Raw genomic sequence first — 288,358 nt, 5'->3', positions numbered from 1 at the left:
GTTTGTAGATGGCTATCATCTCCCTTTGTGCGATTCTGTAAATATGTTTCTCATAGTAGTTAATGAATAAAGCACTGTTGGCCAATAGGAAAGTAAAATAGGTGGGACTAGGAGACAAGGATTGGAGGAAGTAGTAAGGAGGGGTCAAGATGGAGGGTCTGGAGAAAGCAGAATGCTGGCCGGCTCCCCGGTAAGAGAAGATCACTTGAAAATACATAGATCAACAGAAATGGGTTAACACTTAAGACAGAGCTAGAGGATAAGAAACTAGTACCAAGCCAATAGCACTGTATCAAATAGAGTCTCTGTGTGTTAATTGGGACTGGTGCAGTGGTGGGACAAGACCAGCAGAGGGCGGAAAAGCCCTATTCCTTACATATGGTGCCCCTGTGGCAAATAAGAACTTCCACTTAAAATTTAACAAAAGCTTAAAAAAGGGTTTTAGAAACAAAAGAACAAAGACAAACAAGGTTTCTTGGTAGCAGCATTTTTCTCGGTTGGACTCTGATTTGCAAGAGACAAGCAGATATGTGCATGGCTCCTTTAAGGGAGGATTCCTGACTCAGCATAAGCAGCAAAAAACCACATGGCTTTTAAGAAGCACTGCTAACAATTTATTGGTGTGTATGAGAGCTTGCAATAGCAGTGACCACATTTCAAAGCTGGCAACATGCAGACTAAGGCAGTGAGCAGAGTTCTCAGTGCTGGCAGTAAAATAGCCGCCGCCATCTTTGATAAACCGTGGCAGAAACAACTATAACTTTCATTTTAGCAATGTTGTTGTTTAACAGATAGACTCATGGCCACAAAAAGATAAAGATTTACAGTAAAGACAGATTCACATTAAGAAAAAGCGCTAAAGGTTTACAGTGTGTTCTAAAATATATGGAGGCTTGGGAGAGAAAAGGAATAAAATGGTTTTAAAAATGCAGTGAGGAGTTCGGCACACACCTTTAATCCCATTATTTGGGAGACAGAGGCAAGCAGATCTCTATGATTTCCAAGTAAACCTGGTATGCAGAGTAAATTCCAGAGAAACCCTGTCTCAAAAAACAGAAAAGAAACAAAATAATAAAAAAGCCACAGATGGAGAGAATTTGGACACTGTACGGTATTATATTGTCTTTGTATTGTTTGACTGCTGCGGAAACAACAACTGTTAAAAGGAAATGCTGCTGGATTAATCCAATTTATATATTTTAAAAATGCTTTGACTCCAAAATTTAAGTTCAAGGACAAGTTACTGGGGAAAAGGATTATTATTTTTGTTTTCACAGAAAATGAAAAGCTGTGGATTCCTTCCAGACTAATGTGGTTTGATCAAGCCAGACCCCCTGAAACAGAGTCACAGGTGATCCAACATTCAAAACAGCTGGGATATTGCAGCCTTGCAGACTACAGCCAGGATATCTGCCTCTTCTTAGGATCCCCATAACAGCACCCCCTGTCAGCAGGAAGTAGTTTGGAAAGAACGACAACCAAATGCCCAAATATTGTTTATAAATGTTTGTTTTCATTTAAATGGGGTTGATTATAAATGGTTAATGAACACAACCAAGCTCTTTTTAAAGGTAAAAAGGGATTATGGTATAGATACGAATACTTTGTTTTGGAATGCATTTTCATTTATTGATAGAATTTAAGGTCAATTTTGTGATATGTATATTTCTCCTTTTATTTAGGTATTGTGTTTATATAGCTCAGTTAGAAATGAAATGTATAATTTAGTGCAGATTATAGATAGTTACCTATAATTGTCAAAATTTACAGTTAGGTGAGTTAGTATTTCTAGATATGTAGAGATGTATTTGAGATGAATAGGCATTCTTCAAACCTTTCAAAGACTACAGAATATGGCATTTAAAATGGTTTAGGGTTTTTCTTGACAGTGAGACATAAATGCTCCTGGCCACACCACCTATGTCAGAAAGGAAGATGGACATAGAAGAAACATGTATGGAGTTTACTTCCAATATGGCAAGACTAGCCATTTGGACAAGATAGTGCCCTTGTCTGGACTGTTTGACTTTGTGCTGTATAAACTGGACATGCAGGACCCACAGAAAAGTGACTGCTGATTCAAGATGGACATTGGTACAGAGTTCCTGCTTCATGGAAGATTCTAACAGACAGTCTGCAGGACACAGAGAAAAATGAATGACAAACTGCCAAATAAAGAAGACAGCTAAAAGTTTATTAGTTTGCTGAAGAGTCTGCCAGACACGCTATGGCTTATGGGCTGAAGATGGAAGATTACAGAAGAACTTCAGGTTACTGACAAGGCAAGATGTCTCTGTCATTTCTAGAGTTTATTATATACTATCCTTCTGTGGTCTTTTAAGGAGTTGAATACAGATAGTTATGGTTATAGTTTTTCTTAGTTAGGATTAAAGATTAGTTACATAGACTTTAGACACACAAATATAGGATAGATGATAGTTTCTTAAATCATGCTAAATGTTAATGGACTAAATAGTGTTATCTGTGATTCTTATTTGATAACTGTTATGTGATATATTTTGCTATGTTAAGGTTAAAACCCTTCTCTTTATTTAGACAGAAAAGAGGAGATGATGGGAAATGCCATTATGTATATATGTTTCTCATACTGCTAATGAATAAAGCACTGTTGGCCAATAGGAAAGGAAGATAGGAGGGATGAGGAGATGAGGAGGAAAGAGGAAGTAGTAAGGAAGAGTCAAGATGGAGAATCTAGAGAGAACAGAACCGCCATTCCTCAGCTCTCGGTAAGACCACGTGGAAATACATAGAAATGGGTTAATACTTAAGACAGAGCTGGCTGATGAGAAGCAAGTAACTGCCCAACAGCATAATATCAAATACAGAGTCTCTGTGCTTTATTTGGGGCTGGTGCAGTGGCAGGACAAGACTGGCGGCAGGAGGTAAAATCTTACTCCTTACATGGAACCCAGTAACCCAAGGTTGGTGGAGAATGGCTAGGGTGTTCCCATGACAAACACCACAGAATAGGGGGCTGGACAACCAAGGAATTTTCTTAGCGCTGGAATTCTGACATCAAAGTGTCTCATATTAATTTCTGCTGAAGGTTGTCCCAGAAGTTTGTAGATGGCTATCATCTCCCTTTGTGCTGTATCATAATTCTCCCCTAGGTGGACCCCAGTCTGATCAGGGCCCACTCAAAGAGCTTGTTCATCTTAATTCCCTGTTCAAGGATTCTTATCTCCAAATGTTCCCAGATTCTTTGACTCTTCATATCAGGTCTTTAACATCTGAAAGTTTGGAAAATGCACTAGAGTTAGGGTTAGGTTAGGATTAGGGTAGAGTTCAGCCCAACAGAGTTAAGAGTTGATGTGAGGTAGGGTGGGGTTGGAGAAAGTTCACACAGACCCCATGATCAACTGTAAAAAATGTTCCCCATGGGCAGGAATCCAGCAGGAAGGCTTATAAGACACAGTATTGGCTTGACAAGGAAGCAGGTGCATCCGATGAACCTGTTTGCAGACAGGATTAACTAAGATCTGATTTAGCGTGATGGCTGACAGAAGGGCCTCTGGGATTGTGCTTGACATGGCCATGCTGTTCATCAAAAGAGAAGATGGTGTCAGATGCTCCTAGAAAAAAGCTATCAGAAATTAAGTTTCAAGTATCTTTAACTATTTTCAAATGACTGAAGTCTCCAGGATGAGGGAATGAAGGCAACTATGCCTCTGCTGCCCTTCTGTCACCAATGCCACCCTTATGCCACTGACAACACTCAGGAACCATCACCTCCCCTGCATCTTCTCTAGTTCTTTCTGGCTTCAGGAGCATCTCTTTGGCTCTTGTTTGTTTTATACTCTTAGAGTTCCTCAGTCTTTTCCTGTCTTTATGCGCATTAGTGTTGTAACTATGTGGCGGGGAAGGTGTGGCAGGTCTGCCGTGATTCGTGTACTTAATCTTTTCAAAGAGCTCCATGAATCTCAAACATTCTATTTGTACAAATCCACTGACTTATCTTTACCATTGGCTGAATGTTTCAATTTCTCTGGCTTGTTTTCCAGCCCAGGACCACCCTATTGCTGAGATTTTCCATGTAGCTTTGAATTATTGAGTTTTTTATTTCCATTATTTCAATTTTGTTTTGCTTCCATATTTCTCTTTGTTGAACTGCATTTTCTTGGCTGTCTTGTTTCCTTTTTTTCTTTCAGTCACTTATGTTTTTTTTTTTTAGAATTCGTTCAGGAGTTTACTTATGTCTATTTTTTTGATACATTTATAGTTATTCACTTCTATTCTTTGAATGTTATCTAACATAGTCTTTATTGAGTGCTATTACTGTTTGATTGGCAGTTCTTTAAGAAGACACGGTGATTTTGCTTAGGGAGTTATATATCTGGGATTTCTAAGACACCACCATTTTTTCATGGGAAGAGCTAAGTACTAGTACTAGAATAGCCATGTTAGCTTTGTTTGTTAGGCAGGTGTTAGGGCACCAGCTTTCTCCTCTGTACCGTTGTGAAAGAACCCTGTCTGTGGCAACAATCTCTGTTTCATTAGTTATTTTTCTCATTCCTGTGATTAATCACCTAAAAAGGGACAATCTAAGGTGGAAAGGTATATCCTGGCTTACAGTGTGAGGAGACCCATTCCATCAGGATGAGGAAGACAAGGCACCGGGAGCAGCAGTTTGGCTGGTCAGGTCTCATCTACAGTTAGGAGGGAGAGGGAACAGGGATTGGGCCCCGGCTGTGAAACCTCAAGGCCCACCCCCAGCCACCCACTTCCTCCAGCAAGGCTACACCTACTAATGGTTCCAGAAACTTCCCTAACAGTTTCACCAGTGTGAGCAAGTGTTCAAACACATGGGCCTGTGGGATATATTTCACATTCTAACTACTGTTATCAAGAGGTAGGCCCACTGTGATAACACTAATAAACTGAAGACCAACCGTCCTGTAGGAGCCAATAACCTTGGCTGTGACAGAGACCAGATGGCACTGCACTATTATATAAGTTACTGTTGATATGAGTGAAAGAAGGGAAGAGTGAGATTGACTGATTAATACTGTGTGGATGGAAAGTAGTCCTGGTGATTAGCACAAGGGGGGGGGCGGTGAGGCAGTTTGGGCTAAGGTTATACTGAAAGGGGAAAGGTAGAGATAACAGGCAGGTAAGGTAGAACCAGCCTCATTTCCCAGGAGGCTGAGCCAGAGGTTACAAGCCAGGCTTTGGTGAATTCGTTGAGAGAGAAAAACGAAAGGAAAATAATATGAACAAGAACAGGGTTAGATTGGGCTGGGCTGATAAGTGACTGTGGGTATGGAGTGAAAGAATAGATATGAAATGAGCAGAGCTGCATGGGGACATAGTATGTGAATGTTGTCCCCTACCTTATGTAGTTCCCTCTGGGACTATTGTTTTAGCTGGCTGTGTTTGGACATCAGCACGTCTTCTGGCAGCTGTCATCATTCCCTGGACACTGCCGGCCTTGCCTGGGTGTCATTCACACTCTTCCAATCCCATAAAATGTTTTGGATTGTTTTTGGTTCGTTTCTTCTAGCCATAAATACCCACCAAGAAATCAAACAGCAGACCAAATCCCAGTCCCTCTCTTCCTATGTGCACCCCCTTGGCCAGGTGCTTGACTGTTTGTGGATACTTGGTTTATGAAGATGATACTATTGCCAGTGCCTTCTGTGGTATTGGAAAATACTCTCTAAAGTATTTTGTAATGTTAACTGTATGCCACCATGCCTGTGTTCGTTTCTTTTTTCGTGCTACTGTGGATGCTGGGCACTGAAGCCAGGTCTTCCTGCCGCAAGTCTGTTGCTTTTGAGTTGATGGCCTATGGGGTTTCCATGGAGAGCCTCCTAACAACCCAGTTTCATGCTTCAGCTGAGGTTTCTCTCCATAAACTGACAGTGGGGCCCCATTTCTAAGGACATCACCCACAACCCATTGATTTAGAGATTGAGCAGGTGCCTGCCTTTATCCCGAATTCTTGTCTCTTTAGTGCAGGGAAGACACTCTGCAGGTTACTAAGAGGGAAACTTGACACCAACCCCCAGCCACAAGACCATCAACCTGGCCCACTTAGAAGATGTGATGGGACAAAGGGGGTGGTCAACCAATGTCTCATTTAACTTGAGGTCCACTCCACCAGAGGGACCTCTGGATGGCCAGGTACTGGAGATAGACTACCGGAGGGCCCAGAGACCTAGGTTAGAACCAATCATGACTGGTAATATAAGAAAAATAAAAAGTAAATTACTAAAATAATTCCTAATGATATTCTGCTATATCCACACATTGATGTCTTGCCCACTTTCCATCTGAGAGGCTTCCTCCAGCAGTAATGGGAGGAATACAGAGACCCACAGACAGACTTGGAAATAGTCTAAATTGGCAATCCTATTAGGGTCCCTCTCCTTGGAGCTCCCGAACTCCCAGAGGAAAGCCGGAAATACTGTAGCAGGCAGAGGAGAGGACACCAGGAGAGCATGACCCACAGAATCAACTAAGTAGGGCTAACATGGGCTCACAGGGACTTGAAACTGCTGTGTTAAGTACCTACGACCCAGTCTCCCTCCCTCTGCTATGAAAAGTGCAGCTCCAATGTGCTCTATGGCATACACACCAGTGGAGAGGCAAGGTGTGGTGTCATCTTCTGAAAATATGGATGAGAAACAGGCTCTTCAGAAAAGGAGGAATCATGTAGACCCACTTGTGTTGATGTGATCGCATGGCTAGTGAATATTGTCAGGGTCAGAGCCTCAGTACTGTGTTCTCAGTATGCGTGTATCAGCTTCTCCCTGTCTTTGGATGAGTCACAAAGCCATGTAGTGCAAATGCAGAGAAGACCATCTGCCTTGTATTCTAAGAACCTGAACCACGAAAATACACATGAGGGATAATGTGGCACAGTGTCCAATCTCTTGTGGAACACAGTACTGCACTTTTCTATTTTGTTTTGTTTTTCAAGACAAGGTTTCTCTGTGTAGTTATGGAGCCTGTTGTAGAACTAGCTCTATAGACTTGGCTAGACTTGAACACCCAGAGATCCATCTGCCTCTGCCTCCCAAGTGTTTGGGATTAAACGTGTGTGCCACCAAAGCCCAGTGTAGAGAGCCACCAGTGCCATTCCCGAAGATGGTGCCGGTTTCCTGTCCATAAGCCAGCAAGGCCTGGATGCGCGATCCACGTCATGGGGTGACCATTACTAGCGTTGCAGGCTGCAACTGTCAGTAACGGACACAACTCCTCTGAGCATATATAAGCAGAGCCCTTTTTTCCTCCTCGGGGTCTTCCCTCAACTTGCTGTAATGAGCCGCTCAATAAACATAGCTGCAGAAGAATCCTGTTGTTGAGTGTCGTTCTTGCAGGCAAGGCGATAGCGCTCTACAGCTCAGCTCTATTTTTGTTTGTTTTGTTTTGTTTGACTCAGTTTGATTCATCCCAGGCTGTCCCTAAACTCTTGGTCTTCCTTGCTCTACCTCTCAGGAGCTGAAACTGCATCATGTGCCATCATGTCTAGCTATAGATTTTTTCTGGATCACAGGTCACCAAGGACTGCTGTTACTGCATGGAATAGTTAATCATTCTGCCCACACAAGCTCTGTAAGCCACTTCCTCAAACAGGGCCATCTGAATTTTGTGTTCCCAGAACAGCAAAAGAGGACATGCAGTTCTAACAGCCTACAGTGTTAGCCAGCTTGACAGCTTGCCCTCTGTACACCTTCCCTTTCCATCTTCCTCAAGCACACTATTATCCATTCCCAGGAATTACCTGCCCTGCTCCTGTCTCAGGTTACAGCTCTAAGGGATCTGAACAATAAGATGTGGTGATAGTCTGATACTGGCATGATGGCCCCATGCACTGCAAATTGGTCATAAGTTTCCTTAATTATGTGTCCTCCACATACAGGCATTTTCATAGTCTAGGCTGTTACTAATCAATATCTTCTTGTAAAAGAAAACTTACTCTTTGCTTTTTATTAGGCAACAGACACATTTTCTGTTTACATATCCAGTCTTTATTAAATCAAGTGACCGGTATCATACACTTCTGAAACATGGAGATTTGAGCAATTCACTTCCTAATTACACTGACAGAGGGTAAGGTAGAGGAAAGGGATTGAAACTCATTATTTGATTCAAGAAGAGAAAACCCAGACAAAAGCGACTCATGGGTAAAAGTAAAGAATGCTGTACAATCTTGTAAATATAATAAAACACAGTTTACAATGTGTGTCATAAATTCTGTCTAAGGACTGCAGTGGATTGGATACCGCATAATGGCTGCACTTCACGTTGAAACTTGTTTTCATCTAACAAAAGGGTATACATGATAGATATGTAAACTCAATATACCTGGAACACAAACTTTACCCCCTAGGAAGAAAGAACTTGTTCGGCATACCCTAAGGAAAAAATGGGGATGAAATATATGAGAAACTGTTAAAATCAGTATGTTTCGTTCCTTAACTGACTACTCAGCTCCTGCTTTTACTGGAGACAAGACTGACACAGCCTGGTAATTAGTGAACACAAGAATCTAATAAACAACACTGAATAGGGTTTCTGTACTGGTTCTACAGCTGAAAGAAAACAAAAACCTCTTATTGAGAATAGACTTTTTATACACAGTTAGTGAAGCCTCCATCTTCTAATGAAAACAACTATTAATGCAAACTCTACTGGATGCTTTATGATAATAGATGGGACTTGTAGCAGAAAAAAGTCTTTTAATTAAAGCAAACTTTATTTGTATTATAAATTCTATTCTGACATACTGGACCAAGACTGTCTGAGACCATGTGTCTAAAATACTACAAAATGACTTCTGCTTTATGATCCGTAAGGAATTTCAAAAAGGTGTCGTTTTTAAACATTTGCCTTACTGAACATTTTACCACACACTCAAGTAACATTTAATAAGTTGTTCTACTAGATAGCTCTTAATGTTGATTTTCAAATAAATTGAGACATGAGAAAGACATGAAAATATGCACACTAAACAAACTGTTGTAAGTCAAACTGAGTGTGAGTTTAAGGAGCCATGCAAGTCTCCTTTGTTGTAGTTACACTATTCAGAGACTTTCTGGAGTCATTTTATAGAGTTAAACAACTCAAAGAGCAAGACATACATACAGCTAGTCCCACAGATATTAGCTATGAGAAAGTGAGAGAAAAGAGTACAGTACCAACATCTTAACTATTCATACAAACTCCAGCACAATGGGGACAAGGCCACGCTATGGTTTATCAGTATGGTTTAAAGTTGTAGAGGGCCCCTGAAATGAACAAACATAGCTGCAAAGCAGGGAAAGTAATCTCTCCTTCCCTCCCACACACTGGCTAAAAATGGCAGTGTACTCAGGAGTCCTTCACAGTTCCAAGCTTTACAAAGCTACTTCACTGTCACCAGAAAAGAATTAGGCAGGGCAGCAACTGGGCGTACTTCTCAACATACCTTCCAGTTTTTGTTTTTGTTTTTGTTTTTTTTTTCTTGGTTCAATATTTCAAAGTCTAGATCTGTCAAGAGAGGAAAAGTCTTTTTTTTTTTTTTTTTTTTTTTTTAAATCTTCTTTCATCCATGGGAAAAGTTTATGGAAAATGGAATCAAGTGCAGAAGATTAATAATTAGTTATAAAGACCAGCATCGTATGATTATCAGGTATGAATAATGTACTTGTTATGGCAAATCCACTCAGCACCACACAGTGGATTACCCCACGTGGGTCCTGGCATCCCCACTTCTGCTTCCAACGTGTAGGTCCACTGTAGACTGGAAGGAGGCGAAGGACCTCTAGGGCCAGGCTGACTGCGGAGTCTCACTGTCATCTGCACACGCTGACCTGATGGGGACACTGCATCACCAGTCCCAGCACTCCAACTGTTCATGCACTGCACCAGCAGCTCATCTGTTCCCTGCGACCTCACTGTCATCACCTGCCGGCCATTATTAAAAGAGAAACAAGAACAGGTCACCAGCCAGGTGATGCACACTCTCCTATATAGAAGTTGCCTTAGAAGATTTGAGAACAAATAACATTCAGTTAGAAAAGACAGGAGAGAAGCAGCAATCCATAGCAATCCTTGCAGTCACTGGGGTCCCAGAGTGACAATCAAAGTGTGGGGTATGCATAGCCATACCTTCGCATCACAGTTGGTCTATAGTCACAGAGGGAGGAAAGCTTTTCTAAGTAAAGGTTAAGAATGTGATTACTATGATATTTCATAGAATTAAGGGATTCTCTTTCACAGATTAAAAAATTGTGACAACAAAAATGAAAACACCATTGTGGCTGTTTGTAAATACTTTTAAAAATTACTTTTCTTTTACGGAAAATATATTTTCTCTGTATAATACTTCATATTACTATTTCCTTTCCCCAAATCTCCTCAAATCTAAATCCATGCCCTTTGTCTTTCCTTAGAAAATGGCCATCTGAGTCCCTGCCTGCGGGATCTTTGACCCCCATCACCAGGCCTCTGCTATAGGTGAGTCTGGGACCAGTTCAGGTTGAATCCCCCCCAACACCCTTCCCTGGGAACTCCCTGGATTGGCCCCGAATCTCACTCCCCCCATGTCTTGTCACCAACAAGAGCGCTCCTGGTGCTCTGATACACACACACACACACACACACACACACAAACACACACCTAAGAAGAACCTGCCCTCCCCCCCCACCCTGTGCCATACCCTGCCCACTGTCCCACTGCTCTAGTTGAACACTGGAACAGAGAGGGCAGATCAATAATCCTGCCACTGTCGGGGAACTAACTGGAGCTGCTCTGAGCACACTAGACCTGCCTATACACACGGGACCCCCCTGAATCCCCACATGCCAGATCCTCCCCCCCCCCAACTGCCAGTCCTCTGCCTGAGCTCCTGGTCCCTCCCAGAGATCTTCCTATCCCCACAGGACCATCCTGAGTTCCTGCCTGCTGGATCTTTGACCCCCCTTTGACGGGCCTCTGCTGGAGCCTGACCTTTGAATCCCATCTCTGGCCCATGCCTGAGGAGAGACCTCCTAGAGAGCTTCGACAATCCAGAGCTACAGATATCGAACTTTTAAACCACCTAAGCCCACCAGGGGAGTACCATAGAGAAAGAGAGAAATCCCACCTGCACCTACTGAAATAAGCAATGGGAAGATGGTAATACAAGAAAACACCAAGCATAACACCACCAGAATCTAGGGAATCTACACCAAATAGACATAAACACCCCAAAGCAGATGGAGCAGAAGAGAACAACTTAAAAAAAATCTTCATAAAAATGATAGAGGCCCTCAAAGACAATGTGAGAAATCCCTTAAAGACATGGAAGAAAAAACAAACAAAAATTTGGAAGAAATGAACAAATCTCTTAAAGTACAGAGAGCCAAGAAAAAACAACTAAACAGGTGAAGGAAACAGTTCAAGACTTGAAAACTGAAATAGAAACAATAAGGAAAACACAAACTGAAGGAATGCTGGAAACAGAAAAACTGGGCAAACTATCAGGAACTACAGATACAAGCATAACCAACAGAATACAAGAGATGGAAGAGTGAATCTCGGGCGCTGAAGATAATCTAGAAGAAACAGATTCATCAACCAAAGAATCTCTTAAATCCAACAAATCCTTAACACAAAACATCCAGGAAATATGGGACACCGTGAAAAGGCCAAACCTAAAAATAATAGGCATAGAGGAAGGCGAAGAAGCCCAGATCAAAGGTACAGAAAATATATTCAACAAAATCATTGAATAAAACTTTCCAATCTGAAGAAGGACAAGCCTATGAAAGTACAAGAAGCATACCGAACACCAAATAGACTGGATCAAAGAAAAAAGATCCAACACGTAATAATCAAAATAGTTAACATACAGAATAAAGAAAGAATATTAAGAGCAGTGAAAGAAAAGGCCAGGTAACATATAAAGGCAGACCTATCAAAATTACACCTGACTTCTCCATGGAAACTCTCAAGGCCAGAAGGTCCTGGATAGATGCTCTACAAGTACTAAGAATCCACAGATGCAAGCCCAGGCTACTATACCCAGGAAAACTCTCAATCACTATAGACAAAGAAAACAAGATATTTAATGACAAAGCCATATTTTCACAATACATATCTACAAATCCAGCCCTACAGAAAGTTCTGGAGGTAAAACTCCAACCCAAGGAAGTTAACTATGCTCACAAAGACATAGGCGATAAATAATTCCACTTCACCAGAACCCAAGGGTAAAGCAGGGCAAATATATTCACAATACCACTGCCAACAACAAATCTAAAACAATGAAGCTTTAACAATCAATGGCCCTTACTTTCCCTCAACATTAATGGTCTTAACTCGCCTATAAAAATACACAGGCCAACAGAATGGACACAAAGACAAAATCCATCCCTCTGCTGCATACAAGAAACACATCTAAGCTTCAAAGACACTACCACAGGGTAAAGAGTTGGAAAAAGATCTTCCAGTCAAATGGCCCCAAGAAGCAAGCAGGTATGGCTATCCTAATATCTAACAAGTTAGACTTCAAACCAAAATCAATCAAAAGAGATGAAAATGATCATTCATATTCATCTCATTAGAAATCCATCAGCACAAAGTTTCAATTCTGAACATCTGTGCCCCAAATACAAAGGCACCCACCTTCATAAAAGAAACACTACTAAAACTCAGCTCACATAAAACCTCACACATTTATAGTGGGAGACTTCAACACCCCACTCTCACAGCTAGACAGGAACAAAACTTAACAAAGAAATAAAAGAACTAACAGAAGTTATGTCTCAATTGGGTTTAACAGACATCTATAGAACATTCCATCCAAATACAAAAGAATATACCTTCTTTTCTGTTCCACATGGAACCTTCTCTAAAATCAACCACATACTAGATGACATAAAAAAAAACCTCAACAGATACAAAAAATTTGGAATAGTCCCCTGTATTTTATCAGACCACCATGCTTTAAAGTTGGAATTCAACAACAACACAAATCCCAGAAACCCTACAAACTCATGGAAACTGAACAATGCGTAATTGCACCATACCTGGGTCAAAGAAGAAATGAAGAAAGAAATTAAGGACTTCCTAAAATTCAACGAGAATGAGGACACAACATAACTGAACTTATGGAATACCTTGAAAGCAGTGTTACCTTGGATGTTCATTGCACTAAGTACCCATATGAAGAACATGGAGGTTAGTCACATTAGAGAATTAACATCACACTAGAGAATTAACAGCACAACTGAAAGCATTAGAACAAAAAGAAGCAAACTCACCCAGGAATTAATCAATTTGAGGGCTGAAATCAATAAAGTAAAAACCAGGAAAACAATACCAAAAAAAAAATCAATGCAACAAAGAGTTGGTTTTTTGAGAAATTAAAAAAGATAGACAAACCTTTATCCAAACTAAACAAAAAGCATAGAGAGAACATGCAAATTAACAAAATCAGAAATGAAAAGGGGAACATAACAAAGGACCCAGAGGAAATCCAGACAATTTTCAGGTCATACTTTGAAAACCTGTATTCCACAAAAATTGAAAATCCAAAGGAAATGGACAAATTTCTGGATAATTATCACTTACCAAAATTAAATCAAAACTTAATTATACCTATAACCCTAATGAAGTAGAGGCAGTCATCAAAAGCCTCCAACCAAAAAAAGCTCAGGGCCAGATGACTTCAGTGCAGAATTCTGCCAAAAATTCAAGGAAGAGCTAATACCAATACTCCTCAAATTATTCTACACAATAGAAACAGAAGGTTCATTACCAAACTCTTTGTACGAGGCCACAATCACCTTGGTAACCAAGCCACACAAAAACAAACTAAGGAGGAAAACTACAGACCAATATGCCTCATGAACATTGATGCAAAAATACTCAATAAAATACTGGCAAACTGAATCCAAGAATACATCAGAGAAATCATTCACCACGGTCAAGTAGGCTTCATCCCTGGATTGCAGAGATGGTTTAACATATGAACTTCTATCAATGTGATGCACCATATAAACAAATTGAAACTGAAAAAGAAAAACCACATGGTCATCTCCCTAGATGCTGAAAAAAGCCTTTGACAAAATTCAACACCCTTTCATGATAAAGGTCTTGGAGAGATCAGGGATGACAGGAACATAACTAAACATAATAAAAGTGATATACTGTAAACCAACAGACACCATCAAACTAAATGGAGAGAAGCATAAGGCAATTCCTCTTAAATCAGGAAGAAGACAATGCTGCCCTCTCTCTCCATATCTTTTCAATATTGTACTTGAAGATCTAGCTAAAGCAATAAGACAGCAAAAGGAGATCAAGGGGCTCCAAATTGGAAAGGAAAAAGTCAAACTGTCACTATTTGCAGATGATATGATAGTTAACATAAGCAACAACCCCCTGTAGGGAACTCCTACAGCTGATAAACACTTTTAGCAAACTAGCAGGATACAAGATAAACTAAAAAAAAAAAAATCAGTATCCCTACTTTATTCAGAAGACAAAGGGGCTGAGAAAGAAATCAGAGAAACATCACCCTTTGCAATAGCCACAAACAACATAAATTATTTTGGGTAATGCTTACCAAACAAGTGAAACACCTATATAGGAAGAACTTTGTGTCTTTAAAGAAAGAAATTAAAGAAGATACCAGAAAATGGAAAGATCTCCCATTCTCTTGGATAGGTAGGATAAACAGTAAAAATGGCAATCTTGCAAAAAGCAGTCTACAGATTCAGTGCAATCCCCATTAAAATCCCAGAACAATTCTTCACTGACCTTGAAAGGATAATAATCAACTTTATATGGAAAAGCAAAAGATCTAGGATAGCCAAAACAACCCTGTACAATAAAGGACCTTCAGGAGGCATCACAATCCCTGACTTTAAGCTCTACTACAGAGCTATAGTTCTGAAACCAGCCTGGTATTGGCACAAAAATAGACAAGTGGACCAATGGAATCAAATTGAAAATCCTGATATTAACCCAAACACCTAACGGACACCTGATTTTTTGACAAAACAGCTAAATGTATACAATGGGAGGAAGAAAGCATCTTCAACAAATGGTGCTGGCACAACTGGATGATGGTGTGTAGAAGACTGCAGATAGACCCATGTCTATCACCATGCACAAAACTCAAGTTCAAATGGATCAAAGACCTCAACATAAACCCAGCCACACTGAACCTCTTAGAAGAGATAGTAGGACATACCTTTGAACAAATTGGTACAGGAGCCTGCTTCCTGAACATAACTCCAGTAGCACAGACACTGAGATCAACAATTAATAGATGGGGACTCCTCAAACTGAGAAGCTTCTGTAAGGCAAAGGACACAGTTGACAAGACCAAACGGCAGCTCACAGACTGGGAAAAGATTTTCACCAATCCTACATTTGACAGAGGGCTAATCTCCAAAATATACAAAGAACTCAAGATACAAAACACCAAATAACCCTATTAAAAATGGGGTACAGAACTGAATAGAGAACTTCAATAGAAGAAATCAAAAAGACTGAAAGACACTTAAAGTGCTCAACATCCTTAGCTATAAGGGAAATGCAAATCAAAACAACTTTGAGATACCATCTTACCCCTGCCAGAATGGCTAAAATTAGAAACACCAATGACAACTCATGCTGAAGAGGATGTGGAGAAAGGGGAACACTCCTCCACTGCTGGTGGGAGTGCAAACTTGTACAGCCATTTTCGAGATCAGTATGGCAGTTCCTCAGGAAAATGGGAATCAGTCTACCACAGCACACGACAATCCCCCACTTAGGCATATACCTATCCACATCCATGCAACAAAGACATGTGCTCAACTATGTTCATAGCAGCATTATTTGTAATAGCAAGAACCCGGAAGCAACCTAGATGCCCTTCAACTGAAGAATGTGGCACATTTACACAATGGAATACTACTCAGCGGAAAAAGGAATGGAATCTTGAAATTCGCATGCAAGTGGATGGAACTTGTAGAAACCATCCTGAATGAGGTAACCCAGTCACAAAAAGAGGAACATGGAATGTACTCCCTCATATATGGATTTTAGACATAGAGCAAAGAATCACCAACCTATAGTTCACACTGACAAACTAGGATACAAGGAGAATTCTAAGAGATTTATATAAGGTCCCTCACAGAAGCAGAAAGGGACAAGATCTCTAGAGCATGTGGGGAGTGGGGCAGGGCAGTGAGTGGAGAGGAAACTAGGAGAAAGAGAAGGGGAGGAGAGGAAAGCACGTGGGACTAGGAAGATTGAGTCAGGGGAGGAATAGATTAGAGGAGAGAGAGACAGAGAGAGAGAGAATAAAAGAACAGCCATTATAGGTTTGAAGGAAAACTGAACCTAGGGAAATGTCCAGAGACCTACAAGACTGACCCCAAATAACAATTTGAGCCACAGTGGAAAGGCTACCATGAATGCCCTTTCCTAATAACGAGATCAATACCTTACTTATCCATCATCATGGAGCCCTCATCTTTTAGCTGATGGATACAGAAGCAAACACTCACAACTAAATACTGAGCCGAACTAGAATCCAGATGCAGAGAGGGAGGACAAGATCAAGCTGTAGAAACACATATAGACAGCTGACCTGAACAAAGAGTAGCTAATGGGTCCCCAGACTGATAGCTGGGAATCCAGCATGGGACTGACTTAGACCCCCTGAACATGGGTCTCAGCTAGAAGGCCTGAGCAGTCTAAGGGACCTCAGACAGTGGAACCAGGATGTATCCCTGGTGCACAAAAAGACTGAGGTCACATCCCCCATGGAGGGATACTCCCTTAACCTAGATATAGGAGAGAAGGCCTAGTCAGTACTCCAAATGACTTGACAGATTTAGATGACCCCTCCTGGAGGGCATCTCCCGACATATGAAGTGGGGAGTGGGTGGGAGGGGAGGGTGGTTGGGGAGCATAGGAGGGTGAGAGAGGGAAAGAGGAAGGGAGCAAGGGAGGGAGAGGGGACTGGGATAGATATGTAAAATAAAAATAAATATAAATAAACAGCCTAGGGAAGAAACAGGATAAAGTATATCAATCAATACTTTCTGGAATAATAGAATGTTTTTTAGATTACATGTAAATTTCACCCGGTAGAAGTTACATGCAATCTAATATTTAAATGGTTCATGTGTTGATTAGGTCTAAGAATCAAAAGTATATTCTGGATAAAACAATAAACAAATCTTTACAAGATCTCCTTAAGTTTGAAGTTGAATATTTCTTAAAAATGAAACGATTTCTGAAGGATGGCCAAATTATTTTGTATTCAAAGATTTGATATTCTCACATGCATTCAGGTATTGCCATAGCTAGCTCTAAATTAAATCACTTTCATTCCCAAATTCTATCTAATACAGTGTTAATCAAGGCGTCTGTCCCCCTCCCCACCAAGGTCCTATTAACCCAAAGCCATCAATCCCTGTCTTCACTGTTAACTCTGTAAATGGCACAGAGCATCTCACACCACTGTTGTTTTTTGTATTTGTGGAAACACTGGAAAAAGACTAAAATTCTTGTACCACTGTATCTTGAAATAATATAACTTCCCTTTTCTCATTAAATTATCTGAAATTGAAACTATGGAAATAAGAGGCAACAGGTACAAACATATAAACTAGTGGGGCTTTGTTGTGACAGGAAGAACCAGGGCCAAGTACTAAACCGAACTTTCAAAGCTCACACCTGCAGTACAGCAGGGTGTCCCAGGGGTAAAGTATTGGCTGCCAGTGTTGACAACTTGAGCTCTGATCAGAATCCACATGGTGCAAGGAGAACTGTCACCTGCAAATTAGTTTCTGCCTTCCACGTTAGTGTACATGCTTTTGTGTGCACACCCCCACACATAAAATGATAAAAATAAAAGTTCTCACCTGCACTGAACGTTAAGATGCCGTTCATTTCAACAGTGCTGGCTTTCTCTATTTCATTACATCTCACTGCTGAGAGTTGCTTTCTGTGTGTGTGACAAATTCCCATATATTCATGGCTGACCTTGAATCTGCTATGTAGAGGAAGGTGGTAATCTCAAACTTCTAAGTCTCCTGTCTGCACTTGTTAGTACTGATAGCACAGGCATGCTCCATCATGCCTGCCTCATAAGGACCACTTTCCTAAGCATCAGCATTTCACATTTTTAAAACTTATTTGATGGGCTAATGTTTGAGAGAAACATATCTTTTTTTTTTTTTTTTTTTTTTTTTTTTTGTTTGTTTTTTCCAGACAGGGTTTCTCTGTGGCTTTGGAACCTGTCCTGGAACTAGCTCTTGTAGACCAGGCTGGCCTCAAACTCAGGGAGAGCCACCTGCCTCTGCCTCCCAAGTGCTGGGATTAAAAGCCTGTGTCACCACCATCAAGCTGAAACATGTCTTTTTTCTTATTATAAACAATCATTTACAACACAAGGCCAAATGACAAATGCAAATAATCATTATTGAAAGGCAGTAATGATTAGATTTCTCTATATGATTTGATAAATACTTACATGGATTCTTGGAAGACACATAAGTCATCTGATTGAGCTATGCCAACTGGGAGTGTGCCAAGGGAACAGTGAAGACATAAAGGCTAAGGAGGACTTTGGCATGGCATGGTGGTGAGAATTGGCTCCTGGTCTTGTTAGAACATGAACTTAAAGAGCTGAAAAAGAGAGGGACAATATTAGAAGAGGAATGGACACTACAGTGTGGTCTAAACACAACTTGAGTATAATTCTGTCACAACAGACAGATGTGACTTTAAAAGCTTCACGTCACGGGATATACAACCGTCACAGAGAGCCGAGTGTTGTATGGTTTCAGATGAGGCATTCACAGAAGGCACAAGGAGAGGATGAGAAGCTGTGGCTGTCATGTATGATGTCACTAGGATCATGGGAAAGGGGGAAGATACAATGGTAATGGCTGAACACCACGATGAAAGTACTTAATGTCACTGAGTGGTTTAAAACACGGACTGTAAGTTTTACTTTGCATATTTACCATAATAGAAGAGCTATAGGCTTGTTTTTCTTCAACCCACCAGCTCTATCCTCCTGCTCAAACAGTATTTTTGAATGCCTACCTTGTGTGAGGAAGTGTTGCCACAATTCTGATTCTCTGTGAAGTTTCTTCCCTCTGGCTCCTTTCCAGAGAGAAGGGTGCCTCCCCTTACACTTCTGGGTAGAGCATCTATTCCTGTTCCTAAGTTCACATTTTCTTTATCTGCGTCCCTTCTCTTTCCTCACTTGCCTCCTCCAATGAGGTAAAAACTCAGATGGTTCCTGGTGTTAGTCTAGGCCTCCAGGCCCAGAGAACATACTAATGGCCTCTTACTACATGTGTGTTACACAATAAAAGAAGCTGACTCTTCATAGTGACAGCAATGATCAGAGCATACCTGATGTAAAATATGGAGCAGGTTTGCATTGGCTACATTTTCAGTACTTGAAAAAAATATTGAAGTGTGGACCATATGTTACCTTAATCCAGAAAGAGAAAGAACATAGCAATAGAAATTCCATTGTATAAGTGAACTCCTAGTCTCCTAGTACACCAGATGCTCATAGATGGCTAAGAACTTCAATCATCCTGAAAAGAAAATATGCCTCCACCCTCAATGTTATCATATTGTTACTACTATTAGTACAATATTGCAATATAAAATTAATAGGACTTATTTTTCTCCACAAATATATGAACTCTATGGTTGACCATGATACTTATCCAATGGCATTTATGAATGCTTGTGTCACTCAAAAAGGAAGAACTAAACAGCCAGGAAAAGAAATCTGCTGCATGTGTGCAAAGGAGTGTGGATGCATTTATGCGTGTTACCCAAATTCACAAGCAAGGGTGGTGATTCTAAAACAAACTAAAGTTCAAATGGAAAAGCTTGCTGTTTGTGTCACCTCCATTTAGATCAATTTCTACCTATTCCCTTTCTTTTTAAAGTTTAACTTTATTTGTGTGTATGAGTGTTTTGTCTGCACATGTCTGTGTTCAACAGATGGAGTGGCCAGAGGTTAGCAGAGGGTCACATGCCCTACAACTGGAGTTACAGATGGTTGTAAGGTGCCATGTGGTACTGGGAATTGAACCTGAGGCCCCAGGAAGAGCAGCAAGTGCTCTTAACCACTGAGCCATCGCTCCAGCCACTTTTACTTCTAAGTATCATCTTTATTTCTGATTTTGTTTTTTTAAAAAATCTTGTTTATCTTCATTTTATGACCATCACAAATTTGCCCTTCCAGAATCCATTTAAGCTAACAGTGTCCATCAAGACAGGAACTGTGGTAAATGAGAATACCCCTTTTCTGTCAAAACTTCCATTCTTCACTAGTTAACTTGGGGAATGTGTTTTCAGCTATTACCTTGTGACATCCTCAGCATGAACCCAAAAGAGAAGAAAGTGGCCTATGCATCCTGAGACACCTTCTTACGGCACATTGTGGCTCTGAATGTCAACCACATCCAGAAACTGAGAAACTGTGAAGCCATGGAAGAACTGCCTTTATTATGCTCATCCTTAAAATCTTGGAAGTCAGAGACATACTCAAGACATTCTATTGACTTTTAGTTGTCACTTACCTGCCTATCATTCTGATTTTCAAAAGAATCATTAGAAAAAGCTTGAGAGTAATTAAAATGCACTTTGGATTCATCTTAATAGTTCCAACTGGCCATTAAAGTAGAGCCTTATAAATGTGAAAAATTATGACAAAGTGAACATAATTATGAGACTATATCGAGTGTTAATGTATGTGCAGTTAACCAATGAGAGTGATGCTCGAGTGAGGCAACATGATACCCAGTGTGAACTGTCAATCTGCCTTGCTTTGCTTGACATTTTGTTCTCTTGTAGAAGCATTGGTTTTCTAAGGTATGCAGTTTATTGTGTTTACTCTCCACCATCCATCTTAAAGCAAGCTGTGTAGCCAAGGGTTTGTGTTTCCCACTGGTAGGTCCCAAGACTAAGAACCAATACTTTATGTCTGAGAAATACAGAATGAAATGCATTAGTAAACAAGAGTTCCCAAAGAATCTAGTACAGTTTGTTTCTTCGCTATCTCCCAGAGAAGGCAGCATTATCCAAGTTTATGAAAGAACTTTGTGTCTTGGGAGACTCTTAAGCATAAGCAAGCAACTGGGAACCCATCAAGCCCCTCTATTCTCAGTGTCGTGAAAGTGTGGCTGCCAACTGTGAATGGAAAAAAGAGGGATAGGAGACAAAGACCAAGTGGAGAATCAGAATGTACTGATTACCCCAGTAATGGCTAAAGGTGCTTGTTGGGGGGGGGAGTGCTTTTCTACAATTGGGATGAACCCAGATGGAATTAAGATTCTTTTGAACACCTGTATGTTCATGTGTGAGGGTGCATGCAGAAGCCAGAGGTCCTCATGGATGTCAGTCATTCCTCAGGAGTTATCCATCTTACTCAGACAGGGTCTCAGTAGAACCTGAGGCTGGCTAAGCAGGCTGGCCAGAGTTCCTGCTGTGTATGGCCCCCTCCACCCACACCCTCCCCAGTGCTAGGATTACAAGTGTGTGCTACCATTCTTGGCTGTTTATGTGGGTCTAGGAGCTTAGACCTAGATCAATATGTTTCCTCATACAGGCTGAACTACCTATCAAACCACTCTTCTATTTAAAAACATTCTTTCTTTTGTTTTGTTTGTTTGATTGGGACAGTGTCTCATGTAGAATGGGCTGACCTTCACTGTGCTGAGTAGCTGAGGTCTAAGGGTTACACTGTAATTCTTGTCTCCTGCCTTCACTTCCTAATAATAGTATGATAGGCGGAGGCCACCATGACCCGTTGAAGTGTTCCTGGGGATCAGGCCAGGTTTTGTGCGGGCTATGTGCATGCCTTGTGCATTCTAGGCAAGCATTTAGTCAACTGAGCTACATCTCCAAAGTGCTCTATAAAATCACACTATTCTTCTATCCTTTTGCCAAACACTCTGATCCCATCAGTCCTGCCGCTTCAACTCTCACTGTGCTGTCAGTCTGGATCCTGAACATCCAGACATCCAGCAGGAGAGCTGTTTTTCCCTAGCCCATATTCAGAACAGACATGTCTAGACAACTAGCTAGAAACGGGAAGGCTGTAAGGTGATGTTGGTGTTGTACAGTGAAAAGTCACCAAAGGTTGGTTGGGTTATATTTGATCCAGGCAGATGTTTTTCCGAAGCCAGCAATGTGGATAGCTGTTTCCTCCCTGGTTCTTGACAAATGCAGTAAGAGTCTGTTCCACTACAGCTATTCTCCAGTGTTGACTCTAGATCTCTTCTTCCACTCTCTACACAGCCTCACCTGTGTAGACCCAACTCATTTAAAAGGACAAACAAACAAAAACACAAAACACAAAACTAGGCAATAGAAACAGGTAAAACCATCAGGAACACTTGTGTCAATTATAGACACTTGTTTACTGGTAAAATAAGGTTTTTAATACTAATTTTTCACTCTGGATATATGTATGTATGTATGTATGTATGTATGTATATAAATACATACATATATATATTTGACTTGGTGCTTCTTACTGAATCCTCAATTACTAGCCTCCAATAATGAAGTTGTTATAGTTTAGAAATATCAATTTAGTTCCTAAAAGTATGAGGAACCCACACCAGGGCTATCTGTCCCCAGAGCCTGTGTCATCAAATCCCAGTTCCCATGGCTATCTTTACTGTTGTATGACTCAGGGACTAGATGACACAATGCCCCCAGGGAAAATTAGAGAGAATGGGAAAAAGTACCCTGTTTTCCACCACTGTGTTTCCGTATGAGCTATAGTGGCACTTACCTTAGAGGCATTCTCTGAGGGAAATGAGATCATCCATCTTAGAACAGGGTCTGGCACAAGTAGGAGCTGTACAAATTTCTCTTACCAATGATGTGAGATGGAGGTGCACACTGGAAAAGCCACACAGACTGAGGTCATGCTTCTGCTCTCTAGGAACTAGGAAAAGGTGTTTCAGAAGACTCAACACCATCGTTAACAGGGAAATAATAGCTTTTGAGATCACATAGTACCTTTTCTCTAAAACTGACTTTTACTAAATTTCTGTCTAAACAACTCTAAAAGAGTATATACTGGGCAGTTGACATAATCTGGTCAACAATATATATATATATATATATATATATATATATATATATATATATCATAATGTAAATCAAATACAGTTTCCATAAAATGATGTAGAAAACCTCACAGGCATCAGGACATGTGGTTAAAAAGAAGACTTTGAACACTGGATTGCTCAGGGCAGACAGTGAGAAGATACCAGGAGACCAACTTTGGATTGTCTTCAGTAATTCTAAGAACAAGTACCTTCATCTAATACACAAGGTATTTAAAGCATGAGTATTCAAATGAACAAGCCCCCTGTAGATATGCCCATGTACAAATATAAATTTAGTATCATTAACATAAACAAGAGCAGCATATGATTTACACCAGACCCCCCCCCCCAAATAAAGAGTCCTCACCAGCTCACACTTGAAGAATAGAAACATGTTATAGAGAGAAGGTGGCAGGTGAGAGCTACCCAGTGCAGTCCTAGGGAATGGACAGTCGGGACACTGTCCCTGAAGAGAGTGGCATGTCATATGAAGCTGCCAGAGTATAATTGAGGCTTCTGCTGAGGTCCCAGAACTTGGTCATGCCAGGAATGTGGAGCACATGTTAAGAAAAGCTGTGCATCGTATGTACTCACTCATATATGGATTTTAGATATAGAGAAAAAGATCACCAGCCTATAATTCACACCAACAGAGAAATTAAGATACAAGGAGGAATCTAAGAGAGTCATACAAGGCCCCACACAGAAGGGGAAAGGAACAAGATCTCCTGAGCATATTGGGAGTGGGGGTAGGGGTGTAGCAGTGAGTGAAGAGGGAGCTAGGAGAAAGAGAAGAGGAGGAGAGGAGAACATGTGGGACCAGGAAGATTGAGTCGGGGGAGGGGGGGATAGAGTGGAAAAAAAGAGATACTGTAATAGAGGGAGCCATTATAGGATTGAAGAGAAAACTGACTCTAGAGAAATGTCCAGATACCAACTAGGATGGCTCCAAATAACAATCTGAGCAACAGTGGAAATGCTACCTTATAACCCTTCACTGATGATGAGACTGATACTAGAGCCCTCATCTAGTAGCTTATGGAAACAGAAGAAGACACCCACAGCTAAACACTGAGCTGAACTCCTGGAATCCAGTTGCAGAGAGGAAGGAGTGATGAGCAAAGGGGTCAAGACTGAAAGACCAGCTCCCTCTCAGGAAAGGCGACACCCCCAAATCACTCACAAGAAGTGATTTTGATGTAAAAGCATGAGGTCTTTTATATTCCAAGTGTACTGGGGTCCACAGTCATGAGCCACGCAGGGATAGAGGACTGAGGACCCTGAGTACAGAATTGAGACAGCTTTTATAGGGTTACAACAAAGCCCCCACATCTTAAACCAATCATCTCATAGCATCCAGAGCCAGGAAGTGTGAAAGATGTCATTTCAGGGAAGGCAGTAAAATGCAAATTACAAGGAAAAAGGAGGCCACACTGGTCTGTTTCTTCCTTCATCTTGATAAAGAAGTCTTTTGCCATTTTCTCCTTTTTTGGTTGGGGTATTTAAGAATGTTGAAGAATTCCCTGGATTGCCCTTCCTACTCTATCCTCTGTCTCTGTCTTTTTTGTAGCATCTTTCCCTGTCATTTCTCAATCCACACTCCCCCTCTCAAGTATGAACCTGGCAAGTGAAAGACCCCAAGAGTTCGGAGCCTGTCAGGGGGAGGCCCTTGCTCCAAGAGATGAGTCCAGACCACCGGATGCAAGTGCAAGAGGCTGTTTAATGTTTACACACAGGTACCTGTGGACGCTTCAGTCTTTCGGGAAATTGAGAGAGTGTGCGTGGTTAAAGCATATGCAGTTTATATAGGGTTGGTGTGGCAAGAAGCAGGCTTACAGAAGCAGAAGCATGGTTACAGGGATTTCATTGTTTCATCTAAATGTAGCAGTTGCAGTTAACCAAGGACAGTTGGTTATTCGGGTTGGGCACAAAGAATACAAAGAATTCAGTTATGACTATCTCAACATACTAGACACTGTCCTGCTGACCTTGCTTTGGTCCAAGCTGCAGACCATAGATATCTGGTTGGTGTTGGATGAGAGCAGCACCGGGTTCCCATACTTTTCCCATAACTTGACCTTGGCAAATTGGCAAGAGCAGTTCAAACAGGCAATATGCATAGTGGGGGTCTTTCACAAGTTGGTTGAATTCAACCTGAGCCCCACAAAGTCAAGTAACTTCAAGCTGCCTTTTCTGGATTTGCCCTGTACTTGGGTGGTTTTATGGCTTATGGCAGGAGGGAAGACAGCAGGATTTAGGTTGGCTTCGGTGCTGCTGTCCCTGCAGCCCTGGCTGCTTTGGGTGCTGTCACCACAGCTCTTCACACAGCTGTTGCCCACCCTGTCTTCTTTAAGGTTGCACCTGGAGAAGGCTTGTCTGAGTGGCTAGTCTCTCACAGGTAGAAGCTCACCACCCTAAATGTCAACTAAAAGAAAGAAAACCAGCTCTGTTGAAGAACGTATTGAAAGGATTAAAATGGAAAAAATTAATAAAAGTCTAAAACTTGGACTCCAAAGCCTGAATAGAAAAACTCTTAAGCCTCTCCGAGTTCTCAAAAAGGCAGCCCGACTGATAAGTCTAAACAAAGAACTGGGTACAGAGGCCTGGAACAGATAACACCACCCAGCTGTATCAACATTTCTTGGTTCTAAATAAGATCAGATAGTTGTAAAAGTCCCTGCCTAGGAGAAAATTAACAGGCTTATTTCCTCTACAGCTTCCTGATTAATTGCTCCAGCCTGAACATACAGTTATTGTTTTATCCTATATAACCATAAAAACTTTGTAATCTCAAGACATCCAGTCTTTTGAAGTTTCCCCGTTAAAAACTCCCTCAGCCAAAAACTGGCACTCTGTTCCCAAACGAACAGGGTCCAAATTGCAACTTGTAATAAAGAAACATTTGTGCTTGCATTCAGTGAGTCTCGGGGCAGTATTTTTTTGAGGTTCTGGGATCTGGCCATAACAGTATTTTAAACTGTTTCACAAGCTCAGTTCAGTAAAATCTTACTTTAAAGTAGACATTAACAACTTGTGAAATGAGACATTTAAATTTCATTGATACTGTTTTTCCTAGAATTTCTTAAGCTGCTTAGCTGTCCACAATCAGTGTCATTTTAAAATTTAAGTCTTCCTAGAATTTCAACATCCCCATTACAGCAATAATGAGGTCATTGCCAGTAGTTCATCCTTTTGGCTGTCTGCAGATGCCAATGAAGTCTGAAGCTGGAAATAGTCAGAAATTCCTCCTGATCACTGTGCAAATCTCACTTATTATGTTATACCCCATAATCAGACACACTTGCACACACAGGTCATGTGGTAATTGTGGTCATGCATTCTACTTCTGAACTTACATAATATCATAATATGCTTTTGAAGTAAGACAAATTGCCCCCTCATCTGTCCCCTCCTTTCTTCATGAATTATGAATAATATCACTTATACTCTACTTAATACAACTCCTTTGTTTCTTGGGAATTTGGTATCTATGGGAATCTATGTACTCAGTTATGAGTGCTTCTTATTGGATGCATAGGTAATCACAGTGATATGTACTGTTCATCAGAAAGGAATCTGCCTGTGACCTCCCAGTTTAATACAAACTGTGAGTGTGCTGTGCTGCGACATAATGTTGTTTCTGTGGACCATCAACTCACTACTGCTGTTCTTTCGACAGGAAGGAAGAATGTCTTGAGATGTCTTCCAATAATGACCTGTTACAATCCCAATGATAGAAAGAAATCCTAATGACCTTCCTGGAATGGACACCAGTGACCCGAAGACATTGACTAGACAGGCTGTGTTAAGTTTTCATAACATCAACTATCAAGAAACAGTGCAGAGTGGTTTTCCATTTTTTTTTTTTAAAAAGAAATGTGTGTGATAGAAAGACTATCAAATATCAAGTATGTGCCTGAACTAAATAGACCACTGTCTTGAACACTTTTTCAACAAATACAGACTTTATGATAGAGAAGCTGTGTGTGTGTGTGTGTGTGTGTGTGTGTGTGTGTGTGTGTGTGTGTGTGTAGAATTGTGTGTTTACATGTGCAGATGTATGAATGCATTGACACACATTGGCACAAGGCCAGAAGAAGACAACCTTGAAGATTGGTCTTCACCTTCTACCCTATAGCAGACAGAGCTTCATTGTTCACTGAGGTGTATGCCAGGCTAGCAGCATGCAAGAGTCCTGGGATTCTCCTGTCTCTGTCTCCCATATCTCCCTAGAGCATGGAGTTACAGATGCCCATGACTGCACACAACTTCATGTGAATTCTATATATTTAATGTAGGTCCTCACCCCCAGACAGTACGTGCTTCAGCCATTGAACATTCCCCAGCCTCATCTTCTCTTACATAAAGATAGATTCAAGATCACAGTGAAATTAATGAGATGAAGATTAAAAGAACAATATCATGGATTAATGGCACAAAAAATTCATTCTTTTAAAATACAAGGAAGCTTGGCAATCCCTTAGACATTTTGAAGACGCCTGATAAATTATTTTAATTCAATAAAATTAGTAATGAAAGCATAATATCAAAGATGCCCTGTTAAAACCAAAGGATGAGGATGGTATATTGAAAATGTAATACCTAGACATTTGAATGTATAAAAGAATTGTATATGGGTCTATACCCATAAGCACTCCCTAAATTGACATCACAGTTCATAACAGGCTGCCGGGGTCAGTTACAAGTGATAAGACAGAAGCAATGAGGACGTCCCAACAGCACAAAGTCCGGGTCTCATGCATTTGCTCAAAATTCATCAAGAGCTACAAAGAGCTAAAACCAACATTCCAGACATTGTTCCATGACACAGACAAGCCATGCTTCCTACCAAATCTAAGGACAGAGCACACACACCAACATTTCCCCCATAGTGGGTATAGACTCTTCCTCCAAACCCCAACCATCGCCTCTGTTCTTGGGTACTGGTCATTTGGGCTCCTCCATCTACAACCTCCATCATTTTCTTACCAAGAGGGAATGGGTTTTGAAAAAGATTGACACATTGTCCAGATATGAAATAACAAATCAGAGCATAGCTAAGTTTTCCACAAGAATATAATAATATGTCTTTTCAATCTGGATATTCACTGCTCTGAATCAAACAATCATTTTTCTGACAGAACTTGTATTTGTGTTATACCTATTGATCTATGATTAATGTCCTCTACTTGAGGGTAACTCCCAATTCTAAACTAAGTATATTTTAATCTCTTTATCAGGGAAGGAAATTATTATTTTGTGTGTGTTTATTTAGATTTTCTATTTCGATTACTTGTTTGTGGTATGGGTTTCTTTGTCTTTTTGTTTGTTTGTTTTTTGGTTTTATTTTTGTTGTTGTTTAGTTTGCTTTCTTTTTGTTTTGTTTTCATTTGGAGTTTTGTTGTTTAGAGTGTTAAACTTGGTAATGCTCTCCTGTCTCTGGAGAGATTCTTTCTAGTCTTTGGATTTCTACTTAAGATGCATTGATTTTGGTTTGGTTATATTTTAAAAAAATTATTTTTAAAACAATCTTTTTTTTTACATAACAATCTTAAAAGCCAGAATTTATCCCTAGTGCATGAAATGGCTTTTTAGATTATATCTTAATAGGAATGACACTGCCACTCATATTCCATGACTTGTTGGTTTCTTGTGATAATGTTTACCACGTAGAAAGCAGGGTTATAGGAAGATACTGATCGTCAAATATTAGCGAGAATCTGTTACATAATTGACACATACAGCCTGTTAGGAACTAGCAGCCAGCTCACCCCCACCCCCAATGATGGGCAGGATGCTCATGGCCATGTCATTGCTGTGTCAGCCTTACCTGGCAGCTCTAGCTTTACCTAGCAGCCAGAGGACTCAGTTACGCATGTGCAAGCCCCCCCTTTTAAATAGCAGGGAGGGGCAGTTATATGAATCATGTCTTGCATCCATAATTCTGGGCTGTATTAGAATGCATACTGTAAAGAGAGGTAGGGGTGTGTGTGTGTGTGTGTGTGTGTGTGTGTGTGTGATTGTGATTTCAGGTAAACTTTTGACATTAATAATTTTTATTCAGAGTGATTGAATGGTGATAACTGTTACTGAAAGAAGAAAGTAAACTACACAACATATTTAACCCTTTGTAGGTTATTAGATGTCTTAACTGCAAGGGAAGATCTGCATGGATTATCGGGAGATATTTTGATAAATGGAAAACCTCAACCTGCTAATTTCAAATGCACTTCTGGTTATGTCCCACAAGTAAGTATTGGTGGGTTTGTAATTGTAAATTTTCTCTGCTTCTGTGTGGTTATATGCTCAGCTTGTAGATTTGTGTGTTTCTAGATCATTATATGACACATTTATAGGCCCAACTTATTCTACACCAGCTTTTCCTAATGACTCATTAGCCTGAGACTGGCATTATTAAATAGAAAGATGGGAAGGATTGAGTATCACATCTATAGTACAGTATTAGTAATTGCAACTGTGATTTAATTCTACAAAGGACTACTCTTGTCAACCTTTTCCTTCCTCCATCTTTCTCCACTGCTTTCAAGATGTTATTTGCAAATAATTTCAGGTAGCAGTCACCAAAATCCCTGAGCTCTACTTGGAAGGCAAATGGGAAAGGGAGTCAAAGTGATTGCATCAGGCACTCTACTTGTAATCAGTAACATTGAAAGACTATTAAGTAGAACATTGCATTGGGTGCCTTTTGCATGTGACTAAGTTACATATATTGGAGTGATGGTGGTACTGATAACTATTTGCAATTAAAATTACACTTAATCTTAAGAATGACATGGTAATGATCATGGTGACTGTGAGAGAGAATGTTGAGTTCTCAGCAGCTCTTCAACTTCCAATGTCTATAACAAGAGATGAAAAATTGAAAGCGAATTAATGAAATCCTTGACCTTCTGCATCTACATGAGGAGTCAAATGTCAAGGTAATGTGAAGAAAAATCTCAAAAGACTGAGAGCCAAAAAAACAAAACAAAACAAAAACAAAAACCAATCCCTGTGTGTGTAATATGATCCTCCATCATCATTTTCCTATAATGTGTGTGGTCAAGGTGACTGGATACAGGATATAGTGTGGAAATTAAGCTGGCAAGACTTCATAGCAACGGTAAAGCCTGGGAATGGAGTGTGATCCATCAGGAAAATATATTCCTCACATGGCCATTCTGTGTCTTCCTAACATGTCTTTTCCATGTGTTCTTCCCATGACCATTTTTATGTGTTTCTCACATGGCCATTTCCGTGTGTTTCTCACATGTGATTTCCATGTGGTTCTCACATGAGCCTCTGTTCCCTTCAGACCCAAACTCTTGACTCTTTAGAGAATTTGACAAGTGCTCCTTCTGTTTCTTGTCTCCTCCCCTACAGGACTTGCTCCTTTGTTGTTTCAATTGTATTTCTGGACTGCCATAGGATGTGAGATGGAGGACTCTATTTCACTCTGCATTCGTTTCCCTTCAGGGTTATACTTGGCCTCTTTAACATTTACTTTTACTTGTATGATGCCTGTTATTTTCTGTAGCCTGTCTCTCTGTGTTTTTATCCTCTTCTGTCTATGGTGGGTGGTTTTAACTGTCAAGTCAACACAGTCTAGAGTCACATGGAATCACCTAGAGTCTCTATGAGGCATTGTATTTAGGTTGCCTTGTGGGCCTCTTTATATGCAATTGTCTTCTTGATTAAAGTTATAGATGTAGAAAGTGATGCAGAAAGACCCAGCCCATCATAGGCGGCACCGTTGCTGGGTTTGTGTCCTGGGTGGCATGAGGCTGGAAAAGGTGAGTTGAGCACTGACAGGTGTGCATGCATTCATCCTCCTTGTGCTCTTGACTGGATGAAAACAGCTCCATCAGCTTCCTGCCTCTACTTCCCTGCAATAATAGACAATACTTTTGTATTGGGCCAGAATGCATTTTTTTCTTCCTTGTGCAGTTATTCATATAGTATTTCTGAGTTATTAATACTTTCCTGAGAATTCAGAAAAGCAGGCCATATAAGCCAGGCACACACTTTAAATCCCAGGAATAGGAGGTAAATAGATCTCGGTTAGTTCAAGGCCACAATGAGGTACAAGAAATATATCCAGTCCTAAAGAGAAATGGCTTAAATCACAATGATCTCAGCACTTGGGATCACATGTCTTTAAACCTAGGATTCGTGAGAGGTGTTTAAGACAGGCACAGGGTATCAGAGCTGACATTCATTCTCCAGCCACATTGAAGATAGAATGACATTGAAGTCTCAGGATTTTCCAGCCACGCTGAGGAGACACTGTAGTCTGAGGTTTGGTGGAGCCAGGATTGTCTGTTTCAGTCTGAGATAGAGTAAGAGCTAGTAGCCAACTGCTTTGCTTTTCTTCAGCTTGAAGCTTGAGCCCCAATATCAGTCTCTGGGCCATTTATGTATCGTGCTACATCCTTGTTTCTCTTTTATCTTAGCAACTGGCCAGAAAACTAGGAAATGCTTTTGCCCCATTCCCTGCTTCCTTATCTGCTGTCAATACAGATTCGCAGACCCCGTCTAAGGGGATATAGTTACATCTTGGGCAAGTGTAACAATGCATGGAGCAAGTGATACCTCCTGTTGAGACTTTTACAGGATCAGGAAAGGTAATATTTAAGTGGTGAATTTCACAGCTGACCATTTTAATACATAAGTAGTTTCTTAGTGGCATAGTTAAAAAGAATATTGTATAGTATTTCATCCCTGAATACTTATTTTTTTATTCATGAATAACAAGGGCATATGTTTATCTTAATATTTCCACTCTTAACTATCCAACAAATTGTTGATATCCTCAGCCCTGTAAGGGCTATAAGTATTCACATTCCCCAGATGTTCTTATTATTATGTTGTTTGTAAAACCTGATAGGTACTGTAATTGTTATATGATTAGAGATTATAGTATCAAAATTGCTTTCTGCCTGTCGCATGACACCAGTCCATTGAAAAGTTTATATATAGATATCTGCTGAGCAGACAAGTGGGGTACAGATGAAAATGGTCTCCCCAGACCACTCCTGTGCTGTCTCCTACTAAGAGGCAGCGGGGAATAGGAAGATACTGGCTCTTGACTCCTGTGATACTTCTCCATAGTAGTTTATGAGATGTTTGTCTTCTTGGGAAGAACAATAGAAAAGGTGACAATTACCACACTCTCTTTTTTTCATGAGTGATGGAATTTTGTGTGCTTTGGCTCTGTTTATTAATGTTGTTTTATATTTACAATAAGATATTTTCTTTTCTATGTTTTTAACAATAATTAGTCATTGCCCTAAGTTGCTTACTTGGTTTTTTAGGGACAACATGTTGAAGATATTTATTAACTTCTTGAAGGTCATAAAATATAATAGTTTGCAAGAATTTTCATTAATTAATTTTTTCATTTATTTTACATCCAAATCATAGCTTCTCCTCCCCATTCCTTGCAGTCCCTCTCCCCTTCCCCTTCGCCTTCCCTCTCCACTATCCACCCCTCCTCTAAAATGGCCAGCCTTCTCATGGTTGTCAACAAAGGATGAAATATCAAGCTGAGGTAGGACTAAGCTTCTCTTGTAGTAAGGCTGGGCAAGGCACGCTAGCATTTGGAGCAGGTTCTCAAAAGCCACCCAAAGCACTAGGGACAGGCCCAGCTCTCACTGCCAGGATTCCCACAAGTAGACCAAGCCACACAACCATCACACATATGCAGACAACCTTGGCTGATCCCATGCATGCTCCCTAGCTATTGGTCCATAATCTGTGAGCTCCCATGAACAGGCCAATTGCTACTGTGGGTTCCCTTGTGATGACCCTGAGACCTCTGTCTATATAATCCTTCCTCCCTCCCTCTCCCAGTGCCTGGTCTCTGCTCTGCATCTCTGCATTTGCTTCCATCAGCTATTAAATGGAAGCTCTCCAGTGACAGGGAATTGCCACCAATCTGATTAAAGGAGAAGGCAAGTTCAAGCTATCTATGTAATATTGCTGGAGTCATCGTTTCAAATACATGGGAGTTTCCTTGCATCAAGTTTCTACCTGAACCTGTAGAGTGTGTGTGTGTGTGTGTGTGTGTGTGTGTGTGTGTGTGTCCATGTGAAGGCCACAGCCTAGTCATGGAAGTCACAGGACAACTTTGCTTGCAGTCCATTCTCTCCTCCCACCTTTTGTTTTTATTATTTTTAATATCTTTTTTCAATATATCATAACCATGATGGCTTTATTTTGAAAGATTGATTCAACATACACAAGTCAATAAATGTTAGCACACCACACTAATAAAGTTGAAGACATATTACATAACCATTTTGATAGATACAGGGAAGGAATTTGACAAAGTTCAACAGGTCTTAATGATTAAAAATCCTGGAGAAATAGGAATATAAATCACATATCTCAACATAATAAAGTTTATATATGACAGCTGTGTAGTCAAACTATCCTAAACAGAAGAAAAAACCTTAACCATTTCTGCTAAAATCTTTTTTTTTAATTTTTTTTATTTTACATATCAATCCCAGTTCCCTCTTCCTCCCCCACTTCCTCACTTTCTCCCTTCCTTGCTTCCTCCCTCCCTCTCTCCCTCTCTCCCCCCTCACATGCACCCCGACCACGCTCTCCTCCCATCCACCCCCCATTCCACATGTAGGGTGATGCCATCCAGAAGGGGTCATCTAAATCTGTCAAGTCATTTAAGGTAGGGACTAGAACATTTCTCCTGTCTCTAACTTAAGAGGGTATCCATCCATAGGGGATGTGCCCACAAGATCCTTTTGTGCACCAGGAATACATCCACTGTCTGAGGTCCCTTAGACTGCTTAGGCCTTCTAGCTCAGACCCATGTTCAGGGGATCTAAGTCAGTCCAATGCTGGATTCCCAGCTATCAGTCTGGGGGCCCGTTAGCTCCTCCTTGTTTAGGTCAGCTCTCTCTATGTATTTCTGCAGCCTGGTCTTGTCCTTCTTCTCTGCATCTGGATTCTAGTTCTGCTCAGTGTTTAGTTGTGAGTGTTTGCTTCTGTTTCCAACAGGTACTAGATGAGGGCTCCCTGATGGTGAATAAGTTAGTCGTTGATCTCATTATCAGGGAAGAGCATTTATGGTAGCCTTTCCAATGTTGTTCAAATTATTAGTTGGAGTCAGTCTTGTAGGTCTCTAGACATTTCTTTAGGTTCAGTTTTATCTACAATCCTATAATGGCTCCCTCTTTTATGCTCTCTCTCTTTCTCACTCTCATCTTCTATTCCTACCATGACTCAATCTTCCTAGTCCCACGTGCTTTCCTTTCCTCCCCTTCTCATTCTCCTAGTACCCACTCCACTCACTTCCCTCCCCACACACTCCCCATGTGCTCTGGGGTACTTGTCCCTTCCCCCTTCTGTGAGGGACCTTATATCCTAGTTCCTCTGGCAGTGTGAATTATAGGCTGGTGATCCTTTGATCTAGGTCTAAAATCCATATATGAGCAAGTACATACCATATTCCTCTTTTTGTGACTGGGTTACCTCATTCAGGATGGTTTCTTCAAGTTCCATCCACATGCCTGCAAATTTCAAGTCAATTTTTTTTTTCCCTGCAGGGTAGTATTCCATTGTGTACAAAAGCCACATTTTCTTTATTCATTCTTCAGTTGAGGGGCATCTAGGTTGCTTCCAGGTGCTTGCTATTACAAATAATGCTGCTATGAACATAGTTGAGCACATGTCTTTGTTGCATGGATGTGGATCATTTGGGTAAATGCCTAAGAGGGGGATTGTTGGGTCCTGCGGTAGACTGATTCCCATTTTCCTGAGGAACTGCCATACTGATCTCCAAAATGGCTGTACAAGTTTGCACTTCCACCAGCAGTGGAGGAGTGTTCCCCTTTCTCCACATCCTCTCCAGCATGAGTTGTCATTGGTGTTTCTAATTTTAGCCATTCTGGCAGGAATAAGATGGTATCTCAAAGTTGTTTTGATTTGCATTTCCCTCATAGCTAAGGATGTTGAGCACTTTCTTAAGTGTCTTTCAGCCTTTTTTATTTCCTCTATTGAAAATTCTCTATTCAGTTCTGTACCCCATTTTTTAATAGGGCTATTTGGTGTTTTGTTGACTAGTATCTTGAGTTCTTTGTATATTTTGGAGATTAGCCCTCTGTCAGATGTAGGATTGGTGAAAATCTTTTCCCAGTCTGTGGGCTGTCGTTTGGTCTCGTCAACTGTGTCCTTTGCCTTACAGAAGCTTCTCAGTTTGAGGAGGTACCATTTATTAATGGTCGACCTCAGTGTCTATGCTACTGGAGTTATGTTCAGGAAGCAGGCTCCTGTACCAATTTGTTCAAGGGTATCTCCCATTTTCTCTTCTAAGAGGTTCAGTGTGGCTGGATTTATGTTGAGGTCTTTGATCCATTTGGACTTGAGTTTTGTGCATGGTGATAGACATGGGTCTATCTGCAGTCTTCTACACACCATCATCCAGTTGTGCCAGCACCATTTGTTGAAGATGGTTTCCTCACTCCATTGTATACTTTTAGTTGTTTTGTCAAAAATCAGGTGTTCATAGGTGTGTGGGTTAATATCAGGATTTTCAATTTGATTCCATTGGTCTACTTGTCTATTTTTGTGCCGATACCAGGTTGTTTTCAGAACTATAGCTCTGTAGTGGAGCTTAAAGTCAGGGATGGTGATGCCTCCTGAAGTTCCTTTATTGTACAGGGTTGTTTTGGCTATCCTGGATCTTTTGTTTTTCCATATAAAGTTGATTATTATCCTTTAAGGTCAGTGAAGAATTGTGCTGGGATTTTAATGGAGATTGTGTGCAATCTGTAGATTGCTTTGGCAAGATTGCCATTTTTACTATGTTTATCCTACCTATCCAAGAGAATGGGAGATCTTGTATCCTGCTAGTTTGCTAAAGGTGTTTATCAGCTGTAGAAGTTCCCTGGTAGAGTATTTGGGTCGCTTATATAAATTATCATATCATCTGCAAATGAAGAAAGTTTGACTTTTTCCTTTCCAATTTGTATACCCTTGATCTCCTTTTGTTGTCTTATAGCATTAGCTAGAATTTCAAGTACAATATGAAAGACATATGGAGAGAGAGTGCAGCCTTGTCTTGTTCCTGATTTAAGAGGAATCGCCTTAAACTTCTCTCTATTCAGTTTGAGGTTTGCTATTGGGTTAGTGTATATTGCTGTTATTATGTTTAGTTATGTTCCTGTTATCCCTGATCTCTCCAAGACCTTTATCATGAAAGGATGTTGAATTTTGTCAAAGGCTTTTTCAGCATCTAGGGAAAACATCATATGGGGTTTTATTTTTTTCAGTTTGTTTATATGGTGGATTACGTTGAAAGATTTTCATATGTTAAACCATCCATCCCTGCAACCCAGTGATGAGGCCTACTTGGTCATGGTGAATGATTTCTCTGATATGTTCTTGGATTTGTGTTTGCCAGTATTTTATTGAGTATTTTTGCTTCAATGTTCATCAGGGATATTGGTCTGTAGTTTTCTTTCTTAGTTGTGTCTTTGTGAGGTTTGGGTACCAAAGTTATTGTGGCCTCATAAAAATAGTTTGGCAATGAACCTTTTGCTTCTATCGTGTGGAACAATTTGAGGAGTATTGGTATTAGCTCTTCCTTGAATTTCTGGTAGAATTCTGCACTGAAGCCATCTAGCCCTGGGCTTATTTTTTTTTTTTTTTTTTTTTGGAAGACTTTCGCTGATTGCTTCTATTTTGTTATGTTTACAGGTCTACTTAAGTTGTTTGTCTGTTCTTGATTTAATTTTGGTAAGTGGTAGTCAGGAATTCATCCATTTCCTTTGAATTTTTAAATTTTGTGGATTGCCTGGATTTCCTCTGTGTCCTTTGTTAAGTCTCCCTCTTTATTTCTGGTTTTGTTAATTTGCATGTGCTCTCTCTGCTTTTTCATTAGTTTGGATAAAGGTTTGTCTATCTTGTTGATTTTCTTGGAAAACCAACTCTCTGTTACATTCATTTTTTGTGGTTTTCCTGGTTTCTACTTTATTGATTTCAGCCCTCAAATTGATCATTTCCTGGCATTTACTCCTCCAGGGTGAGTTTCCTTCTTTTTTTTTTTTTCCCCCCCCCTAAGGCTTTCAGTTGTGCTGTTAATTCTCTAATGTGACTATCCTCTGTTTTCTTCATATGGGCACTTGGTACAATGAACTTCCCTCGTAACACTGCTTTCAAGGGTTACAGGTACGTTGTGCTCTCATTCTCATTGAATTTTAGGAAGGCCTTAATTTCTTTCTTTATTTCTTTTCTGACCCAGGTTGCACATTGTTCACTTTCCTTGAGTTCATAGGATTTCTGCGATTTGTGTTGTTAAATTCCAACTTTAAAGCATGGTGGTCTGATAAGATACAGGGGACTATTCCAATTTTCTTTGTATCTGTTGAGGGTTGTTAAGTTGCCTAGTATGTGGTCAATTTTAGAGAAGTTTCCATGTGGAGCAGACAAGAAGGTATATTCTTTTGTGTTTGATGGAATGTTCTATAGTTGTCTGTTAAACCCAATTGAGACATAACTTTCGTTAGTTCTTTTGTTTCTTTGTTAAGTTTCTGACAGGTGGTACTGTCTAGTGGGGAAGGTGGAGTGTTGAACTGTCCCACTATAAGTGTTTAAGGTTTTATGTTAGCTTTGAGTTTTAGTAGCATTTCTTTTATGAATGTGGGTGCCTTTGTATTTGGGGCACAGATGTTCAGAATCGTAACTTTGTGCTGATGGATTTCTTCTGTGATAAATAAAAAATTACTGTCTCCATCTCTTTTGATTATTTTTGGTTTTAAGTCGAACTTGTTAGATATTAGGATAGCCACACCTGCTTGCTTCTTGGATCAATTTGATTGGAAGATCTTTTCCCAACCCTTTACCCTGAGGTGATGTCTATCTTTGAAGCTTAGATGTGTTTCTTGTATGCAGCAGAGGGATGGATTTTGTCTTTGTGTCCATTCTGTTGGCCTGTGTATTTTTATAGGCGAGTTAAGACCATTAATGTTGAGGGAAAGTAAGAAACATTGACTGTTAATGCTTCTTTGTTTTAGATTTGTTGTTGGCAGTGGTATTGTGAATATATTTGTCCTGTTTTACCCTTGGGTCTGGTGAAGTGAGATTATCTGTTGCCTATGTCTTTGTGAGCATAGTTAACTTCCTTGTGTTAGAGTTTTACTTCCAGAAGTTTCTGTAGGGCTGCATTTGTAGATAGGTATTGTAAAAATCTGGCTTTGTCATTAAATATCTTGTTTTCTCCATCTATAGTAATTGAGAGTTTTGGTGGGTATAGTAGCCTCGGCTGGCATCTGTGGATTCTTAGTACTTGTAGAACATCTATTCAGGACCTTCTGGCCTGGAGGGTTTCCATGGAGAAGTCAGGTGTAATTTTGATAGGTCTGCCTTTATATGTTACCTGGCCTTTTTCTTTCACTGCTCTTAATATTCTTTCTTTATTCTGTACGTTAGTTGTTTTGATTATTATGTGTTCAGGGGTCTTTTTTCTTTGATCTAGTCTATTTGGTGTTTGGTATGCTTCTTGTACTTTCATGGGCATGTCCTTCTTCAGATTGGGAAAGTTTTCTTCAATAATTTTATTGTACATGTTTTCTGTACCTTTGAGCTGGGCTTCTTCGCCTTCCTCTATGCCTATTATTTTTAGGTTTGGCCTTTTCAAGGTGTCCCACATTTGCTGGATGTTTTGTTTTAAGGATTTATTGGATTTATGATTTTCTTTGGGCGATGAATATATTTCCTCTAGTTTATCTTCTGTGCCTGAGATTCTCTCTTCTATCTCTTGAATTCTGTTGGTTATGCTTGTATCTGTATTTCCTGATAGTTTGCCCAGTTTTTCTATTTCCAGCATTCCTTCAGTTTGTGTTTTCTTTATTGTCTCTTTTTCAGTTTTCAAGTCTTGAACTGTTTCCTTCACTTGTTTAATTGTGTTTTCTTGGCTTTCCGTGTTTTCTTAAACAGATTTGTTCATTTCTTCTAATTTTTGTGGTTTTTTTTTTCTTTTATTTCTTTAAGGGATTTTCTCACATTGTCTTTGAGGGCCTTTATCATTTCTATGATGACATTTTTTAAGTCATTCTTTTCTGCTTCATCTGCTTTGTGTTCTAGTTGGTGTAGAGTCCCAAGATTATGCTTGTCTTTTTATTGTTAGATGTCTGTAGCTCTGCTTGGCCCAAGCTCACTAGGAGGTCTTTCCTCAAGTAGAGGCCCAGGTATGGGGGTCAAAGTTTAGGCTCCATCAGAGGCCCCACAATTGGGATCAAACATCCAGCATGCAGGGATTCAGGAGGTCCTATGGGGATAGGCAGATCTCTGGCTGGATCCAGAGTTCTGGCAGAGGACCAGCAGTGGCTGTCAGAGATCAGTCAGGCAGGGATTCAGGGTGGTCCCTCATGGATAGGTGAGTTTAGTGTGCTCAGAGCAGCTCCAGGACGTTCCCTGAAGGTGGCAGGATTGTTGGATCTGCCCTCTGTTCCAGTGCTCAACCAGAGCAGTGGGACAGTGGGCATGGTATGGTACAGGGTTGGGGGGGGAGGGCAGCTCTTCCTGGGGGGTGTGTATCAGGGCACCAAGAACACTCTCCCTGGGGACAGGACACAGAGAGTAGTGAGAGTGAGATTTGGGGCCAATCCAAGGAGTTCCCAGGGAAGGGTGTGGGGGTGATATAACCCGAAATGGTCCCAGACTCACCTCCAGCAGTGGGGGTCAAAGATCCAGCAGGCAGATGCTCAGGATGGTCCCTAGGGGATAGGAGGATCCAGACCCAGAACTCTGGCAGAGACTGAAAGATCCATCCATATTTTTAAAACAAAATTTTACTTTCATGAAAAGAAAATCTTTGGTTTCTGTAGGTATGATAATGTAAGTGTGAACCTGAATGTGTGATTCTGTCTATAGGTGCGTTCCCATAGGTGTGATGCTATAGGCATGATCCTATAGCTGTGATTCTGACAGTGCTAAAGATTCCAAACTAAATGCTATAGAAGGAGATTCTGAGCCACAGACCTCAGTATGGTCTAGACCTTACTTTCAGGAAGGCTCTTGCCATATCTGCTCTCTGTGCTGAACCTTTGCAAGCTCTCTCCTACCATCCACCTCATGCTCCAGCTTATGACAGAAGGGCTTTTCCTGCAACTAAGCTGCTCTTCCTACCATCTCTTTCAGTATTTTAATTCCACACCTGTTATTTCTTTTTCCCATCATCTTTTTTTTTTTAAATCTACTTCTCTCTTCTTCCCTGTCTCCCCTTCTCCCTACTTTCTCCCTTTCCCAAACACTGTCAGGCACACACAGTCCTTGATGTGTAGCAGTGAGCTCTCATAGTTTCTTGGGTAGACATTTTAATTTGCATGTGTACAGCTGGTTCCTTCTCAGTTGGTGGTACTGTTTTACCTTCAGTCGGGGTTGCAAGTCTATTTTGCTTACAAGCAATCCTTGTCTGTTTCTGCTCTACCTGTGTTGATATTACTACCTGGCCTGATTATCTTTGAGGCAATCTGTCTTTGGACACATTGACACCTCATAGTATATTCTTATGAGATGCTTTTCTTGAAGTTTCATGTTTTTTGTTGTTGTTGTTTTTTGTTTGGTTGGTTGGTTTTTTTTTCTGTGTAGCCTAGGCTGATATGAGTTTCTTGCCTCTGCCTGCTAAACTCTGGCATTCAAAATGTGCACTGCATTTCAGTTTCTCAATCTCTTACCCTTTTTCCCTCCCCCACTCCTTCCCTCTTTGCATCTTTCCTTCCTTCCCTTCTTACCTGTTCCTTCCCTCCCAAACCATTCTTCTGTGTTTGTATTCTTGAAACAGGCCCCTTGGTGGGCCTGAACTCCTGATCCTTCCAAGTACTGGGATATTACAAATATGCAAGTATATCCAGCTTTTATAGAAATATTTTCATAGCAGTTTTAGATACAGTTTTTGATAGTGGTTCTCCTAACAGAAGATATGACATCCCCAAATGGTAGATCAGTGTAGTGGGATATTCACTTTGTCTCCTTCTGTGGCACTGACCACGCCCATTGGGGGGGTAGGGAGTCATGGGTGGAAGTGACCTGGGGAACTAAGTCAGAGAAGGCTCAGGAGAGTGCTCTCTTGCAAGCAGCACTGAGATAGGAAGACTTCCCTAGGAACTTGGAAACAGGAACCTGCTGGTGTTCACCTGTCTATGTTGTGAGTTATTTCTCCCTGAATAAACATCTGTTCGGCCTAATTGTTTATCCTGATCCTCACCTGGGCTGCCTGTTCATGATATGGACTCCTTGCACTGACTCCCAGATATTCCCAGTCAGTGTCAGAGGACTGGCAGGGATTTATGCAGAAACACTTGAGTGGACTTTGGACTACTGACATCCTACAAGCTTTAGTTTGGTTTCTCTATCACATGCATAATACAAGTGAGTCAAGTTGTTGTTTAAGGAAAACGCAAGCTGAAATGGTAACACAGAGTAAAACTTCAGGATAAAATATTTTGTTGAGAATGTCAAGGTTCCTCTGTGCAGTGACTTATGGTTTCTCCCTCTTTAAACTTAGGATGTCTTTGAGGGGAAGGACCATCATCTTCTCCATTAACCATCCCCCATACTCCATCTTCAGATGTTTTGATAGCCTCACCTTAGTGGCCTCAGGAAAACTCATGTTTCACAGCCCTGCACAGGAGGCTTTGGAATACTTCACATCTGCAGGTATGGCTGGCTTTTGCTGTGAGAGCTCCTTCATTCATGGGATCTGGGAGGAGAACAGGGGATGTCAGGAATGAGGCTTGACTCTCGTGCAGACATGCTGTGTGAGGGTTTCTCCATTGTAAAGACCTTTGGTTGATGTGGTGAGAGGATTCTGTTAGTTGTGAGGCACGGGCTTGCTGTTCAAGTCTCTCTTCTTTCTCCTGTTCTGATTCACTCCTGTGTCACAGTATTTTTACTGAGCCACTTGTTCTGCTTCCCGGTCAGGTGACCCTCCTAATTAACATGCTGGCCTCAGGAGCAGTTTTCACTCATTGGAACAGCTTTGGAAAGGCCCAATTCCTTCATGTTCTTACTCATGAAGTAGATGGTGGGTTTCAGTTTTTCCCACATTCGATCTGACTGAGGAGCTGTAGAGACATTTTTTTTTTTTTTAATTAGTAACATATTTCAGGTTTAGGCAATGCTGGAAGCTTTAGAGGCTCTAGACTGAATTTTGTGATTCATGTTTTTCCTCTGCCTGTTTTTTTCTGAGTTTGATTCAATGATGACATATTTTTCAGTGGTTCAGTTTCATCTTAGTGAAATATGAACATATTTATGGATGATTCTCTTGACTCTAAATATAGATTTAAATAGTTGCTGTCTATCACTCTTTGTTTTTGATTAATCATTGTCATTTAAAATTGTGTAAACATTGGTGATTATTTTTGGAGTCCTATAAAAATGTAAGTCACAATCAAATGATTCTTTCATAGTAAGAGTTGACATATGTATTCAAACTCTATAACATAAACATACATACATGTCATAAATGTGTATATACATGTATATGAATATATACATATATATACACTAACACACATACACACACACACACACACACACACACACACATATATATATATATATATATATATATGACTAGGAATCAGATATTTTTGAAAGAGTATGAGAGTATATATTATAGTAAAAGATAAATTAGTTGAGGGACAGACAAGAAGAGGAGGAAGTTGTTAGATTCTGTCTCCCTTCCCCTTTCCCACTCTCTGAAAGAGGATCCTCAGATTTGTGTTCATGGCCTACCTTCTTTGTAGGTTACAGCTATGATTCCCATAACAACCTGCACATCATTACTGGAGGTCTCTCTGCTATATTAGACATAGAGGAACATGGGCATGAAAGTATGTAATTCTTCTAGAGTAAGATTTTTGCATAACTAATTTCATTAAAACTCAACTGTGATTCATTAGAATAGAACTTTTTATGTTAGTTCATTGTCCTCTAATTAACTAACAGTCATTGCTGTCTGTGCTTTGTGTTTTTTATTTAACTTATAAAAGTACTCATTATTTGTCCCATTATTCCTTATATTGTTTTAGATAATTATCTTATTGTAGCCAGACTGGCCTTGAATGTGTGACCTTTCTCACTCATATCCCAAATATGGGTATTACAGGGTAAATTGGCTACTTTTATAGCAATTTGTCACAAGGTAAAGTCCTGAGAGGAGGGAACTTCTGTTAAGGTGGTGCTTCCATGAGACTGGGCTGTAGGCAAGCTGGTAGGACATTTTCTTAATTAGTGACTAATCAACAAAAACCCAGCTCATTGTGTATAGGGCTGTCCTTGTTTGTGGTCCTGTCTTCTATAAAAACAAAACAAACAAAAAACAGGAAGAGCAGGCCACAGGGAGCAAGTCATAAAAGCAGTACCCTCCATGGCTCTGCATCAGCTCCTGCCTTCAGGTTCCTGTCCCGTGTGAGTTCCTGTGCTGACTGCCTTCAGTGATGCTCCACCATGTGGAAGTGGAAGTGAGATATCCTGCACCACTCCAACTTGCTTTTGTTCATGGTGGTCCATGGCAGCAATGGAAGCCCTAGCTAAGACACAGGGCTGTGTAAACATGCCTGGCTTTGTCTATAACATTTTAAAAACAAGATACTTGGCAGTTTATGCATTTGCATGTGTATTTGCTTATATTTTCATATGCATTTGTATATGCAAAGCAGAGAGTGGGGCCAAAGTTTTAGGTTAAGAATTATAGATCCATCTTGGAAGGAGGACTTTGTTAAGAATCAGGGATGGGAAAAGGCCATTCAGTTAGCTGTGTCCATGGGGTAATGACAGTAATCAGGTCAGTTAGGGATACTTTTCCAATCTGTAAGGGAATCACACAGGAGTAATTTCATTATGCTCAAATGCAGTGGGCTGAAGATTTATCTGGGCTGGTGGAATGCTTGGCTAGCACACACAAAGCCTTGAGTTTGGTTTCTAGCACCGCATAACCAGGTGTGAAGGTGCATGCCTGTAATTGCAGTGCTTGAGATAGAAAACACGAGGACCTGGGGAAATATAAGGTCACTCTTGCTTCATAACAACTTTGAGGCCAGTCTAGGGTACACAAGAATGTCTCAGAGAAAAACTGATACATAATTTATGTTATTCATGAAAAATGTCTCAGAAAAATCAGAAAAAAATATTGTTTAAATGTTTCTTGTCTTTATCCACTTTTATCCCAAAGCTGACAAATATAAACAGCTTTCTGAAAGACAGCAACAAGTTATAGAAACCTTAGCCAATATGTATGCCCAGTCCTCCTCATACAGAGAAATGAGAACAGAACTGGATGCACTCTTGGGGGTGAAAGACCTGCGGAGGGCATGGACCCTCATGCCCCGACTCAGGAAAGGCATGTAAGACCCTCAGTATGAGGAGTCTTCCAGGTTCGGTGGATACCCCAAGAACTCAATATCCAGTCCAGTTGCTGCAAAATGCAAGAGGCTTTAATGAACAGGAAACATTTGCGCAAACGGGCTCCTCCAGCAAGCATGCTAGGGAGAAGCCCCCTCCCCTGGGCCCAGGTGTTTTTAAAGGCAAACCCACAAGCTTAGGGAGGGGGTGGAACCCTCTGTCCATTGAGTACATGACCCTTGGAGGCCATATGGTCTATTATTAGGGTCAACAGACCTTAGGGCCTCAGGGTGTGCTAATTAATTTTGTCTGAGCAAACCAGAGTTGCAGCTCTCTTTGTTTCCTAAGGACCCTATTCACCACCTGCTGACTCACAGGAAAGGAGGGGCAGTGTGAATTCTTCTTATCTCAGGGTCTTGTGAGAGGAAGTTAGCAAATTCCAAGGAACAGATATTGGTTTCCAGGTTAGTCCATCATTAACATTACTTTTTAGGTCTTTCAGGCGCCCCCCCCCCCAAATCACTCACAAGAGCATGAGGTCTTTTATATTCCAGTGCACTGGGGTCCTCAGCCATACTGCACGTGGGGTAAAGGACTGGGAACCCTGAGTACAAGGTCAGACAGCTTTTATAGAGTTACAACAAAGCCCGTGCATTACAAACCAATCATCTCATAGCATCAAGTGCGGACCAATCAATTTGAACTATCCAAGCACGTGCTTTTGCCCAGGAAGTCTGCTTTCGCTAGGGCTCCTGGGTAGTGTGACAAGCCCTTTCTAGGGCTTCTGGGTAGTGTGGCAGGGCTCATTACCTGTTCTCATTCACTCACAGGTGCTGTCAGTAACCTGCCTGTCATAAACAGTCAAGAATGACCTTTTTCCTACTCACTGCTAGGGGGCAGAGTCTAGGGAAAATTAGGCTAAATTTTTCAATCCTTACAGGGGAACAGAAGGCCAGGAGAAACTCAGCCTCAGATGAGATCACATATGTCACCCCTTTCTTTCTGGATGATCTGTCATACATTCAAATATTTTCTGGGTTTTCATGGATCACTGCGATTGAGGTAATCTGATGAGTTATTACTTGTATTGTGTTAAACTCAGGTGGGAGCAATTTGATTCTGAGTGATTCTACTTCAGGGTCGCACTCATCTTCTGCTCCCTTCCATGTACTGTCCTCTCCTCTCTAGTGGCGTATAGAAATATTCAATAAAGCAAGCACAACACAAATCTCTTTTGACTTTCAGAAAATGTTTTTAGTTATTGATTTTTAATTAGAGGAACTATAGTGAGTAACCCCAGTAGGAAATTTAATTCAGGGAGTGCAAATGATAATTATCACACCTGGGAGCTCCTCACATCTGTCTACTTTAATTCACCTGTGCATCCTACAAGTTCAAGTCCAGGCTGAGTAAAGAGGAAAAGGCTTCTTTCCTGATGCCCCTTTTCCTGCGGATGGATGGAAGGTAACTGAGTACGTAGATGAAATTGTAGCATGTCAGTAGAGAAGGGTGGAGATGACTGGAGAGGGGAAGGAGGGTTGATCTGTAGTTGAAATTGTGAGGTGAGGATGCAGGGCTATTGGTCAGCTGTGAGGGAGCCTGTGCCTCTGTTGCCTGAGAGATGAGTCTGCCACAGGATGCTCTTCCCTTATTGGAGTCTAATGTGTGCAAGCAGTAGCAATCAAAGAGTGCAGTTCACACACAAAAAGAAACTGGACTGAAATTCGCTCTCCCCTGTCAGCTAAGTGGACACCGGGAGGAGGTGATGGTCTCCCTTTCTTTAAATGGGCTCTGTAACAAGGATCATCATGTCTGTTATTGTAACTGAACATCACACAGAAATGCACTTCTACCAGCTCATGAGCCATGACTTACTCATTTAGTTTTATTCATTATGTAGATGATTCTACTGTGTTAGTGATTGATCCTGCGGCCTTAGCCACTAGAGGGCAATCAGTTACCCTATACTGGACCTCCATCCCTGTACCAGTCCAACCAAAGCCTGTAGTCAGTTCTGCTATTAGTGAGTTGTTATTTTATTCTCAGGCATTTGGTTTTTATCGAATACTGAGATGTCATGTGTTGCTGTAATGGAACACTGTTCTAAATATGATTACTGCCAATTTTCAATTTAAATATTGTGGCCTTCCCTGAGTGTATGTAAATATTCTTTCCATTTGAGTTACATTGTATATTGCTCCAAATACTTTGGTCTTTAATCTTGTACATCCATGTCATAAAAGGAAATTTTTATGTCTGATTTCTTTGACAACCAAAGATTTGATATGATTTGGAAATAGGTGAGTTTCACTCATCAAAATGGGTTACTCATTTTGTTCATCAGCGAGGGAGAAACTAAGTGTGTGTGTGTGTGTGTGTGTGTGTGTGTGTGTGTGTGTGTGTTTGCAATGCTAGAAATTGTGGAATAATGTTTATTTATTTATTTATTGTATGTTGGTATTTTGCCTGCATGTGTAAGTTCCCATCAAGACCATGCCCGTGGAGGCCAGAAGAAGCCATCAGATCCTCTGGATGTGGAGTTACAGATTTTTAGGGGTTATTGCGGTGCTAGGAACTAAATCCCAGGTCCTCTGCAAGAACAAGTGTTCTTAACTGCTGAGCCATATCTCCAAGCCCAGGTATTTTGGTTTCTAAGTTATGAAGTTAAATGGTAGGGTTCATTCTCTTGGATAATAATATTCTTAACATTATCAGAGGAATACTAGAATCTTTCCAATAAATTACTGCATCATGTAGCCTTACACCTTTGTTAAGTGAAACACCCTTTACAGCCATTTTAACCCCAAACCAAAGCAGTGTGACTGTCTGCACAGATGGAGGTAGATGAGGGGATGGAGGAGTTGACAGCTTAGAGGAGACTTGAGCACAGGCTGAGTTTGATGGAGCAGCAGTAACAGAGACGATGGGCAATGGGCGCATGGAGCAGCCCAGAGGACACTGTGTGAATACTTGGTGACAGCAATACAGCAACAGTGTCCCTTCCCACACAGACACACATTTCCCAGAGGCAACACAGTGGACCCCTTCTTAGCACAAAATCCCATTGCTTTGTTTTAAGCCAGTTTTAATTGTGTTGTTAGGTTTGCATTGAGGGGTCAGCATCTCCTGTCTATTGTGCAGGACTCTGCCTCTGAGCTGCCCCCCAGGCCTGGGGTGTACTTGTTTCTAACTGTAAGAGTAAAGAGAACATGGATTCTTTTCAGCCACTCTAAGTAGAAGCCCGCCCACATTCACTGGCAGCAGAGTTGAGATCCTAGGTTAGGTGAACATGTTTTGTCTTTTAGGTTGGTGTGTCCCCTAACCTCCCAGGTGTTCTGTTACCCCTGTGTCATCTGAGTTTCACTGCTTGGCCTGAGCCCTTCACTGGCCTTCCTGGTGGAACAGTGGGAGGAGTCTGAGCTTTTCCAGGGTCTGTCCTGTCAGAGCCTCAGATTGCAGAGACCTTAATTTCAGTTTACCATCCGAGCAGTCTATTGAAATGTGTGTTTTATGTTTTCCCAGGGACTCTGGCCAAAATACAGTGTTTATCTCCATGGAGAGATCTGATTAGGAGACCATGTATCTTAAAATAATGGGCAAAGTGTAAAATAATTTCTACTCCTAATGGAATTCTCTTTTTTTCACTGTAGTCACCTGCTGGTTAATAAAGACATTCTTTTGGCAGTCATCTCTGGTGAATACCTCACAACAATAAGGGCACATCTTATAAACTTATATTCTACTAAGTGGGGAATCCCCAAAAGATATTAATGATTGTCTACACATTTATGTCCTAACAAAGATAAATCAGATGAGATCAAGAATAGAAGTGGTATAGAAGTGGTAACACACTAAGCCAAAAAGTCCAGGCTCAGATAGATTCAGGGTAGAATTCTACAAGACCTTCAAAGTAGAACTAATAGTAAGTTTTCTCAAGTGATTTCCTGAAGTAGAAAACGAATGAATACTTCCTCAGTCATTTTATGAAGCTAGTGTTATCTCCTGATACCCATAGCAGAAAAAAAAAGTAGCAATATTAAAACTGTTGGGAAACAGACATTCTCCATAAAATACCTGCAAACTGATTTTAAGAACACATAAAAACAGTTGTTCAACATGATTGACCTGGTTTCATTCCAGAGACACATAGAGGGTCAACGTACAGAAATCCATAAATGTAATATAGTACATAAAAGATCTCAATGACAAAAATCACATGATCATTGCAATAGGTGTAGGAAATAACCTTGACAAAATCCAACACCCTTCCATGAAAACAACCCTGAAGAGAATAGGATTGGAGGAAACACATCTAATCATGATGCAGACTTAATGAACTGCATCCAACATCAGGACACATGGAGAAAAACTCAAGGAATTTCTACTAAGATCAGGACTAAGCCCAGGTAGTCTACACTCTCCAAGTCCTGTTCAGTTCAGTGCCTGAGGTATTAGCTAAAGTGGTAAGACAAGAGAAAGCAGAGACACATAGGAAGGGAGAAGCCCAAGTGTCCTTATATGCAGATAACAGGAACCCACACATAACAGATGCTAAAGATACCACCAGAAAATTTTTAGAGCTCATAAACACTTCATAAAGTGCTAGGGGACAAAACAGCACACACAAATCAGGAGCTTTCCTGTAACCAATGGCAAACTGACTGAGAACAAAGTCAAGGATACAGTATTAACCACAGCAACTTCAAGAGCAACAAAACACCTTGGAATAAACCTAACCAAGAAAATGAATGATGCCTGAAATTAAACAGCAGGCCACTGGCAAAGGAATTGAGGAGGACTCCAGAAGGAAGACATTCCAAACATCCAGTTGGGAAAAGATGAAGGCTCTAGGATCCACAGCTCATTTTTTATTGTATCATTTGCTTCCTTGATGTGTTCAGTTTTTTCTGTATTCCGGCTATTATTCCCCTGTCAAGTATATAGCTGGAGAAGATTTTCTCCCACCACAGGTATCCAAAGCACTCTGTCTCCTATCACAGAGTTACTTACCCATCTGCATTCACTGCATCTCTAGTCATACAGAGGAAGTGGAAATACCCTCATCTGTCATGTAAGATGGTGCTGGTCATGAATGCAATGGAAATATAGTACTATAATAAATCAATGTGAAGAAGGAACAGACCACTATATAATTTAGACAATTAAACTTATATAAATTCTTTAGTTTTGGCCATTGACTGAAAGCAGGCTCATGCCTCAATATTCCTAGTGCAGAAGGTCACAGGTATAGCCTTTTCCAGGGAAAAGCTAAAATTTCATTGATGTTGGATGGAGTAGAGTGACCTTGTATCATTTATTTTGACAGGACATAGTTATTTCAGATACAACATTAAAAGTAATTTTGACTTAGACCTTCTTTGGATATTTTAATATATCACTAATTATTTTGGTTAATACATACGGACCAGGGTGGTCATACCAATCCCAAAAATGTTTCTGAGGCAGACATCATTGTTATGGGGTAGTGGGCTGAGAAGTGCCTGAGGTGACCAAAATGGAGTCAGGACAACATGGCTTTGCCTTAGTCACTTCAATGTATTAGGTAGAATTGTATTCAGTTGCAAAGAAAATGAAATTTATAGGAGAATGAGTGGGACTGGATAATATTATGCCAAATGAGGTAATCAAGGCCTTGGAAGACAAATGGTCTCTCTCAAATGTTTATTCTATCTTGAAATGTCTAGCTTTAGATGCCTATAGAGGCCAGGAAGTGTGAAAGGTGCCATCTCAGGGAAGGCAGTAAAATGCACATTACAAGGAAAAAGAGAGGCCACACTGGCATATAAAGGGTTACTTGGGGTAAGGGAGGAAAAAGGAGGTGAGGGGGTGAAGGGAACTTCATCTGTATGAAAAAGCCATATGGAAATCTATATAATTTTAAAGCCAATGAAACAAAAATAATCTACAAAACAAGTTTGAAGGGTGGTTCTCTGTGTGAGTGGACAATCCTGCTCCCAGAGTCATGGGTTTTTAAAACACAGATCAAGGCAGAGAGATGCGGCATATATCCTTATGAGTTATCGGTCCAGGGGGCTCCAGGTGCCATGGAAGTGTTTGGCAGGTGTGGCAGATCCACTTGGGTTCAGAACAAGACCAGGATAGGGTAGGGATGAAGAGAACCAACTAGAAGATTGATTCTGTGGATATCAAATCCTCATACTTGGGGAAGTAAGTCAGTGCATACCTGAGGCAGGCCTGACCCTGGGATAGGTCACAAGCTCTTCTCATATGAGGAACAAAAACTCAGTGGAAGTAGACAACAATTAACAGCAGTTAGAAGACAGTGTCCTTGGAAAGGACAATCAAGGTGGAGCTTGAGGGAAGCCCTGTGGTTCTCTCTCTTCCCTTGTGTCTCCCTGCTGCTCTCTCCCCCAGCTTTGTTGGTTTCCATTCCTTCTCTCCTGTTTTCTTTCTGGTCTTTTGTTTTGTTTCAAGGTAGAGGCCAGAAGCAGTTTCACTGTTTAGCTGAGGCTCCAGGAACCTCTACGTAGTGCAGGGTGTCTTTCAACTTGCAAACCTTGGGCCTCAGGCAATGAGTCATAAGATTTTAGGTGTGTGCTCCTATTCCTAGCCCTGAGAGTATAGGTGTGGCTTCTTATTCCCTAACCCTGAGAGTATAGGTGTGTACTTCTGAAGTACTCTAAACGTTTCATATAAAAATCGGAGTTTCACAAATACAAGTGTGCCACTCTGTAAGCGTACAGCAAGCTGTGTAGTCAGATATTCTGTAATTGTGTATGTGTGTGCACGTGTGACTGTATATGGGTGTATTTCTGTGGGGGTGAACACTGGTGTAATATTCACTCTCACATTGACCCTGAGGAATGAACCAGGCTTTCTGATTATCTACAATAGCTGGTCAGCAAGCCCCAGGGTTCGCCCTGACCCCCTCCTACTACCAGGCTCTTTACCTGGTGCTGGGGATCTGAACTCAGGTCCTCATGCTTACTCTGGGCAACTGCCCAGCCTGTACTTTCTCTCTGTCCGCTGTACTCTGATAAAAGTTAACTTCATCAAAATCTTTTACAATTGTTATTCTTTGAGAATTTTGAGGATTTCATCCATAGGATGAATTTAATAATGCTCAGCCTCACAAACCCGCCACTGCTATAGCAGAATTCCCCCGAAGTCCCCCTCACAACTCCCTCCCCCATCACCTCTTCCCATCCCCCCCCCATTCCTCTTTCATTCTCCCCCCTCTTTCCCCATTTCTCTCCTGGCCTCTTCAGTCACCCACAGAGTCCAGTCAGTGTTGCCCTGTGCACACGGGAGCAGAACAATCCCATGGATAGACAACACACCCAGGACCACACTACTGAAGAAAGCTGACTTTCCATGTATGGATGGAAAAATACAGCCTAACTCTCCAATGATCCCAGGAAGCTAGAAGTTTAAAAATACTAAATACATTAAATTCCAGACCCTGCCCTCAGCCAGTAAATAGGCGAAAGATCGCATTCCTTGCAGCTTACCTGAGTTCACAAATGGCTTGTGAAACCCTATCTCAGTGACCTAACCTAACTGCCATTTGTCACCCCACCTAGGAGCCCGCAAGAAATGCAGAACTCCAGGGTTATAGAAAACAGATTGATCTATAAAGCACGGGCTTGGATGGTTTAAATTGATTGGTCCACACCGCTGGGCTCTTGATGCTATAAGATGATTGGTTTATGATGCCCAGGTTTTGTTGTAACCCTATAAAAGCTGTCTCAATTCTGTACTCAGGGTCTTCAGTCCTCTACCCCCGTGTGGCCTGTGACTGTGGACCCCAGTGCATTTGGAATATAAAAGACCTCATGCTTTTACATCAAGACTGCTTCTATGAGTCATTTGGGGTGTTCCCTTTCCTGAGTGGGAGCAGGAAGGTCCAGGCTCTGTGGGTCTTTCATCTACAGCTTCACAGCTTGGAGGGACAGGGTCTGTGTGACCCTCCCCAACCCATGTTAGAAAGTGAAAGAGACAATTAGAGTAGGAAACTGACTTACTTTTCAACATTTAACTGTCTGGTCTATGAAGAGTCCTACACTGCACACCCTGTCCCATGGGACCTCAGGTTAACAGTCTACGCTTGTCCCCTGCTGCAGTCTTCTTAGTCTTTGGCACAGAGTTCTGTATTTATCTCAGGCACCCAAACCCCAAATCCTCCTGAGTCAGCCTCTAGATTATAGGGATCACAATTGTGAGTAGCGAATTGTTTCACAATTGGTCTCTTCTGATATAAAAAGAAACTATAAATCAATTTATATTAACAACTTGGGTGGTTAACAAGCCATATCCTGACTACAGTGTTGGTCCCTTTCTGTGTTAAGCATATAATCATCTCCTGTTTCTTTTTTTCCATCTGTTAAACATGCCCCCCCACCCCCATGTGCTTGAAACTGTTACTTTCATTTTGTCTCTTCCTGAATACTTGGTGCTGGCTTCTCCTCTTCCAGCACTGATAAGGGCCTGACATAGGGCTCAGTTCAGACTGCCCAGCTCTCTGTAAGCTTGCCCTGACCTCGGCCTGAGCTGATTAGCCCCAACCCCAAAGCCCCTCAAAGCCCAGAGGCTGTGAAGCTCTGATTCCAGGTCCCCTCCCCTACCCCTTGGAATCCTAGCCTGCTACTTCCTCTCCTCCCTGGAAGCTGCCCAGTCATTGCCCCTGAAGGAGGACAGCAAAGGTGGCCTGGAAGCAGAGGGTCCTGGAAGCTTTGGGACAGAGCCTCAGGCCAGAGCTGCAACTCTCCTCTCATCCTGTGCACAAGCTGACTGGGCCCCTGCATCTGACTCTGGTGAGTGTGGGCAGGCAGGGCTGGGAAATCCTGTGTAGCTTCATTTGCAAGCGTGAAATGCAAGTTACTCGTCATGCCAAATGTCTGCAGGGGAAGGGTATGGCGTTTGGGGTGGGTTGAAGATGTATAATCACTGATCTCCAAATGTGTGAAGACAAGTAAAGTTGATGTTGGGCAGCTAAAAGTTTTATCAAGCAGTGCAAAAGAAATTTGTTACCAGTGGGACTTTAAGGGAAAAGAGCGAGCAATTCATTCCTTTTCTTTATCTCATGTTTTAAAATGGGTCCAAAAGTCTCTCGTTTGCAAACTTTTTACAACTCTTACTCAGATAGTGGGAAACAGTTTGAACATACAGGGAAATTAACAGCCAGAAGGACTACACTGTAAACATTTCTGTGGATTGTGTGTCTATAATTCTAGCTTCTTTTCTTTTCCTGTTCAATACTAGAAAGGCAATGGGTAATCTAGTTTTATAACAGGGAAAATTTAATAGTATCACATATGTATGAAACACCATGTGTCCAGGCCTGGGCAATTGTGAGAAAGAACATCAGAATGCACAAGATACATTTAGGGGTCCTCATACATTTTCGGTGATTTATTCATTTTTATTTGATGTGTATGAGTGTTTTGCGTGCATGTGTGTGAGTGCACCACATGCATACCTGGTGGACAGAGGGAGCACTGGATCCCCTGGAACTGGAGCTGCAGACAGTAGGTGCTGGGAATGGAAGCCAAGTCCTCTGCAGGAGTGGTATGTGCTTCTAACTGCTGAGCCATCACTCCAGGCCCTTCAGTTGCATTCTTGAGACCATAGCTAGAAGGGGCTGATCAGTCACAAGCTCAGGAACAAGAAGGGGAAACATAGTGGCTTTTCAGAGAAGCTTCTCCTGGCCTTTGCTTGTGAGGGGCCATCTCTTGTGTGTGTTACTGTGGGATAGTGAGGAGACTCACAGGAAGGCTATGCCTAGAACCATCCCATAAGCCAGCATCAGTGCCTCTGCCAAGGTAACCTGAGTTGTCATTTCCCTCCCTGACTGTTACACACACCCTTGATGAACAGGTCTTACTTAAAGAATACCAAGATTTAAAGGAAACCTAGATTTTGTATGGGTTGTGTGAATTTCCTGCTCTTTGAGTATTTGGTAAACACTTACCTTATAGCCACATAGCATATATTTTTGGAAGTACCATGTGACATCTCAGTGCATTTGAACACTGTATGATCAGGTTGGGGCAGCTTTCCTGACACTCCAGACATTCTGTTGACTATTACTGATTTAAGTTTGGTTTTATTTGAAAACCACAAGAACTAGAAAGTCTCAGAATGAGCAGCTTGAGGAAACTAATTAGGATAAAGATGGATTATGAATATTAAAGAAATGAAAAGCTTGCCACACACACTCATAATAGCACACATTATGCTCATGCATACACGCACAAGAGATGTGGTAATGGTAGTCATATGTTGTACTTCTGAAATTATATAATATCATAATATGCTTTTAAAGTAAGAGAAATCTGAGCCCCCATCTATTCCCTTCATCCTTTGTTAATTATGAATACCAACATAGAGTATAAACTCTACTCATTTGGGCTCATTTGTTTTTTTTTTTTTTAGAAATTTGATATCTAAGGGGAGTGTATGTACTCCATTATGTCTGCTTCTCATTGGGTCCTTAGGCAGTCATAGTGATATGTAGTGTCCATCTGAAAGGAATCTGCCTGTGGCTGCACAGTTTAATACGATCTGAAAGTGTACTGTGCTGTACCATAATGTTGTTTGTGTGTCCATCAGCTCACTATTGCTGTTCCTTCTACAGGAAAGAAAAACCTCTTGAGATGTCTTTCAATAATGACCCTGTTGAAATCCCAATGATACAAAGATGGCCCAGTTACCATCCTGGAATGGACACCAGTGACCCAAAGACATTGACTGGAGAGGCTGTGTTAAGTTTTCATAACATCAGCTATCAAGAAACAGTGCAGAGTGGCTTTCCATTTCGTAAAAAAACGTGTGTGATAGAAAAACTATCAAAAATCAGGTAAGTGCATGAACTAAAGACACCAGTATATTGAAAAACTTTTTCCAACAAGCATAGATTTTGTCCATTATAAATAATCTATGTGTGCACATTTGTGTTTATGTGTGTATGTATGTATATAATTGAATATGTGTGTATGTTCACATGTGCAGATGTGTGAATGCAATGACACACCATGGCACAAGGCCGTAAGAGGACAACATTGACATTGGTGTGTACCTTCTACCTTATAGCAGACAGAGTGTCTCATTGTCCACACTGAGGTGTATGCCAGGCTAGCAGCCTGCAAGAGTCCTGGGATTCTCCTGTATCTGTCTCCCATCTCTTCATAGAGCATGGAGTTACAGATGACTGCACACAACTTCATGTGAATTCTGGATGTTTAATTTAGGTCCTCACCCTGGGACAGCAAGTGCTTCAGCCATTTAACATTCCCCCATCTTCATCTACTCTTACATACAGATAAATTCATGATCACATAATGAGATGGAGACTAAAAGGACATGATGGATTATTGGCACAGAAAGTTTGTTCTTTGAAAATACAAACAGGCTTGACAAAACCTTAGAAATATTCCCAAAACAAAAGGGACAGAAAAACAATTCTAAGAAATGCTTGTAACTCAGTAAAATTAAGGACGAAGAAGTAATGTAAAAGGCATAATTTTTAAATCAAGTGATATGAGGTAATATTGCAAATTTAAATGATACAAAGTTGAAAATCTAAGAGAATTGTGTACACATCTGTATACACATCCCATTCCAAAGGAGACCTGAGAGTTCATAACAGGCTGCCGGGGTCAGTTACAAGTGATGAGACAGAAGCAATGAGGACGTCCCAACAGCACAAAGTCCGGGTGCTCATGCATTTGCTCAAAAGTCATCAAGAGCTACAAAGAGCTAAAACCAACATTCCAGACATTGTTCCATGACACAGACAAACCATGCTTCCTACTAAATCTAAGGACAGAGCACACACACCAACATTTCCCCCACAGTGGGAATAGACTCTTCCTCCTGACCCCAGCCATCGCCTCTGTTCTTGGGCACTGGTCATTCCTATTCCTCCATCTACAATCTCCATCATTTTCATTTCAACAGGGGAATGAGCAGCAAAAATGACTGACACATTGTCAGGATATAAAACAAATGGTAATGTAGCTAAGTTTTCTATAATATAATGCCTTTTTTCAATCTGGATACTAACTACTCTGAATCAGTTTTCTGACATAACTTGTATTTGTGCTGTACTTATCAATGAAGAAAGTCCTCTCCGTGAAGGATGAGTCCCAACTCTAAACTGAGCATATTCTAACATCTTTATCAGGGAAGGAAATTATCATTCTTTTGTGTGTGTGTGTGTGTGTTTACCTTTTCTGTTTTGATTCAGGTAGTTTTGTTTTTTGTGTTAAACCTGTTAATGCTCTCCTGTACTCTGGAACGCTTCCTTCTGGTGATTGTATTTCTACATAAGATTTTGATTTTATTCTATTTAATAGTAAGGACACATCTACTGATATCTCATGACTTGTTGGTTTCATGTGATGAGGTTTACTAAGCAGCAAGCAGGGCTATATGAAGATACTGATATCAAACATTAGCAAAAGCTGTTACATACTTGACACATACGGGCCGTGTGTGTGTGTGTGTGTGTGTGTGTGTGTGTGTGTGTGTAAGGAAGCTTTCATGACACCCTGCTACTTGTTTCAAGGACACTGAACTTAGATGCACTAAGCTTCAAAGAAGACAAGTCCTTTAAATAATGAATAACAAGGGTTTGTGATATCTGAGGCATTTTCTGATAAGTCCCAACTGGCAATTGATATCTTTTATAAATAATAGATCTGTATTAATATTTCATTTTATATGAGTCTTTGATTATTTTCTGTGTACAATTTCATCCCATTTCAACAGCATATCCAGTGTAGACACTATAAGGTAAGATAATATAGCATCTTTCAAGACGAATATTCACCCAGTTTGATTTTGTATCTACAGTAGGATCATGAAACCAGGCCTCAATGCCATCATGGGACCTCAGGACGGAAGCAGATCTATGTGAGTATAGTGGAAAGCATGTGCACGCCTTTGCATCCAGTTTCCGTGCTGTAAAAACTACTTCTGTAGGAGTTATCTAACTATTGTGTGAGTGTAACTGTGTGAGTCTGTCCTGTGTGCCGGGGATAATGTGCAGGAGGATGCATTCTCTTTTTCTACCATAAACAGAAGCCTTCCTAGGTCACTTTCCTCATGGGAAATGATAGAGTGATTGGCATTTGCTGTGGGGTCATGTAATTATCAAATGTGGGTGAGATAGTATTAAAATTAGAAAATGTAGGAAAAGTTTCTGGGGACAAGAAAGCATCACCAGGCCCAACTCTCAAAATACAGAAGGACATTACCTGTTTGGGTCCCCAAGGTCAGATAGCAGGGAGGGACTGGGTGTCCATGTGGACCATGTCTTACATTCATAATTCTGAGCAGTATAAGAGCACACACTAAAAAAAGTGCGTGTGTGTGTGTGTGTGTGTGTGTGTGTGTGTGTGTGTGCACGCGCACATGGGTGTGATTTCAGTTAAACTTTTGACTTGTTTGCCACTTAATTTTATGTCTTACTTTATGCAGAACTTTTATTCTGGATATTTAAAAGATTATAGCTGTTACTAAAGGGAGAAAGTAAACTACACAACATATATAATCTCTGTAGGTTATTAGATGTCTTGGCTGCAAGGAAAGACCCACATGGATTATCGGGAGATATTTTGCTAAATGGAAAACCTCGACCTACTAATTTCAAATGCACTTCTGGTTATGTCCCACAAGTAAGTGTTGGTAGGATTGTAATTTTAGATTTCCTTTGCTTCTGTATGGTTAGATGCTCAGCATGTAGATTTGTGTTTTTCCAGTTCATTATATGACACATTTATTTATAGTCCCAACTTTTTCTACACCAGCTTCACCTAATGACTCATTAGCTCAAGTATGACATTATTAAATAGAAAGATGGGGGAGGGATTGCGTATTATATCAGTGGTACAATATTAGTAATTGCAGCTGTGATTTAATAATGCAAAGGACTATGTCCAATCTACCCTTCCTCTGTCTTTCTCTACTGCTTAGAAGATCTTTTCTGCAAATGATTGCAGGTAGCAGTCACCAAAATCCCTGAGCTCTACTTGGAAGGCAAATGGGAAAGGGGTGAAATGATTGCATCAGGCAGTGTAGATGTAGTTAGTAACACTGAAAGACTATTTTCCATTAGGGCCTTACATAGAGGATTGTTTATATGAGGATTAGGTTACATTTGTTAGAATGATTGTCGTGGTTATAACTATATTAATTAAAATTCCATTTTACATGAAGAATGACATGGTGATGGGCACAGTGACTGTGAGAGAGAATGTCGAGTTCTCAGCAGCTCTTCGACTTCCAATGTCTATAACAAGAGATGAGAAAAAAAAGCGAATTAATGAGGTCCTTGAACTTATGCATCTGGATGAGGAGTCAAATGACAAGGTAATGTGAAAAAAGTCTTGAAAGACTCAGAGCCAAAAAAAAAAAAAAATTCCCTGTGTGTGTGTTATGACCCACTGTCATCAATATGCTATAATGTGTGTGATCTAAGTGGTTGCTCTCTATATTATAGAGTGCTTGACTGATTACGGATGAAGTGGAAATTAAGCTGGGAATCCATCTTAGCAATGGTTAATCCCATTGTATTAATTTCAATTGTATTTCTGGACTGACATAGGATGTGAGATGGAGGACTCTATTTCACTCTGCATTCGTTTCCCTTCAGGATTATACTTGGCCTCTTTAACATTTACTTTTATTTGTATGATGTTGATATTTGATGTAGCTTTTCTCTCTCTTTTTTTATCTTCTTCTGTCAGTGGTGACTAGGGTTAACTGTCAGATCAACACAGTCTAGAGTCACATGGAATCACCTAGAGTCTCTATGAGACATTGTATTTAGGTTGCCTTGTGGGCCTCTTTGTATGCGATTGTCTTGATTAAAGTTATAGATGTAGAACGTGATGCAGAAAGACCCAGCCCATCCTAGGCGGCACCGTTGCTGGGTTTGTGTCCTGGGTGGCATGAGGCTGGAGAAGGTGAGTTGAGCACTGACAGGTGGGCATGCATTCATCCTCCCTGTGCTCTGGACTGGATGAAACCAGCTCCATCAACTTCCTGCCTTGGCTTCCCTGCAGTGGGCAACTGTACTTTTAAATTGTGCAGAATAAAATCTTTTCCTCCTTGTGCGGTGATATATTACTTATGATTTATTAACGCTTGCCTGATTATTCAGAAAGCAAATCATTTGCAAGTCATAGAAGCCAGGCACATATTTTAAATCTCAGGATTTAGGATTATAAATTAGACAGATCTCTGTTAGTTCAAGGCTGAACTGAGGTACAAGAAATATATCCAGTCCAAAAGAGAAACACAATGATGCCCCCTGCCCTTGGGGTCACATGTATTTAATCCCAGGAATTATGAGAAGTATTTAAGATAGGAACAGGGTCTAAGAACTGACATTAGTACTCCAGCCACAATAAGAATAGGAAGGCATTGAAGTCTCAGGATTCTCAAACCTGGGTGAGCAGAAGCTGTAGTCTGGGGTTTGGTGGAGTCAGGATTCCTTTCAGTCTGAGGTAGAGTAAGAACTTGTGGCTGACTGCTTTGCTTTTCTTAGCTTCAGGTTGAAGCTTGAGCCCCAATATCAGTCTCTGGGTTATTTATGTGTCATGCTACATCCTTGTTTCTCTTTTATCTTAGCAACTGGCCTGAAAACCAGGAAATGTTGTTGCCCCGTTCCCTGCTTCCTTATCTTCTGTCAATACAAATTCCCAGACCCTGTCTAAGGGTTTATAGGTACATCATGGGCAAGTGTAACAATGCATGGACCAAGTGTTGCCTCCTGTTGAGACTTTTACAGGAAATGTCATAGATAAGTAGTGAACGTCACAGCTGACCATTTTAATACCTAAGTAGTTTCTTAATGACATATTTAAAAAGAATATTTTATAGTATTTCATCCCTGAATACTTATTTTTTTAATCCATGAAAAACAAAGACATTTGTTTATCTTCATAATTTCACTCAACTACCCAAAAATGTCTTGATATCCTCAGCCCTGTAAAGGCTATAACCATTCACATTCCCCAAATGTTCTTTTGTTTATAGAACGTGATAGGCACTGTATTTGTTGTATGCTAAGAGATTATAGCATCAAGATTGCGTCCCTCTTCTTGTGTCCCCCTAACAGTCCTGCCTGTCACACGACACCAACCCATTGAGAATTACATATAGATGTCTGCTGAGCAGTCAAGTGGGGTATGAGTGAAAATGATCTGCCCAGACTAGGAGTCTCGTGGTTTAACTCCTATGCTGTCCCCTTCTTAGAGGCAGTGGGGAATACATGGGAGATTCCTTGCATCAGGTTTCTACCTTCCCTGTAGATAGTGTGTGTGTGTGTGTGTGTGTGTGTGTGTGTGTGTGTGTGTGTGTGTGTGTCCCCTCACCTGAAGACCTGGGTCCACACATAGAAGTCATCAACACCTTTGTTAAGGGTCCGTTCTCTCCTCCCACCGTTTTTAAGGCAGGGTCTGTCCTGTTCTGTTCCCTACACATGCCTGATGCCCCTGATCCCTCCCATCTCACTGTAATTACATCTTGATGGAATTACAGATTTCTACCACAGCATGTAGCTATTATCTGTGAGTTCCAGGGTCTGAACCCATGCTTCAGGCTTGTGTGGGAAGTGTTTTCCTGCTAAAACTTCTCTTTAGCCTTTCATAAGCTTTTCATTTAAGAAACGTAGAAGGAATATGTGTTTACTGTACAAGTTTGACTGTTACATGGTCAGCACAATAGTACATTTGCTCATACCAGCCACCTGGCTTCCGTATGTTCACAATAGCAACTCAGTAAAGCTGTTTCTCACTGCACATTTAAAAACAACATTAGGAAGTATGTTATGGGTAGGTTTTTCACTGCCGATCTGGTCCCACCACCGAGACAGCCCCAAATAACACACAGTGACGCTATATTAGATATAAATCTGTCTGCCAGTTACTAATTTCTTATTAGCTAGCTGTCTTAAATATTAACCCATTTCTATTAATCTAAGTATTTCCAGGTATTTCTCTAGTATCTAAGTAATCTAAGTATTACCCGAGAAAGGGGCTGGTGTTCTGCTCTCTGTCTTCCATCTTAAACCTCCTCCCTACTTCTTCCGGAATCCTCCTTGTCTCCTAGTCCCACCTATCTTGCTTTCCTATTGTCCAACAGTGCTTTATTCATTAACAAATATGAGAGACATATTTACAGAATGACATCTCCCATCAGTAATATCTTATTCTTGAGGCTTAATTACATTTCATTCATAAAAATAAGGAGATCTGCTCATCTATAAACCCTATTCTTAATTATCCAAGTGAAAAAAATCACTTATATCCTCAGTATACCCTGACCACACTCACCCACATTCCCCTAACATCCTTTGCTCTATGTTGTCAGTAGGGCTTGACCAATGTTAGCTTATCATATTTGGACAGAATTGTTCACTATTCTGTGTCCCCTAAACCTCACACAATGATATTGGCTGGCACACTGTGCCAATTTGACCTATACCAGCATTGGATTTGCCTACAAGGATGACTCATGAATTCTATGGTACTGTACAGTGTAAATAATGTCAAAATGCAACATTGAAGTTAAAATGTTTCTAATAAGGCTTTGGCAGCATTGGTGGCCCTGTAAGGACACCCCTTATGGGAGGGGGGCAAGAAGGAACAGAGTCAACAACACAGACTCTGAGAATCAGTGAAGTGACAGAAGCAGACTCATTTATTGGGGAAATTGGGCCTGCCTATGAACCTACTCCTGGTCCCATTGGCCCTAATAGGCCTCTAGAGATGTGTTGTCGTTTCTCCAATGCCTCCATCAGACATGGACTCTACATCAGCAGTCTCTCAGAGCAGTGGCAGATTCCAGGTTGGCTCCAAGGGGAAGTTATTATATATAACACATGTGCTTGGGGGCCTGGGTGCATGGGTGGCCATGGCCAAGTCATGGCGACTGGCTGATTTTCTCCTACTTAAGTCAATGTAGAATGCTTGATAAAAATCAGTGTGTGTGTGTGTCTGTGTCTCTGTGTGTGTGTGCCTTTGTATGTGTGTGTGCCTGTGTGTCTATGTGCCTGTGTGTCTGTGTGCTGTGTACGTTGTATAGTATGTGTATTTGTGTATTATGGAAAGTGCCTGTGGTGTGTATGTGTGTTGGAAGGGTGTCAAATGATCACTAATTCACTAGAGATACTTCTTCTTCCCCTGTCCCATCTTCCTTATTCCTTAGACAGAGATTCAACTGTGCCAGTCTGAGAGTTTGATAACTCATTGCCCTCAAATATGTGACTTGATAAAGAACAAACAGTAACTGTTGTTAGCATGGGCTTCATGTTAACTCTGACCTGAGCCTCTTTCCACTCACTTGGAAAAGAGGAATGCCCTCCTTCTTCTCCCAGGGGCCCACACTCTACTCCTCAGGAAAATGATATAACAAAACCTTTCATTGCTGTAAACTGCTAGGTCACCAAAGATGACCACTGTGGTTGCCCTTGTTGACAGTGATGGGCATTGGTGTTTCAGCCTAGATCTAAGGAGCTCAAGAAGAGGACCAGTATAGCAATGGAGCTGGTCACCGAGCATCCCATTTTGTTCCTGGATGACCCCACCACTGACTTAGACATGACAACTACTACTGATGTCATCTCCGTCCTGAGAAGGTAATCATCAAAGGATCATTAGTTTTATTCACTCAGTACCTGGTCACTTGTGTGCATTTTGGTGCAGGAGATTCTGAAGTAAGCAGCAGGGTTCCTTCCTTGTTTGTTAGAGGGCAACTTCAATTAACAAGGAACACACATCAAGAAGAGTGAGACAAAAGCCCAGGGAGAGATGGCTGTGGTGAAGGTGGAGCACTGCATTAATTAGTGTGTCCCCATAACCCTCAAGCATGTGACAAGTGAGCTCAGGGTGAGTGGGTGAAAGCTGAACAGAGTGTGGGATGTAGTGAAAACTCACTTGTTCTCAGGATAACCATGTTTGATGTGTTTGAAACATTAGAGACACAGGGTGGACTGGAACACAGCGGTCTGAGGGGATGGAAAGTTCCTAGCACACTGCCTAAGACACCACAGACTGGGTAACTGAATAGAACTTAAATTACTTATAGTCTGGTTCCAGGAAGCCAGACATTAATGTATCCACAGGCTGTGTCTGCTGAAGCCTGGGTCACTTACTGAGTTGTAAATGTGTCTCCTCCCTCTTCATGTGCCTATGCCCTGTTCTCTTTAAAATGGACACACTAGTAATCTCATTCTAACTTAATTGCTTTGTTAAAGACTCTGTTTCCATTACAGCCACATTCTAAGTTCTTAGATGTGAGGTCTTCCACAAATGAATCTTTGGAACGACACAATTCACATTTACAATTGGAGTGAGAAATGTTGTGTGGGTTGGGTGTGGATTTCCTAGGCCACCTGGACCACCTTAAGGAGTAAGGTTTTTCTATGGTAGGGGTGTGCGATGCCTTCTGAGTTTAGATCAGAGCAATGCATCATGGAGAAAATTGTTTAGTTGCACCATGGAACAAACAAAATGTCAGCAGGAGTTGGAAGTGTAGGGTTCTTTTGCTAGAAAATGGTGGGTTTTGGGTAGCTTTGAATATGGAATAAATAAGATTATTTCTGGGATTAGTCTTGTGTGTGATGGCTGAGGGAATGATCGCTAGGGTCTGAGTCCTGAATCTGGGGGAGAATGAAGTAAAAGAAATGGCATTTCCTTTTTCTACAAAGAAGTCTGTGGCTGAAATATTTATAGAAAAAGTGTAAGGGTTAAGTTTTAGAATTTAATAGTTTCAAACTGACAGAAGGAATATATGAGATCTAACCTGTTCCTGGTGGTCAAACGAACTGGACTCCCTGTCTTTCCTAAAGGAACATATAAGACCTAACCTGTTCCTGGTGGTCAAACGAACTGGACTCTGTCTTTCCTTCCCTCCCCCTGTTCTTTGTTTCTGACATCATGGTCCATCACCCTAAACACTCCTGCCTGCACCTCCATGGTCCAGATCTCTCCTTCATTGTGCCTTCCCAGTGAGGAAGGCCTTGTCACCTTCTAGTGTGTAGACTCCTCAGGTGTCACTGCTTTCCCTGTCTGTCCCCTTTCCTGTCTGCTTGAGGATGCTCCAAGATCAAGTTCATGTTCATTTCCAGTATAGAATGCTTCTCTACGCTTCTCTATACCTCTGTTTCTCAAGCCATGGCTAGTCTTAGTGCATTGCAAGGAGTCATCCTACATGTGGTTTTTCCCAGTGTTCTGGGAGCAGACTCATCCTTGGCCCCTGATATGTTGTGTTCTCCTTGATCTGAAACACTCCTGGAGGAAGTTCATCAATATGGTAGAATCAATTTAATTTTTTCATTTTACTATTTATTTGTTTGTTTATTTTTTTGGTGTGTGTGTGTGTGTGTGTGTGTGTGTGTGTGTGTGTGTGTGTGTACATGTGTAGCATGCATGTACAGGACAGGGGACAAGTCAAAACGTTGGCTTTTTCCTTCCCACAATGCATTCTGGGGACTGAACTCGGGTCTTTAGACTTGGCATCTAGTTCCTTTACCCCACTGATCCATCTCTTTTTTTCTGGCTTTACTCTTGGTCATCTAATCATGCTGTGGTTGCTGGGTTATATGATATGAAATTATAGCTATTCCATTTGTGATTTATTAATATCCTGATAGGGAAAATAAGCAGCTGTTATGCCATTATTCTGCCCTTATCTCCTCTCTAACAATCAGTTTTCCTGCTGGATTCAAGGAGCGCTACCACATCCAGACTTGTACCCTCTCTTTTTCTTTCCCTCCTTCCCTTCCTCATTACCTTTCTTTTTTTTTCTTCTGTTTGTCTTAATGAGACAGGGTCTCATGTGACCTAAGTGGGTCTTGAACATCTGATCCTTCCAAGTACTGGGTATAACAGATATGCCACCATGACCAGCTTTAAAAAAGAAAAGCATAATTATCGATTCTTAGAGAATTTCACATCATGCACCTCAATCCCACTTAATTCCCAGTCTGTCTCCAACGCCATATCCATAGTTCACCCTTACAGCATCCCCAAAGGAAAATTTAAAAGAAATAAAAATAAAATATTAATTAAAATAAAACAAAACTGCATAAAAGCAAGACAGCAACAAGAATGAACAGAGCAAAAGGAAAAAAAATCACTTAACTCCACTGTCTCTCCTGTCCTCCATCACCTCTTCATTTGTATAAGTGGCATTGGGAGCTACAGCAGGGCATGGAGTAGACCCTCCTGTCCAAACAGCTTTATTTGCAAATATTCATTGTGTGAATGGTCTGGCTTTGGGTACACCATCAATGCTGGACCCTCACTGCAACTCTGGGATATCCTGCTGCTCCCCTGAGTCACAGAGATCCTGGGCCTTTGTCTCTGCAGGATCAGTCCTCCATGTGTTCCAGAAGGTCACAGATGGGGTAGATGATGGGTTGGGACAACTCAAAGCCCTGGAGTTGTGCCTGGGTGTTAGTTGAGCTGGTCAGTCCAGGACAGATATGCCACCATACCCATATTTTCAAAGCAGTTTTAAACATTGCTTTGGGTTATTGGTTCTCCTAACTTTCTGAAATGGTAGTTCAGCATGTTTTTTCCAGTTATGGAATTAAACAAATGACCAAATCCCAGGTCTGTTTCTTAGTAAGTCTTTTGCTTGACGTTTTAACTTTTATACAGAAAGGGAAAATTATATTAGAATTGCCTTATGCTGATATTGTAAAGATTATAATGACGTAATTGCTAAAGAGTTTAGCAGGGATAGCAAGGTTAGGAATGTGAATACATTGTCAGAACAGTGGAAACTACCGTCTGATTTAGTACTAATCTTTTAAATAAAATCTTTAGCTTGGTTTCCTATCAGGTACAAAATAGAAGTGTAATGAGGTGGTTTTAAGGAAAATTCAAGCTGAAATGGGAAGAAAGAGTATAATAACTTCAGGAATGAAACATTTTGTTGAGAATTTCAAAGTCCTCTGTGCAGTGACTTATGGTTTCTCCCTCTTTAAACTTAGGATGTCTATGAGGGGAAGGACCATCATCTTCTCCATTAACCATCCCCCATACTCCATCTTCAGATGTTTTGATAGCCTCACCTTAGTGGCCTCAGGAAAACTCATGTTTCACGGCCCTGCACAGGAGGCTTTGGAATACTTCACATCTGCAGGTATGGCTGGCTTTTGCTGTGAGAGCTCCTTCATTCATGGGATCTGGGAGGAGAACAGGGGATGTCAGGAACGAGGCTTGACCCTCGTGCAGACATGCTGTGTGAGGGTTTCTCCATTGTAAAGACCTTTGGTTGATGTGGTGCCAGGATTCTGTTAGTTGTGAGGCACGGGCTTGTTGTTCAGGTCTCTCTTCTTTCTCCTGTTCTGATTCACACCTGTGTCACAGTATTTTTACTGAGCCACTTGTTCTGCTTCCCAGTCAGGTGACCCTCCTAATTAACATGCTGGCCTCAGGAGCAGTTATCCCTGATTGGAATAGCTTTAGAAAGGCCCTGTGTCCTCATGTTCTTACTCATGTAGTAGGTGGTGGTTTTCAGTTTTCCCCATGTGTGAGCTGACTGTGGAGCTGTGGAGACATTACTTTATTTAGTAGAAACTTTGTATTTCCGGTTTAGGCAATGCCGGAGGCTTTAGAGGCTAAAGTCTGGCTTTTGTGACTCAAGTTTTTCCTCTGCCTGGTTTGTTCAGAGTCAGATTGGGTGATGAAATATGTTTTAATGGTTCGTGCCATCAATTTTATTTTAGAAAAATATGGATATGGTTATGGATTAATCTTTTGACTCTAAATATAGGGTTAAATATTTGCTGTCTATAACTCATTGTTTTTAATTAATATTTTCAATTAAAAATATGTGAACATTTGTGAGTCTATAGAATCCAATAAAAATTGAGTCTGGGTTCACATAATTGGTTCACTGGAAGAATTCATATCTATGTGTGTCCTATGTCTATGACCATATCTATGTCTATTTCTATATCTATGTATAGTCTTTATCTATATCTCTGTGTAGGCTCTGTCTATGTCCATGACTAAGCTATGCCTAGTCCATGCCTAGTCTAGGTTGATTCTAGTCTATGTTTAGTCTGGTCTAGTCCATGTCTAGTCTATATCTATGACCATATCAATATCTAGTCTATTTCTATATCTAGTCTAATTCATGTCTGAGTCTAGTCTATGTTTATATTATCTTTGTCTATGTATTATATATGTGCATATACATATACATACATATATATATATATATATAGTGTGTGTGTGTATCACCAACATATTCACATACATGTATACAATAGGCTGAAAAAATGAATGTTGAAATAGTATGAGTGTATATATAACAGGAAAGGGTAAATTAGTCTGGGGAGGGACAAAATGAGGAAGAAGTTCTTAGATTCTGTCTCCCTCCTCTTTCCCACTCTCTGAAAAAGGGTCCTCAGGTTTGTGTTCATGGCTTACCTTCTTTGTAGGTTACAACTACGATTCCCACAACAACCCTGCAGATTTCTTTCTGGATGTTATTAATGGAGATTACTCAAGTATATTAGACACAGAGGAAGATGAAGGTATGTGAGACTTCTAGAGTCACCAATTTTTTTGCCTAATTGATTTCATTAAAACACAACATGTGGTTCATTAGAATAGACCTTTTTATGTTAATTAACTGTCCTAAATTAGCTAATAGTCATTACTGTCAGTGCTAGTTGTTTCTTAACTAATTTACAAAATGACATTTATATGGTATTATCACAAGGTACATTTCTGTTTAAATGTAAATATACCTATTGTTTGTCATGTTATTCTTGTTATTGTTTTAGATGGGGTTTGTTCCATGCAGCCAGACTGGCTTTGAATGTGTTCTCTTTCTAGTTCACCTCTGAGGTGTAAGGGTTACAGGCTGATTTCCCTATAGGTATAGTGTTTATAACATTTTAAAAACAAGATATTTGGAAGCTTATACATTTGTATATACATTTGCATGTACATTCATTTGAAGCAGAAAGCAGGGACCAGCCTTTTATGTTAAGAAATATAGATCCATCAAGGAGGGAGGACATTGATAAGAATTGGGGTACAGATGGGAAAAGGCCATTCAGTTAGCTGTATCCATGGGGTAATGACAGTAATCATGTCAGTTAGGGACACTTTTCCAATCTGTAAGGGAATCACACAGGAGTAATTCCATTATGCTCAAATGCAGTGGGCTGAAGAAGTGTCTGGGCTGGTGGAATGCTTGCCTAGCACACACAAAGCCTTGAGTTTGGTTCCTAGCACCACATAACCAGGTGTGAAGGTGCATGCCTGTAATTGCAGTGCTTGAGACAGAAACAGGAGGACCTGGGGAAGTGTAAGGTCACCCTCGGCTTCATAGCAACTTTGAGGCCAGTCTAGGGTATATGAGAATGTCTCAGAGAAAAACTGATACATAATTTATGAGCTATTCATGAAAATGTGTCAAAAAGTCAGTTAAGTTATTGTCTGTTTTTGTCTTTATCCACTTTTATCCCAAAGCCGACAAATATAAAGAATTTTCTGAGAGACAGCACCAAGTCACAGAAACCTTAGCCAATAAGTATGCCCAGTCCTCCTTACACAGAGAAATGAGAACAGAACTGGATCCACTCTTGGGGAAACAGAATGCTGGGAAGAGCTCAGCCTCAGATGAGATCACATGTGTCCCCCCTTTCTGGCATCAGCTCTGGTGGATTATCTGTCGTTCATTCAAAACTTTCCAGGGTTTTTCATGGATCACTGCGATTGAGGTAATCTGATGAGTTATTAATTGTATTGTGTTAAACTCAGGTGGGAGCAATTTGATTCTGAGTGAGTCTACTTCAGGGTAGCACTCATCTTCTGCTCCCTTCCATGTACTGTCCTCTCCCCTCCACTTGGCACATAGAAATATTCAAAGCTGTACAGTGGTAGCCCTTGTCTTTTGTCCCAGCACTTGGGAGTCAGAGTCAGGTAAATCTTTGTGAGTCTGAGGCCATCCTGGTCTACAAAGCTACACAGAGAAACCCTGTCTTGATAATCTAACTATAGTGAGTAACCCCAGTAGGAAATTTAATTCAGGGAGTGCAAACGTTAATTATCACACCTGGGAGCTCCTCACATCTGTCTACTTTAATTCACTTGTGCATCCTGCAAGTTCAAGTCCAGGCTGAGTAAAGAGGAAAAGGCTTCTTTCCTGATGCCCCTTTTCCTGCGGGTGGATGGATGGTAACTGAGTAAGTAGATGAAATTGTAGCATTCAGATGGGAGAATGGATTTGGAGAAAGTTAAAGTAGAGAAGGGTGGAGATGACTGGAGAGGGGAAGGAGGGTTGATCTGTAAAATGGTAATGTGAGGAAACAGGCCACTGGACAGCTCTGAGAGGGCCTGTGTGTTTACTTTTGTGACACTTGAAGTAGAGAGCTGCCCATGCTTGCTGGTACCAGAGTTGAGATCCCAGTTTAGGTGAACACTTTGTGTCACTTAGGTTGGTGTGTCCCCTAACCTCCTGTGTTCTCTTCCCCTGTGTCATCCAAGTTTCAGTACTTGGCCTGAGCCCTTCACTGGCCTTCCTGGTGGAACACCGGGAGGAGTCTGAGCTTTTCCAGGGTCTGTCCTGTCAGAGCCTCAGATTGCAGAGACCTTAATTTCAGTTTACCATCCGAGCAGTCTATTGACATGTGTGTTTTATGTTTGCCCAGGGACTCTGGCCAAAATATAGTGTTAATCTTCCTGGAGAGATTTCATTAAGAAATCATGTTTCTTAAAATAATGGACAATGCATAAAACAATTTCTACTCCTAATGGAAATATTTTCTTTGTATTTTTTTGAACGGCAACTGTTGCAGTCATACTGGCTGTGGTTGTGGGTACCACTTTTCTTGCCCTAAAAAATGACTGCAATGAAGTCCAGAGGAGGTAAGCCAATAAAAAAATGCTGTTACTTTGGTCAAACTTATATAAATCCATTCAGAATTAGAATTTGTGACAAGAACTATGATAGAATGTGTTGGTACATTGAAGGCTGAGTGAGGGAACTTACTTGTTTACATGTTTCTGTGTAGATAGTATGAATCTATACACACCACACATTTCATGTTTTACCAGTTTTAGTGTATGGTGCAGCTTCATGTTATGCGACTATCACTTAAATGTAGGGCATTTCTTCATCATCCGGAATGGAACTCCATACATCTGAAAGAAGAATCCCCATAACACCCACTCCTGATTCTAGGCATCAAACATTCTACTTTCTATCATTGGATATGACTAATGTAGGAGCTCTGAATTGTAGTCACACAAGTATCTGGGTTTTGGTTTTGTTCTTGTTTGATTTGTCTGGCTTGTTTCCATGGGTATAATGTCCTCAGGGTCCATCAAATGGTGGCATGTGTGGGGATTTCTTGGGCTCTGTATTGTGTGTATTTGTTGTGTTGCTTCTCATTCACTGTGACTGGACATGTGGTTTGCTCTCATGTTTGGCTGCTGTGAACCATGCTGTTGTGTGTGCAAGCACATCTGTTTGAGCCCTGGACTTTACTCTTTAAGGTAGAAAGCTAGAGTTGACAAATGACAGGTCACCGTGTTAACTGTTTGAGGAATTGCTGTCCTGTCTCCAACTCCACTGTGATATTTGTATCCTCACCAGCAGAACACAGAGATCCAGTGTGTCCACATCCTCACCCAACTTACGTTCTTCCTTGTTTGCAATAAGATGTCTAAAAACAATAAATCACAATACACTGGATATTTAAGTAGTTTTTTGAACCTATTTTTCAATTTTAAATAAGAATGTTTTCTTTTAACTCCAAAATCATGTATTTCTGTAGTGTGTATGTGTGGGCATGTGTGTCCTACAGCATGCAGGAGGAGGTCAGAGGACAATTTTCAGGAGCTGTTCCCTCTACCACATGAGTTTCAGGGGTTGTACTCAAGGTCATTAAGCTTGGTGGCCATCATCTTACTTGCTGAACCATCTCACTGGCCCTTAATTATTTTCCTGCTATTGAGTTATAGTTATTTTTCTGGTATGTGAATCCCCCAAGAGATGCATCTGTGTGTTTTTATTCTGTTTATAATTCCTTGGTGCAGAAAGGTTTTAATTTGCTTATTTATTTATATATTTTTTGTTTCTCAGGTGCCAATTGTCTTGAATATATTTGGATTGTTTGAATGTGAGTGTGGGTTAATAGAATGGGACTAGGTTTTTCCTGACTTGTCATAGAGATGTCACTTTTATGGTCTTTGTCTAATTTGAGCTGTATTGTAAATTTAAATATATGCTTTCATCTTTTAATAACTATAGCATGTTCCATAGTTTCTCATGAGGACTACAATTTTCAGAGTTTTCATTGTAATTCATGTGTAGCTCACCACTGTTTGCTGAACTTGGCTCCCTGCTTGACACCCACAGCCTCTGAGTATCTCCCAATGGACAGAGGCTTGATCATGGAAGTACTGTTGACATGGTATCTGTGTAGGTATGTGTGTTGCTTGTGCACACACATACCCACATGTATGCCTGTGTGTAGTGTTGTGCATTATATGTGCAGGCTTGTGATGGGTTCGCTCATGTTTTTGTGGGTGTGTACACATGTGCATGTTAGTGAGCATACCTGTGTCTGCATGTGGAGGTCAGAGACTGATGGCAGGTTTTCCTTGACTACCCTCCACTTTCTTTTTCAAGGCAGGTCCCTCACTGAATATGGAGCTCATTGACTTGGCTAGGCTGGCTGGCCAATGAGCTGCAAACACTCACCTCTGTACCCTCCATCACTGGAATTACAGATGTTAGGTACTGTGTTTGGATACCTTTACGTATGTTCCAGGCATCTGAACTCAGGTCCTCAGGGCTGCATGGCAGACACTTTGCTGAATGGGCCAGCTCCACAGACCCACAGATCCGGTGTGGAAAACACTGAGTAATTTTGAAGGAAAGTGTAAATATAAAAACCAGCTCTTCGATGTGTTTCTTTTGGTGTCAAGCATATTTAGTCTTCAATAAGATGACTATTATAGCTATTTTAGGCTGTAACATATTGGTGTTATACCTTAAATGTATAGATATGGGTTGTTAATCTACAATTGTAATATCTAAAACATCAAAACAGAGAGTAAATGTGGTGTATGTCTAAGTTTAGCCAGAGCCACAAGATTCTGTTTCTAAGTCCTTGGTTTTCTTGATGAAAACATATGAAAGTAAACACAGATGGAATTGAGGACAAGGTATTGGAGACAGGGAAAGAAGAATTCCCTGAGCACCAGGGAATGGGTGTGTGTGGGAATGGAAGAGTGGAGAGACAGAAAGTTGTGCATTTAGTAAAGTTAAACAGATGATCTTGAAACAAGAGTCTCATTAGGAGAGGAGGAGACACCCAGATCCTCTGCTCTATGGTTGGTCATGGGGTGCCAGATTATCTGCTCTGTGTTGGAACCTTTCAGTCAGGGCCACAGTTGGGACCCAATAGGCCCAGAATTTGTCATGTAGCCCAGGCTGGGCACAGTCTGCAGTAGTCCTCTTGTCTGTCTCCTAAATTCCAAGAGTTGTAGAGACATTGCTTCCCACTCTTCTCAGAATAATCTTACCCTTTCTCAGGCTGTCTTTTCCTCTCCCATCCTTTTTGTTTGGTAAGCTACAAAATGTTAAGTTTTTTTTTTTTTTAACGTAGGAAACTACTGTCCAATATCTGATCTATCTGATATCTAACCAACACTGTGTACCTATGTAAAGAGAGTCACTGACCCTGGCTGTCAGTTGAAAAGGTATTATGTTGCAGACTCTTAGGCCCCAGTCATGGCCTCTATCTTAGAGGAAACTGACATGTGCCCAGGAAATAGATAACTGTACTGGGCATTTTGTTCCCTCTTTTCTTACATGACAATCCCTATCACTTGAACACAAATTATTAATTTATAAGTAAGCATGACTGAGTTCATTTTGAGCTCTTTGGAAACCATGTAGGACATTAGTAGGTCTACTTTAGGAATACTCAAGGCTTTAAAGATGTTTCTACAGTCCGTGTCTGTAGTAAGCTGTTTGTGGGGATTCCCCCCACTGTTTCATGTTTTCATCCTTACCCCTCGGTAAAATCAAGTGATAGATTGAATATGATAACTCCTTGGAGTTTTACTCATCTTTACCTTTCTCTCTTTATGTATTAGGGAAAATGCTTACCAACTTTGTTAGTTAAATTGAAGTGAAGGGTTGGGCTGCCAGGACTAAATACCACAGGTCAGTGGATCTAAAAGGAAATGTGTCTCCACACTGCAGTGTGAGTCTCTCCCAGGGCTTCCTTTCTGACCACCTCCTCTCAGCCTTCTCCTGGCAGTCACTACATTTCTGTTTCTTCCCATGATGAGGACACAGATGACATCATGGGCTCCACTCTCATGAATTCTTCTAAAACCAATTAACTTCTAAACTACATACCCTAGGATCATTAGAGTAAGGGTTGTTATCAAACTGTTAGATATTAAAGGACACACTTGAATTAATAGATACCACTGTGGAGACACAGAGGAAATAATCATGGGACTCATACTATCTGACCTTTTAACCAGACAGTTCCACATTTTTATTATTTCTTTTCTAAATATTTAATTTTTATGTGCATGAGTGTTTGTCTGCATGGATGTGTATGTACCATGTGTGCCCTGAGACCTGTGGAAACCAGAAGAGGGCACTGGAACAGGAGTGATAGATGGATGTGACCCAACATGTGGGTGATGACAACCAACCCTGGGTCCTTTGCAAGAGCAACAAGCTCTCTTTACTACTGTGCCATCTCTCCAGCTCTGGTGTGTGTGTCTGTGTGTGTGTGTGTGTGTGTGTGTGTGTGTGTGTTAACATATCTGTGTGATGTTATTTATATACAGGACAAGCTCAATTGGTATAAAAGTATTCCTATATTGAATTTGTTGCTTGCTTTCTTCTCTGTTCTCTCCCTACAGAGCTGTCCTGCTATACTTGCTCACAGGCTATGTATGTATCACAAGTGTGTCTGCCAGGGAGCTCTTCATGAGCAATAGGGATCGCTTTCTGTGAGTAGTTCCTGCCCCAGGAGCAGGGCATGAAGGGCTGTTGATGAAGTTGATTATGTTCATAGTTAAGCCCAGGATGTTATTTCATGAAAAACCAGTATTCCTGCCCACCCTGCTTTTTTCTTATTTGTTTAGTTAAAAAATAAACACTTTATGAAATTTTGTGTTTATCATGTGACATGATTTTTGAAGTAAGTAAAGAGATCACTAATGTTAATGAAAACTGGATGGGAAATCAGGAGCAGAGGAGTCTGCTGCTCAGAGAAAGTTTCAAATTTGGGGTGTGGTCAGCAAATCTCAGTGCTTGAGACAACACAGCAGGAGGGGACAGAAAATCACAGGAAATTTGTGACCCCCTCAGAGAAGATGTGAGGAGTCATAGAGCTTAAGTGTAGTGGGTTCAGCAGCACATCGGAGCTGGAGAGGTACAGCTGTATATTAGTGAGAGTGGGCACAGCCTGGCGATGGAGGGGTGGAAAGAGCCAGGCGGCAGCTGAGTAGAAAGAGCTGTTTATCTCCTGTGTTTCTCAATCATGGGAGAAACTTTTCCCAGTGGCCTGTGCTTAAAATTAACTGCTCACAAAGATAGCTAAGGTCTGCCCCAAGTACATGCCAAGGAGAGGAGACATCAGAGAGGAGCTTAGGGCCTCACTCAGTTGGTAGAGTGGTTGCTTTGTGTGCACAAAGCCCTGTGTTAGGTTCACAGTACCACAGAAATCTGAGCATGGCCGCTATTTCTGTAATCCCAGCACTTGGGAGTTGGGAAGAGACAGAAAGTTTGTTATTCTTGGTTATGGAATTTAAGCTCAGCCGGCACTGGTGATCCAATATAATAATAATAATAATAATAATAATAATAATAATAATAATAATAATAATCAGAATTATAGTGAACTAACTTGAAGGGAAAGAGTTTGGTATTAGGAAGGGCCAGGAAGGGAAAGGATTAGGTTTGGTATCTGGTAAAGATTCATGGTTGTAAAAGAGACTACTGAAGGAATACATCTGTCCTAAAGTGAGAGTAGCCAAAGACAAGGATGCAGTGTCCTGAAGCTGCACTGTGGCCTCAGAGTGACAGTGTCGCCTTCTTCATAAGAACTGGAAGGAGAGAAGTCTCCATGACCACTGTATGAGTGAGGTATGAATAAGTTGCTCCTCAGGGAGCCAGCTTCAGAGGGGCAGAGACTCTGAGGAGAGTGGGCTCATCGGACTGTTTCCATGGAGGGGCTCTTGTGTGGCCAGAGGGGAAAAATGAGGGGAGAGTTCTCTGATGGAGAAATCATAGTGAGGATATCATAAGGATGCTGGCCTAGAGATGCTGGTCCCTAAGATGGGGACCTCAATGGGAGTCAGCCTGGAGCACAGGGGACACTGTCCTGTTAGAATCCTTGTGGCAATAGCAGTCATTGTAGCCAGCATCTCACCTGTGCCTTCTGGAATAATCTAAGGATGTATATAACATGATTTTTGTCTCTGTAGACATGAGCATACCAGTGGATACTACAATGTGTCATCATATTTCTTTGGGAAATTGCTGGCTGAGCTGGTACCCAGGAGGTTATTGCCAAATATTATATTTATTATTATAATATTCAGCATAGCAGGTAAGTGACAAAGCAAGAGAATGCATCTTTACTCTTGGGGGAGCATGTTTTGGTTTGTACAACTGTGGCAAGCCTTAAGTAGAAAGACATAAGTAGAAAAACATGTCTCCTAACACAGATGTTCAGTTCGAGGAAAATATCAACTTGTTCACAAAATACTACAAATGCTGTTTGTGAAGCTGTGTTTTAATTAGGAGATTCTGTGTATTATGATGACTGAATAAGTAACTTATGTATTTGAGACAGTGACAATGAAGCAAAATCAAGTATTACACACATATCTATATTTATTGTAAAAGATTTTCTTTTATTGTGCATTTGCCTCTGTGTGTGTGTGTGTGTGTGTGTGTGTGTGTGTGTGTGCAAGCGCACAATCTAAGCAGATGCCATGCTTGGGGTGGCCAGAAGAGGACATCAGATCACAATGACGTGTAGTTATAGAAGAACGTGAGGCACTGTGTGGGTGCTGGGAACAGAATCCAGGGTCTTTGCAATTATAGCACACACTCTTAAACAGTGAGACATATCTCTAGCCCAGCTGCATATTTTTCTTTGTGTAAGTGCCTATATTTGTAAGTAAAGTATTGAAATGTGGGTAATATCTCATACATATGTACATGTGGGTAAAATATTTACATGTGTGCATTATCTTCCTCTACCATCTTACAAAGACAGAGGACACACAAAAAATTGTAAAATGTAAATGTCATTTAAAATATGAGCACATATTAGTCTGTGAATATGGTTAAGCATCATCCTAAGCAGTTTAGCATTTCCATAATTTTCACACATGCACAACTCACACATACACATGCATATATACAAACATAAACACACTCATACACACATACACACAGATACATGCCCACACACATACACATTTATACAAACACTCACACACATACACACAGATACAGTTACATATACACTCACACACAGATGAAACACACACAATCACACATGCACACACACATATTCACACACACTCACACACAGCCAAGCAACACACACACTAAACATGCACATACACTCTCACACTGACATGCACATACACATGCACACATACACTCACACAGACATGCATACATACATGCATACACATACCCACAGACATAAAACATGGACACATGCACACACAGACATATGCACATGCATGGACAAGATAAAGCTTAGAATTTGTTTTATAACAGATTTATCATTTGGGAACAGTGATTCAGGCCATGAAATGGTTATAGGAAATATGTTTGTCCTACAATGGAAGAGAGACTCACTTCAGAAAGTCTTCCTCAATTACATATGCACACCATGGCCCATACACACTATGGTACATGCACACCACAATACAGGAACACCTATACCCACAAATGTACTGTACATACCTTGATAATGACAACAATAACTTTGAAAACGATTAGGCATGGAACTCAGCTCCTCCAGAGTCTAACTTGTGTCGCTGTGACTATTAGAAAACACAGCACTGTGGATGACTCATAGCATGAGATCCAAAAAGATTACAAATCAGCTTGTGAACCCATTGCATTCCTCCATAGCAGTTACATGGTGATTTCCTAGGGAAATCTAAAGTTGGAGGCACCATCCTGTCCTCTAGAAATTAAAACCACTGCAAGGTTGTTTAATCCTTGCCTTACTTAGGTTTCTAGTGCTGTGCTAAACACCATGAGAGGAACCAGTTTGGAGAAGAAAGGTTTATTTCATCTTAAAGTTCAATGTCCATCAAGAAGGGAAGTCAGGAAGGGAACTCAGAGCAGGAACCCAGAGGCAGGAAGTGAAGCAGAGGTCATCAAGGGTGATGCTTATTGACACTAATAGAACACAGAACCAACTGCCCAGGGATAGCATCATCCACAGTTGTCTAAGACTTTCCATATGAATCAATCATCAAGAAAATGTTCCACAAGCTTACCTAAGAGCTAATCAAATGGAGAAACTTTCTTAATGAGGTTGGCTCTACCAATAAGATCCTAGCTTGTGTTATACTGACAAAAACTAACTAGTACAGTCATGATCCCAATTTTCTTTTACTAATGCAATTATATAAACACAGGGGAATGAGGACAAGAATGTTTTCTTTGGTAATTCTCCAGTGAGAGAAAGCAGCAGAATTTGGGCCAGTTGTGTTGCCTTAGCTCTCCATGTCAGTATCTCATAAATTGCTCATAATTGTGTGTAAATGGGATAGGCATTATGTGGAAAAGTATTCTATGGCAAGTATAAAAAAAAGCCATGTGGTAAAGCTGGAGAGAAGGCTCACTGATTAAGACCATATGCTGCCCCCAACAGTCCCCAAATTTGGATCCCATCACCCAATATCTGATGCAATCTTATGGCACCCGAAGGCAACTGCACACATTTTGGATACATTACCACAGACACCTGTTAATACACACATGAATACAAACTTGAATAAATCCACAAAAGGAGAAACTATATAACAACTTTGTGTGCTCACCTGGAAGGATACAATTAAATAGGATCCAGAGTAATAGGCTGCCTAGAAAACTCATACTAGTCTGTTTAGTGATTTAAGTATGTTTTGAAAACTAGACTGACCACACCTTTTTCTTTCTAAGGAATAAAAACAGATGTGAATGGTTTCTTCACTACAATATTTACTGCCTTGATGTTGGCTTATTCTGCCAGTTCCCTGCCACTGTCTTTAGGGGCAGGACAGAATGCAGCAGCTGTACCAACACAAATCATAACCGTCTATTTTATGGTCATGCTGGTAAGTGAAATTGTGTTTCTTTAAGAGGAAATTTCTCCTAGTGTTCCTTCTTGAAAATGTACATGCTTAATGCATCAGTACTTGGGACATGAGGCCCCATGCTAAAACTTATTATGGTCTTTAGAAGAGAAGGAGCATCCTTCCCTCCAGGCTTTGTGGCTACTGCTCCAATGTCAGGGCTATGATGTGGTTAGCATGACCTTTCTAGCGAGCTCTTAACAGGCATTTCTTGGGATCTTATTATAAAGCCATAACAAGCTGGAATGTCAAGAAGGTGGCTGATTGGCTGATTCCTTCCTTTCACAGTTGTGAGAGACTTGCCTGCTGCTTTCACCATAGCAGAGGTGCTGTGGTTTATTCAGTAGTCTCTAATGGGGACGTAAGGGTCCTGAGCAGTGTAAGTGTTCATCACACAGAGTCTCACGGCTCACCTTTGTTCTGAAAAGGGTTCCTGGGAGAATCCAGACTCCTAAGTACTAACCAGTCTCCTGAATCAGCAGACTTTTGCTCATCTGTGTGCAATTGGATACCCAGTCTTAGTGTTTCAAGCCCATAAACTACACAGAGGTGGTGGTGGTGGTGGAGAGGTTCTGGGACCATTGGGAGGCAGGAACTTAATGGGGCAAGTCTGTCCCTGGGTGGGGGAGGGGCTTAGGGAGTTTACAGTCTTGTCCCCTTCCTCTTCCCTATATGCTAGGCACTGTGAGGATGTGAGCAGTCAGCTTCCTCTCCCACTTCCTTGCCTGCAGCCTGATGCCATGCCTCCCTGCCAAGATGGCTGCCATCACACTGGAAACCTAAGGCAAAGGAACGCTTTCTTGTACAGGTTGCCTTGACACAGTGTTGTACCACAGCAATAGGAAAGCAACTGCTGCATTTCTGATCTCTCTCACTACTGTCCCCTCCCTGTCTCACTCTTTGTTTTCCTTTTTGTACACCCCTGGGTCTCCTGAGCACTGTCCATGGGGATGCTCTCACAGGACACATCTTTAAAGGAAATGGGCTCTTCCACTCCCAGAAACCATCAACTTCCCATTGGTCCTCAGCTAGGGGAAGGACTTCATGTCCACCTCTCCCTTCCATGAAGGGATTTTGCCTGACTTGATCTTGTACAGGTGTTGTCCATGTTGTCACAACTGCTCTGCACTCATATGTGTCACTGTCCAATTGTGACAACACAACACTGTTGTAGTTGTCCCAGCCTCTTGCTCTTCAGATTCTCTAGCCTCTCTTTCAGGATTCTTGATCCTTGGGAGGAGCTGTGTGATATACAAATCTTCTGTAGTCTCTTTTCTCAGTATGGTGACCTGTGGTGGGTCAGAGTTAATCACTGTCTTCTGCAAAAGGAAGCCTTACTGATGAAGGTGTGAGATGGACTCATCTATGGGTGTCACAGCAACTCATTAGATGTCAGCTTAATACCATATCCATTTAGAAGAGCAACAGTGGATTCTCCTCTGGGACCTGTGACCCCACCAACCACAGCTTCAGATATGATTTCCATCTTGTAGATCAGGCCCTAAATTCAATCGGAAAAGGAATGGTCAGTCACTGCCATTGAAGTAGTATCTCCAGTGTCCCCCATGTACTTCCTTCCCTCATGAAAAAGAAAAGCAGAAATAGCCAGTTGTGGTGGTCACTGACCTTGAGCATGCTTGTAACTTCTCCCCAAGTCTCCTGTGCCCCTCCCCCATATGTCAGCATTTCTAGCTCACTGGCCAGAGTGACAGATCCCAACCAAAATGCAAGTCACCACATACAGGAGACAAAGAAGGACTGATGGACAGTTCTGTCCCATCATATTCAGGATTGGACTCAGAGTCCTCTGCCAAGCCCGCTGGCCTGGACTGTAGACAAGCTTCTGTAAAGGAAACATCAGTATTATGCTTCTTACAACTGAAAACTTTTAATATTTTTGTGTGCTCCTGTTGGGTATGGTGATGGTGTTTTCACCTCCCTCATTGCTGGTGCACAGGACTCTCAGGGCATGTGACAGTAGACAAACATGGCACTTGTGGACCATGGATCTGTAGGAGATTGACTCTGTTGCCATCCCAGAGCATGGACTCCAAAGCACAGCAAAAACAGCAAGGCCCAGAAACCATCTGAAGGCGCTCTGTCCATTGTTGGTTCTGGTCATTCTACCCCAGAGTGTAGAAGGAAGTCCAGTCACTTTCCAGAGCCCAGAACTCCTGTGCATTGTGATAGAAGATTTTAGAAAGAAATGCAGTTCTGCAGTGACCACAGTGTATTGGATGGGGGTTAAAGATGATTGAATGTGTACATAATAATAAGATGGACAAAGCCTGCATGGCCCCTCCTTTTCCCTTCTCATGTGTGATTGTATATTTAAGGGGGAGAATATGGGTTCACAGCAGAGTAAAATTTACCCCAGAGAATGTATGGCTGGACATCTCAAAAGGAGCAAATACACTGCCTCCTGGAGTCTCCTGATGACATTCTGTGAAATAGATTGGCCTTTGTCTGGGGAGGGCTGGCCCAAACCACAGCTCTCTAACCCTGTCACTCCTTTTGCTTGCCAGCCTTGGACTCTGCTGCCCTGTCTGCTTTGCTTCACGGAGTTCTTTGCCTCCTACATTTCACATGCACCCCCAGCAAATACAATTGTTACTTTAAAAATTAGAGCTAAGGCACTGTTGAAATGAATGTGTGAACTTTCATTTCTGAGTGCACTGTGCCTCTCTCCTGCAGGGCCTTCTCTTGCCCTGTCCACCATATCTTCTCCAGCAAATTGGCAGGCAGGTCATGGCTGCCTTCCTAGCAGCAAGCAGACCTCCAGCAGCTTGAGGCTGAGTGGCTTGTCCATTGTAACCAAGTTTTGCTTTCACCTTGAAAGCACTTTGGTTTTTATCAGAACTTTGGCAATGAAGAATATAAAGTCTTATACTTTTTTCTGATGTAAACTTAAATCTTAAAGAAAATATCTACAATTACATAGTCTATTAAAAAAATCAACCTTTAAACCATGGCTCAACCCTTGTATATTTTTATGGTAAGTAAACAAAGTCAGGCCTTGGCTTCCTAGCTAGACTGTCGACTCCACTGATTGCCAGAGCTTCAAACGAAGTCCCTGATTATAATTCATTCTCAGAACTTCATCCACTTACAGGCAGAAGCCTACAGATCCCTTTATAGGCTGTGTTAATTGTCTGTAGCAAGTTATAGACAAACAATAAAGAGGCTGCTATCACCATTCCTTTCATGATCATAGGACAATGCAAACTTTTGATTAGGAAAATAAATGATCAATTCATAAATCTGCCTTCCATTGATACAGCTCCCCTTGCTCTGGGTGATATAATAAAATCATGCCAATATGTGGACACCAAGAAAACAAAATGCTCAAATTTTAGCAAAATCTTTATGGCCTCTAACATGTTTCAAATGTGGAAAAAACTTCCAGTGTTTTCTTGGAACTGACAGGCTTCTTACTGTGATAAGGAAACTCATCAACAGATTTCAGCAGCAATAGCAGCAACTTTAAACTAGCATGTTACTGTTACTGACTTAAAAGATTTCTCTTTACTATTTTTCTGTACCCTGATGATAAAGACTTGATTTCCTTTTGATGTCTAGTTTCAATATTTAAACAACCATGTCTCACAGAAGTTTTAAAAAAATAAGATTAAAAAGTTATAAGAATGTAAAAGTAAGGCTGAGCATGGTGGTGCACACCTTTATTCCTAGCACTTCAGAAGCTGAGGCCTAGGGATCATAATGAGTTCAAGACCAGCCTGGTCTACAGAGTGAATTCCAAGATAGCTAGTGCTACACAAAAAAAAACCCTGTCTTGGAAAACAATAACAACCACAAAAGCACAAAAAGACAAAGAATGGAGGATAAAGATAGATTTTTAAATAAAGAATGGTTTATGTGTGGAGTTAAAGATGGCTGGATTTTTTCAGAATGGAAAGAAAAAGTAGAAATTTTATACAAGTTGCAAGGGTGAAAGCAAGTTCTTTATGAAATATTAAAGATAGAATGTAAAAGATGCATGTCATTACAATTTACAAACCAAAGGTCAGTACACTAATGTCAAACCTCTACAGAAATCAACAAGAGTTCTCATGGGGTATTGACCAGCTCATGGTCATAGTTATGGATCTAAAGCTTTACATAACTAATTTAAATTATCACATGTTCAAAACAAAAGTACATATAACCTAGAGAGTCAATGGTATTTTCTTAACAATGTTAGACTTAACTCCTTGCAAAACAAAGTCAAGATTTATTTAAAATTGTTTGGTTCATTTGTCTGAGCTTTATATAAATGTTGCACAGAGTTAGGGTTACAAGGCTGGTCAAGCTCTCCAGTATTTTCAATAGAGCTTGAAAGCCTACAGCAAACAGGACATGAGCAAAGAGGCCAGACATGATTTTGGCCATTGTCTTCCTAGGGCAGACAGGATGGAAGACAGTGAAATCCCTCTGGTAAATTCTCCATCTTATCACAGAGGCAATGAGTATTGAGATAGTAAACTCTAACCAGCCTACAACTTAAAACAAAACAAAAAACAAACAAAACACCCATGGGGACCTCAGGCTATATGTGATACAAAATAGAAGGTATAATTGTGTGAGAGTTGTGCTGGTTAGTTTATTGTCAACTTGACATAAGCCCTGGTCAAATCGAAGTTGAAACCTCTTCAGGGGGTGGTGACACATGCCCATGGCCAGCCTGGTCTGTGGTATGAGCTCCAGGACAGCCAGAGATGCAGAGAGAAATTCTGTCTCAAAAAAAGGCGGGGGCTTACTTCTGTTGAGAAAATGATGCCTTCAGATTCACTTGTATGCAAGCCTGGGGCAGGAATAATGGATTCTTGATTAATGATTGATGTGGGAGGTCCCAGCCCACTGTGGGCAGAGCAACACAAGGAAGGCCATCCAGGAGGAGGAAGCCATTAGGAGCAGGCCAGTAAGCAACTTTCCTCCGTGGTCTCTGCTTTAGCTGTTGCCTCCAGGTTCCTCCCTTGAGTTTCCATCTTGGATTCTCTTAATGATATAGACTGTGGTCAGGATGGGAAAGTCAAATAAGCCTTCTTGTCCCCATACTTTTCGATATGGTGTCTTTATCACATCAATAAAAACAAAACTTAACTAAGGGCTTATCAGGTGTGTGCTAAAGAGATGTGTGTGTTAAGGATATGTAACTTTCCAAAAGAGAAAAAGGGGTCATAAATAATTACAAACCCACATGGGAGATCTGAACTGAAGCCCTTTGAACTTTAATATACACTGGTAGGGATGCACCACCTCCTCAGATGGACAGACGCCCCCACCCTTCCCCATGCTGGTGTTGGTTGGATGAAGATTGTCTTAGAGTGACATAATTAAATAGATCTGTTTAAGATTAAAGTCGCTCTCAGAAGGGCTGGGGGCTCCTCTCCACATGAATGGTTCCTATCTTAGGAACCTATCTTAGGGAGTCCAGTGTCTCCTATCTTAGGGGGTCCACAGGCCTTCCCATCAGGGAAACTAAAGTCAGTTTTTCATCCGTTGTGTTTTGGATCTTTCCTCCACTTTGCTTCTTTTTAAGTTCTAAAGTTTTCACCCAGATGACTCTGCCAAAAATTCCAGCTCATGGTTTCCTGTTTGGAGACCACATGCTTCTAAAAAGCTGAAAAACAAAACAGAAAACAAATTGAAACAGAGCTGGGAGGCCCCTTTCCTGTAATGTTAACTGAGATCACAGTTCAGATGGTTAAAGAGGTGGGGACACATTATACTCAAGAGAGGCTGCTGACATCACTGCCCAGGGAACTGGACAATCTCAAGGAAAACTTTTATATTTAATATTTTTTAAAATACTGTTTTGTTTATTTATTTATTTACTTTTTCAAGATAGAGTTTCTCATTGTAGCTTTGGAGACTGTCCTGAAACTTACTCTGTAGACCAGGCTGGCCTCAGACATACAGATCTGCCTGCTTCTGCCTCCCAAGTACTGTGATTACTGCATGTACCATCACTGCCTGGTTTACTACTTTTTCAATGTTAATAAGAACTTGTTAATGGAACTAAAACAGCTTTTCTACTAACTGTTCAGTTTGATGAGTGTCTAGTCTTACCCTTACTTAAAAAACAAAAGCAAAAAAGGAAACAATAATCAGAAATATTTCTTGGATGGACAAGTACAAGTGTCCCAAGTTGGTCCCTTTTAGATCATTCAGGCAGCCACTAAATCACCCCAGAGGAGTAGACACCAGGAAATAAACAATTTGGCTGAAATCAATAAAGTAGAAAGTAAAAAACAATACAAAGAATCAATGTAACAAAGAGTTGGCTTTTGAGAAAATCAACAAGATAGACAAACCTTTATCCAAACTAATCAAAAACAGAAGGAGAACACACAAATTAACACAATCAGAAACGAAAAGGGAGACATAACAAAGGACCCAGAGGAAATCCAGACAATATTCAGGTCATACTTTAAAAACCTGTACTCCACAAAATGTGAAAATTCAAAGGAAATGGACAAATTTCTGGATAACTATCACTTACCAAAATTAAATCAAGAACAGATAAACAACTTAAATAGACCTATAACACCTATTGAAATAGAAGCAGTCATCAAAAGCCTTACAACCAAAAAAAGCACTGGCCCAGATGGTTCAGAGCAGAATTCTACCAGAAATTCAAAGAGCTAATATCAATACTCCTCATTGTATTCCACACAATAGAAACAGAAGGTTCATTACCAAACTCTTTGTATAAGGCCACAATCACCTTGGTACCCAAGCCACACAAAGACACAACTAAGAAAGAACACTACAGACCAATATCCCTCATGAACATTGATGCAAAACTACTCAATAAAATACTGGCAAACTGATTCCAAGAATACATCAGAGAAATCATGACCAAGTAGGCTTCATCCCTGGGTTGCAGGGATGGTTTAACATACGAAAATCTATCAACGTGATCCACCATATAAACAAACTGAAAAAGAAAAAACACATGACCATCTCCCTATTTGCTGAAAAAGCCTTTGACAAAATTCAACACCCTCTCATGATATAAAGGTCTTGGAGAGATCAGGGATAACAGGAGCATACCTAAACATAATAAAAGCAATATACAGTAAACCAACAGCCAACATCAAACTGAATGGAGAGAAGCTTAAGGTGATTCCTCTAAAGTCAGAAACAAGACAAGGCTGCCCTCTCTCTCCATATCTCTTTAATATTGTACTGGACATTCTAGCTAAAGCTATAAGACAACAAAAGGAGATCAAGGGAATACAAATTGGAAAGGAAGAAGTCAAACTTTCACTAGTTGCAGATGATATGATAGTTTATATAAGCGACCCAAAAAACTCTACTAAGGAACTCCTACAGCTGATAAACACCTTCAGCAAACTAGCAGGAAACAAGATAAACTCAAAAGAATCAGTAGCCCTACTATATACAGACAACAAAGAGCCGGTGAAACAAATAAGAGAAACATCACCCTTTACAATAGCGACAAACAACATAAAGTATCTTGGGGTAAAACTTACTAAACAAGTGAAAGACCTATATAGTAAGAATTTTGTGTCTTTAAGGAAAGAAATTAAGATGATACCAGAAAATGGAAAGATCTCCCATATTCTTGGATAGGTAGGATAAACATAGTAATAATGGCAATCTTGCCAAAAGCAATCTACAGATTCAATGCAATCCCCATTAAAATCCCAGCACAATTCTTCACTGACCTTGAATGGATAATAATCAACTTTATATGGAAAAACAAAAGACCCAGGATAGCCAAAACAATGTTGTACAATAAAGGAAATTCAGGAGGCATCCCCATCCCCAACTTGAAGCTCTACTACAGAGCTATAGTCCTGAAAACAGCCTGGTATTGGCACAAAAATAGACAAGTAGACCAATGTAATCAAATTGAAAATCCTGATATTAACCCACACACCGACACACACCTGATTTTTGACAAAACAGGTAAAAGTATACAATGGGAGGAGGAAAGCATCTTCAACAAATGGTGCTGGCACAACTGGATGATGGTGTGTAGAAGACTGCAGATAGACCCATGATGTCTATCACCATGCACAAAACTCAAGTCCAAATGGATCAAAGACCTCAACATTAACCCAGCCACACTGAACCTCTTAGAAGAGAAAGTGGGAGGTACCCTTGAACAAATTGGTATAAGAGACCGCTTCCTGAACATAACTCCAGTAGCACAGACACTGAGATGGGCAATTAATAAATGGGACATCCTCAAACTGAGAAGCTTCTGTAAGGCAAAGGGCACAGTTGACAAAACAAAACGGCAGCACAGACTGGGAAAAGATCTTCACCAACCCTACTTCTGACAGAGGGCTAATCTCCAAAATATACAAAGAACTCAAGAAACAAGTCACCAAAACACCAAATAACCCTATTAAAAAGTTGGGTACAGAACTAAAGAGAGAATTCTCAACAGAGGAATCCAAAATGGCTGAAAGACACTTAAGAAAGCGCTCAACAACCTTAGCTGTTAGGGAAATGCAAATCAAAACAACTCTGAGTTACTATCTTACTCCTGACAGAATAGCTAAAATTAGAAACACCAATGACAACTTATGCTGGAGAGGATGTGGAGAGAGGGGAACACTCTTCCACTGCTGGTAGGAATGCAAACTCGTACCGCCATTTTTGAGATCAGTACGGTGATTCCTCAGGAAAATGGGAATCAGTCTACCACAGGACTCTTAGGCATACACCCAAATGATCCTCATCCATGCAACCAAGACATCTGTTCAACTATGTTCATAACAGCATTATTTGTAATAGCAAGAACCTGGAAGCAACCTAGATGCCCCGCAACTGAAGAATAGATAAAGAAGATGTGGCTCATTTATACCAGGGAATACTACTCAGTGTGTGTGTGGGGGGGGGGGGCAATGGAATCTTGAAAGTTGCATGCAAATGGATGAAACTTGAAGAAGCCATCCTGAGTGAGTTAACCCAGTCACAAAAAGAGGAACATGGTATGTACTCACTCATATGGATTTTAGACACAGAGCAAAGGATCACCAGCTTAAAATTCACACTGCCAGAGAAACTAGGATACAAGGAGGAACCTAAGAGATTCATACAAGGTCTCTCACAGAATTAGAAAGGAACAAGAGATCCTGAGCATATTGGGAGTGGGGGGCAATGAGTGGAGAGAGAGCTAGGAGGAAGAGAAGGGGAGGAGAGCAAAGCATGTGGGACTAGGAAGATTGAGTCGGGGAAATAGACGAGAGAGAAAGAGACAGACAATGAGAGAGAAAGAAAAAGTGAGAGAGAGAAAGAGACAGAGAGAGACCATAAAAGAGGGAGCCATTATAGGTTTGAAGAGAAAACTGACTATAGAGAAATGTCTAGAGACCTACAAGGATGACTCCACCTAACAATTTGATCAACAGTGAAAAGGCCACCTTAAATGCCCTTCCCTGATAATGAGATTAATAACTACTTTATATGCCATCACAGAGCCCTTATCTAGTACCTGTTGGAAACAGAAGCAGATACCCACAGCTAAACACTGAGCCGAACTCCTGGAATCCAGTTGCAGAGAGGGAGGTGTGATAAGAAAATGGGGTCAAGACTAAGCTACAGAAACTCACAGAGATAGCTGACCTGAACAAGGGGAGCTAATTGACCTCCAGACTGATAGCTGGTAAAACAGCATTGTACTGACTCAGACCCCCTGAACCTGGGTCTCAGTTAGAAGAACTGGGCAGTCTAAGGGACCTCTGACAGTGGAACAGGATGTTTCTCTGGTGCATAAGTAGACTTTGAGAGCATATTCCCCAGGGAGGGATGCTCCCTTAACCTAGAGGCAGAGGGGAGGGCCTAGTCCCTACTCCAAATGATTTGACAAATTTTGATTATCTCTCCAGGGAGATGTCACCCTCCCTGTGGAGTGGGGGTGGGTGGAATGGGAAGATCTCGGGGGTATTGGAGCAAGGGAGGGAGAAAGAACTGGGATCGATATGTAAAATTATATACATATATATATATATACATATATATATAAATTCTCAAAAGGAACCTAACAATACCTCATCCCCTAAAGGAAATAAACAATGTTGGTAGAGTTCACTTTGTTTTGACTTTTGATAAGTGTGCTTATAAAACTGATGTAGAGACTGAATGCTCAGGTAAACTGTGTTACCTGTACAGCATGTGCACAAGGAGTGACTGCTACACCTGTGGGCAGGACGTCCCCTGGTTCAAGTTTCCTTTTCCTTTGAGTGGGACCCTGTCCTAGCAGAGCACATGGCATGTTGTCCTCTGTATGAGAGAAGGACACATGGGCAGTAAAGTGTGCCAGAGTCTGTTGCTCTTGTTCCCGGGTGTGCAGACAGGCCCACTGAAAGCTGCTTATCAATAGAGATGAATTATTCCTCACACATCAGGGGGATGGGTTCTGTCACCAATGGTGGTGACACCCCCAATGGTTGGTGGTACCTCTACTGTTGTGTTGTTCTGAATTGTTCTGCTAATCAGGGTCTTTTGTATTTCCATGCAAAACTTAGTATTGTGTTTTCAATTTATGTGAATTGTATTATAATTTTGATGGGGATTGCCTTGAATCTGTTGATGGCTTTTGGTAGGATGGGTATTTATCCTACAATCTTTAAGCATGGGAAGTCTGTCTATCATCCAGTATTTTCATTTTTTTTTTTTTTTGGTATCTTTAAGATTTCATTGTACAAGTATTTTGTTTAGTCAGATTTATTCCAAGATTTCCCCTCCACAATTTCTTGAGGTTTTTGTGAACGAGATTGTTTCCCTCATTTCTTTTATACTACATTTGTAATTTGTACTTGAAAAAGCTCCCAATTTCCCTTTGTTTGCCATGGCTTTGCAAAGAGTGAAGAATTCTGTTTCTGTTCAGAGTTAACTGAAGAATGTTTTAAAGAGCTAGCTGGCCCTGAGCAGAAATGCTCAGAAGGATGAAGGGTAGAAGGGTCTTGTCTAGAATTCCTAGTCACTGGACTGGTTCTAATTCGAGGTTTTGCTCTTCACAGTTTTTCTGTGAATATATTCAGGAAGCCTTCTACCTGGACTTTCAGTCATTCCATACATTAACATTCCTCATTATGGATTCACAGTAAGTTGTCATGTCAATCACTGTACTTGGCTTCTCCAACTGTAGTTGGAGATCATTTTTTTCAGAAAGGATTCCCAACCCAGTCCTTTCCCCAAATGTAATCTCTAACCAGCTGCTGCCCAGGAGTCTCCTTCCAGGAGCTAAACATGAGGACTGTCCTGTTGGTTTTAGCCAAAGGCCAGTGAGTCATCTTGGGTTTTCACCAGTCACTTGTTATTTGAGAGAAGTAAGGGTGAGAAAATCCCAGGGTAAAGAGAAAAGCTAGATGGTATTATGAAAAGCATACAGTTCTGATTCTGCCCAATAAGGAAATAATGGAGAATCGGGAACTTTGATATCAGGAAACTAAAGGAAACAGAAACCAAGTGATCCCCACAGCCAATTAGCTTTTGCCGAACTTTCTTTGCAGTAAAGTGTGTCTTAACAGACTTTCTTATTCCCACAATCACAACTGCTTCTGATGAAAACAAGAAGTGGTATTGTTTCAATTACAGTGTTTACATGGTTATGGGCTGGGCAGAGAAGGAGGGTGCCTAAGGTAATCTAGTTAGAGTCCACCTCTTAGCAGTGGGGAAGCTCCTTCTTTTCAATCCTAAACCTCCTGAGTGGGGGAGGGGCACAGCTTTGCTGGGCAGACTGAACTTGGTGGGGGTTGTTTGTTTCAAAGTATTTTTTAAATGACAATTGAGATTGAAATTGATGTTATAGCTGTGTTTATTGTTTGGAAACCTAAAATATTAAACTATTTGTCTTTCCCTGTTTTTGTTTGTGTTACAGGCTTTGCAGCACAATGAATTCTTGGGGCAAAACTTCTGCCCAGAACACAACAGAGCAGAAATCAGTAGATGTCAGAACTATGTAGTGTAAGCTGTATTTCAGTGGGGACAAAGCATGCTCCTAGACTTAAAGGGGAAACCTATCCATTCAGGATTTACTCTCTGTCCCTGCCCATTCCTCACAGTGAGTCACTGTAACCAATGCACATGTGACTATTTCCATCCTTCTGTTCCCTGTGCAGAAGGGTTCTTTTGGGTCTTTAAAAATGGTTTTGGTGTTTTGATTGTGGGCTTGAGATCCTTGCTTCAGAACATTTGAGTCTGACATAGGCTGCTCTGATAGTTTATATGGTCATACAGTTTGCACATGTGTAGATTATGGTTCCTGTGAGCAGAGCCCAAGAATATCAGGGCAGCAAGGCTCAGCTGTGCCTGCCAGATTCCAGGGTCTCCTCTCTGCCTCACACTCTGAAAGATTTCAAGACAGCAAAGGTCAGTGTGTGTGTGTGTGTGTGTGTGTGTGTGTGTGTGTGTGTGTGTGTGCGTGCGTGCGTGTGTGTGTGTGTGTGTGCGTGTGTGTGCGTGTGTAAAATGTTCTATCTACCACAGGATATGTCCTGCGATTAAAAAAGAAAAATAAAACCCATATATTTCACTATTTTGAGATGGAAACATTTTTGTTTACTGCCATTAAAATAGAAACAGTTTTTAATAAAATGTAATTGTATTGTTTTAAAGTTACAACACCTCCTGTGTATTTAGATATTTGAACTCGGCTGCCTTTGGAGTTCTGACAGTATATGCCTTCAGCTGTTGCCACTAAGAGCGCCACCTGTGCCTATAAAATATGTTCAATTTAAAAGGCCCTGCCATGCTCCCATCTCTCTGCCTTCTTTCTCTCCCTTTCTCTGTCCCCACATCTCTGTTTCTCTCTGTCTGCCTGTTTCCTCTTGTCCTCTGCTCCTGTCCCTGCAGGCTGGTCTCCCCCTCCCCTCTCTGTCCCCCTTTTTAATATCCTCTTCCCCTAATTAAAAAAAAGAACCTCTGCTTGAACTCTGTCACAATCATCTTTCTTTGTTGAGCCAATTTTCAAAAATTACAACACCTTCTGTTTCTATGATAGTTCTCATTGATTATATTTTGATATATTTTGAACATGACAATATATTAAATTTCTCATGGATGTTCAAAATAATAATAATAATAGTTATCCAAATTATGTTTGAATTATTAATAGGAAAGCAAGTATGTGTGGATCTTATTTCCTCTCTCCTGGTGTGGTGTGGCGCTTTTCTAATAGAAAGTCCTTACTAGTTTCTTATCAGAAGGATGGGGATTGTGTTGTTGGTTGTTTTTGCTCTTTTGGGGGTGGTAGCACCCAGCCCCCAGAGAAATCAAATATGGAAGCTCATTCTTAATTGTAAATAGCAGGCCATAGCTTGGGTTGTTTCTTGCCAGTTTTTCTTAACTTTAAATTATCCCATCTACCTTTTGCCTTTGGGCATTTTCCTTTCCTTACTTCTGTGTATCGTTCTTTAACTCTTTCTCTGTGGCTGCTGGGTGGCTGGCCCCTGATGTCCTCTCCTTGTTCTCTTGTCCTGCTCTCCCTCTCCCTTCCTCTTTATCCCTCTGTTCATATTTATATTCTCTGCCTGCCAGCCCCACCCTTTCCTTTCTCCTTCCTAGTTATTGACCTAGCAGGGCTTTATTTGACCAATCGGGTGTTTTAGGCAGGCAAAGAAACACGGATTCACAGAGTTAAACAAATGCCACATAAGGAATGCAACACATCTTTGCATCATTAGACAAATGTTCTAAATCGAAAACCAATGTAACACATCTTAAAACGATATTCCATAGCATGATGAGTAAAATGAAGCCAGGGCAGGCCATCTATAGACCTCATACTTAAAAAAGGATTGTCCTCACAGGAGGAAGATATCTGCCCTTTCAGCAGATTTGGTAACTGCTAAATCCTAAGAGATACAAGGGATGGAGATACACAGGGATGGAGACACACAAGGATGAAAATACACAGGAGATAATTGTGTAATCAGAATTTTTATCAGCAGCTGCTGTTCTATCCTGTGTCAGGGCTTCTGCATCCTGCTGTGCTCCAACTGCTCCCCAGGCTCTGCCAGTAGCCATGGGCCATAAGGGATGTTCCATAGCTCAGCTTACATGGTTGTCCCAGCTCTCTTAGAACAAGAGCTGATGTCCCGCGCTACCGTCTCGCCAGCAAGAACGACGCGGCACACAGATAGGATCCTTCTGCGATAATAGCTTTAATGCTTCTTGAGAGGCAGAGCATAAGCTTACACCAACTGCAGAGCGAAGACCCCGGGAGCAAAAACCCACACCCTTATATAGAAACTCAGCCTCGCTTAGGATGTGTCACTCCCTGACTGGTTGCTCGCTCATCAGGCCAAATGACGCCACGGGAGAGGCGCGGGAGAAATCCCCTTGCACACGCGCACAGGCTTATTTATGCCAACCGCCAGCCGGATGCTAGCGCCATCTTGTAATGGAGAATGTAGGGACGGCTCCCTACATCTCCCCCTTTTTTCTTATTTAATGATAAGGCTTTATATTTTCACAAGCAAATAGGTCACCCATATGTTGAGGGATAGAGGCAGAGGTCGTACCTTCCCAAATAAACATTAAGACCGTGTACAAGAGTCGCCATCAGGCTGTTAGCTTGACCCGAGGCGCTCTCGACCTGTCCTCTGCTGTTTTTCTGGGAAAGGGGAACTAGGGCAGGTAACCCTTATGCAGGACAACGTGCCTCCCAGAGAGGCCTGCCTATTGAGCAACTCTCTGTGCGATGCCTTGCTCAACATCCCTCATGGGCTGCTCAAGCCAGACACTCTACCCTGTGCAATGAGCCTAGGCTCCGGGTGTGCAAGAGCTATCCGGCCGGCGGCCTATTGCTTAAGCATAGACAGCCAAACATCAGCTGATGTTCCGCTATCAAGTGCGGCAAGTGCCTGGGCGATAACCACCTATCTCTTTTTGCCTGATTCCTGAGTTTTGCAAACCAGCCAAAGAAGCAACAACAGATCACAGTAGATGGCTGCAAAGAATAATCCCACCCCCACCCATTCCTTAAAATAGGAAACAGCCGAGGCAATCCAAGATGATAGGCCCTCTGTCAGGGACAGATCGAGGCGGGTGGAATTAATCTGGATAATAGCGGTCCTCAATTCTCGGAGGGTCTGTTCAAATTCTGCGGTCCAATTCTGTAACATGAACTGAGAAAGACTCTTAGACAAATTAGCTGCTTTGGTAAAATTTTCATATTGAATGGAGGTGACACATAAACCAGGGAGCTTCTGCTCACAGCCCAATTGGGCCAATTGCCATAATATGTCCAACTGCTCCTGTACTAAATCTATACGTTGGTTCACCAACATCAAGCCCCCCTGAATTTGAGTATTGGCTGAAGTCTGTTTATCCAGAGCCTCCGAAACTGTCCTTAGGCAAAAAGGCTAGACCCAGCTCCCTATTGGTGGCAAAGAATCGGGGAAAGACCTGAGCATTATACATCACCGGCATTGGAAGTGAGAACGTTGACATGATTCCCCAACGAGGCTCCCCTTGGACAGCTGGGATGCTGAGTATCATCAGTGACATCAGGGGGAGCAGTCGGCTCCCCTTTTTCTTGTCCTCGGGTCTCCACATCTTTCTGCTCCAGGACCATCCGAGTGAGTCTTTCTGGGACCCAGAAAGGATTTTCTTCATTCTGTGGGAAAACACAAACAGCTCCCCTGGATCTTATTAGAATAGGATCCGGGCCTTTCCATTCATTGGTTAACACATCTTTCCATTTTACCAGTTCCTTAGGTCGACATGGGTCTGAGCAATGTCGCTCTGCCGCAGACCGACCATGTTCATCCATGTTTAAAAAATTCATGGTGAAAAGTGCCATTGCTATAGCCACCCGTGGCACGGGGGCAAACCCATCATTATTCCCCCTTTTTGCTTAAGGAGATATGATTTGAGTGTGCGATGTGCACGCTCAATAATGCCTTGTCCTTGAGGATTATATAGCAAGCCCGTGACATGTGTGACTTGCATTTGTGCACAAAACTGTCTGAATTTTTGAGAAGTATAGGCAGGCCCATTGTCAGTTTTTCAACATTTAGGCTTACCCCAGGCACTCCATGCCTCAAGACAGTGTTGAATCATGTGGGAGGTTTTCTCCCCAGTGAGTGGTGTGGCATGGAGAACGCCAGAGCAGGTGTCTATTGATACATGCACATATTGTAACTTTCCAAAGGATGAGACATGGGTCACATCCATCTGCCAAACCTGTAAGGGCTGAATGCCTCGAGGATTAATTCCAAAATGGGGTGCAGGCAGAAACTGACAACAATGTTGACAATTGACAACAATCTCATGAGCCTCCTTCCTAGTGATGGAAAAACGGCGTCGCAGGGTTTCAGAAGTCACATGAAAATTCTTATGAAATTCCTTGACAGCCTCTAGTGGCGGGGCTAGAACCATGGCAACCAATCTAGTTGCTTTGTCAGCCAAATCATTACCTAAGGCCATGGGTCCTGGTAGCCCGGAATGTGCCCTTATGTGAGTAATAAAGAAGGGCTGCCCTCTCGCAAGCAGACAATTTTGGATGTCCAGAAAAATGATTGCAACCTTGCTGGTCATTTTTATAATGCCAGCCGTCTCTAACAATTTTACAGCATTAACTACATAAGATGAATCTGACACGATGTTCAATGGACCCTGAAACCTTTGTAGTACTTCCAAAACTACCATGCATTCCACCACTTGAGGCGATGTTTCCTGAAATTGTTTGGAGTATATTTTGCCCTCTACCACAAAAGCTCCCAATCCTGTCTTAGACCCATCAGTATACACCACCAGTCCATTTTTAATAGGATGACTTGAGGTAATTTTTGGAAAAATCATAGGCTGGTTAAGGGCAAATTGTAAAAGTGGATGTTTAGGATAATGATTGTCTATCTTTCCAACAAAGGTTGTGACCAAAATAGCCCAATCATTTGAAGTAGCGGCAAGGGTGGCAACCTGTACAGCATTATAGGGTACAATCAGCAAATTAGGTTCAATGCCGAAGTGCATGAGGGAGGCCTTTAATCCTCTCATGGCCAGTTGGGCCACCGCATCCAGGTACCAATCAATAACTTTCATGGGAGAAGCATTAGGGTGTATCCATAATAAAGGACCTTGTTGCCATAATACTGCGGTCGGAAGCCCTTTTGTCCTGAACACGCATAGAGTAATCGGTTTATTTTCCTCTATGCGTGACAATTGAGCCATCTGTATGGCTGCTTCCACCATTAGTAAAGCCTGTCTTGCGGCGGGAGTCAATTCTCTTGGGGGTGCAATGTGGCTATCTCCCTCCAACACATCAAACAAAGGCTTAAGCTCGGCGCAGGGAATTTTTAGAAAAGGTCTGAGCCAATTTATGTCCCCCAATAACTTTTGAAAATCATTAAGAGTATGTAGATAATCCTTTCTGATTTCTAATCTCTGCCACACAATCTTATCTGGAAAGATCTTGGAGCCTAAAAAATGTCCAGTATCCGAGATTTGTACTTTATCTGTGGCTATATATAGGCCTCTCTTCTCCAATGCTTGCAACAATACAGGATATGCCAGTTTTAAAAGATCAAAATCTTTATGACATAGCAAGATGTCATCCATATAATGCAACAGCATCAGAGAAGGGAATTGTCTTTTAACTGGGGCCAAGGCTTCATACACATACAGCTGACAGATGGTTGGACTGTTTGCCATGCCTTGTGGTAAGACCTTCCACTGAAACCTCTTGTCCGGTTCAGCATGATTTATAGATGGTAAAGTAAAGGCAAATCTGGGTCTGTCATGCTCATGTAAAGGTATGGAAAAAAAACAATCCTTAATATCCACAATCAATAGCGGCCAAAATTTGGGAAGTGTGGTAAGCACCGGTAGACCACGTTGTATGGGGCCAAAAAGCTGCATTTGCTCATTATTAGCGCATAAATCATGAAGCAAGCGCCATTTTCCAGATTTCTTTTTTATTACAAAAATTGGAGTATTCCATGGTGAGATGGAGGCCTCAATATGGCCTAATTTTAATTGCTCCTCTATAAGCTGATTCACCGCCTGTAATTTTTCAGAGGTAAGCGGCCACTGAGGAACCCATACCGGATCCTCCGTTTTCCAAGGTATGGGTCTTGCTGCCTCAGTGGCGCCTAGGAAAAACCCAGACCCTGTCTATTTCTATTGGGGTTAGGAGCAACGGGCTCAAGGTGCCCCTGTTCATAGCGGTCCAAACCGTTGCCCTGCCGATATCCCATCATGCCCATGATCCCCTGAGTCTGTGGTGAATATTCATTTGTCAGCATCAGTCCCATGTCTTGCATGACATCTCGTCCCCAAAGATTCACAGGCATCGGTAATACATAAGGAGTAAATTTCCCTTTTTGACCCTCCTGGGTTCTCCAGCTAAGGGGGGGCGGCACTGATAGTGGGGCAGGACTTATAGCCAAGACCCTGTGTGACGATTCCACCATTGGCCATGTCTTCGGCCACCAGTAGGAGGAGACAATGCTCTTATCAGCCCCGTGTCCAAAACGCCTTCAAATTTCTTTTCATTTATCCAAAGTGTAGTTTTTGGCCTACTATTTAAAGACATGACCAAATAGGCAGAGTCCGTTCCTGAGGACCCCATTTGTTTTGGGACACCATCAATGGGCCCATGTTGGTTATCATGAGGTAGGAGCAGCAATTGTACAATCCTGTCTCCCTGACTGATGGAGAAAACCCCGGTAGGGCTTGAGCATAGTGCCTGTATCTCGGGGGTGTGGGCATCATCCACAATTCCTGGATGTACTATGAGCCCCCATGCTATAAGGGAGCCTCACCCAAGGATCAATCCCATAGTGCCTGAAGGCAGAATAATTGATTCTAAAGGCACGGGCTGAATACCCATTTGGGGCATTAGTAAGATTGAGGAGGCGGCACGCAGGTCCATTCTGATGGGTCTGCTTGGCCGCTCTCCTGGTTCCCTTCCAGAGATTTGACAAATCGGTTCCCATATCTTCGAGGGCCCTGGGACCAAGGGCCCGTCTGCCCGTTTTTTGACACCTCAAGGGTCGGAGCCTCTGTCGGAGGGAGGAGTCTCCCTTTAATGTCTCTAACAGATCTGCATTGCTCCGCCCGATGGTAGGCTTTGCCACATCGGGTGCAGAGGCTCGCCCTAGGGGCGTTGGACATTTTACAGTCCTTTTTTATGTGCCCTGGTTTTCCACATCCAAAACATGTCTTACCGGGAGGTTTTTTGTTCTGCCTTTGCGCCTGGATAATTGCCGCCGCTAAACCTGTTTTGCTCAGAGGCCCCCCTATCTCCCTACATACCCTGAGCCAATCCTGTAGCCCCTTATTTTTTCGAGGTGCTATAGCGGTGCGACATTCTTGGGTAGCTTGTTCAAAAATCAATTGTTCTAGCAGGGGCATAACTTGTTCAGTATCCCCGAAAATGTGTTCTGCTGCTTCTGTCATCCTGGCTACAAAGTCTGAGAAAGGTTCCTGGGGGCCCTGCTTGATCTTAGTAAGCTGACCACTACCCTCCCCTTTACGGGAGAGTGACTTCCAGGCCTTAATGGCTGTAGCTGAAATTTGTGCATAAGCTCCCCAATGATAATTCATTTGATTATTAACATGAGGGCCCTGCCCAGTGAGTAATTCAAAAGTCCAGGCTTGCTGCTCCGGAGTTATTGCAGCAGCATTAGCTCTTGCCTGTGTTTGGGCCGCCTCATGCCAGAGGGCCCTCCATTCCATATATTGGCCCATGCTGACCAGAGCTGCTTTTGCAATCGTCTCCCAATCTGCTGGAGTCAAATGATACAGGGCCAATCTTTCTAGTTGAACTATGGTAAAATTTGCTGTAACTCCATATTTTCTGACTGACTCCGCCAATTCCTTTATTTGATTATAATCCACTGGGGCGGCCACTCTCCCTCCGTCCGCATTCTCGAAAACTGGAAATGCGAGGTGTAATGAAGCCAGCTTTCTTCTGACCCCTGACGGGATTAAGGAGAAGCCTTCTCTATGGGATCCTCGGGTCCCTCGGTTATCAAGCTCATATGGAGGCGAAGGAGCAGAAGGCAATAAAGCAGAAGGCTTCTCGTCCCCTTTCTTAATAGTAATAGGAAAGCCAAAATCATTATCGGGGTGGTACCTTTCCCCTTCATATCTGGCGGCCGCTTCCTCCAAGTCAGCCTCCTCTTCCGTGTCCAAGACATCAGACTCTTCGGACTCAGAGGGGCCTTCAATACCCGGGGCCTCCAGATATAACTTAGGATAGAGGCCGCTTGAGCTCTCCCTTTTCTTTAGGTCTTTCTTTTTAGACCTCCTAAGAGATTTCTTTGGTTTCTCCTCCTGACTATTTTTTCTAGAGGGTCCTTTTTCACTTTTAGTTTCCTTTTTGCGCGCACCCATCCTCTCGCTTTGTTCAGCTTCTGATAGACTATCCTGAAACTCGGTTAAAATCCCTTGTCCCTCTGTAATAGCAGACTTACAATCCTCATCCTCTAAACAATTTTCTATCATTGTCCAGATGGCCATAGAGCTAGGCCCAAGTTCTCCATTGGCCCAAGCACGCTCAAGATTCCTTCCTAACTTCCTCCATGAGGCCAATGAGAGAGAGCCCGAGACCGCGAACCAGGGAGCTACACTGTCTACATCCTTGACAAATCGCTGTAGGAGTCAGTGAGATAGCTTCAGATCCCGCTGTGTAAGGATTGATTGCAGTGCTGTAACAGTGGAATGCGTAGAGGCCATGGCTGCTCGACGGACGCCCGCGGCTTATCTATGTCGGTCTTACAAGCATTGGCACCACACGAAACCGAAAGTGGATCTGGACTGCCTCGCTTTTTATTTACAAAAAGACTTAAGAGGCGCAGTGTACCACGGCTTATCTACGTCCGACTTAAGTACAGAAATCTCCTTAGCAGCAGCCTCGATGGTAACAAAAGAGGATCAACAGAAAGAGAATGAAAGCGATACCAACCAATACTAAAGCCTCTACGGACCCCTCCCACAGCTCCGGCAGATTCAACCCAAAATCAAAGATGTTATGAGGATCAGTCATACCTTACTGAACTTACCTCCTCGCAGTTCTGAATCCTCCCAACTCGAAAGTTGGGGGTCTTCGATGGTGCTGACGATGGATTGGTCGAGTTCCCGGGTTTCGGCACCAGTTGTCCCGTGCTACCGTCTCGCCAGCAAGAACGACGCGGCACACAGATAGGATCCTTCTGCGATAATAGCTTTAATGCTTCTTGAGAGGCAGAGCATAAGCTTACACCAACTGTAGAGCGAAGACCCCGGGAGCAAAAACCCACACCCTTATATAGAAACTCAGCCTCGCTTAGGATGTGTCACTCCCTGACTGGTTGCTCGCTCATCAGGCCAAATGACGCCACGGGAGAGACGCGGGAGAAATCCCCTTGCACACGCGCACAGGCTTATTTATGCCAACCGCCAGCCGGATGCTAGCGCCATCTTGTAATGGAGAATGTAGGGACGGCTCCCTACAAGCTCACAGGAACTAACTGACTCCTGACAGAAACCTTTAGTCTTCTCTGGTCCTCCGTCTAGATTTTGATGCTGTGTTCTTTTGCATGACTGTCTACTGAGTCATCTGAACTGCACAGAGCTTTGTTCTCTTAGAGTGTCTGTGTATGTCACTGGGAAGCTGAGGTTTTTCACATCAGAAGAAACAAGTGCTTCATCCATGCCTTTGTCCTTTGAAGAGAGAGCAGCATTGTAGATTGAGAAATGCATGTCATGTAAGGACAGTGAAGACTGCAAAGTTGGATCTTAGTGCAACTTTATAAATAGATGTGACAGCTGCACCTCTCTGGATGTTTTTTGAAATTAACAAAGGGAGCTTATATAAGTAGTGTAGATCGACATAATATATAACAAAATTGTTTAAGTTCATCATTACAAATATATAAGGAAGAAATTTTTAATGATGTGTTGAAACTATGTGTTTTTAGAAGGAAGGAACAGTGAGTGTACTGAATAAACTTTGACATTATTTTTGTGTGTGTTGAATTACAGATGTACTACAGAAGAATACTTGGCAAACCAAGGTATTGATATCTCAACATGGGGCTTCTGGAAGAATCACGTGGCCTTAGCCTGTATAATGATCCTCCTCTTATCAATTACCTATGTGCAGTTGTTACCTCTTAAGAAAAAGAGATGTTTTTAAACCATTGTTCCACTTTCTTTGAATTAATCTGACATTTTAAAAAATAATAAAACTTTTCTGGTGTCTGTTTCAGTGGAGCAGCAGGTAGCACTTGAATTTCAGGAGTTTGGTCCACAAGAATGGGCGGCACTGATGGGCCAATCCCGGACAGGCAAGGCCTCAAGGGCCTGCTTCACAATGTCTCTTGTCCTGCTGTGCCTTTACATATTTGATTTTTGCCCTCTTTCTCTGGTAGTTGGCATGGTGTGAATGGGGGGTAGAGAGATCCCCACTACCTTTAATGTAATGTGATATTCTCATGGAAATATCCAGGCATCTTTACCTGTGGGTAATTACAAAGATGATTTCCTACTAAGCAATACTGTTTAACTGAAGTAATGATTTTGTACAATAATAGTGATAGTTTAAATAGAATTTTGAAGATTAAGGGTATTACCAAGTGTAGTAAGGGATTATGATAGAGGTTAGTTTAGTGGGACAATTAATACAGGTAAGGTAGGATATGGTGTTGCCCCACCCCTGATAAAGCAGGGGCTGCAGAGGATAGAAAATAGGACCAAGGAAATGTCACACAGCTAGGACTGATGAGCTTCTCTTGAGGAACCCTTTAGACTGTGTCTTAGGTTAATGATTAAGGAAAACAATGAGTCCTGGTAATAAGCTCAAGTTCTTTTTGATATTGGGAAATGTGTTCACAGATTTCAGTGTGCATCATAGATAAAACAAAACTTTAATAATACTTCATGTGACTAGAAAACAAAGAACTGGATCGTTGGTTAAGATAATTGGACAGAACCCTAAACATAAAAAGTTCAACTAGTCACCTGTTTTTTTTGTTTGTTTGTTTGTTTGTTTTTTGTTTTTTTGGCAATTATAAAAGCTACTGTAAACAGTTACAGCTAAAAGGATCTATGAGAACTCTAAAAGATAAATGTTCAAATGTATGTGGGTTCTTTGGAATAATTTGCTTTTTACCTGTAATATGTAAAATATTAACTATGTAAGGGAAGTTGGAAACATTTTTTTACTTGTATTCATTGTAATCATTCACTTAGAAATACAGTGTAACTAAATTGTAATTTTTATATTTCTTGAAAGATTCTGCTGTAAAGGAAAAATAAGGAAGTTAGAAGGAAGACATCAGGATGTAGAGAAAAAGGAATTCCTCAGGAAGCACTGTAGAGGAAGTCATCAGGAACAAGACAGAAGGGAAATATCAGGGTAGAACAGAACAGAGAAAGAATAGAGCCAAACAGGAAATGGGAACAATAAAAAAAAAATGAAGAACTAAGCTTTGGTCCTCAGAAAAGTCCTCCTGTGTCTTTTTGTCTGTCCAGATGTTTACTTGCTCTGCATCTCCAGTTTGGTTTCTCTGACCTGGTGAAAGCTTTGCTATGCTATCCATCAGTACCCTAGGTGAGATCATGACATGCTGGAGAGGTTCTGTGTGTGTGTGTGTGTGTGTGTGTGTGTGTGTGTGTGTGTGTGTGTGTTGTGTGTGTAAGACAGATGGGAGAGAGAGGAAGAGACAGTGTGTGTGTGTGAGTGTGTATATGTGGTGTGTGTGTGAGAGTATGTGTGTGTGGTATGTGTGTATGAGAGAGTGTGTGTGTGTGGTGTGAGGGTATATATGTAGGTGTTTATGTATGGTGTGTGAGACAGTGTATGTCTGTGGTATGTATTTATTTATGTGTATGTATGTTATGTGTGTACCTGGGGGTTGTATGTGAAAGTATGTGTGTGATGTGTGTGTGATGTTTGTGTTTGAGAGACTGTGTGTGTAGTATGTGTGGTGTATGTGTATGTGTGTATATGTGTGTGAGAGTGTATGTGGGTTTGAGTGTGTGTATGTGTGTATAATGTATGTGTGATTGTGAGTGTGAATGTGTGTTAAGTATGTAATGAAGACTTTTCCCTGTGTGGTTTCTACTATAGTATAAATCAGAAATGCTATTTTTTTAAAGTTCACAATATAGTAACAAAATAAATTACAAGTAGTCTGAGATCCAAGGTAATCTTATTAAGTATTGCACATTAGTTCAACTCATCGATAATAATTATGAGAGGCAATCAATCAAATTTATTTTTCCTGGAAAAGGAGAACAAGTCCTAGAATATCTTTCTTTATGCTTTTACATTGTCATCTTTACAGTGAGAACATAATGTATCATCTAGCAAATGAATCTATCATTAGCCATTATCTGGTCCATAAGAAATGTACCAATTCTGTTTTAAAAACATGAATCTAAAATATGCTATATAAACCTATGCTACTTCTAAGGTTAAACAAATCCATGGACTTAGTGTGGTGGTGCATGCTTACAGTGTCTTCAGTTGGGATTTGGAAGTATCAGGAGTTCAAGGTCACCCACAGGTAGCATGTTTGAGGCTACGCTGGGGTAAAAAGTGAAACAAAAACAGACAAACACAACACCCCACATAATGAGTAACCATAAAAACATCTTTGGTATCTTATTAGAGTTTCTGTTGCTGTAATGGAACACCATGACCTAAAAGCAAGTTGGAGAGGAAAAGGTTTGCGGTAGAATACTATTTTAAGGTGTGTGACTATTGTTTATGCAGCATTTGTTTAATTCTGTGAAGCTGTGTTACTTTGCTGCCTAGAATACCTGGTGGTCCTAATAAAGAGCTGAACAGCCAGCAGTGAGGCAGGAGCAAAGATAGGCGGGGCTGGCAGGCAGAGAGTATAACTAGAAGGAGAAACGAGGAGGGGGAGAGAAGCAAGAGAACAGAGAGGAGGATGTCAGGGACCTGCCACCCAGCCACCCAGCCACCCAGCCACCCAGCCACCCAGCCACCCAGCCACCCAGCCAGCAATGGAGTTAGAAGGAAAGTAAGATATACAGAATTAAGAAAGGTAAAAACCCAGAGGGAAAGGGTAGATGGGTTAATATAAGATAAGAAAAGCTGGCTATAACAAGCCAAACTAATATCTAAAAATGAACCTTCATGTGTGAGTTATTTGGGAGCTGGGTGGTGGACCCCTCAAAAGGGCAAAAAAGCCAAAAGAATAAAACAACACAAGGGTGTATTTGGCTTAGACCTCTACATCACTGCTCATGACCTAAGGAATTCAGGACAGGAACTCAAATGGAGCAGGGACCTGGAGGCAGGAGCTGATGCAGAAGACATGGAGGGTGATGCTTATTGGCCTGCTACTCAAGGCTCCATCAGCCTTCTTTCCTGTAGATCATCATCCCAGTGTTATCTGTAGAGAGCTGTGAAGTGCCACGCCTTAAAGATGGTGCTAGCTTCAGCCTTCAACCTTCCAGATGGTGAGCGCTCTCTGTTGTAAACAAGTCCTTATTTGGCTAAGCCTGTTCAGCTTGCTTGCTTCCATATAAGAGCAGCCTATTTGCAGGGTCCACGTGGCTCATTAGGGTTGGTCAGGGCAAAGGGATGTAAGCCTATGCGGGCGTTTCCCCGGGGTTAGAAGAAGCTTGTTCAAGGATCTTGATTAAACTGCTAGAAGATCTCCCCTGAGTTGTGTCTTCCTTGCTGGTCGAGGTTGGTCACGACAGTTATCACCACCCACAAAGGCTGGACCCTCCTCATTGATCATGTAAGTAAGAAAATGCCTTACAGCTGGATCTCATGAAGGCATTTCCACAACTGAGGATCCTTCCTCTCTGATGAGTCCAGCTTGTGTCAACATGTCATAAAAACAGCCAGTACCTTCGGATACCTCTCTTTGATAATGTAGTAGCTCAGGAGTCTTGACTGGTGACTTTGGCTATATCTGCAAGAAAAAGACAGGGTTCTTGTATTATGAAAGAGCTCTTGTGACATTTAATGGGGACTGTGGATCTGAAAAGTCACTGAAGCTCAGGGTTAACAAGAGGTTCTTCTGAGGAGCATTGCAGAGACACAGATGTTGGGACCCTGCTTTATACATCAGCATCTGTAGAAACTACCTCTTTGAATAATTGCCCATTCCTAGATCTGGTATTTCCCAAGTTCCTTTGCAGCCTTAGAGATTATAGACTATGCTGCTGTATCTGTACCTTCATGGATTGTTATTTCCCTTATGTTTCTTTAATGCATATTCATAAGCATTTCATTCAGTCTTTTTCCATAACAGGAAAGTACACATCAATAATATGGTGTTTTTAAACTTCTAGCTAAATTCTATAGTCATCTCAGCTCTCTGGACTTTGGTTGCACTACATTTGGTATTCTGGAAACTTGTTCCTTTGGCTTCTACTACCATTCCTCTTTGTGTGTTTCCCTTATCCTACTCACTTTCTTAGTATTCTTTGTGAAGCAGGTAGGAAGTGCATTTATTCCCTGAGACTGGATCTTTGACTTTCTCTTCAGATGCCTTAGTCATAGCAAAGCTTCACAGAGAAGCTTTCATGGCCAGCCTCCGGAAACTGTGCAAACTTCTGCTGGACATCCTCACATGCACAGCAAGGGGCTGGTTTCATGTTCCAATGGCCATGGAAGATGTAAACAATGGTTTCTCAGAGTCCTGGGGACTGTGCCCAGGGAAACCTGTCCCGGCAGACCAGGCCATTCAGAGTCTGCTAACATCACAGTGCTACTCCTGCCTTCACCCATGGGAAGAGGAGATCCATCAAAGTATTGGACTTGCTTGCACCCACGGATGCCAGCCCAAACTACTATACCCAGCAAAGATTTCAATCACTACAGATGGAGAAAACAAGATATTCCATGACAAAAACAGATATATACAATATGTATCCACAAATTCAGCCCTACAGAAAGTACTGGAAGGAAAACTCAAACCTAAGGAAGTTAACTACACAGAAACATAGGCAATTGATAATCCCACTTTACCAAAGTCAAAAGAAAAAGTATGGTAAAATCACACACAATACCACCACCACCACCAAATACAAAACAAACAAGACTTAACAATCAATGATCATTAATATCACTCAATATTAATGATCTTAACTCACCTATAGAAAGACACAGGCTAACAAAATGAAATTGAAGACAGAATCCATCCTTTTGCTGCATATAAGAAACACACCTCAACTTCAGAGACAGATATTACCTCAGAATAAAGCGTTGGGAAAAGATTTTCCAATCAAATGGACCTAATAAACAAACTGGTATAGCAATCCTAATATCCAACAAATTAGACTTTAAACTAAAATCAATCAAAAGAGATGCAGAATGTCATTTCATATTCATCACAGAAAAAGTTCAAGATGAAGTCTCAATTCTGAACACCTATGCCCCGAATACAAAGGCACCCACATTCATAAAAGAAACATTACTAAAATTCAATTCACACATAAAACCTCACTCACAGTGGGAAACTTCAACACCCTAATCTCACCACTAGACAGGACCATCAGTCAGAAACTTAAGAAAGAAATAAAAGAACTAATAGAAGTTATGATCCAATTGGGTTTAACAGGCACCTATAGAACATTCCATCCAAATACAAAAGAATATGCCTTCTTCTTAGTGCCACATGGAACCTTCTCTAAAAAAAACCACATACTTGGCAATATAGCAAACCTTAACAGATACGAAAAAAGTGGAATAACCCCCTGTATCTTATTGGATCAACATGATTTAAAGTTAGAATTCAACAATACATATTGCAGAGACCTTACAGACTCATGGAAACTGAATAATGCTCAATTGCACCATTCCTGGGTCAAGGAAGAAATAAAGAAAGAAATTAAAGACTTCCTGGAATCAATGAAAATGAAGATACAACATACCCAAACTTATGGGACACTTTGAAAGCAGTGCTAAGAGGAAAGTTATTAGCACTAAGTGCCCACATGAAGAAACTGAAAAATAGTCACACTAGAGAATTAACAGCACAACTGAAAGCTCTAGGTCAAGAAGAAGCAAACTCACCCTGGAGGAGTAGACACCTGGAAATAATCAAATTGAGGGCTGAAATCAATAAAGTAGAAACTAGGAAAACAATACAAAGAATCAATGTAACAAAGAGTTGGTTCTTGGAGAAAATCAGCAAATAGACAAAACTTAATCCAAACTAACCAAAAGGCAGGGAAAGAATATGCAAATTAACAAAATCAGAAATGAAAAGGACATAACAATGGACACTGAGGAAATTCAGAGAATCACCAGGTCATACTTTGAAAATTTGTACTCCATAAAATTTGAAAATTTGAAGGAAATATACAATTTTCTGGATAGATATCACTTACCAAAATTAAGAACAGATAGGCAATCTAAACAGATATATAACCCCTAATGAAATAAAAGCAGTCATCAAAAGCCTCCCAACCAAAAACAGCCCAGAGCCAGATGGTTTCAGGTTTCAGTGCATAATTCTACCAGAAATTCAAAGAAGAGCTAATACCAATACTTCTCAAAGTGTTACACACAATAGAAGCAGAAGGGTCATTGCCAAAATCTTTTTACAAGGCTACAATTACCTTGGTACCCAAGCCACCAAAGACACAACTAAGAAAGAGAACTACAGACCAGTATCCCTCATGAACACTGTTGCAAAAATGCTCAATAAAATACTGGCAAATCAAATCCAAGCACACATCAGAGAAATCATCCACCATGACCAAGTAGGCTTCATCCATGGGTTGCAGGGATGGTTCATCATATGAAAATCCATCAATGTAATCCACCATATAAATAAACTGAAAAAGAAAAATCATCTCACTAGATGCTGAAAACACCTTTCACAAAATCCAACACCCCTTCATGATAAAGGTCTTGGCAAGATCAGCAGTAACAAACATACCTAAACATAATAGAAGCAATTCCTCTAAAATCAGGAATAAGACAAGGCTATCCACTCTCTCCATATCTCTTTAATATTGTACTTGAAGTTCTAGCTAGATCAATAAGACAACACAAGGAAATCAAGGGCATACAAATTAGAAAATGAAGAAGTCAAACAATTACTATTTATAGATGATATGCTAGTTTACATAAGTGGCCCCAGGGAACTTCTACACTTGGTAAACACCTTCAGCCAAAGTGGTAGGATACAAGATAAACTCAAAAAAAAAAAAAACCCAAGTAGCCCTACTATATACAGATGATAAAGTGGCTGAGAAAGAAATCAGAGAAACATCACCTTTTACAGTAGCCACAAACAACATAAAATATCTTGGGGTAATGCTTACCAAACAAGTGAAAGACCTGTATAGCAATAACTTTGAGTCTTTAAAGAAAGAAATTAAAAAGATACCAAAAAAAAAAAAAAGGATAGATTTCCCATGCTCTTGGGTAGGTAGGATCAACATAGTAAACGTGGTAATCTTGCCAAAAGCAATCTACAGGTTCAATGCAATGCCCATCAAAATCCAGCACAATTCTTCACAGACCTTGAAAGAACAATATTTAACTTTATATGGAAAAACAAAAGACTCAGGATAGTCAAAACCACTCTGTACAATAATGGAACTCCTGGAGGCTTCACCATCCCTGACTTCAAGCTCTTTTATAGAGCTATAGTCCTGAAAACAGCTTGGTAGTCGTTCAAAAATAGACAGGTAGATGAATGGAATCCAATTGCTTATTTATAGTATAAAAGAAACCAAACAGGACACAAAAGTTCCTTTTTTGTCTTTGTAATTTTTATTTCAAAAATTTACAATTCCATATATATAGATAATGCATTTCAGCTATTCCCACTCCCTCCCTCCTTTTTATCTCCCTTCCAACTCCTCCAAATGCCCCTCTTTATGATTCCCTTTCTCACATTCATATCTGGGTATTACTGAGATTAACTAGAGCTATCTGTGGGACCCTGGGCTTTAGACTATCCACTGGTGCCTAGCTGCTCTCCTGCAGGTGTTAAGTGTGAAACCAGAGATTATCTGTCTTTCATAATCTACCAGCAGCAATTGTTCAGCAGAAGGGACTATGGTTCCATTGAGTCCCTCTCAAACCCTTGCTGTGCTGATGAGAGACCCTGTCTTGTGTAGGTAGCTGTAGGTGTTATAGACAGACCATGGTTGCAATGGCTCTATGTGTGCAATGGCTGTGTATATCATGCTCACAATATAGCATTTCCAGCCTTTCTTCTTGTCTTTTGGCTTCTGTACCCCTGCACCCCTCTACCACACAGCTCTAAGCTTGAGAGAGGGTAGCATTTGTGTCTTGCTTAGGGTAAAGCACTCAACTTTCACTTAATTTGGGTTTATTGAGCAACCACTAGTCTGTATCATGAGTCACTCCCATTACAGTGGGAATCTCTCCTGGGTGATGCTGGCTATAGCATGTGTGTGATTGAAAGTATTTATAATAGTTTGGAATTGCATCTCTTTACACAACTGTAGAAAATTTCCACCATAGAACCTAATACCCTAGTTGCTATTTTTTTTGAGGGGGGGCTGGATTTACAAGAAAATCAAAAACAAAAACAAAGGATGTTTTGTTGCTGTTTTACAAATAATTCAAAGGAAATGGTAGTGCAATTTTAAAATTTCTCCTTTTCTTAAGAACTAATAGCTGTACACAATTTGTTGATAAAAGAAAAATCATTATACAAGCTAAGGCCACATGGTTCTCCCAGAAGCCCCATGGTGAGAAGTCGATGCCTCTGATTGTCAAGAATTCTTCACCAGTACATCTGTAATTCAACACATATAAAAATAATATCAAAGTTTATTCAGTACATTCACTGTTCCTTCTTTCTAAAAACACATAGTTCCAACACATCGTTAACGTTTTCTTCTTTGTATTTAAGAACCGTGATGATGAACTTACTAGTTTGTTATATATTATGCCAATCTAAACTACTTGAATCAGCTCCCTATATTAATTTCAAAAACTGTCCAAGGAGGCGTAGCTGTCACATCTATTTAGAAGTATAGAGGGAGTAGGTTTAGTAAAATTGGGCAAGTTTACAGTCATACTAAGATCCAACTTTGTAGTCTTCATTATCTTTTCAAGTCATTTCTCAATCTACAATGCTGCTCTCTCTTCAAAGAGAAAAGGCAAGGATGAAGCACTTGTTTCTCCATCCTGTGAGTCAGCATCCCTGTGTGTCTCCGCCCCTTGTATCTCTTAAGATTTAGCAGTTCCCAAATCTGCTGTAGGGTCAGATTTTTTTCTCCTGTGAGGATAATCCTTTTGTGAGTATGAGGTCAGTGGATGACCTGCCCTGCTTTCATTTTACCCATCCCCATCCTCTTGACCAGAAACCGGTAAAGAATTTTATCACAAGATTGGCAGACTACACAAGCAGAGAGGAGATGTGGGAGACAAGATCTCCTCAAAACATTTGTTTTCTTATTAGTAATTCAGACATAATTTGGGTTGCTATTATTCATCATTATTTTGGATGTGCATGAGAGATTTAACATATAAGCATGTTCCTCTCTCATTTAGATATCAAAATCAAATCCAAAAGAACAATAATAGGAAGTGAAGTTATTTTCACGGCATTAAATTTCCTTCTCGATATACTGAAATACATGTTTGTTTCATTATAGTACATATCCCCCTCTACACACACACACACACACACACACACACACACACAGACACACACCCCAACCTTTGCTTTCTTGAGGTCTTGCAGAGTGTGGGGCAGAGGGAAGACCCTGGAATCTGGCAGGCACAGCTCAGCCCTTGCTGCCCTGACATTCTTGGGCTCTGCTCACAGGAACCATAATCTACACATGTACAAACTGTATGCCCATATACTATCAGAGCAGCCTATGTCAGACTCAAATGTTCTGAAGCAAGGAACTCAAACTCACATTCAAAACTACTTTTTTAAAGGCCCAAATGACCCTTCTGCACATTGTCTACACAAGGAGCAGTAGGATGGAAATAGTCACATGTGCATTGGTTACAGTGACTCAGTGTGGGGAATGGGCAGGGACAGAGAGTTAATCCTGAATGGCTTACATTACATAGCCCTGACATCTACTGATTTCTGCTGTTTTGTGTACTGGACAGAAGTTTTGCCCCAAGAATTCATTGTGTAGCAAAGCCTGTAACACAAACAGAAACAGAACAAGACAAATAGTTTAATATGTTATAAGTTTCCAAAAAAATAAATACAGCTATAACTTCAAATTCAATCTCAACTGTCATTTACAAAAATACTTTGAAACAAACAACCCTCACCAAGTTCAGTCTGCCCAGCAAAGCTGTACACCTCCCCAGCTCGAGGTTTAGGATTGAAAAGAAGGAGCTTCCCCACTGCTAAGAGGTAGACTCTAACTAGATTACCTCAGGCACCCTCCTTCTCTGCCCAGCCCATAACCTTGTAAACACTGTAATTGAAACAATACCATTGATTCACAGTAACAATATTTCTTGTTTTCATCAGAAGCAGTTGTGATTGTGGGAATAAGAAAGTCTGTTAAGACACACTTACTGCAGAGAAAGCATGGCAAAGGCAGCATGGTTGTATCACATGGTTTCTGTTTCTTTCACTTTCCTGATGTAAACTATATATCACAGTCCCTGATTCTCCATTCTTTCCTTATTAGGCATAATCACAACTTTGTGCTTTTCATAATACCATCTATCTTTCCTCTTTACCCTGAGATTGTCTCACCCTTTACTTCCCTCAAATAACACATGACCAGGGAAAACCCAAGATGACTCACTGGCCTTTGGCTAAAACCAACAGGAAAGTTCTCATGTTTAGCTCCTGGAAGGAGAATGCTGGGCAGCAGCTGGTTAGAGATTACAGCTGGGGAAAGGACTTGGTTGGGATTCCTTTTTGTTGCTACAGTTGGAGAAGCCAAATACAGTGACAGACACGACAACTTACTGTGAATCCATAATGAGGAATGCCAAAATATTGAATCCATGACAGGTTCTGCATGAGATTTATTGAATATAGTGACAGACCTGAGATAAACTATAAAGAACAGAATTAAAATCAGTCCAGTGACTAAGCATTCTAGACAAGATCCTCCTCCTCAAGACTTCTTCATCCTTCTGAGCATTTCTGCTCAGACCAGCTCTTTAAAATATTTTTTTAAAACATTCTAAACAGAAACAGAATTCTTCACTCTTTGCAAACCAAGGGTCTTATGGATTTTAAAAGAAGGACTGGACACCCACTCTTCAGGAACCAAACCCTCAGATGCTTGTTTGTCTTTTAAAGTGCATGTAACCTATGCATAACTATGCACTAGTCTTTAAGAGCCTGGCCCATGGTGGCCCATGCCTGATAAGCTGGTTTTATCATGAAAAGTAAACCAGTAAGCAACAGTCTTCCAAGGCCTCTGTATCAGCTCCTGCCTCCAGGTTCCTGCCAGTTTGAGTTCTTATACTGACTTCTTTCCATGATGAACAGTGATCTGGAGGTTTAAGCCAAATAAGAATTTTTCTCCTCAACTTGCTTTTTGGTCTTAGTGTTTCATCACAACACTAGAAACCTTAAGTAGGACAAATTCTGAATAACATACACCCACTTATACTTTTGAGAATCAATAAGTGTTGTTATTTATGAGTTTTGATTCTCTCTTCATGACAGTAGGAGTAATTTCGGATTCAAGTAAAATATCACCTTCAGCCAAATAAAGTCTAGAACTGATAAGTCACACAATGTGGTGAAGACCAGCACAGAGTGTACCAAATCCCCCAAGGGTGGTAAGGATATGTGGCTTTCCCATCTTGACCACAGTCTATCATTAAGAAGCCAAGATGGAAACTTATGTCTAACCAAATTAGCAAAAACACAATTAACTCTCCTGAGTATATGTATTTTTATTTTGTATCTGTGGTAAATGAAATTGGCTATGTAAAGCTTTAGAAGACAGTATTTATAACTGTGACCATGAGTTGGTCAATAACCCAAGAAAACTCAATTGATTTAAGTAGATGTCTGACATCAGTATATTGAACTTTGATTTAACAAATTGTAATGTGATATATTTCATCTCTAAATTTTATCTTTTACATCTCTTAAATAACTAACTTGGACCATTCCAAATTTCATAAACTTTCTAGTTTTCTTCCCATTCTGGAATCAGTCAGCCATCTTAATCTTCATATACAAATCTTTCCTTATTAAAAAATTTATCTTTGCCTCCCCCACCATCCTTTATTTTTCCTTGTTCTTCCTTCCTTCCTTCCTTCCTTTCTTTCTTTCTTTCTTTTTTTTTTTTCTTTTCTTTTTTTTTTTTTTTTTGAGAGAGAGGGGGTTTCTCTATGTAGTCCTGGCTGTCCTGGAATTCACTACATGTAGAGTAAGTTAGCCTTGAACTCAGAGATGTGCCTGCCTCCTCCTCCTGAGTGCTGGGAATAAAGTGGGAATAAAGGCGTGCACCAACATACCCAGCCTTACTTTTACATTCTTACAACTTTTTTTTTTAATCTTACTTTTTAAAACTTCTGTGGGACATGGCTATTTAAATACTAATAGTAGGCACTGAAAGAAAATCAACTCTTTATCATCAGGGTACAGAAGAATAGTAAAGAGAAACCTTTTAAATCAATAACAGTAACATGCTAGTTTAGAGTTTCTGCTGTTGCTGCTGAAATCTGTTGGTGAGCTTAATCATCTCAGTAAGAAGCCTGTCAGCTCTAGGAAAAGAGCAGAATTATTTTTTTCACATTTGAAACATGTTAGAGGCCATAAGGACTTTGCTAAAATTCTATCATTTTGTTTTATTCATGTCCACATATTGGCATGCTTTTATCATATCAACAAGAGTAAGGGGAACTGTATCAATGGAATGAATATTTATTAACTGATCATTATTTTAATAATCAAGACTATGATAATGAAAGGAATGGTGATAGCAGCCTCTTTACTGTTTGTCTATAACTTGCTGTAGACAATTAACACAGCCAATAAAGGGATCTGTCTGACAGTGGATGAAGTTCTGAGGGTGAATTTCATTTGAAGCTCTGGCAGTCAGTGAAGTCCACAGCTTAGCTGGGAAGCCAAGGCCTGACTTGTTGAGCCACCATTTTAAAGATTAATTTTTTGGAGACTAAGTCATTAAAGATATTGTCTTTAAAATTTTAAGTTTATATCAAGAAAAAAGTATCAGACATATCCTGCATAGACTAAGTTCTTGGAAAATAAAAGTGCTTTCAGGGTGAAAGCAAAACTTGGTTACAATGGGCAAGCCACTCAGCCTCAAGCTGCTGGAGGTCTGCTTGCATTTGGAAGCCATGACCTGCCTGCAAATTTGCTGGAGAAGATATGGTGGACAGAGCAAGAGAAGGCCCTGCAGGAGAGAGGCACAGTGCACTCAGAAATGAAAGTTCACACATTCATTTCAACGGTGCCTTAGCTCTAATTTTTAAAGTAACAATTGTATTTGCTGGGGGTGCATGTGAAATGTAGGAGGCAAAGAACTCCGTGAAGCAAAGCAGACAGGGCAGCAGAGTCCAAGGCTGGCAAGCAAAAGGAGTAACAGGGTTAGAGAGCTGTGGTTTGGGCCAGCCCTCACCAGACAAAGGCCAATCTATTTCACAGAATGTCATCAGGAGACTCCAGGAGGCAGTGTATTTGTTCCTTTTGAGATGTCCAGCCATACATTCTCTGTGGTAAATTTTACTCTGCTGTGAACCCATATTCTCCCCCTTAAATATATAATCACACATGAGAAGGGAAAAGGAGGGGCCATGCAGGCTTTGTCCATCTTATTATTATGTACACATTCAATCATCTTTAACCCCCATCCAATACACTGTGGTCACTGCAGAACTGCATTTCTTTCTAAAATCTTCTATCACAATGCACAGGACTTCTGGGCTCTGGAAAGTGACTGGACTTCCTTCTACACTCTGGGGTAGAATGACCAGAACCAACAATGGACAGAGCGCCTTCAGATGGTTTCTGGGCCTTGCTGTTTCTGCTGTGCTTTGGAGTCCATGCTCTGGGATGGCAACAGAGTCAATCTCCTACAGATCCATGGTCCACAAGTGCCATGTTTGTCTACTGTCACATGCCCTGAGAGTCCTGTGCACCAGCAATGAGGGAGGTGAAAACATCATCACCATACCCAACAGGAGCACACAAAAATATTAAAAGTTTTCAGTTGTAAGAAGCATAATACTGATGTTTCCTTTACAGAAGCTTGTCTACAGTCCAGGCCAGCGGGCTTGGCAGAGGACTCTGAGTCCAATCCTGAATATGATGGGACAGAACTGTCCATCAGTCCTTCTTTGTCTCCTGTATGTGGTGACTTGCATTTTGGTTGGGATCTGTCACTCTGGCCAGTGAGCTAGAAATGCTGACATATGGGGGAGGGGCACAGGAGACTTGGGGAGAAGTTACAAGCATGCTCAAGGTCAGTGACCACCACAACTGGCTATTTCTGCTTTTCTTTTTCATGAGGGAAGGAAGTACATGGGGGACACTGGAGATACTACTTCAATGGCAGTGACTGACCATTCCTTTTCCGATTGAATTTAGGGCCTGATCTACAAGATGGAAATCATATCTGAAGCTGTGGTTGGTGGGGTCACAGGTCCCAGAGGAGAATCCACTGTTGCTCTTCTAAATGGATATGGTATTAAGGTGACATCTAATGAGTTGCTGTGACACCCATAGATGAGTCCATCTCACACCTTCATCAGTAAGGCTTCCTTTTGCAGAAGACAGAGATTAACTCTGACCCACCACAGGTCACCATACTGAGAAAAGAGACTACAGAAGATTTGTATATCACACAGCTCCTCCCAAGGATCAAGAATCCTGAAAGAGAGGCTAGAGAATCTGAAGAGCAAGAGGCTGGGACAACTACAACAGTGTTGTGTTGTCACAATTGGACAGTGACACATGAATGCAGAGAAGTTGTGACAACATGGACAACACCTGTACAAGATCAAGTCAGACAAAATCCCTTCATGGAAGGGAGAGGTGGACATGAAGTCCTTCCCCTAGCTGAGGACCAATGGGAGGTTGATGGTTTCTGGGAGTGGAAGAGCCCATTTCCTTTAAAGATGTGTCCTGTGAGAGCATCCCCATGGACAGTGCTCAGGAGACCCAGGGGTGTACAAAAAGGAAAACATAGAATGAGACAGGGAGGGGACAGTAGTGAGAGAGATCAGAAATGCAGCAGTTGCTTTCCTGTTGCTGTGATACAACACTGTGTCAAGGCAACCTGTACAAGAAAGCGTTCCTTTGCCTTAGGTTTCCAGTGTGATGGGAGCCATCTTGGCAGGGAGGCATGGCATCAGGCTGCAGGCAAGGAAGTAGGAGAGGAAGCTGACTGCTCACATCCTCACAGTGCCTAGCATATAGGGAAGAGGAAGGGGACAAGACTGTAAACTCCCTAAGCCCCTCCCCCACCCAGGGACAGACTTGCCCCATCAAGTCCCTGCCTCCCAATGGTCCCAGAACCTCTCCACCACCACCACCACCTCTGTGTAGTTTATGGGCTTGAAACACTAAGACTGGGTATCCAATTGCACACAGATGAGCAAAAGTCTGCTGATTCAGGAGACTGGTTAGTACTTAGGAGTCTGGATTCTCCCAGGAACCCTTTTCAGAACAAAGGTGAGCCGTGAGACTCTGTGTGATGAACACTTACACTGCTCATGACCTTTGCTTCCCCATTAGAGACTACTGAATAAACCACAGCACCTCTGCTATGGTGAAAGCAGCAGGCAAGTCTCTCACAACTGTGAAAGGAAGGAATCAGCCAATCAGCCACCTTCTTGACATTCCAGCTTGTTATGGCTTTATACTAAGATCCCAAGAAATGCCTGTTAAGAGCTCGCTAGAAAGGGCATGCTAACCACATCATAGCCCTGACATTGGAGCAGTAGCCACAAAGCCTGGAGGGAAGGATGCTCCTTCTCTTCTAAAGACCATAATAAGTTTTAGCATGGGGCCTCATGTCCCAAGTACTGATGCATTAAGCATGTACATTTTCAAGAAGGAACACTAGGAGAAATTTCCTCTTAAAGAAACACAATTTCACTTACCAGCATGACCATAAAATAGACGGTTATGAGTTGTGTTGGTACAGCTGCTGCATTCTGTCCTGCCCCTAAAGACAGCGCCAAGGAACTGGCAGAATAAGCCAACATCAAGGCAGTAAATATTGCAGTGAAGAAACCATTCACATCTGTTTTTATTCCTTAGAAAGAAAAAGGTGTGGTCAGTCTAGTTTTCAAAACATACTTAAATCACTAAACAGACTAGTATGAGTTTTCTAGGCAGCCTATTACTCTGGATCCTATTTAATTGTATCCTTCCACGTGAGCACACAAAGTTGTTATATAGTTTCTCCTTTTGTGGATTTATTCAAGTTTTTATTCACGTGTGTATTAACAGGTGTCTGTGGTAATGTATCCAAAATGTGTGCAGTTGCCTTCGGGTGCCATAAGATTGCATCAGATATTGGGTGATGGGATCCAAATTTGGGGACTGTTGGGGGCAGCATATGGTCTTAATCAGTGAGCCTTCTCTCCAGCTTTACCACATGGCTTTTTTTTATACTTGCCATAGAATACTTTTCCACATAATGCCTATTCCATTTACACACAATTATGAGCAATTTATGAGATACTGACATGGAGAGCTAAGGCAACACAACTGGCCCAAATTCTGCTGCTTTCTCTCACTGGAGAATTACCAAAGAAAACATTCTTGTCCTCATTCCCCTGTGTTTATATAATTGCATTAGTAAAAGAAAATTGGGATCATGACTGTACTGGTTAGTTTTTGTCAGTATAACACAAGCTAGGATCTTATTGGTAGAGCCAACCTCATTAAGAAAGTTTCTCCATTTGATTAGCTCTTAGGTAAGCTTGTGGAACATTTTCTTGATGATTGATTCATATGGAAAGTCTTAGACACCTGTGGATGATGCTATCCCTGGGCAGTTGGTTCTGTGTTCTATTAGTGTCAATAAGCATCACCCTTGATGACCTCTGCTTCACTTCCTGCCTCTGGGTTCCTGCTCTGAGTTCCCTTCCTGACTTTCCTTCTTGATGGACATTGAACTTTAAGATGAAATAAACCTTTCTTCTCCAAACTGGTTCCTCTCATGGTGTTTAGCACAGCACTAGAAACCTAAGTAAGGCAAGGATTAAACAACCTTGCAGTGGTTTTAATTTCTAGAGGACAGGATGGTGCCTCCAACTTTAGATTTTCTATGAAATCACCATGTAACTGCTATGGAGGAATGCAATGGGTTCACAAGCTGATTTGTAATCTTTTTGGATCTCATGCTATGAGTCATCCACAGTGCTGTGTTTTCTAATAGTCACAGCGACACAAGTTAGAGTCTGGGGGAGCTGAGTTTCATGCCTAATCATTTTCAAAGTTATTGTTGTCATTATCAAGGTATGTACAGTACATGTGTGGGTATAGGTGTTCCTGTATTGTGGTGTGCATGTACCATAGTGTGTATGGGCCATGGTGTGCATATGTAATTGGGGAAGACTTTCTGAAGTGAGTCTCTCTTCCATTGTAGGACAAACATATTTCCTATAACCATTTCATGGCCTGAATCACTGTTCCCAAATGATAAATCTGTTATAAAACAAATTCTAAGCTTTATCTTGTCCATGCATGTGCATATGTCTGTGTGTGCATGTGTCCATGTTTTATGTCTGTGGGTATGTGTATGCATGTATGTATGCATGTCTGTGTGAGTGTATGTGTGCATGTGTATGTGCATGTCAGTGTGAGAGTGTATGTGCATGTTTAGTGTGTGTGTTGCTTGGCTGTGTGTGAGTGTGTGTGAATATGTGTGTGTGCATGTGTGATTGTGTGTGTTTCATCTGTGTGTGAGTGTATATGTAACTGTATCTGTGTGTATGTGTGTGAGTGTTTGTATAAATGTGTATGTGTGTGGGCATGTATCTGTGTGTATGTGTGTATGAGTGTGTTTATGTTTGTGTATATGCATGTGTATGTGTGAGTTGTGCATGTGTGAAAATTATGGAAATGCTAAACTGCTTAGGATGATGCTTAACCATATTCACAGACTAATATGTGCTCATATTTTAAATGACATTTACATTTTACAATTTTTTTTGTGTCCTCTCTCTTTGTAAGATGGTAGAGGAAGATAATGCACACATGTAAATATTTTACCCAGATGTACATATGTATGAGATATTACCCACATTTCAATACTTTACTTACAAATATAGGCACTTACACAAAGAAAAATATGCAGCTGGGCTAGAGATATGTCTCACTGTTTAAGAGTGTGTGCTATAATTGCAAAGACCCTGGATTCTGTTCCCAACACCCACACAGTGCCTCACGTTCTTCTATAACTACACATCATTGTGATCTGATGTCCTCTTCTGGCCACCCCAAGCATGGCATCTGCTTAGATTGTGCGCTCGCACACACACACACACACACACACACACACACACACACACACACAGAGGCAAATGCACAATAAAAGAAAATCTTTTACAATAAATATAGATATGTGTGTAATACTTGACTTTGCTTCATTGTCACTGTCTCAAATACATAAGTTACTTATTCAGTCATCATAATACACAGAATCTCCTAATTAAAACACAGCTTCACAAATAGCATTTGTAGTATTTTGTGAACAAGTTGAGATTTTCCTCGAACTGAACATCTGTGTTAGGAGACATGTTTTTCTACTTATGTCTTTCTACTTAAGGCTTGCCACAGTTGTACAAACCAAAACATGCTCCCCCAAGAGTAAAGATGCATTCTCTTGCTTTGTCACTTACCTGCTATGCTGAATATTATAATAATAAATATAATATTTGGCAATAACCTCCTGGGTACCAGCTCAGCCAGCAATTTCCCAAAGAAATATGATGACACATTGTAGTATCCACTGGTATGCTCATGTCTACAGAGACAAAAATCATGTTATATACATCCTTAGATTATTCCAGAAGGCACAGGTGAGATGCTGGCTACACTGACTGCTATTGCCACAAGGATTCTAACAGGACAGTGTCCCCTGTGCTCCAGGCTGACTCCCATTGAGGTCCCCATCTTAGGGACCAGCATCTCTAGGCCAGCATCCTTATGATATCCTCACTATGATTCTCTCCATCAGAGAACTCTTCCCTCTTTTGTCCCCTCTGGCCACACAAGAGCCCCTCCATGGAAACAGTCCGATGAGCCCACTCTCCTCAGAGTCTCTGCCCCTCTGAAGCTGGCTCCCTGAGGAGCAACTTATTCATACCTCACTCATACAGTGGTCATGGAGACTTCTCTCCTTCCAGTTCTTATGAAGAAGGTGACACTGTCTCTCTGAGGTCACAGTGCAGCTTCAGGACACTGCATCCTTGTCTTTGGCTACTCTCACTTTAGGACAGATGTATTCCTTCAGTAGTCTCTTTTACAACCATGAATCTTTACCAGATACCAAACCTAATCCTTTCTCTTTCTGGCCTTTCCTAATCCCAAACTCTTTCCCCTCCCAGTGAGCTCATTGTAACTGTGTTTTTTGAGACTAGACCACTAGTGTAGGCTGGCCTCAAACTCCATATGTATCCAAGAATGACCATCTTCCTACATAACTCTACTTCTGGCATTACAGGACTACCTGCCATGCTCAGGTTTATGTGGTACTGTGAGTCTAACACAGGGCTTTGTGTACACAAAGCAACCACTCTACCAACTGAGTGAGGCCCTAAGCTCCTCTCTGATGTCTCCTCTCCTTGGCATGTAATTGGGGCAAGTCTTAGCCATCTTTCTGAGCATTGAATCCTAAGTACAAGTCACCAAGAAAATGATCTCCCTTGATTGAGAAACACAGGAGATAAACAGCTCTTTCTACACAGCTGCCGCCTGGCTCTTTCCACCCCTCCATCCCCAGACTGTGCACACTCACTAATATACAGCTGTACCTCTCCAGCTCCAATGTGCTGCTGAACCCACTATGCTTAAACCCCATGAAACTCCTGACATCTTCTCTGAGGGGGGGTCACAAATTTCCTGTGATTTCCAGTCCCCTCCTGCTGTGTTGTCTGTAACACTGAGATTTGGTGAACATACCCCAAATTTGAAACTTTCTCTGAGCAGCAGACCCCTCTACTCCTGATTTCCCATCCAGGTTCCATTAACATTAGTAATCTTTACATACTTGAAGGATCATGATATCACATGATAAACACAAAATTTCACAATTTTGTTCATTTTCAACTAAATAAGTAAGAAAGGGGGGAAATGATTGGTAATTCATGTGATCACATGCTAGGCCCACCTATGAACATAATCAGCTTGCTCATTAGCCACTGATGCTTGCTCCTGGGGTAGGGGCTACTCACAGAAAGCGATCCCTGTCAATCATGAAGAGTTCCCCAATAGACAAGCTTGTGATACACTGGAACCCTGTGAGCAAGAGGAGCAGGAGGGCTCTTCCAGGAGAGAATGGAGGAGAAATCAACAGCAAAGTCAACTTTAGGATGGTTTCTTGACAACAGAGCTGGTTCTATAGATTAAATAAAATCACATAGGTTTTTTTTCCTTACAGAAAGAGGAGGAGGACAACAACTGGAGAAACAGCTCAGCAGTGAAGAGAGCTTGCTGCTCTTGCAAAGGACCCAGGGTTGGTTGTCATCACCCACTTTGCATGATATTCCTCAAATCCTCAATTCTATCCATATTGTTACAAATTCCCATTTTAAAGATAAGTAGCATTCCAAGTCACATTTTCTGTACTAGTTATGGGATGGTAGACACTTAAATTCCTTAACTTGATTACTGTGCATATTGTTGCAAAGAACATCACAGTTTACATGCATTTGGGGTAAATGTTTTTCAATTGGCATGTAAGGATGCATGGCTCTAATTATTTCTTTTAATCCTTTCTCCTTAATGTTTGGCTGCTACCTCAACTCTATAATGCTACTGAGCCAATGGAGCTCATACACCAGAAATTTCAAACCCAGTTCCTAGTTACACAATTGGACAAAGTACAAAGGCAAAGCTGGGTCCAAACATGAAAAGCATCTCTGGCATCCTGAACATTACTGATGAAGAAGCCATTGATACTGACTCTGAAAATAATTTACAGCTTTATTCCACAGATGGATGTTGAGGAAGTGTTTCCAACTTTCCTACTTAGGTTTCTTTTGCTGTGATGAACACCCTGACCAAAAGTAATCTGAGGAGAAGGGAACTTATAGAACTTACATATTTCAGGTCACAGTCTAATCCTGTGGAAAGGCAGGCAGGACCTTGGAGGCAGGGAGGGAAGCTGGGGCCACAGAGCAGTGCTCCTCACTGGTTTACCCCTCATGACTTGCTCAGCCAGCTTCTTATACAACTCAGAACAACCTGCCCAGGGGTAGCACTGCTTCCAGTGGGATGGCCCCTCCCACATCAACCCTTAATCAAGGAAACACCCCACAGACTTGCCTATAAGCCAACCAGATAGATGAATCCTCTTAAACAAGTTCCTTCTTCCCACATGACTCTGGCTGGTGCCAAGTTGACAGAAAACTAACCAGCACACTAACCAAAAGATCACCCACTTATCAGGACAATTGAAATAAACCGCACACAAAGGCCATTGTCACACAGTCCAACTGCTTATAAAATACCGGTAGCAGAGGAGGTGAAAAATGCAAATAAGAGCATTTCATGACTTCTTAAAAGAATATGAAGAAAAGGCTGATAAAGTTCTTCTTAATGTCTGTATTTGCAAGACCACATCAGGTTTTTCACAGTTCATTTCTGAATGCTTCCTGTGACAATGTCTACACTGTCTGTCCTGTGATCTTGCTGTGCTGGGTTAAGACATTCTGTTTACACAGGGCACAAATCAAGTGTGAGTGGTTTTGTGAAGTGCTCGTGACAGGCCTGTTGAGAGATTTGATCACACTGTGAACCCTGAGACTGTGTAATTTAAATAAAATAAACCATAGGTCACAAGGTGGAGGGAGCAATCAGTTGACTGGAAGTAACCATAGAGTGAGGGGAAGTCGGGAGGTCAGAGAGAGAGGTATAGGAAGTAGAATGGAGGGACATCCAGTTGGAGGAGTTTTTTTTTTTTTTCCCCAAGCTGGAGTAGAAGAGAGCTCTTCTTCTGAGACAACCGAGAAGGAAGGTCAATTGGCTGCTTTCTCTGCCTCTCTGAGCTAGCAGGTTTTCATGCCAGCATCTGGCTCCCAAGTCTTTATTGGTAAAATAAAAGTATAGAGACTTAGTTAAAACAACACTTGCCTCCTTATATTGAGGCAACTAAGGCGATGGTGGACAGGCTGCTGCCTCAACAACAAGATGGTGGTAGTGGCTAAGAGGACACAGTCAGCAGCTAAGGCATCAAAAGGGTCAGGTTTTTATCTGTGCCACAGATAAAAACAATAGGTGCCCTGGCCACTGGTAGATTCCAGAGAGGAGGCAAGAAGTAAGAGAGGAAAGGATTGAGTCAGCCCACAGTGGTGGTGAGAATCTCACAGCCCGACTAACTAGCAGTCAGAATGTGTCTTTATTCATACAGAATTCAGTATGAATAGATTCATGCTGTTCCAAAACATAGAACATATTGTTTTTGTTTTCAGATTTGTGTTTGACTTCCTCTCTTGTACACTTAGGTCATGAGTTTAGCCATCATTGATACACAGAGTTATCTTTTATAATCATTTTTACTTATCAACCCCACAACCCAAATTTTAAGGATCTAGAGGCATATTATAGCCCATTCTCAGGCTGCCAGATTTTGTGCCTTCAAGGATGCTAGACAGAAAGAAAATCCCCAAGCCAGCCCAAGATATTTGTAATAAATACATGCAGTACATTATTAACTATTAATGGTTGGAGTGTGCAAGAAAAATCTTCAGGCAAAAACTGCTGCAGTTATTTTATTATTATTATTATTATTATTATTATTATTATTATTATTAATTTTTGTTGTTGTTGTTGTTTTGAGATAGGGTTTCTCTGTGTCCTGGCTGTCCTGGAACTCACTCTGTAGGCCAGGCTGGCCTTGAACTCAGAGACCTTCCTGCCTCTGCCTCCTGAGTGCTGGGATTAAAATCATGAGCCACCATAAACTGGCAGCTGCTGCAGTTTTTATTTTTGGCATAATACAATGTTTATATTTTTATCTTTATATAATTTATTTATATGTCTAGTCCTGGCATTCTTTTATTCCTTGGTCATGTGATACCACAGTGACTCTACACAAGCCTTTCTAAGAAAGGGAGGTCCTGACACCTCATTCTTTTATCATCTTTCCACCCCATTCTTTGCCCATCAAAAGTCCCTGTGTGGGGAAGGAGTAGCTCCAGCCAATCTCACTTTGTTCCTGTCTGTGCCACCTAATTGCCTGGGTGTATAGAACGAAGAGTGCGGCCAACTCCTCTAGCCCACTGAATCTTGTTAACCTTTTAGGTTTACTTTGTACTGTTTATCTTGTGCCTGAGTAAGTAGATGTCTAACGAATATCTTAGAGCCTAATAAAAAAAAAGGGAACACCTCCTTCTTAATATACATCACAACCTCCAAGGCAAGAGGAAGACCTTCAGGTGGATAAGGATAACTCCCTAAAAGTGAAAGGGATCATATGCTCAGGACTTTCCTGGGGGAACTTAAGAAGAAGTTCTCCTGGGAAAGCAAAAATGATACATGAGAAAAATTTTCATCAATCTAATATCCCCAAGTAGTACAAATATTAAAAGCCATCCAAACACGCAACACATAGAGATAAAAAACAGAAAAGACACAGCAGCCATCATACAGCTCAGCTTTGCTGGAACTTTGCCAAGCACCTGTGCTGGCTTTATGACTTTTGCCGTTCTCATAATATATGGCTATGCCAGGAAAAATTTCAGATCTTGGTCTTCAGGGAAGATGAACAGATGACAGACTAGAAATCGCTATAACAATCATCTCACTGCAGACTAACTTCTGATCCCCACAGAAGCAAACTCACAGAAGGACTGGTTTTCATGTTTATTCTTTTCTCCAAAATTAATTAATGTGCTTTGTACACATTAAAACAGATCTGTGGGTCTATGGAGCTGGCCCATTCAGCAATGTGTCTGCCATGCAGCCATGAGGACCTGAGTTCAGATGCCAGGAACATATGTAAAAGTACCCAGGACAGTACTTCACATCTGTAATTCCAGTGGTAAAAGATACAGAGATGGACGTTTGTAGCTCATTGGCAAGCCAGACTAGCCAAGTCAGTGAGCTCCATATTCTGTGAGAGACCTGCCTTGAAAAAGAAAGTGGAGGGCTAAGGAACACCTGCCATCAGTCTCTGACCTCCACATGCAGACACAGGTATGCTCACCAACATGCACATGTGTACACAGCTACAGGAATACACCCCGTATAAACCTGTACATAAAACAAACTACTGTTAGTTTGCCTCAAGGAACTTCCATGGTCAAGCTTCTTTGCCCATTGGAAGGAACCCTTAGTCTGTGGGTGTCAAGCAGGGAGCTCAGTTGAGCAAACAGTGCTGAGCCACACATGAACTACAGTGAAAATTCTGAAAATTGTGATTCTCTTGAGAAAGTATGTTTGGAACATGCTATAGTCATTAAAAAGATTTATCTTTAAAGTTACATTACAGCTCAAACTAGACAATGACCACAGATTGACATCGATGTGACAAATCAGGAAAAACTGAGTCCCATCCTATTACCCCTCACTCACATTCAAACAATCCAAAAAATTCAAGAAAACAGACACCTGAGAAACAAAAAAAGAATAAATAGGTAAACTAAAATCTTTCAACTTTATAAATGGAATAAAAAGGTGATACACAGAAGGAAACATCTATCTGTGTATCATGTATCTTGTAGGTGAATCAAATATCAGAAACAAAAATAACTATAACTCAGTAGCAGGGAAAATTAAGGGCCATAGAATAGTAAGAGCTGGTTCAGCAGGTGGGATGACGGCCACCAAGCTTGATGACCTTGAATACAAATCCCTGAAACCCATATGGTGGAGGGAGCAGCTCTTGTGAATTGTCCTCTGACCTCCTCCTGCACTCTGAAGGACTCACATGCCCACACGTGCACACTAAAGAAATACATGATTTTGGAGTGAAAATAAAACATTTCTATTTAAAATGGTTTAAAAATAGGTTTAAAAAACTTCATAAAATATCCAGTGTATTGTGATTTATTGTTTTTAGACATCTTATTGCAAACAAGGAAGAACGTAAGTTGGGTGAGGATGTGGACACACTGGATCTCTGTGTTCTGCTGGTGAGGATACAAATATCACAGTAGAGTTGGAGACAGGACAGCAATTCCTCAAACAGTTAACACGGTGACCTGTCATTTGTCAACTCTAGCTTTCTACCTTAAAGAGTAAAGTCCAGGACTCAAACAGATGTGCTTGCACACACAACAGCATGGTTCACAGCAGCCAAACATGAGAGCAAACCACATGTCCAGTCACAGTGAATGAGAAGCAACACAACAAATACACACAATACAGAGCCCAAGAAATCCCCACACATGCCACCCTTTGATGGGCCCTGAGGACATTATACCCATGGAAACAAGCCAGACAAATCAAACAAGAACAAAACCAAAACCGTAGATACTTGTGTGACTCCAATTCAGGGCTCCTATATTAGTCATATCCAATGACAGGAAGTAGAATGGTTGATGCTTGGAATATGGAGTGGGTGGTATGGGGATTCTTCTTTAAGATCTATGGGGTTCCATTCTGGATGATGATGAAGAAATGCCCTACATTTAGAGTGTGGTGATAGTTGCATAACAGGAAGCTACTCCATACACCACACTGGTAAAATGTGTGGTGTCTATAGATTCATACTATCTACACACACAAACATGTGAAAAAGTGAGTTCTTTCGCTCAAACTTCAATGTATCAACACACTCGACACAGGATAAAGTGTTCACATTGTTCTTGTCACAAATTCTAATTGTTAATGGATTTATATAAGCTTGAACAAAGTAAGAGCTTTCTCTTATTTGCTTACCTCCTCTGGGCTTCATTACAATCATTTTGTAGGAAATGGAAACTGGTCCCCACAAAAATGGCCAGTATGACTGTGATACTTGCCTTTCAAAACAATATAGAGGAATAAAGAGAAAAATCTTATTAGGAGTAGAAATTATTTTATACATTGTCTATTATTTTAAGATACATGGTTTTCTAATCAGATCTCCCCAGGGAGAGGAACACTGTATTTTGGCCAGAGTCCCTGGGAAAACATAAAACACACATGTCAATAGACTGACTGCTCGGATGGTAAACTGAAATTAAGGTCTCTGCAATCTGAGGCTCTGACAGGACAGACCCTGGAAAAGCTCAGACTCCTCCCGGTGTTCCACCAGGAAGGCCAGTGAAGGGCTCAGGCCAAGTACTGAAACTTGGATGACACAGGGGAAGAGAACACCGGAGGTTAGGGGACACACCAACCTAAGTGACACAAAGTGTTCACCTAAACTGGGATCTCAACTCTGGTACCAGCAAGCATGGGCAGCTCTCTACTTCAAGTGTCACAAAAGTAAACACACAGGCCCTCTCAGAGCTGTCCAGTGGCCTGTTTCCTCACATTACCATTTTACAGATCAACCCTCCTTCCCCTCTCCAGTCATCTCCACCCTTCTCTACTTTAACTTTCTCCAAATCCATTCTCCCATCTGAATGCTACAATTTCATCTACTTACTCAGTTACCATCCATCCACCCGCAGGAAAAGGGGCATCAGGAAAGAAGCCTTTTCCTCTTTACTCAGCCTGGACTTGAACTTGTAGGATGCACAGGTGAATTAAAGTAGACAGATGTGAGGAGCTCCCAGGTGTGATAATTATCGTTTGCACTCCCTGAATTAAATTTCCTACTGGGGTTACTCACTATAGTTTCTCTACTTAAACATCAAAAACTGAAAACATTTTCTGAAAGTCAAAAGAGATTTGTGTTGTGCTTGCTTTATTGAATATTTCTATACGCCACTAGAGAGGAGAGGACAGTACATGGAAGGGAGCAGAAGATGAGTGCGACCCTGAAGTAGACTCACTCAGAATCAAATTGCTCCCACCTGAGTTTAACACAATACAATTAATAACTCATCAGATTACCTCAATCGCAGTGATCCATGAAACACTCTGAACGTGTTTGAATGAACGACAGATAATCCACCAGAGCTGATGCCAGAAAGGGGTGACACATGTGATCTCATCTGAGGCTGAGCTCTTCCCAGCATTCTGTTCCCCCAAGAGTGGATCCAGTTCTGTTCTCATTTCTCTGTATAAGGAGGACTGGGCATACTTATTGGCTAAGGTTTCTGTGACTTGGTGCCTTCTCTCAGAAAGCTGTTTATAGTTGTCAGCTTTAGGATAAAAGCAGATAAAGACAAGAAACCGACAATAATTTAACTGATTTTTCTGCAACACGTTTCATGAAAAATAACATAAATTATGTATTAGTTTTTATTTTCACAGTCTCTTGTAACCTAGAGTGACCTCAAGTTTGGTATCATGCCAAGAGTGACCTTACACTTCCCCAGGTCCTCCTGTTTCTGTCTCAAGTGCTGTGATTACAGGCATGCACCTTCACACCCAGTTATGTGATGCTAGGAACCAAACTCAATGCTTTGTGCATGCTTGGCATGTATTCTACCAGCCCAGCTACATCTTCAACCCACCACATTTTGAGAATAAAAATTTTACTTCTATGTAATTCTATTAAGTTTTGGGGAAAGCATCCTTAACTACTGCCATTATCATATGCACACACCAAACCAAATGGCCTCTTCCCAACTGGACACAAATTCTTGACAAAGTCTTCCTTCTCTTATAGATTTGTACTTAACCATAAAAGTCTTGGTCTCTGCTTTCTGCCACATGTGAATGTATATTCAAATGTCACACAAATGCATATACAAATATATAAACTCTCAAGTACCTTGGTTTTAAAAGTTACAAACAAAGCCAGGCATGGTGACATAGCCCTGTAATACCTACACTTGGCAGGTAAGGTAGATAGAGCACACTTTCAAGTCTAGCCTTGCTATATGACAAACCATATCTAAAGCAGTAACAAAAATATGTCAATACCAAGCTGTTTTTCTTACTACAACTCTATAGTAGAGTTTGAAGTCATGGATAATGACATGTCCAGAAGTATCTTTAATGTACAGTATTATTTTATCTATTCTGCTTTTTTGTTGTTGTTTTGTTTTTCCATATGAAGTTGAATACTGTTCTTTCAAGATCTGTGAGGAATTGTATTGGGATTTTGATGGGGATCTCATTGAATCTGTAGATTGCTTTTGGTGAGATTGCCATTTTCATTATGCTGATACTACCTATCCAGGAATATGGGAGATCTTTCCATTTTCTGATATCTTCTTCAATTTCTTTCTTTAGGGACTTAAATTTCTTGTCATACATGTCTTTCACTTCATTCCTGGAGTTATTCCCAAGATACTTAATATCTGTGGCTATTGTAAAGGGTGATGTTTCTCTGATTTGTTTCTCAGCCCATTTATCATATGTATATAGGGGGTACTGATTTTTTGAGTTAATCTTATATTATCTTACATTATTGAAGGTGTTCATCAGCTGTAGGTGTCTCCAGGTAGACTCTTTTATACTATCATATCATCTGCAAATAGTGATAGTTTCCTTTGATATCCTTTTGTTGGATTATTGCTCTGAATAGAATTTCGAGTACTATTTTGAATACATGTGGAGAGAGTGGACAGCCTTGTCTTGTTTAAGTGGAATCACTTTGAGTTTCTTTCCATTTAATTGAATGTTCACTGTTGGCCTTCAGAGGCTTCACCATCCCTGACTTCAAACTCTACTATAGAGCTATAGTAATATAAACAGTTTGGTACTGACATAAAAACAGACAGGTGGAACAATAGAATCAAATCCAATACTCTGTTATTAATGCAGACACCTATGAACACCTGATTTTTGACAAAGAAACCAAGTTGTATAAGGGAGAAGGAAAACATCTTTAAAAGTGCTGGCATAACTGAATGCCATGTAGAAGATTGCAAATATAACCATATCTATCACCATGCACAAAACCCAAGTCCAAGTGGATGAAGGATCTCAACATAAATCCAGCTACATTAAATCTAAAAGAAGAGAAAGTGGGAAGTACTGTTGAACACATTGGCATAGGAGACTACTTCACAGACACTAAGAGCAACAATCAACAAATGGAACCTACTGAAACTGAAATGCTTTTGTAAGACAAAGGACACTGCCAATAAGAGAAAACAACAACCTACAAAATGGGAAAAGGTCTTCAGCAATCCCACATCTGACAGAGAGCTGATTTCCAATATACATACATACATACGTACATACATACATATATATATACATATATATATATGTTCAAGGAACTAGACATCAAAATACAAAATAACCTAATTGAAAAATGGGGTACAGAGTTAAACAGGGAGTTCTCACCAGAAGAATTTCAAATGTCCAAAAGACATTTAAGAGAACAATGGTTGGATGCAAATTGAAATTTTAAAAAAAAAATAACTTATTTAAAAGAGAATAATATGACAAACAATATGTACACTTGCTTTTAAACAGAAATTTTCCAAGTAACAATTTCATATCAATGTTCTTTCATAAATTAAATAAAAAATACCTATTAGCTAATTTAGGACAGTTAATTAACATAAAAAGGTACAATCTAGTAAGACTCATACTTGCATTTTAATGAATTCAGTTAGAAAAAATTCTGTGACTCTAGAACTCTCACATACATTCATGGTCATCTTCCTCTCTGTCCAATATAGCAGAGGAACCTCCATTAATGATGTCCAGGAAGAAGTCTGCAGGGTTGTTGTGGGAATCATAGTTGTAACCTACAAAGAAGGTTGGCCATGAAAACATCCCTGAAAACCCTCCTTCAGAGCATGGGAAAGGGGGGGGGAGACCGAATCTAAGAACTTCTTCCTCCTCTTGCCTCTCCATCACTAATTTATCCTTCTTGTTATATATACACTCATACTATTTCAGCACCCTCTGTTTTCCAGCCTACTGTATGCATGCATGTGTGTTTATTTTGGTATATATATATATATATATATATATATATATATATATATATATATACACACACACACATATATGCATGCATGCATACATATAATACATATACAGAGTAGATATAGCCATAGACATAGATATAAACTAGACATAAGCATAGATTGGATATATGGATATAGACTACACATAAACATAGACTAGATACAGACAATGACAACTAGACATATATAGAGAGTAGACATAGGAATAGATTAGACAGACCTAGACTAGACTGGACATAGACTAGACTAGATTCGACATACGCATAGGCTAGTCATGAACATAGACATAACCTATGCATAGAAATAAAGACTAGACCTAGGCATAAAAATATACATAGATATAGGTATGGTCATAGACATAGGACACACATAGATATGAATTCTTCCAGTGAACCAATCATTTGAACCTGGCTTAAAATTTTATTGGACTTTATAGACTCACAAATGTTCACATATTTTTAATTTAAAATATTAATCAAAAACAAAGAGTGATGGACAGCAAATATTTAACCCTATATTTAGAATCAAGAGATGCATCTATAACTATATTCATATTTTGCTAAAATAAAACTGATGGCATGAACCATTAAAAATTATTTCATCATACAATCTGATTCTGAAAAACCAGGCAGAGGAAAAACATGAGTCACAAAAGCCAGACTTTAGCCTCTAAAGCCTCCAGCATTGCCTAAACCGGAAATGCAAAGTTTCTCCTAAATAAAGTAATGTCTCCACAGCTCCACAGTCAGCTCACACATGGGGAAAACTGAAAACCACCACCTACTACATGAGTAAGAACATGAGGACACAGGGCCTTTCTAAAGCTATTCCAATCAGGGATAACTGCTCCTGAGGCCAGCATGTTAATTAGGAGGGTCACCTGACTGGGAAGCAGAACAAGTGGCTCAGTAAAAATACTGTGACACAGGTGTGAATCAGGACAGGAGAAAGAAGAGAGACCTGAACAACAAGCCCGTGCCTCACAACTAACAGAATCCTGGCACCACATCAACCAAAGGTCTTTACAATGGAGAAACCCTCACACAGCATGTCTGCACGAGGGTCAATCCTCATTCCTGACATCCCCTGTTCTCCTCCCAGATCCCATGAATGAAGGAGCTCTCACAGCAAAAGCCAGCCATACCTGCAGATGTGAAGTATCCCAAAGCCTCCTGTGCAGGGCCGTGAAACATGAGTTTTCCTGAGGCCACTAAGGTGAGACTATCAAAACATCTGAAGATGGAGTATGGGGGCTGATTAATGGAGAAGATGATGGTCCTTCCCCTCAAAGACATCCTAAGTTTAAAGAGGGAGAAACCGTAAGTCACTGCACAGAGGAACCTTGACATTCTCAACAAAACATTTTATCCTGAAGTTTTACTCTTTGTTCCCATTTCAGCTTGCGTTTTCCTTAAACAACAACTTGACTCACTTGTATTATGCATGTGACAGAGAAACCAAGCTAAAGCTTGTAGGATGTCAGTAGTCCACAGTCCACTCAAGTGTTTCTGCATACATCCCTGTCAGTCCTCTGACACTGACTGGGAATATCTGGGAGTCAGTGCAAGGAGTCCATATCATGAACAGGCAGCCCAGGTGATGGACAGGTTCACTCAAGCTTGAGAACCAATGACAGAGCAAATATTACCACTATGACTGTGTGCACAATGCCCTCTAATCATTCACTTTCTGCCTCTTCAGGAAGTGGTTTCCACTGTTCTGATAATGTGATTCACATTCACTTACTGCTTAAGACTTCAGTAATAACCTCATTTCAATCTTCACAATATCAGCATAAGGCATTTGGATTATAATTTCCTCATTTCTATATAAGGCTTAGGAACTCAAGCAACAAGCTGAGGGGTAACTGTTAGTGAGGGACAGACCTGAGGTTTGATCATTGGTTTAATTCCCATAACGGGAAAAAATAAGCTGATCTACCATTTGGGGATGTCATATCTTCTGTTAGAAGAACCACTATCAAAAAACAGTTTCTAAAACTGCTATGAAAATATTTCTAAAAAAGCTGGATATAGTTGCATATTTGTAATATCCCAGCACTTGGAAGGATCAGGCGTTCAAGGCCGACCTAGATTATCTGAGATCCTGTTTTAAGAATACAAACAGCAAGAAGGGTTTGGGAGGGAAGGAAGGAAAATGCAAAGAGGGAAGGAGGAAGGGAGAGTAAAAGGGTAAGAGAATGAGAAACTGAAATGCAGTGCATATTTTGAATGCCAGAATTTAGCAGGCAGAGGCAAGAAACTCATATCAGCCTGGGCTACACAGAAAAAAAAAAAACATGAAATTTCAAGAAAAGCATCTCATAAGAATATTCTATGAGGTGTCAGTGTGTACAAAGACAGATTGCCTCAAAGATAATCAGGCCAGGTAGTAGTATCAATACAGGTAGAGCAGAAACAGACAAGGATTGCTTGTAAGCAAAATAGACTTGCAACCCCGACTGAAGGTAAAACAGTACCACCAACTGAGAAGGAACCAGCTGTACACATGCAAATTAAAATGTCTACCCAAGAAACTATGAGAGCTCACTGCTACACATCAAGGACTGTGTGTGCCTGACAGTGTTTGGGAAAGGGAGAAAGTAGGGAGAAGGGGAGACAGGGAAGAAGAGAGAAGTTGATTTAAAAAAAAAAAAAAAGATGATGGGAAAAAGAAATAACAGGTGTGGAATTAAAATATTGAAAGAGATGGTAGGAAGAGCAGCTTAGTTGCAGGAAAAGCCCTTCTGTCATAAGCTGGAGCATGAGGTGGATGGTAGGAGAGAGCTTGCAAAGGTTCAGCACAGAGAGCAGATATGGCAAGAGCCTTCCTGAAAGTAAGGTCTAGACCATACTGAGGTCTGTGGCTCAGAATCTCCTCCTATAGCATTTAGTTTGGAATCTTTAGCACTGTCAGAATCACAGCTATAGGATCATGCCTATAGCATCACACCTACAGGATCGCACCTATAGACAGAATCACACATTCAGGTTCACACTTACATTATCATACCTACAGAAACCAAAGATTTTTTTTTCATGGAACTAAAATTTTGTTTTAAAAGTATGGATCTTTCAGTCTCTGCCGGAGTTCCGGGCCCAGATCCTCCTATCCCCTAGGGACCATCCTGAGCACCTGCCTGCTGGATCTTTGACTCCCCATTGCCCGGCTCTGCTGGAGGTGAGTCTGGGACCAGTTTGGGTTGAATCACCCCCACACCCTTCCCTGGGAACTCCCTGGATTGGCCCCAAATCTCACTCTCACTACTTTCTATGTCCTGGCCCCAGCGAGAGCATTCTTGGTGCCCTGATACACATCCCCCCAGGAAGAGCTGCCCTCCCCCCACCCTGTGCCATACCCTGCCCACTGTCCCACTGCTCAGGTTGAGCACTGGAACAGAGGGCAGATCCAACAATCCTGCCACCTTCAGGGAACATCCTGGAGCTGCTCTGAGCACACTAGACCCACCTATCCACCAGGGAACCCTGAATCCCTACCTGACTGATCTCTGACACCCACTGCCCATCCTCTGCTGCAACTCAGGGACATGGCCAGAGATCTGCCTATCCCCACAGGACCATCCTGAGTCCCTGCATGCTGGATGTTTGACCCCCATCGTCGTAGGGCCTCTGATGGAACCTAAACTTTGACCACCATCGCCAGGCCTCTGTCTGAGGAGAGACCTCCTAGAGAGCGTTGGCCACTCAGAGCTACAGACATCGAATTTCTGACCCACCTAAGCCCACGGGGGGGGGGTCTAGACAGAGAGAGAGACCCCACCTGTATCCACCGGAAGAAGCAATGGGAAGACAGCAACACAAGAAAACACCTAACAATAGAAAGACAAGCATAACACCACCAGAATCTAGGGACTCTACCAACTAGACCTGAACACCCCAAAGCAGATAAGGCAGAAGTGAACAACTTAAAAAATATCTTCATAAAAAATGATAGAGGCCTTCAAAGATGATGTGACAAAATCCCTTAAGAAAACACAAACAAAAAAATGGAAGAAATGGACAAATCTCTTAAAGAAAGTAAGAAAAGCTAAGAAAAAACAAACAGGTGAAGGAAACAGTTTAAGACTTGAAAACTGAAACAGAGACAATAAAGAAAACACAAACTGAAGGAATTCTGGAAATAGAAAAAACTGGGCAAACTATCGGGAACTACAGATTCAAGCATAAACAACAGAATACAAGAGATGGAAGAGAGAATCTCAGGTGCTAAAGAAAAACCAGAGGAAAGAGGTTCATTGACCAAGGAAAATTTTAAATCCAACAAATCCTTAATGCATAACATCCAGGAAATGTGGGACACCATGAAAAGGCCAAAACCTAAGAACAATAGGTATAGAAGATGAGAATCCCATCTCAAAGTTGCAAAAAACATATTCAACAAAATCATTGAATAAAACTTTCCCAATATGAAGAAGGACATGCCCATGAAAGTACAAGAAGCGTACTGAACACCAAATAGATTGGAACAAAGAAAAAAGACCCCTCCACACATAATAATCAAAACACCTAACATACAGAATAAAGAAAGAATATTAAGGGCAGCGAAGGAAAAAGGACAGATAACATAGAAAGGCAGACCTATCAAAATTACACCTGACTTCTCCATTGAAACCCTCAAGGCCACAAGGTCTTGAATAGATGTTCTACAACTACTAAGAGTCCACGGATGCCAGCCCAGGCTACTATACCCAGGAAAACTCTCAATCACTATAGATTGAGAAAACAAGATATTTAATGACAAAGCCATATTTTCACAATACATATCTACAAATCCAGCCCTACAGAAACTTCTGGAAGGAAAACTCCAACACAAGGAAGTTAACTATGCTCACAAAGACATAGGCAACAGATAATCTCACTTCACCAGACCCAAGGGTAAAGCAGGACAAATATATTCACAATACCACTGCCAACAACAAATCTAAAACAATGAAGCTTTAACAGTCAATGGTCCTTACTTTCCCTCAACATTAATGGTCTTAACTCACCTATAAAAATACATAGGCCAACAGAATGGATACAAAGACAGAATCCATCCTTCTGCTGCATACAAGAAACACATCTAAGCTTCAAAGATAGACATCACCTCAGGGTAAAGGGTTGGGAAAAGATCTTCCAATCAAATGGATCCAAGAAGCAAGCAGGTGTGGCTATCCTAATATCTAACAAGTTAGACTTAAAACCAAAATCAATCAAGAGAGATGAAGATCATCATTTTGGATTCATCACAGGAGAAATCCATCAGCACAAAGTCTCAATTTTGGAATCTATGCCCCAAATACAAAGGCACCCACATTCATAAAAGAAACCCTACTAAGATCACATAAAACCTCACATACTCATAGTGGGAGATTTCAACACACCACTCTCAACACTAGACAGGACCACCAATCAGAAACTCAACAAAGAAACAAAAGAACCAACAGAAGTTATGTCTCAATTGGGTTTTACAGACATCTGTAGAACATTCCATCCAATATACCATCTTCTCTGCTCCACATGGAACCTTCTCTAAAACTGACCACATACTAGGTGACATAACAAACCTCAACAGATACAAAATAATTGGAATAGTCCCCTGTATCTTATCAGACCACCATGCTTTAAAGTTGGAATTCAACAACAACACAAATCGCAGAAACCCTACAAACTCATGGAAACTGAACAGTGCGCAATTGCACCATACTTGGGTCAAAGAAGAAATAAAGAAAGAAATTAAGGACTTCCTAGAATTCAAGGAGAATGATGACACCCGAACTTATGGGACACCTTGAAAGCGATGCTACAAGTTCATTTCACTAAGTGCACATATGAAGAAAACAGAGGATAGTCACATTAGAGAATTAGGAGCACAATTGAAAGCCTTAGAACACAAAGAAGCAAACTCACCCCAGAGGAGTAGATGCCAGGAAATAATCAATCTAAGGGCTGAAGTCAATTAAGTAGAAACAAGGAAAAGAAAAAAAAAATCAATGCAACAAAGAGTTGGTTTTTCAAGAAAATCAACAAGATGGACAAAACTTTATCCAAACTAATGAAAAAGCAGAGGTAGAACACACAAATTAACAAAATCAGAAACAACAAGGGGGACATAACAACAGACACAGAGGAAATCCAGACAATATTCAGGTCATACTTTGAAAACCTGTACTCCACAAAATGTGAAAATTCAAAGGAAATGAACAAATTTCTGGATAACTATCACTTACCAAAATTAAATCAAGAACAGATAGATTACTTAAATAGACCTATAACCTCTAATGAAATAGAAGCAGTCATTGAAAGCCTTCCAACCCCCCCCCCCCAAAAAAAAAAAACAAAACCCAAGGCCAGATGGCTTCAGTGCAGAATTCTACCAGAAATTCAAAGAGCTCATATCAATACTCCTCAAATTGTTCCACACAATAGAAACAGAAGGTTCATTACCAAACTCTTTGTATGAGGCAACAATCACCTTGGTACCCAAGCCACACAAAGACACAACTAAGAAAGAACACTACAGACCAATATCCCTCATGAACATTGATGCAAAACTACTCAATAAAATACTGGCAAACTGATTCCAAGAATACATCAGAGAAATTATGACCAAGTAGGCTTCATCCCTGGGTTGCAGGGATGGTTTAACATACGAAAATCTATCAACGTGATCCACCATATAAACAAACTGAAAAAGAAAAACCATATGATCATCTCCCTATTTGCTGAAAAGTCTTTGACAAAATTCAACACCTTTTCATGATAAAGGTCTTGGAGAGATCAGGGATAATAAAAAAAAAAACATAATAAAAGCAATATACAGCAAACCAACAGCCAACATCAAACTGAATGGAGAGAAACTTAAGGTGATTCCTCTAAAATCAGAAACAAGACAATCCTCTCTCTCCATATCTCTTTAATATTGTACTTGAAATTCTAGCTAAAGCTATAAGACAACAAAAGGAGATCAAGGGAATACAAATTGGAAAGGAAGAAGTCAAACTTTCACTAGTTGCAGATGATATGATAGTTTATATAAGCAACCCAAAAAACTCTACCAAGGAACTCTTACAGCTGATAAACACCTTCAGCAAACTAGCAGGAAACAAGATAAACTCAAAAGAATCAGTAGCCCTACTAAATACCGACGACAAAGAGCCGGTGAAACAAATAAAAGAAACATCACCATTTACAATAGCCACAAACAACATAAAGTATCTTGGGGTAAAACTTACTAAACAAGTGAAAGACCTATATAGTAAGAATTTTGTGTCTTTAAAGAAAGAAATTAAGAAGATACCAGAAAATGGAAAAAAATCTCCCATGTTCTTGGATAGGTAGGATAAACATAGTAATAATGGCAATCTTGCCCAAAGCAGTCTACAGATTCAATGAAATCCCCATTAAAATCACAGCACAATTCTTCACTGACCTTGAATGGATAATAATCAACTTTATATGGAAAAACAAAAGACCCAGGATAGCCAAAACAATGTTGTACAATAAAGGAACTACAGGAGGCATCACCATCTCTAACTTGAAGCTCTACTACAGAGCTATAGTCCTGAAAACAGCCTGGTATTGGCACAAAAATAGACAGGTAGAGCAATGCAATCAAATTGAAAATCCTGATATTAACCCACACACCGACACACACCTGATTTTTGACAAAACAGGTAAAAGTATACAATGGGAGGAGGAAAGCATCTTCAACAAATGGTGCTGGCACAACTGGATGATAGTGTGTAGAAGACTGCAGATAGACCCATGTCTATCACCATGCACAAAACTCAAGTCCAAATGGATCAAAGACCTCAACATAAACCCAGCCACACTGAACCTCTTAGAAGAGGAAATGGGAGGTACCCTTGAACAACTTGGTACAGGAGACCGCTTCCTGAACATAACTCCAGTAGCATAGACACTGAGTTCAACAATCAACAAATGGGACCTCCTCAAACTGAGAAGCTTCTGTAAGGTTAAGGACTCAGTTGACAAAACAAAATGGCAGCCTACAGACTGGGAAAAGATCTTCACCAACCCTACTTCTGACAAAGGGCTGATCTCCAAAATATACAAAGAACTCAAGATACTAGTCAACAAAACACCAAATAACCCTATTAAAAAATGAGGTACAGACTGAATAGAGAATTTTCAATAGAGGAAATCAAAAAGGCTGAAAGACACTTAAGAAAGTGCTCAACATCCCTAGCTATCAGGGAAATGCAAATCAAAACAACTTTGAGATACCATCTTACTCCTGCCAGAATGGCTAAAATTAGAAACGCCAATGACAACTCATGCTGGAGAGGATGTGGAGAAAGGGGAACATTCTCCACTGCTGGTGGGAGTGCAAACTTGTACAGTCATTCTGGAGGTCAGTATGGCAGTTCCTCAGGAAAATGGAAATCAGTCTACCACAGGACCCAGCAATCCCCCTCTTAGGCATATACCCAAATGGTCCACATCCATGCAACAAAGACATGTGCTCAACTATGTTCATATAGCAGCATTATTTGTAATAGCAAGAACCTGGAAGCAACCTAGATGCTCTCAACTGAAGAATGGATAAAGAAGATGTGGCACATCTACACGATGAAATACTACTCTGCAGAAAAAAACAATGGCGTCTTGAAATTCGCAGGCAAGTGGATGGAACTTGAAGAAACCATCCTGAATGAGGTAACCCAGTAACAAAAAGAGGAACATGGTATTTACTCCCTCAGATATGGATTTTAGACCTAGAGCAAAGGATCACCAGCCTATAATTCACACTGCCAGAGAACCTAGGATAGGGGATGATTCTAAGAGATTCATATAAGGTCCCTCACAGAAGGGGGAAGGGACAAGATCTCCAGAGCACATAGGGAGTGGGGGAGGGCAGTGAATGGAGAGGGAACTAGGAGAGAAGGGAGGAGAGGAAAGCATGTGGGACCAGGAAGATTGAATCAGGAGAGGAATAGATGAAGGGGGGGGGGCGAGAGCATAAAAGAAGGACCCATTATTGGTTTGAAGAGAAAACTGACTCTAGAGAAATATCCAGAGACCTACAAGACTGACCCCGGCTAACAATATGAGCAACAGTGGAAAGTCTACCCTCCCTGATAATGAGGTCGATGACTAACTTATCCACCATCATAAAGCCATCATCTAATAGCTGATGGAAACAGAATCAAACACCCACAACTAAATACTGAGCCAAACTGGAATACAGATACAGAGAGGGAGGAGAAGACCAGGCTACAGAAACCCACAGAGACAGATGACCTGAACAAGGAGGAGCTAATGGGCTCCCAGACTGATAGCTGGGAATCCAGCAGGGGACTGACTCAGACCCCCTGAACATGAGTCTCAGCTTGAAGGCCTGGGCAGTCTAAGGGTTCTCAGACAGTGGAACCAGAATGTATCCCTGGTGCACAAAAGAACTTTGGGAGTACATTCTCCATGGAGGGATACTCCCTTAACATAGAGGCCTAGTCCCTACTCCAAATGACTTCATTGATTTAGATGACCCCTCTTGTAAGACATCACCCTACATTTGGAGTAAGGGTGGATGGGATGGGAGGGTGGTGGGGGGCATGAGAGAATGGGAGAGAGGGAAAGAGGGAGAGAAGGAGGGAGAGAGGGGGAACTGGGATATATATGTAAAATAATAATAAAAAATAAAGAAAAAATAAAATTAAAAAATATTGATCTTTGTCAACAATTTATCAAAAACAAAATTTATGTATTGTAGAAGGTGTTCTGTCTGAATGAATGTCTGTATATCTGTATATCATGTATCCCTGGGATATGTGGATGCAATAAGACTGCATAAGATCCCCTAGAACTGTATTTACAGGTTGCAGGTGTTTGTGAGTCACCATGTGGGTGCTGGGAATTGAACATGAGTCCTCTGGAATGGCAGCCAGTGCTCTTAGCTATTACTACATCTCACCAGCTCTTGTGAAAGGTTTAATGAAAACATTTTTATTTTAAATATATTAAACCATCTCCAAGGAAAGAGGAGAATTAAAATATATTGTGTGAATTTCCTTAAACACATAATAAACATCACAGTTAAGGGGCTTCTCTTAGGTAAACTGGGATTGATTTTAACTTAGAGTAATGAAGAATAATATTACAGACCATTGCTCAAAATAGGAACTGAGAAGAGAAATGTTACCACACAGAAGGTCATATCAGCTTCTGAAGTCATTAACACAAGGACAGAAGTTACCAATTCATATGAAAACTTGTTGTTAGAGAAATATAGCCGCAGAATAATGGCATGACTGGCAACTGTTTTTCCTGAGAGGCTATGAGTAAATCACAAAAGGGAAAACTACAATTTCATATCATGTAACCCAGAAACTACCAGCATGACTAAAAGATCAAGATTCAAGCCAGGGAAATGAAATGATTCAATGGGTATAGGAACTTGCTTTCATGTCTAATGACCTGAGTTCAGTCCCTGGAACCCACTGGATGAAGAAAACACCAAGTCTCTGGAGTTTTCCTCTTGTCTCTACAGGGATACTATAAACATATAGACATAAACACACACACACAATAAATGTAAAAAAAATTTAAAAGCATTCCCAGGTGTTGGAGACCATGGAGAACTACAGCATATCAGGGCCTGAAATCTGCTCCCAGAACACTTGGAGAAACCACATAGGATCGCCACATGCAGTGCACTAAGACTAGCCATAGCATGAGACACACTGACAGAGAAAAGCGTTCCATACTGGAAAATGAGCAAGAACTTGATCTTAGAGTATCCTGAAGCAGACAGGGAAGGGGACAGACAGGGAAAGTGATGACACCTGAGGAGTCTACAGAGTAGAAGGTGACAAGGCCACCACTGTTGACTTCCTCACTGGGAAGGTACAATGAAGGAGAGATCTTGACTATGGAGGTATAGCCAGGAGTCTTTAGACTGATGGACCATGAGAACCAAATACAGGGGGAAGAAAATAAAGACAGGGAGCATGGTAAGTTTGACTTCCAGGAGCATAGGTCATGGGAATGTACTAACTCTTATATGATTCTTGGGGTTCTTCAGTCAGTTTGGAACCCTTATTATATTTTTAAATGAAAAAACCTAATCCTTACACTTTTTTCTATAACTATTTCTGGCACAGACTTCTTTCTTGAGAGAAGGAAACACCATTTATTTTCCTTCACCCTTCCCCAGGTTCAGGACTCAGACCTTAGGAATCATTCCTTTAGCCATCACACATAGGACTTATCCCACAGATAATCCTATTGATTCTATATTTGAAACTACCCAGAACCCATCATTTCCTAGCAAATGAACCCCCACACCTTAAGCTCTTGCTGAGGTCTTTATGTACCATGGTGCAACTGAACAACTTTCTCCATGATGCATTGCTGTGATCTAAACTCAGAAGCTTCCTATATCCCCACCATGGAAAACCTTAGACCTTAAGGTAGCCCAGGAGGTCTAGGAAATCCACACCCAACCCACCCAACCCTGCTTACTCCAATTGTGAATGTGGAAGGCTGAATTGTGTCGTTCCAAAGATTCATTTGTGGAAGACCTCACATCTAAGAACGTAGAATGTGGCTGTAATGGAAACAGAGTCTTTAAAAAGGTAATTGAGTTAGAATGAGATTACTAGTGTGCCCTAATGTAACTGGTGTTCATTTAAGAGATCAGAACATAGGTATAGGAAGAGGGAGGAGATACCATTCACAGTTCAGTGACCCAGTCTTCAGCAGACCCAGCCTGTGTATATCTTAATGTCTGGCTTCCAGGATTCAAAACTGTAAGAAATTTAACTTCTATCAAGTCACCCAGTCTATAGTGTCCTTGGCAGTGTGCTAGGAAATTTCCTTCCCCTCAGGTTACTGGGTTCCAGTTCATTTGGTCTCCCTAATGTTCCAGACACACCAAATGTGTTTTGTCTCAGAACAAATGAGTTTTCCCTCCATCCAGTACTCTGTTCAGCTTTTACCCACTCACCCTGAGCTCACTTGTCACATGCTTGAGGGTTATGGGGACACACTAATTAATGCAGTGCTCCACCTTCACCACAGCCATCTCTCCGTGTTCTTGTCTCACTGTTCTTGATGTGTGTTCCTTGTTAATTGAAGTTGCCCTCTAATAAACAGGGAAGGAACCCTGCTGCTTACTTCTGAATCTCCTGCACCAAAATGCACACAAGTGACCAGGTACCGAGTGAATAAAACTAATGATCCTTCTCACTTACCTTCTCAGGACCAAGATGACATCAGTAGTAGTTGTCATGTCTTAGTCAGTGGTGGGGTCATCCAGGAACAAAATGGGATGCTCGGTGACCAGCTCCATTGCTATACTGGTTCTCTTCTTGAGCTCTTTAGATCTAGGATAAGCAGCCTAGACCATCATTATCAAAAATAATGAACACTGTCATTATTTGTGAACTAACCAGTTTCAGCAATGAAAGGTTTTGTTATATCACTTTCCTGAGAAGCAGAGTGTGGGCACCTGGGAGAAGAAGGAGGGCATTCCTCTTTTCCAAGTGAGTGGAAAGAGGCTCAGGTCAGAGTTGACATGAAGCCCATGCTAACAACAGTTACTGTTTGTTCTTTATCAAGTCACATATTTGAGGGCAATGAGTTATCAAACTCTAAGACTGGCACAGTCTAAGGAATGAAGACAGGAGAACATGAAGTGTCTCTCCTAATTTAGTAGTCATTTAAAACCCTCCCAAATACACACTTTCTCTTTCCCCACAACACACACACACACACAAATATACGCACACAACACAACAGACAGTGAGATGCACACACAGAAACACACACTGTCTTAGCAAAAATCTCACATCGTCATTTTAGGGCTTTTTTTTAACTGCCTTACAATTTTGCAAATTCACATTATTTATACTGTACTGTATCACAGAATTCATGACTCATGCTTGTAGGTAAATCCAAAAGGTGGTATGGTATACAGGTCAAACTGGCATAGTCTTTGTACCAGTCAATGTCACTGTGTAGGATGAGAGGGACTAGCAAAGTTTAAGGGGACACGGAAATAGGGAACAATTCTCTCCAAACACAATAACCAAACCACGATCAAGACCTACTGATAAGATACAACAAAGAATATTAGGGGAACGTGAATGTGTGTGGTCAGGATAGGCTGAGGATATAAATTAATTTTTCATTTATATAAAATAGGGTTTACAGATAAGCAGATGTCCTTATTTTTATGAATGAATGAAAGGTAATTAAAATTGTCTCAGGAATAAGATACTACCTAATGTTCTTTTGAAGTACCACAGTGAGAAACAGCTTTAGTGAGTTGCTATTGTGAATACTTGGAAGCCCAAGAGGCTAGTATGAGCAAGTATACTATTGTGCTGACCACATAACAGTTAAACTTGTACAGTAACCACATATTCCCTCTACATTTCTTAAATGAAAATCTTATGAAAGGCTAAAGAGAAGTTTTAGCAGGAAAACACTTCCCACACAAGCCTGAAGCATGAGTTCAGACCCTGGAACTCAAAGATAATAGCTACATGCTGTGGTAGAAATCTGTAATTCCATCAAGATGTAATTACAGTGAGATGAGAGGGAGATCAGGGACATCAGGCATGTGTAGGGAACAGAACAGGACAGACCCTGCCTTAAAAATGGTGGGAGGAGAGAACGGACCCTTAACAAAGGTGTTGATGACTTCCATGTGTGGACCCAGGTCTTCAGGTGAGGGGACACACACACACACACACACACACACACACACACACACACACACACACACACACATACACACACACACACTATCTACAGGGAAGGTAGAAACCTGATGCAAGGAATCTTCCCCACTGCCTCTAAGAAGGGGACAGCATAGGAGTTAAACCACGAGACTCCTAGTCTAGGCAGATCATTTTCACTCATACCCCACTTGACTGCTCAGCAGACATCTATATGTAATTCTCAATGGGTTGGTGTCGTGTGACAGGCAGGACTGTTAGGAGGACACAAGAAGAGGGACGCAATCTTGATGCTATAATCTCTTAGCATACAACAAATACAGTGCCTATCACGTTCTACCAACAACATAATAATAACATTTGGGGAATGTGAATGGTTATAGCCCTGACAGGGTTGAGGATATCAAGAATTTGTTCATCATGATACTTAAAGTGTGTAATTGTTGAGATAAACAAATGTCCCTGGTTTGTTTGTTTGTTTGTTTTTGGGGGGGTTCATACTAAACAGTGTTAACGTTTTATTTCAGTCAATAATTTGTTTAAACTGCTCTCATAAATCCATTTCATCCCAAAAAGAAGCAAAGTGCTTCTGGCAGCATAACACTTGACATCACCCATCCAGACCCATCCTACAGCCTGCAAGAAACTTCAGTGTAGTTTGACCTCAGATTGGGTTTTATCCTCCACACACAGTGTCACCTAGAACAGCCTGTGCCATAGACTTCCATACTTCTTTCATTGTGGTTATCAAGCCCGAGAGCAAAGGGCACAAGGCCACTCACTCACTGCAGGCTTCACAGTAGACACAACCGGGTCAGTTTGTATATCTAACTGCTTGTTTTCTCACATAGTAGCTGCAGTACTCATGAAGTATACTGCAGCCTAGCCCATTGTCTAACTACCCAGTAATACTAATCCCCTCCTTCTCCAGAAAAGTGAAGTTAGTCCTTGAACTTTGGAGGTACTTTATATATACAAAAAAATTAGTATTTCTATCCGTGTCCTTGTCAGCATGATTCAGAACTGCTCTCAAGAGTGCCGCCTCTTTTTAAAATAAACACTATGCTGTTTGAAGTACATATGAAGTTTCATTCCTGTTCAGTGTTCTTTACTTTCCATTATAAAGAGTTATTTCTGAGGAATTGAAACCTTCTGAGGAAGGTAACGGCTCCAAAAAAGAAAAAGAAACATTTAAAACAACACTTTAAATGATGAATCAAAACCACACTCAAGAAGTATTTTAAGAGACAGGCGATAGCAGGTGTAGTCTGATGGGAGATGCCAATTCCTGACTCAGCATAAGCGGCAAAAAACCACATGGCTTTTAAGAAACTCTGCTAACAATTTATTGGTGTGTATGAGAGCTTGCAATGGCAGTGACCACATCTCCAAGCCAGCAGCATGCAGAACAAGGTGGTGTCCACAGCTCTCATTGCTGGCAGTAAAATAGTCGCTGCCATGTTTGATAAACCGCTCAGAAACAACTATGACTTTCATTTTAGCAATGTTGTTGTTTACCAGATAAAAGACTCATGGCCAGAAAAAGATAAACATTTACAGTAAAGACAGATTCATATTAAGAAAAACCTCTAAAGGTTTACAGTGTTTTAAAATATACGTAGACATGGGAGAAAAAAAGAATAAAATGGTTTTAAAAAGACAAAGAGAAACTGGGTATGGTAGCACACGCCTTTAATCCCAGCACTGAGGACACAGAGGCAAGCAGATCTCTGTGATTTCCAAGTAAACCTGGTATGCAGAGTGAATTCCAGGACAGATTAGTGTTACACAGAGAAACCCTGTCTCAAAAAATAAAAAATAAAAGTAAAATAAACAGAGTAATAATAAAGCCACGCAAAGATGAAAAAAGCTCAGAGAGAATCTGGTTACTGTATGGTATTATATTGTCTTTAAATTGTTTGACTGCTGAGGAAACAATAACTGTTAAAGGAAATGCTGCTGGATTAATTCAATTTATATATTTTAAAAATGCTTTGACTCCAAAATTTAAGTTCAAGGACAAGTTACTGGGGAAAAGGATTTCTATTTTTGTTTCCACAGAAAATGAAAAGCTGTGGATTCCTTCCAGACTAATATGGTTTGATCAAGCCAGACCCCCTGAAACAGAGTTCCTGGTGATCCAACATTCAAAGCAGCTTGAACAAAGCAGCCTTGCAGACTACAGCCAGGATTTCTTCATCTTCTTAGGATTCCCCCATGACAGCGCCCCCTTCAGCAGGAAGTAGTTTGGAAAGAACAACGCCCAAATTCCCAAATATTGTTTATAAATGTTTGTTTTCAATTAAATGGGGTTGGTTATAAATGGTTAATGATCACAGCTAAATCTTTTTAAAGGTAAAAAGGGGATTATGATATAGATATGATTAATTTGTTTTGGAATGGATTTTCATTTATTGCTACAATTTAAGGTCAATTTTGTGATATGTATATTTCTCCTCTTGTTTAAGTATTGTTTAGAAATGTAATGTATAATTTAGTACAGATTATAGATAGTTACGTATAATAGTCAAAACTTATAGTGTTAGTTAGGTTTTCTAGATATATAGAGATGTATTTGAGATGGATAGGCATTCTTCAAAAATTTCAAAGACCTACAGAAAATGGCATTTAAAATGGTTTAGGGTTTTTCTTGACAGTGAAACATAAATGCTCCTGGCAACACCACCTGCACCAGAAAGGAAGATGGAAGATGGACATCGAAGAAATGCGTTATGAAATTACTTCCAATATGGCAAGACTAGCCATTTGGACAATATACTGCTCTTGTCTGGACTGTTTGACTTTATGCTGTATAAACTGGACATGCAGGACCCATAGAAAAGTGACTGCTGATTCAAGATGGACATTGCTACAGAATTCCTGCTTCATGGAAGAGTCTGCCAGACAGTCTGCAGGACACAGAGAAAAGTGACTGACAAACTGCCAATACAGGCAGACAGTTTAAACTTTCCTGCTTTGCTGAAGAGTCTGCCAGACACACTATGGCCTATGGGCTGAAGATAAAAGATTACAAAAGAACTTCAGGTGACCAGGCAGTGAGTTGTCTCTGTCATTTCTAGAGTTTATATACTACCCTTCTGTGGTCTTTGATGGAGTTGAAGACAGATAGTTATTGTTATAGTTTTCCTTAGTTATGATTAAAGATAAGTTACATGTAGGACTTTAGACTAAACAAAGATAGGATAGATGATGGAATATTTTTTAATGGACTGAACATTGTTAACTGTGGTTCTTATTTGAAACCTGTTTTGTTATATATTTTGCTATGTTAAGGTTAAAACCCTTTTTATTTAGACAGAAAAGAGGAGATGATGAGAGATGTCATTCTGTAAATATGTTTCTCCTATTGGTTAATGAATAAAGCACTGTTGGCCAATAGGAAAACAAGATACACAGGACCAGGAGACTAGGAGAATTCAGGGAGAGATAGGAGGAGATTTAATATGGAGGACAGAGAAAGTAGAATGCCAGTTCCTCTCTCTAGTAAGATGAGACCATGAGGAAATACTTAGATTGATAGAAATGGGTTAATATTTAAGACAGAGCTAGCCAATAATAACTGGACAACAGTGTTATATCTAAAAAAAATGAACTTACAAAAAGTAAACAAGTAGAAAGAGTTTTATTTCTGCACAGTTCAAAAATACAGTCTCCCATTGTAGGGAAGCCAAGGCAGGAAGTTGATGGAGCTGATTTCATCCAGTCAAGAGCACAGGGAGGATGAATGCATGCCCACCTGTCAGTGCTCAATTCACGTTCTCTATCCTCATGCCACCCAGGACACAAACCCAGGAATGGTGCGGCCTAGGATGGGCTGGGTCTTTCTACATCACTTTCTACATCTATAACTTTATACAGAGAGGCCCACAAGGCAACCTGACTACAATGCCTCATAGAGACTCTAGATGATTCCATGTGACTATAGACTATGTTGACTTGACAGTTAAAACCACCCACCATAGAAAGAAGAGGATAAAAACACAGAGAGACAGGCTACAGAAAATAACAGGCATCATACAAGTAAAAGTAAATGTTAAAGAGGCCAAGTATAACCCTGAAGAGAAATGAATGCAGAGTGAAACACAGAGTCAGAGTCCTCCATCTCACATCCTATGTCAGTCCAGAAATACAATTGAAACAACAAAGGAGCAAGTCCTGTAGGGGAGGAGACAAGGAACAGAAGAAAACATTTGTCAAATTCTCTAGAGTCAAGTTTAAGGCTGAAGGAAGAGGAGGCTCATATGAGGCACACAAGGAAATGGCCATGTGAGGAACACTTTTTCCTGTTGGGTCACACTCCTTCCCAGGATTAACCATTGCTAAGATTGCTTCCCAGCTTAATTTTCTCTTTATATCATGCAGGAAACTGATGGCAGAGGGTCATATTATCCACACAAGGATTTATTCTTTTGCTCTGAGTCTTTCAAGATTTTTTTCACATTACCTTGACATTTGGCTCCTCATCCAGATGCAGAAGTTCAAGGACCTCATTAATTCGCTTTCTTTTTTCATCTCTTGTTATAGACATTGGAAGTCGAAGAGCTGCTGAGAACTCGACATTCTCTCTCACAGTCACTGTGCCCATCACCATGTCATTCTTCATGTACAATAGAATTTTAATTAAATATAGTTATAACATAATCCTCATATAAACAATACTCTATTGAAAAATAGTCTGTCAATGTTACTTCTTTCTGTTGAATATGTTTCTGGCCCTGCTGGTTCAAACTGCTGGTTCAGCCCCAAATAAACACAAGGATGCTATATTAGTTATGAAACCATTGGCCAGTGGCTAAGACTTCTTAATGGCTAGCTCTGTCTTATTAACCCATTTCTACAAATCTATTCATTTCCACATGCTCTTATCTTATCTGAGAATGCCTGGTATATCCTCTCGTCCCCAGGCTCACATGGCAACTCCTCTTGGTGTGTTTCCTGCCTACATTTCCCAGAATTCTCATCTCCTAGTCCTGCCTATCTTTCTGCCTCTATTGGCCACACTGATTTATTCATTAACCAATAAGAGTAACATACATATATAGAAGACCACTGACCATCAAATTTCAACTACAGAGCCTGATGTAATAACTTTGACCCCCTCCACCCCCCAATTGCCTTCCAAGTATTGCTCAGGGATTTTGTTGAATGCTACCTGCAATTATTTGCAGAAAACATCTGTTAAGCAGTAGAGAAAAATGGAGGAAGGGCAAGATTGGAAACAGCCTCAATTAACACAGAGACTCTGTATTTGATATTATGCTGTTGGTCAGTTACTTGTTTCTTATCAGCTAGCTCTGTCTTAAGTATTAATCCATTTCTATTAATCTAAGTATTTCCATGTGGTCTCATCTTACCAGAGAGTGGGGCTGGTGTCTGCTCTGTCCCATCTCTACATGCTGACTCCTCCTTACTACTTCCTCGAATCCTCCTTGTCTCCTAGTCCCGCCTATCTTGCTTTCCTATTGGTCAACAGTGCTTTATTCATTAACCAGTATGAGAAACATATTTACAGAATGACGTCTTCCATCAAGTATACATTTTACATTACTTTTTTCTCCTTAATTTTATTGAATTAAAACCATTTCTCAGAATTGTTTTTCTGTTTGCTTTTTTGTTTTTGTTTTGGTAATATGTCTAAGGGATTGTCAAGCTTGTTTGTATTTTCAAAGAACAAATTTTCTGTGTCAATAATCCATCATGTTCTTTTAGTCTCCATCTCATTAATTTTAATGTGATCATGAGTCTATCTGTAAATACAAGGTGAGATTGGGGGATGGTTCAGTGGGTGAAGCACTTGCTGTTTGAGGGTGAGGACCTAAGTTAAACATCCAGAATTCACATGAAGTTGAGTGTGGTCACGGGCATCTGTAACTCCATGCTCTAGGGAGAGATGGGAAACAGAGACAGGAGAATTCCAGGACTCTTGCAGGCTGCTAGCCTGGCATACACCTCAGTGAACAATGAGACTCTGTCTGCTACAGGGTAGAAGGTGCACACTAATGCTCAAGGTTGTCCTCTTACAGCCTTGTGCCATGGTGTGCCATTGCATTCACACATCTGCACTTGTGAACATACACACATATACAATTATATACACACATACACACATTCATATACATAAATGCGCACACCCATGCACATACAATATTAATAATAGAGGTCTATGTATGTTGGAAAAAGTTGTTCAATATACTTGTGTCTATAGTTCATGCATACACCTGATATTTGATAGTCTTTCTATCACACAGGTTTTCTTACGAAATGGAAAACCACTCTGCACAGTTTCTCAACAGCTGATGTTATGAAAACCTACCACAGTCTTTCCAGTCTTCAGGTCATTGGTGTCCATTCTAGGAAGGTCACTTGGATTCCTTTCTATCATTAGGATTGTAACAGGGTCATTATTGGGAGACATCTCGACAGGTTCTTCCTTCTTGTAGAAGGAACAGCAATAGTGAGGTGATGGACACACAAACAGCAATATGAAATAGCACAGCACACTTACAGATTGTATTAAACTGTGCAGTCACAGGAAGATTCCTTCCAGATAAACACTACATATCACTGTAGGACCCAATGAGAAGCAGACATAACTAAGTACATACACTCCACTTAGATACCAAATTCCAAAAGAACAAATTAAAGGATTAAGGGAACAGATGGGGGGGTCATATTTCTCTTACTTCAAAAGCATATTATGTTATTATATAAGTTCAGAGGTAGAATACATGACCACCATTACCACATCTCTTATGCATATATGCATGAGCATGAGGTGTGTGTGTGTCTATGTGTGTACACAACCATACCTGTGCATATGTGTAGCTTTGTGGAAGGCAAATCACATAGCATATGCACATGCAGAGAGAGCTATTCTGGAACAAGCTGGCCAAAATACACTGTTAGTTCAAGGCTTGGTGTTAATTCAAGATATAGAGGTGGTTCAAGGGGAAGATTGCTTCAAAGCACAGAGCTGACTCCAGACATAAGGGGTGTGAACAATTCTGAGTTCAAGTGAGCCACTTCACTTTTGATTGATCATGGTAAGGAGAAGTCCTAGGGACAGAATTGAGAGTCTGTTGCCTTGTATCTAGTGATGACTACATCAGGAGGCCTGATGATGACCCAGAGTATAATCCAAGTGAGGGCATTGCAATGCTCATGGCTCTGGTATTTTGACAAACACACAAGCTTGTTATCTTGGACAAGGTCTTCATACATCCATGGATCTAGGTGTTCCTGGCTTGATATGTTTATGTTTCAGAATAATGCATTTGACTAATAAGTTATTTATTAACCTATGTTTATTTTCTATGCTGGACACTTGCACACATAAGGTACAGAGTCATTTTGCCTCGGCATTTGCTTATCAAATGAAGCAAACCACTGTTATATAAGATGAAGTCACTCAGGGCAAGGCACACTCTGAAAATGACTGTATCCTATATAATACAAGGAACACAGGAGGGCACAGTGCAACCTCTACACACTCCATCTCTCACAGTGCTGGAACCAGGAGCTCTATTCTCTTGAGCTGTGGTGATGATCCAAAATCATCAAGCAGGTGTCATGGTGCCCTGGCGCACTGTTTGGTAGGCAAACGGGGGGGGGGGGACAGTAGTAGAGATGGGAGCACTGACAGACACAGTCCTAGCTCAGGCTGTGGAGACATGAGGACAGGCAGCCCGGCCTCCTGTAACCAGGGATGACATGGCTCCTATGGATGGATGACTGCTGAGCCGAGAGTTCTGAACAGGTGCTGGCAGATTCTTTGGTTTCTGAAACTGCCTCATGCAGTTGCTGGTCTCTGTCTAAGTTAGGGTTTTATTACTGTGAAGGCTCAACAGTTGGGACCTCTGAAATTGAAGTCATGGAACTTCCATCAGCCCAGCTCTGCATGGCCCCAGCTCACCATGGTTTCTGCACGCAGAGTCCTTACACAGCCACTGATACATGCATGAAAAGGCATGCATGAAAAGGCATGCAACCTTCGACAGCCTTTGAGCTGTCAACATAATGCCAGGAGATCAACACACAGATGAGCCTGGCCCTTGGAGATTGCTCCCATGCCCCTGGATTTACACTATCTTATTTATGAAACACCAATAATTAACACCCAGAGACTGATATTAGGGTTCAAGCTCCAAGATAAAGGTAAGAAAAGCAAAGCAGACAGCCACTAGCTCTTACCTCTACTTCAGACTGAAATGGTGATCCTGTCTCCACCAGTCCTGACTCTAGTCCCAGAATGCTGCCTTTCCTCATTGTGGCTGGAGACAAATTCTCTAAGCCTGACTTTGCTTCTTCTTTTTATACCTCTCAAATCCTGGGATTAAAGGTGTTTTACCACCACTGCCCAGCTTCTATAGCTAACTGTATGGCTGCTGGGATTGAAGGTGTATATCACCACTGCCTGGCCTCTATAGCTTGTGGCTGACTTTGCATCATGAACCCTCAAGCAAGCTTTATTAAATCATAAGTAACACATAACCACATATCTACTTTCTGTTTCTATAATCAAAGAGCTGATAACAAACAAACAAAAACAAAACAAAACACTAAAACCTGACTCACAGGAGAAAGGGTTTGTTTTGACTGACAGTTAAGGAGGATATGGCCCATTGAGGCACACAACAGGACCATGAGATAGGCAAGTTTCTACAATCCTCAAGTAGAGGAACAAAGGCCCAGGTTCAGTTCTTTTCCTCCTTCTCCATGAGCTTGAGACACAGCAGATGGAACAGTACACTCATCTTTGGGAAGGGTCTCCCATACAACCTAATCTAGATAACACCTCTTAGAAATGCCCAGGGATTTGTTCCCATGGTGATTTAAAATTCCATCAAGCCAACAATGAAGACTAACCATTACTTATATGTAGGGAGCCCTCCCGGCATTCTCCATTACAAGATGGCACCTGCATCTGGCTGGCGTTGAGAGTAAACAAGTCAGTGCGCAGGTGCAGGGTGATTTTCCCTCCCTTGGCCTCTGCCTCTCCCATGGCGTCATATGGGCCGATGGGCTGCAGCCAGTCAGGAGGTGACACGTCCGAGGCGAAGGTTGTAAACCTATATAAGGGTTGGGTTTTGGATGTTTGGGGTCTCCACTCTGTAAGCTTATGCTCTCCCTCTCAAGATGCATTAAAGCTTTACTGCAGAAGGATCCTGAGTGTGCCGCGTCGTTCTTGCTGGCGAGACGGTAGCACGGGACACTTATACATAGAAATAAGATCTCTGGATCATACAGAACTTGTATTATTTTTATTATTTTAGGAAATGCTCCTGTACACTCCACAGTGTTTATGCCAATGTGAAGAGTCTTCATTTCAATTTTGACTTCCAGTTCTCTGAAGATCGGTGATATTCACTATCTGTCAATAAACTTATCAGCTGATTGTGTGCTTTTCTTTTAGACATATATATTCAATTTCTTTTTCATATTTAATTGGGTATTTTATTTGTTTTGCTTGAGTTAACATGATATTTTTTATGTATTTTGAGTATCTCCTAGAAAACATGTGGTTTGCAAACTTTGATCTTCCATTCTGGTTTCTGTTTTTCTTGGCTATTCTCCTGGCAGGAAGCCTTTAGTTGGAGTCTGCACTACTTTTTTTTTTTTTTTTTTTTTTTTGGTTTCTTGTACTTTTTATTTCATCCCTAAAAATGCTATTGTCCAGATTAATGTTTAGTAACTCTGTTTTTTTCTTCTCATGGTTTTATGCTTTCTCTACATTTCCTTTCTTATGCAACTGGAATTTTATCCAATACCTTCTGAAGCGTCCCTCCTCCAGACACTGGTAGCCTGCATCCTGCTATTTCTAGTCAATTATTTTTTAAAATTTGTATGTATGTGGGAATTTGTCTTTCTGTAACCAGTTATTCTACTTACCTGATGCTTGCTATGTTCATCTACATGCTTACATCACAGGATTTCTTGTTTTGTGTGCCTGTATCAGTGTCCCTTGCAAATGTTTAGCTTGTTTTCTTTTCCCATCATTACTCCAGGTTGAGTTCCTCCTGGACTCTGCAGCTATTCCTGTTACATGCTGGTCTGATGGATGGCCTTTGCACATGCACACTGGTGGATTGCTGTATCCTGTTTCGAATCATAGCTCTTAACTGTGTATCGGATGGCTGACTTTTGTGTGTAGTGTATATAGGATCTAATTCTGCTTCTTTGCATGTGAATGCCCTGTTTCCCCATCCCAATATGTTGAAGGCACTGTCCTCCTGCTATGTGTGTTCTTGACATTCTTGGTACACATCAGGTAACAATTAATCCCTGGATTTATTTCTGAGGCTCTTACTCTGTCTCATTGGTGTATATCCTTGATTTGTTAGTACCATACTAACTCTATGCCCCTCCCCAATTCAACAGAGTGCCTTCTCCACACAAACTCCCCCACAGCAGCCAATCCTAATGTTCTACTTCCTCTTCTGTTTGGGAGCCTTCCAGGTCATCACCCTCTGAAGGTGGACAGCAGAGGCTCCTGGAAGCTGCAAGGCAGATGTCTGAGCCTACGGACAGAGTTGCAACTCTCCTCTCATCCTGTACACAACCTGACTGCATTGAGTGTGGGTAGACAGGCTGGAAAATCCTCTGTAGCTTCATTTGCAAGTGTGAAATGCAAGTTACTGGCCATGCCAAATGTCTGCAGTGGGAGGGTATGGTGTTTGGGGTGGGTTGAAGATGTATAATCACTGATCTCCAAATGTGTAAAGACAAGTAAAGTTGATGTTGGGTGGCTAAAAGTTTTATCAGGCAAGGAAGTTAACGCAAGTGCAAAGGAAATTTGCTACCGCTGGTATTTTAAGGGAACTGAACAATTCATTCTTTTTCTTTATCTCATGATTTAAAATGTGTCCAAAAGTCTCTAGTTTGCTATACAGATATTCATCAACTTCTTACAACTCTTACTCAGATATTGGGGAAACAGTTTGAACATACAGAGAAAATAAAGGCCAGAACAACTACATTGTAAACCTTTCAGTGGATTGTGGTTCTTTTCTTTTCCTGTGCAATACTAGACATGTAATGTCTAGTCTAGTTTTATAAATAGGGCAAGCTTAATAGTAACACATTTTTATGAAGTATCATATGTCCAGGCCTGGGCATTTGCAGGAAAAAGCCCTTCTTATGGAATTGACATATGCCTCTCCAACAGTGCAGTCTCTTCAATCAATGTATATTAAAATGCACATGTGCGTGCGCGTGTACGCGCGCGCACACTCACACACACACACACACACACACACACACAGAATGCATCCCTGTACTTAACTGTGGCTAAGTGTCTGGGAAGCATTTGAAAGTGGGATTAATATGATAAGTGGAAAGAAATATAATGCAAACTAGAATGGAAAATTGTTATGAGAAAGAACATCAGAATTCACAAGATACATTTAGGGATCCTCATACATTTTCAGTGATTTATTCATTTTTATTTGATGTGTATGAGTGTTTTGCGTGCATGTATGTGAGTGCACCACATGCATACCTGGTGCCCCTGGAGGACAGAGGGAGCACTGGATCCCCTGGAACTGGAGCTGCAGACAGTAGGTGCTGGGAATGGAAGCCAAGTCCTCCGCAGGAGTGCTTCTAACTGCTGAGCCATCACTCCAGGCCCTTCAGTTGCATTCTTGAGACCATAACTACAAGGGGCTGATCAGTCACAAGCTCAGGAACAAGAAGGGGAAACACAGTGGCTTTTCAGAGAAGCTTCTCCTGGCCTTTGCTTGTGAGGGGCCATCTCTTGTGTGTGTTACTGTGGGATAGTGAGGAGACTCACAGGAAGGCTATGCCTAGAACCATCCCATAAGCCAGCATCAGTGCCTCTGCCAAGGTAACCTGAGTTGTCATTTCCCTCCCTGACTGTTACACACACCCTTGATGAACCAAGATTTTGTATGTGTTCTATGAATTTCCTGCTCTTTAAGTATTTGGTAAATACTTGCCTTATAATCATATTGCATATATTTTGGAAGTGACACCTGAGTGCATTTGAATACTGTATGATCAGGTTGGGGCAGCTTTCCTGACACCCCAGACATTCTGTTACTGATTTAAGTTTAGTTCTATTTGAAAACTGCATGAAGTAGGAAGTCTCAGAATTAGCTTCTTGAGAAAACTAATTAGGATTAAAATGGATTATTAAAATTAAAGAAATTGAATGCCTGTCTTCCACACACACCTCTACAAACACATACCACACACACACACACACACACACACACACACACACACACACAAAGCTATGTTGATACATAGAAAATTAAAATGTCTCCTCTACAAAGATCATTGCCCAGCTCACTTCAGGGTATGAAACAAAAATTACTAGTCTAGATGACTTTGGCTTCACACTTTTTCTCCTCAGGATTTACTTTATTAGTGTATAATTAGCATCACACACCTCACTGAATTACAGTGCACAATTTGGTGGCTATGAGTACATTCAGAGGTGTGCAAGCCTGTTTCCATAACCTGCTCTGCTTATTAAAATGAAGAGATGCTTTCCCACAGCTGTTCTGTGTCTTTTCAGTGTGTTTCTCTATGTGTGTATGTGTGTTCATGTGTGTATCCCTCTCAGTTCACATGTGTGTTCATGTATGTGCATGCATGTGTGTGTATGTGTTCATGTTTTGTGCATGCATTTGGTTGTGTGTGTGTATGTGTGTATTCATATGTGTATATGTGTTCATGTGTTTGTGTATGTATATCTGTGCATGTGTGTTTGTGTGTGTTGATGTGGGGGTTGCTAAAATAAAATTATGTGCCCTTATTGCCTGGCCTTTATGGCTATGGCTAGCTTTGCATTCTGGTTTCTAGACAAGCTATATTAGACCACAGACAATGTATCATCACTTATTGTTTTCCCAGCATTCTCCATGGAACCTATAAGATTGAGTACATAATGACATACATATGTCCCTTCAACTTTTCATTCCAATTTGCTCTCCCTAAAGGAAGCCAAAAATCAGGGTTTTTTTTTTTATTAATATTCCAGAAGGTACTTCATCTGTGTTCCTGTGCATTTGCATGGAATTGTAGTGTTGTTAATAATAATCACCCTACTATATGGTGTTTTGCCTTTATTTTATAAGAAATCTTTAATGTCAATTTACATTAGTATACAGAAAGCTTGACAGTCATTTATTTCTTGATTATATAGCACTCCAGGATCCAGACACATTATAATATGTTGCCAATCATATTCAATGATGTTTAAGTAGTTTCCAAATTTATCACCATTACAAAGATATCAAAGACTTTTCCTCTTGCTGTAACAAAAGACCCCAACAAAGGCAACTCAAGAAAGAAAGGGTTTGTTATGGTCATGGTCCCACATGATACATTTAGCACAGTGGGGAAGGCATAGGAAAGAAGCTGAGGCTGGCATCCACAGTCAGGAAGTAACAAGTGGTGGACATTAGTGCCCAGCTTGCTTTCACCTTATAGCTATGTCCCCAGGCCACAGAAATCTACTATCCACACTTGGGATGGGTTTCCTACCATAGTAATGTGAGGTGATCCCCACAAGCTAACCCAGAACAGACAGTGCTCACAAGATGCAGGAGTGCATGTGTCCTAAATGATTCTAGACTGTTCATCAACAGTCACTGTAAGAACATACAGTCACTAATCACATAGCTTCAGTAGGAATGGTTTCAAAAATTTGTTCCCTAAAAGCAAATCTTGTTTGTGCAAATATATATATATATATATATATATATATATGATCTATCTAATGTGCACTAGGTGTAGATACCCTTTCACAAGGACTTCTTATGTTTAAACTTGCTGAATGAAACCAAAAACATAAAGCTTCAACATAAGACAAAGTATATATTCATGGTCTATCATTTCATCAAAAGAAGAGTGAATCCTATTTAAATATTGAAATAAAACCTTTTACAGCCTCTGCAACTAATAAAGCAGGAGCACAAATTACTGTAGCAAATCCTTTTAGAATATCCTCTAAAACAGAACCACTATTTCTATTCATATCATCGATGTTACGCTTCAATCGCTGTATTTCTTCATTCATTTTCTCAGATTTCTTCCTAAATCCTTCTTCAAGCAAAGCCTTTTGATCCTAAAACAGTGACCATGGCAGAGAAGTAAATATTGTAAAATCACAGCATTGTACAAGTTATAGTTTCAAACCTTTAGCCAGTGGTCCTTGATGACGGACGCCTACATAATTTCCCTTACCATGAAGAACATCCTCTGAGTTAGGCATATCCATTGTGGAGAAGGATAGTTGAGACTTCACTGATGTTGACGCATAGTGTGTGTTTTGGCTGTAGTGCAAGCAGCAGTATGCAGACATTCCTACACTCATGCCTATGGTAATGCCACTGGTTGGATTGTGCAGACCTCAGATCACTGAGACAAGTATGGCAACCATATCATGCAGATGGTAGAAACATGTCCATTGTTTTAGATATCTGTTACCATTCTGCTTGCAGATGGGCAATAAGAGAATCAGTCCAATTGTTGTAAGTTAAGAAAAGCAGCCCATAAGAGAAAAATGCCATGCAACGGGGTTCAAGAAGAGGGGTTTTTACTAGGGAAAGAGATCATAAAAGGGAGGAAGGGGAGAGGGGAGAGAGAAGAGAGGAAAGAGGGGGAGAGAGAGGGAGAGGGAGGGAGAAAGAAAAGTGAAGAGAGACAGACACTGAGAGGCAGAGAGACAGAGAGAGAAAGACGGGAGGTGGGCGGGGCCCTTTTAAAAAGAAACTTAGTGAATAGGCACAGGTGGTGCTCTTAGTGGCTGCAGCTGAGGGCAATTTCTGTCAGAACCCCAAGGACAGGCCAGTACAGATGCGTGAATACTAACATCTATGCCATGGGCTTCTTCAAACAGGCTGTGCACTCTGGAGACAGCTACAACACCTACAAACCCCCTGAAGAAGCTGCTAATGCCCTGTGCCTTTTTATCTGGACATTTCTTTCAGTTTTGATTCAGCTTAAATCATCTTCGGGTTGGGAGTGGGTGGGTGAGTATTCAGGTGACTGATAAATGGGGCTTGAGAACGTAGACCCAATGCTGTCCTTATGAAACCGCCTAGTTGGAGAGTTTGTTTACTGAGTCTCCATGAGATCATTTTTAAATATCCCGAATCAGTAAATCAAACGACTACAGTCACTAAAACCCCAAAGGAGCAACTGAAATCCTGATGGGAGGGGGACCTCCATAGCAACACTACATTGTGGTGGTGCATCCTCTCATGATCTGGCTACAAACTTTCTCCTGTTCCCCAGGATATGAGGACCACCAGTGGGATGAGGATGACCGGGGGATGAGGACTACCAGGAGGAGGACCACCAGGGGATGTGGAGGATCATGAGGGCATGAAGACGGTTAGGGGGGTGAGGACCACCAGGGGGAAGAGGAGTCCCACCTGCAGCTGCTTCTCCAGCATCATTTTCTGGTCTTGGATGAGCTGCTCTCTCTCCTGCACCAGCTTCGTCCTCAGTTGCTCTAGGTTTTCCTTGTGACTTCTCTCTTGAGCATCCATCAGTTGCTGCTGCTCCTCCTGCTGCTGCCTTAGCAGCTCCTGCTGCTGTTCGGCCGCCTCCTTCTGGGCCCTCTCCTCTGTCCCAGGAAGATTCAGGGAGGGGAGAAGTGATGGGGGATTCAGGGTGGATAAGGGGAAGAAAGTGATGGGTCAAGTAAAATGTCTACATTCCAGAACCCACAGAGTGTTTCAGATCTGAAAGGAAACTGCAGACTCCACACTGGTCCACACCACGCAGAGAGAGTTTCTGGAGGTGATGGAGGAGACCCTGCCCGTCTGGCTGACACACAGGTGGATTTCCTGTTGCTCTCAGAGTGAGCATCCACAGAAGAACAGAGGGCTGCTAATCAGGGGATGAGTTTCCTGTGGCTTCTATCAGGAAGCCAGTGTGGGAATCTGACCCCTCCTGAAAGCCAGGGGACATGCTCCTGTACCTGCAAGGGCCTTCTCCCCAGCGGTGAGGGCTGTATCTGCCTGCAGGATGGAACTCTCAAGGGTGGCCTGTGACTGCAGAAAGCTCTGGAAGACTTCACTTGCCTGCAGGACCAAGGAGCAAAGAATCTTGATAAATCCTGGGCGGGTACTTGTATGAGTCAGCAGTCTCCACTCTGCCTCACTGGTAAAATGCTATGGTGAAGCCTACAGATGGCCATGATCTTCATAAGGATGACAGTCTTCCTGGTTCATGGTTCCCCCATTCATCCCAGCTACTGCCACATACCTCTAACTCTCCCAGACCCAGCCTTAATGGGGTTTACGAGGAGGCTTACAGCAGCTAGATAGGGGTTTGCTAAAATGTTCTGATCTGAGGGCAAAAAGAAATAAGCTGGCTCACACACACAGTCCTCTCATGGCTCTTTATTTTTCAAATGTATAGACTTCCCAAAAGAGTTCTCTCTCAAAATCTCTTTAAGATTTCTCTCTAAAAGCTCTCTCCTCAAAAGTTCTCTCTCTAAAAGCTCTCTTAAAGTTACTTCTTCTTAAAGTTCTCCCGAGATCTCCCCTATCCCATAGGCACACTTAACACCTCTCTGACAATAGGGCATGCATATCTCTCAGAGCCAGGAAGTTGGGTAGGATCTTGAGCAAATCAGTGCCTCATGTCTCTCCTCGGGACATGGCTTGCAAAATGCTCTGGCAAACTTAAGTCTCAGGGTGGGGGAACATGACTTGCAACTAGTGTTGTTAACTGATTAAAGGGGGCTTCTCGGCGCTATATCAAAGGGAAAAAGTAAGGCTATGTAGGTGAGATCCCAGGCTGCAGCTCTTACTGCAGATAGCCCGGTTGGAAGGAATTCCTTTCTCTGGGGCCTGTTTGAGAATACAAAGTACCCAGTATATATTCATTCTGGAGTTGATACCTAGAATATTAATTGCTACTTCTGTATTAAATGATAACGGATTCCAACACAGCCTGTCCACGCTGTGTGCAGTTGTGCTCACTGCAACCTATGACGCTCTCAAATATTGCATCCCCATGTGAAATGCAGCATCATTGTGTGGGCTTCACTTCCCTCTGCTCTTGCTGGATGTATTCATGGATGAGCCCCTTCACCTCCTGGGCCTCGTGGAACAGATGTGTAAACTGTCCACAATAGCGTAGGGCATCACCCAGAGCATTTAAGATAACTAGAGAAGGTCTAAGGAAAGAATCCACCATGGTGTCACTGGCAACAATTGAGTAATATGTTAGGTGTGTTCTTACATTTATTAGCACCCCATAGGTAGACCAACCTGACACTCACTAAGTGATAAATCAGAATATTTACATGAATATTTCCCAGAATTAATAGTAACTAGCAGCCATATTTAGCTGAGCACAGCTCTGATGATGGGGCTTGAGGGTACAGCACTTGCCTTGCTTTGCAAAGCGTGGTTTTGGTCGAAAACACCGACATGAATTAAAGATGCCCTGCTATCCTCATGTTTTCTTATTCCTCTTAGGCAGTGCTGCGTGCTCATGTTTTATGGCAGCACCTTCCCCATGTCCTTAGCATCTGTACTCCCTATGCCTCACCCCTTCACCATGCTCCCTACACCTCACCCCTTCCCCATGCTCCCTACACCTCACCCCTTCCCCATGCTCCCTACACCTCACCCCTTCCCCATGCTCCCTACACCTCACCCCTTCCCCATGCTCCCTACACCTCACCCCTTCCCCATGCTCCCTACACCTCACCCCTTCCCCATGCTCCCTACACCTCACCCCTTCCCCATGCTCCCTACACCTCACCCCTTCCCCATGCTCCCTACACCTCACCCCTTCCCCATGCTCCCTACACCTCACCCCTTCCCCATGCTCCCTACACCTCACCCCTTCCCCATGCTCCCTACACCTCACCCCTTCACCATGCTCCCTACACCTCACCCCTTCACCATGCTCCCTACACCTCACCCCTTCACCATGCTCCCTACACCTCACCCCTTCCCCATGCTCCCTACAACAGCTTCCCCATGCTTTCTGCTCCTCACCTTCACCCCTTTCCTGGGCACCTGCCAGTAGTCATGTTCAATCTTCTCCCTCATTTCCATGTAGAGCCTGTGTCCTCCAGGAATAGAAAATGTTGAAATATTTTCCATAAAAGCCTTTGAAAGCTGATTCAGTTCTCCCTGGCAGAATTTCTCTGATGCTTCTTCGTTCTTCAGCATGAAAATTCCTCTCTTCTCATCTAGTAATTCCTACAAGGTAAATGTACAGAGATCTGACATGTTGAAGGAATAGAAGAGATAAAATTCTAAGAAAGTGTACATGAGTCAACCTATTTCCCATGAGAAGCATTCTAGTATAATAAGACCTCAAGTGAATGTAAAATGCTAAAAACTGAATTAGGATTTAAAAAAAAAAATCTATGCAGAACCACAGTAAATGTTCTTTAAGTTCCTAACCCTCCTAAACTTCTGTAAAAAGATGGATCTTAATCTTAAATATCTGGTTCCTTGTGGGTGTTACATCCTGTAATTCTCCCTTCGATGACACATGATATAACAAGAAGCAATAGATGAGCGCTGGCTGCAGTGAGAATCTAGTGAGAAACTGTTTCTTAGAAACAGAAGAATACAGCAAGTTCAGGGATAAGCTATAAGTGTTCTGGGAAGACCTGCGATCATCAGACACCAACTTGATGAAGGATTTAGGACACTATATACACATTTTTCCAGCCATTACAGATTTCTAAATTTACTAAAAGAAAAAATCAGGTTGAGTTTAGGAGGGGACATGTAGTCTTTCACAACTGAATTCACTATGAACACACAGAATGCTTATCACAGCACCCGTGGTCAATGAAGGCACAGCCGCACTACAGTCATGAAGGCATAGAATCATGACAGTTAATGACACAAACATTACCAGCAGCTTCTTCTGGAATTGCTGGTTTTCATCCTTGAAGGAGTGCTCCATGAAGACAGCAATGGCTTCCTTCTCGCAGGCTGTGTGCTCACCCAACAGCTCCTGGAGCGTGTCTGTGGGGAGCCTCAGTCGCTGGGCCATCTGCTCACTGTAGTGGTCAGCTGCCTTCTGTACAGCTGCTGAGTTCTCACGCAGGGCCAGAGTTGTCACAGCATCATCCAGACAAGGCACTGCTCCGCTGTTGATGGCATCCACGTAGGTCATCACCAGAGTCCCCAGCCCTTCACAAACCAGGAGTTTTAGGGGATAAATATGAAGTTATACGTGAATGGGATAGAAGATCTTAAGGCTACATTTCTAAATCTCTCATAGTTACATTTGCGCACTCATAAACACACACTCACATATATACACTCACCTCCTTTTATAAGCTATCAATCTCTTTCATATTGTCCCTTTGTGTTTGTGGCTTTCTGGTTCACAAGGCTAAAAGTTAATATCTATCTCCACCAAATAAATTCAACTGTATAAAACATATAATTTTGCATTTAAAATTTTAAAGAAAATGAATTGTATGAACTAACAAGGAAAAAATCACATTATTTCTTAATAGTATCAACTTACACATTTTAAACATATAAATATAAACATATAAATATAGTATTTATATTCATATTTATATTCAATTTCAAAATTACATTTCACTTTGATATTCAAAAAATAATTAATATAGAAGATATAACCTATGAAAATAAAATATATCAGCTTTAATTGTTTAAACATTGATTTTATTGGTGATTAAGTCCCTTTTCACCAGTGACTTTATTATCAGTTGACAATTTTATGTAAGTATGTTACCAAGATATTCTAGTGAGAAAGTCTTTAAAGAAGGACTTGTAACCTACAATTAAGTAGAAAACATGTATTTTTTTCAGAGTAGGGATGCAAGTATATTATCTTTGTATAGATAACTTTTAAAAATATACACATACTAATAAGTTCAACATATACTACTCTTTGCAGAAGTGTGTTCAAAAACAAAACAAAACACTCACGATTTCCAGTGACCTTAATCCCCTCTCTGAGGGTCTTCATCTTTGCATAGGTGAAGATGTAAGAAACAAAAGCCCTTGTTTGTTCCAGGAACTTAGGATCCAGTTGGTCTTCCGAGATAGTCTCAATTTTTTTTAAGAGTTCCTTGTCATTCGTTGGCCGGTCAAACACAAAGCACTTCCGTTTAGGAAAGAAATGTCTGATGCACTCCCTGGGCAAATTGGATGCTTGGATTCTGGGATTGTTGCCTGGTGTTGGGGAGAACACAGAGCAAAGGGGAAAGTCTTAGAGCAGAGAGCCAATGACGGAGGCCCTTGCTATGTGGAGTGTTCCGCACTCTCGGGTCTCTTTACCATAAACATGCACGCTTCTTTGCATGTCAAAAGTATATCAAGTTTGCACTTGGTAAAAGTCTGGTGAGATATTTCAGGAGAATTTGACTCCCCTGGAAGAGCATATGGGTGAAATTCACAGACCTGAGCATGGCATCAAGCATACTGTTGATGTGTGTCCTGGTGACTGAACAGCGAAAGAGGCTCAATGTGATTTCTGTCCCAATCATTCCTTTGTAGTTAAAGAGCTGTGGGATCCAAAAGAGGAGCCACAAACAAGAATAATGGAGCATAAGAAGTAGCAACAGTAGCAATTCTAAGAAGGGTGCCATGGCCACCAAAGGAAAACTACTTTGACACTGACAGAATTCATTGTTTGAAAACGACAAATACACACTCCTAGAAAATAAGTGTTGTTCGCAGCTGGGGAGGAAAGGCAGGATGATGGGCATATGTAGGACAGGTAAGCCTAGAGATCTGATGTGCATCATTAAGACAGTACTTCAGGAAACTGCTGTGTTGAGAAATTTGTTTCTTTCTCTTATGTAGATGTGTGTAGTGTATGTATACATGTTGTCTGTGTCAGTGTCCATGTGAATGAGATGTGGGTCATGTGTCTGAGTGGAAGCTGGGTTTCTCACATGAAACTGGAATGTGTTCCCACCTATTATGTGTTTTAATATTTTGAGAAAGCAAAGACAGAAGAGTGAAATCAGTGAGCATATCAGAAATGGCATTCCACACAAGGCTTCATCCACTCCAATAGGATTAATAATGTCCATGCAAATAGTTTATAGATCATTAATATAACTGATACTGATACTGTAGCCTGAATAAAAGCAGATTATTGTGATCAATGGTGATGGATACTGAGAAGACATAGACTGAAAAAGAACATCTGTCAGTTTACTTAGAATATAGCTGTTTTGCAGACAACATAACCAATCCAGCATTAAAAAGCCTATGATCCTCCATAAGAAGAACAATGTATAACTCTGTGAAATATATTTTGAGAAATGCTATTTCTTAAAGGAAGGCAGACACAAAAGTAGGCAATACAGAGGCCTGGCCTTAAAGAAGTTTAGACGCTTTACTCTAGATGATAATACAAACTGTAATGACCTTGGCTTGGAATAACTTTGCTATGTTGTAGGCTCTACTTTTCTCAAAAGACATTAAACCCCAGTTCCCAAACATTATCAGCCAATGACCTATCTGCATCTCTGCAGACCTCTATCCCCCTGCAATACAAAAGGACCCCACAGAGGATGGGAGCAGCTCAGCAGATCACAGCCCTTTCCAGACCCCAGCGCAGCCTTCCCTGTACCTGGGATCAGTTTCAGTGCATTCTCCAGGTACTGATCCTCCGTGATGCTGTCTCCATTTATCCTCAGCTCCAGCATGAAATCCCGAACAGTCCAGATGAAGTCTGGAAAGAAACTCACAAACTCTGTGGAATTCTTCATTCCATCAGGACTTGGGGAAGACTTTGCCCTGATCAGCTCCGTGAGTTCTGTGACATAACTGCCATTTGGTTAAGGAGGAGTAAATTCATGCACACATTCTCACGATTCTCTTAGGAAAAATAAATCATGATGAACACTCCTTTCTGCCCCTGGTCTCCTCTGCCCCACCAAAAGCCACCCAGTGACAGCTCAGGTCAGACCCTCCATATGCAATGCAGTGCAGCCAGAGAAACATGGCGGCTCAGGTCCTGACAGGATACTGTAGCTCCTCCAGGGCCTTGTGGTTGATGGTGCTCATGCTGTTGTAGACTAAGGTGCTGCTCAGCAGCACGGCCAGGGCAAAGATCCACGAGTCATTCTTAGAGTCACCCTGGAAGACAGAGGAGGCCAGAGGGCTGAGGGGAGCACTCCTTGGGAGTCCATATGGGCTGGCCCTGTGGTCTTGTTATTCCAGGAAGTCTGGAGGCCAAGGCAGAGGGAGCAAGAGTGCTTTTTCTGGCTAGAGAAAGAATCCAAGATCAGCAGAGAAACTTAGGGGAACCCACATTGTTGTGCCCAGAACACAGCTCCAAGTGGAGCAAGGCCCTCCGTGTAAGATAAGACAACCCGAATCATCTGGAAGAGTGAGTGGGGAATGGCTTGAAATCATTTGCTCAGGAACAGACTTTCTGAACAGAACCAGGATTGCATAGACTTTAAGAACAATTAATAAATGGGATCTCATGAACAGGAAAAAGTCTATAACCATTATACATTGATTAGATCAATCATGTTCAGAATATAGAGAGAGCTAAAACCAAAAGCAAACAAACAAATAACTGAACATGAAGAAAATAAATAGCCTAATTTAAAATTTGGATATAGAACTAAATAGAGAGCTCTCGGACAGTGAAACACCAATGGCTAAGAAATACAAAATAAAAAGTTCAACATTCTTTGCCACCAGGGAAGTGCAAATTAAAACTGCTATGAGATTTCATTCTGTGGATCAGAAAGGCCAAGAGCAATAAAACAATGATTGCACAAGTTTCTATGTACTGATTCACAAGTGACCTCACAGAGACTCTGACATCTCCCGCAACATCTGCAGTTTCAGACTAGACAATTCTCAGCTTGGAAAGACAAGTAGACACAAAGTCCTGGCAAAAGTTTAGTTTTAAAAATATGACTGTTGCTTCACAAATGGTTTCAAAGTGCTTATAAATATGCCAATGATATTCTTTAGAATGAAAATCCTAAAGTTCACGTGAAATCACAAAAAAAAAAAAAAAAAAAAAAAAACCTCTTTAAACATTGCCCTTGAGCAAGAACAGCACACATTCTTATTTAAAACAAATTACTAGGGTATAGTCATCAGAACAATATGGTTTATTCAAAAACCTTTTTCAAAGTCACCATAAGAAGAGCAGAGGAAGTGGCAATGGATGTGTCTGTCTCAGAATATCATGCTGAATCCCAATAATTTGTATAATTGTTACTATGTTGATTAACTATGAATGCTCCTCAGTTGTGGGATGGGTAATGACAATGTGGAATATGAACACAGCATTTAAAGAGGAGAGAAAGCCTGACATTGGAAACAATATGTATAAATCTTAAAGCAGTGGGCTAAATGACATGAGCCAATTACAAAAATGCAGCATTACTAATGCCTCTCTGGAGGAAATTGGAAAACCTGTGAATTTAGACACTGCTCTCAAATGTCCAAAAGTAAGGCAAGGAATGAAAGGGCAAATCAGCAAGCAAGATGATGCAGAGTGGAGAGGCTCTTACTGCACGAACCAAAGAGTTTATTTTAATCACTGCAACCCAGATGAAGGTGGAAAGAGGTGTGGCATGTGCCTACACACACAAACACTTCCACTCAATGAACACATAACAGCTCACACACAACAGTAGTGTTTTTTTAAATCACTCAGTTCACCTACTTAAGAAACCAAATTCATCTAAGTAGTTATTGTGGGACAAATATGTGCCTTCACTACCTACAGAGTCTCTCATGAACTTCCAGAATGCCCTATGGACAGTTGATAAGTTTCACCATCAAAAATAAAAATGTGAACCCAAGAGGTTGGACAGATGGCTCAGTATCCTGGGTATCTCAGGTGACAAGACAGAAGTCATTCTTCTCATGGAAGCATCCATCCGCCTAACTGCTCCTAGTAGAAGTAGCACTGTGCTGCCTGGTTCACCTTTCAAAAAGGAAAACCTTGTTTCTCTGGTGATCAGAGTGCTGATGGCCAACAGCTTTGAATGCCACCACTTTGAATGACAAAGGCCTCCAGAGCACACTTACACTGGTGGGTAGGCATGAGAAATAGAGACTCAACCCCCTTGACCCAACACAGGCTAGCTCAAAAGTTCCAGCCCAGCTCTCCCTCTGGAATTCAGAGGTCAGAGGCTGCCCTGTGACAGCTCTTCCTCTCTCCATCCTGCATCTGTAGTGAGGTAGTCCTTCTGTAGCACTGACCACGCCCATTGGGGGTGGAGCAATGGGCGGAGGTGACCTGAGGAAGGAGGTCGGAGGGGGCCAGGAAGGCGCTCGCTCTTTCTGGCGTGACTCGGACAGGAGAGGATCGGGTTGAATTTCCTGGTGTTCATCTGTCTAGGTTGTAAGTTATTTCTCCCTGATTAAACATCTATTCGGCCTATTTGTTTATCCTGATCCTTATTTACCGCAATATCTGGTGTCAGAAGTGGGATTTACCTGGGTTTTGCCCCCCAGGCGGCAGAAGCCACCCCCCTCCCCCACCTTCCCCAACGGGCAGGGTTTAACCAGGTGGACTCACCACAGCTTTGGGACATTTGCCTCTTCCTTACTGCAAAGGAGATCTTTGCCGCTAAAGCAGACCTGAGAAGGCACTTACCGCTTAACATTTTTTGCCCATTTCCGCACGGGACTTTGCATTCGCGCAGAGCCTCTCGGCGGCACCCGCCCGGCGGCACCCGCCCGGCTTGCACGCGTTTCGTCTTGTGTTACAAGTAACTCCAAAAGTCCCCTTTTAACAAAATTCTGCTTGCCATAGTTTGTTAAGAACTTTTTACAGGAACCGGGATCAGACGAGCCTCGGCGGCTAGGCGCTATTTGGTGACACACCTCCAGGCGTAGCTACCACAAGCTGAGATATACAACTAAAAGCATCAAAGTTCCAGGACAGCAGAATTACACCTAAGGTAATTGTAACATCCTTTGCAATTTAAGCTGATATAAAATCTGAGATAAATTGTTCCATAACTATGGCAGATAATTTTACTATGCAGAACTTTAGGAATTATTTTACTTCATATGTAGAAGGGATTTTAGCAGAAGAAACTTATGACTGGACCAATATATACTTTTATTTTGTAATAGCAATGGGTTTCATCATTAACATCATATTCTTAAAGAAATGGTTTGAGATTACAGCAAACAATAAGGAACTTGTACAAACCATGGGAGACTTAGTGACAAAGATTCGAAACATTGAAAATGATGGAATTCAAAACATAGAGACAAAGATTCGAAACATTGAAAATGATAGAATTCAAAGCATAGAAAATATAGAAAGAAAGGTTCAGAATATTGAAGATGGCGTTGGCGAGCTGAAAGGTATAATTTGTTTAATGTCAGATACCTCAATAACCAGAACAGAAACAATGCAATGCATTAACAAACTAGCAGAAACAGCCCACTCCTGGTCGGAGGAAGCTACTAATAAGTTTAAAAAACTGGAACATCAGATAGAAAGACTAGATGACAGAATCTCTTCCATGTCTGAGGATAATGGCAAGCTAGCAGATAGAACATTGTTTCTGGAAGGCAGTTTACACGCCATTCAGATAATATCTAAGGATGATAAGATTAAAAACATGGAATCATTTGTAGTTGGAGAAAGTAAGAAACTGACTGATGCAATGAAGTCTCTAGAAAGTTATTTGATTCAAGAAGTTCAGACACTCAAAGAAACAATGGTGAATAGATTTAAGGCTTTAGAAGACCTTCAGTCTGATACATCAGAAGAAGAACTACAGGTAACAGGGCATGAAAAAGATTTAAAATTTTCCACACCATTTAGGGTCAGGGGAGCTTTCCCTGTATCTATTCATGAAAAGCCAGCAACGAAGAAACATCCAAAAGGTGTCGTTGCATATCAGTGGGAACCAATACGTATGAAAGATTTAAAAGGTATAAAGGAAGCAGTAGTCTCTTATGGCATGCACTCACCTTATGTGAAGCAATTAGTAGAATCATGGGCATGGAATAACAAGGTAACCCCTAAGGATTGGGATCAATTAATATCAGCTGTCCTTGAAAGCTCCTCTCAAATAGAATGGAGGGCTTTATGGAGAGAGGAAGCAAAAGCTCTTGAACTTCAGGGCTTAAAGAAAGGGTATAAAGCTCCCCAAGATAAAATTCTTGGTGAGGGTCTCTATGCTGACCCAGAAACCCAAGCTGCCTATGATGAACACATCTTGTCTCTATGCAGTACAGCAGCTTTGAATGCTTGGGATAAGGTTCATGAATTAGGAGAGAGGATAGAACCCTATACCAAGATAAAGCAAGGACCTAGAGAACGTTTTAGTATCTTTCTAGAAAGATTATCTAGGGCAGTACAATTAGAGATAGCAGACATAGATGCTAGGCGAATACTCATAGAATCTTTAGCTTATACGAATGCGAATCCTCAATGCAAACAGGTGCTTTGGCCTTTAAAAATGCGATCAGCACCCTTGGATGAATGGGTCCTATATACAGGCAACATTGAGTATAATGACAATAAGACTGAAGCATGGATAGGAGAAGCCATATCTAAAGGTCAGAGAAGATATCAAGATAACAGAGTTCCTTACTATGGTGACTTAGAAGCTTGGGTAGGAGAAGCCATCCCCAAAGGTTTGAAGAGATATCAACATGTCAGATGTTATAACTGTGGTAAGATAGGACATCTAAAAAGAAATTGTAGGCAAAGCTTCCCTAGAAATAACACCCCCAGGAATGAATCAAACAGAAGGCCTCAGCCTCCTGGGTTATGTAGAAGGTGTGGCAAAGGCAGACACTGGACAAATGAGTGTAGATCGACCAGAGACAAGCAAGGAAACCCTTTACCATCGGGAAACTCCTTGGGGGGCCTCTCGAAGGCCCCCACGTCACAGGTGGTTCGAACATCCCCAGTCACAGTGGAAGACAATCTCCCACAGGACAATTAGAAAATTCTGTGCCTATTATAAAAACTCATACTGCTCTGGATGACGAATTAGTGACGGAAGTTGAATCAAACATGACAGAAGGAAATGAAAAACGTATATTTTGGCAAGCTGCTATAAATAGTCATAGGCCTAGATTGATAGTTAAGATGAATAATAGACTGTTTGAGGGTCTCCTGGACACAGGAGCTGATGTAACTATCATATCTAATAAATCTTGGCCTCAAAGATGGCCCCTGCATGAGGTAAATGTTCAATTCTTAGGGATTGGAACCCTGGCTCAGGTAAAACAAAGCACGAGATGGATTGAATGTATAGGACCAGAAGGACAGAGAGGGAGGTTGAGACCATATGTGGCTGATGTAGTGATAAATTTATGGGGTCGTGATCTATTACAGCAATGGAATACACAGATTAACATTCCTCCTGTATTAGATAGGAGCCATAGACGACCTCATGATTGTGGAAAGAATACTGTTAAGTACTATACAAGACAGAGACCAAATATCCAGGCAGTACAAAAACAAAATACAAATGCTGAACAAACAGAGGAACCAAAAGCCCTACCTTTAAAATGGCTAACAGAGGAACCTGTCTGGGTAGGACAATGGCCTATGACCTCTGAGAAGTTAGAAGCTTTAGAAAGCCTGGTTCAGGAACAGCTAAATGCTGGACATATTGAGGAATCAACCAGCCCTTGGAATTCTCCTGTATTTGTGATCAAAAAGAAATCTGGTAAATGGAGAATGCTTACAGACCTGAGAGCCATCAATAAAGTTATCCAGCCAATGGGCTCTCTACAGCCTGGAATGCCCTTGCCTTCTTTGATACCCAAAGAATGGCCTATTATAGTTATTGATTTAAAGGATTGCTTCTTCACTATACCTTTACAAGAACAAGACAAAGAGAAATTTGCCTTCACTGTACCTAATTATAATAATTCTCAACCGGTGAAGAGATATCAATGGAAGGTTTTGCCACAGGGAATGCTAAATAGCCCCACCCTGTGCCAATATTTCGTACAAAAACCGTTAGAAATAATTCGTAAACAGTTTCCACAATCCATAATCTATCATTACATGGATGATATATTGTTAGCTGACTCTAAAGGAGAAATATTAGAAAAAATGTTTGAGAAAGTAAAGGAAGTTTTACCTCGCTGGGGATTACAAATTGCACCTGAAAAAATACAAAAAGGAGAGTCTATCAACTACTTAGGATATAAAATAGGTCTACAGAAAATTAGACCACAAAAAGTACAGATCAGAAGAGATCGCTACCAGGCTCTTAATGATCTTCAAAAATTACTAGGAGAGATTTCTCAACTGCAAACCATAATTGGAGTAGAAGGGCATGATTTGAAAAACTTGAAAATGGCCCTAAAAGGAGATAAGGACTTGAATAGTCCACGAATACTATCAGCTGAAGCTGAGAAGGAATTAGAATGGGTAGAAAAGAGGATACTAGAAGCACATGTGGACCGTGTGGATCCAAACCTAGACTGTATTCTGGTTATATTACCATCTAGAGAATATCCTTCAGGGATTTTGATGCAGAGAGAAGATATCATATTAGAATGGATATTCCTACCACATAAACAGAATAAAAAACTGAAAACATATATAGAAAAGATCTCTGACTTGATTATAAAAGGTAAATTAAGACTTCGTCAGCTAATAGGAAGGGACCCAGCAGAAATTATAGTACCTTTAACTAATGAGGAAATTTCTTCCTTATGGAAAGATAACGAATATTGGCAGAGAGCTTGCAGTAACTTTTTGGGAACAATTAGCAACAACTATCCCAAAACTGAGAGAATCAAATTCATAAAGAAAACGATTTGGATTCTTCCACGCATTGTAAGAAAAACACCTATTTCTGGAGTTCATACATTCTACACTGATGCAAATAAATCAGGTAAGGCAGGATATAAATCAATATTAGCAATATTAGCAAAGTGGTTCAAAGCCCTTACAATTCTGTACAAAAGGCAGAAGTGTATGCCATTCTCATGGTACTTATGGATTTTAAAGAACCCCTCAATATAGTTACTGACTCTCAATACGCAGAGAGAGTCATTTTACACATTGAGACTGCAGAATTTATTCCTGACAATACAGAATTAACTTCATTGTTTATACAGTTACAAGATACTATCAGAAAGAGGACTCATCCTATATATATAACACACATCAGATCCCATACGGGTCTGCCAGGTCCTCTAGCACAAGGCAATGATGAAATTGATCGTTTATTGATAGGAAGTGTGCTAGAAGCCTCAGAGTTTCATAAGAAACACCACGTGAACAGTAAAGGTTTAAAAAAGGATTTTTCTATCACTTGGGAACAAGCCAAGGAAATAGTAAGGAAATGTCCTACTTGCTCATTCTATAACCAAACTCCTTTACCACCAGGCAGTAACCCTAAAGGTATAAATAGGAATGAAATATGGCAAATGGATGTGTTTCATTTTGCAGAATTTGGAAAATTAAAATATGTACATCACACTATAGATACATTTTCAGGGTTTCAGTGGGCTACTGCTCTGAGCTCTGAAAAGGCTGATTCTGTTATAATGCACCTTTTAGAGGTAATGGCCATTATGGGCATACCTGCACAAATAAAAACTGACAATGCTCCAGCATATGTCTCCAGCAAATTGAAAGAGTTTTTTGAGTATTACAAGATAAAGCACATAACTGGTATACCACACAATCCTACAGGACAAGCAGTGGTTGAGAGATCCAATCGTACTTTAAAAGAAATGCTCCATAAACAGGCAGGAGGAACCAAAACACCCAAACACAGATTACATAATGCTTTATTAACATTAAACTTTCTTAATGCTGATGAAAAAGGAAAAACAGCTGCAGAAAGACACTGAACAATAGAAAAAAACTTCTGAACTAAATCAGCCAGTGTATTTCAAGGATGTACTGACCTCAGAATGGAAAGCAGGATATGTGTTACGTTGGGGTAGGGGTTTTGCATTTGTATCTACAGGAGAAGAAAAACTATGGATACCATCTAAGTTAATCAAGATCCGAGTTGAACAAGAGAAACATCTTAATGAAGAGAAATGACAAGTCATCCAACAAACTAGGTCCTATGAGGTGTGCAGAGGCCTCTCAAAGGTAGGGGAAGTGTTCTGTTCTTGTTTTTACAGGAAAACAGAGAAAACCTATCATCAAACAGCCAAAAGACAATGAACATGTAGTTGCCTACAGAAGAGAAGACAGCTCTTCAGAAACAATCACTTAAGGAAGCAGAATCTGATATATGGTAAAAAAAAAAAAAAATTAATTGTAGTAAACTATTTCTATATAGAAATCTATTTCTCTCTACTATCTAGTATTCCTGAAGTCCCAAATTTTGTAAACCAATGCTGGCTTTGGAGTTGGATTTGGCTTTCCTTCTCTAAATTCAAGCATGTTGTTAAGATTAAATTCATGGTTTCTGCCTTAAATCAAGAAGCCAATTGGTGTAAGGCAGAAGAAAACAAAATCTGGGGACTCATATCTTATGCAATTTTAATCCTAATTTTCTCACATACTTTTAATGCTTATTGTTGTCTTTCCCTAATGCATGCCTTAAAACTTGAAAATTTTACTTTAATATTGATGTGTAACTTTTCCACAAGGAATAATAACGATTCCTAACAGGAGTCTTTGAACTTTCCGGAAAGAAGATGGGGCCCCACATCATCATTTCCACTTGACTCAACCTGATGCATCGGAACTACAAACATCACCCTAAAACCGGTTTGAGACTGTTTTGCTCGAGACAACTCATGACTAGCTAGCTGTAATGGTGCACCTTTTTATTACACCCTGGCCAGTTTCAAATAGAACTACAGTCAAGAATTTTCTGCCACACAGTGACTAACTACATATGTCACAGCCAGTTCTGTTGAGAAATTTGGTTGCTAAAAATTTTCTTCCTACAGGATCCATTGGAGCAATCATCGTCCCATTTCAGCAGGAAGTAATCTTAATATGACTACGCCCCCTTTCCCTACCCTTGGAATTTTGGGATAATAGTCATCGTCTTTGGGTTGGTTTTAGTTATTTGGGATTGGGTGATGCTTACACTTGGGTTTATCTTTTAGACAGGAATAGGGAATGGTGGGTAAAGGTATGGTTTAGATGGGATATAAGTAGATTAGCCTATTTCCTTGAGAATTTGAGTATGAATGAGATAGTATTTTACAGCTTACATTGTTATGTATTCCTATGTGGTAAGCTATGTAAAATTAAGTTTATATTTTGTTATATTGTGTTAAATGTTTCCACTTATAATATTTTATGCACATTATTTTTTACCATATTCTATGTATGTATACTTTTCCTGTATTCAAGACATTTTGTATATTGATACAATTTGGGATATTTATCTTGCTGCCCTTTATAGTTCTACCTCTTGTCTTGACACTTATACTCTACCTCTATTTTAGGGATTTACATGTAGGTATATGTAAATAGTTATATTGTTTAAGTATTTGTTCCTGCTTTACTCAGGAAAGTTTTAATCAGTCTTTTTAGCTAAGTTCCCGAGTATTACAGATTATCTTCACTCACATTTCCTGTACCTATGAGATTAGTCAGATATAGATGCTTAATCTTCAATCACTTCATAGACATGCAGAACATGGCATTTAAATGTTTTAATATTAGTACTCCATTGACATGAGACACTGTTGCTCCTGACAGCACTTTCCCGAAAATATGTTGGACACTGTTGTTGCTCCTGCTGGAGTTCAATCTCGCCTCAGCTAATGGCCTGTTGGGCATAGAATTGCCCCCACCTTGACCACTGATTTGGACATGCAGTCCTATGTGCTTGCAGGAGACAAATATAGAAGACTGCTTGACCTTGCCAAGTCAGGGTAAGACAGCCATTCTATTTCCCTGCTGTTGTTGTGGTCTGTCAAGTTCTCTTGGCCTTAGCCAAATCTGGGTGTACCGACGTCGCTATGAGACCTAGGGTGACTGTTCAGGTGGCTTGCTGTTTCTGTCCTTGCTGCACCTTTTGGAAGTTGTCCATCCGCATTTCCTGTCTACTCTAGTATTGTTAATTTCCTTCTCAGGTCTTGATGAGGTTGAAGATTAAACTATCACAACTATTATTCTCTCTTCCTAGTTAGATATATTAGGTACTAGACTTACGTTTTCCAGCTTAGGACAACTCTATTGTAAACTCCATATGGCCCTCACCCTAGGACTAGATATGTAGGTCATTTTGTTCTCGATTTTCCTTTTCTTAGAGCACACTTGTTATTCACTGTTTTGTATATAGTTTTGTATTAAGCCTAAATCTTTTCTTTAGACTAAAAGGGGAATTGTAGTGAGGTAGTCCTTCTGTAGCACTGACCACGCCCATTGGGGGGTGGAGCGATGGGCGGAGGTGACCTGAGGAAGGAGGTCGGAGGGGGCCAGGAAGGCGCTCGCTCTTTCTGGCGTGACTCGGACAGGAGAGGATCGGGTTGAATTTCCTGGTACTGGACTATATCAGAGTACACACAGGTGAGATTCTCAATGAAACTAGGAGGGATCCCTGAAGAAAAATCCTTTGTTTTTGTTTGATTGTTTTTGCTTTTGTTTTTTCACTAATATCTAACTACTCTGCCTAGAACCCAGGAATTTAATTGCTAAATAAACTTTTCTTGGATTGAATGAAATCATTCACCCAAATGGCAAGAAATGAAAGCATTTTTTCCCTAATATAAAACATTTGACCACCACACATGGTGCATGCCTTTAACCCAAGCACAGGAGGCAAAGGCAGGCAGATCTCTGTGAGTTTGAGACCAGCCTGGTCTACAGAGCAAGTTTTAGGACACCCAGGACTACACAGAGGAACTCTGTCTCAAAAAAAAAAAAAAAAAAAAAAAAAAAAAAATCTGACCTTATCTAAGAGTGAAATCTAAATAAATCAGTGTTTATCTCTGTAGTTCAGTCTGTAGAACTTAGATCTATTTATAAACAGATCAATCAATTAGATCACAAGGATTCATAAGAGTCAGCCTTTGCCTCATCCTACCTTTTCCACATCCCCCAGGCCCTCGGTGTCCAGGAGGACCAGGGTGTGCTCTGGCTTGGTGGGGTGGGGCACACACCACATCCAGATGCCCTTGGTTTCAGACTGCACGGTGGAACCCAGAGGGAAACCTGAGGGAAGAGGTGAGGAGTCAGGGTTGGTATGTGCACGTCCTACACAGATAGCCTCATGTGCTAAACCTCAGTGCCAGACATTAGTGCCCGACAACTTCCTGTGCTAAAACTCAGTGCCCAGAGGCCCCATGTTCTAAGAAGTCAAGGCCCAGCAATCTCTTTTGTTAAAACATCAGTGCCCAAAGTCCTCGTGAGCTAAAATCTCAGTGCCCAGGGACCTCCTGGTTTAAAATGGTAGTGCATGGCAGCCAGCACCATTTTGAGAGATTCCAAAGGTTTTAAGAGCTGAAGCCTAGCTGGAGGATATGGTCTCCAGAGGAGTGATTTTGGAACTTATAACTGGGTCCCCAGTTCCTTCCTCAGCCTCTGTCCATCTGTCTCCCATGACTCTGTGATCTCACTGTGGTCCCAGGAGTAATGACTCCAACAGGTGTCCAGATAAGTTCCTCCCCTTAGGTTGTTCTCTCTGGTACTTTGGACACAGAAGAGGACGATGCACAGGAAATCAGATGTAAAGAGTAACTTTGGCAGGTTATGCAACTCAACACTCAAAACAGTGCTTCATCTTTCCAAATACACCCTCATGAGTCTTCTACTTCAAGCATAGGGGACATTTAACATGAGAATGGAGCCACACAGGGCTCCAAACAGAAACAAAGAGGTGTCCAGCAATCAGAAAACATGGAGCTCTCTGGTGGCTGCAGTGACAGTGTCAAAACCAGTCACAGTTGGACACACCTGTAATCTCTGTAGGCAAGAGAGAAGAGTCAGGAGAATCGCCATTAGTTTAAGAGCAGGTAGGACTACATAGCTATAACCAGGCCAACCAACAACACTGACTCAAAAAAAAAAAAAAAAAAAAAAACCACAATTTACAAATTGTGGGAAATAATGTGGGCTCCAAGTCAGAGACGTAAAAAAGAGAAGAAGAAGAAAAAAAAAACAGCTAGAAAAACAAAATTGAGTAGTTTGTATTCAAAGGTATTAAAGAAAAATACCAAAAGCAAAACAGGAGTATTCAGTTAGTAAAAGGATATAAAGTCCCTTTTAAGGTTTTTTTTTACTTATTTCTTAATGAATAACTCTTAAGATTTGCTTATTTCATTTTATGAACATCATAAATGTGTCTGCCTGTATGCAAGTGTCCCGTGCCCATAAAGGTGAAATAAGGGTATCAGTTCCTCGAGAGCTGGAGTTATAGACTCTGAGTCACATGGGTTCAGGGAATGAACTCCTTCCATCCACAAGAGCAGCCAGTGCTCTTATCCTCTAGACTGTCTGTCCAGTCTCACCATGCTGAACAAAGTCTTAAATATTCAAGACTTTCTATCGTGAGGGAAATATTTTATTAAAAAAGAAAACCTGTTGTATGACACAGGAGACCGATACAGGATCCTGCTGCTTAGGGGCATCAGAAAAGGCCCTGTCTCCAGCACTCCTAGGAGAGAATTTTCTTAATGGAATGGAAGGAAAGAATGCAGAAACCAATTAGTGGGGAGCAGGAATTACTCATGCAAATTAGCATGAGAGGGTGGCTTTCCTGAAAGGAGTTTGGCTTTGCTTTCTTATAATTGGAAATTATAAGACAGTCAAACTTTTGGCCAGTACCCAGCATGCCACTCACCGTGATTCTGTCCCGCCAGACGGTTCATCAGGTAGGACTTCCCTGTACGGTACAATCCCACAATGGCCACGACTACTACTGGCTGGGAAATCTTGTCCAGAACCTCTACAGCTTTCTGGTTCACAGACAGCTGCTCCATGTGGTTTTCCACCAGACAAATGGGGGCTCTCATCTGTGGTGTCATCATAGCAACTTGCCAAGCTAGAAGAAACTGCAGGAAGAATACAAAGCCATTTTCTGCCTCGGTGTTACTCAAGCTCTAGGCTGCTTAGGACTGATGACAATTGAACATTCCTACTGCCAGTGAATAGATACAGAGGACATTCTCCTTTTTCTTCTTTGTCCTTCCAAAATTCTAAAGAAGCTTCGGTAAGACAGGGGTTGCAGCTATCAGTTTTACTTTAATATAATAAACCCCAACAATGGTTACCTTCATTAAGTCTGACAATATGCTAAGGCTCAGAATGAATGTCTTTAGTATGTGACCTCCTAAAATCTGTAAGTACCTGCTAGTTAGGAATGAGTGCACCCTGCCAAAAAGATTAGTGGGTTTCCAAAACCTTAACAACCCAGCAAAATAGCAGACCAGTGGGTTCTAAGCCCCTTTTCCCTCTGTGAATAGATTTTAAAGTGGCTGAATAATCTATAGGAGTTTGAGAGACATCCATGAATTCCACAAACACTGAGATGTCCAGATGAATAAATAGTGTGAGCTCCGTGCCTAATCCTGCTCCCTGCCTGACACAGGTTCTGTCTACAGGAACCAAAGCAGTAATTACTGCAGCAGGCTAACCTGAGGCTACCTGGTCTCTGTTTTACCTAACTTGGATTTCAAGTAGGAATTATTTCTTGAATATGATACCAAAATTTCAATATGAGTGAATAAGTAGATAAAATCTACTTTGTAATATTTAAGAACTTTTGTGCACCAAATGATTATAAAAATAGTACAAAAAAGGAAAGCCAAGAATGGCTGAAGAGTAATGTAAATTATATATGGGATAAAGATTAAACAAATTTAACAAGATTATTTTAAATAAAGAGCCTTTGCAATTTATCATAGACAACTCAATTTTTAAGGTGGGGAAAACACTGGATTAGACATTTCTCCAAAGAATGTGTGGGCATGGCAGAAAGCACATAAGATAACAATCAATATTGCTAATCACTCCATAAAAGAAAAATCTAAAATTTGCTGTGTTCAGACTGGGAAGTATCAACCTGGAAGATAAAGCATCTGTTTCCCCACAACGAAATGTCAGTCAGCTTTAATAAGAAAACCTGGGAACAAAATGAAGAAAATTTAGTTACAGTATTTCTGTCTTGTGGGGCTGGGGACCTGGTGTAAAAGTCTACAATCATATGATCTCATGTGACTTGGCTTCTTATAATTTACTGAAGTTGAGTCTTGTTAGTGGCTAATGTACACATTTACTTGAAATGAATTGCTTGATTTCACTTGCGTTTGCAGTCTAAGCAAGAATGAGGTTATTTTAAGACCTACTTGCTTTTGTTGCTCAATAATCTTTCAATCCCAGTCTTCATTATTAGGAGGTTTTAGGAAACACTGAGGAAGTGTCACCCAAAACCACAAGATGTCACCTGGGACCCAGCAGGACAATTACCACACAAAACAAAAACAAGTAAGTGTGAACTAGGATTAAACAATTCAGATGTCCCTGCACCTCAGCTAAGCATGGAAAATCATACCACCTCATTTAGCATAGTTTTTGTGTGTTATAAAATTATTAGCAACATTTGATCCAAGAACTCTGCTTTGATTACATACAACACATAAGGGAGGGTTTGGACAGACTTTTGAAAAGCAATGGTCATGGCAGCCATATTCACAATACCCAAAATGTGGAAATAACCCAATCTCCCATCAACAGACCATCTACAGATGTGTAGATTAACACAGTGTGATAGCAGATACAACAGAACAGTATCATCCAGAGAAAAGAATGAAATTCTACTGCACACTGCGACACAGATGAGCTCAGAGACATTATGCCAAGTAAGGAGAATGTACAGAATCCTGAGAATTTAGGTAACAGGTTCTCTGCAGCTTGCACCATGTATGAGAATGAGCTCAATCTCATGGAAAAATGCATATAATCCTATATGATTTATATATCTCACATATACCCTAGCCATCGATAAAGAGGGTTCTGCCTATCTACTTATGATTAATATAAGTTACTGAGATAGAACTAAATCTTTTTCTAAATAGACATTGCCAAGCTTTTGTGCTGAAATTTTTTCATATGATTCCTACACAGAAAATATGCTCTTCTTGACTGCAGTTGCCTGTGAGCCTGGCCAGGGCTTTTGAGGCTGTGGTCCCAGGGAGGCCTTCAGGCTTGTTGGCCAGGGCTGTTCCCACAGCACTTGTCAATGCCCTGAGTTGAAGCTGCCAGAGCAGGGAGCCTGGAGTGTCAGGCTGCCCCTTTGCAATGTCCTTTATCAAAGGAAAGAAACTGAGCTTCAAACATCAAAGCCAGCCACAGACGCCTGCATACCAGACAACACACAACCTGCCTCTCCTGACCTCCCCTCCATAGCTACTTTTAACTGGAAATTAAGTTCAGGTTCCAGACTAAGTTACTTCTGAAAGGAAGAAAAAGTAAATATACCTGGTTCCCAAAGGATGGATGCAAGTCTCTGCTGCCTAAGGCTGCCTCTGCTTTCCTTCCTGTAGTTTCCTGTGCTCCGCTTTTTATAAGCAGACCCAACACACACACACACACACACACACACACACACACACACACACACACACACACACACACACACACTCTGCAAAAAAATCACATGCTTCTGCAAAAACGAAACTGAAAGTAAAGTCATCCAAAGCCTTGTTAGTCAATAATTGGGAGGTCAGGAAGAGCTTTTACATTCTCTTTGCCTGAAAATCCTTCCCAGTGTTATTGGCACAATAAAAACTAAGGGAAGTTACACAATCATGGATGTTGCAAGCATAAGCATATTTCTCTCAGTGGAAATACCCTGTGCTTCAATGATAAACAGATTTAATGTTTTTAACACGTTTTCAAAAACAGAAACTATTCTTTTTTAATGATTTTAAAAATCATTTTTACAAGAAGCCATTAGAAAATAGTAAGTAGAATCAGTGAGGTAACTCAGTGGAAAAACGTTCTAAGGTCTCCAACTGCACAAACCCAGTGACATGGCTCCATCTCAGAAACATGTCTACACAACTCAAAATCAATCTCTCAATAACACAGAGTTGTTCATAACTCTAAAGATAAGAAGAAGATAGGTATGGTGACAGAACATTGTCAGATGTAATACAAAAGTGGCTGATTTGGACACCTGCCTGGGTCTGCAGGACCCTTTGAAACAGAGAAGAGGCCTAACATCTATGTGTGGCATGTGACTTCAGCTAACTTGGGTGGGGTAGGCGAAGTTAGGAAACACAGATTTTGAGCAGATATTCTGCCAGCTTTTTCTAGATGTAGCCTGTCCACTCTAAGCAAAGACAAAGGAAGAGCAGTCTCTTTGTGTGTCTTGCAGGCCATTACTGAAGAGTTTGCCATCATGTGCTAACTCAAAACCATCTTTTCATAAGGTACAAATGGCTAAATTTTCCCATTTAAAAAAATGTATTAAGATCAAGATGTGTCCCACGCTACTGTCTTGCCAGCAAGAACGATGTGGCACACTCAGGATCCTTCTGCAGTAAAGCTTTAATGCATCTTGAGAGGGAGAGCATAAGCTTACAGAGCGGAGACCCCAAACATCCAAAACCCAACCCTTATATAGGTTTACAACCTTCGCCTCGGACGTGTCACCTCCTGACTGGCTGCAGCCCATCGGCCCATATGACACCACGGGAGAGGCAGAGGCCAAGGGAGGGAAAATCACCCTGCACCTGGCCACTGACTTGTTTACTCTCAACGCCAGCCGGATGCAGGCACCATCTTGTACTGGAGAATGCAGGGACTGCTCCCTACAAAGATGGAATTTATGGAAATCCATATTGCCATGAACAACTTATCACGTATTATAAATACAAATCATGTAATGAAGTAGAGGTGATAACCAACTGTTTTTTTAAAAAAAAAAAAATCTACTTAAGCAAATCACCTAAACACAGTGGTGACATTGCCTCTATATTTCCTAACAGATTTGTCAGGTATAATAATCTTTAAAAACAAGTAGAGATGACAGGGAGCCGTTAAGGCCTTCAACTCCAGTGGCATGATATATTTTCTATTGAATTAGCCATCTAAGAGAGAGATATGAATGTATGTACCATTTGGGAAGCTATGACAGGACATCAGTGTCTGTTACAAGGGGGAAATGGTAAAATGGGAGCACTGGAAAGCTAAGAGTGTAGGTCATTGATCTGTAACCATTATGGGCCTATAAGTCAGTCCCAACATGGACAGACTGAAGATTTACACAAAGTCTTCTGAGATTCCCTCCCTGTTTGTTTGTTTGTTTGTTTGTTTGTTTGTTTGAGAAAGAGCCTCTCTTTGTATCCCAAAAAGTGTCCTGGTACTCATGATGCAAGCCATGTTGGCCTCAAACTCCTCTTGTCTCAACATTCCAAGTGCTGGGATTACAAGTTCGAGGCCCCATGCTGGACTCAAGGTTTCTTCTTAAGAGTTAGACGGATCTCTGTGAGTCCAAGGCCACCTAGATCTATGCAAGATTGATCCAGTCCTAAAGAGAAGCAGCTCACACAAAGATGATCTCATCTCAGCACTTGGGCTCACACGCTTTTAATTCCAGCACTGGGGGGGGGGTATATAAGACAGGAGCAGGGTCTCAATATAGGGTATTGATTCTCCAGTCACACTGAAAACAGGAAGGCTCAGTATCAAGAAGGATAGGAAGACATGGAAGTCTCAGGATTCTCCAGCCACACTGAAGAGAGGCAGCAATCTGAGGCTTGGTGAAGAGCTCATGCGTGGATCAGCCCTTTCAGCCTGAGCTTGAGGTGAGAGTTAGGGGTTGGGTGCTTTGCTTTACTGTTCTTACTAAAGCTTGAACCCCATTATCTGCCTCTGGGTCTTTTATTTATCATGTTATAAGGAGGCACTAGAAGATGGACAGAGCTCCCATGTTCGTGGATCAGCTGAGTCAAAATCATAAAAATGGTTCTACATGACTGAAAGACAGACATAGACCAAGTGCAATTCCCACCAAAATTCCAATGACATTCTCCACAGAAAGGGAAAGATGACATATAATCTACATGGAGACATATAATAGTCACACCAGATTTCAAATTACTTGTAGAGTTGTCCTAACACAAAGTGGTATGGTATTGGCACAAAAGTACTCATGTTCACCAAAGGAATCAAATAAGGACACATAGCTATGAACACTTGATTTTTTTAAAAAAATACAGGTACAAAAAAGCATAGACTATGGAAAATGTATCCTATTCAAATGATGCTGGGGAAAATTGATGTCCACACACACAGGAAAAGGAACCCAAATCCCAACCACTTACTTCGGATGAATCACTTCAAAGACATCAGTATAAGATCTGACACCTTGAAATTGCTTAAGGGACACATAGGCAAACACTTCCCTATACAGTAATAGGCAAGATCTTTGCAAGAGCTCCAGCATCAAAAAAAAAAAAAAAGTAATATTGATGAATAGGGTCATATAAAATTAAAACACAGAAAATGAAACAATTGTCAGAGCAAAGAGAAAACCTACAGAATAATAGAAAAGTATCATATACACAACTACTATGGATTAATATCCAGAATACACAAAGACCTCAAAATATTAAACATCTGAAATATTCAACAAATGGTCCAATTAGTCCAATTAGTCCAAATACCCCAACTAGTTGAATATGACAGTACTCAAAACAAAAACTACAAACATAGGACACACTGACCTTCTTAGTCATTGAGGAAACGCAAATCAAAGCATCTAGATTCTGTTGAGGGTGATTTTTGTCTGTCTAGTCTAAGCCCTACTGGACCAGTTTTCTCTCTACCTATTGGGTCCTTGCAGCTGCTTATTGAACTAACCACTCTGAGACTTAATATCAGCTGCAACTATTTAGCCAATGACTTAGACTTCTTACTGTCTAGCTCTCTCTTAATTATTATCCCGTTTTTATTAATCTGTGTATCTCCACGTGGCCTTGGCTTACCTATGATGTCTTGGAATCTTGACTCCCTCATGGCTACATGACATCTGCTTTCTGTCTTTCTTCTCCATGCTTCTTTGTTCAGAATCCTCACATAGCTAAATTCTGTCCATTGGCCAAATCAGCTCTATTCATCAACCAATAAGAGAAACATACAGTCGTAGCATACAGAAGGGCATCCCTCATCAAGATTCCAGTCGGATGGCTGTCTTTAAGGAAAAAAAAAAAAAAGAATGAGTAATACTGAACAATGGACAGGAAAAAAGAAAAGGAGAGAAATACTTGTAGACTAACTGTAAATTAATAGTTAACCATGGGAATCAGAATGGAAGTCCATGGGAAATTAAAAGCAGGAGTGTCATGTGACAGGGTTAGAATTAGGATTGGCATTAGCAGAGATAAAAAAAATCAATTCTGAATGTGGCACCATTTCATGAACTAAAGCCCTGGACAGGCTAGACCCTGAAGAAGCAGATGGGTGGTCTGGCTGGTAGAGAGGTAGAAGGGCCTTTTGTATTTCAATGGATATATAGGCTGATTCTATAAACTGACTTCTGATGTAAGGTATGTCTGTGGGGTCATGATTTAGAAACCGTTGGGTTTGTAACAAAGAGTAGAATAGATGGATCCATGATAGTCATGTTTGTTTGGTTTTTTTTTTCATTTTTCAGAAACTCCCTGATTCCTATAATTAATTAATTAATTAATTGTATTAATTTACTACCAGTCTACAAGTATTCCCCTTTCTTTGGAGTCCCTTAACCAGCATTAGTTGTTTGTTTTTATCATCAGGAATTTGTTTCAACACAACCATGTCATCACCATTCTTACTGCTGTCATCATCTATGTTGATGTAACATTATGAAAATTTCTCATACACCCTCAGAGGCTGAAACTTTGGCAGGACCTCACAGCCAGAGTTAGCAATATGTCTTGAGGTCACATAATACTACCATCCTTCTGTGGGCTCAGCCTGTTTAATCTGTCTATATTCATTGGGGTTATTATTTGCTGTGATGAAACACCATGACCAAAGCAAGTTGGAGAGGAAAGATTTTATCTGGCTTACACTTCCACATCACTGTTCATCTCTGAAGACAGTCAGGACAGGAACTCAAGCAGGGCAGGTACCTAGAGGAAGGAGCTGATGCAAAGACCATGGAGGGGAGCTGCTTACTGGTTTGCTCCCTGTAGCTTATTCAGCCTTCTTTCTTATAGAACCCAAGACTGCCAGCCCAGGGATGGCATCACTAACAATAGTCTGGGCCTCCCCCCATCAATCACTAATTAAAAAAATGCCCTACAGGCTTGCAGACAGCCCAATCTTATGGGGACATTTTCTCATTTGAGGCTCCATCCTCTGATCATTCTAGCTTGTGTTGGGTTGACATAAAACTACCCAATACACTGTCTTTAAGAGGACAATATACCAAAACCTTAATATCCTTGGATTCCCCATGTAATCAACATTTACAACCTAAGCCAATGCATAGCTGCAATCTTAACTCACTCTTCCATTCCCCTACTCCAGAGTAATATGTATGAAGCCTTTGCTGAAAGCAGCAAATACAAAAGTGGAAATCAGCTTCTACCATAAATGTTGAAACAAACGTTCATGGATGTGGTTGATTAACATTGATATTTGTTATCTGGGTCATTTGAACACAGTGACTTCATTCCTTGTTAAACTGTTCAAGTTCTCTATGAAGCATCCCATTCCTTCTCCCAAGTGACTTTTTTTGTGCTGTTCAATAAAGACAGAGCAAAGCCTTTGTTAGGGATAGATACACAGAACTCATACAACAGACACAGAGACAGACAGGCACACAGGGACAGACACGGGGACAAACAGAATCACACGACAGCCATCAGATGGGCACAACTTCAGACTCACAAAACAGACATCCAGAGGACAGACAGCATAGGCAGTAAATACCTCAGGATATTTCTAATCCATTCTTGGTGCAGTCAGAGCTACTGACAAACCATTTTCCTGCACAAAAATTCTGTTTCCTGTTGTGGTTAGGATAAAATCCTTATCATATCTGAAAGATCCTGCTCAGCCTGGCTCCTGAGAGCCCATCCTGATATCTCACTTCATTTCAGCTTCAACACTTGAGTGTTCAATGGCAAAAACATCAAACTTGCCTTCCTGCATTTCCTGCATAGCTATGCATTTAGTAAAAATGCATCTGAATCATCACTTCCCCAGTGAAGGCCCAGAGTCATTTCTAGCTGTCTTTCTACACTGCTGGTAGACCCTTTATTCTTTCACAGTGGTCTCAAGGAATTTCACTGTGATCTATGAATCTGCTTTATGCCACCAAGTACAGGTATTGTAACCATGATGTAGCCACATGATCCTCGGCACCTTCCCACTGTCCTCCACAGAGGCAAATAGTCAAAGCAAGTATATATCTATTAGATGACTGAATTCAAGTCTCCTTAAAAGTATGCTTTTATCCGCTTAATATGACAATGTGTCTGCATATGATGGGAGTGGCAACAAATTGGTTTGTGGCTACTCATAAAATATGACAAAGAGGTGACAGAAGTGGTTTCCATGGCTACTTCTTTGGACATCTTCCCCTGCAGGCTGTGAAGTGAGGTGTCTCAGACTCTGCTACTGTTTCCTTCTCAATGCATGGGTTCCATATTAGAAGAAATTAGTTATCCTGGGGTCTTCGATCTCCTGGGCATTTTCTGTCATAAGAGGTCTCCATAGAGAAAGGAGCAATTGCCTTGTGGTCTGTGGCTCTGGCACAACCCAACAGTCCCCCATTCATGTTCAAGACTATCACCATCAGAGCCCAGGGTTCATTTCCTGCACACAGACACTCACCTCACCCATGCTTTTCTTTACCTCTAGGCTCCCCAGTTTTGCTCTCCCACTCTCACTGGTGTCTGAGTATTTATTCCAGAAGATTCCTGGAACAGAAACTCTGTTTTGCTATCTCACATCCCAAATGCTTCTCCTCATTCCTCTTTGAAATGTCTCATTTATATCCATCCCACTTTTCCACAGTCGCTATGCCTTCCTTCCCCCTCTCTGGGGACTGAGTTTGGACTTTGCCTCGTGTTCCTTCCCATTGCTGCCACTATAGCTTCCAGATTTCATCTTCTGTGAGATCCAGCATGCTGATATGTTAGCTCCTCCAACTCCATTTGTCCAGAAACATCACAGCCAAACTGAAATCCCAAATGTTCACAAAGGCCTGGCATTTAATTTGCCGAGGCCACATCAGCCAATGTATTTAGTCAAGCACTTTTTTTAGTGCTCCTGTGACTACCATCTTGTTCCCCATCCACGTGTCTAGTTCTGGAAAGACATGAGTCCCTGTCTCAAAGACAACACAGAGAAATCACCACCTAGATTACAAGGATGTCAGGAGCCTTTACACAGTGCACATCCTTGACCTGTAGTAATTGTGCCTCTAATGCCTTCATAGAGAATTTGGAGACAAAATAAGAGGTTCCCTCACTGATACTTCAAAACTCACCACAAAGTTGAGCCCTCCATTTTGAAACACATATAGGGATCTGTTTTCAAAGGGCATTATGATGTAAAGCAGCATTAGGGTGTAAATTTTATGCTTTCTAGAACTCAAAACTTAGAACTGGTTGCAACACGTAGCAGACTCCTGTTTTTAAAACAGTGGGAAATTCCGTGTCATTGCAAACATGACCATCAATATCATATCAAGGTATAATAGTATTTATTTTAAGCTCTGTTCATAAAATATAAATGGTTGAATTGAGCATTTAATGAATACATTTGTCACTGTGACCCCGATTGCATCCTGGTCTCTCCAGATGAAGCCAGAGCCTAGATTCTCATAGATCTTTCAGAAGCCATTGCATCCATGCATGTGTGTGTATTTGTGTGGAATAGTTGTGTGGTGTTTTGATCAATTTCATTTGATAAAGTATCTCTGGGCTCAACTTTGATTTGAACACAAGAATCCCCACCGAGATTGTGTTTCCTGACTAAGCAGTGGGAGCATATTAAAGTTTATACTGCCAATATTTAAAGTTTATTGCACAAATTAAAGTTTATACCAACTCTTTAAATTTGTCACCATAACAAGTGATGGCTCAGAGGATCTCCCCCATATGGCACTGCAAACCTCACCTATCAAGACATATGTGAATTTGTTTAGATGAACAGGGGCAGGCACTGACGTTCTAGACTGAACAAGCACTTTCATGTTTGCTGAATGAAAATGAGTGTGCACCTTAAAAATGGGACAGATAGTCACAGTCCCTGTGCACCTTAAAAACTGAGAGCATATATACACGGTCTCCTTTCCTATGAGGAATGAGTCTTAAAATAGTGCGGCAATGCCTTTTACAACCTCCACAGCCAGTACAATAGGAGCACAGAGAACTGCAGCAAAGGCATTCAGGGTTTGCTCCAGAAATGAACTGTTTTCTTTTCTTATACTCTCAATCTTATTTTTCAAATTATTTATTTCTGCATTCATTTCCTCAGATTTCTTCTTATATCCTTCTGCAAGCAATGCCTTTTGGACCTAAAAAAGTCAAAGTAGGGACAGAAATTAAAAAAAATTTAAATCCCAAAGGTATTTGTTTAAGAACTTTGTCTTTAGTTTGCTCTGAGAAATGATTTCTTAGATACCAAAATAATTTAGCACAAACAACATTGTCTGTGTTGGAACTATGTCTTGAAAAACTAACACTGGCCCACAGTTGCTGTTTTGCTACCATGATCACTTAGCAAGGGAAGATGATGGCAGCCCACCAGCTGGTTAAGGACTGTGTTCTATGATTTTCAGGTGAACAGTAAGAGAATCATTCAAATTTCCTGTGCCAACTCCAGGAGTCTATCTACCCTAGACTCCAGCAGCCAAGTTCAGAAGCTGTTGTTTGCTACACTCTTCTTGGGTATTTTGGACATTTTATGTCATCATAGAACATCCTGAAAGTTTGTGGGCCCCAGGGCAAACCAATTGCAACTCTTACTGGCTGTACCTGCTTAAAGTATGTTTAATGAATCCTCATGAGATCATCTTAAAATCTCTCACATCAAAAGCTCAAATGTTATCAGCACTGTGCAGTGTCCACCAGCAGCCATGAAGACCTGTATTTCCCAGAATCTAAATATAGAGCAAAAATCAAAGATGCCTTGGAAGAACAGAAATTGGAGTCTTTTATGGATCCAAACAATAACTCATAGCAATGATGCTTCCTCCCATGACCCAGCTGTAACCTTCTCCCCTTGTGTCTGGGAACCCAAGAGCCTAGGCACCAGGGGGATGAGGACCACCATGGGATGAGGACCACCATGGGCATGAGCAGCACCAGGGAGAGGAGGATGACCAGGGGATGAGAACCACCAAGGTATGAAGACCACTAGGGTGGGGAGGACCACCAGGGAGATGAGGACCATGAAGGGATGAGGACCACCAGGGGGAAGAGGGTCACTAGGGGCATGAGGACCACCAGGGGGAAGAGGACCACCAGGGAGAGAGGAAGTCCCACCTGCAGCTGCTTCTCCAGCATCATTTTCTGGTCTTGGATGAGCTGCTCTCTCTCCTGCACCAGCTTCGTCCTCAGTTGCTCTAGGTTTTCCTTGTGACTTCTCTCTTGAGCATCCATCAGTTGCTGCTGCTCCTCCTGCTGCTGCCTTAGCAGCTCCTGCTGCTGCTCGGCCGCCTCCTTCTGGGCCCTCTCCTCTGTCCCAGGAAGATTCAGGGAGGGGAGAAGTGATGGGGGATTCAGGGTGGATAAGGGGAAGAAAGTGATGGGTCAAGTAAAATGTCTACATTCCAGAACCCACAGAGTGTTTCAGATCTGAAAGGAAACTGCAGACTCCACACTGGTCCACACCACGCAGAGAGAGTTTCTGGAGGTGATGGAGGAGACCCTGCCCGTCTGGCTGACACACAGGTGGATTTCCTGTTGCTCTCAGAGTGAGCATCCACAGAAGAACAGAGGGCTGCTAATCAGGGGATGAGTTTCCTGTGGCTTCTATCAGGAAGCCAGTGTGGGAATCTGACCCCTCCTGAAAGCCAGGGGACATGCTCCTGTACCTGCAAGGGCCTTCTCCCCAGCGGTGAGGGCTGTATCTGCCTGCAGGATGGAACTCTCAAGGGTGGCCTGTGACTGCAGAAAGCTCTGGAAGACTTCACTTGCCTGCAGGACCAAGGAGCAAAGAATCTTGATAAATCCTGGGCGGGTACTTGTATGAGTCAGCAGTCTCCACTCTGCCTCACTGGTAAAATGCTATGGTGAAGCCTACAGATGGCCATGATCTTCAGAAGGATGACAGTCTTCCTGGTTCATGGCTCCCCCATTCATCCTAGCTACTGCCACCTATGTCTAACTCTCCCAGACCCAGCCTTAATGGGGTTTACGAGGAGGCTTACAGCAGCTAGATAGGGGTTTGCTAAAATGTTCTGATCTGAGGGCAAAAAGAAATAAGCTGGCTCACACACACAGTCCTCTCATGGCTCTTTATTTTTCAAATGTATAGACTTCCCAAAAGAGTTCTTTCTCAAAATCTCTTTAAGATTTCTCTCTAAAAGCTCTCTCCTCAAAAGTTCTCTCTCTAAAAGCTCTCTTAAAGTTCTCTTAAGTTCCTTCTTCTTAAAGTTCTCCCGAGATCTCCCCTATCCCATAGGCACACTTAACACCTCTCTGACAATAGGGCATGCATATCTCTCAGAGCCAGGAAGTTGGGTAGGATCTTGAGCAAATCAGTGCCTCATGTCTCTCCTCAGGACATGGCTTGCAAAATGCTCTGGCAAACTTAAGTCTCAGGGTGGGGGAACATGACTTGCAACTAGTGTTGTTAACTGATTAAAGGGGGCTTCTCGGCGCTATATCAAAGGGAAAAAGTAAGGCTATGTAGGTGAGATCCCAGGCTGCAGCTCTTACTGCAGATAGCCCAGTTGGAAGGAATTCCTTTCTCTGGGGCCTGCTTGAGAATACAAATATATACCCAGTATATATTCATTCTGGAGTTGATACCTAGGATATTAATTGCTACTTCTGTATTAAATGATAACGGATTCCAACACAGCCTGTCCACGCTGTGTGCAGTTGTGCTCACTGCAACCTATGACGCTCTCAAATATTGCATCCCCATGTGAAATGCAGCATCATTGTGTGGGCTTCACTTCCCTCTGCTCTTGCTGGATGTATTCATGGATGAGCCCCTTCACCTCCTGGGCCTCGTGGAACAGATGTGTAAACTGTCCACAATAGCGTAGGGCATCACCCAGAGCATTTAAGATAACTAGAGAAGGTCTAAGGAAAGAATCCACCATGGTGTCACTGGCAACAATGGAGTAATATGTTAGTTATATCATTACAATTATTGGCACTCCAATGGGACAGTTTAAAAGAAAAGCACCCCCAAAGGGAATGTCGCTATTAGGAGGTGTGGCCTTGTTGGAGCAAGTGTGCTCTGGTTGGAGGAAGTGTGTCACTGTGGAGGCAGGCTTTGAGATTTCATATATGTTCAACATACCACCCCACTGTTCAGTCCACTTCCTGTTGCCTGCAAGATATAGAATTCTCCACTACCATGTCTGCCTGAACACTACCATACACCCAGCCGCCATGATGAAAATGGGCTGAACCTCTGAACTGAAAGCTAGCACCACAATTAAATGTTTTCTTTATAAGAGTTGCTGTGGGCATAGTGTCTCCTCGCAGTGATGGAAACCCTGCCTAAGACAACAATAAGTGGACCATTATGGCAGAACCATGAAGTTAGCATTCAGGGTGCAATAACTTACTTAGTTGCCTCTCACATGGTTCCATCTCAAGAACTAAAGTTGTCTACTTGTAAATTGTCCACACTTAGCGCTTCAGTACCAAGGTGTTGTTTATTTGCTATTTTATCTCTCCTCGATTTCAGAAGTACTCCCTCTTTCTTTAGAAGTGAGTGTTTCCAGGCATAAGTAGTAAGTAGCAGCTATTAAAACCCACATGTGATTACTGGGATGGGCTATGGGTAGAGCATATTGCAAAGCCCTGGGTTTGGTCCCAGAATAAACATAAAGCTAAAGGTATCCTCATGTTTTCTATTTCCCTCAGGCAGTGCTGTGTGCTTAGGTTTTACCACATCCCTTCCCTCTGCTCTGAGCCCCCATGCTCCCTGAACATCACCTTAACCTCTTTTCCGTGCCCCCTGCTCCTCACTCTCACCCCATCCCATGCTCTCTGCTCCTCACCCCTGTCCCATGCTCCCTGCATCTCACCTTAGCCCTTTTCCCATGCCCCCTGCTCCTCACCTTCACCCCTGTCCTGTGCTCCCTGCTCCTCACCTTCACCCCTTTCCTGGGCACCTGCCAATAGTCTTTCTCAATCTCCTCCCTAGTGTCCATGTACAGCCTGTGTCCTCCGGCAACGGAGAATGTCCCAGCTGAAACAGCTTCCGTGAGCGCTTTTGTGAGACCATTCAGTTCTTCCTGGCAGTATTTCTCTGAGGCCTCTTCATTCTTCAACAGGAGATCTGCCCTCTTGAGCACTATGAGCTCCTGCAAGAGAAATGAACAGAGATAAAATGGTATGGAAGGAGTAGAGGAGATACAATACCAGAGACTTGTGAAAGGACCGGTCTTTCTCAGAAGAAAATAATCTAGTTTAGTAAGACTCAGAGTCAATAAATAACCACAATCTGACTTAATTCAGAACCTGAAAACTGCAAAGCCCAAAGCACCGGGGGACTTGACTGTCCTGGCCACTGACTCTCTATTAAAGGCTGGCTGTGTCCTTCAATCTCTTGATTCCTCAAAGCCCTCACATCCCATGGTTCTATTATAATGATGAACAATACAACAAGGAATACTAGGAGATGCCAGCAATGAAAGTCTGGTATAAAAAACTTTGTTTCCTAAGAATGTACAGAAGATGCAACCAGTTCAGAGATAAAGCTGTGGGTGTTCTGGGCACAACTGCAATCCACAGACATGTTGACAGAATCCAACAAAGTATTTATTAAACTATACTGATTTTCTAGCCATTATAGAGATTTCTGGATTAAAGGTACCTGAGGTTTGGGAAGGGTTTATGTACTTTTGTGACTATTCACTACGAACACACAGAATGCTGATCACTGAATGACACAGCACCGTTGGTCGATGAAGGTGCAGCCACACTACAGTCATGAAGGTGTAGAGTCAAGACAGTTAATTGCCAGACAAACATTACCAGCAGCTTCTTCTGGAATTGCTGGTTTTCATCCTTGAAGGAGTGCTCCATGAAGACAGCAATGGCTTCCTTCTCGCAGGCTGTGTGCTCACCCAACAGCTCCTGGAGCGTGTCTGTGGGGAGCCTCAGTCGCTGGGCCATCTGCTCACTGTAGTGGTCAGCTGCCTTCTGTACAGCTGCTGAGTTCTCACGCAGGGCCAGAGTTGTCACAGCATCATCCAGACAAGGCACTGCTCCGCTGTTGATGGCATCCACGTAGGTCATCACCAGAGTCCCCAGCCCTTCACAAACCAGGAGTTTTAGGGGATAAATATGAAGTTATACGTGAATGGGATAGAAGATCTTAAGGCTACATTTCTAAATCTCTCATAGTTACATTTGCGCACTCATAAACACACACTCACATATATACACTCACCTCCTTTTATAAGCTATCAATCTCTTTCATATTGTCCCTTTGTGTTTGTGGCTTTCTGGTTCACAAGGCTAAAAGTTAATATCTATCTCCACCAAATAAATTCAACTGTATAAAACATATAATTTTGCATTTAAAATTTTAAAGAAAATGAATTGTATGAACTAACAAGGAAAAAATCACATTATTTCTTAATAGTATCAACTTACACATTTTAAACATATAAATATAAACATATAAATATAGTATTTATATTCATATTTATATTCAATTTCAAAATTACATTTCACTTTGATATTCAAAAAATAATTAATATAGAAGATATAACCTATGAAAATAAAATATATCAGCTTTAATTGTTTAAACATTGATTTTATTGGTGATTAAGTCCCTTTTCACCAGTGACTTTATTATCAGTTGACAATTTTATGTAAGTATGTTACCAAGATATTCTAGTGAGAAAGTCTTTAAAGAAGGACTTGTAACCTACAATTAAGTAGAAAACATGTATTTTTTTCAGAGTAGGGATGCAAGTATATTATCTTTGTATAGATAACTTTTAAAAATATACACATACTAATAAGTTCAACATATACTACTCTTTGCAGAAGTGTGTTCAAAAACAAAACAAAACACTCACGATTTCCAGTGACCTTAATCCCCTCTCTGAGGGTCTTCATCTTTGCATAGGTGAAGATGTAAGAAACAAAAGCCCTTGTTTGTTCCAGGAACTTAGGATCCAGTTGGTCTTCCGAGATAGTCTCAATTTTTTTTAAGAGTTCCTTGTCATTCGTTGGCCGGTCAAACACAAAGCACTTCCGTTTAGGAAAGAAATGTCTGATGCACTCCCTGGGCAAATTGGATGCTTGGATTCTGGGATTGTTGCCTGGTGTTGGGGAGAACACAGAGCAAAGGGGAAAGTCTTAGAGCAGAGAGCCAATGACGGAGGCCCTTGCTATGTGGAGTGTTCCGCACTCTCGGGTCTCTTTACCATAAACATGCACGCTTCTTTGCATGTCAAAAGTATATCAAGTTTGCACTTGGTAAAAGTCTGGTGAGATATTTCAGGAGAATTTGACTCCCCTGGAAGAGCATATGGGTGAAATTCACAGACCTGAGCATGGCATCAAGCATACTGTTGATGTGTGTCCTGGTGACTGAACAGCGAAAGAGGCTCAATGTGATTTCTGTCCCAATCATTCCTTTGTAGTTAAAGAGCTGTGGGATCCAAAAGAGGAGCCACAAACAAGAATAATGGAGCATAAGAAGTAGCAACAGTAGCAATTCTAAGAAGGGTGCCATGGCCACCAAAGGAAAACTACTTTGACACTGACAGAATTCATTGTTTGAAAACGACAAATACACACTCCTAGAAAATAAGTGTTGTTCGCAGCTGGGGAGGAAAGGCAGGATGATGGGCATATGTAGGACAGGTAAGCCTAGAGATCTGATGTGCATCATTAAGACAGTACTTCAGGAAACTGCTGTGTTGAGAAATTTGTTTCTTTCTCTTATGTAGATGTGTGTAGTGTATGTATACATGTTGTCTGTGTCAGTGTCCATGTGAATGAGATGTGGGTCATGTGTCTGAGTGGAAGCTGGGTTTCTCACATGAAACTGGAATGTGTTCCCACCTATTATGTGTTTTAATATTTTGAGAAAGCAAAGACAGAAGAGTGAAATCAGTGAGCATATCAGAAATGGCATTCCACACAAGGCTTCATCCACTCCAATAGGATTAATAATGTCCATGCAAATAGTTTATAGATCATTAATATAACTGATACTGATACTGTAGCCTGAATAAAAGCAGATTATTGTGATCAATGGTGATGGATACTGAGAAGACATAGACTGAAAAAGAACATCTGTCAGTTTACTTAGAATATAGCTGTTTTGCAGACAACATAACCAATCCAGCATTAAAAAGCCTATGATCCTCCATAAGAAGAACAATGTATAACTCTGTGAAATATATTTTGAGAAATGCTATTTCTTAAAGGAAGGCAGACACAAAAGTAGGCAATACAGAGGCCTGGCCTTAAAGAAGTTTAGACGCTTTACTCTAGATGATAATACAAACTGTAATGAACTTGGCTTGGAATAACTTTGCTATGTTGTAGGCTCTACTTTTCTCAAAAGACATTAAACCCCAGTTCCCAAACATTATCAGCCAATGACCTATCTGCATCTCTGCAGACCTCTATCCCCCTGCAATACAAAAGGACCCCACAGAGGATGGGAGCAGCTCAGCAGATCACAGCCCTTTCCAGACCCCAGCGCAGCCTTCCCTGTACCTGGGATCAGTTTCAGTGCATTCTCCAGGTACTGATCCTCCGTGATGCTGTCTCCATTTATCCTCAGCTCCAGCATGAAATCCCGAACAGTCCAGATGAAGTCTGGAAAGAAACTCACAAACTCTGTGGAATTCTTCATTCCATCAGGACTTGGGGAAGACTTTGCCCTGATCAGCTCCGTGAGTTCTGTGACATAACTGCCATTTGGTTAAGGAGGAGTAAATTCATGCACACATTCTCACGATTCTCTTAGGAAAAATAAATCATGATGAACACTCCTTTCTGCCCCTGGTCTCCTCTGCCCCACCAAAAGCCACCCAGTGACAGCTCAGGTCAGACCCTCCATATGCAATGCAGTGCAGCCAGAGAAACATGGCGGCTCAGGTCCTGACAGGATACTGTAGCTCCTCCAGGGCCTTGTGGTTGATGGTGCTCATGCTGTTGTAGACTAAGGTGCTGCTCAGCAGCACGGCCAGGGCAAAGATCCACGAGTCATTCTTAGAGTCACCCTGGAAGACAGAGGAGGCCAGAGGGCTGAGGGGAGCACTCCTTGGGAGTCCATTCAGAGCAACATGTGGTGTAAGCCCCATGGGCATTATATATGTACATGAAAAGGCTTTGTGGGTTTAAATAAAGACATGTACGCACCCTCACACACAGGTAAAGATCTGGGGACATAAACAGTGGTAGTGAGATACTCAGACTATACAAGGCCCTCATGAAATTCCTAGTGATGAGCAAGACTGAAAGAGACGAGAGCCAGAGGAAGTCTACAGGTCACCATTTTAGTGAAGGTACTTCCTGTCCAAAGGCAAGAGACATGAACACCAATAACAACTCTGACAGTTATAAGGAGAATCTCTTCATTTTATGTTTTTGCTTCCTCGAGTATCCGAAATAAGATAACATACAAAAGCCTAGCACTGTGTTAGGTTCTTAGTATGGTACTCAGTGAAGAACATTGGCATTTCTTATTCTATAAATATATGTGCTATAGGTACAGTACATACTACAGTAAGTGCAGCTCATGAGTCTGATTATATCTAGTGAAATTTAACCAAGGTGTTTTCAGAGAACTACTGTTTCCCACTGTACTTAACCTTTGCAAAATGTGTGTGTGTGTGTGTGTGTGTGTGTGTGTGTGTGTGTGTGTGCATGTTCCCATGGGAGGATGACATGTGTTTAAGTATGTGTGCATTCATGTGAAGGCATGAAGTTGGCACTGGGTGTCTTCCTTGATGAGCCCTACTCTATTCACTGAGGCAGGGTCCCTCACTGAACCTCTAGTTCACTGGTTTGACTAGTCTGGCTGGCTAGTTTCCCCCAAGGGATGCCCTGTCTCCACCCACCCAAGTACAGGATCACAGGAGACTATGCTGAAAACAACAACATTGACCTGCTCAATTAACTTGTAATATATTGGATCTAATCACTCACTCCAATTTCCAGAAACAAAAGAATATTTTGGCTGCTAGCATGAAGTTTGATTTTTCTCAGCCACCACAGTTCAGGCTGCAGACATCACAGACAGATAACAACAGATTACAAACAGCAAAGAAAGAGAAAAACATAACCTAAAAGAGACCAACCTGAACACTAACCTTACCTTTTCCACGTCCCCCAGGCCCTCGGTGTCCAGGAGGACCAGGGTGTGCTTTGACTTGGTGGGGTGGGGCACACACCACATCCAGATGCCCTTAGTTTCAGACTGCACAGTGGAGCCCAGAGGGAAACCTAAGGGAAGGTGGGGAGTGTTCTGTTTTGCATGTGGTGGAATGTCTTCCACAGCCTTGTGCGCTAAATGTTTGATGACCATCTGGTGGCACTATTTAGAGAGGTACTAGAGCCTTTGGGAGTTGGGACCTAGTTGAAGTAAGGAGGTCATTGACTTTGAAGGTGATAATTGATCCCCAGAACCTTCCTCCTCCCTGCTTCTTGTCCACCATGAGCCACCTCTACGAAGGCTAACCTTCTCCCTTAGCATGAGTCCAGACAATGGAGTGAGTCTCTGAGCTGAACAATGATAAATGCAGGCTCTTAAGTTGTTCTTGCTGGAACTACGGTCACAACTACATGAAATGCAGAGGATCCTCCCAGCAATCATGTTTCAAAATCCTACTGTAAATCCTACCATTTAAGAAGGTAATTTCTCTGTTTTCCCAAGACTCTCTTATTACATCACCTGTTTCAAACTATAGGGAACATTTAACAAAAGGGCTCCAAATGGAAATAAATAGGCATCCAAGAATCAGCCAACATGGAGGGCTATAGTAACTGTAATACAGTATTCTGAAGCCAATAAAGTGTCAGTTACCATAACCCTAGCACTTAGGCTGGGAAAGGAGTATAGTATTGCCACTGGTCCAGCACTAGCCTGAGCACCTTGGCTATCACTAGGCCAATCAGGGCTAAGTAGCAAAATCCTATCTCTTGAAAATAAAGGTCTTCAGATGTGTTAGAGTCACCTGTAAGGAGAGAGTTGCAAGGGAAAAGGTTTATTCCCCTTAATTAATTAATAATCAAAATAACTAGCAAGACAAAGTAACACATGCCTTTAGTTCCATAACTCAGGAAGTAGAGACAATTGGACCTATGTGAGTTCTGAGGTAGTCTGACCTACATAATAAATTTCTAGCTAGCTAGGGCTACACAGGGAGACCCTGACTGCAGAAAAACAAAGAGAATGAATGAATGACTAAAGCTAAGACAACCCAATGTGATTTACAAATAAAAGTTTGTGAAGTTCAATAAAAATGTTTAAGGTCATACCTTGCCAAATATTCTTGTATTACTAAGGAAATGATAAAGGAAAACCCTTTGCATGGAACAGGGAAGTGACACATAGGACCCCAGTGTCCAGAGAATTAGAGAAGATATCCCCTTGAACACATGCAGGAGAGATCTTCCTTAATATAAGGAAAGGTTGTAGGAACAAATACTGTAGAATAATTTAGCTATGAAACGAGCATGAAAGGGTGGCTGTGCTGAGAGGAGTTGAGCTTTCTTTGTTAGGATGGGAAGGAGATGCAAAACAGACAGAAGTTGGATTGAGCCATTAGTGGCACTCACCGCAATTCTGTCCTGCCAGACGGTTCATCAGGTAGGACTTCCCTGTACGGTACAATCCCACGATGGCCACGACTACCACTGGCTGAGAGATTTCATCTAGAATCTCCACAGCTTTCTGGTTCACAGACAGCTGCTCAGTGTGATTTTCCACCAGACAAATGGGAGCCATCATTTTTGGTCCACTGGCCATAGCAACTTACCAACCTAGGAGAATCTCCCAACACAAATGAATCACAGTTACTCTGTCTCAGCATTACCCAAGCACTCAGCAACTTAAGACCTGGGAGACTTCTACATCATCAGCATGTAATTTTACATCTGCAGGCTAAAGGGGACTCTCCATCATTCACTCAAATTTCTAAGGAAGCTTTGTGGGGACACTCACTGCTCATTGAGTTTCACTTCAATGTAAGAATAAAGCCAAAACGTTGAACTGCTCTGAAGCCCTATGACATGCTGAGCCATACAAAGGATACCTTTAGTATGCGACTTCGTTGAAATGGAAAAGCATCTACAACATAAATATCCTTAGACCCATGCAAGACCGTTGAGTTTCAAAATCCCAAGTAAGCAGCTCACAGAGAATATTACAACCGTGACAAGCAAGCAAAATGACAGACCACTTAGTTCTAAGCCTGGGTCTTTCCATGAACAGACTTTTAAAATGAGGAAATAGGAGCTTCAAAATGCAACTCTAATACCATAGCAGCTACACAGATAGCCAACCGAAACAATGCCACAATCATAACGGTAGGAAATTACAGGCTCTCTCTGCTTCCCTTTCCTGCTTCTCTCCAACCTAGTACAGACTTGGTTTGCGGGGAACACAGAAGACTTTGACTGCAATAGGCTAACCCAGGGCTAATGTTTCTGGTATCTGTTTTGCCTCACATGGACTCAGGATATCACACTCTTGAATGTGAGACTGAAAGCTCAAGTTATAAATTAAAAACTTTTGTGCACTGAAAGATTATATCCAGAGTAAAAGGGCAACCCAAGAGTGGGTGAGGAATATTAAATATTTCCTATGTTTTAATGGGTTAATATCTCAACAAAGACCTCCTTCAATTTTTCATAAACCACTCAGCTGAAGAGTAGGCAAAGCAAAGCACTGAACCAGACATTTCTCCAGAGGAGGTTTGCAAATGGCCATAGACACACAAGACAATATTCATTGTCACCAATTGCCATGAAAAAAAAAAAATTGCGAGGCACATTAAAATTGTAAAGATTTTGTTTTAAAATGATTCAGTTGTGAATCGAGAAAAACTAGATTGAAAGATAAAGTGTTGGCTTTCTAATGAGAAAAGGTCAAAGGTCAAAGTCTATTGGGAAAATGAGGAATCCAAACAAAGAAGCCATTTAGGTATAACGCTCCTTCTTTTGGGTGTCAGGGGAGCTCGTTTCAGACTTGTCCTCATGGAATCTCATGTGCGTTGACTACTCAGGGTTAACTGAACTTAACTCTTGCTTCTGTCAAACTTAAGCATTTGCTTGAAAACAGATTTTTGTCTCGCTTGTTTGTAGTTTAAGCAAAAATGAGGTTATCTCAAGGCTCAGTTGGTTTTGTTGCTCAATAATCTGTCAGGCCCAGCTTTCAGGAAGTGCTGCTGGAAACCGCAGGCATCGTTTCATACCCAGTGGGACGACTATCACATAGGACAAAGCCAAGGTAAGTGAATGTCAACCAGGATCTGGAAAGGTAGACTTTTGCAGTGTTATTATTGGAAGAATAAAGTACAATATCACAGTGGAAAATAGTATTGCTATCTTTAGAACATTAACTATAATAACATGGGATCCAATTCCACATTTGCTTATTTATACACAGTACATGAAAAATTGCAAACAAGGACTCAGGCAGACATTAAGCACCAATGATTGTGGTAGCTATATTCACAATACCCAAAATGTGAAAACAATTTCCCACCGACAGACAGACAACTTACCATAATGGGGATAGCCCACACAATTGGATATAATTACTCAGAGAAATGGATGACATTCTACTGCATGCTACAACATGGATGATCTTTAGGGGGACATTGTACCAAGGCAGGGGATGTTCAGAATCCTGAGAACTCAAATGCAGGCAAAGTCCCTTGAGAATGACCAGCCTCTCTTTAGCATACTCATGAGAGCATGAAAAGATGCATACACTTGTATGGGGTGGGGACATGTATGTACTTTGCTTAGTGAAACTCAGTGGTATATGAACTAAATGTATTTTCAAATAGATATTTTTACAATCCTACTCTGAGTAGGGTGTAATTTAGAGACAGGCGAAACTGTTCTCTTTAGATTACAATTGCCTCTTAGCTCCTTGGCAAAGATGCTGTTTTTCTGTAGACCAGAGCTATAGCAGGGCCTAGCAAAGCAGGCAGCCTCCCACCCAGGACTCTCCCTGCTGCACTTGCCACTGTGCTGAGTTGAGGACATCGGAGGAGCATTGTATTCAGAGACCTTAGAGTGTCAGGCTGCAATTTTGCATGTGTCACCCACCAAAGGGGACAAACTGAACTCCCCCAGAACTAAAGCCAGCTACAGATTCCTGAAGACCAGACAACAGTCAGCCTGCTCTACTAGCCTCTGTTGCCATTGAGTCAGATCAAGTCAAGGTCAAGACGAAATTGCTTGTAAAGTAACCCCCCTGATCCCTTCCCTGCCGGTCCCAGCCCAGTACTTACCTGCCTGGTGCTTGCCCGCCCCTTGTTCTTACCTCTTCTCTTTCTTCTGCTTTTCACTCCTCCTTTATATAAGCTGAGGGGGCCCAAGATCACACACACACACACACTGCTGCAAATCTGAAATTGAAAGTAAAGTCATTTAAGGTCTTGCAAACAATGAACGATGGTGATTCTACAACCTTCCAGACAGGGTTGAGATGGGGTCAGGAGAGCAATAACTCCAGACCTCAACTCTGGAGAGGGGCACCAACCAACACCTCTCTTTCCCAGCATGCAATGGTTTTGAAGACTCTTCCACATATGTCCTCCCCCAGCCCCATTACACTAGAGCTTCCTAGACCCGCAAGACAAACAGAAACCCGTGCACAAACATACACAAAGCCATGTGATTCAACACTGTAGTAAGACTCTTTTCCTTAGTAGGAATGCCAGAATGTTTTCTTTGTGCAGAGTTTTGAGTACTGTGAGTGCGTATTTTCTAATACAGGGGGAATTTATCAAGAAAACATTTTTTAAATGAAATAATTAGAGCTGAGAGTGTTGGCATGCACCTTTAATCCCTTTAATCCCAACACTGGGGGGGGGGGGGCAGAGGCAGGAAGACAGCCAGATCTATGGAAAAGTCCCTGTCTCAATACATAAACAAGGGAGAGGCCTCTCCAGTACCCTCAGTCCTCCTAGCTGAGAACTGCCTCAGGGGTCTTTAAATGTCTCTTGCTTACAGGCTGGGCTAGTGAAGATGGATATGCCATCACAACTTGGAGAGAAGTCTGAACAAGAAGATAAGAAGTAGGCAGGCATGGCAAGGTCTGGAGCCCACCATCAACTCTGGCAGCATTACACAGTGGTTAGAGAACAGGGTAAGAGGGGATGAATGACATGATATGGGCAGTAGCTGGGACTTGGGAAACCGATCTGGGTCATCTCTTCTGACCAGGGCAGATGCTCCGCGTCATTTTGAGTGTAGGATTCCAGGTAACTGGTATGCCCCAAAGCCATGGAGTGAGGCCTACTTCCTCCAAGGTTTATTTGTTGTTATAACCATCCTGATATGCAAAGAGTGTGTGCTTGTTTAGAAGGACACATTTATTGTGAAGTGATTGAGGTGCTATGGAAGCCGGTTCCAAGATGATGTTGTGTAAGGAGAGACATGAGTGACAACAGGAGTGAGTCACTGGGGGAAGGACTCTTGACTTCCCCTGTCCTTGGAGAGAGACCCCAGAGGGCAAAGGTGCTAACAGGAGCTACACAGCACAAAAGATGACATACATTAAACACATAGGGCAAAGGAAGCTTCAGCATGAGCGTGGGCTGCCGTGTGAAGGATGATACAGAACTTCTTTTCCTGAAACAGGAAGCTCTTCCAGGGATTCAGACCCAGATGGATTGATGCCACGGAAGCCATTAACTGCATGACTGCATGCTGAGGTGCTCACACAGCTTTCACTGTCCTTCGCTACTTGCTTCTCTTGTCATGTGGCAAATAAGCTTTTATAATTAAAAATAAGAAAACAGTTTATGCAGATCTTGGGTGGAAGAGCAGAATCAGCCTGCAGAAACTGCCAGGTCAACTTGGGCACAAAGAGGGCCTCTCAGACCCAACCTGGCACCAGGCACACAAGGCAACACGGCAAGCCATCCGTCCAGTCCACAGCATGAATCAGCTTTCCAGGGGCGCAGCTTCAAACTGGAGAGTGAAGGAAACATCCTGCCGCCTGCCGTGACTCCAAACCTGGAGACTAAGATAAGAAAATTCCAGAAACTACGAATATTGTAGCAATGGGAGAAAGCCAGCCATCTATCTAATTCAATTAAAAGATTAGTTTTTCTATGACTGGCATGGGTGGGTTGTCCTGGCTGTTGGGAGACTGAGACAATCTCCTAGAAGCTCATGGGTGTGAAGCAAACAATAACCTCACTAACATAAAACTCACTACCATTTTGTTTGATCCCTTTATTTTAATGAACATTTCTCCTTTATGAGCAGAGAGCCACAGAGGTGGTATAGGGTTTTCTTAAAGGCTTCCAAGGCTCAACAGACAGGTGACAGAGACACTGTGAAGAACCTGTTGGGACATCAACAACAACAATTATATTTAGGTCTCTTCAGCTCTTTCATGAGACAAACTTGGATTTCCAGTAATCAATACACCAAGCTTTCAGACGAGGACATTGTGATGTTTGTGACCCTGCACTGCCACCTTGAACTGCCAGTTAGAGGTAAATCTCAGGTATGGGAATCAGGGCCTAATGGCTGGTCTTGAGTCTGTTCTGTACTGTCCCCTTTGTCATGGGAATGCCATCTAATAGCTGGTCAATCCTGACTGAGTAAACAATGACATCACAGCACCTAAATTTCACTCGTCCCTAACAGACCTTATTAGCATGCCGGTGATCTTTGGGTATTTTAGATGCAGTGCTCCTTGACTAAATTCCACTTGTGTGTGACTTCATGTGTCCTAAGAAAGTCTGTCAACAAGAGCCTTATAACATCAATTTTATCAATTTTACTCTTTGAGTTTCTTTTATATCAAAAGGATGAGGCAAATAAGAAAAGGGGTCAACACGATGGCTAACTGGGTAGAGGTATCTGCAGCAAATTGTCTGCTTACACATGTCATGGCATGTGTGCACACCCACACACATGCACACACACACATACAAAACAAATTAACTATAATACAAAAGAAAAGGAGATGCAACCGATCTGTTAAATACATACGTTAAATACCTTGTAATAATATTGTGGGTAGATTGAGAGCTGGATTGGATCCTTTAGCGTCTGAAGAAGGAAGTCTATATTCTGACCACAAGAGGGCGCTGTGAGGTGCAGTCCCGCTTGGTCCGAGGCTCATAGTAGGAAGACCCTGGGATGAAATGGTAAAATTTCCAATCAGCAACATGGTTTTCCTGCTTGTTGACTCTACTCAATAAACAGATCTCTCTCTAACTTTTTTTTAAACATATCTCTTTTTATGTGTTAAGAATACTAATAAAACCTTTTGATGGATGTTGAACTGTCAGTTCTAATCAGCCAATGTGGATCTACTAGGGAAGCTAGGATGAACTTCTTTCTCCTCTCCCCAGTTATTTAGATGGACCCTCATTCCTAATAGAACAATGTATGACAATGGAATTCTTCTAGAATGATTCCAACCTTTTGTAATCTTTGCTTACTACCTACACTTATCAGACAATACCACATCATGATATACCCATTATACATGAAGACCAGTGTACTGGTATCTTGCCCTGCCAGTGAACTTGTAGTGGTGGCCACATCCTTTGGGCGTGGTTTCAGATGCAGACGAGACCCATTAAAAGGTAGAGGAAGGGCAGGTTTATGCTCTCTTGGGTTGCACAGAACATCTGAAGGGCAGAGACTGCATCTTCGGAGCAGGAAGAGCAGTTATTTACTTTTTTTTTTTTTTTTTATCGGTGTGTCTTCCTAATAAATACCTATTTATCATTTATCTTGGGTCTGGTGGACTCATTTAAACCCCTTCATTAAATCAATTTAAATCTTTAAGCTTTTTAAGGGACAGTGTGCTTGTCAGGTGCCTTAGTTTGGGTTACTATTGTAGTGAAATACCAAGATCAAAAGCAAGTTGGGGAGGAAAGGGTTAGCTTGGTCACACTTCCACATCACTGTTCATGAAAGGAAGTCAGGACCAGAACTCACACAGGGCAGGAACCTGGAGGCAGGAGCTGATGGGGAGCTGCTTATATGGCTTGCTCCCCATGTCTTGCTCAGTCTGCTTTCTTGTAGAACCAGGACCAGCAGCCCAGGCACAGCCCCACCCACAACCAGCTGGGCTCTCCCCAGTCAATTACCAATTAAGAAAATGCTCTGCAGGCTTGCCTACAGCCGGATCTTACAGAGGCATTTTCTTTTCAGTTGAGGTTCCCTCCTCTCAGATGACTCTGGCCTGTATCAAGTTGATGTAAAACCAGCTAGCACAGCAAGGTTCCATAATTATGTATACTGTGTCTATATACTGTATAGGTAATTGCTTCTAATTGTGGACTTTATATCATTATATACTTTCCCTTTAGAATTCGCAAATTTTCTCCAGAAAAGAGTTAGTTTGGAATACCTTGAACTACTCAAACTTAACAGAAGTCAAGAAAGAGGAAGTATCTATAATTAACAAGGTAAGTGATGAAAACCTTGTGACCACATATTATTTGACCACAAATCTCAGGAAGCCACAAGGTGAACCATCTATGGAGATGTCTGTCTTCACCGGTAATGCATGGAAAAGCTCTCTGCTATTAACCATTTGTTCTGTAGCTGCAGATGCAATATTCCCCTTTCCCTGTCTGCTCACCTGAGCCACATTGTGAAATGCAGTTAATGTGACCTAAGCCTTCCCTTGTGCAAGGGTACGGCTGCTTTTTCTATATGCTGGGCATACAGGTCTACAACTGCTCTACAATAATATTTAAATTCCTTAAAGTCACACAGGTGGAAAGCAAACTGTCCTCCGAAGCGTGCTGCCTGTGGTCAGGTTGAAAGAATGTCCACAAGTCCTTGCATTTCCTCCCTTTGGAAGGAAAAGCTTAGTTCCTCTCCTAGTAAGTATATGATTTTAATAACCTGTTTTAATGATTTAAATGTAATAGGTGCAAGAGAATTCACTTCTGAAGAGAAAAAACACATGTCTTTTGCCCTGAGAACATTCTGCCTCCTCCCTGGATCCCTGCCTCTGGGAAAATTCACCTGGTCCTGCGCAGCCTGAGGCGATGTCATAAAGAGGAAGAACCCAGCCTCCTGTTGAGCCATAGCCACTCTGGTGGTTCTAGACCTGTCAGATCTTGTCAACTGAAGCCTTGAGCAACCTTGAGCCACAGCCACCCTGCTAGGCATCTCCTGAGTTCCTGACCCCAGAAGATGTGAAACAATGAAAGTCGGTAAGTCTTGAGATGTTTGCACACCAGCCACAGATGAGTGGTACACTGTGTGTGCTGGAATAAATGATCGTGATTACAGATGCATGAAGGGACAACAGATGGGGCCCACTCTCCGTTCTCCAGATGTTTAACAAAAATCTGTTACCAAAACAGAACAGGCTACATGCTTTTCCCATCACTGTTTTCCCATCACTTTGACTGGATGGAGGATGTCCTTCTGTGTGTATGTTTCTCTTATTGGTTGATGAAAAGACCCTGATTGTACTATAGCCAGGAGGGAAGTATAGGTGGGGCCTCTAGAGGAAGGAGGGACAGGTCCGGACCACGCAGAAACATTTAGATTAATAGCAATGGGTTAATAATTAAGAGAGAGATAGCCAATAAGAAGCCTAAGTCATGGGCCTACAGTTTATAATTAATAAAAAAAATTGTGTGTTTATTTGGGGCTTAACGGCTACAGGACCAGGCTTGAAAGAAACTCCAGCTACAAGGACCCTTTAAGCTGACAAAGCAAAAGGCATGATTTGAAAGTTCTATTATCAGGGTCTAGAGACCTGGTTCAGTAGTTTAGAGCACTGCCTGGTTTTCCAAAGGGCCTGGTTCAATTCCCAGCACCCACACAGTGGTTCACAACCATCTGAAATCCCAGATCTGCCATGAGAACCAGGCACACATGTGGTGTACAAATATACACGTAGCCAAAACACCCATACATGTAAGAAAATAATTTTTTTAATTTAATTTCCTTAGCCTGATGTTTTGTTTTGTTATTTTTGGATCAGACTCCCACTATGTAGCCTAGGCTGGTTGTAAGCTGGTAATCCTCCTGCCTCCACTTCCAAATCCTGGGATTAAGGATGTGCACATAAACCATGTCTGGCAATATATATATGATCTTTTGAGATATGTGGGTAAAGAGGAGCACAGATGTCACCCCTGAGCACTATGGGAACAAATAGGATTCTAGGTCGTTCTAATATTATTAGATGATATTTCCAGAAACTGATATGACAGGATAAATGACTCATGTGTAGGTGACTTTGTTTCCAGAGTCATTCTTAAGTCATGTTCACCAGTTTGGGGCTTTTTAAAAATAGTTAAGTTACCAAAAATAGTGAAGTTTTTATCATTTTAGTGGGAACAAGCTAGGAAACAGATTCCTAAGCCCTTCTTGTCAGAGTCCAAGAACTCTATTTATCTTTAATTTAGCTTGACAAACATTTGTTCCACTGATAGAGAATTTAATGCTCTATTCTAGACACAAAAACTGTGAAGAAAATGATATGTGTCTTTATTCTCCAAAATAAAGATCCAGTAGGTATTTTACTCTTTGATTTGGATCTCTGTGTGCACTAGAGTGTGCATGGAATCAGAGAACAATACAGCAAAGTCAGTTCTCTCTATCCACTACGTAGTTGTTTGTTCTCTCCCTCGAGTGTGGGACCCATGAATTCCACACAGGTTGCCAGGCTTGCCAGCAAGGCCTTCACCTACTGAGCCATCTCACCAGCCCCAGCCCCAGAAATTTTAAATGTAAAATGGTTGTTAAGCATAGTGGTCTACACTAGTGATCCCAGCACTCTGGCAGATAAGTCAGGCAGATCACAAATCTGAGGCTAGCCTGGGCTACATAATGATACCCTGATAATAGATAGATGGTAAAAATAGATAGGTGATAGATAGATAGTATATAGATGATTAGATATAGATAGGTGATGGATGGATGGATAGATAAATAAGATAGATAGATAGACAGACAGTGTTGATGTATTAAAGACAACAAAAGCAAAGGGGAAATGAACTGATTATCTTATGATCAGTGTCATGATACTCAGGGTTTAATTTAGTTTTCTTTGGTGATGGGAGGGCAGGATCTCTCCATATAGCCCTGACTGTCTTGGAACTCACAAAGTAGACCAGGCTGGCCTTGAACTCACAGAGATCTACTTGCCTCTGCCTCCCAAGTGCTGGGATTAAAGATTTGCGCCATCAGACCCAGCTTGAATTTCTAATACTCAATTTTAAAAAGTCTTTATTTATTGATTGATTCTATATTCCACTGAAATCTAAAATACATGTCTACTAATCCTCATTTGTGAGAGCCTACTTTATGAGTGCATTTTGTTATCAAACAATAGACCTCAACAGACATGCAACTCCAAACTATCAGAACATCTACAAATCCTGAGATGGGATTATAAGAAACATCTCAGGTATGAGAGCTTTGTCTTTACTTGTGCTGAGGCTGTCTCCTGGGAGGACTTGGGGACTCCAGGTGTTCCTGGGGACTGCTGTGAGGCACAGGCTAAGGACCATGTTCGGGACACACAGGTGTCAAAGAATCCGGCCAGAGTCTTCTCAGACTCAGTGCTTTGAGGGCTCTTCCAGTGGAGTCTAAGGAGTATGAGAATCTGTATACAGAGATCCTATGGGGTCAACTGAGATTTTGGTGAGAGGACAAGAAGAGACCAACGGAGCCCAGGAGTTCAGGGGCCAAAGGGGAGTGACAACAGTCAAGAGTGAGGAGCAGGGGTAAGAAGGCCAGCCAGTGAACCTTGAGAGTCTAGGATGACCAGACACCCACCACTCAGCATTAAACATCAGCCAGGCTAGCAGAATGTGATGTACTTACAAACTATGAGGAGAGATGAATCGTTGGTGGGAGAAGTAGCCTGCAGTCCTTCCTGCCCAGGAGATTAAGGACAGCTAAGGAAAGGAAAGGGGAGGAGAAGGGCCAGGAGTCACATCTTAAGGATAATAAAAGCTGAATTATCCAATTGCCAGGCAGAATACAGCTAGACGGTAAAAACAGAGATCCGGAGAGAATGGTGAAGATGCCAGTCAACCGCCGGGACGGACACACACACACACACACACACACACACACACACACACACACACACACACACACACACACACGATGCATTAGAGCCTGGGTAAAGCAACAAGACAAGTGGCAAAATATAGATTAATAGAAATGGGTTAATTTGAAAGTAAGAGCTAGTTAGTAATAAGCCCGAGGTGTTCTGCCAAGCATTTTGTAATTACTATTAAGCCTGTGAGTGATTATTTAGAAGTGGCCTCGGGACAGAGAACCTCCTTTACACTTGTGGATTACCCAGTTCCCCATAGCTGCTCTGCACAGGGTCACTGCATCTGCACCACGCTCTCGGTGACACAGCACATCCCCACATCCCAGGACCCTGCAGTATTTGCTCTCAATCCAATCTCCCATCCCAGTGCTGACATCTGGGCCTTTGCTGCTTCATCTGCTTCCATGGCGTCTCTTCATCCTTCTGTTCTTGGTAAAGTTCCTTCTCCAGACTGTTTGTAAATCATTCCTGTAGGATGGGAGGCCACCAATAGACATCGACCTAGGAAAACAAGCCTTCTTATCCCTCGAGGAACCTTCCTCAAATACTCAGTGTTTGTTTGTTTATTTGTTTGTTTGTTTGTTTTAACAAAATGCTGATTTTGATTCCCACACTTCCAACACAGTGGAGGGGAAAGAGGCTGGACCTGTGTCCTAGATGGGCAAGAGCTAGAACTGCTTCAGAGTCTAGATCTGCCTGGTGAGTAGCTCAGCTCTCTTCAGGAGACTTTTCCATTAGCTGCTCAGAAACTGCAGTGCAGCATGTCAAGTCCAGTCAAAGGTCCACAGAAGCTTGGCTCTGTATTCAATTTGAGAAATCCAACTATTTTATTAAAGGAATCAAGCCAAGCCCCACCAAGGCAAGGCCCTTAAAGTCTTTTCAAGCTCCATTAGACTTATAAACAATGAGAGTTAGCCAGCTCTGTGTAGGCAGATCTCTTAATGGGATGCTTGCATCTCGGTGTCTTCATTCATAAGTATGATAATGAGAAACACATAGTCAAATAACTATTAGAATCCCAGTGCCTAGCACTGTATGAAGGCTTGGCAAGTAGTTCACAGTAGTGCCGCTGTAATGGAAGCATGAAGATGCTGTCATCTATAGGGAGCTTAAATTTAACTGCCCTGTTCCTAGCGCCTGGCAGACCCTTACACATGGCAGGCAGGCAGCAGACATCTGTTGAATAAATAAAGGAAAGGAAGAAATAGGGCTCATCTGATAAGAGCAGTTTGCTGTTCCTGCAGGGCACTTAGGTCCAGTCCCCAGCACTCACAACCATCCGTAACTGCAAGTGCAGAGGCTCTGGCGCCTTCTTTTGACATCTTCTGACACTGCACATACATGGAGTGCATAATGGACAAAAACAAAACACTCGTGTGAGGGCGGGGTTTAAATAAGTTCACCAGACCCAAGATAAATGATGAATAGGGAAGAGCTTGCACAGATAGGAGTAAATAACCGCCTTGTCCTTCCTGCTCCAGAGGATGCAGTCTCTGCCCCTTTGATACTCTCAGAACCCAAAAGAGCAAGAGGAGCCAGCCCCTCCTCTACCTTAATTGGTCACAGTTTGCACCCGAAACCACGCCCCAAAGGGTGTGCCTACCACTACAAGTTCACTAACAAGGCAAGATGCCACTACACTAATAGGCATAAATTAAAAATAAGTAAATAAAATAAAGGAAGACAAAAAAAAAAACACCTCCAAATGATGTTGTCTCAAGGCCCAGTATAAAGTTATTTACAACCACCAGACAAGTATTCAAACCTATGAGCCCAAGGTGAAGGGGGGTGGGGGGTGGGTCATCTCGTTCACACCACCACAAGAGGGCACTTTATAAGAAAACTTGAAACTGGAGCAAGAGAAGCTCAGTCCTCAGACCAAAAGAAAACTAGTGTAAAACGAAATCATTTCAGGAAAAAAAAAAAAAAAATGTTTCCAAAAATTCCTTCTCCCCATACTGAGAAAATGGCTATATTCATTCCATGTTGGAAAATGGCATAAACACTGCATCATAATGGACCTCTGGTTTTGAACTCTGTGATCCACTCATAAATAAGAGACAAAAGATTATTTATATTGATGACATTTGGGGAGTATTTGAAAGCAGTGAACCACGAGAGCTCACACTGCAATTAATAAAATGCCCGTGGCCATGATGGGAAACCTTGTGTTTTCAGAAACCCACCCTGTGAGCGGGCTGATGCTTGGAGAAGACGTGAATGTCGAACACAATGGAGGATCAAACAGATGCCCACATCCATCAAATGCTAGTTGTTGCAGATCCAACTCAAACATCAACCAGTCTATCTACAGGCTAAAACAGAGCGACAAATCTCCCATCTGTATGGCTGGGGGCAGCACTGATGAGAACAGGCATCTATTTCCACAAAGACAGACTTCAATGGCTGAATGAGCGGACGCTTGGCAGGGATTGCTCATAAAAACCAAGCATTTCATATGCCAGTAGGCTATAATTAATGCAATAAATCATTTTCTTTGTGCCTGGTGAATTTTTAGTTTTCCAAAAGACTAAATCCATAATTTAAAAGGGTCTGGATTGTTTTTACCTTAAAGCCAGATAACTGGGAAAGAACTTCATCACAAACAGCTGCAGTGTAACAAGCCTGCCCATTGTTCTCAAAACAATATTCATTCTGTTCTTCCAAAATGCTGTGTTTTCCCACTTTGTTTTTAAAGTTGCCCAAAAAGAATCAGGAGATGGCTGTGAAGGTGGCTCAGTGGGTGAAGAACTTACCACATGAGCTTGACAGCCTGTGCAGGATCTTACATGGTGAGGTGGGAGATGGAGGCAGGAGAATGGCCTGGAAGATCAAAGACCAGCTAGCCTGGAATATGCTGCACAGCACCAAACAATAAAACAAACAAAGAAACAGACAAAAACAAACAAACCCAAAAAACAGTACACTGGTTAGTTTTTGTTGACCTGACACAAATAGAAGTTACCTGGGAAAGGGAACCTCAATGAACAATTGCACCCATCTGACTAGCCCCCTGGGGGGGCATGTCTGTGAGGCATTTGCTTGACTAGCTGTTGTTGGGGGAGCGCCTAGCCCACTGTGGGCACTGCTACCCTGGGAAGGTGGTCCTAGGTTGTAGTAGGAGTGAGCCATGAGGAGCAAGCGAGTAACCAGCACCCGTCTGTGACTTCTGCTTCAGATCCTGGCTCGGGGCTCCTGCTTGAGTTCCTGTCCTGATTTCCCTAGATAAGGAACTGTGGCCTATGAGCTAGAGTAAACTTTCTCCCCAGGTCCCTTTTTTCCCCATTGATTGATTGACTGATTGATTGATTTTTATTTCATTTTACATTCCAACCACAGTTTTCCCTCCCGCCCCTCCTCCTGCCCTCCCTTACCTCCCCTAATCACCACCAGTCCACTCCTCCTCCCTTGAGGAGTCAACACAGTCTGGCACAATAGGTTGGGGCAGGGCTGGGCCTGGCCCCTTTCCCATACATTAAGACTGAGCATAGCATCCCACCATAGGGAATGGGCTCCAGCAAGCTAGTGCATGTACCAGGATGGTTCTACTGCCACTGAGGATGGCATACCATCCTGAGGAATTGCTTCAATACACTAGCTCTTGTAACATGGTCCTACTGCCAGGGGCCTCTCAGCTAGTCCAAGCTTCAAGCTTCACAACTGTCTCCCACCCCAGTTTGATTTTGATCCTGCTGTTTTTGGCAGCAGTAGAGAAGGAATCTGGAACAGAGATTATGCCTCTGTTGTACCCACGAAGACCCAGGAGAAGGCCACTCAATGAAGGTCGGATTAAGAGTCCTTTATTTGCCATTGGCAAGAGCAGGCTCATGACAGAGGCAGGCTAGGGATTACAAAGCCCAAAATCACCCCAGACACAGGCTAGGGAGCAGAAGTTTCAAAAGTTTTGGTTCTGCCAATTACGACAGCTCAGTTTTGTGCGGTGAAACAATGAACCTCTGGAAGCTGAAGGTGGGGATGCTCTGCCTTTGGGGTGTGGTGAGCCCGGAGGCTGAAGAACTGCCGGGTGAAACATGTGGTAGAGATGGAAGGAGAGAAACAATGCCTGCAAGTCCCCTGACCTCTGTGCAGGCACTAAGGCATGCATGCAACTGTATACACACACGCATTCATGCACAAACACATGCACACACTTTCCTAAATAAATTAAAACCTATGAACCTTAAAGTCACAGTCACGAAGATGTCGACTTCATGCTTTTCACTGGTCTCCCGTGAGCCACAATTCCTGATCCGTGAGGCCAACCACAACTAACCACAAGATATGCTGAGGCCAAATGGGAAGCTAAAGGAGAACACTTAGCACAATATCTAGAAAATAAAATGTTAAATAAATGTTAATACTTGTGCCACCTTGCTTCTCACCTTCAACGCCCCCAGGGAATCAAACGTGATGTCCTCAAGCTTTCTAAAAGGGGATTTTGATGACTAGAGGACTGCAGTGTAGCAATAGCTGGATTCATGCAAAGTGCTGAGTTCAGTACTTGCGGGAGTTACTTTCCTCACTGCAGCGACCAAATACCTGAGGAGAAACAACCTAATGGAGGAAGGGTTTGCTTTGGCTCACAGTTGAGGAGAGACAGTCCAGCGTGGCAGGACAGACTGGGAGCAGGGGAATGAGGGGTGGTCATGCTGTCTCTACAGTCAGGAAGGAGAGAACAGGTAAGAAGTAGGACTCTGCTATCCTCTGAAAACCAGTGACTTACCTGCTTCAGTGACATGCTGTTTCCCAAAGGCTCTGTAATCAACACATTCAGAAAGAGCCTTCAAACACATGAGCCTATGTGGGACATTTGACACTCAAACATAACAATACCAAAAAAAAAAAAAAAAAAAAAAAAAAAAAGCAAAAATAAAAGGAAATTTGACCCAAACTTAGTGCTCACTCAAAATGGATGCTTCATGAATCTTGGTAGCTGTGATGGTAAGTGGCATAGATCTAAGATTAATTTTAATTAATCTAAGCTCAATTTTAAAAATCTGTTTATTGGGCCAGTTACATGGCTCAGTGGGTGAAGGTGCTTGCTGCCAAGGCTGATGACCTGAATTTGACCCACATGACGGAGCAGAGGGACCCAGCTCCCAACAAGTTATCCCCTGACCTCCATGTGCGTGTAGTGGCCCCCTCCAACATTTATAATTAAATAGCTCATGATTTGAAGGAATCTTATAAATTAAATGTAGAATAAATAATCACATTAACTCTATCCTATAATTCTTTTATGCAGTTTTATTATTTTTTATTTATTATTTTTTCTTATTTTACATACTGATCCCAGTTTCCTCTCCATCCCTCCCATGCTCTCCAACCCCCCTCCCATTCACATTCCTCACCCACTCCACAGGAAGGGTGATGCTTTCCAGGAGGGATCATCAAAATCTGTCATCAAGTCATCTGGAGTAGGGACTAGGCCCTCCCCCCTGCCTCTAGGCTAAGGGAGTATTCCTCCATGGAGGATGTGCTCCCAAAGTCCTTTTGTGCACCAGGGATACATCCTGATCCCACTGTCAAAGGTCCCTTAGACTGCCCAGGCCTTCTAACTGAGACCCATGTTTCAGGGAGTCCAATGCTGGTTTCCCAGCTCTCAGTCTGGGGGTCCATGAGCTCCCCCTTGTTCAGGTCAGCTGTCTCTGTGGGTTTCTGTAGCATGGTCTTGACCCCTTTTCTTATTACTCCCCTCCCCTATCCTATAATTCTTGGTTCCGACTCTTAAATGAATTATTTCCCTAAAGGGGGATATGTCGTCGTCGTCGTTGTCTTCTTCTCCTTCTTCTCCTTCTTCTCCTTCTTCTCCTTCTCCTTCTCCTTCTCCTTCTCCTTCTTCTTCTTCTTCTTCTTCTTCTTCTTCTTCTTCTTCTCTTCCTCTTCCTCTTCCTCTTCCTCTTCTTCTCCTTTTGAGACATTGTTTCTCTATGGCTTTGGAGCCTATCCTGGAACTAGCTCTTGTAGACAAGGTTGATCTCAAACTCACAGAGATCCGCCTGCCTCTGCCTCCCAAGTGCTGGGATTAAAGGTGTTTGCCACCACCACCCGGCTGTCTTCTTTATAAGCCAATAATTATATACCATAATATCAATGGACTCTTATAATGCTTACCTTATTTCATATGCAGGAAACTATTAAAAGAAGTAAAATGAATCTCACTTACCCAGAGCCATAAGGCCATTATGACATTTTCAATTTCTAGCGACAGCGTTTCTAGGGCAGCCAGTGATGTGTGTGCTTATATGTGTGCATGTGTGTGAATACATGTATGTATACATGCATGTGTGAGTGTGTACACATGTGCGCATTTCATACATGAGTATGCAGCTCTGTGCCTATGTGAGCACTTGTGTGGTGTTCCTACATGTCTGCATATATGTGTGTGTACTTTGTGTGTGCAGTTGTTTGTGTGAGTCTGTGTGTGTGTGCCTGTGTTTCTATGCATGCTTGTAGCGAGTGTGCTTGTGTGTGTATACACACACATGTATTGCTACAACATGGGCTATAAACGTATAGACTGCCTGCGAGATAGTTAATGTTTGTTGAATTTTCCGGGATATTTGTTGACTTTTTCAACTATTAAGCAATTTTCACAGATACTTGTTGAAGTGAGGGAAATGAGTAAAATTCCAGTACATAGAAAAAAAACAGACATGTTTAGCCATTCTGCTGAGAGTTGACTCTGGAGTTATGAGGACATTGAAGGGCAAAGGGGCCATTAAGGATATGTATTTGAGAAAAGGCATATACAAATTCTAAAAGCTGATATGTGCAAGGTGTAGGTAAGATTCTCCTTACAATCTAAGACAACAATAGTAAGAACAACAACAGTGAGCTACAAGGCTAGTGTGGTTTGGTATGCCCTGGGCATCCTAGGGTCCTCTAGGACTAGGCACTAGCTAGTAGCAGCATGGTGTCACAGCTGTTCTCAGCCACTTGTGATTTCTGAATCTATTTTAGTGATATAGAGTCACTTCCTAGCCACCCTAGTAACAAAGATTGAAATGCAAGCTGCTAAAATACATTGTAACATAACAAAGCTCCACAGTGTGAAACCCAAGAGATCAAACTCGTGCTTCAATCATGTTGTGGTTCTTTGGCTCACATTGACAAATCAGATGGCAGACGAAGTTAGAAAGCCTTCAAATTCCTCCAAATGTCTTAGTTACAATTCCCACAGTGTTCACAAGCCAGCAGGGAGCTCTGTGACTTTGCAGCTGGAGTTATTAACTGGTGAGCTTACACTGGGTTTCTGGCTCTTAGGGTCACAACTCCTGGTTTTAATAGTGGGATTCCGGCATATGATTAAAACCAACACTTTCTAGTGCTTCTCTAGCAGGCAAATGGCACAACACTTGGAGTGACAAAGTTGGTTCTGAGGACTATTTTGAAAATGTTTCTTTCTTGATAATGTCTTCTGAATGAGCAGGATAATGTAAGGAAACATTTCTTTTTTCTTTTTCTTTCTTTTTTTGTTGTTTTTGTTTGTTTGTTTGTTTGGGGTTTTTGTTTTGTTTTGTTTCTTTGTTTTTCTACAGGGTTTCTCTGTATTGCTTTGAAGCCTGTCCTGGACCTACCTTGGTAGATCAGGCATTGACTTGCCTCTGCCTCTCTAGTGTGCTGGGATTAAAGGCATGCACCACCAATACCAGCAAGAAAGCAATTTCTTAAATTGTGCGCATGCGTGCGTGTGTAGGTCAGACACAGCTGTCAGTAGCCTGTTCTCTCATCCTAGGGATGGAGCTTGGGTCATCAGACTTGGCAGCAAGCAACTTTGCCCACTGAGCCATCTCACTGCCTACAAATTCTGGATACGACTCCTTGGTAGAGGATCTGTGGTGTTTTCCGCCATTTTATTGTTAGCCTTGTCTTTTTCAATGTTGACATTAACATCTCAGTATTGCCATCCTGTTTTTATTTACAGGATATAAATTATTTATTTATTACAGGAAACCACTATTGCACAAATTTGTAGAAGCAAACATTTTGAACGAAGGCCAGAAATATGAGACAAAGCAATGACCCCTGGCCTACAGGCCACTTTATGTTGTATGCAATGCCAGGGAACCACGTCCACGCTTCCAATGTAGAACTAAAATACAGAATTTCTAAACACAAGTCAAAATCTAATATCTGAAAAGCTAATGCAAGAACTTCAGCAGCATAACTGCTTCCACCAGAGGGCGCTAATGCCCTTTGCATAGTTTGTGTTGAGCACTTCAAAACTCAAAACAGGTTAAGGAAAGTAATTGAGGCTCTCTCCACACAGCTGGTAAAGCAGTGTTTACTCTAATTAACAGTGTACTGGCCATCCACGGCTTCCACACACCACATTAGGGGACAGGGAAACTCTCTTGATAGAAGGAAGGTACCTGGGAGAGAAGGTCTCCCTGTCTCTAGCTTCACACATTTGGAGAAAAGAATGTCCTTGTTTGCTGGCAGTGGGCTGTGTGGGGTAAGGGGTTCAGGGACAACCTGACTGCTCTCTCTAATTTATAAGCCCAGAATGACTGAGTGACTTAGTCAGGAATGCAATCACCATTGATGGTAACACAGGACTTACCTCATACCAAGAATTTCCCTTACAAGACTCTTCATTTAATTGTCCCCAAAACTCATTCTCCTTAGACACAGGACAGCTAAGTGATTTGACAAGGACCAAAAAGCTCCTTGGGCAAAGGCCCAGACTTCGGTAACTTTGCTATGGAGCAGAAGTTAGCTTTACATTCCATCTCTAACAGTACAAGGTGTTTTGACTTGTGTCTTAGCTTGGCTTATCTCAAGTTAATCACTTAAGCTTTCAGACCAGTATTCTAAATCCAGAGCCCTCAACAATCAAAGAAAGCTGACATCCAAGTCACTTGACAGCTTGAAAAGTGATGACATCTCAGGGTCATCACATACAGGGTAATGCTGTAGTAAGTCCAGTCTTTAGCGCATCCTCAGCACCGAAACTCCTTTCCCCTTCAAAACCTTAGTCTTTGCTTTGAGGATTTTTATTTATGTGTCTGTGTCAGATCCTGGGAAGCTGAAGTTGTATGTAAGTTGTGGTGATATTTTGTTTAAGATCCAACAGATAAGGCCTGCCTGAAGATCAGAGTACGGAGCTAAGCCAGTAGTTAACCACAGAGGCCAGGCAGTGGTGGCACACACCTTTAATCCCAGCACTCAGGAGGCAGAGACTGAACTCTGTGAGTTCAAGGCCTGGCCGGGCTACACGAGATTGATCCAATCTAAAAGAGAAATAGAACCACGTGGTGGTGGCTCACAGAGAATTCTCTGCCTCTCTGCCTCTGCCTCTCTGCCTCTCTGCCTCTCTGCCTCTCTGCCTCTCTGCCTCTCTGCCTCTGCCTCTCTGCCTCTGCCTCTCTGCCTCTCTCTGCCTCTCTGCCTCTCTGCCTCTGCCTCTCTGCCTCTCTCTGCCTCTCTGCCTCTCTGCCTCTGCCTCCCAAAGTGCTGGGATTAAAGGTGTGCACCACCACTGCCTGGCCTCTATGGCCAACTAGCTCTGAACTCTGACCTTCAGACAAGCTTTATCTGTTAGATCACAAAGTATCACCACTGTAGGCGGCTGTGAACCACCCCATATGGATGCTGGGAGCTGAACTTGAGTCCTCTGGAAGACATGCTCTACCCACTGAACTATCTCTACAGCCTGCAAACCCTAAACTTTTATGTGTGCTCATTCTTTGTTATCTCTCACAAGTTAAACTATGACAACTCATGGGGACAGAAGATGGATTTGTGAGTTCCCCAATCTCAAATCTCATTTCATTCACTCATTCACCCATTCACTCATCACCTGTTGGGAACAAAACATTAATTTCAAGACCTAGGCATCCATTTGATGGCTGTGGCTTTTGACCTCCTGAACACAGCTGCACAGCATTCCTCTGGAAGATGTTGGTGATGTGTAGGTGAGAAGCACCATCTTCCCACCTCACAGGCCTCTGAATGATTCTTGAGCTGCAGGAGGCTGGAGAGAGAGTGACTCAGCAAGGCTAGAGGCAAGAGCCAGAGAGATGCCACGGTATGGCATTCAGGTGAGCTCTACAGTATTCTGTAATAGAAAGTATTTGCCTATGGTTGTATTTTGTCAGAGTGTATCTGTTCTGTCCTCTGGTAACCCAAAGAACAAACTGTTGTGTCTGTTTGCTACATCAATAAACAAGTTAAATTTTGCAAGACTTTGACATCTCACAATCAAGTTCACATGACAATAAATATATAAAATTGTGACATTTCTACCACCCACATATCTGTTTTCACCTCTCCTTACGATTGTCCTTCATCTTAACTTGTAATCAGCTACCTGTAATTTCTCCACCTATACTGAGCCCTCTGACAGCTCTTGAAAAGGTTCCTGGTGAGGTTCTCAATTCTTTAATGCACTATCAGGTTTCAGTTTCTTAAAACTTTCTCTCTCTCTCTCTCTCTCTCTCTCTCTCTCTCTCTCTCTCTCTTTCTCTCTCTCTCTCTCAAAATACAGTTTATCTCAGGCTTACAGTATCTTTCAGGGTGCTGCTATGGTCTGTCCATTTGTCCACAGCTCCAGGCTACTGAGGGGCCACTCTCTTGCCAAACTTGTGTCTCAGAAGGCTAATTCCCAGACCAAGTCTCAGATGACAAGAAGGTGTTATGTCATTAAAGGACTTGACTCAACCCTGCATTTAGAACAGCCCAACTTTCCTAACTTCACCACTTAGTCAAGGCCTTCAAATTCTTGAGGATGTTCAAGATTGGAGAACTCCCAGGAGAGGGCAAGTGTTGGGCGGGGTAAAAGGCTGGGACAGGGACATTAGAGAGTACCACAGTTACATCTGCTTACCCTTCAACCAGACAATGCAAGTTTGTCTCACTATTCCCCATTCCACCCCCACTCCCCTCCCCCTTCCATTGTCCAACAGTCTGCTTCCTCTCCACCCAGAGCCACAGGGCCTCCCCCATCTTCATAGTCACTGCGTCCAGGAAGCATCTAAGAAGCACTATGCTGGAAAACCTGGTCTCGTGGCTCACATGACTCCTTAAGCATCAAAGGTCTATGATGGACTAGGTCCCATCAGTCCCAGGACTGAAGGCTCTTCTTCCCCTGGGGAGAAGGACAGGGGAACAAGGGATGTATAGTGTGGTTACCAGAACAGAGGTCTACAGCCCACCCACCCCCAACAGCTCCTATGTCTCAGGACTCCTAACAAAGGACTAAATCATTTCCTGTCCCACTCATTTCTTTCTTCAGACAATGGTCCAACCACTCTGCTATACCCTCTTCCTTAATAATCTGGGAGTCTGGACAAGAGGGTAGATTCCATCCACAGCGGTCCCATCATTTGAAGCTGTCATCTCTATTTCCCCCACACTGACCACATCATCTTCATCCACATCACTTTTCTCTGGCTGTCTGTCCAGTGTGGTAGCTGACACTTCACTTTCGTCTTGTTTTGTTTTATAATGTGAGAAGCCATCCTCCTCAGAGCAGCCCCATCAGCCCTCTGGCAATTGTGAAACATGGCCGGAAGCTGACTTACCTGGACGCACTCCCATCTTCCACACTGAATCAAACTCAGTGGTCATCAGCTTGGCAAGGAAGTCTTCAAACTGTCCAAGCTCCAAATCAGCTGCAAGCAAGTCAAGCCTCCACGTAACACTGTGTGGATGCTGGTCCTGAAGAGTACTTGTGTATCTTCCATTGTGCCCACCGCCGTCTGTCCTCTTTTTAAGATGTCTTTAACACTTGTTACATAGGTCAGGCTGGCTTCCAACTTGCATCTATCCTAGTGCCTGGCTATTTTCTGCTTTTTGACCTAATGATGTAGGTCCAACTACCCTTATTCCTCAATTTTATAACCAGGTAAAGAATATCGCTATTATTCCACCTTTCCTCAAAACACAGCCAGGTCATACTGAGTATTCCTGAAACACATTTTTGTTGAATGACCCAAAACTTGTAAATATCCTGATAGAGAATTCTGTAGCATCTTACATCCACTGTCATACATTTCCCTCTGCGCGTTCAAGTTCTGAAAATGTCAAGCTTTTTTTTTTTTTTTTTTTTTTTTAAATTGGTGTTTGTTTGTTACACAGGATCTTGCTATGTAGATCAGGCCTACCCCAAACTCACAGAGATGTACCTGCCTCTGGCTCCAAAGTACTGAGATTAAGGGTGTGTACCACCATGTCCCCCAACTTTTAGCTTCTTGAAGATCAAGGTCATACTCTCATATTCTCCAAAAATAAAAAGTCAGAAGGAATAGTGAGTAGACATAAAAGCATATGGAAATAAATTAGAAAAGGTAGCAGATAACTAGAAGTATGTTTGCAACTAAATATGTAGAATTCAGAAGCCAAGGCCCAAGAGAATGGTGTTGTGGAACTGTCTAGAAGTTTAGTTGGTAGCATCATGTCAGTTTAACACCATCTGGAACAATGCTATCAAACTGAGCATCTGGAGGGCAAAGTTCATCCTCTAGAATACCCAAGACAAAGCTCAGGGTAGCCATTTGTTGTTGATAAATGTGTGAGTCAAATGATATGGTGTCTGATGATTCTAAAACATGGAGTAAGCCCAGGACAGATAAAACACAGATGGAAAAGAGAAGCATCTGCTTATGGTGTCAATGGCTTGTCCCTGAGTCTGGCAACCCATAGAGCCACCAGGGTGGGCAGGGATGATATGATGCATGTATTAAAACTAGCAGCAGATAGGCTGAACAGTGGTGGCACACACCTTTGATCGCAGCACTTAGGAAGCAGAGGCAGACTCTCTGAGTTCGAGACCAGCCTGGGCTATACAGAAAAACCCTGTCTCCAAAGTAAACAATAAATACAGATGGTCTTTTATTGGGCCATGAAACCAAAACACAGCTCCTGGGGGAGGGGGAACAGATTCTAAAGTCCATCTGAGAAGTGTCTGGTGCAAGGCTGCTTTCCCAGCACCAGGGACCTCTTGCCTAGATGTTAACAATGTTAATGGGAGAGGGGATGAATCCCCACAGGGCTCCCATCAAAATGTCTTCATGGAAGGGGGTAGGGGAGGACCACTGCTCTATCTGTGCGCTCTCTGCCTGGCTCCACCCACCAGCATTTCCTTAGGTACCACCTCCTTTTTATGGACAAGAGTCAACAAGGGCCTGGCTTTCCTGGTGGACTCAATGTTTGACCCAGATACCAGCATCTTCTCTTTAAATGTGATGCATGGGAAACTTTGAGAGAACATTTGGACAAGTTCCCAGAAGACAGGTCAACAGAAGATGTCAGGCTTCTTCCTGCAGGAACTGTGTTTTCCCCTGGGGAGAGCCTGTGGAGGAGAAGCCGCCATCCCAGCACTGTTTCCAGAAGCTCACTGTTTGGCTAAGGCAGATGGGGCACACAGCACTGTGGGTGGTGAGAATGCAGATGGCAGAATGGCTGTGACTCTTTTAGGCTGGGACTACACTAGGTGATGGACTCACATGGGAGTGCACAGCCGGCCTCCGACGATGGTGGTCTGGCTTTCTAGGTCAAGCTACCTTATTGCAAGCCCAAGTACAGTAGCCATCCCCATCCCCCTCCCCCTCCCCCTCCCCGTCAGGCTGGGAGTCCTCCTGACTGAGCGCTCTCTCTCAAGGCCATTTTCTGGATGTGTCCCACGCTCAAGGGAATTCATGTATAAACTAGGGATGTCAAGAGCCTGGAGGAGGTCAGAGTGACCCTTCAGCCATGGCAGCATGCTCGATTCCATATAGTTAACCTGGGGGGATCTGGCCAGCTTCAGACATGACATGATGACACAGCTACCAACGGTGAGATCTGTCCTGCAGAGGGAATCATACATTTGTGACTTAGGAGGCTGACCCCGTTTACCATCCACCTTGAATCCAGCTGCTGCAGGCTGTGACTGGCAGTTTACAGAGGCACTAGATAGAATATACGTGCCACTCATCCACTCCTCCCCCAACACACACACCTCCAGGGGCAGCATCTGTGACATAAAAGGTCCTGTGCAAAGATCTGAAAGTAGGGTGTAGCATCAGAGTCTCATTTTATATAAGAACTCATAAACTGGATATATCTTTTCAGGGTTGTGTTCTGTAGGCCCCTTGCCGTGATAGCTGATTTCCATAGTTAACTTGCTCAGATCATATGGGACCATACCTTTGGGTGTGTCCACTGTGAGGGCTTTCCTGACAAGATTAACTGGGGGTGGGGGTGGGGGATGGGAGGCAGAAGGCTAAACCATCCCGTGTCCTGGGGTCTAAATGAATAAAATGGAGAAAGGAAAAAGCCAGTTGATAACTGAATATTTCTCTCCTTCTTTGTCTGCCTGGATATAAGCAACTGCATGCTCCACCATGCAGCCTTGTAAACCATGCCTACCCATGCTCTTCAGCCGTCATGGGTCAGAATAAACCTTCTTCTGTTAAATTACTTACTGTCAGGTCTCAGTCACAGTAGTGAGAAAAGCCAAGTAATAGATGGGCTGAGGCCTCCGGTGCCAATTGTGATGGACAGACAGTGAGAACTGTGACAGACAGATAGACAGACAGATGGCTCCACTCACAGATATTCACAGATAGTCTTACACAGCTTCAGCCTGAACTTCTAGGTAAAGCCAAACATGTGTGTGCAAGGCAGCTCACATCTATTTTAGAAGGCAATATGCTAGCTGGGCATGGTAGTGTACCATTTTAATCCCAGCACTCAGCAGGCAGAGGCAGGTGGAGCTCTGTGAGTTCAAGGCCAGCCTGGTCTATATACTGAGTTGTAGGCCACCCAGGACTGCATAGTGACAGCTTTTCTGGAAGAGGGATGGGGGGAAGGGGAGGAAACATAGAACTGTGATGCTTTCTGAATATGCCTGCTCCACAAGAAAGCGTCTAGTTTCAAGAAAACTATGGTTGTCTTGGTGTTCTAGTCTCACCTCTAATCAGATCTATATTTAGTTTAAGAAAAAAAATCGCATCATAGAGAATGTGAAGAATCACTGAGATGAAAAAAGACCTATTTTCTAAGATTTCATTATTTTAAATTCTGTGTATGTAAGTGGGGGAGGTGTACATGAGCACAGATGTTTGAGAAGGCATCTGGTCCCCTGAAGCTGGAGTTACAGGTGGTTGTGAGTCACATGACACTGGTGCCTGGGACAGCCTATGGGAGAGCAGTCCGGGCTCTTAACCACTGAGCCATCTCTCCAGCCCCTTGAAAAAGAACTATTACGGTTGGTCACAGAAAGTTTGTCCGAGAGCAGGAAAACTCACCTCATCAAGGCAGTCACATGCTTTGGAGCATAATAAGGCACAGAGCTTTCTGTTTCATTTGAGGAAATTAACACGAGAGAACTGCCAATCCCACAAGTTAGGAAATTCCTTCGTGGGGTCACAGAGTTCACCTCTGAGTTGGAAAACTTGTAACAAATACTTTTTTTTTTTTTTTTAACATTTCTAATATTTGCTTGAGACATTTGTTCAGAGGAACTGACCACACTCCTGGGATTTCTTCCCTCTGTCACATGACTGTAAACACCCTACCACCAGCAGGACTTGAAGTGTGCTAGAGTGTGTGGGGGGGGGCGCGCCTGTGTGCGCGTGCACGCGCATGCATGGGCACACTTCTCTAATCTACAGCTTTCTAGAGAGAGCCATGAAGACGAGTCACCATTTTAAGACAATGTTTGGAGTAGATAAGACAAAAGGAAGATGCAGCCTGAAGTCCTCCTCAGAACTGAGTTTCAGCGTCTGTCTTCCTGAGGCTTTGTCTGGCCTTTGTCTCGATGTCCCACCTTCTCTTGAGCTGAGCATACACAGGATGTTGCTTTCTATGTTAATCTAAGTTTATGGACTGCTATGGCCTAAGACCAAGTTTTAGCTTCTTTGATATCTCCCTTGATGTCTACCATGCTGCTAGGCACAAAGAAAGGGCTTCATATCCATAAAACATTTTTTATCCCCTTTTTACACTTGGGCATATTTGGATGTGGAAATCATGGGTGGGTGTTTGAGTTTTCTCTTATGGAAATAAAATCATCCAAAAATCCCAGAGAGAATCACAAATGCTCTAACCATACTCAAGGTTCCATAGATTCTGTCCTCAGGAATTGTTGATTTAATGTCACCAGCACAAAAACCGGTCAGCATTTAGACTTCTCATTGCAAACCTACCCAAGGGTGTCAAAAATCTCCAGACACCAAATGAGCTGTTCTCTTTATAGGCCCAGATGATGTGTTCCCCGAGAACAGCAGGCAAGGCCATTTGTCTTTCTCTTTACGACTATGCACACGGGGCATAAAGTAGATAAAGAAGAGAGACCTAAGTGACCCCCGGCTTCAGAAGCTTCCTACATGTGGTAGGACACCATCCATCTTGTTCTTCCACTGTAATACTGACTGCCCTCACAGGAGAAGACTTTTCTGATGAAAATTAGGTTGTAAGGATAGCAATCTTATTTAACAGCAACATCTGTGGGTTTGCCTGCATTGAAACATTTTTAAAATGAATTTGATCACTGTTGCTCCCTGCTGGAAGAGGAAACATCACTTCTCAAACATTCAGACAAGGTTGTAAAATCAGAAACTTCCAACTTAAAATGTCATAATCTCATAGCCTGGTTCTTTTACAGAACTTAATTTCTTTTTCAAAATTATACTTAAAAAAATCTTTGTTCAGGTGGTAACAATTTGAGGGCCATACTTAAGTCTAGAATGGCAGATGTATGCACAAGAACCACACACACAAATTTAATAGCAATATGTTGACTGTTCAAGGACTTTGAGGAAAAATATTTGTGTGTGTGTGTTACATTGGTTATCACATGTATGCATGTTACATGTGTGTGTGGGTCCCACTTGTGTGTGTGTGTCATATATATGGATGCCACATGTATGGGTGTCAAGTGTGTGTGGGCCACATGTGTGGGTGTCTTCAGGGGCCAGAAAAGGGTGTCAGATCACTTGGAGCTAGAGTGGTGGGCAGCTGTGAGCCACCACAGAACCCTGATCCTCGGGGAGAACAGTCTGTGCTCTCAATTGCTGAGCCATCAGCCCTCATGGGGTTTTCAACTTTTACTTCCAGGCTCAATACAACTGTCACCCTGAACAGATTGGACAAGGACAGGGCAGGCCAGTGATTTTCTTACGGAGTATACCGGTCTCTATTGGACACAGTGCAGCCTTACATAACTCAGTTGTGTGTATGGGTATTTATTTGGTGCCCAACTGATTGGGTGATCCAAATGCTGTCTTCATTTTATTCCTCTGGGAGTGTTTTGTTACCACTTTTTGTTAAAATAGGGATGGGAATACCATAGCAACTAAGATACAAATCTTGCTGAATTGAAGCATTGTGCTAGAGATGACCTGGACAAAGACGTGAGCTTTTCGGTTTTTATTCTTGTTTTTTTTTTTTTTTTTTTTTTTTCTTTCTTTCTTTCTGTTTTTAAGGAACTGGGAGGGGTATGGACGAGTTAAGGACTGGAGGAGGAGGATAAAAGGATTAAATCACCCAATTTTCTGGATTGGGATTATATTTTTGCCTAACTTGTAAATCTTCAAATGCAAGACCACTTCACAGGAGAAGGAAGAGGGTGGGGCAGGTGGCCATCAACAATGAAATACTATCACTAGGTGTAGTCACCCAGCCATATCGTTACCTCGCGGAAGATAAAGACACCAGAAATAAAAGAATGGTTTTGGAGGCCCAGAAGCCAGCTCAAGTAGCTGCTTAGTTTGGTGTTAATGGAAACCTCCCTCCCAGGAGCCATGCAACCTTTCCCTTCGCGCGAGGTAAAACGCGTTAAAGGACTTCACTAGAGGCAGGCCCTGCACCGCGCACCCCACCCTTCCTGGTGGCCCAACTAGTGCCAGTAACAAGTTTCTCAGGGATGCACACGTGAGCAGGCCGGGGTCCTTTGCTGGGGCGGCGCGCCTGGGGAACAGCCCCAAGCGCCGGTTCCTGGGTTCCTGGAATGCAGCCCCAGCTCCCAGCAACGCGTGTGGCTGCCATGCTCCGCGGATGCCTGGCTGGGCTAGGGCACCCGGGCGGCCGCATGGCGCTGGCTCGAGGAGGTGGCCGCTGCGCTTTGTCTGTAACAGAAGGGTGAGTCACCGGGCCCCGCGGTCCGTCCCAAGGCAGGGCGGACGCCCGGGCCCCGCGGCGGCGGAGCGATTCCGGCAGGGGCGGCTCGGAGGCGGCGCTGCGCGTCCCCGACTCCCGCCCGTCCGCGCCGCCGCCCGCGCGCTCCGCTCCTCCTCCGCCCGGGAACTTAGTCAGCGGTTCGCGCCGCCGCTCGCCCATTGGCCGGTTGCGCGCGTCGCGTCACAATGGAGCGGCTCCGGGGCGGCGAGCCGGACAGCGCCGGGGCTTCCCGCTGAGCCGCAGTCGCCCGCGGAGTGCGAGCGCCGGCCGCTCGGCGGGCCCCGGCCGGCCGGGCAGCGCGGGCCCTGGGGGCTCTGGGCGCGAAGGTAGGTGGGGACGGCGGGCCTGGCCGGGGAAGGGGACGCGGCGGCAGCAGCAGGTGGGGGCCGCAGGGCAGGTGCGGTTACCTGGCCGCGCCTCACCTGGGAGTCCCGCTGCGGGCAGGTGGCACAGTCCCCAGCTGAGCGGAGCGGCGGCCGCACGGCTCCCACGCCCCCGGGGGAGGGAGGCCCCGGTCCCCAAGCGCCACCTCTCCAGGATGCTGGGGTCATTCGGGGCGAGAGGAGGGGGCGGCCGCGCCCAGGCGGTGCCTTCGCTGTCCCCGCGGCTGAGCGCGCACCTGTGTGTGTCCTGGGGACGGCAGGGCGAGGACCCTCCTCCATCCGGGGTCTCGCGGCTGGTGAGTGCGGCTCACTCTCGGGGGTCCACATTGGGTCGCCGACGTTTGCCCCTTGCCCTGGTGCCTTCTGGCGCCTCCTGTCGAGAGACATTTTATGCTGTTGGTTATTTACTGGCCTGCAACTGCGACTTTAGAGTTTGAGCTAGAAGGGGTCAACTCATTTCCATTTGAACACTCGGAGGTTCCTCCTCCTGGGCTGCAGGTGCTGACAGGTCAGAAGGAAGAGGCTCTTTAATCCGTGCCCTCGACTGACTTCCCAAAGTCCATAGGTTGCCTGTAGTCACATGACGTTTGTGGAAGACTGGTGTGTGGTCATGAAAACCACCACTGGGACCCCTTGCTCCTCATCCGCCCCAGTCCCCCGCCCCCCGTCAGAGAACAAACCTAAATTTAAAGTCAATTCCAATGTGTGGATTCCCTTGAATACACCTACCTTGCCTGAAAACAGGGGAAAAACTGCTACATAAAGATAAGAGTGAAAGTTTTTTTAAAACATAATTTATTTTTATTTGCATTGGTCTTTTTTCTGAGCAAGTATGTCTGCACGAGGGTGTCTGACTTGTAGTTACAGTCAATTATTAGCTGCCATGTGGGTGCTGGGAATTGAACCCCGGTCTTCTGGAAGAGCAGTCCATGCTCTTAACCACTGAACCATCTCTCCAGCTCCAAGAGTGAAAGTTTTAAAAATTCCAAGTGTGAAACCAATTTGAGTAATTTGTTCAATAAATGTCAAGAAGAAGTTAGAGCCTAGGAGTGTGGCTCTGAGAGACTTAACAGGGCAAGGCTGAGGGTTTGGTGCCTCCAAAGTATTCCTACTGTTGCCTATAGTAGTGATAATAGCAACAATAACAGTGTGTGGTTTGACTGGACAGCCATATTCTAAGCCCTCACCTCGGACTGGTGTATGTGTGGAAAAGTTCAATGTAACAGTTCCAGTACCTTCGAATGCACAGATTCTGCCTCCTCAGGACCCCAAATGTTGTCTTGGATGCCAAAGTCACTCTTGTCAGGAGATTTCCTAGCGAGCAAGCAAGTCCATTCTTAAAGAGAATAAGAAATGACAGTTAATCCCCCAGGCAATTGGGCCTGTGTGATTTAAAACCTTAAGCCCTAACATGTCTGATACTGCTGTAGCTAAAAGTCGGGCCTGAGGAGGGAGAGTTGTCAATGAGCACACCTTGAGTCATGCCCATTTTCTTATGCCCAGTTTCCAGAGTTGGGGGATGTGATCTTCATGTTTGAATTAAGCTGTGTGTCTCCTTTGAAATGCCCGTGTTTTGGTTTTGTGTTGTTCACACTGTGAGCAATTGCATTTGACATGTTGAGATATGTCTTTAAGCCCACTGGCCACCCCACACACTATTCCCCCCCCCTGTTTTAATTTACAAAATCATCAGAATGAAAATGTGAATGTGAATTAAAGTAAACAAAGCTCTAGGCAATAAAATTTGTAAAGGACACCAGGTGACCTAAAGTGTTTTAGATGACCACATGAGTGTTTGTCCTCAGGGACCCAACACTTTTAGTTTTGGATTGTTTTCTGAATTTGGAAGGGGAAAGGTCTTTAAAAACTTACAATTCATTCTTTAGAAAATTTTAACTTGTAAAATTTTCTTGAAATTTTTCCTGTAGGAGTCTTTGTGTTCATTTTTATTGCAACCACCCATGCAAAATCCAGTGCCTGGTTTTTGTATGGTGTCTTTCAAGTTGCTTCCATTTCATTTTCTCTCTCCCAGCATCCCTCTGTTGCCCTAGGATGTTACCAGAAATGGGTGTGTTCTGATTCTGCTGTGTCTCTCAACACTGGTGGATAGTTGTTGTCTTGTTAGATAACATGCTCTCCATTATGGTTTGCCATCGAGCAGCTTGGTTCTGCAACCACCTAAAGGAACCAAGGGATCCCCAGTGCTGTATCGAATGTCCCAAAGCAGTCATGAACTGCCTCCCAATCCATGTCCTGTTTTCATATTTGCAGCCTTCTTGCTGTTGCCTATTCCCAACCTATGTTTCAACTGTATTTTCTTTTTTAAAAAATTATGTGTTATGTGTGCACACTACAAAACACATATGGAGTTCAGAGGACAACATAGTGGAATGTCGTCTTCTACCTATGTGTGAGTCCAGGGATTGGACTCCAGAGACTGCAGCTGTATTTGTCTGCTCTGTTGTTTTCCCCACCCTAAACTATATTGTCTAAGCTCCCTTCACACCTTCATTTTGTTTTCTCTGCAAAACAATACTTTTACCAGACATAATAGCCTGTTTTTCTTTTTCTGGGTCACTAAAACTGATCTTTAATAAAATTGGACTAACCATGCTCAAATGGTCATCACAGCTCATTAGAAATTGGGCTACAAGGTAACAGTGAACTCCCTCTTCTGAAATTTCCCTTTCTTTAGATTTCTGCTCACTTGCAACACAGTTTATATTTGCTCCTTCTGTGCTGTTGTGAAAGAGCAAGAGGAATAAAACTGGGTGTCCAGCTTCAACCGGTGACCTTTTCTTTTCACTTTTTGACCTTCATACTGCCTTTGATGTGGGTCATGTGACTGACTCTTTGTCCCTTTCCAGAATGTCTATCTGAACTGCATCTTTGCTTATTTGAATACAGACCACTTTACAGGTCTTTCCTGCTTGTCTGAGCCACCTTTCCATGGCACTTCTCTGTAGTGCCCGCCATTAAACATGGGAGGTGCTCCTGCTAGGCTGTTTTTCTCATTTCCAGCTCCACAGAGGTGACAGAGTTTTGCTTTGTCCATCTCTGGTTGGGACTGAATTCTTTACTGTTGTGTGTCCTTGTCCTTAGTTCTGAGTATGCAGGATTAAAGTACATCCAAACCTTATTTTCTTCCTTCAAATCTTTTTTTCCTGCTTTTGGAACATTCCCTCATCATACACAAAATCTCCTGCAAATCTATAGTCAGACTTTGCCTGAGAGCATGGACCTTGCATGCTGGTGGACTTGCACCTGACCTTTGCTATCATTTTGGATGAGTTGCTGGCTTAGTTAAGATTAGCTCCTAGTCAGTGATCACAAAACAATGACCTAAACAAAGTGAGGTTTGTTTCCCTTTCACCTTAAAGTAAAAGAGTTAATAGACAGCTAGGCACACTGATAATGCTTGTAGTCCCAATATTTGGGACTACACAGGAGGATTGCTACAAATTCAAGGCAGCCCCCACACATAAAAGTTATAGATGGACAAGTAAGAGGTACATGATGATGCCATTATCTTCTGGGAAGATTGGTTTCATTTATTGGATCTGTGAGGCTTCATCCTTATGGTTAGTTACCATATCCTGGTTCCAAGTGGCAGAAAGACCAGCTAGAAGAGGAGGGGAATGGCTTCAGCTAGCAGTCTCATGAGAAAACTTGTTGGGAGCTTCCAAATACTGTATCCCATTGCCTAGAACTAAGTGTCCATCATCACCACATCCAGCCATAGTTAGTCCCAGGCATAGAGTCCGGGGGTGGGTTACACACTTAGGAAAGATAAGTGTCTTAAGTATCCAAACACTATGATGGTTGTTCACTCACTTTACTTTTTAATTTGTTTTTCAATTTTATTTGTTAAGGAAGGGTAAGTGTGAGGATCAGATGATAGCTTCTGTTGTAGCCATCTGTAGTGTCCCAACTTTGAGGCACCAGTCTGTAGTAAACTGTCTTTGTGGGGCTTCAGTTGGGTCTAGCCAACCTTGCCTTTCTATTCTCCAGCTTTGAGGTAGATAATATTTTTAGATGATCCACCAATGAGTCAGTTGCTAAACCTTTCCACTCTTGATAAAATTTCACAATACTTTTAAGCAACCATTAATCACTTGCTGCATGCCAGATGGTCTGCCAGGTCCTGGGGAAGCCGTGGTAGGCAAAGCTCCACCTGGTCTCGGTGTTCATGGAGCTGGTGGTTATTGGAGTCAGACAAGCAGCTTCTGAAGACAAAGGAGACTCTCCATGGTGACCACTGTTAAGAGGGACTCAGAGAGGGCTGTGACACATGCATGTACAGGTGTGCTGTGCTCAGAGGCTGAATGGTGACTTTAGAGGCAAAAGCTGACCCACAAGCTGCAGTCATCAAAGGTAGCCAGGATGGTGGCTTAAAATTAGCTCAGATGTGAGCAGCTCCACCCAGAGGAGGCATGGCATTCTGTTTTGCATTGCCATCCAAGTAAGTGTCTATAGAGATGGAGAAGTAGTAGAGTGATAACATGGTACTTGGCTCTCACTCACCCACTCCTCATCCCTGCCCTCCCTCACACACAGAGTGTGAAATGAGTGTGTACAACTGTACAGTTCCACTGTGTGATTCCAGAAAGGGGATCACCAGGTTCGGGAATAGTTTAAGTCTTTTACTGTTCTTTTGTGTTGTACTAGCAAAATCTAAATACAGGTGGGTTTTTTTTTTTTTTTTTTTTTTTTTTTTTTTTTTTGCTTTGTTTTTGTTTTTGTTGTTTTGAAGCATGAAGCAGATGCACCTGAAAATTCTCCTTTAACCCATCCACTCCTAAAAAACCTACAGTCCAGTGGCAGACAGGTCCCTGTAAGGCCCAGTCAAGCTCCTACCCTGGCAGGAGACATGGAAAGGTGGCTTCCTTCAAGTTGGTTGCAGAGATTGGTGAGAAAGTATTTCCCTGATTGTTTCTTTTTCTGACTGCTGGACAGGACAAGGGTAATAAAGTAAGATCTTGGCAGGGAGCTGGGCACTGGTCTGAAGCATCCTTAGCAAGTAGAATTTAAAGGACATGGACCATTCAGAGAGTGTTTGTGAAGTCAGCTTGTACAGCTGCACTGAATGTGACCAGAGAGCAGCACCACATGGCGGTATTCCAGAGGGCTGGCTGGGATGGCCTATCTCAGGGCCAGTGGGTTGTCCAATGTCCAGTCCCTCTGTGGCTTTCAGGTTTGTTTAGGCAGGAAACGAGCTTGGCAGGAGATGACATTGGCAGGTACATTGGCAGGGAATGCCATTTGTCTAACACAACCAAAAACAAAAAAACAAAAAAACAAAACAAACAAACAAACAAACAAAAAAAACCCAAAAAAACAAAAAACGAGGAAATGTTTCCTTTTTTAGTCTCTACACTGGCTTGAAGGGAACCCTCTTTCCATGCATCTCCCACCATAGTTAGAGCATGAGTGATCATTGAGGGTGCCTGTCAGCCACTGGACTGCAGGATATTTATTTATTCATTTACTTTTGATGGATGTACCTAGGGTTAATTCTATTAATCTGAAGACTTCTAAAGTTTATCTCTCTAGGCAAAATTGGATGAGTTTGTTGCTGGCCCAGTTTCAGTGCCAAGATGGATGGTATCCTCAGGCGAGCTGTGACTTGTCTGTCAGCTGCATCTGTGAGTCATGATGCCATTTCTCAAAGTAACAGATTTAGAGAGGTAGGTGTGTGTGTGTGTGTGTGTGTGTGTGTGTGTGTGTGTGTGTGTGTGTGTGTTACTCAGGTTCCCAGAATACCTGAAACAGGCAATTTATGCTGTGTCCCTGCTGTCTCCAGGTGCCAGAAGTTTGTCACCATCCCCCAAATACCCTTGTGACTGGGGTTTCTTGCTTTGCATTTCCCTTGCTACCTGGAGTTCCTCTCAGTGGCACTGTGAGATCTCTGTTCAGTGGGAACTTGTCAGATGAGGTTGTCGTTCTTCCCTAAGGAATGTGCCAGATGATGATGTCTCCTCCTCAGTGAAGGGTCATCTCATTTGTGACCACAAAGGACCCTTCTCTGATCACCTTAAGTGATGTTCCTGCACCCTGCTCTCCCTGTGCCCGCTGGTCTTTCATACCTCGGTTTATGCTTGGTTTGTTTGGGTTCTGTTCCCGGTACTGACAGCAGGATGTAAATTCCATGAAAGCAGACTTTGTTCTATTCTCGATTGGCTCTTTAGCATGGCAAATAGCGAGCTTCCCAGAAGTGGTTGACAAATAATTTGATCCTGTTGGTCATTAAATTGGCCTGTGGTATCTGCTTTCACAGAATAAGCAGGCCTGGAATTAGTGCACTAATGATTTTCCTTTTTCCCAACAAAATGTATTTACTTTTAGATCCCCCCTTCCCTTTTCTTCAAAATAGCCGGACATCACTGGAATTGATTCTTCATGTCTCTTGCTGTTTCCCCTCTACTCTTCTGCTTGTACCTTTGGCAGCTGGGACAGTTATGCATAGTTCAATTCCTTCACTTCATCCTTCCTCTTCATCTCCTTCACTGACTCTGTTCCAGGAGCACCAGTGACGATCTTTCCACTGATAATGTGAAGCTGTCTCCCACTTTCTGGAAAGTGCCTTATTATTTGCGCACACCTCGGGATCTTTCTAAAAGGCTAATCTCACCATGTCAGGATGGCTCCTTTTGCTGAGGTGAGCAGGTGGAGATGCCCAGTGTGCAGAATCATAACGTCACCTTCTCTCTGGCCTTTGCAACTGTTGGGCACCACCGGTTGCCACTCAGCAGTTACTGCATCCCTGGTGTGCTCTCACGCCCCATCTTAAGCTGTTTGTAGTACAGGGTGGTTGTCGAGACAAGATGGTCGTGCTCTCTGTTGATATTTCTTCCTGTTATCTTAGTGTCCTCAATAAACCAAGGCTCATCTTTCAAGCTGGATCTTCTGAAGACCTTGGCTGCCATTTTTCTCCCATCATCACTGCCACATCCCACCTCCATGCAGCCTCTGGCCCTTGCACAGGACCGGTGCCAGGGGAACAGCCTGCTGTCTGGTGTTCCTTCCTGGTGATGAGTATGCTTTATTCATCTTCCGGGTTTCTTGAACCAGGCTCCAGTGTGACAGTGTGGATTTTCTATAAACATATCCAGGGGAGAGCCAGGGAAGGAGTTCGGCTTACACACTCCCCATTCCAGAGGTCGATTTCATGGACATGCTTTGTTTGGACTGGTGTTTTGGAAGAAATCTCTTTAAAGGTTAGAAAGTTATAAGACACACTATAAATGCTGTTCATAGATGTCAAAAGCAACTCAGGGAAGAAAAGCATTTGTTTGGGTAACAGCTATAGTCCATCATAGGGAAGATGGAACAGGAACCTGGAGGCCGGAGCTGATACAGAGACTGTGGTAGGGTGCTGCTTACTGGCTCCTTGTGGATCTGCTCAGCCTGCTTTCTTATAGAACCCAAAACCACCTGCCCAGAGGTGGCACCACCCACAGTAGACTGCTCCCCCCATCAATCATTAGTCAAAAAAAAAAAAAAAAAATGCCCACAGTCCAGTCTGATGGAGGCATTTCTTTAACTGAGATCCCCCCCTTCCCAGGTGACTTTAGTCTGTGTCAAGTTGCCAAAATGGCAGCTGGGATGGGTTGTAGGGTCAATGAGCACATGATTACTAGACATGTACATGACTCAGGGTTGCCCAATGTGACAGGGATACTGGACACAGCTTTTGTACTTTCCGGGCACAATCCTGGCCTTTTTTAGATCCTGTGTGTGCCCGCCTTTGTCAAGTGTGTAACATTTTTCATCATTACTTTATAAGTACAAATATGACATTTCTGATGGTATTAGTATTGATTTTTAAAAAAAAGAAATGTCTTAAATATTCCCAATAGAAGCTATAAATACAAAAATGGCTTGGTGTCCATTACTGTTTATTTAAAAAGTACTTTAAACATTTGCTAACAAAGTTGGGAAATTTACACTGTTGTTTTGACGTGAAACTCATTTTCTCTGAAGTGGGACCCTGGTGTAACATGCATGTGTTTAGAAGTCTTAGCTTAGTGAGCATATCGTATTTTTTTGATGCATATATGCAGACACAGTATATCTAATATATATCATTATTTGACACATATATTCAAACAGTATAGCTAATGTATTTCTACAGTTCTTATCACAACTAAGCTTTACATACTATACAACGTTTAAAAGTTATTTTACTCATATACAACTAACAACATCAAGTCTATTAAAACTTTGGTGACTGAGCTGGTGGGATGGCTCAGGGGATAAATGTATCTGCCACCCAGCCAGAAGACCTTCACATAGGTGCCCTGGCTCACGGTCACAAAAAGATATACTCTCAAACACACACACTCATATACTGACACATACACAATCATATACTCACACATATATACATACATACATACATACATATACTCATATACTCACACACACACTCATACTCACACACATACACACACAGATACTCTCACACACATTCAAATACATATACTGACACATACACTCATACTCTCACACACATACACTCACACACTCATACACTCACATACATACATTTCATATATTCACACACACACTCATACACTCATACACACTCATGTACTAATACACATACTCATATACTCTTACATACACTCATATACTCACACATATTCATGTACTTACACACTCATACACTCACACACATATATACTTTCACACACTCATGCACTCACATACACACTCATATACTCATACACATGCACACACAGATACTCTCACACACATTCAAATACATGTTCATATACTCCTCACACACACTCATACACTCACACACATACACACTCATATACTGACACATACACTCATACTCACACACTCATATACTCATACACATTCATATATTCACACTCATACACACTCATACACTCACATACACACTCATATACTGACACATACACTCACACACACTCATACTCACACACTCATACACTCACATACATTTCATATATTCACACACACACTCATACACTCTCATACACACTAATGTACTAATACATACTCTTACACTTACACTCATATACTCACACATATTCATATACTTACACACTCATATACTCACACACATATACTCATATACTCTCACACACTCATACACTCACACACTCACATACTTTCACACACTCATACACACACTGAAAAAGAGAGAGATGATGAATTTTTTTTTGAAAACCATCCCTTTATGAGAGAGATAAGTGGACTTAAAAGCTTATTGTATGTGGGTATTATTTACTGGCAAAATAAGACTATGTAATCAAATGCTTAAGAAATGGCGCCACTTAAGATATGGTCCACTCTGTTTTAAATGGGAGTGCTTGTCACAAGTTACCCCATGACTGATGGGGGGGCGTGTTTAAGCCTTGTCTTCCTAAGCTAATGGAAGGTCCTCCACACCTGCTGCAAGCCAAAAATGACAACTTCCCCCAAGTCTTGGTCACTGAGTCTTCATTTCTTCAACACCTGTAACCCTAGGGAATTTCAAAATGACACTTTGCTTAGTGACCTGAAAATTGTGCCCCCAAGGCAAGGAACCATGAGCTGACTGACTGCTGAGAAGAGGGTTTGCCCTTCATTCTTATGTGAGAGAATGGCAGGTTTGAAAAAAGAAATAAAAGTTTGGGGGTGCACCCCACACCAGGTATTGGTGACAGATAATTTCAGGAAAAGGTTAACTACCTGGAGATAGAACCTACCAGAATACCTCTCCCTACAAAAGTAGCTTGCCAACCCTGAAGAGCAGGGTAAAAAACACTTTAATCAAATCAGCTATCATCTCTCAGGGTCAGCTGAAGGGATGGCTTAGAAGTTTGTTCTTGCCAAGCAGAGATTTTCAATAGGAGCAAGTGTAGTCGAGACTGTCATTCTTTATAAGATCCCCACTGGAACTAAGAGTTGGATACCAAAGTATTGCTACATCCATTTAAGAACATATGGCTAAAATTCACCACATATTGAGCTGGCAGTCAGCTGGGTCAACAGTTGATTGGTTTCTGTAATAACTGGCCCTGGAACTCACTATGTAGACCAGGCTGGCCTTGAACTTAGAGATGTGCCTGCCTCTGTCTCCTGAGTCCTGAGACTAAAGATCTCTAAGAATATATCTTAATCTTATTAAAAGGGAGGAAAGTTAACATTTTATTAAGAATGTTAAATTTGCAACATGTGAGAGGGTCTGGGCTCAGCAGAGACCCGGGACATTTTCCTTATAGAATAATGCAAGCGTAGAGAAGTGTCTCATGGTTTCTATTGCTGTGAAGAGCTACCATGACCATGGCAACTCTTATAAAACATTTACTTGGAATAATAATAATAATAATAATAATAATAATAATAATAATAAATAATAATAATTAATAAAACATTTACTTGGAATGGTTCACTTACAGTTTCAGAGGTTCAGCCCATCATCATGATGACGGGGAGCATGGCAGCATGCAGGCAGACGTGGTGCTGGAGAAATAGCTGAGAGTCCTGCATCTTGCAGGCACAGGAAGTTGACTGAGACATGAACATAGGAAACCTCAAAGCCTGCCCCCATAATAACACACTTCCTCCAACAAGGCTGTACCCACTACAACAAAGCCACACTCCTAATAGTCACTGTCTATGAGATCATCGGCGCCAAGTACATTCAGGCTGCCACAAGGATTGAGCATAGCTTATGAATAGGTTCTTTCTTGGGCTTCCCTTTGGGAAAGGACACTTGGCAGCTGATCCCAACTCTCCTGCTCTCAACACCTTAGAGCAAATCTGTCCTGAATTTCAGGAACATCACTGATTATATTTCTGTCCCTTAAATTAAAGCATTTACAGTGTGGGCATGGCGGTGCATGACTTTAATCCCAGTACTCAGGAGGCAAAGGCAGGTAGATTGTGAGATCGAGGCTAGCCTAGTCTACAGGGCAAGGTCCAGGACAGTCAGAAGAACACAGAGAAAGTCTGTCTCAAAAAAATTAAAAAAAAAAAAAAAGAAAAGAAAATTTACCTTCACATTGCTCCTGGTGTTCTTGTAATAGCTTGTTTTTGAGTGTCACCTTGATTGGATGAGAAATATCTAAGATCTTTAACACCCCCTCCCCCCCCCCTGAATTCACAAGTGAGAACCTAACTTGGAAGGTTGTGCACCTGGGGAGGGGGGGAGATTGACTCACAGGGCAGAGTCCTCATGCATGGTGTGAACCGAATATCCACACAGAGAAGCTGCTCTGCCCTTCCCACTGTGTAAGGTTACAGTGAAACACCAGACTTGGGGGACAGGCCCTTGGTAAATCTTTAACCTGCCAGTGCTTTCTTGGAGAAACACATGTCCTAGAAAAGGATGAGCAAGAACTCATGATGGTCAGAAGGAAAAATAAAACAAAATAAAAACACCCCAGGGAGATGGAAATCTTGAGCAAAGACTTGATTTTTATTTGATTGGGTTTTTTTTTGTTTTGTTTTGTTTTTGTTGTTGTTTTTGTTTGTTTTTTTTTTTCGTTTTGGTTTTTTGAGACAAGATTTCTCTGTATTGTTTTGGAACCTGTCCTGGAACTCACTCTGTAGACCAGGCTGGCCTTGGACTCAGAGATCCTCCTGCCTCTGCCTCCCAAGTGCTGGGACTAAAGGCATGCACCACTTGGTTTAGTTTTTTGAGGCAGTTTAGATCTTGGCTGCCCTAGAACTGACACTTAGACCAGACTGGCCTCGAACTAACAGAGATCTGCCTGTCTCTGCCTCTTTAGTGCTGGTATTAAAGGTGTATGCACCACCACTGCCCTGCTGAGAGTGTTTCTTGTGGACACTGAGCTTCTTGAGGCTTTAAAGGAACAAAGTGCTAGGGTTAGAAGACCTGAATGTATGGCCAGGACGGGAGCCGGCAGTGGGGAATGCCTCCTCCCTCTTTGAGCAGACAGTGACTTCCTTCCTCACAGTGACACAAAAGTTATCCCCACCCAGCAATTTCCTCTGGGCACATTATATACAGGAGGTTGGAAGATAAGCTTGTCTACCAAGTACTCATCCTGTGGCTTATCTTCTTGGCTGCACTTCCTTAGCAGATGTCCTCTCTCTTTCAGTGCTACAAAGTAACCAAAACTTAAAAGTTGTCATTATCTGCACCCTTAGATCAGTGTATAATTTCCAAAAGTAGGTAGCAGTTAAAGGTTTTAATTTATGTATTCTTACTTTTTAGTAAAACTGTTAGCTTTATAATCCAAGATGTTTATCATTCTACCTCCTATGAACAATGGCCTTTACTGAATTTCTTTTTCTTTCTTATTTTGAGACAGGGTCTCAACATAGCCCTTACTGTCCTAGAAGTCACTATTTAGACCAGGCTGCCCTAAGCCCCAGAGTGCTAAAGGGATGTGCCACCACACCTGGCCTGCATTTACTGAATTTCATAGTTTTCTATTGTTGATTTAATGGAGACAAAGCCTACTTTCCCCGCTAGACTAACCCTTTAATGCATAGACCAATCTGATAGAAGAAATTCTATAGCCTTTTCTCAATGAGCCAGGGCCTCCTCTCCCATCCTCATCTCCACCCCAAGAGTTTGGAATTTCTAGCCTACTTTTTCATCTGTGTTGTGCATTGTTGCCATGGTGATGAGCACAGTCATAATAGAGATCATGGCATGTATAATAAGTGTTGTCATGGGAGGCAGAACTGGAGTGATCCACTGAAAGAGAGAGATGCTGGGCTATGGGCTGATGCTCTCTGTCCTTTCCTGACCCATGAGTAAAGAAAGGTGAAGAGCGATCCAGGGAAGTCTGTGAAGAATCTCCAGTACAGATATTTGTTAACTCTGCTACATGCAGAGGATTTGCGGAAATTTTTAATGCTTACTGGTCATAAACTCTATTGTTTAACTTTACATTTTCTCAACCCAATCTTTGAAAGGAGATCTGCCTGCTTGGGATGTCCCCTCTTCAAGGTACTCGGCTTTTATCAGATTTTCTTCTGACTTCATAAAAAGCAGTCCTGATGACCAATGTTTACAGTATTTTGCTCCTTCCCCCTTAAGTTTTTAAATGCAGTCAATTAATGCACGCTTATTTGAAGCTTGTTTTAAAATTACATGAAATAGTCTCTAGCTTTTGTGAAAACTTGTGATTTTTGTAAGACCTAGCAGCACTCCACACTTTGTTTTTAACCTGCATGAGTAGACATTCTTTGTACATTGAATCTTTAAGGATTGTATTCCCAGGGTGCTCACAAACTACTCAAATAAGCAAAATAACCCAGCTGCCCAATCCTAAACAATCCTGGTTTTAAATTTATTGTGATTGTTCTACATTTTGTATTGTTCATATTTTTGTCTAGGTGGCATGTACAATATGAAATAACTCAGTGCTGTGTTTTAGATTATAAAGTCGTGGTTCATCCATTGCAGACCAAACCACATACACATTTTATTAGCTTGGTTACAGATGAAAACGGAAGTGCAATGGTAAGATAAATGCTTATGTATAACAAAAATTAATTACTAGGAACACTGCTAGAAACAAGAGTGTTAGGAATGCTAAACCTAGAATGATATAATAACTCAATTATGCTTGAGCCACACTTACTCAAGACTAGCACAGGGACTTTGGGGCTAAGTAAACGAACTGCTCTATGGGCCTGCTGCTCTGTAATGTGAGAACTCAAACCCCTTCCAGTCTTGCTACTTTGTCTTTTGGGCTCCTTCTCACCCAATGACCTGTATGGGAGTCATGTGGCTGTGCTAAAGGTAAAGGAAAATCATCCTGAGAGAACCAGATGTAATGGAGTAAGAGGGACTAAGATCAAAGAAATTTGAGGGGGGAGGGAAATGCAGATGTATTATTCTCTTTATCAGAAGGGTCTTATTATGATTACTGTCAACTGTGCTTACATTGTTAGTGTAACTCCCACATTATACCATTTTTCAAAGGTGGGGTGGTCATATGCTACGCTGTTCTCCAAGTGGCTGTCTTCCCATGGTCGAGGTGATGAGAAGAGGTCTGGAGGAACTGGATTTGGTTCTACGGGGAGAATAGACTTCAGCATGGGTGACGTTTGCTGAGACTAGGAAGCTCTGCAGTCTGGATAACTTGTTGTCTTCCAGGAGCTAGGACACCATGGGTGAGATTGGCAGGTTTATGGCCTAGAAGAACAGAGACTGTATTTGTGAGAAGTCTCCTCTGTCACAGGCCACTGTTCCCTCATACCTTGTGGTTGGAGGGAGATGTCATTGCTTTGGTGTTATCATCAGTGTGGAAGGAGAAACTAGGCCAGCAGGAATTGTTCCTGCTTTGATTAATGATGAAGCAGGGCATCCTGAGAGGCTGCCTACGTTGGCTAATGTTAAGGTTGATGAAGACAGGATGGATGAGTTCATTTTTAGCCTCCTTGTGGGCATCTACTGTACTGTGTGTCAAAAGAAGCTCATTTGGGTACTGATTGGAATAAAAGGGTTGGCAGTACCGGAACTGTTCCATTGGTAATTTGAAGTTAGTATTGTAGGGCATGCCTGTAATGCTAACATATGGAAAGTAGAGGCAGAAGGATTATGGCCTTATCTTCAGCTACATATGGATTTCCAGGCCTGTCTGGGCTATACAAGGCTCCATCTCAAACAAAACAGGTTGGGAATGTAGGTCAGCTTTACAGAGCCCTGGATCTCTCTCATTTGGTAAGATGTGATGTGGCATGTGCCCACACTCTTGGAGGTGAAGATAGGAAGCAGTTATTCATTGTTGTCTTTGGCTGTTTGGGGACGTGGAAAGTAGCCAGGGATAGGCACCTAAATGATAGGTGACTACAGATAATTTCAGTAAGGACTTTCTCGACATTGATAATCATCTAAGTTTGAGGAATGTAGTCTTTAGTGGTAACCTTTAAAAGAGGGTAACATTACAGGGACAGGTGAAACTTGGGTATAAAGCCGGCTACTGCTGTATACCTGAAAGATGGGAATGAAGGAAGATACTTGCTTTGAACATGCCTTGCTCTCATGACTTCCAGGTTGACTCTTGTCCTTGAACCCATGCCCACTTTTAGGCCAGGTTCTAGAGATGAGAGCCCTCTGCTTGGACAAGCTTGTGAACTCTGGGGTGTGGTCCCCACAGTGGCTCAGCCCTTGCCTCCTCTGTAGAGCTCCCAGGAGTCTAAGGGATACAGAACAGCTCCTCCTGCCAACCATTCTATACCCGGAACTTGGGGTGTATTGTGCTGATTCATGTCTTTTTAGTAGTCGCAGGGACATTAGTTATACTGTGTCACATTTACCTGTTGTGTTATTTTCCTGATGTGTAAGAAAACCCCATGGGGCTGTTGTGAGTGTTCAATTAATCATTTAGAAATACTGGGATTTTCACATCTTATCATCTTCTCCTGAAATGTTCTGATGCTTTGATTGCACCAAGTCTATCCGTTATTTCCGCCTCCCCTCAACGGCTTCTTAGGCCTGGATCCTCACACAGGACTCTTTTCATCTATCTACCTGGGAGGAGTTAGTAGGGAAATCTCTATCTTGTCTTTTGATGGACATGTGTTAGTTCAGTAACTAGGCTTTAACAGACTTTTTCCCTGTTGTTGTGAAAGTAGAACCAAATTATTGCTGTGAAATTAGGCTTGCATAGTTGTTGACTTAAAGGAAGATACAGATACATTGAACTTATGGGTTTGTAAAAGACTTTTAGAGTTATTGATTTTTACGTGTATATGTTTTGCCTGCATGTAAATGTACTGGGAGCCTGCCTGGTGCCTGCAGAAATCAGAACCAGGTGTTGGATCCTTTGGAACCAGAGTCAGACCTGGTTGCAAGCCACCATGTGGGTTCTGGAAACCAAACCTGGGTAATTTGTAAGAGCAGCAAGAGCTCTTAACTGCTGAGCCATCTCTCCATCATAGAAAAAATGACTACTAGGCCCCGGGATCAGAGCAGAATAGCCCGTGAATTTCATCGTTATCCCCCAGAAGAGGAAGTAGAGCATGGCCACTCATTATCAGTGCGTATATTGAGGGATGGAGATTATAAATAACCTTGAGTAGTACTTGGTACTGATTGTCTTCATGGGTGTCAGGACTCAAGATGCTCAAAGAAATATGACTAGAAGGTTAATTTTTTATTTTTATTTTTTCATTTTATTTGTTAGATGTCTTAAACTTCAGCCTTTTTTTTTTCAGTATACTTGATGGGTAACAAAGTTTGTGGCTTTGCCAGTCTCATTACTTAACAGTCTGTGCAAAGTTGGCTCTGTTAGGACCTTACTGTTGAGAAAGCAAGTGAGCCATAATGTTAGAAATCTCTGTGCTTGTGGAGAATAAGTGTAGGTTTATGCAGGGACTGTGTGCTGTGGAGTTTGACTGGAAATGTCAAAGAAAGAAAGGAAGGTAAGTTCTTGGTACATCTTTTGTCTTTCCTCTCCAGTAAATTCTCAGGGTTGTTACATATTTTTGTCAAGTCTTTAAAAAACTTTTTAAACAAAATGTTTCCTTCCTCATAAGATTTTTATTTTGGTGTTCTCTGTGTGTTTCTGTGATTTTGACCTGATAATCTCATTTGGATTTGCCAGCCTCAACAGCTGTTGTTTTTGTCGACTACTGCAAAGTCGTATTAAGGCCTCAAATTGATAAAAACCCTTCTCATGGTTGCCCTAGATTATTCAAAGATTTAAAAAAAAAAAATACAAACCTTGTCTCCAAACCCTGTAATTATCATTTCTTGTAATAAAAAATATAAAAATGTTAATAATTTTCCAGAACGTATGTTACATAGGCTAAGCCTCTTTGCTGCTCTCCCATAGAACAGTACTGTGGTTTGTAAAGTGATATTTTTCGGGTAAATCAAGCTCTCCTCCTTTCTCCTGGAGCACGAAGAGACCTCAGTCCCTTCATGATGTCAGTGATGTCTGGTGTGATAGGGTAGGTGTGTGTGATGCCAGGTGTGATGGGGTAGGTGTGTGTGATGTCAGTGGTGTCAGGCGTGATAGGGTAGGTGTGTGTGGTGTCTGGTGTGATGGGGTAGGTGTGTGTGATATCAGTGGTATCAGGTGTGATGGGGTAGGTGTGTGTGATGTCAGTGGTGTCAGGTGTGATGGGGTAGGTGTGTGTGGTGTCAGGTGTGATGGGGTAGGTGTGTGTGATGTCAGTGGTGTCAGGTGTGATGGGGTAGATGTTCATGATGTCAGTGGTGTCTGGTGTGATGGGGTAGGTGTGTGTGATGTCAGTGGTGTCTGGTGTGATGGGGTAGGTGTCATGGGATCTTAATGGTCCATTAGCTCTGGCAAAGCAGAGTGCAATGCTGAGAAAGTAGAGCCTTGGTAGTGTCTTGGGGGAGTGTAAACAGAATAATAACCATTTCATTAGATTATTCTGCAGCCTTATTGGAAGAGGAAATCACGTGTTAAATTTTGCCTTTTAATTTCATTATTTAATACAGCAGGAATGTTTCAGAGCACCTTTGTGATGCTAGCAATCCCCTGCCATCCATCCTTCAGGTCACCCAGTTCTAGCCTAATGGAAAGCATGCATTACCCTTACATTCCTCCTGGTTTGTCTTGTTGGCTGTGATTATCATCTGATCTCTGCACCATTTCTCTTTCCCTCTTTTCCCTTTTGAGAGTTTAATTTATTTTCCTCCTGTATTCAGGCCTAAAGCAATAGATTTCTTTGTTGTGTGGTGATACAGCCAATCATTCTTGCATTTACAGGCAATAGTATGCCTCTGTTTCAAAGCCACCCTGAGAGACACAATCACAGTGAACTATGACAGTTTCATGAAGGATAATGGCAGCTGCTGCCCTGTTTTTATGGGTAGTCTCAGAGGACCCACCCAGTGTACCCTGCACATCACAAACCCAGAAGAGAGAGACACAGACACAGGGCCCTGAGCTCTGTAGCCCCCTTCCCTCCCCATCATACTGTTTGCTTACCCAAATGATGTGTGGTTTCCCAGGGCAGTTTTCATACGACGTTTTATTCAGTCAACACGTTATGTAAAAATATGCCTAATGTCAGCAAGCTGTAAAAAACTAATTGTCCACTAATCTCTTTCCTGTAATAATTAAATCTTGCAATACATGTATAATGAGAAAAGTTCCCTGCCTTTTATGTCAGTGACATTGGGAATGTCCAACTTAAGAACAGCCCAGCGATCAAGTAGATGAAGTATAAATCTTCCTAGAGTAGTTTTTAAAAGAAAGAAGTTAAATTTCACAATAAAAGGTTGGGTGTGTGTGGGGGGGGGGTGTCGTGTGACACCCTCCTCCAGGCTGGAGGTGATTTCAGCTCTGCCACTTGCATTTGCCCTGACCATGCACACCTGATGCACCGTGGTGGGCTCTGAGAGGCAAACACAGTGACTGACTCTGCAAACTCACATCACAGCCCATCTTTAGCTTAGAACACATTAACAGCTTACGCTCATGTGTTCAGAATGGATGCGTTTTCCATCTTCCAACTCCCTCCTCCTGCTCCTTTGCAAATGCTTCTTCTTGGAGACTTGAGAATGGACAAGAGATAAAAGCATGGCCATGGCTCCCTGGTGACATGAAGGTGAACAATGATGAGAATACCTATGTCATTTCACCCCACCTTGGTGCAGCTTCCCGAAGCAGATTTCCCTTTCCTGCTTAAATCCTCCACCTCAGTGGGGATTGAGGGGTAGAAGACAGAAACATCAAAGGAAATCTAGACAAGAATTACTAGTGTGAATCGGGTGTGTTAATGCTAACATGCACAGGTTTATTAAAAAAAAAAAATCCCTACGTTTTTAGGAATTTTGCAAGCCTGTTAAAACAATCACTAAAAAACCAAGTTACAGGGCTGGAGACATGGCTCAGTGGTTAAGAACACTGACTGATCTTCCAAAGGACCTAGGTTTTATTCCCAGCACCCACAACCATCCCTAACTCCAGTTCCAGGGGATCCACTGTCTTCTTCTGACATTCTGATCTTTGGAGCTGTTTCATGCAGATCATTGAAGATGTTTGTCATCAAGTAGAACCAAAGAGTCGCTGTGCAGTTTATGGTACCTGGGAAAGCAAAGGAACCAGTGCAGGCAACCCCAGGACATTCAATCCTTTGGTTGTAGAGGAGAGATGCCCTGGCTGGATTGCAGTCCTGTTCACAAAGCTGTTTGTACAAAGGAAAAGCATATCTCATTGTTGCTCTATGGCAGCTGTGTGCCCTTTAGGTTTATTTTGAGTCTAGCTGATTTGAGTCATTACTCATGAAAGGAGAGCTGTCAACTGCTTAGTCTTGGGCCCCTCCCTTAGTTAGCGCCACCTTACTCACATTCGAGATGCGTTTGGAATTACTGGCCTATGAATGAAGATAATTGTAATTTAATGGCTTAAAAAATTGCAGCCTGCATTTTGTGCTGTCTGTTTCATAAAGTAAGCATCACAGTATTTTTTTGTAGCATGTGTTGTAGTATAACGGGAAGTTGTAACATCGGTTACTTCAATAAAATGCACCTCTTGGTAAGCTGGAGTTTTCATGTGACTCACAATATGAGTTTGGAGTGTAACAGTTTCTTTCAGGATTTGATCATGTAGTAAGTAATTCATACAAAATTAATCTAGCTGACCAGAAAAAGATTACAATGAGTTAAGTCATTGTGATCAACCTGGCACTGGTTGGACTTCATGATAGGGACAAAGAACAACTATGGCCTTGATGGAAAAGCCAGCTAAAATATCTTCTTTTCATGTTAAGTTATGCAGCTGGCTAGCCTGTGGAGAAAGATTGGCTTAGATCGTTGATCAGGCTTAATCACCAAAACAAAGGTTTCAAACAATGAAAACAACAGCTGTTAAGCTCAGGTACCTAGGGTCGAAATATCAAAAGGAAATAAGAACTAGAGCACATGCTACCAACAGGAAGTGAGAGGGGGAAACCAGAAACCAGAATAGGGCAGCAGGTGAGGAGCCTCTGCAACTCCTCCCTCAGACAGGGTAGGCAGAGAAGTCACCTGGAAACCCTGGGAGCCTTGATCAGCTCCCAAAGGAGTTTCTTTGGGGTAGGTAGGTAGGTAGAAGTCATAGTTCAAAATTAAGTTGAATCATGGTGAGTGTGACATGATTGCTAAAGAAAACATGATTGGATCTAAAAGTGGAATGGGTATGGAGCTATGTGATTTACCCCACCAAATATTTATTGTCTGGGCTTGGTGGTGGACAACTCAGTGATTTCCATTAAGAAAATCCTGTCTGTGGGCATGCTCACGCCTGGGGCACACCCTCTAGTAGACGGAGACAGCAAACAGAATAAGTAAATGTCAAGTGTACAAAATCACAGATAAGTTCTGTGTGGCAAAAGAAAACAAGCACTTCAAAACTACATCACCCAAGGATACAGTCTCCATCTCAGAGCTATCAAAGGACATTGATACTTAGAGAAACAGGAAACACCTCTTCTAAAATTCTTGTTACACTTGACGTTGATGAAGTAAATACATAGCCACAGTAGTTTAGGACTCAAGTTAGTCAACGTGGTTTGAGAGAAGCCAGTTTTTTTATACTCAAGTAAAATGGAAAGTGTACCCCTACAGGTTTTGATGGCAGTTCATAATCAGGAAGGCATCGAACACCTGCAGCGGGATGCTGGGAGTTACTCAGAAATGAGTCTTGATTATTTCCAGTTCTCCTGTTTGCTTCCAATCCAGCGGCCAAATAGATGTCTTTTCTGGGAGGTGCTTTGTAGAGCAAATCTCTCTCTCTCTCTCTCTCTCTCTCTCTCTCTCTCTCTCTCTCTCTCTCTCTCTCTCTGTGTGTGTGTGTGTGTGTGTGTGTGTGTGTGTGTGTGTGTATGCACATGCACACCCTATAACATGTCTGGAGTTGTGGAGGTTGTTTGTTCATTCAGACAGGGTCTTACTGTGTAGCCCAGGCTTTCCCTGTCTCTATTACCCACCTGCTGGAATTACATATGTGTACCACTCTATATGCAATCAGCCACCTTTATGGCTTAGGTTGCCTGTCTTTAAATGGAATTCTTCAGGGAGCAGTCTGGTAAATACATTGTTTTATGGAGGCGGCTACATTTGGGGTTTTTAATATACTTTTTGCACATTACCAAGTTCAAGATTTTATATCCAACATCCCAGAACCTTTGGTAGAAGTGAGCAGCCTAATAAACACACACACACACACACACACACACACACACACACCTGCCCTGGGCTCTGTTTTGGCTTTTCTATCTGCCTGATAATCCTCTGTATCTTGAAAGTCTACAAGCTGTGCAAACTTTGCCTTTTGCAACTCATGTAAACATAGCCCTCACTCTCTTCCACTACTGCCCCTGTAACCCAAATCAGGCTTTCCCTTTGTCCTTGCATCCTGGCTCTCTTTCATGGCTAGTGTGACACCATGACCTTATGTTGAATTCCTGAAAAACCACAGAGCCTGTTCTCATCAGGGAACATCTGCTGGAAAATGTGTAAATTTGTGGATAACAGGTTCACTGTAATCCCCCCCCCGTCATCCTTTCTTAGTTAGCCAGTGGACCACCTGTCTACTGCTTTTGTGTGTGCATTCTCCTCTTGGGAGCAATATTCTGTTAGCACTTTTCAGTTAAAAGCTAGGTATGCCAAACCCTAAGGAAAAGAACCTGAGTTATGTTAATTATTCTTGGTCTCTGGCTAAAACAGCAGGCTATGAAGCCTCCTCCCACTTCAGATAAAGCCATTTGAAGACAATGTCCCTCCTTGTCCCTCCTAAACCCATCATTTCTGTTCTTTCTCACCAAAGTCCCTGTTCCAGACCCTTACACCCTTTCTTAAAATATCACTTTATTCTTTCAGATTCTATGATTATCTTTTCCAAGTCAAGTCAACCATGCACATTACTCTGGAATCTGAAGGCCCAAGTGTCTTCACTGTTGTGCTTGTTTATTTGCAGAGACACTGCCCTTGGTTGGATATACTTCCTTTCTCAGAGCCACTCTGCCACCTCATTCTTCTCACCGGAAGCATCTTCTCCTCCAATTCCTGATACCCTAAACACTAAGGTACATTTTATGCCTGGCAGATGGTAGCTTTAGGAGAAGCTCCAGATGGTTGGGAAAACACTGTGCTTCCAATTTGGTATGGTGGCTTAAGAATCTGTAATCCCAGCTCTTGGGAGATGGAGGCAGGAGGTTCAGCTTTGGCTATCTGGTGAATGTCCTGCCAGGCTGGGCCAAGCCCAGCTGCATCAGAGCAGAACTAAACCCAGGACAAATCTGTATTCAGTACTTGGTGTTGGAGAGGGCTCACATCTTTCCCTAGCCTCGTGTCTTTCTTACCATCTTCTTCCTTCTTGGTTGGGGATCAAACTCAGGACCTTATGTATGCCAGGCAAGCACTCTACCACCCATCTTCAGCTGAATTGCATGTTCTCTCTGAGCTGATATTCTTAAGGTCAAGGGCATGGTTTACATAAGTACTCAGGAAGTACTTAGAGTATTCTGTGTCCAGAATTAGTCATCTATGCCTTATCTATTTTCGTTTTCCTTTCTTTGTGTTTCCCATCTTCCCTGACTGTTTTGGTTGTTGTAAGAGGAGACAAGATCAGTTTGCTTCCTTGTCCCCTTCAAAAGAATTGAAACAAAACAACTCTAAAATATGAGGCTCTAAAATGAAAGTATAGTATTGATAGGTGGAGGAACGCAGACAGGAGAGGGTGTCTGGAGGAAACGTCATCTAAGGGGCTGGTCTGCTTCTCTTTAAAATTGTGTGTGTGTGGTGTGTGTGTGGGGGGGATGTGGGATGTTCTGTATGCTGCGGATATTGTTACTTTTATTGGTTGATTAATAAAACTGTTTTGACCAGTGGCCAGGTAGAATATAACTAGGCAGGAAATTCAGAGTTACGGAGAGAAAGAAGGCAGAACTGGGGAGATGCCATGTAGCCACTGTAGAAGTAAGATACCAGAACATTACTGGCAAGCCACGGCCACATGGTGATACACAGATTAGTAAATATGAGTTAATTTAATTGTGAGATCTAGTCAGTAATATGCCTGAGCCACTGGCCAAACAATTATAATTAATACCAAGCCTCGGAGTGATTATTTAATAAGCAGCTTTGGAGACTGATAGGTGGTCAGGAGAGGAACCCATCTCATGGGACTAGACAGAGAAAAGCTTCTAAGTACAAGTGGTGTGTGCGTGTACGTGTGTGTGTATTCATAGGTGTGTGCCATGGTACACTTATGGGGGCAGAAGGTAACTTTCAAGAGTTGCTTCTCGCCTTCTACCATGTGGGACCCAGGGCTTGAACTGAGGTCGTCAGGCATGGCAGCAGGCTCCTTTACACACTGAGCCGTCTCTCACATACCACTGGCCTGCTCTGGCACTCAGTCTTCTCATGTCTACAGACAGAACATTTCAACTGAAGCTTGGCTCAGGTTCTCCAACCTTTCAACACAATGGTAGTTGAACAGGCTCAGCTTCTTAGGAGTGACCGTGCCCTGGCAGGAAAGGCTGTCAGGTGTTTACTGAACACACACTAGCCATGCATATTATATGCAGGCACACTCAGACTTGTTTGTTAGCCACTGCCTACTTTATTCAAGTGTCCCTCCCTTTTAGAATTTATTCATACTTGTGGGGCTTGCTTTGTGTGTAGGGAGGAGGTATTCATGTTTCCTTTGGCTTTTTGCAGTGACCCACAGGGGTCACTGAGGATCTAACTTACTTAGGTTCCTAAGGAATGTACATGAAATGTTGCCCTTCGTATATTTAAACTTACCCCACCCTGTTTAAAACCAGTGAGTGAGAATTCCTTTGATTTTTCTAGTCCCTCTTCCTTGCCCAATCTCCTAGAGTAAGTAGTGTGATTGCAGAACTCAAGAAATGACGATGCTCTTTAGAATTCGTTTCAGAAGAACCTACAATAGTTTTGTTTAATGATACCTTGCACAATGGGGTCATCTTACTTACTATGTAGCCTGAGTGACTACATAGGCGATTATAGTTTACAGTAGAATAAAAGGTCAGCTCAGAAATAGGAGCTGTTATCTGAGAAGCAAAACGCACTCCCCCAAAGCCAGTTTTCTGGATTGCCGTTGTTTTTAGGAGTTCATTTACTAGCATAGGAAGCTTCACTTCACCCTGCTCTCCACTCAGCAGGGCTGGGTGAGTTACTCACATTTCATACTGGCCAGTTCCACTACAGGAAAATACATTTGCATAAGAGATTAGATCAGTTACCGAACAACAAATTAAAGACTTACCTCTTGAAATCCCTCTTAGTGTTTCTCCGCTTACCTTGATGTTGCCCAGAGAATGGACTTTTAAATGAAATTTTAATAGCACTCCAACTAATTCCAAAGTGTCTTTCATTACCCTCAGCTCTCACAGGGTGATGGTATTTGGTTTCACTTCCTGGTTTGCCCAGCCCACTCAGCCTGTTCCTGGGAAATACTTGAACAATGTGGTTAGGAGGAAAAATGTTGCTGCCAAATGGAGGAACAAATTTAGTTCAAATTAGATTTAGTTCATACTGTCATTCTTTTATTTAAAGTAGTTTTCAAATTTTGCCTAAAAGGGTTTAGTATAGCATTGTCCTACATGTGTGACATTACAGTTTGTTCTTGTCCATTCCCCTCCCATGGGGTCCTGTTCTTCTGTGACAACTCCTCTCCATGGCCCTTCCTCCATTTGGTGACTTTTATAAAAGGAAATTTCCTAATTCTTAAACTGGTAAATCATCTGCTTGAATTCCATGTGTGCATGCTTGTGTGTGTGTGTGTGTGTGTGTGTATTTCTGTTTCTGTGTCTGTGTGTGGCTGTGTGTGTGTGTGTGTGTGTGTGTCTGTGTATCTGTCTGTGTCTATGTGACTCTTGTGTGCCTGTGTGTGTCTATGTGTATGACTGTGTGTCTGTGTGTGTGTGAGTGTGTGTCTATGTGTATGTGACTGTGTGTGTCTGTGTCTCTGTGTGTGTGAGTGTGTATGTGTGTGTATGTGAGTGTGTGGGTGTATGTGTGTTTGTGTGTGACTGTGTGTGTGTGCCTGTGTGTATATGTGAGAGTGTGTGTATGTGTATTGAGAGTGTGTGTGGGTATATGTGTGTGTGTCTGTGTGTGAGTGTGTTTGTGTGACTGTGTGTGTGCCTGTGTGTATATGAGAGAGTGTGTGTGTCTATGTGTGTGTGAGAGAGAGAGTGTGTGTGTATGTAAGAGTGTGTGTGTGTGTGTGTGTGTGTGTGTGTGTGTGTGTGTGTGTGTGTTGTTTTCTTCAGTTTCCTCCCACCTGATTTTTTGAGATAGCACCTTTACTGAACCTGGAACTCACTGGTTGGCTACACTGGCCAGAAAACCCCAAGAGCCTCCTGTGTCTCCCTTCCCAGCACTGGGATTTCAGGCCACTCACTGTGGCTTTCTCCTCTCTCTCTCTTTCCCTCCCTCCCTCCCTCCCTTTCTTTCTTTCTTTTCTTTCTGTGGATCCTGAAGAGACAAACTAATATCTTCATGCCTGCCGTGTGGGTTCTTTATTGACAAACCAGGCCCCAGCCACAGCTGCTTAAACTAAAAGAAAAAAACTTACTTGGCAATGAAATTAATTAGGTTACATCATCACTTCTACAGACCTGTGTGATTAGGCACCACTTGTGAAACAAATGAAATGCTGGTCCATCGTTAGAGTAATTGTAATTTGATTTTCACCAGACTTGATTTTAGGGTGAGTGACATAACACCTAATTTTTCCAATGACTAAAATCCCTGTATATCATGGTGATAAGCTACCATACAGTTGATATGGCTGTGCTAGATCTGGAGCCCAGGTGTGTGTTTTAAATGACTGTCCATGCATGTTAAAGCATTGCATGAAATATTTGTTCTAAAGTGACATTTACATGGTAAAACACTTAATCTACTGAAGTATTCAGGTACCTTCTAGTATAAAATACCACTTGCCAAATTAATTTCTCTGAAAGAAAGCCGGTTAAGACTTTCAGAAAAGCCCTACTTCTTCAAAATCCAGTTGCTTTTTCTAGTGTCATCATAATCCAATCTGGACATTTTTTTTTTATGGCATTATGATTTTTCTACTTGAAATTGTGAAGCTCATTTGTTTTACTTCTTGAGGTTATCAGATGTATATTCTAATATAAAGTTAGACTTCCTGCCCTCAGTGTCAGGTTTTACCAATGAATGTTTTCAAATTAATATCCCTGAAATGTCATATAGTCTCAGAGATAGTTTCCCACTGTTCTATTGCTCAATGAAATTTTAATGCTTGCAGGATCAGTCTAAATTCTTTTTGTCTTGTGAAAAATCTTTGTTAATTCCCAAAGTTATTTCTGCTCCGCCAAACAATAATTCCTCAGGTATCTGTTAGGCTTGGGGCTTGGATTTAATCCTTAAAATTTATTATCTTGACAGCTGAGATTTTAATATTTGACCCTAATCTCGTTTCTATTATGTTTGCCATGTCTGTCTGAAGAATTCCAGTGCACCTGTCTGTTAACCCCTGAGCTCACCCTGACTTTTATTCAGATTTTGTTTGGGTCACTCATGGTTTGCTCCCCAGTCCTTCATGGTGTGCCCTACTTATGCCCCTTGCTTCTCTGTTCTTCATCCCTTCATCCCCAGCTGTGCAACCTTGTGTACCTTGCAGTGATCATTATTCCCTTATTTAAGGGACTTGAGACATCTGTGTGGCAGTCTCTTGTCTTCTCCTTCTGAGGGACCACTCTGAGCTTAGGCCATTCTATCCTCTTCATCACCTGGGACAGGACTCACACGGTGTCAGGGTCCACACAAGGTCATCCTTTTGTTTCTCTTGGTGGCCATTTTTGGGGCATGATACAAATTGATGGCAAATATGACTCTCATTTCTACCTGCCTGTCTTTCAGCCAGCAGTGACTCTGTGGTGGCTTTTCCTGAGTGGCTAATGCTAGACAAAAAAACAAAAAACAAACAAACAAAAAAAAAAAAAACAGAAAAAAAAAACAGATGGTGCTGTGAAATGTAAATAGGAAAGTATTTCTTGTGCGGGAATGTAGAGCAGAAAACATTCACTTTCTCAATAGTCTTTCAACCTTTTGACTTTGGCTGCTGAGAAAGTGCTATCTTAGCTGAGAGTCACCTGCTGTCACAGAAGAGACATCCTGCAGACCCTGGCAGTCTCCTGAATGTGCCCCTCAGCCATGAGAAAGCCCCACCCTTATTTAAGTAAGTCATGTATTAAACTTCCAAATGCAGAGTGTGACTTCACTCTCATGGAAAGCCATCAAAGCTAAAATCCCCAGAAAGCACATTGGTTCTTTCCTGGTGAAGGTTCAGAGGTCCTGTGGAGCTCCAGGGTGGAAAGCAGACCTGTGTAGAAGGCTGCCTGTCACCGGCTTTTCGGCTGGATCTTCTGATTCCTCGAGTCTTGTGTGGATTTACGAGAAACTTCCATGTGCTCCCATGGGCCCCAGAGTGTTTCTGATGATGTTGAGCCACCTGCCCACCAACCCCCTTTGCTGTTGGGAGATTCCGTGAGTCTTTAGTTTCTGCAAGCAAGGACTTTTGTGTGTCACATGGAATTTGGTAAATTGAAGGTGATATGATGGAAAGATAAGTTGTGGTTTCTGTTCAGGTCAGGAAGTCTAATTTTAACCCTTTTATCTGTACATTAATATGCAATGGCTGCTTCTTCGTGGTAAGCCTGGGATACATTAATCAGCATAATATATACTGGCCAGACCTCAGAGCTTATTGTTAGTGGGAGGAAAAATCCCTTAATGGATTGACTACTTATAAGATTATAGGGACTATGAAAAGAAGGGACAGAGAGCTACAAGAGCCTGTGGTGGCCAGAACTGCCCAGGGTGTCAGAGGAAGGAGTCCTGGGGAATACCTTTGTAAGTCATTAACTCAGAGCATGGGGGCTTAATTTGATAGTTTTGTGTGATCCCTGAAGGTGAATTTGACCTTCTAAGAGAACTTGTTGGCATGGCTTCAAGGCGCAGCCATTTTGAATTAAGTATTGGCCCTCCTGGGAGGCTTCCTGGGCAGACTGCTATGAGTGTGATACAGTAAGCAATATGTATTTGCTCTTGGACCCAGTTTCTCATGTGCATATGCACACACACTCATGTGCATGCACTCATATTCACATGTAGTCTGATACTTTGTCTGATCCTGGGCTCTATCCCCTTTAATGATGTGATACTAGTAACTGAATTGTCCTGCATTCTGGGAATCACATTACAGAAAATGCAGCCATGCACCTGGGTAGCAGGGCTAATGTCAAAAGCATGTGTGGAAGCAGAGCCCTACGTGGAAGGAGGTTTGCCCTAGACGTGCACCAAACATTTTCTTTGTGCTAACAGAGGAATCAATGGCAAGGGGTTTTGGCTGCTAGATGCCCCATTCACCAAACTGGAAACACGAGGCACTGGTTTAACCTCAAGAAGAAAGTGGATATTGAATCTGAAACACACGTGACATAACAGCTTGCTCTTTCAAAGGTGACCTGTCTCTCTCCCGAGGCTCTTGTGCAACGGGTCACTTCCCACACTTTCTTCCTGGGAGATGAGCTGATGAAATCACTGTGCTGGCTCCTGGCAGCACTGGGAAAGGTCTTGTCTGGATTCAGGAGGCAGGCAAGCTGGACTACCATCTGGGTGCCATTACCAGGTAGATTTATCAAAGAACTTTCTACCCAGGCGCCTGTGTTACCGCACTGAACATTCTCCTCTTCCTTTGTAGGAGGGCTTAAATATTACATGGTGTCAGTGGCCACATTTGTTGTTTGGTTTCCTTGGAACCGTACCGTGTAAGTAAAGCTGAGGTCTGAGTTGTGTTGCTTCCATCCATTGTTCTGGGTCATCTTCTGCTTAAGTCACCAGCCAGAGCTGGCTTCCACACAGGACCCTTTTACTGGTGTAATCTCAGAGATGTCTTAAGTATCAGTCTGAGGTCAGTGAGACAGAAGATGGGCCCGTGCAGAGGACAGTGGAGGTGGACCTAGGCTCTATCACACCTGTTCTGCCCAAAGCCCAAGTTCTGCCCAAGTGCCTGAAGCAGGCATGTGAAGGCAGACCAGCTGAACCAATACTTGGCCACTAGGACTTGGGAATAAGAAATATGGAAATTTAGAACAGTCTGCTTTTGCCTTTAGGGGCTCCAAAATGTGTACCAGGCAGGGGGTGTGCGACCGTCCTGTTTTACCCAGAAATGGCTGTGTAAGGGAGCACTGTGCTGTAGACTATGGAGATAATCAGGCTTCAAATATTCTGATCCTAGCCCTCTCATCTTTGTCTAAAGTATATCACAGTATAAGTCCAGGCCGTGACGAAGCATGAGGCAGCCAAAACCTATCTAGTGAGGAGGCCTGAGTGACCCAGAGGACCTGTTTGGGCTCTTCTAGAATGATTCGAGATCACTGTGACCTGCCTAGGCAGCAGTGCCACCGGCTTTTAAAGTGTGAGCTGCAAAGTTAAAAAGGTATCATCTGGTGGCCTTGTTGCAATCCCCTGAAGCTGACTCTCCATGTGGCACATTAGAAATCTGGCATTGAAATGGGCATTGCCATTCATGTCCCCAAAGCAGGGCTAGAGCGATGATGGCTCAGCAGTTAAGAGCACCCTGGGACCTTCAGAGGCCACAGGTTCAATTCCAAACTCCCACATGGTAGCTCACAACCAGCTAGGGGATCTGATGCTCATTTTTTAGACCCCTACAGGCACTAGCCACCCACATGTGCACAAGTGCACATGTAAGCAAAACATCCAAACACTTAAACAAAAGACAGAGAGAAAGAAGTCTTAAGTGTCTTCTGGTTAAATTATGGGATCATGTTATCTTGCTTAACCAAATTCTTCTAACTAAAGGTTATGAATAAACTGATGATTGAAAATAAAGCAAGGTTGGTGTATTTAAAATAGTATTTTCACATGTTATATTTTCTGGAACATTGAGACTGGTTATTTTTGATTTGTGTCATCCTTTTGTGTTCACTGCAGTGAGAATGGTTTTCATACAAAATGTAAAACCTGATGTCAAGCATGCCATCATGGTGAAATATTTTTTGTGTACATTTATATGTGCATGTTGGAGATCGGAGGCCAATGTCAGGTGTCTTCATCCATCAATATCTTATTTTTTGTGATAAGGGGTTCTAATTGAACCTGGGGCTTAGCAGTCAGCTAGCCTGGCTTGGCCATCAAGTCCCAGGCAGCCTCCTGTCTCTGCTGCATGGCACTGGGATTATAGGTGTGTGATAGTGATTGGAACTTGGGGCTAGTTCATGCATTCTACCAGCTGAGCCATCTCCCCACATCCTGATGATAATGTTGCTGGTTTTTTCTTGATGATGGCCTTTTGATATACCTCTTTGCCTGGATGACACTGGCCACATCTGGCTTGTAAGCATCAGGAATTTTGGCTCTTAAGATGGTCACCGTTAAATGACTTTGGACCAGTTAAGTCTTTAAACGTTACAGCAGAGTTTATTGTTTTTGTTTCTGCCTTATAACATCCTGTCTCCTCCTGGTCCATGTAGTAAGTAGTTGAGAAAAGGTATATCTATAGCTCACATTTTTTAATAAATAGGGCCATATTGCAAGTCTGTCTTTGGAATCTCTAACTTAACTGGAGAAGCTAATTCTTCAGTGCAAGACAGAGCTGTTTGCCAGACAGTACACGAAGCCAACTTTTTAACAGATTGGTTTGTTATAAAGCTACAACCGTGTTAATAAATGACCATGCTGCATGTTGCTTTGTGTCTGTTCTGTGCTAAGTATCTGAGTGGCAGTTGCCTTACTTAACTGTTAAAAGTTCCATTAGGTAAAAAAGACATCTTTATGTAATATAAACAGCAATAAACTGTTTTATAGGTTGACAGTTGACGCTTAGCTTACTAGAGATCCAACCAATGGAAATGACTGTGAGAACACCACCTCAACCATTCTGCCACCTCTCTTCCAGCCGCCCCAAGTGTTCTACACCATGTAGTACTCTCTTTGTCAAGCCATTCAGGAAGGAAGTCTGTATTTAAATGCATGGCAGGAAGTTATCTAAAAACCGCATCTTAATGGATATACCAGGAAGCAAAGCCATGTGTACATTACCATTTAAATGACAGCTAAAGGTGGGTTTTTCTGCCTTGTCACTATTAGAGTAGCGGGTAGGTGTTTGTCCGTATGGGGTTGTGTAAGCAGGATGCTTAGTGGGCAGGCAGGATGGACAAAGAAGCTCCTGCCTGTTTTGTTTCAATAGAGGAAATGCTGAGCCCTGGGCCAGGAAGTACCATGTAGATTTCATTTGGAAAGTGTATCTCTCTCTCTAACAATTAAAAAACAATACACTTTATTGCAGCACTCGCTTCCTTTTGGGACAGTTCCTCTGAGGTGTGAACACCAGAAAATGCTTCCCCGCCATGTCATGAGAGGGGTTGTTGAGCTAAAGACAATTAGAGGCAAGCGAGTTCCCTGTCTTTGGCTAAAGCAAGACATAGACTTCAGAGGTGAGAGGGGCCCCGCCACCTTCCTACCCTGTTAATAAAGGTTAACCCCTGAAGAGAGGTACCTGGGGAAATGATATGAACCAGCATTGTTAACCCAGGGGTAGAGAGGCAGGACTCCAGTCTTCACTCATCATAAGGGTGATGGTTAACTGGTTTATGAAATCAGAGTTCTAGATGGCATGGGAATGTACAGAAAGAGATCAGAGAGCCAATAAAAGCTATTGGGACCCAATGAAAGCAGCTGGGTAGAACTGTGATTGAACAAAACCAGCATGCAAACCTCTGGTAACAGACCTGGGGCAGCTGAGTAACACCTACAATCGATTCTCAGTCTAAATGTAGCATTCCTTCCTCCCAGCCGTGGCACAGAAGCCATGCAGGGTGAAGGGTATCATCAGGGGAACGGAGTTCCTGTGGCCCAACTTTGTGGGGACGGGGAGGACTCATGTCTATGATCCACCTCGGTGAGAACGGGGGAGGACTAGTCTCTCTATGATCCACCTCAGTGAGAATAGGGGAGGACTCTGGTCTCTATGATCTGCCTTGCTGGGGGAGGGGAGGAAGAACTCTGGTCTCTGAATTTCTGTGGAAGGAAAAATGAGGCAAGAAACTGAAGGACAGGCGATGCCTTGTTATATCTACAGGGGATGTTGCCGTTTTCTGTTTGGTACTATAGTGGTAACTGTAAGGCCAGTTACATGTCTCTAATGCCAGCTACGTGTCTAATTATCAAATGCAATGTCTGTGGCATTTTATCAATCCAAAATAATAGAAATCTACATCTTTTCAAGTGTGTGATCTTTCAAGCGACATCTTTGTCTATATCTATGAACATTTTAAATTTAAAAATATTTTTAAAGTTTTTAGTCTTTAATGGAAACTAGTTTATTGAATTTTCATGTGAAGTAGTTATTATATTTAATGTTATGAGTGATATCATACACCATTCAACGGAACTTATTTTTGTCATCACATAAAACTTAATTTCATCCTTACCACTACTTTGTATGTGCATGTATGTATGCATATCCATGTGTGTATTTGTGCAGGTATGTGTAAGTGTGCATTCATGTGAATACCAGAAGTCAATACTAGGAATCTTCCTTAACCACTCTGTACTATATATATATACATATACGTGTGTGTATGTGTGTGTGTGTGTGTGTGTGTGTATACAAGCATTTATAACATGAACAGGCAGTAGCAACAGTAGTATAAAGGTGGAATACTATTTACTCATCATAAGGAAGATAGACAGACACAGACAGACAGAGAGATAAATAGATGCATAGATAGATACATACATAGGTAGACTCTGGCTGGCCTGGAATTTGCTATGTAGCCCAGGCTGACCTTAAAGTTACAAAGATCCACTAGCTTTTGCCTTCATAATGCTGGAATTAAAGGCATGTGATACTGTGCCCATCTCCATCATACATTTTTCTTTATTCATGTATTTTATAACCCAGCCACAGCTCCGCCCCCATCCTCCTCTCCCACCCACCAGTCCTCTTCCATCTCTACCCAGGAAAGGGAAGAGTTCCCCATAGCATATGGAGTTGCAATCAGACTGAGCATCCCCCTATGTATTAAGGCTGGACAAGGTGATATGGGCAACGTGATCTAATAGTAGTAGTAGGGTTCAAAAAGCTAGTAAAAGAGTTAGAGACAGTTCCTGCTTTTAGGAGTCCCACAGGAGGACCAAGCCACACACTGTCACGTTTATAAAGAGTGCCTAGGTCAATGCCTTGAAGGCTTCTTGGTTGTTCAGTGGCTGTGAGCCCCTATGAGCCCAGGTTAGTTTATCGTGTGAGCCTTCCAGGTGTCTTTGACCCCTCTGGCCACTACACTCCTTTCTCCTCCTCCTCTGGATTCCCAATCTCCACCTAATGCTTGGCTGTGGGTCTGTATCTGCCTCCATCAGTTGCTGGATTATGCTTCTCTGATGACAATTGCACCAGGCACCGATTTGGTCATAGGAGATGGCCAGTTCAGGGTACTTACCTACTATGGCTAGTAATCTAAGCTGGGGTCCTCCTCACAGACTCTTGGGAGATTCACCTGTGCCAGGCTTCTGCCCAACCCTGAAATGCCCCCCAGCAGTCCCCCTCAGCACCCTTCCCTCAGTGCCCCCCAACCTGATCTCTCATGTTTCCTTCCCCACCTGCCCTCAGTCCACTCACAAAATCTCTTCTATTTCCCCTTCCCAGGGAGTCTGGGTGGTATATCATCTCTCTTTTCTCAAAAAGATTTGTTGTAGATTTTCTGTGGTGGGGGAGGAGAGATCACATTCTTCATGGAACTCTGTGGTGATATTTTGTTTATGATCTAACAAATAAAGCTTGCCTGAAGATCAAGGTGTAAAGCTAGCCACAGCCTTAGAGGCCAGGCAGTGATAGTACACACCTTTATCCTAGCACTAGAGAGGACTATAAGACAGGAGGAGACAGGAGCTCAAGGAGTCTGAGGTTTGGTGGAGACAGAGGCAGTCTGAGTGAGTCTGAGGACAGGATCACCCCTTTGGTCTGAGCCCTGGTAGAGGTGAGAACTCTCTAGTGGCTGACTGCTTTGCTTCTCTGGTCTTCAGGCAAGCTTTATTTGTTAGATCATAACCAAACTATCACCATAGAACTCTCCTACAGAGCCTTTGGAAAGGCCGTTAGGCAGATGTTCTCAGAGCTAGTGTGTGCTTTTCAATTTCACTGAACAAATTTCTGAGTTTCTCTCATCTTTCCTGTGGTTGTTTGCATGAGAAATGTCCCCAAGCATTTGGACACTTGGTCCCCAGTAGTTAGCACTGTCAGAGTTATTTAGGAGGTACAGTCTTGCTGAAGAAAGTGTCCCCAGAGTTAGCTTAAGACCTCACCCATGTAGATTTTGCTCTCTCTGTTTCCTGCTTACCATAGAGCATGTGAGCACTCAGTCTTATTCTGCTGCCTTACCTGATGCTTGCTGCCTGTTGGTATGCTTGCTACCTGTCAGTTTTCCCCACCCGTGGTCAGACCTTAACCGTACCATCTAGAACGGTAAGACCAAACAAGCTTTCTTCTTAGTTGCCTCTGTCATATTTCATCATAGGGACAGAAAGATAATTTATTAAGTTTTCTTGCTTGTTCCTACCACACCAAGTGCACAGGAAATGGTTACCTTGTCTGCTAGGTAACCCTGACAGCCCTCTCCACTCAGTAGATAATTATTGAGACTGTTGTAAGTAGGCCCTGTCCTGCACCCTGAACAGGTAATTGTTGACACCGTTGTATGTTAGGCCCTGTCCTGCACTCTGAACTCTTAGTTCTAAAAGCTCAAAGGCTGAGGCAGCTAAGCTGGTCACCAGAAAACTGTGATGCAGTTTAATAGCAGCAGAATATCAGTGCTCCTAAAACTAAACAAGTGTGAAGTGTGGTGTAACTACTGATTTGGGGAAGTTGGGTAGTGGAGCTCATTGTACATACCTTTTATAGGCTGGAAATAATAGCCCAGTCAGTAGAATGTTTGGCCAAGTCTCCACGGCCTGGATCAAGTCCTCAGCACTACCATCATGTAAGATTATACACACCTTACAATCTTAACCCTCAGAGGTGGGACAAGAAGATCAGGTGTTCAAGGTCAGCCTTGCTTATGTATTAAGGTGGAGGCCATTGTGAACTATGAGACTGTTTCAAAACCAAAAAGAAGTACGTAACTTTGTGTTTGTGCTAGGTTTATTGCAACTTATAGCAGTCAATGTTTGGTATTGTTTCAAGAATATATTGTAGGAGACACAATCTTCCTAACAGTGGTCTTCCTCATAGTGATCCCATCAGAAGTAATTTGCTCTAAGAGACTAAAATTATCCCGAGGACATGTAACATTGTCAGCATGATCTTAGCTCATAGAGTTGTGAATTTACAATGCGCAACTGGGCGTGACAGACAATATTCTGACTTGGATAATCACATGTTCTCTTTTCATTTCAGAATTTTACTTCTTGTATCATAAGGCCAACTCATGCAAAAGAATAATTATGAAATCCTAATTTGTAAGATGTTAAGGTCATTTAGGAATGCTGTGGCACTTATCCAGTAGCCCATGGCTGATTCAAAATGACTTGCAGTCATTATACTGCACCCAGTCAGTCGTGCTGAGTTTGACAGTCCTGCTTTCAGATTTGTGAGATGTCTTTTTTACTGGGTCTTGGCAAGTGTGCTTCCTGGGGGGTTTCACTCTGCTTCTGTTGAGTGCACCTCTGAGGATGATAAACGCCATGGGCTCTGTCATAGCCTACCCCTTACTTTTTCTCCTGTACACACTGTATGGGTGACATCTTGGTTCCTAACAAGGTAATGAAATCCATTATGGTCTGGTGCCATGCTGTCATACAGTAATGATACTCTAAATACCCCCATGCAGTAAGAGCAGACATGGGCCCCGCAAGGTTGTCTAAGCACTTCTCACAAGGGCAGACTAACTTCAATGCCACTTCAGATCATTCTTCTTTATTTCTTCACAATTAAAAAAAAAGCATTTTATTATTTTATGTGTCTGTTTTGCCTGCATTTTTGTCTTCCTACCACATGTGGCATCAGAGCCACTGGAAATGCGGCTACAGTTATGAACCCAAGTCCCCTGGAAAAGCAGTTGGTGATTTTAGCCAAGAGCTGAATGGGAACAATTGGGGGAGGTCCTTTTCACTCTCCCATTTGTCAGGTTCTCAGAATCCCAGCTGTCCCAAAGGAAGTCATAGATGTATTCTGTATCTACTTTACAGGTTCTGTCAACACCCATTCATCTAACCATTGAAAATCCTGCGGGATGGATCCCTGGGATACAAAGAAACAAGAGATTGCATTAGTTCTCCAGGGACTTGAGGCATTAGTTTAACATGTACCATACATAGGGCAATGTCAGAGAAATAGAACCAGGGATGTATCCAGTGAGTTCTGTGCAGCTCACAGAGATGGTGTCATAGGATCTTGGGGCAGGACAGGTGATGGAATGTAGACCACCCTGGCCTCAAACTCAGAGACCCACCTGCCTCTGCTTCCCGAGTGCTGGAATTAAAGGTATGGGCCACCATGCCCAGCTAGAATGTCCCTTTTTAAGTCTTTGCTTTGGAGCCTTTCAAATCAGTAATGTGTGAAAGTCTGATTTTACATAATCAAAGCCTAAAATATAGGTTGCACAAAATAGAGTCTAGCACTGTGATTCCTTCCATTTCCGGAATGCAGTGTACATAGTGATGTCATAGGAGAGATTGTGAACTCTGGGCTGGGAATGTACCTCGGTGGTGGAACACTTGCCTAGTCTGGTCAAAGTCTTGGGTTTGACCCCTACCCTTACAAAAAAAGACAAAAGAAAGGTTCTTGATTTTTGCTTCATCTTTTGCCTTACAGTGTTTTTTGTTGCACCTGTCTCTGCAAGACAGATTCAGACATCTGAAAGGCGTGTTTAGATTCCAAGGCTGTGTGGCTGCCCTTTGCTCTACTGCACAGGAGCATGTTATCAGTTTCTGCAATCCCTGCTGACCAGAAGAAAACAAGAGTATACAGACTCCTCCCCTCCTGCAGCCATAGCCTTGGGGCTTTTCATGTTTAGATCATAAAACTAATCCTTAATCCTCAATCCCTTGGGAGAATGAGGATTTTCTTTTATGTCCCTAAGAAGGAATTTCTAAACTGGGCTTTTAGAAGAAGGGAATAGTGTCCACCGCCTGGCCTCCCTAGCTGCCAGAGTCCATTCTTAACTGTCTCAGGGCTGTTTTCAAGGTAAAGTATGCACACGTGTGTCCTCTCTCTGCCCAGGAGTGGTATACATGAAGCTAGTTTGGTAACTCATTAGCATAGCAAGCTGTCTCTGCAGCTGCCCTGTCAGAATTGCTGTGGTCTTTATCCCCATTTTATCCTGCCAAACGTGCATGATTTATGCTATTCTGAGCAGCATTGCCATTTAGGGTTTTCACATTTCATTCTTCCGGCTCAGTACATTTGTGTTCTGCTGAGGAGGAAGAAAGGATAACTTTGGCTACAGTTTCTAAAATTAGTCTGAATGATTTGCTTAGCCTGGATAAAGAAACTGAGCCACAGTGAGTTGTTGCTTTTGGTTAACATTGATGGCTTCACCCTGAGATGACAAGAAGCCATTGTGAGAGCTTCCACAGAGTTCTGCATCTGTTTCTTCCACAAGAGACGTCTCTGGTTTTGGTGAAATTGAGTAGAGAAGAGGAATGGGACTCATTAGTTAATAAACATGATGGGTTGTGCAACCTACCTTTAAAAGTAGGCCAAGTAAACTGACAGCAAGATTCTTCTTCATGTGTGGAATTAGTGGTGGTGGTGTTTTGGTTGTTTTTTAAATGTGGGTTCAGTAATAATTCCTAATGTGTTCAGAAATCAACTGATAAACCACCTACCAGAAAAATTATTGGTGTAACATTGTAAGGAGGGGGGCATCGATTGGCATTACATACAAGAGATTGCACGTTTTGTTTTAGCTCAGTGCTCTCTTTTTAGAATCATATGAACAGGGCTAAAGATGAAAATGTAGCTCCATGTGCTTGCCTAACAAGTACTAGGTTCTGGGTTCAATTCCCAAAGGGGAAGAAAAAAGGTGAGGGAGCTGTCATATGAGCCTAGTCCAGTTGCTTTTAAACCTGTGACATTTATAATTCTTTTATCAGAAATAATGCCTAGAAACTTAACATTAAAAAGGCTCAAAAACATCAAAAGGAAACCTGGAAATGATGGGGTGGAGTTTCACAGTGGCATCTCTGCAGGCCCGAGCAACAAAGTAGCAAACTTGATGGAGAAAACAGTCGCAAAGATATCTGTACTTATAAATCAGATACAATGTCTTATTTTCTGTTAAAATGAATGGTCCACATTATGGCCTTGTGAGTTATTGCCCTGGTGAGCCTGGGATTTGAGGTCTTCCCCAGTGTTGGCTGACCTTTTGTTGAAAGGTGGAAGCCATCTCTGACTATGCTTTTTAAAAGTTGTATCTTTGTGTATTTCACAAAAATTTTACATGTGTTGGGGATTTAAGAGCCATGTAAGTAGAAAATGGTCTTGCAGACCTACAATGCATAAAATATAACAATATGCTTATGATTTCTCTTCAGGAATTCCTCAGATCAAAACTAATTGCAGAGTTTCCGGTTGACCAGCATTCATAGGGTAAGATGAACATTTCTAGTTGCAAACACATGGCAGAGATTATTATAATTTAGCTGGTAGCTTGGGGCAAAAAAGAATACAGAGAAAGAGTGCCATACTTACAGATGTTTTGAGTAAAATCACTTTGATATTTTTAAACTGGTTAAGCAGAAATTTAAATCTGTGTTATTTTAATTCAAATATCTTCCCACCCTTGTGGGTTTTATATGCAGAAATGTGTATGTTAAAATTGGTTACTTTTTTCTTAACCACTAAAGATCGAAGGAATATAATAATCTAAGGAATTTAGACTCCATGCCTATGTATTTTATTTCCGCATGTTTTCCTTTTTATTGTTCCACTGGTTAATTGATTGAGACACTCTCTTGTATAGCAGGCTGATCTCAAACTCACTATGTAGCCAAGGAAGGCCTTGAACTTCTGACTCTCCTGACTCCAAATGCTGGGATTTCAGATGTGTACCATCGTGCCTCTATGCACTGTTAGAAATTGTGCCTAGCCCTGTGCATTCTGGGTAGACACTGTACCAAGTGAGCTCCATACTGAGCTCTCACATTTAATTTAGTCATTTGCCATGTTTCTGTAAGATAACTACACGTCTTGAGTGGGCAGGTCAGAAATGCAGGCCCTGTGCATGTTTGCTTCCAGAAGATGTTGGTCCTCTTTCATAATTATGGAAGGTTTGCCTTACATAGCTCTGTGGCAGAGCATTTGACACTGATGGGTGACATTGCTCACTGACTTCAGCAGCAGGACTCCAGATTGTGAATACAGTCTTTAAAATATCCCCCATCTCTGAACATAGGCAGGGCTCAAGAGACTCGATGGTAAGGCAGTGAGATGGTCTTCATTCCATTCTAGAAATAATTTTTCAGACAAAGATAAAAATCCAAGTTGTAGGCATGTGTTTCCAAGCCAATCTGTTGAGTTGCCTGAGTCTTTAAAAGCTTAGAACAGGTTTCGCTGCTCTGCTGTGTCTGACTGTTTAGTGGCCTCTCCATCACTTCTGAATTGTTTCATATCCAAATGTATTGCCTTGGCCTCAGGCATGCTGTCATCCTCCTCCTTGTCCCAGTCTCCTAGCTTTAGCCCAAGTGCACTCCTGTCTTACCCTCATGCCTCCCAAGCTTATGTAATGGGATGATCTTCCTCAGTGGGGCTGAGTAAGGAGCACTGACTCTCTTTGAATCTCTTCTTGAAATTTGTCATCTTCATGGTGCATCTGGTCTTGCCACATCTGTTTGCTTGGTTATTGTTCCTTCTCTTCCTACTCAGTGAAACACATAGGGGCAGAGACCTCATCAACTGAGGATTGTACTCAGGGCCTTGTGCACGCTGGGCAAACATTCTTCCACTGAGAATCTTTCATAGTGCACTGTCTGTCTTGTATGCCTGTATTTTCTAAGACTTAGGTCTGTTTGTTCATAACAGGCATTGTCTACTCTTGGAGCTCCTTTTGGCTGGTGCTGCTTTCAGGAACATTCCATCCATTCCCTTTCTGCATCTTGTTTGCATAGGAGCCACTCATACAATCTAGTAGGTTAATCCCATTGCCCCACTTATTTGGTCTCTACGAAGTCTGGAGAAGATGGCGTCCCACTTTCCATCCTCCCTGTCCTCTCCACAGCAGGATTGCAGTCCCAGGAGAACAGAGGGAAGACTGTTCTTGTTCTTCCTTATCCTGGCATGCCTGCTCTCCATAGCTGATCTACAGCTGAATATACAGATGTCACCCCACAGAAAGGGTTTATGTTGAGTGGCTGCTTCATGCTTTTCAGTATTTTTCAGGTATACTAGTTTGTCTATCCCAGATCTAAAAATCTCTCTCTCTCTTTTTTTTTTTTTTTTTTTTTTTTTTTTTTACACTTTAAAAGGGACAATAACAAATGTTTTCTTGAGTGTATTTGTTGCGTCATGTTTCCAGGGAAGACTATTATCAATGTTTTCAAGCTCAGCCCTGGGCTGTAACCCAGGTTCTGTTACCTTTTGTCTGTGGAGAAGCAACTTAACTGTTCTGACCGTGTTTATTTATTCAATAAAGAGTGGATTCTGGTTTCTGTAGTCCACATGACTGCTCTCTGAAGGATGTAGAAGGATGACACATTGCTAACTGATGTCCTCTTTTCTCTGTATGGTAACCTGAAAGGAGATGCTGTGACAAGAAACTGTTGGGGGCCTGGGTGCAGCCCTATCTTATTAAGGCTTCTTACTCTGGGGTTTTGGGGAGTTGGCCGGGAAAATATTTTTTAAAATAATGAGAAATAATGTAGAATTCCAGCTTGCCTTCCTATGCCACCTCTGTGAGAATTATCCACCCACCAGTAAATTATACTTCCAATAATACAAGTTCTGTAATTTAAAACATGTTTTAGAGTCCATATGTTCACACATAACTGTCATCCCAGCATTCAAGAAACTGAGGCAAGAGAATCATAAGACCCAGGTTAACCTTGGCTACATAAGATGCCCCTGTCTCCGTAAAAACTCCAAAGCCAAAAACCAATTGTACCGTTTTAGATTCAGAGTAGATAATATAGTGGCTTACTAAATGCATTACCAGTTTATGATATTTTCAAACAGACCATCATGTGATGTATTCTATAGCTTGCAGAAACAGGGAAGAGCAAACCTTCCTTAGCCTTCAAAACCTTAGAGCTAGGTGCAGTGGGGCACTTTAATCCCAGCTCTCAGGGAGCAAAGGCAGGTGGATCTCCGAGATCGAGTCCAGCCTGGTCTTCAGAGCCTGGTTTGCCAAAGAGACAAACAAACAAAAACAAAAAAGATCAACTCAGGTCCAGTGGGATTTCAGTATCTTTAGTTTATATCTTTCATATTCAACTTAACTTTATTTGTTCAGTACTTTTCTCCTAGGGCTTCCACTGAATTAGTGATTTTTATCCAGAACATTATTTATGATTGCCTAACAAACTCACCAGGGAGTTACCAAATGACCATTACTTGTCTCCATTTGCTTTTTCTGTTGGCTGAAACTCTGACCCCTGTGCCCACAGAGTATTGCCTTCCCTGTCTTCCCGGATCTGGCCAGCTCTCCATATCTCAACAACAATTTACCAGAGTGAAAAGATTCCTCTCAAAGAAGTCTTTTCCAAAGGCCTGTACTTCCCTGGGTGGTCATGGCATCCCACAGTGGGTTATGACCCTGTTACTAGTTTTTATGCTAACAGGATCTCTAAGGTAGAGCCTTAAGTGACATAGGCTTTCTGAATCTGTGACCCAGAATTTCCTCTTGGGAATCAGCTTCATTGATGGTCAGCCAAAAGAACCTCTTTGACACTGGAAGGGACTCAGTTAAAAGTCCAGGGTGGGCTCTGGGTCACAAGAGTGGCTAAGTGCAGCCCTCTGACTAAGGCATGATGACATCCCAGCAGGCATCCCAGCAAGACACCATGTGGAACAGAACTTCAACACTCGACAAAATCATGGGAAATAATGAAATGTTTATTTTAGATTCTGAGATTCAGTGTGGGTTTTTTTTTTTTTTTTTTTGGACAGACCAAATAACAGTGGCAGAAAGTGGTATCTTGAAATGCATGCTACCATAATGAAATACATGGCCCTGGTACAGCACATAGCTGGTAGAGAAGTCCTTTAAGCTTGCCTAGTGAAATAGTCTTCATGGTGGTCAAGGGCCAGTAAGGAAGCTGCTACTTGAAGATGTAGAATGGTATCCTTGTTTTGTTTGGACAGAGCGTTCAGCAAACCATCACCTATGTGGGACATTGGCAGAGCACTGGAGGCTCCTTTTCTAGCCACGGTGATCCAAGTGTTGAGAGGAAAATGGATTAAGAAATGTTCAGATTTTAAGCAGGATTTAGAGGAAATATTTCCTGTTTAAAATTGTTGAGGATCCTAAGTTTTTTTTTTTTTTTTTAATTCCTTAATTCTGTACCTCACAAAAGGGCTTAAAAAATTAAATGATCTCAGGTGCAACGATCAGATTCAGGGTGACACTGTCAGAAATACCTGATTTCACAGTAAAATTAAAAGTAAGGGCTCATGTGTAAGACCCTCAGTGGAAACTTGAAAGTAAATTAAGGCAGCATCCTCTCTATCCTCTCTCTCAACCAGATGTGACACCATATGTGATGCACTGTTGCACCCTGAACCTGATTTAGATGACTTGATTGCATGGTAGGGTGAAACTTTTGCAGAAGAGTGAGTGTGCTTTGCATGTGGAAAACATGTAAATCATTTATGACTAGAAGATTGCTGGAGCATAGCCTGAGGATTTATTGGTACAAAAATGTGCAGCCTGCTTCCTTTCCCCTCCTCCCGTGCTAGCCTGAGACTTCCTTGTTAAGTAGTTTGTTTGAACAGAGAACTGTGTAGGTTCAAGAGTTAGCACCAGCTTCCTTACAAGTGTATGAGGACATTTTGGGCTGGCCAAAACTATTACAGAAAGACCTCAATGAATGAAATAAATCAATAAAATCTCAATAAATGAAACCTGTGTGGTATTTGAGCCATCAAGATAGAGTGGAGAATAGTTAGCCAAAGCCTTTGCACCCCCGGGTTCTTGCTCTACTGCCTACTTGGCTTATCTCCGAGAATATGTCCTGCACAAACATCTGAATGTTATTTTCCTGCAGTTTGCATTTATGCTTGTCCAGTTTGTTATACAAATATGTGTCCCATCTTAATGTGTTAAAACTGTAAGATCCTATAATGACAGCAAACAGAAATCTAAATTCGTCTGATTCATTTCTTTCTGAACTTCTGACTGATCTTATTAGGAGGTAATTAATTTGAATGTCACTGACTGCATTTATTAACTTTCTGTGACAAAATACTTAGGACAATCATCAACAAAATTTGGGGCCATGTTCTTGGAGGTTTCAGTCCCCAATTGGTGGCCTTACTGCCTCGGGCCTGTGATGACCTGGCAAGCCATGATAGAATTCTATAGAGGAAACCCTTGCTTTCAATTGTGTGTCTGAGATCAAAACCCCAGATCTTTGAAGTAGCAACAAGTTCTCGGCACATAATAACCGAATACCATGTGATCATTGCTTGTTTATTTTCATTAGTTATTTTGGAAATTATTTCAAAGTAAAAGAGGGACTGCTGGGAAATCTAGCTGCCTAACTTGAGTGTTGTTGTTCCAGTCTTGGAGACATTGGGATGAGGTTGTCTGATGAATTCATATGCTTTGAAGAGCTTTGATGACTTTTTAATGAGATTTAAAAGCTGAAGGAATGGGATTGGGACCATAAAATCCATTACTCTTCACATTATTTCTTTGAAGTGATTTAGTGCATTTGTGTGTTAGGATTGGAGATCTCATTTGGACTGAATCCTCTTCATTGTTTGCTAATATGTGGTCTGGAAAAGGTTTAAGGCACAAACAGCGTTTGCTGACATAATAGCTCCAACTCTGAGCACATCAATTAGAGGAATCGGCGTTAGATACAGGAGGACCTGAGACTTTTCATGTATCTGTAAACTCTGATGCAGGATTTAAGGGTGAAATCAGTTCAACAGGGAATCTTTAGCTATGAAGCGTGTTACATGGTATGTGACTGTGTAACTGGAAAAGTCACAGAAAACAACACTTGGACCCTTGTTTCTGGGACTATAATAAAACTCAGTCCTGATGCAGATGCCGGGCAAAGAACTAGGCAAAGAGCTAAATAGCCTTTTCTCTAGCTTTTGAGACGTGGCATAATTAATTAGATTTGTTGAGGTCATATGATCTGTGGACAAGGCTTATAGTCTGTATTCCAGTTGTAATTGTTTTTCCCTGACAGTTTTGTTACATTGGGTAAGGGGACTTTTGGGGGGCCAGTCTTGTTTTCCATGTTTATAATACATGAAGACCTAGTATTTATCTCACTAGCTTGTTTAAAGTAGATGCTGAGAATGGCTATTATCTACTGCAAGGTAAAGTAGTATTAACACAAAGGCTGACTATATCAAATGATATCAATTTGGGGAAATACAGCTGTACTTCTAAACCCTGTGAAAAAAATATATTTTTTACCTTGTGATGGATGAACTCAGTAGGCGAGGTTTTTTTTTTTTTTTTTTAACACTGAGTTCTTATTTGAGAAGATACATGGTTTTAAGTTAGAATAGAAATTTACAGATTCAGTGAGTCATCTGACAAATGCAAATAAGACATTGCATATGAGGCGGGACAAGAGAGATTAACATATGAAAAATACTTGGGAAAGGCTAAATGTTGTAGAGAATTTTTAAATATAGCACACTGAAAGTTTTGCAGAAATTTCTCCATAATAAAAAGGAAGTCCAGGGATGGGTATAGTCTGAGGCATGTGGGTGGGGTCCTGTCTACAGAGCTTTGCCAGGATATATCATAGGTGGGAATGAACTGACTATGAAATGTATTTTTGTGTGACATTTGATGGAGAGTGGCTCTAGAAACAATATCTCCCAAGATATTTCTGCTTCCTCATAGAATGAAGACAAACTCAGAGATGGTGTGTCTAAGAAACTTCAAAAGATGCAGACCTCCTGATTGAAGCCTGGTTGGGTTGATCCATTTCTTCATGATAGTAAGTATAAATGCATACAATGTTGTTGTCAATGTCATTGTTGGCTTGTAGTCTTCGTTGAACAATCTCACTCCCTGTCAGATACTTGAATCATTGCCTGAGCTGCTATTTCTGCCCAATATCAGTTTGAGATGTTAAATGACCATAACTCTCAAGAAATGTAGGGGATGAATAAGTTCATAAACTCAGGCTCTAAAAATCTTCAGAGATGATATGATTCACTCTTATTTTCCATTACAAGAAATTTGCAGTGTTTCTGGTGGACAGTCATTTTATCCATCAAGACCCAGTGAGGGTCTTGTTTAAAGAGGGTCAATTGTTTAAAAAACATTCACTTTATGTGATGCTCTACCAATATATAAATAAAGCCAAATGACTGGTATCACATGGTAGCACATACCTATAATTCTACCAGAAATTCAAGGCCAGCCCTGGCTACATAACAAATTTAAGCCTGCCTGGGTTACATGAGTCCCTCCCTCCCTAAAATGTCTTTCTTTATAAACCTTCTACTCACCTAGTTCTGCCTCTGAACAAATCCACATTTGCTGTCATCCATGAGGTACATTTTGCCACTTCTTAAAGGAGATAAAAAATATCTATTCACCTCAGATAAGGTACCAATAGATCAAAGAAAATTATTCCATCCAGCCCTGCTTGATAAACCAGGGAGTGTGTTTGGGGTTACTGCCAGGAGAAGGCAGCAAATCACAAAAAACTGCAATACTGAAAAAAAAAAAAAAAGTTCCTATATCCCCCTAATTCTCCATTTGCCCCCAATTCCAACCCCCATCATCCTTCCACCCCTTGTACCAGCAAACTCAAACACTGTGCACAGACCCAGAAAGGAGCACCTGTGGGAGTAGGAGGTAGACTCTCTACTAGGGGTCTGGTGATAGTCCTTACCCTTCCGGGAGGCAATGTCACCAGCCCCATTACTGCATCATAGGCCTTGCCATCACTGTTCCATGTTGCATATGCCATTGCCATGACTACATAGCCAATGTATTCTGTTGGTCACCAGAGCAGTCTCTTATCCATGGTGGCCACTGGGTCATTTCAGGTTCTAGTGTGCACAAAAATGTTCCTTTCTGTCATCCCTGCTGTCATCCTTGCCTCGAGTTCCTCCGTAGTGGATGGTTTGAGGTAGCCACTCCTGATCCTTTTGTTGTCCATTTTGTCTTTAACTGAGTGTTAGGTTCTAGCGTGAGCTTACTAAGTAGGAACAAAGCTGCTACCCCCCTGTCTGGGATCACATAAATAGGGCCAGAGGTAGAGGCAGTATTAAAGTATAGCAGATATCGAATCATTGGCTAAATGTCTGCACACTTGGTTAAAATTCATGAAGTTGTTCTTTCCATGTTATTTCATCCAGTAATGTTCTCTAAGAACCTTTTCTATTGTGTTCTTGGTATTTTTTTTAGCAGAACATTCTGTCTAATCCTTGAGATTGGGATGGAAGGCAAGGTTATTTTGCTTTGACAAAATTATGGTTAACTGCAGCAAGAGTAAGACATAATGAGAAGAATTAAGTATCAGATCTACTAACCCTGAAGAAAGGAAGAAAGCCCTGGTGAATGTTGTAGTCTAACTATAGATCTGTGGAAGATGTTGAATACATTTCAGATTCTATTCCAAGAGTGGATACAAATGAAAAGTGAGCCTCCATCCCAGGAGGTAAAATTAGGGACCAAGGGTGTCTTATGTGGGGGAGCAAGCAAGAATATGTAGTCAGATGGACAGAACATGCTGAGGATGCTTGCACAAGAGACTACTGGGACTTAGATTGTAGCACTCCTGGGATTCAAGGTTGAGTACACATCTCTCTAGGAGGACTAGTGAGAACCAAGGAGAAATCAGTGGAGATATCACTGCTGAAATGGTACGCAGAGAGTAACCAAGGCCCAGAGAAGGTGATAACTTAATACTCAAGAAGGCTAGAAGAAGCCCTTGGACACAGGGTAGGTCTGCCCTGCCAGCTACCATGATTTTTGTTGTTGTTGTTGCTGCTGTCCTAATTAGGATTTCTATTGCTATGAAGAAACACCATGAGCTCAGTAACTCTTATAAAGGAGAACATGTAATTGGGGTTGACTTACAGTTCAGGCAGCGTGCAAGCAGACATGGTGCTGGAGTACTAGCTGAGAGTCCTACATCTTGCAGGCAACAGGAAATCAACTGAGACACTGGGCAGTATCCTGCTCATTGGAAACCTCAAAGTCCGCCCCCACAGTGACACACTTCCTCCAACAAGGGCATACCCACTCCAAGAAAGCCACACCCCCTAATAGTGCCACTCCCTGTGAGATTATGGGGGTCAATCACATTCAAACTACCACAGTAGTTGTCCTGCAAACACTTTGTAAGATCCAACCGCTTCCCTGTCTTACAGGCCATCTTCCCTGCCATCTTACAGGCAGTCTGGATGTTGCTGATTTAGCTTTTGAGAATTTGACCCATTACTTCTCACCCTGTTTTACCCTTACTGTAGTCAACCATAATTTGTGTCAAGGTGACATAACCTTGCCTGTCGTTCTGACCCCAAAAGGAATGCGTGAGCTAAGTAGAAAATTCTCATTCATCCTAAGCCCCAAAATACCATGAACACAACAAAAGGGGGAGATAGCTTACTTTAAAGTGTCAGCTTTTTAATGCCTTGTTTTTGACACCATTATCATGTGTGTCCCTTTAGCTCTGTGCTGTCACAGGAAACATGGAGTTCCCTTGTTCTCTTCGGGGCTTCTCTCCACCACTCCCCTTTTAAACCATTACTGTTCTTTCCCCCACTTTAATGCTCTATAGCACTCACACAGTCTCGTACAAAGTTACATAGTGGAACCCTGAGGAGAAGGGAAGTTCATGTGGCCATTTGCTTTGTGAGGAAAGAGTAGAAGCCTCCAAGCCTGAGGGATGCATTTAGGAGGCAGAGATTGCTGAAAAAGCCACCTTGTGGTGGTTGAATGAACTCTGAGGTGGTAAACAACACTCCACACACAGAGTCTGCCTGGAAAGAGCTTATTCAGGGTTTTTGAAGGTAGAACACATAGTATAAGAACAGCTAACCCAGCCTTGGTGTTAAAACCCAGGAGGTAACTGAAGAACTGCCTCAAAGCTGCCCCGAATGCCTTCTATAGATGTGTCACCAAGCTTTACAATTCCTCCGGAGTTTTGCTTCACTGCTAAAGTGTTAGCATTAAATGCAGGCACTGTGGCCTCATGTGGGGGTGCATATGTGTAATCCCAGCAATCGGAAGGTAGAAGCAGGAAGGTTGGGAGCTTAAGGAGAAGCCTCACCTACATGGTGAGTTTGAAGCCAGCCTGGTCTACACAGACACAAACAAAAAAACAAAAAAGGTGTGTTGGAATGATTTCAGCAGGATTTCTTTTGTTTCCTCCTCCAGTTTCTGTTCTCTACAAGGGAGTCATGATTACACTAACAGAGTTAAAATACTTAGCAGATGCCCAGGCATCCTATCACATATTGAAGCCATGGTGGGATGTCTTCTGGTATTACATCACACTCATCATGCTATTGGTAGCTGTGCTGGCTGGAGCGCTGCAGCTTACCCAGATCAGGGTTCTTTGCTGTCTTCCATGCAAGGTGGAGTTTGACAATCACTGTGCTGTGCCTTGGGACCTCCTGAAAGCCAGCAAGAACATGTCCTCTAACTCAAGCATGCCGCACCCACTGCCACTCCGGATCCAGAATGACCTTCATCGGCAGCAGTACGCCTACATCGACGCTGTCTGTTATGAGAAGCAGCTCCACTGGTTCGCCAAGTTTTTCCCCTACCTGGTGCTTCTGCACACACTCATCTTCGCAGCCTGCAGCAATTTCTGGCTTCACTACCCCAGCACCAGCTCCAGGCTGGAGCACTTCGTGGCCATCCTTCACAAGTGCTTTGATTCTCCGTGGACCACACGCGCCCTGTCCGAAACTGTGGCCGAGCAGTCAGTGAGGCCCCTGAAACCCTCCAAGTCCAAAACCTTGCTTTCAACCTCAGGGGGTTCTGCTGACACTGATGCCAACAAGCAGACATTGCCCTACCCACAGCCAGGCTTGGAGTCACCTGGCATAGAAAGCCCCACTTCTAGTGTCCTGGACAAGAAGGAGGGTGAGCAGGCCAAGGCCATCTTTGAGAAAGTGAAAAGGTTCCGCCTGCATGTGGAGCAGAGGGACATCATCTATCGCGTGTACCTGAAGCAGATCATAGTCAAAGTCATCCTGTTTGTCATCATCATAACTTACGTCCCATATTATTTAAGCTACATAACTCTTGAAATTGACTGTTTGATTGACGTGCAGGCATTCACAGGCTACAAGCGCTACCAGTGTGTCTATTCCTTGGCAGAAATCTTTAAGGTCCTGGCGTCCTTTTATGTTGTTTTGGTGATACTTTATGGCCTCACCTCCTCCTATAGCCTCTGGTGGATGCTGAGGAGCTCCTTGAAGCAGTACTCCTTCGAGGCACTCAGAGAGAAAAGCAACTATAGTGACATCCCCGATGTCAAGAATGATTTTGCCTTCATCCTCCACCTGGCCGACCAGTACGACCCCCTGTACTCCAAACGCTTCTCCATCTTCCTGTCGGAGGTCAGTGAGAACAAACTGAAACAGATCAACCTCAACAACGAGTGGACTGTAGAGAAACTGAAAAGCAAGCTTGTGAAAAACTCCCAGGACAAGATAGAGCTGCACCTGTTCATGCTCAGCGGTCTTCCAGATAATGTCTTTGAGTTGACGGAGATGGAAGTACTGAGCTTGGAGCTCATCCCCGAGGTCAAGCTGCCGGCCGCCATCTCTCAGCTTGTTAACCTCAAGGAGCTTCATGTATACCATTCCTCTCTGGTAGTCGACCATCCTGCCCTGGCCTTTCTAGAGGGGAACCTGAAAACCCTCCGCCTGAAGTTTACTGAAATGGGAAAGATTCCACGCTGGGTATTCTACCTGAAGAACCTCAAGGAGCTATACTTGTCAGGTTGCGTTCTCCCGGAGCAGCTGAGCACCACGCAGGTGGAGGGCTTTCAGGACTTGAAGAACCTGAGGACCCTCTACTTGAAGAGCAACCTGTCCCGGATCCCTCAGGTGGTGACAGACCTGCTGCCCTCCTTACAGAAGCTGTCCCTGGATAATGAGGGAAGCAAACTGGTTGTGCTGAACAACTTGAAAAAGATGGTCAACCTGAAAAGCCTGGAGCTTCTGAGCTGTGATCTGGAACGCATCCCACACTCCATCTTCAGTCTGAACAACCTGCATGAGCTGGATCTCAAGGAAAATAACCTGAAGACGGTGGAGGAGATCATCAGCTTCCAGCACCTTCCAAGCCTTTCTTGCTTGAAGCTTTGGTACAACAATATCGCTTATATCCCTGCCCAGATAGGAGCGCTGTCCAACCTGGAACAGCTCTTCCTGGACCACAATAACATCGAGAGCCTGCCCTTGCAGCTTTTCCTGTGCACCAAACTACAGTACCTGGATCTGAGCTATAACCATCTGACCTTCATTCCAGAGGAGATCCAGTACCTGACCAATCTGCAGTCCTTCTCCGTGACCAACAACAATGTGAGCCAATCTGTTCTTAGTTATGCTGAGCTTGGGGGTAGGAGGGTGACACTGGGAAAAATCTGTGGGGGGGGGCGGTTAGGAGGCTGTCCACCCTAAGCATTCTCCTGACTGAGCCTCATTCCCTGTGATCTTGATAATTAACCCTAGCCCTGAGTTTTAGAATCTCATCTGACAATTGATGGTGGAGATTCTATAACACATTTAGGCATCAGCATACTTCCTAACCCACAATAGTTGCTCAACAAATGTTCTCTTTACTGTTTTTCCCTATTTTCTGCACAAATACCACTCATTAATTAGCGGTGGTAGAGCTGAGTTTTGTTTGGGGAGGCCTTGAGTACTTAGAAAGCTTGGCAAGACAGTTCAGAATGAAAGGCCTGGCTCCATAGTGCAACCCTCAGCCTCCTTGGAGTCTATTTCCAGCATCCACACTTAAAATGAAATGGTTAAGGAAAATGTAACTTCACTGAAACAAGGGGGAAAAAAAGAGTAATTTCCTGGATTAAAATATGAAGTAGGAGGACAAAGAAAAAATATCCTGCTAGTGTGATGGGCCAAAGAATGAGGATAATGGATATGTGAAAGGGAGGGCTGAAATCCAGTCTTGGAGAGACGGAGAGTGGGCCTTTCTTCAAATGCATCCCAAAGTATGTATCTTCTACCCTTACATTTGGACAACATGGATATTAAAAAGATGCCAGAAAATTGAGATGAGAAGGAAGTGCATGTTGCTTTTTTAGAATGTTGAGATTCAGACATAAAAGCAGTGTGCCCAGCCTGTGGCAGGTGAGAAATCCCTCAGTGTGAGCTTTTAAAGTTACACTAGGCTGTGGGCTACTGCATCTGCTTATATCGGTTACTGGATGTAGGTTCTATGATGACAATTAGGGTAGTCACTAATCTGATTACAGAGGAAGGCCAATTTAGACACCCTCTCCCCTATTGCTAGGAGTCTTAGTTGCGGTCATCTTTGTGGATTCCTGGGAATTTTCCTAGCACCTGGTTTCTCCCAAACCCCATAATGGCCTCCTCTATCACAATATCTCTTTCATTGCTCCTCCTCCCCATCCCTTCCCCAACCCAGTCTTCTTGAACCCTCATGTTTCCATCCCCCATCCCCTCCCTTCTACCCCCCCTTCCAGTTTGCCTAGAAGATTTTAACTATTTCACCTTCCTGGGGCCCTCCTTGCGTGTCCCTTTTAGGAACCCGCTTTTTACCTAGCATCTATATCTTTGTGGTGTGCTGGGCTGAGCTCCTGGAGCTTAGTTGAAGAGAGGGAGGAGGAGGAATCATATGAGCAAGAGGAAGAGGTCAAGATCATGATTGGGAAAACCAGAGAAACAGCTGACCCGAGCTAGTGGTAACTTTCTTGGACCACCAGCCCCAAATCATGAGAGAATTATTATTAGTTATGAATGCTCAACCTTAGTTTAGTCTTATCCCACTAGTTCTTATAACTTATTTCAACCTTTTCTTTTCATCTATGTTTTGCCCTGGGACTTTTCATCTTTCCTCCTGTATGTCCTACTCCATGTCTGCTGGCTGGCCTCTGGCATCTCCCTCTCTTTCCCCCTTTTTCTTTCTCCCCAGGCTAGATTCCTCCTACTTATTCTCGCTGCCTGCCAGCCCCGCCTATCCCTCTAGTACCAAGCTTTTGGCTGTACAGCTTTTTATTAGACCAATCAAGTGCCTTAGGAAGGCAAAGTAAAACAGTTGCAACACATCTTTACATAGCTAAACAAATGCAGCATAAACAAATGCAGCACATCTTTACACAGTTAAATATTCCACAATAAGAATTATTATATTGTCATTTATAACCAGATGGCAATTGGGTATAGACACTCCACAGTTTTTTTTTTTTTTTTTTTTTTTTTTTTAAGTTAAGAAAGTTACAAGTTTTAACTAGCTGGTTGCTGGTTATGCTTTTCAGGACATGATTAGACAAATTAAGACCATTAGTGCCTTTGATGCCAAGTTCCCTGACTTCCTGGCCATGTCTGAAAGAGACAGAGAAATCAGACAAATGCTATCATGAATAAAGAAGGATACTTTACAGCATAAGGAAGTCTTAGGCCAAATACCCGACATGGCCAAAGCAGAATGGTCTATCCTCATGTGCCTTGTCTCCAAAACCTGAGCAGGGGCTGTAGAAGGACACTTTTCTTCATCCCGTTAGTCCCTCCACCCACCAGGCTCTTGAAGCCGCTATGCAATAACCACTCAGAGACTTAATATAGATGTATAATTGTTTGACCAATGATGCAGGCTTATTATTGGCTAGCTCTCTCTTAATTATTATCCCATTTCTATTAATCTGTGTATCCTGCCTCTCTGGTGGCTACATGGTATGGTGTTTGTTTCTGTCTTGCTCCACCCTGCCTCTTTGCTCGGAATTCCCAACTAGCTAAATTCTGCCTGTTCATTGGCCAAAACAGCTTTATTCATCAACCTAGAAACACCTAGTCACAGCATACAGCCGCCTCCCCCATCAAGGCTCCTATTGTTATGTATCTCAGGGTGAACATGACACCTGTAAATGGGTCAGGAATCCTTTGTCCAGAGTGCAGAGTCTAAGAGACTGAGAGCCAGTGAGAAGGGAAGTTTCAGGGAGGCATTTCCCCTTAGTCCCCCACCACACTACCATGTCAAGTATGTGTATGCAGGCAACCCTAATTAAAGGCAGTAGGTCACAAAAAAAAAAAAAAAATCATACAAGTTATCCTCTGACCACCACACTTGTGTGGCTTACAGGCACCCAATCACATAAACACACAATCAATCAATCAATCAGTCATTCAATTGCACAAAAGTAGGAGGAGACTTGAGAAAAGGTGGTTTAGTGGGAGGGGGAAGAGGTAAAAGAAGATAACGGGAGGGACTGTCATCAAAGAACAGTGTGTATTAGGAACTGTGAAAGAGTAAGTACTTCTTAAAAAGTACTGTTTTAAGAAGGAAGCCACCCACTCACTGATGGAACAGTGTGGTATGACAGTGGGAAGTAGGGGGAGGCAGAGAGAATATTCTTCAGTGTTAGTGTTCAAATAGTTGAACAAATCTTGTTGGTGACAGCTACAAGTGTGAGAATAGAACAGTCAGAAGAAGATTTGTCACCTGGCCACACGGTTCCAGAAAAAGGAGTTGACTTATGGCCAAAACTGACCATACTTACCAGCCACCCAGTGAGATCATTGTTAAAGGTGGACATTGCGTGTTCATGTGAAGATACAGATATCTAGGTACCATCTAATCTTGAAGCTCTCATGGTTCTAAAGGGGAAACTAAAATATTTATGAAATTATATGCATTCATAATGGATGCATACATAGGCATTGTAATGTAAATAAGATACATTCACTGAGAGGATAACAAGCTTCTCGTAGTTTCACTGGAAAGTTAACTCTGCAAAATCAACCCTGGTGGACAACAGACTGTCTTGGAGAAAGTAAAGCAGACTGCAGGGAAGAGACCAGAGCCGAGATCAAGCACAGGGCAGTGTCACGTCCATGCTGAGCCCGGGTACTGTTCTGCATCTGGACACTACTAAAGAGAAGCTCCTTGTCATTGTCCTTTCCCTGCAGCAGCCTTGATTTCAAGCTCAGATGTGAGCATCTGATTCTCTTCCTGGATGCCCTATTCTCTAGATGCAGGGGACCAAGGGACACGATTCTGGTAGTGGCATAGTCTTCGTCCCACAAAGCCATGGATAGAGTCTCCAAGTCAGGATGGTCCTCAGGGGACAAGTGTTAATGGCAGAGCCCCCAGCACAGGAGGGTAAAAAGGTTCTCATAGAAAATGGCCAGTGTTTGTCTTTGAACCCTGCTATCACCCCAGATTCCTTGGTGCCTTTAACATGAAAACATACTTGCTTCTCTAAGAGGCGATTGGATTTGCCACATGTGTTTGAACAAGAAAGCTTTTTCTTAGGAACTTGTGGGAAAACTGTTCCATGAAACATATTAATAACTAATGTAAAAATGGAGATGTCATGTGTGATTCAGTCTAAAGGGACGTGTTCAAAGAATTACATATGATTTTGTGAAACTGTTTTTGAAAATAGGATCTCATTTACTTTCACTTTACACCACCAAGACTGATCTTGAAACCCCTCCTGCCTCTACAGAGTGCTACCATTACAGGCACACACCACCACACCCAGTTTATGCCCAGCTAGAAATCAAACCCAGGGTTTCAGACATGTTAAACAAGCACCCCAAACCCAAGAATCATTTTTGTAAAGCATACTGTTCTAAGACAAATGTGTTTGGTGTTATGAACTTGAAGGTAAAGTAATTTTTTAAAAATGTATTTTAATTCAAGATAGAATTAGTTAATTGAAGGCAAAGCTCCTCTTCCTAATTTAGGAATTAGATTAAGTCAGTAAATTAGGACCCTGCACCTCAGCTGAGCACTGGACTGGACAGAGAGCCCCTTTTAGATGACCTGCAGCTCATAGAAATGGGTACTGCCAACTCAGACCACAGTGGTGCAGGCCCTAGTAGCCCCTGGCATTGTCCCAACCCCAGAGACTATCCACTTCCTCGCACATTCCCTCTCTATTGATGCCTTCAGAAAGTCATAGACACCACAAATTCAGAACTGGGAAGCTAGCGGCACAGACAGGAGAGTGGTGAGGGCATTTGCTTCGGGGTGAGCACCTAGGGGGGAAATATGTCTAGTTACATAGTTGGTAGCCATGAGGAGTTGGAGGAGGAAGCAGACCATGGAATGCCCAGGTGTGGTGGGGGTTGGGCTGCTCTTCTTACGACCCAGAACACGTACATCCTTGGTGATGTTCCCCTCAGGAGACATTGGCTAAAGATAATTTTGGGTTGTTAAAGCCAGGACTGAGTGTGTTACTGACAGCTAGGAATAGAGGCGAGAAAGGTTGCTGAACATTACAAGGTACAGTACAGCTCCACAGACAGAATTGTCCCACCCAAAAGGGCCACAGCTTGGAGGTTGGGTTTTCACGAAGTAGTTCGCCTCAGACAGAAAGCTCGGTTCCATGTGTGGGGCTCAGTACTTTATCCCAAGCTCCTAGAAGCCACTCAGCACATTTAGCGAATGCCAGGGAACCGTGCCCCCAAGTGTCTCCCAAGTCCCTGCTGAGCAGGTCTTTGTGGGACCCAAGTTCCGAGCCACAATGAGTGTGTTTCAAAGCAGCTCCCTGTGTGCCTTTATACTCCACTAGCCTTTTTTCAATGTTGAGTCCACATAGGCAATCGTTTACCTCCATGCCTGAAAAGAAATGCAGTAAACATGGAGGTTTTAGTGTAAGGAGCAATCAGTATTGAGTGTTGGTTATAACAATGGTGAACGTTGGGTTTGTTTTTGAGGGTAAACAGGGCTGAAAGGGGAGGAAACATGAGGGATAAGGCAGTTTCAACCAATTAAATATTTTAAATGCAATTTTGCGATTTTGAGTTTATATGAAAGGAATCCTTTTGAGAAGTCTGCGACTCAGAGCAGGCTCAGTGGGTTTGCATTAGGCCATCTGAGGGGGCTGTTGCACAACAAAGCCACTTGCTGAACTAGGGAGCTAAGAGTGTCAGGTTGTCACAAACCAATACAGTGGCTTTCTAGTTCACAGATGCTCCTCCCTCCCAAGGCCCGGGTGGAGTGATGAGTTGAGGGGATGGTACATGCTCAGCATCTTCCTTGGTGGAATCCTCGTGGTGAATACATTTCATCACACACACCCTGCTCATCATGTGGGGGGACAGTCCGGTGGGGCTGCTCTCAAGCTGACACCTCACTGCATTAGAAGGATCCTGTAATGGATGTGAGGGCATAGGAAGAAAGGCATGTGCTCAGGAGTGTGTGTCTGTGGAGATCTGAAGTGTGTGTGTGTGTAAATCCCCCCTCTTGTGTTCATCTCTGCTTCTGTAGACTGATTGGCAATGTAAGATCTTTATGAGGGCTCCGAAGAGTAATTTGTTTCTGATCCAGGACTGAGTAATTAATTTTAGAAACCCTGCATGTATGTATGTATGTATGTATATACTTTGTCTTTAAGAATCACATTGTGCATTCAGAACCGAGGTGGCTGTGCACTCACACTCCATTGGCCATAGTTCCATTGGCTACTCCTACCCTTACTGTCCTTTCTCTTTTGCCTGCACCTCAGATTTACAACCAGTGTGATGTATTTCCCTGTGGACCTGCAGGCATGTTTTTGAAAAAAGGTAACTGGAATGAAAGTTCATGAATGTGCTATCAGCCAGTCAAAACCGGTTTCACCCGCTTCCTTTCTCCTTGTAGATCGAGACGCTACCAGACGGGCTGTTCCAGTGCAAGAAGCTGCAGTGTCTGTTTTTGGGGAAAAACAGCCTAACAGCTCTGTCCCCTCTGGTGGGGGAGCTGTCAAACCTCACCTACCTGGAACTCACTGGGAATTACCTGGAGACACTGCCTCCTGAGCTGGAAGGGTGTCAGTCCCTGAAACGGAACTGTCTGATTGCCGAGGATAGTTTGCTCAATACTCTTCCACTCCCCGTGACAGAACGTTTGCAGACATGCTTAGATAAATGTTGACCTAGAGGTCAGACATGGCAAAAGCAGTTTTAAAGTGAGGCCCTGGGGCTTGAAGGAGAGTGAATTTTCCTGATTATGTAGATGTCAAATAGCTGATGGTTATGACATACCATAACCAAAAACCTTACCGAATAACCCAATCTCCAAATCAAGTTTGGGGTTTTGTGAATAACTGATCTTTAAATTATTGAGATCTTATTAAAAGAAAGAACAAAAAAGAAAGAGCATGCATTGAAGTGGACTGAGAGTTGTGCAATTATGGAAGCTTTACCTTTTCAAGTTTAATGTTCAGGGCTGTTTTTCCTCCCCTCTCCTTTTAGCCCATCCATTACTTATTTGCACACTGTTTTCCTGAGACTTTCTAACTTGATAATGAACACCAAACCCATGAGGCCTCATCAGCATAAATGCCTTTAGCTATGTTCTCCATTGGCTTTGATTGACAGTCTCCCAGTTTTTAAGGGCATGTCATGCTTGGCTTACCTCCCACTTCCTTTCTCATTTTACTGGACTCTTCATCTGGTTTTCTCTGAACAACAGTGAACACCCTGGGAGAATGCTAACATTTGGCATTTTCCAAGATTAGGAGCCAGGGTTCCTAAAAATTAATGTATTCTCCAAGTTGTCTTCTTGTCTATCGTCAAAGCCTTTTTAAAATACGTTAAGAATTTTTATATAAAATATAAAATATTTTCTACTGTATGATCTCAGATTCTACGCCTCCCAGAACACTTTGTAAGGTACAGTGAACATGTGCATCTCTCAGAATTTACTAATTCTCGGTTTGGGCTAATTATGATTCTTGTGTTTGTATGCTTTCTGCTCCAAAAAGGTTTTGTACTCTGCAACTAATTACTTTGGATGACAAAAAGCCTTGTTTTTCCCTAAAGTCTTCGAGGGGTCTCTGTGTGAGAGGACAGCTGCATCATCTACCTCTCCTTGCTGTTGTGCAATCCTACGGGTACACTCCTTGATTACTGATAAGCTGTGATGGAGGGGACAGGGCAAGATCTAGACTGGAAAGTTGACTAGAAAATACTCTGTAGAAACTTAGTAAGCATTAAATAAAAATATAGGGTGTCCCTCTATCTACATGATCTCTTGGTGTGATTATGATGGAAGCTGTCCCCGCCTAAGTGAGCTCATTTAACTGACACCCATCTCATGCCTTTTAACTCCTGAAATATATCTTGCTCCTTTTGACAGAGACCTTTGTGTTTGGCCCTTTATTATGCATACCATTGAATACATAAAATACACTGGCTCACTCTGGGGCAATGAACATCATAGTGTGCTTTTCTCTGTTGGGTCTAGGCATTATGAACCCACCTCTTTTTGGACTTTTAACTGTCAGGTAATCTATTAACTGCATCTACACAAGACTGGAAAACACTACGGGTCAAGAATCTTCAAAACACAGAACTGTGGTATGGAATAGTTTTTCTCTTTAATTTGTTCTAGAAAGATAGATGAGTCTTTCAAGTATAAGAAATCCCTCTTCTCTTAGCTACCACATATGCCTGATGTTAAGAGAAAAGAATTACACAGAGGAAACTGGAGTAGGATTAGTTACAAAGAATATGTAGAGGCCCAAAAGCTGCCTAAAGCTCTGTGGATGGCAAAGAACAGATTAAAGATAGACACCTTAACAAAGCTTGCCCTCATTAGAACATCCAAGTTCTCAGGGAACCAGGCATGACCAGGGCAGCTGTCTCTGGGACCTCACCAGGGTCTTCTTACTTTTACTTTTTTAAAAATG

At 41.9% G+C, this 288,358-nt stretch overlaps 3 protein-coding genes and 2 pseudogenes across 6 annotated transcripts; 2 read left to right on the top strand and 3 right to left on the bottom strand.

Annotated features, from left to right (window-relative positions):
• The first annotated feature begins 55,109 nt into the window (after positions 1-55,109).
• On the top strand, positions 55,110-100,985 carry LOC127232176 (ATP-binding cassette sub-family G member 3-like; annotated as a pseudogene).
• Positions 100,986-109,392: 8,407 nt separating this feature from the next.
• Positions 109,393-151,019, bottom strand: LOC127232404 (ATP-binding cassette sub-family G member 3-like; annotated as a pseudogene).
• A 6,713-nt stretch (positions 151,020-157,732) lies between these two features.
• On the bottom strand, positions 157,733-181,983 carry LOC127232172 (guanylate-binding protein 6). Its single transcript, XM_051198156.1, has 11 exons — positions 181,940-181,983; positions 179,304-179,514; positions 177,549-177,676; positions 166,586-166,695; positions 166,187-166,383; positions 164,530-164,775; positions 163,475-163,755; positions 162,598-162,804; positions 160,560-160,662; positions 160,009-160,202; positions 157,733-158,696 (listed from the first exon to the last, which is right to left on the bottom strand). Exons 2-11 carry the CDS (start codon positions 179,488-179,490, stop codon positions 158,487-158,489), a joined length of 1,863 nt encoding a protein of 620 aa, XP_051054113.1. The 5' UTR covers positions 179,491-179,514; positions 181,940-181,983; the 3' UTR covers positions 157,733-158,486.
• Positions 181,984-189,290: 7,307 nt separating this feature from the next.
• Positions 189,291-200,615, bottom strand: LOC127232188 (guanylate-binding protein 6-like). The gene is made up of 10 exons (XM_051198177.1): positions 200,416-200,615; positions 198,953-199,080; positions 197,746-197,855; positions 197,347-197,543; positions 195,690-195,935; positions 194,635-194,915; positions 193,749-193,961; positions 191,505-191,607; positions 190,954-191,147; positions 189,291-189,983 (listed from the first exon to the last, which is right to left on the bottom strand). The coding sequence occupies exons 1-10, from the start codon at positions 200,603-200,605 to the stop codon at positions 189,777-189,779; spliced, it is 1,869 nt and encodes a 622-aa protein (XP_051054134.1). The 5' UTR covers positions 200,606-200,615; the 3' UTR covers positions 189,291-189,776.
• Positions 200,616-229,203: 28,588 nt separating this feature from the next.
• Positions 229,204-287,808, top strand: Lrrc8b (leucine rich repeat containing 8 VRAC subunit B). 4 transcript variants are annotated; one of them, XM_051198142.1, is made up of 5 exons: positions 229,204-229,323; positions 267,905-267,959; positions 274,399-274,495; positions 277,897-280,058; positions 286,327-287,808. In XM_051198142.1, the coding sequence occupies exons 4-5, from the start codon at positions 277,920-277,922 to the stop codon at positions 286,597-286,599; spliced, it is 2,412 nt and encodes an 803-aa protein (XP_051054099.1). In that variant the 5' UTR covers positions 229,204-229,323; positions 267,905-267,959; positions 274,399-274,495; positions 277,897-277,919; the 3' UTR covers positions 286,600-287,808. The 4 variants fall into 4 exon arrangements, with proteins under 4 accessions (XP_051054099.1, XP_051054101.1, XP_051054100.1 ...); XM_051198143.1 differs by lacking the exon at positions 229,204-229,323 and adding an exon at positions 229,363-229,441; XM_051198144.1 differs by lacking the exon at positions 267,905-267,959 and having other exon boundaries at positions 229,205-229,323.
• Positions 287,809-288,358: the final 550 nt, after the last annotated feature.

The sequence above is a fragment of the Phodopus roborovskii genome, unplaced genomic scaffold (genome assembly GCF_943737965.1).
Source record: "Phodopus roborovskii unplaced genomic scaffold, PHOROB, whole genome shotgun sequence".
Classification (NCBI taxonomy): Eukaryota; Metazoa; Chordata; class Mammalia; order Rodentia; family Cricetidae; genus Phodopus; species Phodopus roborovskii.
The sequence above is the reverse complement of the archived record's forward strand: the minus strand, read 5'-3'. Positions and strand labels throughout refer to the sequence as shown.

What these genes read in the sequence shown, in the direction of transcription:
- LOC127232172 (XM_051198156.1), bottom strand. Translation starts at nt 179,490, where the DNA reads ATGATGACACCACAGATGAGAGCCCCCATTTGTCTGGTGGAAAACCAC. An exon ending in AAGGCCCTGGAGGAGCTACA is followed by an intron (nt 166,384 to 166,585) that starts GTATCCTGTCAG and finishes ACCAAATGGCAG; the next exon opens with TTATGTCACAGAACTCACGG. An exon ending in TGCACTGAAACTGATCCCAG is followed by an intron (nt 164,776 to 166,186) that starts GTACAGGGAAGG and finishes CCCCAACACCAG; the next exon opens with GCAACAATCCCAGAATCCAA.
- LOC127232188 (XM_051198177.1), bottom strand. Translation starts at nt 200,605, where the DNA reads ATGGCCAGTGGACCAAAAATGATGGCTCCCATTTGTCTGGTGGAAAAT. An exon ending in GCCTGGGGGACGTGGAAAAG is followed by an intron (nt 197,856 to 198,952) that starts GTAAGGTTAGTG and finishes TCTGTCTTCCAG; the next exon opens with GGTGACTCTAAGAATGACTC. An exon ending in TGCTGGAGAAGCAGCTGCAG is followed by an intron (nt 189,984 to 190,953) that starts GTGGGACTTCCT and finishes TGACTTTTTTAG; the next exon opens with GTCCAAAAGGCATTGCTTGC.
- Lrrc8b (XM_051198142.1), top strand. Translation starts at nt 277,920, where the DNA reads ATGATTACACTAACAGAGTTAAAATACTTAGCAGATGCCCAGGCATCC. An exon ending in TCTCCGTGACCAACAACAAT is followed by an intron (nt 280,059 to 286,326) that starts GTGAGCCAATCT and finishes TTCTCCTTGTAG; the next exon opens with ATCGAGACGCTACCAGACGG.